Here is a 286019-nt window from a genome sequence, read left to right on the forward strand (position 1 = left end):
ATGTTAAGCAATTACCTGAAACATTATTCAGGCTTCAAGAAACCCCAGAAGTGGCACAACCATGCAGAATATGGTTGGGAAGCAGAGCTGTGTGCATGCCCACCTGGGGCCCCTCCCATTCCCACCCCCTCCAGGCCCATCATTGGCCATGTTGGGAAGAGGGCGGGTCAGGTCGACATGACCATCTATGGTCCTATCATTCAATAAATGTTTAACACATTTAAAAAATTATTTAAAAATCATTAATTCTCACCCACTTGGGAAACGCTTCCAGGGCTGTCAAGAAACCCTGGCTGAGAAAGGCCGGATTAGAGTGTTCGACTCGGAACTGGAAGACCTGGTTTGAACTCCCATTCCATCATGGGAGCTTGCTGGGGGACCTTGCGCCAATCATACACTCTAACCCCAGCCTACCTCACAGGGTTGTTGTGAAGATAAAATAATGGATAGGAGAATGAGTAATTCATTTTCGGTCCTGATTGGGAATAAAGATGGAGTATAAATAAAATAAAGAATAGATTTCTTTATTTTATTTATACTCCATCTTTATTCCCAATCAGGACCGAAAATGAATTACTCATTCTCATACTGCACAGAATACCATGAAAATAGCTGGGATCTCTTACTCGACTGGCCAATTAAATTTTGTGCTAAATTGTTTATTTCATTCATGATTAGTATAATCCCTTTGATTTATGTGATATAAAAATTAATTGAAAGTGGAAACAAGAATAATACTCTTGTTTCTTTCTTATTCTAATGTGGCTTCTCAGTTCCTCGGTTTCTTCAGATGTTTTTATTAGGACCACTAGAATCAATTAATATTCAAAATTATGAACACAAGCTTATGCATTACACAGAATTCTTCCACAAAAAAATTTAGATTGTTCCAGCCTGGGGGAAATCTTTGTTTTAAACAAAAACTTACATCTGCATTATGAACACATAATAAATACCTAGTATAAGATTCCGCCTCACTGAGTTTCTGATTCATATTTGTTAGATCAATATGTCTACAAGATTCTGGTTCAATGATGTATCCCGGAGAATGAAGTGACAGCAGCAGAACGATGAGTGAGAGAAGAATTGCCACACTGTCATCTGTAATGGGCATGTCTGTATTTGTCGCCCACAGTCTGGATTTCTTGAGCACAGCCAGAGAATGTCAGGTTTCAGCTTTTAATAGAATTCAGGTTTCCAGTTCCCCTGGTCTTGAAGACAACTTGGGAAATGAAGGGGCAGAAACCTTGTGGGGCTCCCAGGTCAATTTGCATCCAGGATTTCACTGCCGTCCGGGAATACCACTGGCCATTTCCACACAGCAGATAACCTGTAACTCTGCCTTTAGGATTTTACCTGATTCTGAACTGTGCTCCATCACACAAATGCATTCGAGCAGTGTGCTCCGCCCCAGCCTTCAAATATAACTGCTTGGTGGTATTCCATCACTCTGAGTCCCTTATGCTTCGAAATAACCAAAATGCCAATAGGAAATGCTGAACTAGGGTGGCTGTCCCCTTGTCCCGGGGGAAAGGTATTGTCAGCATAACTCTTGGGCCTAGTTTGCCTGGTTTTAGGCACCTTTCTGCTCTCTCTGCTCTTGGTCAGCGTAAATGCCATACAGAAAGTGATTCTAAATGCAATCGTTTCCAAGCCAAATGATGACCATACGAGAAGGCTGGTAAGGGGAAGAAAATGGGCAAAGTTGGGGATATGGTAGCAAACTCTTACTCTCTGCTGTCAAATCCCTGCTTTGGGTGCCTTTGTCATTGGAAGCTATTATTATTATTATTATTATTATTATTATTATTATTATTATTATTATTATTATTATTATTATTATTATTATTATTATATTTATTTCCCACCACTCCCTGGGTAGGCTCGTGGCGGGTAACAGTTGTCTTAAAATCCCCAATTAAAACCCCATTAAAAGACATTAAAAATCATAACATAACATGGCGGCAGCCAATCACAATCTACTTCCACCTACCAAGGCGATAGAGAATGGGGGGAGATGATGTATACTTCGCTGGCAACGACTCATGGGAATTGTAGTCCATGGGCATCTGGAGGGCCACAGTTTGACTACCCCTGGTTTAAATGTATTGGGCAGGGGTAGTCAAACTGCGGCCCTCCAGATGTCCATGGACTACAATTCCCAGGAGCCCCCTGCCAGCAGGCAGGGGGCTCCTGGGAATTGTAGTCCATGGACATCTGGAGGGCCGCAGTTTGACTACCCTTGGTATTGGGTCTGGAATTTGCAGCAAAACGTACAGAAAGCTGCTTGCCAGTGTGATAAAACTGCTACTCGAGTCATCACAGGCATGAGGAAGACAGGGGAGTCACGTGATCAGTGCAGGGGCTGCTTTTGCCAAGGTTGCCCGTACCTGCCTTTTGTTGGATGCATCACCTCTGATTCTGCCCTTGAAACAGTGGGCGCTCAGGCCAGGAGGAATCCTGAAAAGGCATACCCGCCTGGCATGGCTGGCATTTGCGCACGACTTTTATTTTGCACAGAATGACACTGGCCAAATCTGAAAGCAAACAGCGACTGCGTCTAATGTCAGCAATTCCCCTGAACGATCTAAATGCACATATTTCGGGGAGTAATGTCCTCCCCCATGGAGCAGGGTGTGAGGCGCTCGCCTCCCTCACATATAAATACACCTAAATATCAAAGACAATACCGTCGCTGCACTTTGTAGAAGAAAGGGACGCTGGGTTTGAGTAACAGAAGTGTCAAAGAGAATCCACCCAGCGCCAGCTAAACGCGTCACATGGTAAATGTCACTCAGTGCCTGGGGAACCTGTCGGTCTCTCTCGGGGCCTTGCTTTGGACACTACTGAATTTCATATCGCAGGACTGGAAATGTGAGAAATCAGGACATTATGAGTTGGAGGAAGAACAGGGAAGTGCTCTGTGCTTTGGGGAATCCGGCATGTTCCGAGCGCACAGCCAGGTAGAAGCAGCAGATTGCAGGTGGGACTCAGGAGGCCAGGAAGACGGCTGGCTGGCCTGCCTACACAGCCTGATGGAAATGGGGATGCATGCTCAGACGTGCCCTGCCGTGAAATATTCTTCATGCGATCCAGGGGCAACACATGCATTTCCCAGATCCACACAGATGCCTTCTTGCCCTCTCCGAATGATCCTGACTTTGTGGCCACCAACCACCACTATTTCACAGAATCATAGAGTTGGAAGGGGCCATAGAGGCCATCTAGTCCAACCCCCTGCTCAATGCAGGATCAGCCTCAAGCATCCAGGAGAAGGATCTGTCATAGAATCACAGAATCATAGAGTTGGAAGGGGCCATAGAGGCAACCTAGTCCAACCCCCTGCTCAATGCAGGATCAGCCCAAAGCACCCTAAAGCAGGACTCCAAATATATTTCTTTATATTTACATTTGTGTCCTGGCTGTGGGGCCTACTGGGGCGCCCAGGGTACCCTCAATAATGCAAACAGCTAGGAAGGGCATAATGATACAGAAGGGCAACACATTTAAAATATTCCTTGAACAGCAAGGATGAGCCAGTCAGTTCACAAATCCTGTGAGCCACTTAACTGATATCTAAATTAATTGTGGCAGAGGACAGCATTTGACTGGGGGAAGGGAGAGACCTAGATCCAAAACATCTCTGAGGCTCACCGGCTCATTGCAAAGAGAATAAATGGGGGAGGCCTTCACAAGTTAGCTTTCCTAGACAAAGGGTCTGTATTATCTACCGCCCCACTATGGCATGTAGCCTACATATTCCTAATCCTTTGAGCCAACTGTGTCTCCTTCTCCTTCCTTTAGCGCCACCTTTCTTTAGTGACAGACACGATGAGTGTACTTGTGCACTATGGGAGTCTCTTCTCACAAGGTGCCTCTCTATGGCTTATTCAGTGGTGTGTTAACAGAGGGCCCAGTGGATTCTTTATGGGCGTCTGATGTCACTTTAGACAAGTTCAGAATTCTGGTCCATCTAGGTCAATGTTGGTAATGAACTTCTAAGGTCTCAGTCCGAGGGAGACCTGTCCCAGCTCTCTCTCACCTGGAGATGCCAGAGACGGAGCTTTCTGCAGGCCAAGGGGGTGCTCTGGGGCCCCTTCCATGCCACCAGCTTTCCCTTTTCACGTCAGTTCTCGGAGGCAGCAGGGGCACCCTAAGCTCTGACTTCACAGGTGGTAGGTGGTTCTTGTTACCTCTGTGTATGTGGGGCGGGGGGGGGGGGAGAGAATGTTGCTACAAAAAGCTCAGGAGAAAGTTTAAACATTTCTCTTGCACTTGAAAGCTCACGCCTTGAATCCTGGATCCAACTTTGTTGGTCTTCGAGGTGCTACTGGACTCTAATTTTATTGTAAACATTTCTCAGTTGTTCTAGCAGTCAAGAAACCCCATGAAAATCACCAGAGGAGAGGCTACAAAGATTAAAAAGGACTTGGGGGGGGGGTGCACTGTTATTGGCAAGGCCTTCAGTGGGAGTTTGTGCTCTGGAAAATACACATCTGAGGGAGAAGCCAAATGGTGTTGATTTTGCCAACTAAACTTTTGTTTTGGGGGTTGATTTTTAAACATTCTTTTCTGACTTTACTCCTTTCTTATATCACATCTGAAGATAACCTCTTGGTTTTATTTTTTTAAAGGACCCTTTGGCCCTTAAGGAACTAAAATGGGTGTTTTCTGTGTTTTGAACACATTTGGAGAATGTTTTTGGGACCAGCAAGACACCCCCCCCCAAGGTGCCTTCCCTAGATGAAACGGGCCTTTCCCTATCTATGCTTTGCCTGGGACTCTTTGAGTGCCTTTATTAAAAATTTGCTCCAGGAAGACTGTTCAGTGTTAAAAGCTCTTCCACTTCCTCATCCTTTCTGTCCTTCAGTGAAAAGGAACTTGGGCAGGAACCTTTTCTTATGGGATGTCCCTGCTTCACTCCCCTGCCTTCAGTGGTGTTTTACATGAAACCAGAGCAGGAAAGACTCTTAGGGAACATAAAGATTCGATTCTGCACCTCTGCAAAGAGACTGAAGTCAAGTTTTAGTCCATATTCTGAGCTCTGTCAGACAGCTGTCATTCCCAACCACTTTTAGCATGAGCAGAGGGCAGAGGGAGGACTGCGAGGGATCCAGCAGCTGGAGGTTGGGATCCTCCGGCGGCTGCACAAATTCAATTAATTATGCAAATCAGTGACCAAGTTCTTCCTGACTCTGCCTTGGAGAGCCCGCCCAGCTCCAAAAGCACCTGAATCTGAGTCCAGGAAGCAACGATCATAAGTGAAATTGTGACCTGGCCAAAATCGAGGGCAGTTTTGCAGGGCACCGCTCCAAAAACCAACGTTTAAACTCTGTCTCGATGCGTCTGCCAGGCAGACATCCGCGGGGGTGGGCTGGGGGGGCAGGCCCGTCCTGCGGCCCAGACCACGCTGGACGGTGCGCCTGCCTCTGCCAACGGACACAAAAGGGCGCTCGGAAAGAGACGCGCTGCCCTTCCCAGCCCGGGGGTGGCCCAGGCGGAGAGGAGGGCGCCGGCGAGTGCCAGGGACTGGAGGGGCTGGTTGGGGGGGGGGGGGGCGACCGGCCGGCAGGCTTGCGACGTGGGTCGACCGGGCAGCCGCTGTCGGAGGAGGTCCTCCTGGCCCACCTGCCCGTGGTTCTGGTCGGTCCTGCGGTTCCGTTCGGGGCGGGGTTCCTGTACGCCTCGCGATTTCGGGTCGGGATGCCCAGGCGGGGGACACCCCTTTGATCAAAAAGAAAGGAGCCAGCCTGCCCGCCACACGGAGACAAATCCGTGGGACTGTCGCCCCACCGAGGGCCACCGAGGCGTCCTTCTACGGAAGGCATTTCCTCCTGGCTGCTGGGTCGTTGGCTGGACGCCAAGTGAAGAAGGGGTGCGTGTGTGTGTGTGGGGGGGCAGCTGGGGCCTGCAAGGAAAGAACCACGAGCTGCCCTTCCTGGCTTCGCTGGCCTTTGCGCTTAGGCGGTTAGGACAGGAAGGCTCGTGGGAGCCCGATCCAAGGCACGCTTACTGGGACGGAGGCTTCAGGGGGTCTTGCTTGCTCCTTGGAAAGTGGGCATCCTGGCCACTGAGCTCTCTCTCACTCCCGGCTTATGAGTTTCGGCGGCCAGGTGCCCCAAGCTGCCTGCCAGCGCCTCCGGGTCTCCAGCGATGGCCCCCCAGCCCCTGAATGCCGCCTGGCCTCCTTTTTGAAGGCCGGCATTCTCCTCCGGCTTTCCCTTCCTCCCACCCCCCTCCTCTCCGGCTCCGGGTTTGATCCCTCCTCGCTCCAGCTTTTCCGTTGCTTGTCCCTAATTTCGAGGAGGGGGGGGGCTTTAATCCGCCCTCTGACCCCCTGACCTTCCCATAAGGAGCTTTTCCCCTTCATGTCCCTGCCTTTTGAAAGCCGCCTATACAACGAGGGGTCCTTTATCGGGAGGAAATGCCTTTAAAAAAAAAAACAATAAAGTGGGCGGCCGGGGTGGGGGAGGAGCCGGGGAAATTCCCTTCTGCTAGCTTCGAAATGCTGCAGAGGTTGTTTGTTTAGACGCTTTTCCTGAACCTCAGAGACCCTGAAAAGCGGCCCTTTCAAAAGGTGGGTCGCTGGGTGGGAGCTTTGCCTTGCCGGCCACCGAGCGAAGCGCCCCAGACGGACAAGATAAATACTTCCTGGGGGAGATCAAAAGGAGAAGCGCCCTTGCGCCGGGAAGGGGAGTCAGGTGGGTTGGTCTGAAGCAGCCCAATATAGTGGGCGTCGAGGGAGAACTGGGCAATCAGCGCACTTGGATTTCACGGGGGGGGGGGGACTTTCCCGTACGCGCAGCACATGCCCTCAGACACCGGGGCCCATTCTGCCCACTTGGATAATGCCCTTTCAGTGTGCTTTTGCCGCTGGGTTTTTCTGTGCAGACCAGGAAAATCGACTTCCGAAGTGCATTATCTAACATGTGCGGAATGGGCCAAAGAAACCGAGTTATCGGGGGCGGAAGTTGCCTTGGCGCCGAAGAGGCGTCGGGAAAGGAATGCGAGATCCTAAAGGCACCTTTGCGTAGCCAAGAACGGGCGCCCTGAACACAGCCTGCCAACCACGTAGGCAGGCTGCCGGCTCACGAGGAGGCGGCCCAGAGGAGCGGCACAGGCGCTTCCTGCCAGCCCAGCCACAGGCCTCGCGAGGGAGTTGGGGCCAGCCGCTGTCCTCTCCCTTCCGGTCAGGGAGTCGCGCACAAAAGCGTCCCTTCACTGCCGGCGCCATGCTGCGTCCAATAGAAGGACATGTTGGTATCCCCACCCAAGGTTAGGATCGCGCTGCGAACCGACATTGGCTTGAATGACCCATCCTGTCGATTGCAGTGCCTTGCTTGCTGTAATCCGCCTGGAGTCCCTGTGCCGAAGGCGGACTACAAATAAGGCAAATAACAATTAAACACACAGGACGTGAAGGCTTCCGGCGGGCCTGGCGGCCCAACACTCCAAAGTCGCGCAGCTCGAGCGCGCTTTTAGGTGCGACGAAGGTTTGGCAGTGCGGCTGCGGATCGGACTAGCATTAAAGGGGCTAAGCCATCTAGAGACGGTCTAAGACAGGGGTAGTCAAACTGTGGCCCTCCAGATGTCCATGGACTACAATTCCCAAGAACCCCTGCCAGCATTGCTGGCAGGGGCTCTTGGGAATTGTAGTCCATGGACATCTGGAGGGCCGCAGTTTAGAGAACAGCGGCACTCCTGAACGGCCGTCGGGGCAGGCTCTGCGGATCTAAGTCAAGTTGCTGGCCCTTCCCTTGCCTTCCGGTGCGCAGTGTCCTCCCAGATGGGGGTAGGATGGGGGTCATGCCGGCCTTTTCCCGGAGTCCCGTTCCCCCCAACCCCGTCCCGCAGGACTGGCGGTTCCTCGGTGGCGTGTAGGCTGGAGCCGCGCGATCATTGCTGCGAAGGACCAGATCCGCCACGGGACCTTCGCTCCCACTGGGCAGGGAACTGGCGAGGGAAGAGCGCCGAGCTTCATTCACAAAAAAAAAAGGGGGGGGAGTGCCGGAGCCGGCAGGATCGCCCATGACGCACGGACGCCTATGAATATTGCATCAGATGCCTCTACTTGTAGGCAAATGCGCAGCCCTCCTCTGCTGCCCTGCCGCGGGAGAGGAAGCGCCAAGCGGCCCGGCTCCTTCCTCCCCCCCCCCCGGCCCGTCAGCCCTTCGCCTCCACGTGGATGGGCGCCCCGGAGCCGAGTCTTCAGACGCGGCCAAAGCAGAGCGCGGAGGGGAATCCCGGCCCGCCTTCAGCCTGCCCGCGCGGTCCACAAGCCCCTTCCAGGCGGGCAGCAAGAGGGGCCGGCGAGAAGAGCCCGTCCCTTTCGGAAGCGCTTTCTGAAAACACCCCTCTGCGAAGGAGAGCCGCAACCCCCGGGCGCGCCAGCCGAGCCCCGGTGGTTTTAAAAGGGACCCCCCCCCCCCGCCACCCACCCACGCACCCGTTTGTTTTATACCGGGAAACCGAGCCTACTTCTCGTTAGAATACATCTCGGATTAATTAAATGGACACCCTGTTTTAAAAGGGGTGGTAGATTGCAGCAAGAGACTCTCTCACTTTTCCAAAGGGGGCCGTTTTTTAAATCTTGCCTTGCAAAATGAATCATTGTCTGCTTTCTGCTCTCGATAGCCCGATCATTGGCTTATTTACTTGGGAGTAAGGCCCACGGATTTCACCAGCACTTAATTCCAATGAACTTGTTTGGTATATCTGGAGACGCGCACACACACACACACACACACATACACACACACACATATACACACTCACACTTATATGCATGCATGCATGTATGTGTGTGTGTGTGTGTGTGTATAAACACACACACACACATACATACACAATTGCATATATATTTAATGTTATCTATAGTCCTCCTTTCTCACTGGGACTCAAGGCGGGTTGCAAAAAACGAGTAAATACAATCAAAAAGATGGGACATTCGATAAATAATGAAACAGGATTTGGGCGACAAAATCAGCCAAAAATATGAAAGCAGAACTGAAGCCATGCAAATGGTTAGGCTGGCACATGTGAAGAAAAAGTGCATTGCAGGATATGACTTACCTCTCTCTCTCTCCTGTAGGAATTAATAACACTCAATATTGACTGGCTCAGGTAAATAATAAAACAACGCTGGCGGTTTTTTTTAAAAAGGCACTGTTAGTGATCGATTGCATTTTAGGACATTCAATTGACCTTGCTACATTGCTTGTACATGGACACAATAAACAAAGTTTTAAGGACAGTCACTGTGCCGGTATCTAATCTTGTGTGCCATCCTGTGCACGAAGAGCGTGTATTCGATTAAGACTCAGCCATCCTATATAAAGACTCGGAAGCCAAATCGGAGCTGATCCAAAGAGCTTAGGATCGGGGGATGAGCAGGCTTGGACATAACCGCGGGGTGCACGCGGGTGTCTTTCCTTGCTGTTGACATTTGGCAAGGTAGGGTTATTAGCTGGGGGGGGGGGGGGTGTTCCACCGAAACACCTGACCACAAGAGACACTCTACAAAATGCTGCAGGAGACCCCTAAGAGCGGCAAGGAGGAGAATAGCCCCGGTGTGGCGTCCAGCCCTGCTGCCGCTCAGGTATAGTACAGGTGTGTCACTTGCATCAGTGGACAGGCAAAATCACGGGGCAGGAGGGAATTCCCAATCCAGTCCGAATCACACTGGAGTTGGGAGGAAGCGGTGTAGGGCTGACCCTTTGACCTGACCGAGGCGGCCATTTTCCTGCGCCTGCTGATCTCCGCCTAAACATCCACAGGATCGGACTGCGCCTTGTGCTGGTGACGATGAAAAGGGAATTCTGTACATGTGTGGACCCACTTTGCCTGCTCCCCAAATGCAGCACCGGGAAAACTGCTGTCCTTGTCAGATGGGTCCTTTGCAAACAATCTCTGATCCTGAGCATCAAAAGCCCCCCCCCCCGTTTAGTGCAGAGGGGAACAGCACTGGGCTTGGGTTCAAAGCCTCCGAACCCTGCAATTGGGTGGGCACTTTCGGGGGGTGTCAAAAGGATAAGGAGGGTTTCGGCACCCCCCACAGACATGCTTCCCGGCTATAAACACAGTCAATACATACATCCCGGCACTTAGGATCGGGGTGCAGTGGGGGGCACCAAGAAAGGTGACAGTCTAGCTGGAGGCTCCTTGGGAAACAGATCCTCCTCACAGCCTGGATGGGTCAAGGACGCGACGCTATGGCAAGACCTGTGGAAGGGGATCCCCACCCCCCACCCCTCCCGGCGAGCCAGAACCGGAGTGACGCCAGTTTAGTTGAGCTTGGGGCTCTCCGGGGCCTCGCCTGTTCCTATGGTCAGAGGCATCCAGTCCTTTAGGGATCTCTGCTCGTTGTTGGGACACGTTTTAAACCGACACAATATTTGTTTTCAACAGTCGAGTTTTTACATCCATTTGGGCCCCTACTGAAGTCCTGGGACTCCTGGGGGAAGCGGCGTGTGTGCGGCTGCTTGTCCTCCGGGGGTGACCCTTCTCAAGCACAGCGATCCCTGGCCAGTGAAGCTGAGCCGAGAATTCGAATTCTCCCTTCCCCAAAATCTGTCCGCATTTCGCCTCGGTCAAACTGGCCCAAGGAGACCGAGCCTCCCGGCACCCGCACGTGAACCCCAAGGGCGAAGGCGCCAAGGACACCGTCGACCGGCCCTTTCCCGGGACCCAAAGGCGAGGCAAACTGATTCGCCCTTTAAACCATTGTAACCACAAATTCAGGGGACCTCGAGGGCGGGGAGGCTGGAGTTGAAATCAGGCCCTTCAAGAGAGCGAGCCCCACTTCTGCCTCCCGGTAACGGCGGAGGTGTAAATCCGCAGGCGTTTCGGGGCATTAAGTACAGTTGTGGGAAGTCTGCTGCCGGATCCCATTTCCCTTCCCTGCTCTCGATTAATGCTCCGACCGGGATAGGATTTCGAGACTTCCCCGTCGTCACAGAAGCTGTTATGTCTGCAAGGATTAGCTCTCCTAAATCCCAGGGAAAACACATGAAACTCTAGGCAAGACCCTTAAAAACGACAGGCGACGGGTTGCAGAAATGACCGGGGTGGGGTTCCTGCCTGTATTTTGAAACTCTTTTTAAAATATTGAGAACTACATTAAAAAAAAAAATCCGGCTTCCAAAATTGTAAAGATGTTTCTCGTGAGAAAGACACTTCAAAAAAGAAAAGCGAAAGCAACAAACCACCGAAACTTCCTCAAATTTTACTGAAAAATTAAATCGCAAGATATCAATTTAAAGCTTTCTTTCTTTCTTTCTTTCTTTCTTTCTTTCTTTCTTTCTTTCTTTCTTTCGTCCAGTTAAACCAATTATTTACTTCTCTGTCCTACTGAAAACCATGAGGGGAAGCAGAGTGTCACCATCCTAGAGGTCTTTATGCCCCGGAAACTTTGTGGGATTGTGTAAAATTCCTTGGGGGAAAAAGGCCAGATCCCCTCTACATCTGTGTTACTTGTTGCCTCCAAGGACAGAGACGAAAGGCACCTGGTCAACACAACCTCTTTTGCCAAAACAATGACCCAAATTGGTCAACCGCTGCAGTCGGCAGAGGCGCTGATTTCTGAAGCCGTGCTTGCGGGTTTTCCTTTAAGTTTTCCTTTTGAAAACAAATATATCAGTCTCTGCTTTATCCGAAGCAAACACTCTCAGTTAATTTTACTATTGAACTTCCAACAGTAAGCAGCGAGATAAGGAAAACGTTTTGCCCAAGTTGTGTGTGTGTATATAGATTTGTACAGCATAAATGTATATTTAGAAAAATGACAGATGATAGATAGATGGTGAAAGAAAGAAAGAAAGAAAGAAAGAAAGAAAGAAAGAAAGAAAGAAAGAAAGAAAGAAAGAAAGAAAGAAAGAAAGAAAGAAAGAAAGAAAGAAAGAACGGAAAAGTGATGGGTCAGACGGGTAGATTAGTAGAGGAGACCGTGATGTCCAGGGACAGGTCGCAAGAACTGGCCGGATGGAAGTCAGTGAACCGGTTTAAGTTCTTTTCTCCCTTTAAAATACGAAGCACCCTGCCCTTCTTCTCTGCTCCTCCTTTTCATCTGTCTTAAACTCCCATCTTTCCTGTACCTTGTTTGTAGCACCCAAAGCGGGTTTGGGTTTTTTTTTCTGGGGAGGAGGGTTGGGGGTGGGGTGCTGTTCCTTGGGCTAATACGGAATTCGATCTTTGGCGTTCTCTAAAGGAATGCAAATATTTTAGGAAGCGGCCCCTTCGGAAGGAAATCCTAATAGAAAAGCGAGCTGGGCTGACCCGCAGGCCATATCAAACATCCCCCTTGTCCTTGGGAGCGTCCTCTCTGACCTACAACAAGCTCGGGGGAAGGGGTCAAGCTAGGAACAAGGTCTGGGGACCGGAAAGGGAAGGGATCTGGCGCGTTTTCGGCGGGCTCTGCTAGGAAGGGTCTGTTTCGCTTCCGAAGGGGAAGGGGCTTGTGCTCCCGGCTTCCTCGGGATGCTCTGCCCCTGAGCCCCTCTGATCTCGGGGGGAGGGCAGCGGGGCCTCGCAGGCCCTGGCAGCCGGGAAGGGCTCCTACCAGCTGGCGTTGAGGGTAGGACCAAGGGGCAGGGAGGGGACCCTCAGCGGCGGCCCGGAGCTAGGACAGGGGGCGTTCGAGGGGCAAAGGCGGCGGCCTAACTCCTCCGTGAACCGAGCGGGTGGAGGGCAGGACCTCGCCGGTGCCTGCCAGGGTCGTTTTTTCCTGCCCCACAATCGACCCCGCGCGGACTTTCCTCGGAGGTCGAGCGGGGTTGGGAGTCCGCCCCGTCCCTTCGCGTTCCGGGCCCAAAAGCCGTCGGGTCTCAGGCGGGGAACCCAAGCAATGGACTTCCCGAGGGCTCCGTGGCTTGGTCCGGCCCGCAGCCGCAGGACACTCGAGCCGAAACGGTTTCTTCGCGCCCTCCCCGTGAAAGCCTCGCTAGTCCAAGCGGGAAGCCCTTGGCAGCCTTTCTGTTGCGGGGGGGGGGGGCTGGGGGGCACAACCTTGAACGCCATAGGGGATGGGAAGTGGGCGATCCCGGTCTTGTTGGGTCGGGTCTCCCCCACGCCCACGCCCACCCCGGCATGCCTAGCCCTGGGAGTGAACTTTCACCACTTCCCCTGGAACCGCCGCTGCTCGCTCCTCACGGAGGAGGCGGGGAGGGAGAGGCGCGGTCACCTCGGGGCCAAAGGTTTGGTGGAAGGGCCCTCTCCAGAACAGATCCGCCCCGCTTCTGTCCCAGGATTTGGGTCGGCCTGGAGGGAGAGAGGCGCGTCGGGGCTCTCTCTTTCGTGCTGTCCTTCTTTCCTGTCTTTGAAGCCTCTTTTGGCCAGACTCCCTCGCTGCCGGCCGTGGGCTTTTTGGAGCTGTCCCCTGCGGAGTGCTGGATCGTGAAGGATCCGGACTCGGAGGGCGAAGGGGCCCGAGCCGCGTCCGTCGGGCCCTTTATTCCCTCCTCGCGAGCAGCCGCCCCGCCCGGGCTGCTTTGGCGTCCGGAAGGATCAGGGCATCTCTTCCCACCGCGTGAGAGACAAGCCCAGCGAGAGCCTGGCCTATCTAATTGCTTTCATTACTCCTAACTTCCAGCATATCATCCCGTATAAGCTGTTGGGAGACAAGGTTAGCGGAGTCATGAGACAAATCGCCCTGCTTCTAGGCCGCCTGTAGCATGACAGCCGAGCATTTCCATCAGAATTACAGGGCGGGCTGCTCCATGCATGGACTAGCAAGGGCTGGGGGGGGGGGGGAGAGAGAGGCAGGCAGAGAAGGGGGGAGAGGAGGCGGCGGAAATGGAAGGCCAAACTGGGCGCCTCCAGATGTCTGCCCCTCGGAGCGACTCTGCCACTCGCCTGAAAGGGAGCTCCCTCCCCACCCCCACCCCCAGCCGCTCGGCTCTTCCCCCCCTCCAAGAAACGAGATTGGAAAGGCCGAAAGTCTCACCCCGGTTCTGAGGACTTGGAATGAGGCTCCCCTAGGAAGCATTTCAATCCGGAAATACAAGCTGTTGGATGCAGCCGCTGACTTCTGAGACAGAACTTATTATTATTATTATTATTATTATTATTATTATTATTATTATTATTATTATTATTATTATTATTATATAGTCATAACTTGTTCTCAGCTCAAGTATTCGGGGGTAGGTCTGGCGAAATCAGCTTGGCTGGGCCGAGAGACATTCGGGGACAAGAACCGGGGGAAGGGCTGCTTTCCCCAGAGCCTGCCCGGAGGTCCCCACAGCCCAGCCTGGAATTACACGGACCTCTCCGGTTGTCCCGGTCCCTCCAAGGAGCCATTTTACAGGCGTAAATATACAGGGTTGGAGGTCCGTCAGAGAATTCCGGTTGAGGGATTGTTAAAAGGAAGCTGATCGAAGACTCGGCATCTTGGCCAACTATTTTCTCTTCCCCGCCCCCTCCAGTTAGACAAAAGGAAGGTTTTTTTTGCACCCCCCCAAAAAAAAACCCCCACAAAGAAACTGGGATTAAAGTTGGAAGACCATCAGTCCCCATTATTTCGTCTGCAGCCTTTGTTCCTGTCCTCCTTTGGACTTGACCTATTTCTTTTCATCTTTTTTTATAATATCACTGTGGTTTGCCAGTTCTGGATTCCTCGGCTGCAGCCCAGAATGAAAGAGGGCCCAGTTAATGTTCCCAAATAGAAACGTCCCGGGGTGGGCAGCCGCGCCGAGTGACAAGGCGCGTTACCTGATACTGCGGCCGGCCCCGTGTCGACACCAAGATATTTTAAGCTCCAGTCAATAACTTGGGGGTCCGCCCTGCCTGCAGCGAAATAGTTGAAGCGCAACACCTTGGACACGTTTAATTATGGGGTAGCCGCCGAGCCAGGGCTTCCGAGTAATGAGAAAATACTTCTCGGGAGACAGCCTAATCGCTCACGGGAGGCTCACCTCCTCGGCCCCAGCGCTCCGGATCAGGAGGGCGCGCTCTCCGGGCGTGGGGCTCGGCCGCCCACCGTAAGTGACCCGGGGTTTTGAGGACCGAGGGGGAACTTTTGGAAACCACAGGCGGGGGGGGGGGGTGTTGTGGGCGATGCAGAAGCAGCAGAGAAAGCGAGTCCGACCGGCTGGACTCTGAGCGGCAGCAACACGTGCCTGGGGGGGGGGAGGGTTGTCCCCCAGAAAGTACGTTTCCCTGATTGCCTCCCCTCACACCCCAAAATGTCCACAACGATCCCTAATACGTTTACTGGGGAGTAAATCGCTTTGATTTTTCAGGGGAGCTGCTTTCCGAGCGCATTTGAGTGGGCCTGGAGGCGCCTCGGCTCCTGGGGGATAATGCCTGTGGTCTACATACATAGAACACATTCTAAAATCGACCGTGCAAAAAAGGGACTTCGCGGTTTGCTCCAAGAGCCGGTGCCTTCGGGGGCCCGCAGTCTGGCCTGCCCCAGCTGAATCCAGCTGTCGGGCGCGAAATGTGGCCCATCCTTGGCGAAACGAAACTGAAAACAAAACAAAACAGGGAGCCGAAACGACGCTAACGGAGGGCCCCGCGGATCTGGGTCCGGCTTCTCCTCTGCCTGGTGGGTTTAGTCACCGCCGCCGCCTCAAGCCCCTGCCAGAGAGGCCCCAGGTACCGGCCCCACTCCGGCCCTGCCCGTCCTGCCCCACCGCTGCCTCCCCGGCCTGGCCCTGCACCTCCTCGCTCCCGCCGCTTCCCCGCGCCTCTGGGAGCCCCTGCGCGGCCCAGGTGCCGCTGGAGCAGAGGGCGAGGAAGGGAGCGGGAGGAAGGGGCCGGGGCAGCTGCCCGGGCTCGCCGGCTGATGTTTTGGCTTCGGGTCCGGCTTTGGCGCTGGGTGGCTCAGGGATCGACCCCCCCCACACACACACACCCCACCGCCCCCATCGCCGCGCCTGGCCCACCACAGTTGGTGGGCAAAATGTCTGTCTTCCTTTCTCTCTTTTCTTTCTTTTTCTTTCTTTTTCTTTCTTTTTCCTGTCTTTCGCTCTATTGCTCTCGCTTCTTTCTTTCTTTCTTTCTTTCTTTCTTTCTTTCTTTCTTTCTTTCTTTCTTTCTTTCTTTCTTTCTTTCTTTCTTTCTTTCTTTCTCTCTCTCTTTCTTTCTCTCTCTCTTTCTTTCTCTCTCTCTCTCTCTCTCTCTCTCTCTCTCTCTCTCTGCGTTTTAAAGCGGCACTAACTCTCCTGCGCTTGGCTGACCTTTGGGCGACTTTCATAGATTCGAGGGCAGCCAAGCGAAGATCCCGCGGATGACGCGGGAAGAGCGGGTTGTTTGGGTTTCGTCTGCAAGACGCCGGCGTTTGCGCGGAGAGAAATTCTTTGCAGCCCGGGGAAGGAAGGAAGGAAGGAGGAGGTTTGCGTCCACGGAAGGAGCTTGCTTAGCTCTACCGCCAGGCGCCTGGCAGACTCTCCTGCGACGCTTGGATTTTGATCAGTTCCCGTTTTAAGAGGCAATTAGCCCGTGTGTGTGTGTGTGTGTGTGTGTGTGTGTGTGTTGGGGTGTGTGTGTGTCTCCTATTTGAATATTCGGGTGAAAAGCGCTTGGGGGAAGGGGAGGCTCACGTCGTGCTGCCTGTCAGTGGGAAACCTCTCTGTCTGATATTGTTTTTGAAGTTGGAATACATGATCAAAGGCTGCTGTCCAGTTTTCAGCGGAATGATTCAATTACCATTCCGCCTTCTGTTTATGGCACCGGCGCTACCAGGAGTAGGAGCCGCGCGATGCAGGCTGCCGGCGGTGTGGCTTTTTGGTTTGGCTTTTCGTTTTGAAAACAAACATCCCCAGGAACTCGCGACCCGATATTTGGCAGCCTTCTTTTGCAAGCTGAGCTTCGAGACCACAAAAGGGGAGATTGTGTGTGTGTGTGTGTGTGTGTGTGCGCGCGCGCGCGCGTGTGTGCCGGGGGGGGGGGGGGTGAGGAGAAACCTTAAGACAAAAAAGCCGGAGGGAACCCGCCAGGGAGCGAGCGGCCCGCTGGAAAAATTAACCGCCTCCGATGCCTCCTTCCCTTCCCCCAGCCAAATAAATCGGCAGCACAAAAAAGTCCCTTTGTATCGCACGGCTTCATTTAATATTATTTATGCATTTTGCAAGGAATTGTGGGAGGCCGACCCTCGCTTTCTGCCTTCCTCCCCTTCTCCCCTCCCAACTCCAAGTGTAAACAATATGCTTTTTTAAAAAAAATGCTTCTTGTCTGCATGAGGGCACACCGGAGTCCGTAATGATTTAGACAAAGGTACAGAAAGGGACGGACCGGCGAGGCGAGGCGAGGGGGGCTTCACAGGTCGGAGGTATCCCTGCATTCCTTCTCTTCTCCTCCTCCTTTTTAAGATAAAAAGGGCTCCGGGAGCGGCGAGGAGGCTACCGCTTTAAAACCAGGGGGAGGGGGCCGAGGGAGCGGGGAGGAGGGGGCCGCTCCTGTCATTTACTCGAGGGCTACGGTGTCACGTGGGGGGAAGTCTCCTCTCCCATTGGCCAAAGGCACGTGTCTAGGATACCGGCCTTGCAACGTCACTTGAGGGGCTCTATTAAAAATAAGAACAAAAATCCGGAGTGAAAGTATTTCAGGTTCCGTTTACGGGGCTTCTAAAATCGCCCGCGCGCGCCGGAGAGGATTTCCTGCCCAGCGGAGCTCCTCCGATGCGCCCGGCAAGAGGCGGCCGGGGCGGGCGAGGGGGGCGCGGGGCGGCGAGGAGCGGCGGCGCCCCTCCGGATGCCCGTGCGGGGCTCGGGGCTGCGCCTGCTCTAGCCCGGCGGCTGCGGCGGCATTGACTCGCCCGCGCCGCGCCGGAGCCGGAGGAGGAGGAGGAGAGGCGGAGAGTGGGGGCGGGGTGGCGGATGCAAGCCCCCCTCCCCCCGCTGAACACCTTGCGGGGCCCACGATGCCGGCCGGGGCCGCGGGACCGAGAGGCGCCGGCGGGGTAGGAGGAAGACCCCGCTGAAGGCGGCCACGCAGCCCGGACTCACCCCTCCGCCTGCGCCCCGCCGCTCGCCTCTGCACGCTCGCTCCCTCGCTCGCTCCCGGGCTGGATCCGGCCGGCCCGGCCAAGGACGGCGCTCGGCGGGTGCGGGGCGGGGGGGACCCGAGCTGAGCCGCCCCGAAGCGCGCCCAGACAAAAGGGGGAGGACGACGGCCGGCCGGCGCTCGGCGGGCAGCATGGAGGAGCCCGAGCAGCGCCCCGGCGAAGAAGGCGGACCCCCGCCGCCGCCGCCACAGCAGCAGCAGCCGCCGGCCCAGCAGGACGAGTCGGGCAGCGGCAGCGACGGGGAGCCCCACGGGCGGCGGGCCCTGCTCCTCCCCAGGCCGCTCCCGGCGCCCGGCAACCACGCGCACCCGCCGCACCGGATCACCAACTTCTTCATCGACAACATCCTGCGGCCCGAATTCGGGCGCCGGAAAGACTGCGCCTCCGCCACCGGCGCCTCCAGCCCCGAGCAGCCCCTGCAGCCCCAGCAGCCCCAGCAGCAGCAGCTCCTGGCCGCCCGCAGTCCTTCGTCGGCGCCGGCCGCGGGATCCCCGGCCGAAGGAGGAGGCGGCGGCGGGTCCAAAGCGCTGGCCGCGGCCAAGAAGGGAGGCGACTCGGGCGCGCTGGAGGGAAGCCTCAAGGCCCGCGGCGGCGGCGGAGGAGGCGGAGGCGGGGGAGATCTGTCGCTCAGCTCCGACTCGGACAGTTCGCAGGCCAGCGCCTTTCCCGGCGGCAGCCCATGCTTTGGCCGGCCTGGGTCTACTGCACCCGGTACTCGGACAGGCCCTCCTCAGGTAAGGCAGTGCGGCCCGGACCCCTCGCCCGCGCCCCCACCCCCCTTCCCAGAGGGCACCCTCCTCCGGGGCCCCGAGGTAGCAGCCGCTTCCGAGACCCGCAGGAAAAGACTGGGGGGGGGGGGCGAGGAGGGGGGGCGAGGAGGGAGGGGGCGCTCACGTACGCGCCCCCTGGCCTCTTTGCAAGGCCTCCAGCGCGGCCCTGACGCCAGGACTCCCCGGCCGTTGCAGGCCCGGCGACCCACCTCCCGGTTTGGCTCTGGACACTTTGCTCCCCTGCCCGGCCTGGCGACGCTCGTAGGGGGGAGCGATGGAGGACCAGGGGTGGGTGTCCTCGGGGGAGCCGCAGACGCGGGCCATGGCTGCCCCCCATGCCGGGGCGACAGAAGCCCTCCTGAAAGTCAAACCCGTGGCCATAACCCCCCCCCCCAGATCGGGGCCCCGCGCGGCTGAGATTCCTGCTCTAGTCTGAACTGAAAGGAAATCACAGCCCGCTCCGTCCTCCGTCATCGCTGAAAACAATCGCCCCTTCCATATTTTGTTTCATTTTTTTCCATTAAGCGGACCGACACCCCCCCCCCCAACACCCCGTAACTCCTGGCTCGTTCTCCCTCCGAGGTGCCCGCAAGCTGCGCCCGGACCCGCTTCCCGCCCGAGCCCCGAGATGGGCTCCATTGTTCTCCTGGTCCGCCTTTGTTAATCTTTAATTATCGCCGAGCGAGCCGGAGCCGCACAAAAGGCCGGGCCGGCCCGGCCGGGGAAGCCGCCGCCGCTGTCGAGCCTCCTCCGTCGCCATTGGGATTGTTTGGGGGGAGGGGAGCCGTGTGGGTCTGAAGCCGCAGGAGAAAGTTTTGAGTCCGGGCTCCCCGGGAGACCCCCGACGTCTGGAGCAAGGGGCGAGCTTCGTTGCGCGGGCCCACTGCGCCAGGCACAATGCAAGGGGAAGGGGCCCGGGCCCGGGCCCGGGGGGGGGGGGGGGAAGCAGCCTCGGGGAGATGCCGCAGGAGCAGCGGACGAAGCGGCTCCGGTTCTCGTTTGTTCGGGTTCAACTCTTGGGGAGAAACGTCGCGAAGGGAAGAAAGATGCCGGGCTTGGAGACGAAGGGGACGAGGCCTCCCCGATTGCGGTCAGCCGCGAGGCCCTGTCGCCAGCCACGCTGGGCTCCCCCCGCCCGTCCCCCCAGCCCCAAGCATGGCCCGGGCATTTCCTTCTCTGTGCCCCCCCCCAGTTAAGCCCAAACAAATGGGAACCCCGTAAACGTAGCTCGTGGTCCCCGTCTCGTCCTCGGATCTAGGGGGAATCCTCCTCACTGTGCTGCGTGCGAACTTCGTCTGCGGGCCCTGGGAAAGCCCGTTTCATTGTGTCGGACAAAGTGTGCGCCCCGCGAAAACCCCCACTTGGACTCAAACTTCGCTGTTATTCCGTTTGTGTGTGTGTGTGTGTGTGTGTGAGAGAGAGAGAGAGAGGAGAGAGCTGGGCCCGGGTAGGCCAGCCGCACGGCAGCGAGACGGGTTGCGAAACCAGCGGCTGCCTTTCATATCGCCGGCACGAGAAGGGAAGGGAAGAGGGAAGGGAAGGGAAGGGAGGCTCCGCCGCCGTGGGGAGCGCGGGCGCTTTTGGCCTTTGACACCGGGGCATGGAAGCCGGCGGTTTCCGCTCGGAAACGGGAAGACGCAAGTGCCTTCTGCCGCCGCCTCCCGCCTCCGAAGGGCGCCGGAGGGAAGCTCCCGGCGGGGACAAGAATCGCTCCCGGGGATGCGTTTCCAGAGACAGCCGAGGGGAGGGGGCTTTCTGGTTTCCGTCCAGTCGGGCGTAAGGAGGGGGGGCTGATCCGGGTCTCCTCCTCCTCCTCCTCCCGGCGCTTTTGCAGCCCTGGTTGCCCCCCCCCCCCACTCTGGGCACCGCTTCCCCCGCTTCCCCGCCCCCCCCCCCCGCCCTGAGATCCTCACCCTCCCATCCCCACCCCCTGCTCGGCGCGGAGGAAGGCCTCGGCCGAGACGCGCCTCTTCGGCCCTTCCCCGGGCCTTGCCTTGCCTTGCCTTGCCCTGGGAGCGACCAGGCCCCCGTGCCCGCCTGGCTCTCGAGGCAGCGGCCGGGGGTGGGGGGAGGGCGGGGAGCGCTGTCAAAAGGAAGGCCCGGCGCCGAGACCAGGGGGAGGCAAGTGCGCCCTTGGGAGGCTCCTCGGCCGCCTCCTTCCCGCCTCGGAGGAGGAGGGGCAGGACCCGGCGCCCCCCCCCGCCCCCCTCCGCCCAAGCCCTCCTCGCCACCCCAGGGCTGGTGAGGGTGGATCGGGTCGGGGGGGGCCTCCCCCAGTGTGTGCCGGCGGGGCGGGCGGGCGGGCGGGGACGGGTGGGGGGTGGGCTGGCTGGCAGGCTGCCTCCTCCCGCGGCCCCCGTCGGCTCATGGTCTCTCGCTCTGTTGTCTCCCCCTCCCCTCCCCTCCCTCTCCCCCCTCCCCTCGCCCCGGCCCGCAGGCCCCCGATCCCGCAAACCAAAGAAGAAGAACCCCAACAAGGAGGACAAGCGGCCGCGGACGGCCTTCACGGCGGAGCAGCTGCAGCGGCTCAAGGCGGAGTTCCAGACGAACCGCTACCTGACGGAGCAGCGGCGCCAGAGCCTCGCGCAGGAGCTCAGCCTCAACGAGTCGCAGATCAAGATCTGGTTCCAGAACAAGCGCGCCAAGATCAAGAAGGCCACCGGCAACAAGAACTCCCTGGCCGTCCACCTCATGGCGCAGGGCCTCTACAACCACTCCACCGCCTCCAAGGACGGCAAGTCGGACAGCGAGTAGAGCAGCCGCGGCGGGGCGGCGGCGGGAAGGGGGGGAGGGCTGGGGGGAGGGGAGGGAGGCTTTCTACCATGCAATAATTTAATGAAAACAAACAACACACACACACACACACACACACACAAAAGGGCCAGTGTATAAAGACTATACCAGCATCGATAGTGGGAAATATTGTGTATTAGATATAATCCTGCAATATTCTGTGTATATGTGTACATAAATATATATAATTTACAGGTAAGGTGTTGTAAAGAAAAAAAAATCCGAAATATCTGATTATAAAATATTTTTTTGATTTTTTTTTGTTCGATGGAAATTTTAGATGCTATCTTTATCAATTTTTTTAAGAGCTTAAGTTGCCTTTTTATAGACTTAAGCGCTGTTTGGAGAAAATAAAGGACATTGGACATTGTTTTTTGAAATTCAAAATGTTAAAACAACTTTTGCTGACGTCCAAAGATTTTTATTGCTGCATTTCACGAGACTGTGAACCGAATAAATAGCTCTCCTATTTGTTCTACGAGTTTCCCCGTGTCTTTCTCTCCTCCCCTTCGTCCTTTCCTGTCGGCCTTTGCGGTGGGGGATAGAATCGGTGGCTCGTCGCTTGATTTGGTCGCTCTCTGGTGGGAAAGAGACCCTGGGACAGAGTCCGGGAGCGAAGCCAACCGGGGTGGGGGGCAAGGGGGGGGCGGCTCTTCAGGGAAGGTCGGTAGGCCAGCCGTGGCCAGGGTCTTCGGGGAAGCTGGCTTTCGGCCTCTTGTCCTTCCCGGGAGCAGAGGGGGGCAAAGTTCGGAGACGAATCCCGGGAGGTCGCGAAGGGAAAGCGCCCTGCACCTTCCCTTGCTAGCTTCGGGCCGAGGCCTTTGCCCCGTGGCCCGTTAGCCCCCCCCCCCCACCCCACCGCCCACCCCGCGTGTCTCGCTTCGCCTCTCGCCGGCTGCCTCCGAGCGGGGGTCCCAAAGCCACGCGGCTCGGCCTGGCCTGGGCTTGGAGCGGGCTGGGGCTCTGCAGAAGGCCTGTGGCGGTGCGAGTGGAGCGTGTGTGTGCAAGGGGAAAGTTTTGTACCGCGCTAGCCCTTTCCACGCAGACGCTGGACAGCGAAGGCCTTCGCAGGCGGCCGTCCGGGGGCTTCATCGCAAAGCACAAGCCGAGGAAGAGGCTGGGCGGGCGGCCTGGGGGGAGTGGGCTCTGGGTCAGCCCCGCTGACTTCTCGTCTGAGGGGGGGGGGTGCGGCTGCTGTAAATCTTCCGCTAGGAACGGTGCAGTCTCGGAAGGAGATCTCGGCAGGCCAGACCGCTAGCTACTGCAGGAGGAAGGATAGGGAAAAGGCGACGGCGGCCCTGAAATCTAGGGGAGGTGTGATGAATTTCAGCATTTGTTGACATTGCCTCTCTCTCTCTCTCTCTGGTGAGAGGGCAAGGGGAGAAATGTGATGTGGTCTTTGACTCAAATCTCAATTTCGCCTCTCCTCCTGGAAAAAGTGACCTACGAGATTCAGGACCGCAGGCGCCTTTCTAGGACTGCAGGCGCCTTTCTAGGACTGCTCCCTCGGCCTTAAAACCTCTCTCCGCCTCGCCGTTAAGTTGTGCCTGAAGTTATCGGTTTCGGAAAGAGAGAGAGAACTTATGAAATCGATGCTGTACTTTGAAACGCTGTGACTCCCCCCCCCCCCTTAGGAGACAGAATCCCATGGCCTTGCCCTTTAGTAAGAAAGCGAGGGGGTCGCGCCCCAGAACACCTGAATCTTACAACTGGCAGTATCAAATATTTATAACTGTATGAAATATGAATGTTTCTATTTACAACGGGGGTCTCAGAACCGTGGGCCTTCTCACTCCATTTTGTGTGTTCCAATCTTGGGAAGCAGCATGCCTTAAAACGAACAAACACCACCCAAGTTGACGATGGAATCTACCAGGCCTGCCTCAAAATCTCAGGCCGGGGCAATCCCGACTCCCGGAGACGCATCCTCAAGTCCAAAGAGGGGGAAGAGAGCTCGGAATGTCGACTGAAAAGAAGGGGCATTTATTTGGGTTTTGCTGCCAGGCGGTTAATCGATTTTTTTTTTGCATAATTAATACTACAACCCTAAACACACTTACTAGAGAGTAAGCCCCGTTGAGCTCCATGGATCTTCTGGCAAAGAAGTTTAGGAAGGTACGTTAAAGAACTTTAAACCAGCCTTTCTCAACTTTTTTTTTAAAGAGAAACTCCTGAAACTCCGAGAAACCCCCCCCAGGAGTGGTGTGATCCTGCAGACGCATAGCTTGGGGGGGGGGAAGGGCTTTCCCTCCCCCTCCAGGCCCCTCATTGACCATTTGGGGTGAGGTGGACATGACCATATACAGACGTATCATGTTAAATGTTTAATTTTTTAATATAAATATATATTAAAATGTATGAAAATCCCAGCCACTCTCTCTCTCTCTCTCTCTCTCTCTCTCTCTCTCTCTCTCTCTCTCTCTCTCTCTCTCTCTCTCTCTCTCTCTCTATATATATATATATATATATATATATATATATATATATATATATTAAAATGAATTAACTCCCACTCATTCAGGAAAACCTTCCAGGGCCATCAAGACAGCCTGGCTGGAAAAGCTTGCTTTGAACAAATCATTTTCCTCAGAGGTAAAGGCAGCCATTTTTTCTTTAAAAAACTAAAAAAAAAAAAGTTCAGGACTATTTGAGTGTAAAAAGAATGAAAAGAACAAGCCAATGGCTTGCTCAACATGTCCTCTACATATTAGTATAACACCATCCTCCTTTTGAACGAAAACTGAGGCGTGTTGGTGTCCGAACAGTTGCAAAAGTCGTTTGCAGTCCCCTCCGCCGCTTTCCCGCCTGCCTTTAGGGCTGCCGTGTTAGAAACCGCGCCCGCAAAACCACAAGTCGTACAAACGCGTCCATGGCATTCCAGAAAGAGTCAGGACAGGAAAATCTTCTTTGGACTTTACGTCCTGGTGGGGAGGCCGAAATCCATGTGCTTTAGCGCGGCAAAGGCGATTTAATTCCCGGATTGCTCAGCCCTTTCTCTGCTTCAGACCCCGGAGAAGAAAACGGGCCGTCCGGGTCACCGGGACACTTTCCCCCGGCTGTAGCCATTAATGCACCGAAATGTTATTCCATTCCAGAAAACGCGAAACAAGAGAGCGGGCGACTCTCTTCCGAGGCCGCACATTCCTGCCTCGGGGTCTGGGCGCCAAAGCCGGCCACGGGGCTTGCGGTCAAGCCGTCGCCAGGGGTCCGGAATCGGGGCCACCGCCGCCGCCCCCCTCCCCCCGGACTCGGGCTGGAAGCCCACAGCTCTGCCCGACCCTTTGGGAAGTCCGAGGGAGCCGAGGCAGGCTCGGAGGGGGAAGCCTCAGGCCGGGAGGAGAGTAGGCCGTCGCTGTCCGATGCCCACCTAGCCGAGCTGCGCTGGAGGCCTCGCCGGAGGACAGCGCCGGTCGCGCACGGGACTCGCCCCAGCTCGTACACCGCCTGGAGGGGGTGGGGGTGGCATCCCGAGCTGTGCCGGGACAACTTTAGGCCGGGGAGTCGAAGTCGGGCAGCTTTTGCGTTGATCCGGAAAGAAGTCTCTCCTTATGCTCCCGGGTGTGTTCGCGCCCTAGGCCTGGGCAGCCTCCGTGCACGTTTCCACTTTGCAAAAGTTGACTGGACATCTCACTCCCCCCCCCCCCAAGGAGGAGGAGAACCCGGAGGCGGGCTGGTTGGCTGGCCGGGGACCAGAAGTCCTCCGGTGGCCTCTGACAGGGAGGAGGAGAGCGCGGGCTCCCCGAAGCTGGCTCTGGATTCAAGGCCTTGACGTTGCCACGGGACCCGCTCCGCCACGAGAGATTAACGCCGCTCTCCGCCTGGAAGGATTATGAGGCAGGATCTGGGATCTAGTCGAGGATCCCACCGAACTCTCCAGGAGAGAGGATGGGCTGCGTTCCGCAGGGGTTGGACTAGATGACCTTGGAGGTCCCTTCCACCCTGCTCTGCGGCCTAGGCCTGTGAAAGCAGCAGGCAAAAAGCCTCCGAGTCCGTCCACGGGGGGCTCTGAGGAGGAGTTTCGACCCAGGCGGAGCTGGATGGCAGGGGAAGAAGGGAGCAACCCCCCCCCCCCAATTTCACTCTTAGTTTTTGAACTGCTGCAACCACGATTCGACGCTTCGCCCCGACTCATGTCCAGAGGTTTCACGCGCGGGCGGTGTACACGCAGTTCGAGTTACACGATGAATTCGGGCCAAAACCTGGTGAAACCGAAGCGATTCTAGGCGAGACGGATCCCGTTCCACTCCTCCCCACAGCGGTGGCGAAATCGGCTCGACTCCTCTGGCGCGCCGTCCACACCAGGCAGAGACCGAAGGGCGGTCAGGCCTGGGCAAGACTCCGCTCGCAAACCCGGCCCCATCTCAGTTTTACCAAGTTCTTCTAACTTCCCGAAAGAAAGGAGAGGCGTTTTGCACTCAAGTAGCCGACTTTTGCTTGGGAAGCGTCACCACCAGCTGCGACAAAATCGACGTCCACCTAAAGCGCCGAAGGACGCGACGCCTTGCAGGCGCGGAAGGCCCAGCGTGTGTTGCCTCCCCTTGATTTTTCCGGCGCCCTCCCCCAGTAATCACAGCTAACGGCATTTCTGATGAAGGGGGGGGGGGATCAGAAGATTGGATCAAAGCCTAATCGCGCCCAATTAAGTTGCATTCGGACCCCAACTCTTGCGCAAGGAGGCCGTTTCATCCGCAATTTCTATTCCTGCAATCTGGGGAAGGCATCGCTCGGCGGGAATATTGCAAGCGGAGAGGTCCCGCGCAGGCGACAGCCCGCCACGCGGCCAGGCACTATATATGCAAATCGCCTTGCCCTCTGGTGCCATTGGCGGGAGGGATCCGCGGACTCTTTGCACCGGGGTAGCCGTCCCCGAGCCAATAGGGCTACTTCTGCTCAAAGAGTCACCCAGCGGCCCCCTTGGAGGGTGAAACGAGTTAGCAGGCCCGGGGTGGAAGTCATTCGGCCTCCCGCTGATTTAATATCCGACCTGTCTCTTCAATCCCCGCCCCTGGGAGAGTGGGCCTGACGCTTCGAGGCGCTGGAGAAGGCTCAAGGAGGGTGGCCGGGGGGGGGGAGGAGAGGGGCCCAGATTTCTCGGCCCCCCACCTCACCCCACCCCACCCCACCCCACCCCGGTTTGCCTTCCAGGAGCGCAGTCCTCGCTGCAATCCGTTGACGCTGGAGAAGGCCCACACTGAGCTCAGAAGAGCCGCCCTGGCCGTTTAGGAGGGATTTTGAAATATCGGGACATGCCTGGCCCTGCCTGCCGGAGCCCCTCCGCCGTGCTCGGGACGCAACGCGCAGCCGCCGAGTGATCCCCAAGCCGGTCCAGTGGGAGAGGCGGCCTCTTCGGGCCAGGCCCTGTTCCTAGAGATGCCGGGAGAGCCACGGACCAGCACACCAGCGGGCCGGAGGCAGAACTGCCGCAGCCCGAGCGCCAGGCTAAGTCCTTGGATCAGGGATAGTCAAAGTGCGGCCCACCAGATGCCCGTGGACTACAATTCCCATGAGGCCCTGCCAGCGAACGCTGGCACGGGCTCATGGGAATTGTAGTCCATGGACATCTGGAGGGCCGCACTTTGACTACCCCTGCCTTGGACGGATGGCCCTGCGACGCGCCGGCCCGCCTTCTCAGGCCTCTCCTGGCTCTCCGGCCAGATGCCGAACTGGGCCAGTCGTGGAATCGGGGCCGCTCGCTGCCTCGCCGCAGTACAGAGGGCAACGCTTGGCTCGCCCCGTCGAGGAATCGCCCTTTGCTCAGAGCGGCAGCCTCGGTAGCTCTCAGGGATGTTATTCCCCCGGCCGGCGGTTGCCCCCAGCCCCCAAACTGCTGCTTCTCCCCCCCCCCCGGTAAATATGGCGCACGTGGGGTGGGGGGTGCAGGGACACCGACTAGGGGCAAACGCCAAAGGCAGCTGTACAGACCAAGGAAGGGTCTCCCTGGCACATGCTTCCAGAAGTGAATCCCGAGCTTGCTTTGTTACTCTTAATTTCTGAGACGGTCGTGGCCCTACACCTCACTTCGATTGTCACTGCTCAGATCCATCCTATTTGTAGACCCTAATTATGTGTTCCCCCTCCCCGGTCTTCACTGTTGCTAGAATCAGGACTCTCGTGTCCCAAACTGGAAATAAGGACTAAAGTGCCTTTCTTTTTCCTTCTACAGACCCCCCTCCCCCCATGAAACTTAAAAGTTGGGGGGGGGGGAGTTATCGATCATGTATATAGGGGAGCCTATACCGTTTTGTACGTCTAACCTTCTTCCGTTAGCGAACATAACCATAATAATGCCACGATAAGCTGTCCCCCCTTCCCCCCACTTCTAAACGGAGCTGGGTCTAAGTCACCAAAATGTAATTGGCGTTCCTATAGCTAAAACATAATAGGCTTTGATTACATGCTAAATAGAATCGAATGTAATCCTTGAGTTAATTATGTGGAGATAATTTTATAATTATATCAATTCAATTTGAAAAAAACCCACGCTTTGTAAGGTCCCACTCTAAACGGGAGTGTAATGGCTCCAAATAAAATTCTCATTAACTTAAAAAAGTATCTCAAACTGGCATCGCGGGGCCTTCCCGCCTCCCTCCTCCCCCCTCTCTCCAATGGCAAAGGGGAACAGACATTTATCTGGTCTATTGTCACATTACCTGCCTCTGCTCATATCTAGAGAGCAGAAAACACTGGAAAATCACAGACAAAAGGGGCTGTCTGAGAAGAGCATTTCCCAGCATTGACCTGCTCTCAAATGCTAAAGATGCTGATCTGCATTTCTATTCTGCCCAGCTTGTATGTGGAAGTAACGCCCAACGGTCACTGACTTGATGAGCTGGAGAGAGAGAGAGAGAGAGAATGCGTTTGGGTCCCACAGACACTTCAGCTTGCGATGAATAGAGTCTGTGGCCAGAAGACCGGGTTGAAGGTCAAGGCCTCTATCACAGTTGCAGGTGGCTCGTTTCCTCTCCCTTCGCCCCCTTCCTCATCCACAAAGCCACCTCACACCTCCGAAGCAGGGGTGCCCTCTCCCCCGCCCCCACCCAGCGGGAAGGACCTGGCTGCAGGGAGGCCTTCTACCTTGGACAAGGCATGGCAGCCAAATTGAGACAAGTCTCACTCTTGAGAAAATGGGGCAACGATACAGTAGGGAAGCAAGCCGTGGAGAAGAACTGGTGGTGGTTGTGTTGAAACGCCACCCAGAGCAGGATTCTTAGAGCACATATGGACTTATTCTGGGGCAGAGCTGGCCCCTTTGGTGATCTTTCTCGCCTGTTCCAAAAGAAACCCCTTTTCCTCTGGGGGGAAAAAATGTCCTGAAGGAGGCTTTCTCCTTCTATGGAGTGCAAAGCTGCATGAAAGAGCCACGCAGCGGTTTCAGAAGCATGCAGAATATGCAAAGAAAAGCACGGAAATGTCACAGTTCGTAAAGGTGAAAGCTCGATTGTTCGGGGTTACAATCAGGGCCACAACAGGGCAAAAAAACCCCAATTTCCAAAAAGTTCTATACATACATATATATATTTTTTAATTCAGGTAATTAAAAAAACCCTGCTAAGTCAAGAGTTGGAGTTTGCTGCCCCTTTTGAGCAAAGGTTTCAGCATCCTGTCCCTTCCCCCCACAGAGTTAGTTCATCCATACCTTTTTGTAAATGCTTCCTAGTCAAACTTGAATATGCAATGAAGCTCCAGAGCTTTGTGGCGGAAATATAATTAAACTGGTGAAAGATGTAAAAGATGAAGAATGGGGATGACATCAGGCCGATTTCACACTTGGCACTCGGATGGCTGGGCCCAAGCCATGCTCTTGCCATGCAACACAGATCAAAGTGCACTGCCACTGCTAAAAAGGCAAAAGGGGACTTAAGTATGCTAATCCCCAGGACAAATATATTTTAATCTTGTTAGAATACAAGTTAATGCTGCAGCTCAGTGGCTGAACTTTGTCAGAGTGTAGAGACCCACTTTTACTTTAACGATGAATGAGGTAGACCTCCTGGTTTATTCATACTTCATAAAAGTAAGTTTGCTAAATGAACCCCCTTTTATACTGATCACGGTGAGTTTCCATTAATGGAAAGCGAGGGCCGAATTTTTGAGTAATGAGGTGGCCGGAATATCTGACCTGAGATAGCCCTCACAAAGGGCCTGTAATTTCGAACCACTCAGCACCCATTGTGAATTCTCCGAGCTGGGCAGCTAAATCATCTGTTATTTCCAGAAGGTGTGTAATAACACTGTTAGAATTCCTAGGAAACGGGAAAGGAACTCCACGGCAGAAACATGCTCCTGTTCCAACCCACTCCCCCAAAACAAAACGACAACAAAAAATGTTAAAGTTTGAAGAGCCTTTTTCTCTTTAGGCAGAATTTCCAGTGTATCCCATGGAAATGAATTCCTATATTCCCCAATACAGGCTATAGCTGTATGATGAGACAGTTTGAATAATTTTAGTTTCATTTTCAAAGGAAACCACCGCTGGATCTGCCTTTCAGGACTGAGTTTCAGTTGGATAGTCAGAAAAAGCCTGAAATGGTTCTGCTGTGGCCTTTTCATTTGAATGGGGTGTGCACAACACTGCCCTGGGTTGTTCAAGGCCATTAAGTCTTGCAATTTAAAATAAAAAATAATTTTGCAGGGGATTGTGCCCATTGAGGTTTAAAAAGAAATTGTACTATATCTATCCTAGGTTATAACGTTACATTGTCTTACTTAGAGGAGACATTGAATTCACTTAAATGACTTTTATATTTTTTTAAAAAGTTTGAGCGCTTTACAAAACATTTATTCGAAAGAGAGTTTGGACCAAGAATTGCACTTCTGTAACATGGCTTAAAGTGTAATCCATATAATTTAAGAATAAAAAAAAAACTTTTTGAAATCAATGCAGTGTCTATATACCTGTAGGCAAAGGTTAGCCACATTTGGAAAAACAAATTCTTACGCCGAGATGTTTCTGAAATCTTGCAAACAAATACACCCTCCACCAAAAGTGCATGCATTAATATGTGTCTAGATGCTTCCTTTCCACTTGTGTCAAACTATGCTGTGGCTGGCCATGTTTGTTGAGGCTTGTGTAATCTCTCCAGCTACTTATATCTCTGTCGGGTTCCTCGGAAACCTGTAGGTTTACTTCCATCCCCTTGCCAGTGCAGTGCTTATGCAATGCATATGAATATGGCAAAGGGATTAACAAGCACAGGCACCCTGCTAACTTGCAATGCAACGTACACTACAAAGCCACTTATAGCGATCCTGTGGATGAGCACTTACAGATGCACCCTGGATCCGCCCAAAGGTTTGCTCCACCCACCCTGCAGAACAGTCTGTGGCATAGTATTGGCAGGTGCATTTCACTGTTGCCTGAACACCACTGCATAGCTCTGCCACAGTTCCCCCTTGTCTCCTGCATCGCACAGCACTTGTATGCTAGATGCTTCATTTTGCTCTGGTGGGTCTGACAGACATAAACAAAATAAAGTCCACAGGAGTGGTGGGGGCTGGAGCAAACAGGTTCTGGTCTTACCCAGCGTACAATATACAGGCTCCTGGGAAAGGCAGAAACAATTTACACAATCCTGCTTTAAATGCACAGTATATCAATTAACCTACAACAACATTAGTCCATAATTCAAAGTTGGGTTACCAGATCTATTTTTTTTAATGACCTGCGCACCCCCACAATTTCAGACACAGCGATGCTTGTACCTGACTACTTAAATCAGAATACAGATGCCTCCTACGTTTGTTGGCCTTAAAACGGCTACCCAAAGGCTAGCTGAATCTCTGACGTCAGTTGTGGCTTCTGGCGGCCACTAAGTCATGAAAAGCCATGCCACAAATTCTGTGTTGCCCTTGTGCTCCCTGCTTTTCCCTAAGCTCACTGATCCTAAAACAAACTAACATTTTGAAATGGTTTCCTATCGTCGCTGGTACCAAATGAAGAGGGTTTTGTTTTTTATTTTAGTCTGAGCAATTTCAGCTTGTGGAGTTTTAAGTAACTTAAATTCAACTTGCATATCTACAAAACAGAAAAAGACAAACTGTACAAGTTTGAAAAGTGCCAGCTTGGTGTAGTGGTTAGGAGTGCGGACTTCTAATCTGCCATGCCGGGTTCGATTCCCCACTCCTCCACATGCAGCCAGCTGGGTGACCTTGGGCTCACCATGGTGCTGATAAAGCTGCTCTCTCAGCCTCACCCACCTCACAGGGTGTCTGTTGTGGGGGGAGGAAAGGGAAGGCGACTGTAAGCCACTTTGAGACTCCTACGGGTAGAGAAAAGCGGCATAAAAGAACCAACTCTTCTTCCTCTTCAAAAGGAAATGCTTCATAAAGGCCCCATAGTACTGACAAGGGGTATGGATTTGTCTCTTGAAGTAATAGGCAAGATTTGTGTGTATTTTTATTTATTTATAGTGATTTTAAACATAAGGAAGGGCAACTTAGATTACTGTTTTAAATAATATTTTGGTTAGTTAAGTAATGAGATGTCATGAATTGGAGGTACCATTTTGGAGTGGGTACTGAATGGGTATCTTACTTTGAAAATATTAACTAATTAAACGCACTGTCTTGCCAATCACGTAGGTTCTTCTCCACAGCCCAGTTCATGTTCCGGGTTTAAGTGTTTTTCGCACAATTAAAGCCAATGGGGAGTAAACCGGTTTAATCCCTGGTTTATGAGTTGTAGTTTATGTTAACATTATCGTCATTTACAGCTGAATACAGCTCAGTTTTTATTACATTATTATGGTGAGAAACTGGGACTGGGGATTTGCCAAATATCATAAAGTGAGTGAGTGATTAAACTAAACAGATGGAATCTTCAAAAATCATAAAAGGTTATTGTCTCAGTTTTCATGGCGTGATTGTGTTGATAACTTGGGACTGGGGATTTGCCCAATATTATAAAGTCAGTCAGTGATGGGGACTAAAATCCGAATCCTCAAAACCGCTCACCGATCATTGGTTAAAATTATAGCTAATAATACCTAGCTATACCAGCAAAAAAAATGAATGAGTAGAACATCTGCACAAGAAACTATTCAATTGCATTTTTCTGATGTTTTATCTAGTATTAATTTAAATGAATAAGAATTAAACATTGCAGTTTGAAATGATTAAGTTTTACTCATAGATTCTTGAACTGTTTTAGACCTAACAACACATTGTACATTGTAAACATTATGCTGGTACAATTTAGACATTAAAATATGCAAAATATGAAACTTTGCATAGTTGGGGGTCTACGAGTTAATACTGTACAGTATGAGAAGAGACAAAATTATCGGTGCCATTTTAATTGGTACCATTTTATTCCCTTCTAAATTGATTGTGTCTAGACTTTGTAACTTTGTTTAGGATTACAAAGTATCTTATCCAAAATATATGATATTTGCTATTAATGTGAGTTTGCAATTAAAATCAGACAACAATGGTACTATTTAAACTTGCTGAAATTGTCCAGACAATCCATTTTATTTCTACCTTTAAAATGAAAAAGGATTACAATCACCATTTTATTATTCCCTTTTCACTTTGTTTCTCTGATTTAAAAAAAAAAAACTTTTCAAACTACCATATATCTGCCAGAGCATATTTTATAAATACAGCTTGGGGGCGGGGGGGGGGCGGGGCTGACAGACATAGAAACTTAAATAATTTCACTTTTCAGAATGTTTCAATCATTTTGGAGAAAAGTTACAGGATATCTATTTAGATGTGAAACTATCCAAATCTGACCAAGACATAACATCTATCACATTATAGCCCCAGCAGTAATTTTGGGTAAACTAACATTTACCTCATGTAGAAATCTGTGGAAACAGACTTTAAACCTACATTTTATATATATATAGTAGCTTCATCTGAGCATTCTAACAGGATCATAATGTCTCTGTGTGTGGGAAGTAATCTATTTCAGTGTGCAACCATCAGTGTGTTGATGTGTCCAAATGTCCTTATTTATTTTTACAAATTCATGCAGAAAACTAACTGTAATAATGACATTACACACACTATACTCACATAAGTATATAGACAGGCAGAGAGCAAGCGAGAGATGTTATGTTTAGAACTATATCTACTGTATCTTTTACATCCCAATAGAACAGGTAAAGAAGGCAAGACCTCCTACAAACTATAATTGCTAAAGCTGCCACGTATTTCTTACTGCCGCTTGAGTTGTAACCATTTTAAGCCGCTGAAGATACATTATGCATATGCAAACACACAGTTATGATGAACAGCAAGTTTTGCCAAATAGCCGCAAATTTTAGACGCATTTGATTTGAACGACATAGATGTTAAGCTAAAGGCACAGGAGTAACACGGGGGGGGGGGGGTCAAAACCTTGCTTACGTGAGACAGCGATGTCAAAACCTAAAATAATTATTTCTGACGGTACATTTGCCACATATGTATGACAGGGGATGAAAGACAACCAGCCATCAGCAGCAGAGGAAGCTCTCCATTTTCTATCACTGCTGCCGCTGAAGACCCTTAATTGTCTGGAGAGGAGTGAGGGGCGAAACCCGGACCCCCACTTCCCATTACTGCGTCTGCTGCAGAAGACCACCAACTGTCTGCAGCGGAGGGAGGTGCAAGATCCTGCCGTCTATTTTCGATCACTGCCGAAAAACGTTATCTGACAGCAGCCAAGGAGGTGAGCCATGCAGCCCTCCAAGAACCCATCAAGAACAATCTTTCGGGTGCTAAGTTTGCTATTTTGTCCTTGCTTGTTGTAACTGTTTTGCGCAGTGGCGGTGAAGTTAGCTGCCTTGAAAATGCCAATGGAAAGTGAGACATGAATCTAACAAATAAATAAGGGTGACTTATTACAGAACACAGTGCCGTGCGGCCTGCACAAACGCCACAGGATGTAGAGAGATACTTAGGAGTGGAAAAAGCTAGAGAGGTCAGATTGATTCAGGTCGGAAGGAGGACAGAAAAGTTATGTTTATAATGCGAACAACACGTTGTGATTTCATTGTGCAAAGCTCTTCAAGCATCTGCTGCAGTACATTCCCCTTAAAGAAGGCCAGAATTATTATCCCCATATTGCGTAGGGAGGCTGCGACACAGTTGCTCACCCAAGGTGGGCTTAGAAGGGCTACAGTTCAGTCTCTTGGGGAAAATGCCGCACCAGCATAGACTGTTTACGCACTGGGAACTTCACTGCCCCAGCTCCCATGCAGGAGCAAAAACCGGGGGCAGATGAGGTGCACTGGGCCAAACGCTCCCCTGTGTGGGTGCAGGAAGAGGTGGGGCAACCTGCCACAACTAAAACTCCAGCCTGCAACCCGGCATGAAACCTCCAGTGCATAAATGGTCATAAAGCATACCGATGCATTGGGAAGTATAACGCTTTCAAAGGAGACGATACTCTTTGCCACCTGGAAGTGGGTATATTGTCTTTCATCCATCGAATTTTGTCTCAACAAGTGTTAGAACTGTATTTGCTTTGCGTCACAAGTTACTACTAGTAGGTCCCCGATTGTACTCTCAGGTTAGTTACCATCAATCAAGCTCAACAGTAGTAAGTTCTGTGAATCTCCAATATTTCATGATGATTGGAAGAGAAATAGAAATGTAATGCTTTGGATGCTGTTCTATACAACAGAATCACCTTTATTGGGTTGAAACCCCCCAATCTTAATATGAAAATAAGTAGTATATGATTTAATACACTCTAGTATAATTAAGCTGTGTGATCCTGAATATCACATTAATTATACCAAAATGTACAAAGGATTAACATGCTTTTTTAGAATCATAGAATCATAGAATTGTAAGGGACTTCCAGGGTCATCTAGTCCAACCCCACACACAATGCAGGAATTCACAGCTACCTGCCTACCCACAGTGGCCCCAATTTCATGCCCAAGTGATCCCCACACCAAAAAATCACCAGAATTCAGCCTGGCCTGGAGGGAATTCACCTACCATCCCACAGTGGCTATCAGCAGTTCCCTGGGTATGCAAGGAAGGGCCACAAGAGAAAAACACTGGCACATCCCTTCCTGCCCACCCACTCACAAGCTGCCTAAATTAATAAAATCAACATTTCTGTCCGATGACTATCTAGCCTCTGCTTAAAAACTTCCAAAGGAGAACCCACCACCTCCCAAGGAAGTCTATTCCACTGAGGAACCACTCCAACTGTCAGGAATTTCTTCCGGATGTCCAGCCAAAAATTATTTTGAATTAATTTCAACCCATTGGTTCTGGTCTGACTCTCTGGGGCCACAGAAAACAACTCTGCTCCATCTTTTCTATGACACCTCTTCAAGTATTTGAAGATGGTTATCATATCACCTCTCAGTCGCCTTCTCTCCAGGCTAAACAGACCAAGCTCCCTCAACCTTTCCTCATACATCTTGGTCTCCAAACCTTTCACCATCCCTCCTCTGGACACACTCCCGTTTCCCTACTATCTAATCTACTAGCTGTGTGTAAGGCTTGTGGCATCCTTAGTACCAGTAGCACTGGTATTAAATAACTAGACACATACAAAGTTGTGTTCCAAACAATGGGATGCTTAGACAGGAATTTCAACCAAGGGAGAATTAGCATCTGCCCCCAAATATTTGGAGATATAAAAGCCAGAGTTGTTGATGGCAATTCCTGCTTTATGGTATTTTACAAAATGCTTTAGAGGAAAGGGTGCCATACAGAGGATGGGGCAAAGCTGTTCTCTCTTGTCCTGGAGGGATGGACAAGAACCAATGGGATGAAATTAATTCAAAAGAAATTCCATCTAAACATCCGGAAGAAGTTCCTGACAGTTAGAGCAGTTCCTCAGTGGAACAGGCTTCCTCGGGAGATGGTGGGTTCTCCATCTTTAGAGATTTTTAAACAGAGGGTGGATAGCCATCCAACGGAGAGGCTGATTCTGTGAAGGCTCAAGGGGGTGGCAGGTTACAGTAGATGAGCGATTGGGATGTGAGTGTCCTGCACAGTGCAAGGGGTTGGACTAGATGACCCAGGAGGTCCCTTCCAACTCTATGATTCTATGGTTCTAAAAACAGCATGTTAATTCTTTGTACATTTTTGGTATAATTAATGTGATATTCGGGATCACACAGCTTAATTATACTAGGGTGTATTAAATCATATACCAGTGTTGTTCCGAAAGGTATGCCATGCATTTCTAAATGTGAGACGGTTGCTTAATGCTGTGCATTCTTGAAACCGAGTCCCTCAACACTAGGTCTTGTATAGGACTGGGTTGTAAGATGAACAGCCCACTCACATGACTTTTGAGGGCTGCGGGGGGACTTTCTTTTAACCAGTCCAGCTTAGAACATTGCTCGGTGCTCAGTGAATGCGTTCACTACACACCCTGGTGCCAGAACAGCTGTGAGTAGTTGCATATGGTAAAAACGACACAGTGCCTTAAAAGCATAGTGACATCTATACATTCATATGACTTGTCATACTAATTGAAAACAGGTTGACAGACAAAAAAATAAAGTCTACTGACCCTGAGAGTGCAGTGTTACATCTTTGCCACTAAAGAAATAATATCAAGCGTGGGTGAGACCATCTTTCCCCCTAAGCCCCCCGCAGGGCTATTAGTTCTGCAGGTGCTAATAGATTGGTGATCCCTTGCCCATGGGAAGTTCGCCTGTCCTCAACCAAGGCCAGGGCCTTTTTGGTCCTGACTCTTGCCTGGTGGAATGAACTCCCAGAAAAGCTAAGGGCCCTGTTGGAATTCAGTTCCACAGGGCCTGTACAATGGAGCTTTTCCGCCAGGACAGACAGAAGATCTTGCCCTCCTTTAGAGTAGTCTCTCATCTGTAACATCACCCCGGAAGACTTGGGGGATTTGGCAGACTGCGGAGGGTGGGGGCTAGGGTTTGGGGAGGTGGCAGGATTGCATTTTATGATATTGTATGTTTTATTGTATGCTTTATTTTTCTTCGCCACCCCAAGATGGCAGGTCTGTGAGTGGCGGCATACAAATATAATAAATAATAATAAATTAATGAAATGCTGGTCCCCCCTTGTTTTCTTTAATACTGGAAATGACAATGCTGGTCCTGCTCCGAATACTATTGCTAGCCTAACGTCATTCAATAACATTGTACATTGCTGCGCTGGCATAATCCTTACCACAAATCTCTTAATGGGGCAATAAATGACTGCATACTACAGTACAGAGGATGTATGAATTAAAATGGCTCTTTAGGCCCTCCCCTCCTCAAAATGAAATGCACCAGACTCTCAGGGGTTGTCAAACTGCGGCCCTCCAGATGTCCATGGACTACAATTCCCATGAGCCCCTGCCAGCAAAAAACCGCTGGCAGGGGCTCATGGGAATTGTAGTTCATGGACATCTGGAGGGCCGCAGTTTGACTACCCCTGTAACTGTTTGTTATGAAGTTACAAAATCCAATACCGTTTCGGTCAAACCTGAGAGCTCCAACCTGCTTCTATTCTCTGCTCTCCTAGCAGTTACAGGCAGCACCAAAGCACAGGATTGTACAAATCAACTCACAGGATTCTAATCACTGTCAACAGTCCACAGAAGCAGAACATCATCAGATATTGAGTGTAGGATCACATTCTGAATTTCATTTATACCCCAGGATGTATTTTTTTGTCTCTCATTAAGTCATACAGCAATAGGTATTTTCATGCCAAGAAGATAAGACAGGAGAGCCAGCATGGTGTAGTGGTTAAGAGTGGCAGCTTCTAATCTGGAGAGCCCAGTTTCATTCCCTGCTCCTCCACATACAGCCAGCTGGGTAATCGTGAGCTAGTCACAGTCCTGTTAGAGCTGTTCTCACAGAGCAGTTTGTCTCAGAGCTTTCTCAGCCCAACTTACCTCCCGGGGTCCTTGTTGTGGGGAGAGGAAGGGAAGACAATTGTAAGCTGCTTTGAGACTCCTTTGGGCGGGGGTATAAAAACCAACTCTTCTTCTGCTTCATAAGGCAGCATGGTTTGGGCAGTGTAGTACACATTAACTGGCAGTTTCATGTTACAGAAAAGACTTTTCTGCTCTTACTATTTGAAACACTGGTTGTCCTAAGTATAGAAACTGAAGTCTTATATGTGTAAAGGATTTGACTTCTTTAAAAGGTACATTTGAGAAGAACGGGTACAATAATTAACAAAGTCTCACCTTAATATGTAAACATATTACCTACAACTCTATTAACTGCTCTTGAAGCCTGGATCGGGCCTGGTGGCAAATCAGAATTGGCCAGTAGTATAATTAGGACTGGTGGGAAGCCTAAATTCTTTGCTAAAGCATACCTGTGGAAAGGGAGGAGGCCCAACAGAACTGGTGCACATAAAGTGGCCTTGGGCCAGTCACACACTCAGTTGAAGTGGTGAGGAAAAGAGGAGAGGAAGTATTACCTCTTTGTATACTTCAATGTTTACTCAAATTGCCTCAGAGGAGTGCATGGCATCTGTCCCCTCACAGAGTTCTGTTGACTGAGGATCGACCCCATAACCCTCCTCTGCCCAAAGTCTATGCCATGTGTACACTTCTATATATGCATGCCTTATACCTGCATCCCAACATTTTGGTTAGGCCAACCTTTCTCAACTTTTTTTACCGTTGAGAAACCCCTGAAACGTACTTCAGGTAGATGGGGGTGAGAGAGCTCTGAGGGGACTGTGCCTGGCCCAAGGTCACCCAGGTGGCCTCACATGTCTCAAAGCGGCTTGCAATGGCTTCCCCTTCCTTTCCCCACAGCAGAAACCCTGCAAGGCAGGCGGGGCTGAGAGAGCTCTGAGAGAACTGTTCCAGGCCCAAGTTCACCTGGCGGGCCTCACGTGTCTCAAAGCGGCTTACAATCACTCCACCCTTCCTTTCCCCGCAACAGGAACCCTGCAAGGCAGGTGGGGCTCAGAGAGAGCTCTGAGAGAACTGTGACTGGGTCAAGATTCCCCAACTCTTAACCATTGCCCCTCCCCGCTGGTAAGCCCCCCCCCCAACCAAAACAATGAACCAAGGAATTTTATATCGAGAGCCACTCACCACGTCCTTGTCCTGCTGGGATGGCCTCGCCTTCCTGAGCCTGACCTTAGGGGCGACAAATGGGTGGCGCGGGCTGCAGGGTTTCTCATCCTCCCTGGGCTACTTCCCCTCTCCTCCTTCCCTCCTCACGCTTGCCTCCGTCCCCACCAGCGCTGCTTCCTCCTGGAGAAGGGGGGCCGAAGGGAAGCCTGGCATGCCACCCCTCCTGCTCCCCCACATGTCTCTTTGTTTTGGGGGGCTTCTGCAAATGGGCACCACGTTTGGGGGGCCTTTTGCCCCTCGGTCACTTGGGCAGCAGCCCCTTCTCCGACTGGGGCAGATGCCTCACTCCCCCTCAGTCGCCTGCCGGAGTCTGCAGCCCGGGCCAGACAACATGGGGCTGTCGCCACGGCAACCAACGGCTGGCGGTTGAACGTTGTCATTCCAGGCATAGGCCTCTCTCCGAGTTTGGGGTCTTTTTAGGGCCCGGCGAGGCGAACAGGCCGAAGCACGACCTCCGCTCCCTTCTCCCTCCCCAAAGCTGCCCGTGTCGAAAACAGAATTCCCCGTCACATTGTCCGTTTTGGGCCAGTCCAGTAGCCTCCTCTCGCTCCTTGGCTTTGCCCAGCGGTGGGGGAAAGGGGAACGGCCAGCAGACACGCCACAGTCCCGCCGAAAAACTTCAGCTGCTGACGTTCTCCCTCCATGCACACCAAGGTTGCTGTCGCTTGCTGGCAGTTCCCACACTACGGCTGAAGAGAATTATTGACTTCACTTTGCACCCCCTGTGGGTGGCTTCAGCACATTCTCCCCTTCTCCATTTTAGCCTCACAACAACCCAGGCATGTAGCTTATGCGGAGCGCATGTGACGGGCTCGAGATGCATCCTGTACACTTCCACGGCCGCGTGTGGAATTTGAACCCGGGTCTCCTAGAGCCTAGGCTTATGCTCTTGCCATTGCACCTGCTCCGTCTCAATACAGGGCTATTTCGCAATTACCTGCAGCAGTCCTCCGTTTCTGGCCTCTCTTCGCCCTGTCACAGTGGAACTGCTTCAGATGGCCACGTTTGGGTTGTTATTGCCGGATCGCACATTGTCAATTATTTAATTAAATTACTCCTCACCTCAGGACCACGGTGGTGGCTGTCACTTGGATTTTCTGCCTCAGGTGTGAGATTGTCTTCGCTTTGCCCTGTTTCTGGCACCATAGCACCTCACCCAAACTAAAGAGCATGTGATATTTCTGCAGGCATGCAACTCAGTGCTGGACCATTTGCATAGTTTTTGTGTTCAGGGATGCTTCCCTAATACCTTCCCCAAATGGAATGTGCAATGTTCTTTTTTTCAGGATGGTTAGTGATTGCTGATGGGCACTGACTTTTTAAGGAACACTAAAATGTACTATCCCTTCCCCGCATTTGTTGATTCTTCTGCGCTATTTAGAAAAGATGGAGACATAAAGGTGGTTTTAAGAACAACATCCAGCCCGGCAGGCAGTAACAATTTGGTCACACAAAATTATCTTTTTTTCTCATAATCAAGGAACAGAACGACATAACTTTGAATGCTGAATTTCTGTTATCCTTTTAAATGCATTTTCTTTTGCTGTAGAAAAACATAATCAATCACACCAAAATTATTAACATAATTTATCATAAATTATTTTCAAAACAGAGTGTTTTTCCTAGGAATACTTGGTGTTTAAAACTTTGTTCTATATTTTGGAAGATGTTAACTAACATTTACGAATGCATTACTACACATTGAATGTGCATTCCTATCATATCTGCTGGATTTTAAAGTTTCAAAATTTGGAATGGGGATTTCTACAGGCAGATTTGGACATTAAAAGTTGCTAATTTTGAGCTGGTTCAACTCTAGATTGTCTTTGCATTAATCTTGCATAATCGTTACCATCAGAGTTAGCAATGTACACACACCTCTCTTAAGCCCTCACTGATGATATGTGGGAAGAATTGATAATGGTGCAAGGATCTGTCTTTTCCAACCTAGGACTGTGCCTTCCACAGAAGGGACAGAAGACATTAAGGCACAACTAATCTGCATTAAGTGATCTTGAGCATCCATCCCAGACTTTCTCCCCCAAAGTACCTTTCTCTCAAACAAGAGCCTTCCCCTGTCTTTATCCTTACATGGGAGGGAATATTCTTTCTTCTCTGTAAAGCAAAACCCAGTTGAGGAGGGAACATGGCCAGGAACCGAAAACAGGCTTTGGCATTGCACAGAATGGCTGCCTACAAGTCCTTTTCTTGCCGCTTCCCCCTCCTTAGCCTGCAACAATCTCAAAATTGTGAGATTGTGAGGGAGGGGGCCTGTTGGCCCAGAGATGCAGTCTGTCTGGATTTAGTTTTTAAACAAACAAACAAACCAGCCTGATGTTTGAGGGGACCCAGTGAGTTTTAAAAGTTTAATTAGCTCCACACTAAGCATTTAAGACATTTCAAAGGGGAATACATTTACATGCATTAACAAACGAGCAACGGCTGTGTGAATGAACAAAACTGACTGAATGAATCCACCGCTTCAAACGGAATGTTTTATAGCGCATTGTGCTCAGTCCATTCAACAAAACTGAATGAACTGGATACAGTCTACTGAGTGGAAGGCTGATGTTCGCGATGTAACGTGCATAGTTATAAAACGTAACGTAAGTGAAATCCATGCACTTTGTAAAACAGAAGAGCTGGGGAACCAGTCAAGCTTAGCATGTTATTTACTAAATATGTTGTCTTACACTTCTCCAGGCAAAAGGAAGTTCCAGGGAAGCTTTCTGGATGAGAAGCTACTGGAGGTTTATTACATTACTTTTTTTGTAAGATGCTTATTTACCAGTGTACGTCTTATGCGGCAAGTTGGCCCACCAGGGTCCCAGGTGACTCAACCAGAAAAAAAGTGGTAGAAAATAAAGCTCTGGGTCAGGATTTCTCAACCAGGGTTTTGTGAAACCCTGGGGTTTTTTGATGGTCCTGGAAAGGGTTCCCGAATGAGTGGGAGTTAATTCATTTTTTTAAAGTATATATATACATTTGTTAAACTTTTATTGGACCATATGTGATTTGGGCGATATGACCATATTGACCTGCCCTCCCTCCCAAAACGGTCAATGAGGGGGTGGGAAGGGGAGGGGCCCCAGATGTGCATGTCCACAGCTATGCTTCCCAACCCTGTTTTGCATGATCACATCTCTTCTGGGGTTTTACAAAGCCTGAAGCATGACTCCCAGCTCCCAGCGTATAGGCCTCTCCTTCCCCCCTCCCTAGTGGCCCTACCCATTTAACCTTTATATTGCACATTTCAAATATTCAAATCATTTTGCATATATCACCTGCGCATGTAGTTATTTATTTAGCCTTCATGTATTTATACCACGCTTTACTCCTCTGAGCAATAGATACTCTGCTTTCATCAGCCACACAGTGGGAAGTTGGTGTACAGCAAGGATTTCCATCCAGGGGTCCGTCCAGGGGTCGGTGGACGCCCAGGGGTCTGTGGGAGCTCCAGAGGGGGCTACTCCAGAGGGGGCTACAACCCCCTACTTACTTTTAAGAGGTCTAAAAATCTAAAAGGCATGTTGTTTTAAACATATGTTGGATGATATGTTGGCAGGGTATGGGCACAGTCCCAAGGACTATTTTCCATGTGTCAATTGTTCTGTCTGTTGCCTTGCCCTTAAAAATTACATATTTCAACGTTCTTCAGCTCAGTGTAGTGGTTAAGAGCAGTGGTCCCTAACTTGGAGAACCAAGTTTTGATTCCCCACTCCTCCACAGGCAGCCGGCTGGAGGACCTTGGGCTAATCACAGTTCTCTTCAGAGCTCTCTCAGCCTCTCCTACCTCATAGGATGTCTGTTGTGGGGAGAGGAAAGGGAGGCAGTTGTAACTTTGAGTCTCTTTGAGGTAGTGAAAAGCTCTTCTTTTCCCTCCTTTTCTTCTTCAAGGACCAGAAGTTACTATATTAGATCTTTTGTTAACTGCAACTCAAGAAGTCTCAGTTATTGTATACAGTGTCAATGTAATTTGTTGTATGGGGGAATGACAACGTGGCCAGGCGAAGTGAGCATATCCAAACACAGAAGCTACATCAGACAGCCAAAATCCTTGGCTCATTTTGTGCAGCACTGCATGTTTGAGGGACACACCGATAAGGACCTTTTCTGGCCCACAGCAAAACTGCAAGCACACAATTAATTCAGCTTTTGAAGAAAAGAGGGTTTTTCTGGATCTTCACGTTGGATACTTTGGTGCCTTGAGGTTTGAATGAAGACACTGTTGGGTTGTGTATCTGATGGACTTAGACGCTGTTTAGGGTTGACGTTTTGCAAGTCAGCAGGTGTAATATCCCTTTCTCAGGTGTTGTTGATGAACCGTGTCTCTTTCTTTCTGTTGCATCCTGTTCTCCCCCCCCCCCACAAACTTTCTAAACATGGAGGGGTTGGCTGATTCTTTTCTAGTTGTTCCTGAGCACTCCACTGAAATTTTGAGCATGTCTAACTTGACCTAAGAACACCTAATTTTTTAAAAATTGGCTGTTCTCTCCATTTTTCTTGACCAATAAGGAGGTTTTCAATTGGCCTATACGTCAACAACTCAACTGGCTCCCAATTGAATTCTGGATCAGGCTTAATGTTTTGGTTCTTACCTTCAATGCCATACGCGGTCTGGGCCCAGTGTACCCGAGAGACCGTCTCTTTGCCTATACCCCCAAAAGAGCATTACGCTCTGCCACCGCCAACTGGCTAGTGATCCCTGGCCCCAAAGAAGTACGTTGGTCCTTAACGAGGGCCAGAGCTTTTTCTGTCTTGGCCCCCACCTGATGGAACGAGCTCCCTGAAGAGATCAGGGCCCTGTCTGAACTCCCAAAATTCTGCAGGGCCTGCAAAAGGGAGCTTTCTCCACCAGACTTTTACCTGAGACTGACAACAGGTCCCCACTCAGACATCTCCATGGCCTGAACTAGTCTGTCCTCTTTAAGGGCCTTAGCTAAGTTCCATTCCTATTATATTGTTTAAGATCACTTAAATTGTGTTATTTAGATTATTGTTGTTGTTGTATTTGTTTGTTATATATTAATTCATTCCATGTATCCCCAATATTGTATGTAAACCGCCCTGAGCCATATGGAAGGGCGGTATAGAAATCAAATAAATAAATTATTTCTAAGCAATATATTTTATGCCCATTTTAGATCCACGGACAAAGGATGAGTTTCCCACAATGGATCCCAAGAAAATATGAGATCTCTTTCTCCATGAGTAATTGCCTAAAAGGTGACTAAGGTCCACATTTTCCGGATTCTAAGATTTAATTTTATTTCCATCAAGCATTGATATAATTATTGTTTATTTTTCCTTATCTTTCCCTCATTTCCTTTGTATAGTCAGTTGTCTGTATTTAATCATTAAGTTAATGGAGGACCCGGTTTGATTTATAGGAAGGCCTTGTGCTGAACTGTATATGGGATTTGTTCATGCTTACGTAGACAACAGGCATTTTAAAGCTTGTAGTTTTGTAAATTGATATTTGTCATGATTTTGGGATTAGGTACTTTTTTAGAGTGAACCACATGATGGTTGCTTAGAATCATATTTGGGCATTTCTGCATGTACTATGAAGCTAAACTCTGGCATTTTGTGCATTTGGACTGAATTCATAGTTATGCTTTAATCTCTTTTTCATTGATCCAACTTCTTGCGGTACCCACCTTCTGTTATTTGATAAGGTTCATCTGGAGCCACCATCCTGTTGTACAATGATACCTTAGACTTCAGAGCAGCCCCATCAGAAATTCTGTACCAATTGCAGCCTCAGCTCAGGGCTATGCTGTATACCAGAACTCCATAGGAATTCTTCCTTCCTTCCTTCCTTCCTTCCTTCCTTCCTTCCTTCCTTCCTTCCTTCCTTCCTTCCTTCCTTCCTTCCTTCCTTCCTTCCTTCCTTCCTTCCGTTTCGGTAAAAACCATACAGTAGTTCATAAAAACAAACATGGTTATCAATTAATTCAGCAATTCTTAACTATTAAAACCTGTTAGATTAAATCCATCAGACTACTTGCTGGTTAACAACTGTAGTGCTGTGCTGTTAGTAGCCCTTATAGACCATATTCCAAGTCCAGCCTTCAGTGGAGATCCATTCTTTGAAGCTGTGGAGCATCAGGCAGGGTCCCCACCAAAGGAGGGGGACTGCAAACAGAATGACCATCATTCATCTGACCATGGGACCCTGATCATAATGCCTTTGATACCACAATATTCTATAGTCAATGAGACAACAGTACTTGACAGGTTTAAAAACTATCACGAGAATAAGTTAGTAGAAATTTGTAGTGGTGATAATGGTAGTAGTAGTGGTGGTGATAGTACTACTAGTGGTAGTAGTTAAGTTTTCCTGGATAGGAGATTGCTTGGCAAGCATAGGTCCTGAACCAATGACATTTAGTCACATGCATGTTAGGGCTTTTTTTTTTCTGGGATGCTACCCATCACTGTACAACTCAGTTTGGTAGCAACGGGGCCCATGGCCAGAGACAGGCTGTGGTGGGTTGGGCCTACCAACATCCAACTCTGCATCAAATAAACACCGGTAGCCAAATACCTACAGCTGTATTTTCGGTACGGCCTGTATTTTCGGTAATACAACGCTCAAAAACAAAACACACAGCTCAAATACTTACACGAATTAGCCAGAAAGTGATTTTGAATCATGAGTGACTTGGGGACAACTGATCCAGATATGGGGAGCGGTCTGAATGTACACTTTGGCTGTTTTCCCCATGGAAAATAATATTAAATGCCTTGCTTTTTTCCCCCTGACCCAAATTTCAGTCGCTCATTTTTACAGCTGCACCCCCAAAGTTCCAGAGCTCAGCCGTTCCAGATTGAAAGAATGTGAACGGTTTCCGTTAGCTCTTTAAATAGTTTCTGATGGTGCTGATCTTCATAGAAAGAGGGTGGTGTGCTGCAGCTTAAGTTATCAAAGATTCTTTCCCACTGTGCCTTGTTCTCCATGACGGCACAGCATTTCTTAAAATGCAACCTCTTCAGTTTTTCTCCTTACAGTTCACATAATGTCCGAAGGAAATTTAGATTTCTTCTTACCTTCTCTGAACAATACCTTTCCAAGAAATTGTATAGACCTGACCGTTAAGACCGTAGATCAGGGATAGTCAAACTGCGGCCCTCCAGATGTCCATGGACTACAATTCCCAGGAGCCCCTGCCAGCGAATGCTGGCAGGGGCTCCTGGGAATTGTAGTCCATGGACATCTGGAGGGCCGCAGTTTGACTACCCCTGCCGTAGATGCTACCACCCAGAGCTTTACCAGTTTACTGAAATTTGCTTCTTCCCTCGGCCTTAAAAAAAATAAAATCCTCACCCAGCTGGCTTCAGACGTATCATCTCAGTTTTGATCATTTTTATCCCTTGCTTGCTCAAACGGGGAGCCTTCAAAATGCCACGCTGCAGTTTCTCAGGCCCCGTTTATGGCTTTCAAGGTAAGATTTCCCACCAGTGTGATGAATATTTTTCCCTTGCCCACAGAATCACACTATTCCCTGTGGAGAATTTGGCCCTAAGTTATCGATAACACTGCTCTAAACTCTGAGGCATTTCTGTTTACCTTTGCCGTTTTCTTCCTCGATCCACTTGCCCCTTCGATCCAAAACATTCAAAATTGGCACCATAGATTTCATAGCAGTGGCTTCCTACTATGGGTGCTTAGGAGCATGGTCCCACATCTCCATCCTATGCAACCATCAGTGGCACTTATTTTAAATGAGCATATATTAATTTAATTGTCCCCATGCTATCTTTCGGCTGACAAGAGAAAATCAACACACTAATGATTTCAAAAACAAATTTGGGTTCAAAATTACTGATGATTGGCAAATGCCTTAGCAGGATGGCAAACCAGTTTCACCCGTCTTTTTTCTTTAGATGTCACTGCTTTTGTTCTAACTGCAAGTCTCTCAATGCCCCATGCTGGTTACTGGGCAAAATCACTTCCACTCAGCTATGTAGGATCAGGGCGCTGTTCAACTTGTTTCCACACAAAGAGGCTATCATCTTAATGTGTCAAGCAGCCAAAAAAAAAAAGAAAAAAGAAGAAGAAATAAAATTATACGGCTGCAACATAAATTTATTCGGCTCATGTTCCCCATCCCATTCTGAGATCAGGACGAAGCATTGGGAGAGTAAGACCGTTTTTTATCTCTCTCCAACTTCCAAGTTTAGAAATTCCACTCTGCAGTCCTTGCACAACAAAAGCCATCTCTGGACTGAATGACCTTTGGTTACACTCCTGGAAGAATTGTCCCATTTTGTGCCATTCCACCACAGCATAACTTCCTGATTCAAACAGAATTTTGGAAAACAGACAAACAAAAAAACAGGCAATACCAGAATGGCTTCAACAGCCAGCGCTCAGAATCCATTTGGCAAACCAAGACTGAAATGTACAGTTTTTGGAAACCGTCTTGTTAATTCATTAGCCAATTATGAACACTGCCCTAGCTTGACTGCCCTTTGAGTGCCAGTCCCGGCCTCCCCCTCCTCCGCTATTGTTTACACCCTCAACACCTTCCTTCCTGCTTCTTGGACTGAAACCCAGGGCCGGACACAACCGATTTCTAAAGGCCGCCGTTTCACACCGTCCCGGGGAACGAACCCCAGCCATTCTTGAAGTTAGATTCTTTGTAGACTTCCTGTGTATCAGGCTAATATCATTCATTCCTATTTGAGATGTGTTGGGCTCATGTCACAGGCGTCCTTTTGATGTGCTGGGGACCTGATGGGCTAGACGTTCAGTGGGCGCAAATCACAATTTGAATGGCGTTATGCTGTTTTATACCATCGGGCCCAGCTCAGTCTCATTGCTTTGTCGTTTCCCCGGCCAAGCTGGTTTCGGGCTCCCTTTTGTCGCCGCTGCTTTCCCCCCCTCCGTTCTTTCATTCCTGAACGGCTTTGCCCTGCATATTTTTTTTTGTTTCCCTGTGGCTTGCTTTTATGTAGCTACAGTTTGCCTGGACATTTGTTCATGCTCAATAGCCAAACATTAGGAATGCGAAGATTCTTCTTACTTCTTGTCAGGACAATTGTTAAGACTGTTTGCCACTTAACGCTTGGATGGTCTCTCTCTCTCTCTCTCTCTCTCTCCCTTCCCCCCACCCCTTGGTTGCCTCCTCTTGCTGCCCTATAATGCTCCCTTCCCCTTAGCCCTTCAACTTGTCCTCATTGGCTGCAAGGCATTCCCAACAACTCCCCCTTTTGACTTACTCTTTGGTGAGACTCTCTTCTGCCTCCCCAGCACCGTTCTCGGCCACTTGGGCTTCCCCCCTCGCCGCTTCCCTACTTGGTGGCGTCGGGAGCATTGCTGCGTGGAGTGCCGGTGTCATCTGGGTTACCTCATTATTGACTTGCAGTCCTCCTGGACTTTTATTTTATTTCATCTCCGCCTTGGCACCATATGGCAGCTATGGCAACTGAATATATCACCGGGTTCATTTTCCGCGCCTAGTCTGAATTGCTGAAGGGCTCCACTCCCTGGCCTGGTTAGAAATGGAGCCTGGTGGAAGAGAAGCCGAGCCAGTGCTGCAAAGACTCATTTCCATTTACCCCCTTGCATTTTGGGAGCTGGTCATCAGGGAGACCAGCAGTGCCATTCTAAGCAGAGTTCCCCACTTCTGAGCCCACTGACTTCAAGAGACGTAGAGGTATGTGACTCTGCTTAGGGCCGCTGTTGGAAACAAATACATTGGCCAGGAATTCGCAGTCAATCCATCACATCAAAGCAACAACTCATCCTGTCGGTCTATCTATCTTTCCAGACTCGACTGAGGAGAGAGGACACTATCCTTGGACAATACGAAGGAGAATAAGCCATATCCTCACCGTGGCCCACACTTTGGGGATTTGATGACATTGCTCCATGGAAAACATTGGGGAAGTCACATTCTACAATTCTGAAGTCACATTCTACAATTCTGAAGTCACATTCTACAATTCACATTCTGATCTTTGGCTTTTCCAACTGAATCTTTCTCTGTCCAACTGAATCTTTCCAACTGAATCTTTCTCTGTCCCTTCCAAGCATGGTTGTTTATTTTGTTTAACCTCCAGCCTCAATAAGTATCTGCATGAACCCCCAAAGCATTTTGTTTTGTCTCTTGCCAAGACAGATCTCGCTGAAGGAAGAGGGAGAGGAAAAAGCTCACCAAGTCGTGGATGGCTCCAGCTGCAGCTCACAACTATTTCTGCCCAGTTGCCATCAGGGAAGCCAGAGGGAGAACAGCTGGGTGCCTCTGTTGCAGTCCTGAGCCTCCTGAGGCTCCCAGACAGCATACAGTTCTCCAGGGGCAGCCTGACCAATGCAGTCTACAGGGGGACTACAATATCTTGTGAGCCTTGGTTGACACACCCTAAGATTGTGTTAGCCTGTGAAGAAGAAGAAGAGTTGGTTTTTAAACCCTTGCTTTTCACTGCCGGAAGGCGTCTCAAAGCAGCCTACACTCACCTTCCCTTCCTCTCCCCCCAACAGACACCCTGTGAGGTAAGTGGGGTGGAGAGAGCTCGGAGAGAAACTGCTGTGTGAGATCAGCTCTAACAGGACTGTGACTGGCCAAAGGTCTCCCAGGTGGCTGCACGTAAAGGAGCAGGGAATGAAACCCGGTTTGCCAGATTAGAAGACGCCGCTCTTAACCACCACACCATGCTGGTGTTAGTCTTTTTTGGTGCAGTTAAGGAATGCCACTGTGTCTGGTGAGTCTCAGCCACCCACAGAAGACAGGTCAGATGTCCCGCTGACCCCCAGGGCCCCCCCAAGATCCCATAGGAAATGGACCTAACACGTTTATTCCAACATAAGAATTCCAACCAAACTCACGTTTGGTGAGTTTTAAGAGGCCATCGGATGCCTACTCCCCCCCCCCAAGCTGCCAAACAGATTTTATTCGTCCCAGCAGGTGCAACTCCTTGCTCTCCTCCTTGTTGTTCCAGCTCTTTAAGGAATAAAAGCGAGATCGCTGCTAGGCTGGCCCTTCCAGGCTGAAACGTCCTACGCAAAGAGCTCTGCATGTCCTAATTCCAAGCTGGAAATGGGCTGAACGCATTTGCCTGCTGCTCTCTTGAAGGGCTGGCTCTGTCAGTAAATAAATAAATAAACAAACAAATAAATAAAATACAACAAAAAGGCCTCATTTGGGACAAGTCGGATGCAGCAGCTGAGACTCCTGGAAACGCACAAAGTCTGCAGAAGAGTTTATTACAGCTTGTTGCTGGCGTGATGTCACCTTTTCTGCTGCTCTCTGTACCGGGCTGGCTGTAGCAGACTTTTGACCAATTGAGCCCAAGGCAGAATAAATCTACCAGCGACAACGGAGCCAAATTGATGCTGAGCCCCAGTCAAGGCCAATGCCAGGGTCCTTGTGGCTGGCTCTCACAGTCTCTGCCGGCACACTCCGCGAACGTCCTTTCGGATTCCTCGCGCAAACCCACAGCTCTCAAGAACTAGGCATCCCAAAGGGACATGGGCAGGCCTTGACATTATCAGTGAGTTCCTGCCACAGCCATACACCTGGCGAGGAACAGTCTTCAGGCTGTGAGTCCCAGCTAATCTTCCAGAATGAGATCAAGAATATATTAAAGGGAGTACGAGGAAATGCACAGCAGCTAGAGATTTTATTCTGGCTTATTCCTTTATTGTGTGGCATGTGGGTCCTGCAACCAGGAGCTCCTAGGATTGTCTGGCTGCTGGGGCAACAGGTACGCACTAGGGAAGGAATAGTCAGACCGGGGCCCTCCAGATGTCCATGGACTACAATTCCCATGAGCCCCTGCCAGCATTTGTGATGGTAAGCATTTGCTGGCAGGGGCTCATGGGAATTATAGTCCATGGACATCTGGAGGGCCGCAATTTGACTACCTCTGCACTAGAGGCAGGAAAAAAAAACACAGATAAGGGAGAGAGTGAGAAGATGTAAATCTCCGCCCCACCAGTTCACATGCTGGACTTGGGGCTTCCCTATCAGCATCTATTCCTTGCCCCGAAACACTTCCGAGTCTTCTGTCATTTGCGCAGCGACAGTGGGGTCCACCTAAGCCGGGATGTGACTGCTCCATTCAACAACATGACAGCAAAAATTTCCTGTCTAAATCGCGTTGGCTGAAAACCGTCAAAGAGCTTGGCTTTGGATCCCACCTCTCCACCCCTGAACTCTAAAACGAAGGGCAAATCCTCCGGAGGAGGAACAATTGGGGACAAAACACCATGAAATGAGGGACACAATGAAAGACATCAAAGTTTCCTTAAACAATGAAAGGAAGCAACATTTTTGGGAAAGCTGGAAGCCTCTGCATGGGGGGGGGGGGAGCCTCTGATGTGAAGGAGTTAGAACGAGGGCTCTTCGGTGGGTTGATGGAGCCAGGGTTGCTTAGCCTGTAGGAAAGCCCATTGAAAGGGAGGGGTTACACATCCATCCAGGGATTGAACGGATCAATTTATCAGCTGCCATTTTTATTTTATTTATTATTGAACTTATTGCCCACCCCTCTCATTTCTGGCTCAAGGCGGGTTATACATTCGTCCCAAATTAAAACATATTTTAATTGGAACATTGGCAATGTTGGGGTCAAATGGCCCAATTGTGTGTGGCTTTTGGGGGAAGAACCTTTGGCCCTGGGGTCAATTAGAAGAGCACATTAAGAAAGAGGGGAAACCAACGGTTATGTTTCAGGTAGGTGGCATTGTTGCTCTGCACCTTGAAAACCAACACGATGATCAGGAAATAAGTTTTCAAGGGTCAACGCTCCCCCTTCAGCAGGTAGCTAACAATGTAAGCTTTGACTCATGAAAACTTATACTCTGTTGAAAGTGCTAGTGGACTTGAACCTAGAAGAAGAAGAAAAGCTGGTTTTTATCCCCCACCGTTCACTGCCCGAAGGAGTCTCAAAGTGGCTGACGATCGCCTTCCCTTCCTCTCCCCACAACAGGCATCCTATGAGGTAGGTGGGGCTGAGAGAGCTCTGAGAGAACTGCTCTGAGAGAACAGCTCTAACAGGACAGTGACCGGCCCAGGGTCACCCTCTCAATTGAATGGACTGGGGGTCGGGAGAACTTATATTTGGCCAGCCATCCTTCTAGCAACCAACAAGGAGCTCCATCCGGCCTTGTTCATCAAGCTGAAAATTCTCTTAGGCATCCAAGAAACGGTCTCCTTCTAGGTCCTGAAAAAGCCATCTGCGTTGGGGGCCAAAATACGTTCATTTGTGTATAATCAATCCATGAATGAAGCACTTCATTAGTTAAAAAGTGGATCCTTGATTTAACTGAGTAAAAAAATCTTTATTCCATTGGCACCAATAATGGCCTTTTGTGGAGCATCATAAATCCTATTCTGGAGAAGAAGAAACCCTCATTGTGCTCCAGTTTGCAGGTCCTGAATAGGGAAGTAAAACAGCGAGACAGGAAGTGGCTGAAACCTCAGAAGTGCAAGGGAAAGAAAACTGTTTGCCCTGCAAGGCCTGGAGGTCCTCAGACCTTAAAAGCCTCTAGAATTCGTCTCCAGTCTGCAAAAGAGGTAGTGGCGCAGCTTTCTGATTTTTAATGCACACCTTAATATTAAACACGGCTACCTTTCGCCAAGTAAGGCACTCAAGACCGGAGGCTCACACAGGGCTTCCCGCTGTTCCCTTTGCATGCATCAATTTAAACGTTAAAAAAAATAATTCTTCCTCTCCTCCCTGTCTCTTTTGTTAGGCGATGCTTTGTCTGCAACTAACAGGATAACGGTGGTGTCAGCCCTCAGGGATCCTGATTGACTGAGCCATGTGCAAGGGAGCACAGCTCAAGGGCATTGCAACATGGGGGGGGGGGGAGAAACGACTGCACATTACATGTTGAGGATGAATCTACATGAGCACAAGCATGCAAATGCACCTCGATTCCCACCGAATGCCACCTTTCCCCTCTTTCTCTGGAGGCTGGAGTCCAGCACACAGTTTGGGGCTCGAAACCTGACGCTTTGTTATGGGATGGTAGCAACATTTTGAGAAGCCAAACAACCGGGGAAGTGCAACTCCTAAGAAGCCCGGACAAAGCCAGTCCCCATCACATGAAGAAGGATACCATCCAACAGCTTGGAGTACGGAAGACGTCATCTCTGCTAAGGAATGCAGGATAAAATCAGAGTCCAGTAGAACCTTTAAGACCAACAAAGGTGCTACTGGACTCTGATTTTATTGTGCTACTTCAGACCAACACGGCTACCCATTTGAATAAATGCAGGAGGCAGCATGGACCAATGGTGGAGAACGGCAGACGCTGATCTGAGAACTGGGTCCGATTCCCCACTGCGTCTCCACATCCAGTGTGAGGATGTTGTTCCTTGAACGGGGTATAAAGATACCAAGTGGGCCGATACCAGTAGTGTTCACTCTGTGGCTTTCAGAGAACCACACCTGCAGTTATAATCAACCGAAGGAGTGGCAGAGTACCTGCTGGGCATACAGAAGGTCCCCGGTTCAATTCCCGGCATCTCCAGCCCAGAGGATCTGGTGGTAGGCGATATGAGAGACCTCAACCTCAGAACCGCTGTCAAAGGAATTCTCAATGCAAACAAAAACACTTCTAAAAATGGGTGAGGTTGGTCAAGCTCATGACTGCTTGGTTCAGAAGATGAATGGGTCCCGGCTGGAATGCTGTGACATTTCCCCCAGCGGTTCTTCTCGGGAGCATGAATCAAAATTCACAATCAGCATTCAGCAGACCAGGGACCCAAGTCTAGTTGCTCTTAAATGGGCACCCCAAAGTTGGGGAACACCTAAGCCCCCTAACTGGTGCTGAAACCCTTGTAAGTTGCTAGGACACAGCTGGAACAATGCACCCCTCACAGCTGCTCCTGGTGGTCATTTTACGTGGCCCTCTTCCTTCCTTCCACCCAGGCCTAAAACCTCCTTCTGCTCCTCTGTGTGTCCATAGGTTTTGAGAGCTCTTCAACACGATGGATGCTTAGAACTATTACATTCTCCAAGCTCCAAGACTTGGGTTGTATTTCCTCTCTTTTGAATTCTAGTACCGTTATTTCCCCTGAGCAGGTTCTTGAGAACAATTTTCTCCTACTGGCGGCCTCTTTGCCTTGTCTTCAACTAGTTGTATTGGTAATGCCTTTCAAACCCAAAGATCCCATAGTATTCACTTCTACCACTGGATGCCATTTAAAAAAAAAAACCCACAAGCAACCAGGTTTAGCTAGACAATAACTTAATCGAGGGCAACCAAGGAAATGAGAACAAGTGATGGCTATTCAACTTAATAAGTAATAATCTGCAGGAAGCACCAAAAATTGCCTAAAACAGGTGGTAACTGTTAAATGATTGAAAATATCTGCAAAAGGGAGGCCATGGTTCAATGGTCAGGCAACTGTTTTAGATGTACAAAGTTCGAGAATGGGAATGTTCAGCCTGGAGAAGAGGAGGTTGAGAGGGGATGTGATTGCTGTCTTTTAAGTATTTGAAAGGTTGATTCAAGCGGGTAGCCATGTTGGTCTGAAGCAGCGGAACAAATTATTGAGTCCGGTAGCACCTTTAAGACCCACAAAGTTTTATTCAAGGTGTGAGCTTTCATTTGCACACCCACTTCTTTACATTGTATTTGACATTGTATCTGAGGAAGTGTGTGAGCACACAAAAGTTCATAGCTTGAATAAAATGTTGTGTGTCTTAAAGGTGTCACTGGACTCAAAATCTGTTCTATTAGAAAGTTTGTCACTTAGAGTAGGTTTCCTCCTTAGGGCGGTTCCTGTTGCCAACAGAGGACAGGACCCACAGAATGATATTGGATAAATATCCGGGAATTTCTTTTTCTCACAGCTGTGGAATCAGCTGCCTAAGGAAATGGGGAGCTACCCCTCACTGGTGGTCATCAAGCAGCGGCTGGACAGATCCTTATCTTGGATGCTTGAGGCTGATCCTGCACTGAGCAGGGGGCGGGACTAGACGGCCTGTGTGGCCCCTTCCAACTCTAGGATTCTAGGCGTCTTGTTCAGCAGAGGGATGGGCTGCCTGAGGAGGTGGTGAGCTCCCCCTCACTGGCCGTCTTCAAGCAGCTGCTGGACAGATGCTTATCCTGGATGATTGAGGCTGATCCTGCATTGAGCAGGGGATGGGATTAGATGGCCATTTTGGCCCCTTCCAACTCTATGATTCTATGAGGTTCAGAACCTCATTTTGTCCTGGGGTCTTCAGCACGAGGTAGGAGATGGGAAAGTTCTGCTCCATGAGCTGCCTCCGTCTCTCAGCACCCAACTCTGAAGTTCAGAAGCTGTCTCACTTTTGATACGACTTCTACTTTGTACAAAGGAGGGGGGGAACCCACAAAATATTGCCTCCTTGGTCTTTTGGCTCTCTCCCGTCATTAAAGGGCGCCTGTCACCTGCAGGTGGCTATTTCCCCCCTTTATTGGATCTTCTTCCATTATGAACTTAAACAAAAAAACCCACATCACTCCAGCAGGCACAGAATCCCGAGCTGAGGTTAGCTTGAAATGCAAAATGTCATGAATGCGGGGCTTCCTCCCCCCCCCACTCCTTTGCCACCAAGCCGGCTCCTCATAAAGTTTGGAACAGATATTAATATTTAACTTTTAACTCACAAGATCTTTCATGGTCTCAGCCCAACTTAATTAGCTGACATTTAGTTCCCACTCTTCTGCTGTGCGCTCTTTGGAGTCCTTGGGTACTGGTTTATTAACATTCCCCACAGTCTGCCTCAGCAGGCATTTTCCAGAATCTTTATCAATTGTTCCTGAAGGCAACAGAATCCATCGCTGAATGCTATTAGACCGGCCTTATCCTGTAAATATGTTTAAAGGCACTCAGAAGGCCCCCAGCTTCCCCGTTTCATTTAAATGAGCTTTGTGGATTGGTCTCGTGCTCCGTCTCTCCCCTCTTGCTCTTCCCAATGCAAAGCCTCATTATGTGACTCTTCCCAAAATGTGACAGTTACCTTTCCGGGTAAGGCATCAAGGTAGTCCTGCTTTTAATCAGGATCTGTGCAACAACAGGTGACGCACCTGCGAAAAGCCCTCTTAGGCAGAGGAGCGCAGTGTTTTAGCTGGAATACCTGGCCTTGGGGGGAACTCGCCGTGTTCCCAAAAAGCCCTCTAAGCTTATAGAGTTTGGGGAAGGGCATTTAAAAAGAGCCAGCTTGGTGTCGTGGTTGAGAGTGGCGGCTTCTAATTTGGCGAATCCCACTCCTCCTCCTCCACAGGCAGCCAGATGGGTGACCTTGGGCTAGTCACAGCACTGATAAAGCTGTTCTGGCCGAGCAGTCCTCTCAGAGCTCTCAGCTTCACCCACCTCACAAGGTGTCTATTATAGGGAGAGGAAGGTGATTGTAAGCCACTCTGAGACATCTAAGGCCTGCTAGGTGACCTTGGGCCAGTTTCAGTTCTCTTAGAGCTTTCCTAGCCTCACCTACCTCACAGGGTGTCCCTTGTGGGGAATGGAAGGGAAGGGGATTGTAAGCAGTTTTGAGACTCCTTTGGGTAGTGAAAAGTGGGGTATAAAAACCAGCTCTTCTTCTTCTAAAGTGATGCTTGATATATATATTTTAATGGATATCTGAGATATTCATTTTCCACTTCAACTCGAAGTAGAAAATTTCTAACTATACTTGATTTTCTCCTCTGGCTTCCATTCTCAGCTCAACTTCCCATTCCCGGCATACTAAATCAAATAGCATTGCCTCTTCTTTCTCTAGACAGGATTGAGGAGGTTGGGTTCCCGGTTCTCAGTATGTCATTTTAGCTCATATTTCTACACACATGAGTCAGATTCTGTGTTCCCCCAATGTCACGCTCCCACAGTACTGAAGGTTTCAGGTGGACATGCACGTTGGACTGTAATAGCAGAGCAAAATTCGTATCCAGTAGCAACTTAAAAAACCAACAATCTTTTCTGGGGTATAAACTTTCACAAGTCAAAGCTTGTGTCATCGGGCACAAAGGACGGGTACCTACAGATGTGAGTCTTGACTCACAAAAGATTATCCCCTGGAAAATTTGCTTGGTTTTTCATAGAGCTACTGGATTCGAACTTTGTTCTAACATCGAATGTGCATACGAACCTTCCCTACTAGCCTTCCTCACCTCTTTCTGCACATTTATCTGTCAGGCTGTAGTGCCAACTACCAGGATTTCAGCAACTAATGTTCAGTGTTCAGTGCGGCACCACAAACACAAAGAAAACCCTCTCCTCACCCCCTCTCTGTCTCACGCACTGTATACACAGCATATGCACAATATACTTAATACATCTATCGTATTTCGAGATCCTTGTGCAAGCACAGGAACCCTGACAGGTATGGAACTGAACATTCTACATCCTGAGAATCTCAGCCAGTGTCTGGTCCTTTCGGATGGGAAGGAAACCTTTTTTAAAAATGTAGGTGATGTCTGATTCCCCCCCCCCCAAAGCAATACCGCCATCATTGTTAGAGCCCCCAAATCCTCAGCCTCGAACAGCTTACCTTTCACCGTAATTAGCAGTTGCAGAACAATTATGCTGAACAAGCAAATATATGCAAATACACTTCATTTGCATAACTCACAGAATCCAGGTTTCCTTCGCATGGAATGCAGACAACCTCCTTACCCAGATGCCACTGGTCCTTTTGAGTATAACGTAGACATATCTCTGAGTTTACCCTCGAGCTGGGGTGTTGAAAATTCTGGTATAGTTGTTAGAGATCCACAGACGATATCTAGCCACCAAATAACTTTCGCTCTAATTATCTAGCTAAGCTACCATAACAAAACATGCTGTATATGGTTGCGTTCGGTATAATTACAGAGTATTTCACACAGAAGTGCGATTAATAGTATTTCATTACGTTTCGACGCGGCTCCCCTAATTTGCGTTGAACTAAATGCGTGGTGGATGTCTACAGTACGAGTTAATATTCCACCCGCCATATTTTGACTTATGTCAATAAGATACAAAATGCGGCAGGACTAATATACATTTTGCAAGCCCTGGGTTGGATTCCGATCTCTCTCTCTCTGTGTATATAAGAGCGTATGCCGGGAGCAAACATGAGTGGGAAAATATGACTTGTTATTGAACAATCTTGTTTTTAGGGCTTATCTTAGTAAATAAAGTATTGATCTTTTCCATTGGGGACCTTTGGTTCAATTCCACTCTCCATCCCCCCGTGCTGTAAATGTAGTGGCAACGGCTCATTCGTAGCCAGCGGTATCAATTCACATTAAATATAATATCAGTCACAGCAAACCTGAGCTCTTTGCCCGATCAACTCGAAGTGGAAAATGAAATCAACCATTAAAAAGTAAGCGTGGGATTCTTACCCGGTCACCATCTTGGTTTTGAATGACAACAGAGGCCGGGGATTCGGTCACTACAGATGGGCACAGTAGCGTTCCCCATAGAGAATGATGCCCTGGTGGGTTGGGCCCTGGGCTTCTTGAACCGTTTTGCTGAACTAATCTTGTTCGTTTTCATGTTTGTACAGCTGGCAGATTTATTATTATTTTTTTGCTACAGATAAAATGTGCTTTCTCATCAGGATAATTAATTTTAGTATTTCTCCTCTCCTGGGTTTAGTGTGAACATTTCCATGTGTTGGTAAAATAAGAACTGTCAGAGCTAGAAGCAAAACTTTGTATTTCCACTAATCACAGCGGCTTACACTTAATTGCTAATTAAGCAGAAATATTTCATCAGGCAATGGCATATCATGCTACTCAGTGCCATTCAGTCTTTAACACACCTGAGCATATGGACTTGAAAGTCAGTCCTGTTGACTTCCAGGGACCTTCCTTCCAATACGGTGTCTGTAGGATCGTGGCCTTGTGAGACCAACCCCAAATTTACTGACTTGAACATTTCTCATCCAGTCGGAAAGTGAAATTCCCTAGCAATGTTACTGTCTTAATTATCCTGTTTTGCAAGAGAGTATATTTTGTATATTAATTTTATGTATTTATGCAATTTATATACCCCCCCTGTGACATCTCATGTTAGAGATGTACAACAATTCTCTTAGATCAATAAATCAGGGTGTGGTTTTTGTTTTGGTGGGGTTCCATGATTTTTTAATTTTTTTCAGAATATTCAGGAGGAAGAAAAAAATATTCTCCATTCAGGATGATCCTAATAATGCTATGCTTAGGAATGTCACTAATTTAGGGTGACTTCTGGGGTTATTTCAAGATAGGGGCAGCCATATCTGATGACTTGGAAAAAATAAACATGGAGAAGTATATTTATTTCGGCCCTTGTTTAGCATAATGAGAGTCAGTTCTTGGAGAGAAGAGTGGAAGCCATCTTACGATTACAAAAAAAGTTTCTGAAGACAGGGTAGCATATAAATATATAAATAAATTGAACTGGCTGTGGGTCAAGCTTTACTTTTCTGAGTGCAAAACTGGCATATTCCAAACAAACTTCCCTTAATCCTACGTTCATTTTTAGAAATACATACTGGTAGGAACAGGATCATATTAATTCAGCTAGGAGTAACACAAGATTTTTGTAATGATTCTTCTTAATCATGAATGGCTATGTTATTTTATAGAAATCCATTATGCTGCACAGCATAATAAAAAGGCCCTAATGACCTTTAGCTAGCCGAGATCTGTGTCCTAATGGCATAATTTAATAATGAAATATTGATAGCTATCTCCTGAGGGTTGCAAGAAGACTGTCGATGAACCTCCTTTTTTCACCCCACGAATGCCGTGAATGGTCAGCCCATTCGTAAGACTAGGCAATGATCCGATGCACCTGGTGGTAAGTCTGATTGAACACAGTGGGCTTCATTTCTAGGTAAACATGTACCGTATATCGCTGTAGCATAAAGGTAGTGAGCTTACTTCTGCCATGTGTTTGCATACTCGTGTCTTAAATTACTGGAAGCAATCTACCTTGGATTTGCACTGGAGAATCTCTATTGAGCTCGGTGGATTTTTTTTTCTTTTTTGGCCATAATAGCAACTTCCATAAGGAAGGCCGAGGCTTTTGAACTCCGGTGTTGGAGAAGACTCTTGCGAGTCTCTTGGACTGCAAAGCTAATAAACTGGTCAGTCCTGGAGGAGATTAGCCCAGACTGCTCCTTAGAAGGCCAGATCCTGAAGATGAAGCTCAAATACTTTGGCCACCTCATGAGAAGGAAGAACTCCCTGGAGAAGAGCCTAATGCTGGGAGCGATTGAGGCCAAAAGAAGAAGGGGACAACAGAGAATGAGGTGGCTGGATGGAGTCACTGAAGTCGGTGTGAGCTTAAATGGACTCTGGGGAATGGTAGAGCAGGGGTAGTCAACCTGTGGTCCTCCAGATGTCCATGGACTACAATTCCCATGAGCCCCTGCCAGCGTTTGCTGGCAGGGGCTCATGGGAATTGTAGTCCATGGACATTTGGAGGACCACAGGTTGACTATCCCTGTGGTAGAGGACAGGAAGGCCTGGAGGATCATTGTCCATGGGGTTGCGATGGGTCGGACACGACTTCGCACCTAAATAACAACAGCAACTTATGGTGACCCTGTAGAGATTTCAATGCAAGGGATGTTCAGAGATGGTTTGCCTGTGTATCCTTAGTGGTCTCCCATTCCAAAACTAACCAGACCACATGGTGGCAGGAAGGCATGGCAACTGTAGTTCACGGACATCTGGAGAGTCACAGTTTAGTCTTCCCTGAATTAGTGATAAACCAAAGTTCATTGCAATACAACCAACAGTTAATCAAAGAACATTTTAGCCTGTCGAAATTTATGTGGACTTCTGTTACTGTAAGGCGTGATTTCAGCGCAACAAAAGGATGCTGGGAATCCAGTGATAGGCCAAGCAGGCTCAGAGGGATTCCTATCTTGTAGGTACACCAGTGTTTGCCCAATAAATTAAGTGTCAAAATGCTAAATGTGGATGCTTATGAAAAACACAACAATACTCAGTTGGACACTCTCTTATTGTCATCTGTAAACAGCAATATCAAAAATCACTGATGAGATAGGAGGAAAGTAACTCTTTTGACTGTTTGTGCTTTCCGATTGGTTTACTTCATACATCTAGTAGGAGGCTCTTCCCGGACTTTTATGCATTTGTGTGCAGAATGGGGACCCATTCTGCACATATCAGATAATGCACTTTCAGTACACCTTGGAAGCAGGTTTTCCTGTTTCTACAGGGAAATTCAGCTGTAAAAGCACATTGAAAGAGCATTATCCAGCATGTGCAGAACGAGCCTATGTTTCCCAATATGTGAGTCATTTTTCTTGGGTTTGAGGTGGATTGAACAAATACTAATGTCTTTTTTTTTTTAAGGGGGGTGGTGGTTTACTATTCTCCCAAACTAATTGGGATACTAAGATCACTCCTGAGCAATTAGAATAAAATGATGAGATTTCAAGTTGATTATGTTCCTCTTTAATATATATAAAATATAGATTTTGGGTAACTTCTTTCCTTATTGTGGCCCTAAAAAAATCAATACGATTCCATGAAGTGTGAAGGAAGCAATTTGACCCTTTCCATCTAATTTTCCGTCCACCATGAATAGGGACTGAGTGTCTGGTTTTATTTGTCTAAATGAAGCCAACTGGAAACCTCCCCGTTTCGTCTACATATTTGGGGTGTTTGCTAAGCGCATGAGTTCCATGTCAAAATTAAAGTCCTCAAATTGATTTGGGGGTGTTCATTTTTGCTCATCAATGGAACAGAAATCTAGCCAATTAGCCCAACTGTGGCTGAAATGAAAGAAGGCAAAGTCAATTCCAGAGGTAGACAATAGAAAGGGGCTACAAAAGTACAAAAACTGTGAAAGTGTTTGACAAATCTTTAAAAACAGTTCACTTTATTTAGCTGGAGCCTCTTGCTATAATCATCTATAAATAGGAATTGCTAGGGAATGAAAGAATAAAATTCAGTAACAAAGTGAATATTAAGGCATCTGTTCAAGGCCCAGTTACATTTATTATACTAATTTCTTTACATTTCTTATGCTGCTGATATCTAATGGTTTGTTTTTCACACTGTGTTTTTTAACAGTAAACTGCCTTGAGCAGGACTTTGAAGAGGTGGCAGAGAAATATTCTAAATAATAATTATTTGGACTAAACTCTATGGATTTCAATGGGGCTGGTTTCCAGCAAAATGTTACCGGGGTTGAAGTTCTATGGTTTTCATGTTGTCCAGTGCAATTAAACTGAAGTAAGCACAACTGAATGAAATTCCATTCACTGGAATGGTAGTGGCATACCAGCCGTAATCATATTTACTTGGAAATACGTCCATTGATATCAATGGAGTTACCATTCATTGTAAACTGGCCATCTGTCCCTTGGAAGGCTTGTGGGTTAAGACTGTGAGGAAACTGGAATTCCGCTTAAATTATAACATGGGATTATTAGTTCACATTAAAGCCAAATTAGTACAAGTTCACAATGAACGAACACATCAAGATCATGTACCTGACTCATACATAAAATACACTTTAGGTCTAATATTAAAGTAAATCAAATTTCAAAGGAACTCATTGCCGGCCTAAATTCTGCAAATATTAAAACCTGTAAAGCCACCAGAGGGGATTTGATTAGTAGGAATAAAGCATGCAAGGGTTTTTTCTCCTGAATTTAGCAAGACACTTTATATGGTGAAGGTAGTGATATTTCAACGCCGACACCTTCCTTTTTTTTTTTTTCAACTTCTTCATTTTTTACTGCTGAACATTTCTATTAAACCCTGTAAAGGTTTTCATTGAATTCCTGGTTAACTCAAAACTGAAAATCTATTTATTCTTCAAAGTCCCATCCCCCCCAATATAATATTTTGCACACTGCCCTCCCAATATGTAATAAAACTGCAGGTGACTTTACGATTTCTACTTTTCCAATAATCTTTTTTTTTTAAAAGTGGGCAGTCAGCATGTGATCTGGCCCATAGGCCCAGTTTACTTACGCTGATCAAGAAAAATTTACTACGAATCAAGAAACAGTTTTAAAGCTGTAAAAGATGATAAAGCAACGCAAATTATGAACCCATACATTCCGCAAGTGTGGAATATAAAATGCCGTTCAAGAAAAGGAATTATTGGACACATTTGCCACGGAGTTGGCTGACAGGTCAAGAGGCGGTTTAGCATTTAGGTGATCGCATGAATATCAGCGATTACCAAACAAGAACTCAGAAGATTCACCCAAACCCACCATTTAAGGTGGGGCCTTCCATAGTCATACGGTCTTGGAAACCCACCATGGCTAAAATGACAGGACGAGACATAAGCATGAGAATCTGGCTTTATCACCTCTCAGTACTGATAAGGCGGAGTCAGTGTTCTGAGCAGTCACAAGGAATCACCCCTCTCAAAAAAGAGCCACTGGATATCCTAGACACCACAGTCTTATTATCATGGGAAGCATTTTGTCCACCAACCAGTTAAACTAGTCCTCAACAAATGGTGCCCATTTTAATATCTTTGTCTGTCAATAAAGAAAACAATGATTTTTTAAAAGTGAAAAGAACGGAAGGCAGAGATTGCAGTGCTGTTTCTGTCATTGTTCTTCCGTCTGGAATCTTACTCGATGGCTGTTTTGCTAGAGTTCGCTATGTGTCTCCGGTTTTTCACAAAGGCCTGAAGAGGAGAGGAGAAAAATAACACATCAACAAAGCATTCAACAGTTGGATTTTCTTACAACCACAACACTTTCTCATCCAATAAAATCATAGTCCAGTAGCACCTTTATGACCAACAAAGATGTATTCAAGGCGTGAGCTTTCGAGTGCTCGCACTCAAAAGCTCACGCCTTGAATAAATCTCTGTTGGTCTTAAAGGTGCTACTGGACTATGACTTTATTGTGCTCCTTCAGACCAACACGGCTACCCATTTGAAACTTTCTCATCCAGCTACACAAGTTTTCAGTCGAGAAGATTTTGGCCATAGTAATGCAATGCAACCAACCATGGTTAAAACTAAATAAACTGTGTTTGATCCTGGAATTCATTTTGTACCAATCAACCGCTGACAGGTCAGAAGTACCTCTGTTGGACAATAAACCAGTCTTTCTGAAACTCTTTTAAAAAGACAGTAAGTTTCCGTGAGTTGTATTGGGTCATTACGGGCATCATAAAGATGGAAAGTAAGGAGAACAAAGTTGACTTGTAGTTCTGAGTCTTGTACAAACTGAAATGTTTGTACCAATGGGACATTTACAGTTGGATTCCTTCATTTCCACTTGAAAGCTTGGGGTAGTGATGAAGAGCGGTGACCTCTAATCTGGAGAACTGGGTTTGATTCCCCACTTCTCCTCCACTAGAAGCCAGCTGGGTGACCTTGGGCCAGTCTCAGTTTCCTCAGAGCTCTCTCACCCTCACCTACCTCACAGGGTGTCTGTTATGGGGAGGGGAAGGGTGCTTCAAATCTCCTTCGGGAACAGAAGAGTGGGGCACACAAAATCAGTTTTTCTTTTTCAGCATCATTTCCTCCATCATGAGTGTTAAAAAGAGACTCCAAACTTCGCAAACAAAGGATATTCTAGTCACAGGCCACCCAAATACAGCCCCTAGTCCTGCTACCAAATATCCCCAATTATTGACAAAGGAATCTAAAATCATGACAGGACCTAAACCCAGGAATTCTGGAGTCAACACGCTTGGATTATAAAGTGTTCCCTGACAGGACTAGTGGAATTAAACTAAACTGATCTTAGACTTGGTAAAGGGGGATAACTTTTAAGGTACTTCAGCCAACAAGATGTAACCAGTTTCTTTAGGCACATGCTAACACACTTCTGTTTGTATCCACGCTTCCTTTTTGAAAAGTCAAAACAAAACCCAAATGTTAAAATGATCTTTTCACCTGTTTTTAAACATATATATTTATCTTTATGCCCTCAACCCTGTCCCTGAAAAACTTAAGTTTATGGAATGCACTGCAAAGGAGGGATATGATCAAACACTTTATTTATTTACTGGGGATTCCCTAAGTTGTTTTTTTTTTGGGGGGGTGGGGTGGGGAAACCTCCCAATTAAATAGGAAACTGCGTAAATGTTCCTAACAGAATTTCAGCCATGGAGGGAAACACTTCCGCAGTCCCAGGGACCGTATGCCACTGCCGAGCAAACATTACCCTCCTTTGGGTGCACAAAAGAGAGCTGTATCTTTCAGAAATACGATTGCACCACTTTGGGTTTGGCAGTTTATCCTGAAGAGCAGCTCTCAGTGAGGACTAGTCACCTGGAAAACATCAACATTCAAAGCTCTGCTGTTTGAAGAATAACAGACATATTGGAGTGAAGCAGAGTCGGGGTGGGGGGAGGCGGCAAACAAACTGCCCGCTTTGAGGGTAGAATAGATTTTTTTTTTTCTCTGCCGTTGTGTGACTTGAAAATGCATTAATGGTTTCTGTTCAGGCTTTCTGCATAAATACAGTCACCTTTGGGATGAGAATGGAAAATTTCAGCCAAAGAGAATAATTTTTCAGACTTATAAGCATGTCAAGAGGGTGATTATAATGGAAGTCTCTACGTTACCTTAATGATAAAGTTGGGATGGGAGTGGGCGGGGGTGGAAGCTACAAGTGCATTGTATCCCAGCTGTAAATTGACTGACAGAAGTCCATACAATAACCCAGAATATCCTTGGGCATTTCCCCAATTCTGATTATTACACACAACATCATAGCCATATAAAATCATAGTCCAGTAACACCTTTAAGACCAACAAAGATTTATTCAGGGTGTGAGCTTTCGAGTGCAAGCACTCTTCCTCAGACTTGCACTCGAAAGCTCACGCCCTGAATAAATCTTTGTTGGTCTTAAAGGTGCTACTGGGCTCTGATTTTATCGTGCTACTTCAGACCAACACGGCGACCCATTTGAATCTAACATCCTAGCCATGACCCTTTTAAACATGTCAACTAGAAACAGGCCATAGACTAAGTTTGGAGCGTATATAAACACGCCTTCTTCTCCTGCCCCTTCTCCCGGAAATCGGTTAAACCAGTCATTTGATACATTAAGGGACAACACATCCTTCTGACCCGATAGGTTCAAGACTTCAGCAGAGTCTCGGGACCATGCGGATCTCAGCATCTGTCTTATGGCTGAATATAAAAATAAGCATCCCACTCTCCCAAAAAACAGTTCCTGCTGTTTTCTAAAGAGAACACCTAAGAATGTAAAAAGCGCGCGTCACCTTTTCTGATTTCTTGTCTATGAAAAGGGTAAGTATAGAGATTTTCAGAGAGATCAAAGAACACTTTTGACAGATCACTGAGCTATAGTTGTCTGTATCAAACGGTTTCCTCCTTTTAACGCACTTCGCTGAAGTATTTTGGGGGGGCTCTTTAGTCAAACAAGAGATGCAAATGTCACGTCAACACCTACAGAAGTACCAGTAGAATTCATGGAGGAAAAAGTGGCTGAATTTTCTAGACAACATATTCTTCAGGAGCCCATGCAACTTTCCCCACATGCGTCTTCTGAGAAGACCCCACAGCCCTTAATAATTTTCTGTTCAATGGAAGATGCACGGAACTCATTAATTCCAATTCTAGACAGCTTCGTCTAGGCCACCCCGAATGCATGATATTCCCTGATTTTTTCCCTCTGTAAAACGCTGCAAAATATTCAGATGAACGCTGTTTGTAGTTTTGCTTCCCTGCGAAATTCTGAGGCTCATAAATCAGCTCTTTGCCCCAGGCAAAGTCTTTCCGTGGGTTTCCTGAAAATGTTGGTTTTTCATAAAGTTACATGTGCATCTGAAACTGTATCTCGTTTACTTCAACGCAAACCGGGGGGGCTGACAGGACAGACTGCCAACATTAACCCAACTTTATAAAAAAGCTAGAATATAATATAGATGGGGAATGAATTATAGATGCGGAACACACATAATGGCTACACTACATTTTGTCGTGCTGTCCTTCCTTTCGCAGTGTGCCCTCTTAATGACTACAGGGGGGGGATTCTGCTTTTATTCTGTCCTTGATGCCAAAAGGAGCCCTCTTCCAAATTCAGAATCTGATTCCCTTTCTACCTGCCCAGTTCAGGAGAGCTGTTTAGTTTCCCTGCTGCTGAGGATGAGGATCTGAATTAATTTAAGAATTGTGCATTACGGCTTCTTAATTTTTTTCCCTCTGAGAAACAAATAAATAAATCTGCCTCCGAGTTTGAATTAGCAGGCACTTCTTAAAATATCAACCCTTTCCCTTATTCACAAAGGGATTGATGACACATATCGAGGGCGTTTCCCCTTCCTTCCTCCCTTGCGTGTCTGGGGTTCCTCTTTCGTATGGCTGCCATGTTAGTACTATCAGGAAGATTCCCAAGGTCAAGTCTGCTAGACCCTGCCACTTGAGAGCTTCTGGCCTCCTGTCCGGGGGCCCAAATGGTAAACTATTTATTATCTCTTTGCTTTGGATGGTTATGCAATTCTGTAAAGCCAAACACTCATTTTACTATTTGATATAAGGCCTTTCCTTCCTTTCATAATTAACCACCCCACCCCATGATCTTAACTTGGCTTTGTTCGAAGATACCTTGATTTGTTTCCCAGTACGTGTCCTAAGGATGGGATTCTAGCTACAGTTCCTGGGGAGTCAGCTCCTCTGAACTCAGTAGGAATTCCTTCTGAGTAATCCCTGTCTACCCCAACAGCCCGGAAGTCAGACCCACAGACTGGGATGAAAACTAGGAGACCGTCAATTTCTTTGAGATAGTTATAAGGGAGTGGGCTGCTGAAGACATTTTTTGAAAAGTTTCTTTGCCATTTTAAACAAAGGCGAAAATCCGAATAATGAAACCCTTGCTTCGGAAACGAACCAGGGAAGAAGACAGATGAACCCTCTGGCAACCATGGAGCCTCAGTCCGGTCCACAGCACGTTTCACGGAAGTAAGTCCTGACAACAGCAGCAGACTAGGCTCTTGCGCTAGCACGCCTAAACTGCAGCCTAACTTTCTGCAGTCGTCATTTCCATAAACTGCAGCAAACGTTGGCAGATGCAGCAGGAAAGGGAATTCATTACTTTTGTCGTTAGCATAAGCACACAACTTTCAGCATGCTTTTGGCTAAAAGGGAGCAGCAAATTATTTCACACGAAAGCTACAGGCATGCTTGGAGTAGAATAACATATAGGTAAAAATAGCTCATAAAATTAACTGGTTTCTCTCTGTTCTTCCATTTCCTTTTCTCTTGAACTCTATGGTACTTGCAGGGGGGGGCACTCGGGGGGGGGCAGATCCTGGAAATTGCATGAAGCACATGCTGAGGCCAGGGTTTTTTGCAAACTATCTTCACCAATTGCGTTTTCTAATAAATTAATGGGAAAAGATAAACATGTGTTATAACGATCCAAAGAAACACGACTGAAAATTTATAACTAAAAGCAATGTCACGGTATATATGGCAAGGAAGGCCTTTTGGGAGACATTTACTTATATGTTTACCTTAATTTTGGTGCAAACTTCCCCTGTTCTAGCCCTTTTTATCTCCTGTACTGACAATGTCCTTTATGCTTGAAATCAATATTAGATCTAGCCAATCCCAAAACCACGGTCAAGCACTGGTTCTTATGTGATCGACCTTTTTCACATGTTCTTCCCCTCCACTTCTAGAATACTTTTAACTCAAGCTGTTAGTTTAACTTCATTTAAATGTAAAACAGGATTCTCAGGCCGGTCTTGCCCCAATATATATATATACAAAGTGGCCGAAATGTCTCGGTTTTCCTTGCAGGAAAGGATCTATCCAGTCACTCTTGAGGGAGGAAATGATGACGCAGAGCAAATTTTATTATAAAAGACCAAATAAAAGCATTATTATTTTTTAATTGAATGGAAATATTGAATAGAAATCAAGCAGCGTTGACAAACATTAGGCCAACCCCCAGGGATCTAGGAGTCACAAAAATATATAACTGCTACAAATAGACCCTGGGAGCATTCTAGCTCCCTTGAACGATGCTGAAAAGTGGGATATAAATGTTTTAAATAATAAATAATTAAAAAACAGTTGAGATTTTTGCCACGGCCTTTGACCGGCCTTGGGGGGCGGTCTTTGTCCTTTATACGTAACACAACTTTTCCAGGCATTGTAATTACAGATACAGAAAACAGGCAGAATGTGCAGGTGAATTTTTAAAAAAATGCCATCATGGTAGCTTCAGAGCAAGAATGGAAGGGCAGGTGTTAAATCCACGCAAAAGAACCCACTTTCAGGACATGCGCATACACACATGCACATACAAATACTGCTCCATGGAAGGGCAATGTCAACACGTATTCAACTACAGGTATTTTTTCCCCGCAAAGTGCGTTTTGCTACACCCAAGCTCTGCAACTTTGGTTGCAAGGGGAGGAGGGGGAAGAGATGCTGTTCAGAGAGAGAGAGAGAGAGAGAGAGAGAGAGAGAGAGAGAGAGAGAGAGAGAGAGAGAGAGCATGTTACATCAGACACAGTACCTGATTTTTCAATGCACAGCCTGTCAGCCAGAAAGTCTGCCTCCTGGGCGATAAGTGAGAATATTTCATCTTCATACTGTTCTATGATAGTTTCACACTGAAAAGTGGGTTGGGGGAGAGAAAGGTAGTCACTTTCCAGCAAAGAACTAAAGGAGGCCTTTTAAACTGAGCAACAGCAACAAATTAGACATAAAAGAAGTCTGTGGGACATATTGGACCACTGCCGAACAATTTCATTTCTCTGTATAATTAACAGCAGACCCAAGATTTCAACATTTGCTTATTCTGGGCCAATTTCTAACAAGAATGCCCCCATGACGTTATGAGCCTTAATGTATTTTTTTTTAACTTAGATTGTGAACCTTCTCTCTTATTAGGGGTTCGCATTACAAACCGGGTGAAATTTACACCAAAATCTTATAATTTAAAAAAAAATCATCACATGGATTGTTCTTGGCATTCCAAGCGTCCCATGACCTTGCTTTAAATTGAAATGCTGGGGTCGTTTAAAATGTGACACACGACCTACAATTGGGTTTTCCAGCACTGCTTGGGTTTATAATTTTCTGAACTGTGGGCGTCGTCTTCACGAAATCTCATTGGGCGACTGGTGAGAACGCATGGCCTGGCAGAGCAATTTTAGCCATAAATTAAATGTGCACATGGATTTCACAGAAATTCCGTGCTGGGTCATGGGAACAGAGTCACAAAATACATTGGGGGGGGGATACATACATACATACATACATACATACATACATACATACATACATACATACATACATACATACATACATACATATGTCCGGTGGCAAAAAAATCTACCACAAAGGCTGCCGAACATTCACCAAGCTCCATTGATGGCAGCTAGTCTACACCATGAGAGATCTACAGCTCTAGCACATTAAACACAGAGAATCACCAAACACCAGAATCGCCTTTCTTATCTCAAAAAGAACCAAGAGCAACTGGCCCAACGGGAGACCTTGATTGACCTACGAAACAGCCCAGTGCTGCAGCGTTCACATGCATGTCGCTAAAATCTGGTCACAACCCCAATTCCAAATAGATTCAATTCCAGAAGTAAACTGCTTTGAAAACAAAGGGGGTGTATTCCCGCAGAAGGGCCTTCCTGCCACGGTTACCCTTCTGTCTTCATAGACTGCTTAAAAAAAAAAAACACTAAGCATTCTTTGACATGCCCATGATGCTCGGCATGTGAAGGGGGGGGGGCAGAAGCAGTTGGTGCAGGAACACTGGCACTGGGCCAGCCAGAGAAGCCATGCTGTCCTCTATTCAGTGGGCCCTCCTTCTTGCTCAGGCCTTGAGCTCCCTTCCAGCAAGGCCCAAGGAGGGGGGGAGAAAGGATAACAACGCCACTCCCCCCCTCCCCCATCCTGCAATAAATATTTGAAATATTTGCAACAGCATTCACATTAGTTTGGATTGTTAGCCTAGCGGGAGAGTGAAACAGATTGTTTTATTTTTTAAAAGACCTTAGCAGGGGAGAACTGTAGCACGGAAGCAGGCAGTGACTGTATCTTCCCACATTGCTAGCATACTGAATTATGCAATATCTCGCTGCACATGCAATGCTTCCACTTAAAAATCCCTAAGTCATGCCACATTGTTTCTTCTAGTTAGTCGGCAAGAATAGGGCAGTACCACGAGAATTCCGAGTTTACACCGAATTGAATGATCTAATATACGGTATCAAATATTATGCTAATAGCAATTCCACCTGAAATGTCAGCAGTTTATTATGATGTCTTACCGCATATTTTAAGGGCTTATAAGCATCAGAATAAAAAAAGTATTTCTTATATTCTGCATAGATTGGCTCATCCTTCCGAGGAGCGTATCTCTTGAATATCTTTTTCTGCGTGTCTGGATCGTCTTGAAGTTGGTAATCGTTCATCCGGTCACATATCTTTTCCAAAACATCTGTTAGAAAGGTCTCGGATTTTCTAAAAGGGATCTAAAGGAAAAGGGGGGGGGGGAAATATTGTTACAAATATTTAAACCTCAACGATTGTCAGAGCAAAGGTAATATATTCTCAAAGGCCAACAGCACCGCACATCTGCACAACCCCTGACCCACATTAAACAAAATACAGAATTAAAATGTCACCTGAGCCTAAATGACACTTAGGAAAAGTAGACATTTTAAGCTTCCATAAAACATTCCTTTCAGAATTGAAATAATATATTGTGCATTTAAAACGCTGAGCCCACTTTGAAATTCGGTGTACAAGACACAGCACAGAGAGAGAGAGAGAGAGAGAGAGAGAGAGAGAGAGAGAGAGAGAGAGGAGCCGTCTTCTCCTGCCCAGCGTTTTCTTGGTGTGACCCCGAAAATATTTCTTGCTGGAATCAGCTTCACTTCTTTAAATGGAGCAGAGCTGCTCCAAAGTCTCTCTCTCTTTCTCTCTCCCTCTTTGTGCCCCCTCCCCTTTCCCCCTTTCTTGCTGCTCGTCAACTCCGTGAAGCAGCTGCTTAAAACCTCCCAGGGGTTGGCTTTTTTTTTTTTTGCAAAGAAAATAATCGCTTACAAAAATGCAAGTTCTCCCAGGTTCTACTGTTTCAAGCTTTATTTTCAAACAGCTGGCCCATGTCTTCGCCCCGTCCTCGTCCTCCAGAGTTAAGCCAGGATCCAGCGGAAACCCGGAGACGGCTACCTACATTCTTCGCGAGAGTCTTCCCAGCTAGTGCTGCAAGGGGTCAAAGAGCACCCTTCGCCCTTGGTAACAGGGACAAAAAAACTTCTCTCCCGTCTAGACAGGTCAAGGTGCAAGATGCGCCTATCCCGGTTGCTCCTTCCGGAAGGGGGCGTGAATGGAAGCCAAGTGCACAGTAAACAAGGGGGTCCACCTCCCTGGGCCTTTAGAAGATCCCCCCCCTCCACCCTCTACTGATCAAAGTAGGAAGCTTTCATGACAACCATAGTCAAAGGGACTGAATCACAAATGAACTCGATTTCTGCAATGTTGATAAATCCAGTCCCCATTGTCTCTTTTCAGGCTCAGAATGAACCCTTCCGGTCTCCATGATTACTTTACAGAAGCACTTTCATATGTGTGCTCCGTTTACACAAAGGGTTGCCTTGCTTCACCACCATCTGGCTACAAATCAGATAAATAAAGGCTGGAGAATTAAAATTAAAAGCTGCGAGGCCCATCCCCCCCTCTGCCACCCCCCCACACCTCCTGTGTCTCATAAACTAGGGCCTTTTATGAGACTTTCCTTCCCCCCCCCCCAATCCCACCCTTGTTTTGTGTTTGGGAACTAACTTTTTTATTAAACTGGGGGAAACCAAAAGAGAGAGAGAGAAAGGCTGCAGCAAAAGAATAATCTAAAGTGGGCCCACGGTAAGGATTTGTAGGTGATTTCGAGCATTGGACTGAAGGACAACCTATAAATCAAGCAGGATGCTCCAAATAACTATCCAGCAGCCAGTCTGATGGCCAAGCAACGTAACCCCAAGAATACCCCCATGAAACGTGCAATGTGGATCCAAGTCTCCCCCACCCCACCCAAACACATATCAGGAGTTGGGATTAGAGAAGCAAAATACCCCGAATTTCTTTGGTTTCAGTGGAATTCTGCATTCACCTGTGTCGGACTTGGGTGGAAACAGAAAACAAGGAGTTGCTTGCCAGTTGTGACCTTTCTAGATGTCACCATGACTTTGTTTTTCCAAGACGATTATTTTTGTGAAAGTAGAACTCATTGCAAAAGCTGAGGATTTGATGGAATGGCCACCAGATGCAACAATACAATGGCGGCTAAAGCTCAGTAAGTTGGAGAGGAGAGGTAACCGAGCCCCTATTTGAGCTCCCCTGTCATAAAGCTGTAATAGCCACGGCCTAACACAGAATTAATAGTGCATAAGCCCATTGATTCCAATGAGTTTAAGCATGTTGGATTGTGGGCCTAGTGGATTATATAGAATGGTATATGTAGCGCACGAAACCAAGGGCAGCATAATAGGTTTTCCCCTTTCAGCAGACACCCGTGGCAATTAAATATGGCACAGATATGTAAAAAGGTATTTCTTTAGCCAACTGATTTTACGAAGGGCCAATAATCCGTTCACTTCCTCAGAATGGCAGTTTTACTTTGCCGGAGGTAGGATAAGATAGTCTGCTTGCATGGATGCTGATACCCAGTCCGGAGAAGAACATTGGCCTGCCAAAATGACGTCCCACATAAGTAGCAAGTATCACTGCTCACACTCGGACAGATCCTAACAATGCGAGCTGGAACCCCCAAATATATGGGAAATGCAAATCAGTCCGAATGTAGGCAATATTTATGCCTCGGCAACAGTGGGATTTAAGTGCGCGTGAGCATATACTGGGCTGACTAGATTAAGGCGAAGTTCAAAAATACAGTTTTGAAGAAAAAAAAATAACAGAGTTTTAATATAAGGGATTAAAAATGACTTGGTTGCTTTTCGTATGCTTTTTGTGAGGACTTCACATCTCAAGCAGATAGGCGCTGAATTAATGGCATGTGCTTCTATTCTGCACACCATTCTAGATTGTACAGTAAGGATGCGTCCGGCTGGGTACAGACCTGCATGGAGCGAGGACTGGATTCCATGCCTTGCTAGAAACAAGCGGGAATTGCATTGTTTTGCACGCAGTTTAGCACTGCCTCTCTCTCTGTCCAGCAAAGTCACGTTAAACAGGGTGGTGGATGACTTAGTCACAAATACCTTCTTTCCTTCCGTCCCAACCCTGCACCTTCTCTTTAGGGGAAAAGGTCAGAATCCCAATCACCGTGAGACTTCAGACTGCTTTCCTTCCCCCTCCCCCACATAATTATTAAGAACTTAAACTCTGCTTCTCAATAATCTTGGGTGCCACTTTACGCACAGAATTGTAAACTCTCCACGCAACTGTTCCAGGCCTCCATGGGTACATGATGGTCTACCACAAATAAAATATGTACTATTGGACCTAATGGCTGGACTATTTCTCCTTCATCCGAAAACAACTTGAATCTGTATTTGACTGAATGCATTTGGCGGGGAATAGATTCAAATGGCTAGCCGTGTTGGTCTGAAGTAGCACAAGAAAATCAGAGTCCAGTAGCACCTTTAAGACCAACAAAGATTTATTCAGGAAGTGAGCTTTCGAGTGCAATGTGGATCCAAGTCTCCCCCACCCCACCCAAACACATATCAGGAGTTGGGATTAGAGAAGCAAAATACCCCGAATTTCTTTGGTGTCAGTGGAATTCTGCATTCACCTGTGTCGGACTTGGGTGGAAACAGAAAACAAGGAGTTGCTTGAAAGCTCACTTCCTGAATAAATCTTTGTTGGTCTTAAAGGTGGTACTAGACTCTGATTTTATTTGGCTGGGAATAGTATATATGTGTGTGTTTGTGTGTATATATGCATATGTATGCATGTGCGTGTGTGTATAAATAATATTTCACAACTGGTATCACCCCCCATCAGAACGACGGCCCTCTAAAGTTAACTATGCTTTAAAATTGCTTTAGTAATCAAAGAGCCACACACCAAAAAAAAAAAAAAAAGTATTTGGGCAAGCAGCAGAATCCCTTTCTTTGGAGACTCTGAGGATTCTGAATAGTATGTGTCAACAGAGCAGCTCCTATTGTTGTCACACCGGAGACGTGGGCCTCCACCCCGAAAAAGCTGGCTCAGAGATACTAACCTCATTAAAATATGAATAACTAGGCAGCCATCATTGTAAAGAGAGAAAGGCATCAGACTTGCCATCAAATTTTAGCGGCTATCATTGGTTAACGCACACAGAGATAAATAATTTGACATCCTGGAAAAACTTGGTTCTCTCCCCCCCCCTTGATTTTTGCTGTCTGTGCGGATTTTAGTATTGGGTAGATGTCTTAAAGTACTTTCAAATAAGTCGCCGCTGTGACCATTCAAAGCATATTTGCAATAATAAAAAAAAGAAAGTTGATTGAGGCAGTCATTCAAAATGCTAGGGGGGGGGAGTTAATACTGACACACACACACGCACAGCTACAAATCAGTTCCAGGATATTTTAGCCAATTTTAAGCCCCGTGATGGAGAATTCATTATGGGCTACAGAGATGACACCTTCATAACAGTCAATTACAAGGAAGCTCATGAGCCAGTTCATGACTATGCCTCTGCTAATCTCATCACAAATTTCTGCCTTGATAGAGACCCAAACCAGCCAAGAATGCAACTGGGATGGGGACATGTTACGGATAGACCTCTTCCAAAATCCAACGTACCAAAATGCTCCACATGAGAGGGATTCCCCTCTTTCGTCCCACGGATGAATTATGCATGTCTACATGTGAACAACTACCTGTGTATATAAGTAAATGTCTGATAGCATGCAGAGGTTTTTTTTTAATCGACAACAGGGGCGGGGAAACCGCCCTGAGCCTCCGGGGAGGGCGGTATATAAGTATGATAAATAAATAAATAAATAAATAAATAAATTTCTAGGAATTGAGAAACAAGCGTTATAAAAAAAAAGAAAAAAAGCATTTTGTGTCATTTTGCATGTGTTTTCAAGCCCACAAATGTCTTCCAATCGCTGATATTTATTAGGAATCAATATTTAAAAGTGAAAATTCCTACTCCCCCTCCCCCGCAGGCCGGAAGAGGAGAAACATGAATGCCGGGCTCCTCAAAAGGCTGATGGGATATATAATTAGCTATTATGTTAATTGAATCCGCTGTGAGTTTGTTGTATGAGATTTCTTCATATAATATGCAAATGATCTCCAAGGTTTAGTTTTATTAGACAATATAATTAGAAATCCTTTCAAAAGGAGAGAATTCTAATGAGGCATTATAAAGGTGGAGGGGAAAAATATGTTTGCTATGTGGGCTTACCACCTGGGCTTGCTTAATTAAAAAAAGGCTTTATTCACCAACAGGAGGGAGGGGGGGGGTCCAAGAAAGTTTCCAGGATTTACCAGCATAGTTTCAGAAGCAGATTTGTTGCGAAAGAATGTGAGGGTGGAGCAGAAAGAAGACACGGAAGCCCTGTGACTTTCAAGTCAGTTGAATTCTCCAGCTGTAAGGCCGGTGTTGCTCGCTCAGACATAAACTCCCGTTTTCTGTATAAACAGAATTCCCCAACACAATTTCACACGATGGACAACTTCATGGGGAAAGCGGGCCCCCCCCCCCTGTCCCCCGGTTATCATGACGTGATCCAAGCAGAAGAAGGTGCTTTAGCTTTTGTGATGTAGCTAATTGGCAGAACTTTCTTTGCTGTAACAAAGGGTGACATTTTAACATCTGGAATTAAAAGCTCCCCTTGAAAGTCAAGATGTTCTGCCCCCAACCCCCCCCCCCACACCATTCTTCCAGAACTGGCTACAAAGGCAACAGTTGCATGCTCTTTCATGACAAACCATGGCCAGCATGGCTTAGACCACCCTTTCTCAATTTGAGAAACTTTCTGAAGTTGAGAAAATCCTGAAATATTCCCCAGGCTTCGAGAAACCTCAGAAGTGGCACAATCATGTGCAGAATATGGCTGGGAAGCATATCTGTGTACGTGGCCACCTGGGGCCCCTCCCCTTCCCACCCCCTCCAGGCCCATCATTGGCCATTTGAGGAGGGGAGGGGGCGGGTCGATGACTACATATGGTCACAAAACGCAATAAATATTTAACACCTTTAAAATATGTAAGAAATTCATTAACTCCTACCCATTTGGGAAAGCCTTCCAGGACCCTCAAGAAACCTCAGCGTTTCCCAAAACCCTGGCTGAGAAAGTCTCTCTTAGACCAGGGGTAGTCAACCTGTGGTCCTCCAGAAGTTCGTGGACTACAATACCCATGACCCCCTGCCAGCAAACGCTGGCTCATGGGAATTGTAGTCCATGAACATCTGGAGGACCACAGGTTGACTATTTCTGTCTTAGACTATTTCCACATTATCCATTGTTGATATTCTGGGAAGTGTATTCCTCTGACACTTAAAACGGTGGCTTAACATCCACCTTATAACCATAGCGGCCATTCGTTCTGTTACATCACTAATTATAACTTATTTCATCTCCATCCCCCTAAGTTGATGGCACCTGTGGAGGGAGAAACGATAGAGGAGCTAATGCCCAACCTGTTGGTCTGTCATTGAAATGAAGAGATTAGATGAGGTCTTTGGCTTTGTAGCAAAGAACATTAGTCCACTAAGCAAGGAAAGGAAACAGCTGGATGATGCAGTTCTATTCCCAATGGGTTGAGAAGGGCACAATCTGTTGGCAGCAGCTGTAGTAGCCCGGACTAGCTCAAAAGCTAAACAAAGTCAGTATTTAGATGGAAAACTCTAGGGCAGAGAGGAGCTGCTATGAAGAAGAAAGCAATGGCGAACTATCTTTGCTTGTCACTTTGCCTTGAAGACCCCATTAGGTAGAACTTCAGTGGGTCCCTGTGAGTCAATTGCAATTCAATAATATGCTTTACTGACCTAACTCTGTTTAAGACTCCACTGTCATTGTGGCAAATTATAGGACTGGGCAACCCGTATCAGTCTTCTTCTTCTTTAAGGGCATGACACACCTGGGTTGTTGTTTTTTTTAATGCCTATCCAATGCAATTGACCAAAGTCACATGTAACTCTCCCACTGGAAGCAATGGGGCTTCAAAGTGCTTCCTTGTTTCCGGATCACACCTTAATGCAGGCTTTCTCAACTAGGATTTTGTGAAACCCATGGGTTTTTTGTTTTGTTTTGTTTTGACAGCCCTGGAAGGATTGCCTGAATGGGTGGGAGTTAATTAATTCTTTAGATATATTTTTAATTATATTAAATATTTATCGAGTTATATAACCATATATGGTCATGTCAACCCATCCACCCCTCTCAAAATGGCCAATGATGGGCCTGAAGGGGGTGGGAAGGGGAGGGGCCACAGGTGGGCGTGTCCACAGCTCTGCTTCCCAACCATATTCTGCACGATTGCGCCACTTCTGGGGTTTCTCAAAACCTGAAGGATGTTTCAAGGCTTTCTCAAGGGTAGAAAAGTGGAGACAGGTGGATTTCTCAGGTGATATGGCCATATGTAAATGTTCTAAAATGTTTTATGTAAACCGCCCAGAGCCGTAGGGAAGGGCGGTATAAAAATCTAAATGAATGAATGAATGAATGAATGAATGAATGAATGAATGCATTTATTTATTTATTTATTAGATTTTTATCCTGCCACTCTCCGGGGACTTGTGGTGGGTTACCCAATGCAGAAACAAACCCCAATAAAAGAAATCACACCCCTCATGCTAAACATCCATAAAACCCCCATAACACCCATAACTCCCTAAAACGGTGGCATAATCCCCAAATCTTCCTCAATTCACAACCAAGCCATCATAGGATAGAAGATATGCCGGATGTAATAAGTGCTGGCCAGAGGAAGGGCCCTAGTTGGTCATGTTGACCCACCCCCTCCCAAATTGGTTCATGATGTGCCTGGAGGGGGCGGGAAGGGGAGAGACCTATACTTCCCAACCACATTCTGCACAATTGCGCCACTCCTGGGGTTTCTCGAAGCCTGAAGAGTGTTTCCGGGGATTCTCAAGGGTAAAAAAAGTTGAGAAAAGCTATTTTAATGTTTTCTTAACAAATCATTGCCAGTGCTGAGTACGGCATCTCCCGAAAGCTTATTTCTTAAGTCACTGGCCAGTGCCTGGAAAGCAGCAACGGCAGCAAACCACCCTCTTGTCCAACACAAAACCATCTGCCCTACACTTAAAATTAAATTAAATTATGCACAGCACTACTTCAGCTAAAAATCAGCGTACGCTCTCCTCGCCGGTGTCTTGTGCCTTGGCTCCTTAACATATCGCTTACAATCGCGAATGGGCACCCCAAAATTGCCCAACAGGTGAATAATATGCAGACGATCCAAGCAAAGCAATCAAAATGCAAAGTGTTGTGTGTGTGTGTGTTTTGTCCACTCTGAATTTCTTGACCTGGAAATATAACTTCTTAAAGAGGCTAAGGGGCAGGGTCTGGAGCAGGGGTAGTCAAACTGCGGCCCTCCAGATGTCCATGGACTACAATTCCCAGGAGCCCCTGCCAGCATTCACTGGCAGGGGCTCCTGGGAATTGTAGTCCATGGACATCTGGAGGGCCACAGTTTGACTACCCCTGGTCTGGAGCAACCTTTGAGGAACAAGGAATTGCTTTCCAGCACTGGAGAATCCCATGGATTTGGGAACGCAGTTCCACAAACACTGTCCCCCTTAACCATCCCTTCTAGATCCAAAGACCTCAGCAGGCTTAGATGGGTGTAAATCTGCCCCCATGGGGCAGGCTAGCCTGCTCTCATAAAGTCTCAGAAGCTAAGCAGGGATTGTAGTTGGATGGGAGACCCTCAGGGTTGTTACTCAGAGGCAGGCAATGGCAAACCACTTTGGAATGCCCCCTCCTTTCCCTCGGAGTGACACCCTTTTCCACTGTGAAGGGGGGCCCCCTCCATCTCCAGTCTGGCTGCTCCCACTGCAATTGGACTCTGCTAGGCGCCCAAAATCCTTAAACTGACTCTAGCGCTACAGGCCTTGCAAATCCTTCAACCGCTCCTGCGGGAGCCACAGTCCTGATCTAAACCAGGCACCCTACGTGCAGGAACTGGGGACCTGCCTCCCTTTTCCCGGCCCTTCCTAGGAAATCTCCGCTTGCAAAACCACATGTTCTTATATTCGTGTTCTGGATGGTGTTCTCCGATTGTTGCTTACGAAGGTCGCAACTGAGTCGACCACGTCAGGATTGAAGCATCCGAGTATTACCTCCCTGTAGCTACGGAGGCCAAAGATATTCAGGCTCTGGCCAAGAAGCTCGCAGACATTATGCAGAAAGAGCCAGCTGGCCACATCTGTGAAAACCAAGCCAGGAAACTTTGTATGGCTTGTGGGTAAGAACACCGACAGCTGAAAGGAAGGAGGATGAAAGGTTTGCTGACATTCCACTCAACCTTAACCATCCTTTATTCACCCAAAATAATGGTTAGCTGCAGGGGACTTGGCGCATGACCCCATTCATCCGTCCTTCTATGCTTAGCCTGGGGAGGGGGAAGAGAGGGTGAGAGAGGTGTCCAATAAACACACCGCAGGTCGCTCCGCCATTTCATGCCCTTCTGGATGGCTGGAAATGCACTTCAGGTGACAGAACGAGGCCTGAGAGAGAAAAAATAATACATTTCCCTTGGCCCCCTTGGCAAAGAGTCCTCCTCTGCAGGGCAGGCCGCACAAAATTACATTGTGGTCCAGGGTCGAATGTTAAGGAAGGCGCTGGAAATATCTCACAAACGGTGGATCATTCGCATGGCTGAGCAGCTGTGCTCAAGAACTTGTTTTCACTCAAATTCCCCCATTCCAAGCTCTCGGGCAGCAGAAACATATCTTCTAATATTCCGTCTACTCTGCCTACCATAGCATGAATGACCCGGCTATATGTGCAAATGGGTCACTCAGTCCTTCTCGCACCAAAATGGCGGGTGGGGTTCTCTGACCTTCAGGGGCAGGAGAAAGGGGTGTCAGGGGCCAGAAGGGAAATGGCTGGACCCTTTGGATCCAATCCATTCGGTGGCATCGGGTTCTGAGGGATGGGATGGTTGGGTTGCCAGACCCTGGTTGGGAAACCCCAGGAGATGTGGAGGTGGAGCTTGAGGATGACAGGACCTCACTGGAGTGCCATGCCCCAGAGCCCAGCCTCCAAAGCAGGAGTGGGCAAACTGTGGCCCTCCAGATGTTCCTGGACTACAATTCCCATGAGCCCCTGCCAGCATTCAGCCCTGCTCCAAAGCATCCATTTCTGCGGGGGAACTGACCTCTACAGTTTGGGAAAGAGCTGTAATTCTGGGGGGTCACCAGCTCTCATTGGGAGGCAGGCCTCTATAACCTTCCCCTGCTTTTAAAAGCAGGCCTGTAAATAATTTAAACGCGTCTCCCACTGATTCGTAGCAACGACTAAATTTCCCTTAAAAAATAAACACGTTCTTAACTAGATTCTCCCCCCACGCACAGAGGCGAGCACACACACATATTTTCCTCTTTGGGGTAATTTAACCTTGTGGAGAAATAAATACGGCCCATGGATGCTGTGCAGACTGATCAACTAGCACTTAAGAGAGAGAAATAGGATTATCACCCCAGCTGTCAGGGAAGGCGGCCTTTCCCCTCCGCCTTCCCAGGTACCAAAGGTCATGTTGCTATCAGAGCCCTGGGGGACCGGGCACCTTTTCTCCCCAGAATTAAGCCCTCTGCTGAAATAAACATCATCTAATGATTGATTTAAACACTGGAAACAACTTCATTCGTTTATTTCTGTTTCGATTTTTTAAATTCTTCTCTTTCTCCCAAGGACTCGGGGAGGGTGACAATGCCGATAAAGGACATACAGTCTAAAATATACGCAAAAATAAAATGTTAAATTAGTGGAATACAGTCAAAACATTTTAAAATATCGCTAATGTTGCCTTTAATATGGGAAAGGGGAGTCCATTTAACACAGCCCTCTCTGAGGGGTATAGCTCCAGGCGGAGTCAGAGGCAGCTAGATGCCACGGTAGGCCTCAACCGCAGGCCTGGCGGAACCTGTTTTACAGGCCCTGCGGAACTGTCTAAGGTCCCACGGGGCCCTCATCTCCATGAAGCAAGAGTGGACAGAGAAGGGGGAGAATTTCAGGAATCTGTGCAAAAATGCAGCTACTGTGGGTTTTTCTGTAGAATGGGCTTGTTTTACACAACAGTTTGTTTTCCGTGGGAATACCAGATCTCTAACGGCAAGCATGGCCCCAATCTGGTGGAACAAGCTCCCCAACAGAATCAAGGCGCTATCAGAACTCACCTAGTTCCGTAGGGCCTGCAAAACGGAGCTCTCCCACCAGGCTTTTGTGTGAGGCCAGTGACGGGGACCCCCCTACCCCCTTTTCCCCTTTTCCAGGCAACCTTGGCATCCAGTATGGCCCTATGTGCTGCTGTTAACCCCTTCGACGGTTTACGATCACCCATATTTATTTATTTATTTATTTATTTATTTATTTATTTATTTATTTATTTATTTATTTATTTATTTATTTATTTATTTATTTATTTATTTATTTATTTATTTATTTATTTATTTATTTATTTATTTGATATACCGCCTTCCCCGGGGGTTCGGGACGGTTTTCATGAGAAGAAGAAGAAGAAGAAGAAGAAGAAGAAGAAGAAGAAGAAGAAGAAGAAGAAGAAGAAGAAGAAGAAGAGTTGGTTCTTATATGCCGCTTTTCCCTACCTGAAGGAGGCTCAAAGCGGCTTACAGTCGCCTTCCCTTTCCTCTCCCCACAACAGACACCCTGTGGGGTGGGTGAGGCTGAGAGAGCCCTGATATTCCTGCCCGGTCAGAACAGTTTCATCAGTGCTGTGGTGAGCCTAAGGCCACCCAGCTGGCTGCATGTGGGGGAGCGCAGAATCGAACCCGGCATGCCAGATTAGAAGTCCGCACTCCTAACCACTGCACCAAACTGGAACTTATGAACGATACATAAAACAATCCATATGTGGTGCTGTTATGACTGCTTGTATCTTTTCTCATTCATATTGTTCCAAATGTTCTACGGACCTTTCCCATTCCCCTCTGGTTCCATGTACACCACCCGAGATGTCACCGTGAGGGGTGGTAAATAAAAGGCGTGAATCAAGACCTGGGAGCCATCAGCACTTGTGTCAAACACCCACAAACACACGTGGGCTTCTTGCTGCTCCATCAGCAGTTTCAGGACTGCAGCCTTTCCTTTGTGCCTTCCATGCCTGCGGCAGGAAATCCGGGAGCGGCACCTGTGGTAGGGATGCCTATCTACAGGTGGCACCTGAAGACCTCCTGCTATTACTGTTGCTCTCCAGACGACCAAGTTCCCTGGAAAAAAAGTCTGCTTTGGAGGGGGGGGACTTTACGAGGTGCCCTGCCAAGGTCCTTCCCCTTCCCAAATCCCTTTGTCCCCCAAGCTCCGCCCGCAAATCTCCAGGTATTTCTAGCTCATACTGGGCAACCCTGAGGACACTGTTGAATCGAGTTTGGCTCTTTGATTTCAAAGTTATTAATCTACTGAAGAGACACCCAACCGGAAGAATCAGGGTCATTGTCTGGGAACCTTCTGAATCCAGTTTCAGCTATACCTGCATGGAGCAGGGAGTGGGACTAGGTGGCCCAGATGGCCCCTTCCCTCTCTAGGATTCTAGGCGTCTTGTTAAGCAGTGGGATGGGCTGCCTAAGGAGGTGGGGAGTTCCCCCTCACTGGCGGTCTTCAAGCAGCGGCTGGATAGATCCTTATTCTGGATGCTTGAAGCTGATCCTGCATTAAGAAGAGGGCTGGACTCGATGGCCTGTCTGGCCCCTTCCAACTCTATGACAGATTGCAGTTACCAGGTTGTCAGTTCCGGGATGGGAAACCCTAGGAGATTTTGGGGGTGGAGCCTGAGGAGGGAAGGGTTTGTGGCGGAGGGACCGCTGGCAGGGGCTCATGGGAATTGTAGTCCATGGGCATCTGGAGAACCACAGGTTGACTACCCCTGGGCTATAGTGCCTTAGAGTCCACCTTCCGTGGTGGCCATTTTCTCCAGGTGATGTGATCTCTGTTGAGATCGCTGAGATGCCTGCATGAAACAGTAAGGCCTCAATGACCTTTCCAAAAGAGAGAGCTCCCACAATTCTCAAGGGGCCAAGCTTGTAACGAGCTATTACATTAACGAGCAATTAGGAAATATCAAAGGGTATCTGTTATTTGTGTGTGGGGGGGGGACTGGTTTGCCTACTGCAAGAAATGCTGAGTTTCAAAGGAAAACTCTTGGATGGAGGAGCTCAAAATGCCCGGCAGTCTGCCCATCAGCCCCAGATGTTTGTTGTTTTCGGTAAATACCTGGATGCAGATGCGTCTGATCTGCCATGGTTCTGATACGAATGTCTCCTCGGAGGGTTGCATTTGGTGCGTTTGGGATGTTCAGCAACTGCTAACCCTTCACGAAACACCAAATATGCTGCTTGTCAAAAGGCAAGCGGAATTAATCTGAGCTGATTTGGTTTGGTTTGGGAGGCTGTCAGGTGTCTCGGAAAGCGCTTTTATATTATTAACCTGCTTCTGAGGAATCAGCGGCTGGATCCCTTATTCCTTTCACGGGGCCTTCCTGGTTCATGCGACAATAAAATCCGAACAGAATAATAATAGCAACAGCAGTAATAAACAGTAACAATAACGACAATATGGCTAAGCAACAGTCCAATGCCGAGATAAATATATACCAAACAGGCCAACAAAGCACTTTGTGTGGATGTTCTGGACTTCAGGTTTCAGAGGAATTTCTTTCCCATGTGTAAATACTGAAAACTGGGATGGGAACATCAAAGCAAATAGTCCTTTTCACCACTAGTGGGCAGTACTGGCCAATCCATTGGCAACTTGACCTTGAATGTACCCTTTGCCCAGCCCCCGGCACACAATGGGCCTAGAATCTGAAGGATGCCAAGGAGCATTTAGCTCAACTGTCTTCAGCAGGGGAGACGCATCTTCCCACTGGCTCACGCCTGGACCTCAAGGGGTGCTTCTTATTTCCGTTTAGCGAGTTGCATTATACTATAGTGTGCCTTACTCACAAAGATCCAAAGTAAACATCCAATGATGATAAGATAATACTGTTTGGAAAATGCCACCTGGACAGAATGTTACTAGGGATGCCAGCCTCCAGGAGGGAGATGGGAATTGCCCCAGAATTACAGCTCATCTCCAAACAACAGAGATCAGTCCCCCTGGACAAAACAGAGGGTGGGGGTCTAGGGCACTAGGTCTCACTGAGGTCCCTTTCCTTCCCAGGCTCCAAATGGAAACCAGCAACGCGACTCCCTCCCCACACAGCCAAGAGTGTGTTAAAAATTAATTAATTCCCATCTGTTTGGGAAACCCTTCCAGGGCAACTGAGAAACCTTGTTTGAGAAAGTCTGATCTAACTGCTGTATTGAAGATCAACATGGCTACCCTCCTGAAACTATCACAGGCGGTGTATTTAGGGTTGCAGCCTGAAGTGTAGATGATTTCCTTGGGAACTCACTCCTGCTAACCATGCAAGAGTCTATGCTCTGCCCCAGAGTCGGTTGCTAAACTCTTTGCTTTTTGCCCTGCATTCCCATGTATCCCATGCACAATGCATGGCCACTGCATACTCCCCCATGCCTTGGAATACACACCACATTTAAATCTGAAACCTCCAACTGCAAGGGAGAAACCCTTGGAGGAAAAACTAGTCTAGCATATGATTATATCCATTTTGGGGGGCTTTTGGGGGTTCCCCAGTAAACCAATTTCTTTCACTGCTAGGAATCAATGGCTTGGCATTATATTTTGAGTAATTGTTAATTGGGTTTGCCTGGGTCAGTCCTATCTCTGGGACCTGGCCTTCCATTCTCTGTGATACATGGCCTGGCCCAACAAAATAAGAGACTCTTTATCTTTTCAAGCTTTATTAAGCCACTGGATAGATTCTTTTTTTCCTTTGTCACTAATTTGGAATCGTCCATTTTTCGTGTAACAACTGGCCCAACAAAATGACATTTATGTCAGATCTGGCCCCCATAACAAATGAGCTCTGGGGGGGGACATCATCTGGGCATGGAATTGGGGCCAGCGTGGGTGGGCAGGTAGTTGTGAGTGTCCTGCATAGTGCAGGGGGTTGGCCTAGATGACCCAGGAGCTCCATTCCAACTCTATGATTCTATGATCTCTGCCATAAAGTTTCTAAAGTGTTGGACGATGTACTGACATCCATCTGAGGTTCTGCCTGGACATGGTGTTGGCACATATTCTGATGTCATTTTAGCCCCCTGCTGTCTGGCATTCCTAATAGCCCACCTGGACTCATCAGTCAGGTGACTTTTTGCTATATCGGAAGTGCCTCCTATGCAGCATCATTACCTAGGATCTTGCTAGAGACAACTAGATACAACAAGGGCTGACATCTCTCGATCGGGGAACTCCTGGGGATCTGGGTCTTGAGCTGGGGAGAGCAGGGACCTCTGCGAGGCTCAATGCCATAGAGTTAGGGGGTGCCAGCTCTGAGCTGGGAAATACATGGAGAATTTGTGGGTGGAACCAGGAGTGGGCAGGATTTGAGATGGGGAGGACCTTGGTGGAGCATCATGTTATGGAGTCCACCCTCTAAAGCAGGGGTAGTCAACCTGTGGTCCTCCAGATGTTCATGGACTACAATTCCCATGAGCCCCTGCCAGCAAATGCTGGCAGGGGCTCAGGGGAATTGTAGTCAATGAACATCTGGAGGACCACAGGTTGACTACCCCTGCTCTAAAGCAGCCATTTTCTCCAGTTTGAGAGATGGTAATTTATCCCCCCACTTTTCCGACACAATTTCTTCTTTTTTAACCAGTAATTCATTTCATCTTTCTAATATTTTTTTTTACATTACTAACAGGAGACCATTAGCTGATAAATGCATATTTTCTATCAGTTCAATCTGCATTGATTTGCCATCAATGGCAGCCCTATGATTTCATAGTCTCCTGTGTTCTTTATTTGAGTGGTTTAGCTTCATTCCTGTATATAACAATGATTTCCATTTTTTAATTATTTTTCTACAGTGCCTATGTTTATCGTATTGGCTGCTTTCTGTGCTTTTCACTTTATCGTTCTGTGTGTCCATAATTAGACCTCTGAAGAAGACCCATTTTGGGTCGAAAGGCGTTAGATCGAGGGTTCAAAGTGGTATGGTGCATACTATGGTTTTAAAAAAAATGAATAGCTTACAGGTTTTTGTGTGCGTTTCTTAATTTTGTAAGCTGCACACAATAAATGTCTATAGAATTCTATGATTTGCACTGTACAAACATCCAACCCTTCAGTTCCTAACTGTTTTTCAGTTAGTTTTTTGTTTCCTTTCCTAGATTGAACCTGGGACTCTCTGGGCGCAAAACTGAGCTATGCTGGGGTTGGGGGTGGTGGTGCTAGATCCATGGGTTTAGAGACCAGGACACTGGGAATTAATTTCAGCTCTTTATTGTGAGCTACAAGAGCTAAAACTGAATCAGATCTTCTCACTGGTACACACCACTGGTCAGGGATCTGACCATGCATTGGCCAGTCATATAGACAGAACTACAGTCCTGCCTTGGACCTCAAGCTCGGTCCTCAGCAGGTCTACCGACAAAACAGGAGCTCCCACACAATCCAGGCTGGAAGTTCCCTACCAGTTCCAAACCAACATTCCACAAGAGTAGAATGAATTGAATGCGAGCAGAATAAATTATGCAGATTGCACAGCGGCACGATTGGCATGCGAAAGCCGACGACTAACACCTGTGGGAGAAGCTGCCCCAAAGTAACCTGGGAACTGGCCCCCCCAAAGTGAGAGTTCTCCTTGGTCTCCATTTCCCTGTGTCTGAACATCTTGTGGAGTGGCGATGGATTTTGCCTCAACGCAGTTTAGCGATAGAAGACCACTTTGTTGTCAACGTTTGAACCTCCCTCCCCCTCAAAATAAGTAAAAGAATAGGCGGAAAAAATACCTCCATTTCAAGCTCACAGATTACTTGGAGTCCCAGAGGAAAGAGAAGCAATTTAGTGGCGGCTGGCCGTCCCCAGGAAAAGGTTAGGAGATTAAGAGACCAACCGCTGTTTGGATAAGTGGTTGGTAATTGCACACGCCAGCAATTACGTCTTGCCGTGTTTCCCCCTCTTACCTTTTTCTTCCCTCGCGTGCCATCAGGGTTTAGTCGAAACGTCCCTGAATTCACCGTCCTCTTTGGGCCTATTTTCTTGAAATCGTACTCCAGCTCATCCGCCAGGGCCCTGCAAGCTGCAGCAAACGAAACAAAACACAAAACCAGAAAACAAGGCCGAACATTTCACAAAGGGCCAGTGAGGTCCTGGCCAAAATGGCAGGTTCTTACATGGTTTGGCTTCATAGCAACCGGGAGAGTGGGAAGTATCCCAGGCATCCTCCTATACTACGGAGAAAGGGACAGCCATCTGGATGGCACAAGCCACTCTGGTCGCAGGCCTGGAGTTGGAAGGATCTTTCTGAGGGCCTGTCAAGTCCAACCCCGACGGCACCGCCTGCAAAATGAGAGCATCCTTAACAGATGGCAGCCCAGCCTCTACTTGGAGGGCTTCAGAAAACGAGGAAGCACTGTTACCTTTGGACATCCATTTCTATCCCACCTGGAAAAGGGAATGGCTGAACCCACTGGGGAAGAATTCCAGTCTGGGATCATCAATGACCCCAGCTGCTCGGCCTGTCATTGACTCTGGCTATCGGATCAGAGGGAGATAAAGGCCAGCACCAAAGAGGACTCTCTCTCTGCAACAGAACTGAGATCCATCCATTCAGCACAGGATCGGTCTGTTTTGTCAATGCAGCCTGAACGTTTGTTCTCGTCCGGCCTTAAAATCAATTAAGGCGGGAGCAGGCAGTCTAGAAGGGATGATGAAGCTGTGAAATTTGCCATTGAAATCCTCTTTCAACCTTTGCCAAGGAGTTGCACGAAAACTGGGAATGAGTCGGAAAGGTTGAGAGGAGGCCAAAGAGCCGGTAATTGAATAATCCGGCCCAGAGAGGAAACTGAAGGGGATGCAAGAATAGCCTTTGCATCAGCGCTGGCTGGGCCTGGAAAGAAATACTCAGATCACAGGGTTATGCCGCAGAATAGAACAAGCAGGTCTGTCAGCTCTCATCTGGAATGGAAGATAATTACCCAGACGTCTGACTCGCTGCTAGGACCAGAGATGCAGCCCTGTAACCAGCCGTGACACCTTTCTCCATGAGCCTGCCGTCCCTTTGATAAACAAAGCCCTTGTCTTAGGTTTGCCAGAGCAAATGTTTGCAGCACAGACCTTAACCTCAGCTAAAATCGGACACTCGTGGGTCTTCATATAGCTAGATATAATGGAGGTAACCACCCAGTTTCCATTGTCAGATCAAAGAACGGTTGGGCAGCAATTCCTAGTGGGAAAATTAGGTTTGAATAGCCCCTTCCCCCATTCCTTTCACCATTTACATTTTATTTCTAATATCTACATAAAAAAAGGCAGTCTAAAGGAGTGAAGGGTGTCACGTAGTCCTGCTCTTTAACATTTTGAATTGGTCAAGGGTAACATCAAACCTACTGGCCATTTATTTACTATAGAAATCTTCTGGGCTCCATTCAAGTGGGTCACCATATTGGTCCCAACAAAAATAGAGTCCAATAGCACCTTTAAGACCCCAGATGAAGAATTCTGGCCTAAGGTTTGAGAAATCTGGCGTAACCCCCCTCTGCCTCAACGCCAGTGAGTCCCAAGTATCATCTTCATCCTTGAGCATCTTGGCCGCCCCAGGCAATATGGCCCTCCTGCCAGATCATTCTGAAAACCAGGACCAGTCTGCCCCATGGTTCACGTTGCCAGACTTAACTGTCTGGGAGGTTTCAAAAAGCAACACTTTTCGGAATGTAGGATTGGAGTTTGATGGAAAGCCAAGGACCACTGGGGGTTTCCCTCATATTGGGGTGCTTTTGTTTTCTTTGCATAAGAGCCGCTGCCTCCTGAAACAATCTCAGACTACTGCCGGAATAATTTTGCATCCGTAAATCCAATTGCAGCTTTATCACAGGGCAGATGTATCCGATGCGGCTGTGGCTGTTTTGCAATGTATGAATTCTCTCTGCTTTGGTTGTTCCTCCACTTTCGTGTGAAAGTAATAAGATTTCCCATAAGCCAGGACGGTCTTGATTGGTCATTGTATATTAAGACATGAGGGTCGTTTTGGAGAGACTGTAGGACTGATTTTTCTCTTGACTGTTCTGTCCCTTATGCAGGAAATATAACCGTGATCTTTTATGGGAAAGAAGGGCATAATCAACCAGCCAGCCGGTCCTCTTGTAGCCAAGAAGGACTCATTCGTATACAGAGGTGGAGAAAAATGAAACAGTTGACCAGTTCAATGTTATATCCTATTTATTAAACCAGTGTGATAGGGCTCTGAATGTTATTCATTTATTTATTTAGGGATTTATCTACCACCCCTCTCAAAATACTGTCTCGGGGCAGTTGGCATGATTTAAAAATACAATAAAAGCCCACCCCCAATTAATACCAATACAAATGAGCATAAAATTATCCAATTTACAGAACTGCAATTAGTCACTATTGCACCAGGCATTACTGATAGGGATATAATCACACAGGCCCACCAGATTTTGGGGCCAGTGAGTGAAATGCCTCCCCCAGAAGCACAATCTGACCTCCACATAAGAAACAAAAGACACACAATTTGACCTCCACATATTATTAATGGGAGCTTGGTTCTATGTACAAATAGGGTTTTTATCAGCATTTCCTCTCTGCTGGGGAGTCCCGACTTCACTGGGGGTTCTGGAGGGTTCGGTCCCATTTAATGATCCCCAGCAATCTGGGCCGAGGTTCTGAGCAGCCATGAGAGAATTCCTTATCAGCTGTCGGACCTTTTCTAAGACCTCAAAGTTTAGTTGAAATGTGGAAACATTTGCGATTTAGTAAACGAGAAAGGGAATAACAACACAGAAGAACCAGCTGGACGGAAGGTCCTTTCTCAAGGCACCCACTTCCATATCTTCACATCCACTCCGAAAGGTTACATCCCTCTGGTGGACAAAGAGGCAAAAACTGAACCGAAGCAACTCACGACTAACCCCAACTGATATACAAAAGCCCCACAATAGATCTTCCCACCAGGGCACGCGGTTGCTCAGTTTCATTTTGAACTGACTGGATCCTGCAGATGGGATCAAGCTACGCATTGGCCAATTGCAACGCAGGCTTCCGATCCTGCCTTGGCCCTCAAGCTCGGTCCTCAGCATGGATGCAAGACTCCAGATGCAAGACTCCAGAATCAGTAATCTCCTTTCAGGAAGAAAAACAGTGCCATTACACCTTTTCAATGTGCACTTTCCTTAAACGGAGCTTCCTTTGCATCCAAGAAGTTCGATGCAACAGATTCCCCCGTCTCTTTAAATCGATGCGCATCTGTAATTCACACCACTTGCCCCCCCCCTCCCCATTTCCTTCTGCTGCTTTTCAGCCAAGGCACGGCAGTCTGTCTCTCAAAACCTCCGTACTTGCATCACCCAAGCTGCACTTTTTGTCAAGGGAACCAGGGACTCGGGCCGGGCGGAATCTGTCGGCCCGGCATTCATAAGGGAGAATTTATTTCAATATGTTGTCGAAACTACCTTGTGTCAGGTTTATCTGTCTCGGGGGAGATGTACATTTCTTACTGCGCACTGCGCCATCTGTTAAAAGACACAGCCACTTGTCTCTCCGCGAGGGGACCGCAGATGGAGAGTGGCCCCCCCTTGTATACAGAAACTGTCAATAGATGACAAAGCCTGCTTGTCTCCAGCCAGGTGGATTCACCCAGGAGGGAGAGGGGGCTACCCGGGTGCTCCTCCACAGGTCGACTCTGCATGTGAAGGTTGGCGGATGAAACGGGACAGTCAACAAGGAAGGACGAGTGAATCAACCCCTCCTCCACACCAGCCCAATATTCAGGACTGTGCCTCACTGAAGCATCATGTTATTAACCATATACAAACATAACCAGCTCACATTTCTGAACGAGGACTTGCAAAATCCTTAATTAGGCAAGCAAAGCCACTGGCTTGGGTCTGCCAGCCTGGCATAAATCTGCCGTTCAATTTGCATATTTTATTATCGCAGCCACAGATAAGAAGAAGAGGAGGAGGATGAGGAGGAGTTGGTTCTTATTTGCCGCTTTTCTCTACCCGAAGGAGTCTCAAAGTGGCTTACATTCATGTTCCCTTTCCTCTCCCCACTACAGACACCCTGAGAGGTAGGTGAGGCTGAGAGAGCCCTGATATTCCTGCTCAGTCAGAATAGCTTTATCAGTGCTGTGGCTGTTTTGTAATGGTCAGAGCAGTTTTGTCAAAGCTCTTTCAGCCCCACCTACTTCACAGGGTGCCTGTTGTGGGAGAGGAAGGGAAGGTGATTGGAAGCTGCTTTGAGACTCCCTTGGGTAGTAAAAAGTGGGGTACAAAATACCAGCTCTACTTCTCTTTGGCTAAATCTCCCTTTGGGGTCACTGGGATAGGGATCAGCCACATGGGACGGACAGCCACGCCCCTAGATGGCATCCTCTGATTAATACGCAGAGTTGTCAGACTTGAGAGTGTATCCATATTGGGCTGACCTGATGGTCTGACACCATTCAGCGAAGCCACTGAGATGCAAGGGAAAATGTCTCTGTAGATGACTGACCTCCACAGAACAACTCTGGGTCCCGCTGTCCTTTTGCAGAGTCGCCAGACAGAACCACCAGCAGCAGCAGAGGCAGCAGCCGCTCCCACGGAAGCGTGGCCATCCCCGTGTCCTGGTCTGAGGAAACACACAAGGCAACGCTGAACAAATGTGCTCGTATGGCTAGCTTGCTGGAGATCCCATCCTAGCAGCCCCGCAGGGCCAAGAAACCAAGGAAGGTTACAGAAAGATGAACAAACCAAGGAAGGTTACAGAAAGGCCTGATATTACAAGGCCTCAATGAGAGCCTCGCCACAAAATCTAGTCTACAAATCACAAACATGGGCCAAACGGCTGAGCCCAAGTGCGTTTTCATTCACAGCCTTCCTCGGTGGTCGCGCATATATTAGCATACATAAATTGGAAAATGCACAGGCTCCAAGCATATAGTGCACATTATCAAATCATGACTGTAATCAAAAGGGCACAGTAGAAATTGCTAAAAAGGGAGACTGCGGGCTGAAACGCATTTGGTCTAGGCCAGGCTTTCTCGCCAGGGGTTTTGTGAAACCCTGAGATTTCGCGATGACCCTGGAAGGTTTCCGCAATTGGGTGGGAGTTAAATAATTTCTTATATTGTTTAATTAAAAAAAATTAAACAGTATAAGAAATTATTTAACTCCCACCCAATTATTTAACTCCCACCCACTCCCATATCAGGTGATATGACCATATATGGTTATGTTGACCTGTCCCCAGTGGCCAATGGTGTGCCTGGAGGGGGTGGAAAGGGGAGGGGCCTCATAAAAATCCTTCCTGGCCGAGGCACCATCACACGTCATAACAAACGGAGCCCAGGGAGGTTAAGTACTCTCAATTTGACTTAACTGTGTTGGGGTGGTGGCGGCAGGGGTGATGGATGACAGATGCCTCCCCCAGCCCTGCTCCCAGCCCAGAGGACCAGGTTGATGGGGCCTTTTATTTTTACATGCTGCCCTTCCCTGTCAGGCTCAGGGCAGCTTCACAACTGTGTAAAACATCTGACCATCGAATAAATCATTCAATAAACAGATCAACAGTTAAAGCAATCTAATCACTGCCTCCTCTTATTCAATGTGTATTCTGACAGAGGGAGCAGCCCAGATGTTGTAGGTTAGTGGGTCAGATGGGGTAGATGGGTTCTCAGGGAGGGTGGGCAGTAGCTGAGACATTATTTCCTTGGCCTCTGTCTTAAAGACCCCGTGGGACTGTTTTAAATCTCGCAGGGCCCTGATCTCATTAGGTAGAGCATTCCACCAGACTGAGGCCAGGACTAAAAAAGCCCCATCCTTGGTTGAGGCCGGTTTTACCTCTTCTTTGGGGGGGACCCTGAACAAATTCTGGTCCCTCTCTGGGGGATGTAATAGAAGAGGGGGTCCTGTCGGGAAAAGGGTCCCAGAACGTTTAGGGCTTTTAAGGTGAGAGTCAGCATCTTGAACTTGATCCGGTCTCCAATCTGGAGGCAGTGCATCTGGGAGAGTACTGGTGTAATACGTGCTTTCCATCAGGACCCAGTAAGAACCTATGCTGCAACCAGATGGAGTTTCTGGAGCAGTTTCAAGGGCAGCCCTGTGTAGAGTAAGTTACAGTAGTCTAGCCTGGAGGTGACTGTTGCATGGCTAGGTCGGGCCACTACATTCCCAAGGCAAAAAGACATGGCCATGAACTGGACACATGAGGTCAGGGGATTACTGAAAAGACAGCGAGATGGATAATATAAGCTCGCATTGTCAACCCCCTTCCCCCACTCCTCTTCCCTAACTAAGGAAATTTCAGGCTCTGCATCAGACTTCTTTTCTCCCATAAACGTCATTGCTGGAACCAGCTTGTCTGACCCCTTCCACAAACAGAGGAATAGCACAGGAAGTCAATGAGGCATGAACCCACCAATGGTAAAGAAACATTTTGCATGTTGCTCACAGCTAAAGTGCCCAAACAGGCCAGGTGGCTTTCCCTGCAACCAATCAATAGATTCCCCCAACTTGTTAGCAATGTTTCATGTTAATAATCCTCTAGCACCTTCATTCAAACAGGTTTAGTATGGGTCAGATCAGTTCAGAACCCTTTCTTGGCTTTTGAAAAGCCAGTATTCACCCCCTAATTTGACAACAGCCTCATGAGAATAACACATCAGACAAGAATGAAGCTGATCTTCCCTTCTCCTGCTCAGTAATATGCCCAAGGCTGGAACTACAGGCTGATGACAGACACACATCTGCCAATGAAAACAGCAGCTCTGTTTCCCCCCTGTAACAATTAGTGATACAAAATGATTGGGCCAACAGGACCACTTCTCTATCTGTAGTTCGTGGGAGGGCAACTTAATGGGGCAATTCCCTTTCATTAGGCACTTGTTTCACTCCTGGGAAAGGTGGAAGGACAAGTGAAGGGATGGCTGTTTTGGTCAGCATTGGATGGATTTGTTCATATCCAGATACGGACATAATGGTCAGATGGATACATAATAAGAGTCATGGAAAAAGACAGCAATGCTATGGAAAGTGGAAGGCAGCAGGGAAAGAGGAAGACCCAACAGGAGATGGATCGACTCAGTCAAGGGAGCCATGGTCTTCAGGCTGCAGATAGGACATGCTGGAGAGAATTCATTTGTAGGGTTGTTGTAAGTTGGAATAGACTTGATGACCCTTCATGCACACAGATTCCAGTTTCTTTTGTTCAAACATTGCTGGCATTTTAAATATCCCACCATAAATCTCCATGGCTGGGACCGGAAATTCATTTACAAGTGCTTGCCAGAATTGTGGGCTTATGGTGGGCAATCGTTGGGGCATATTCTCTGCCAACCCCTTTCCCTCAACTTGGGCTGAGCTGCCTCCATGCACAGATCAAACAAGAGATACTCAATTTTCAATTTGAACTGGCAGCCGGAGAACTGGATCACGTACCTCATGAAAACATCAATGAGACTTATGGAAAACCCCAATAAGGAATATTTGTGGGCCCTGATCCAAATCCAGTAGTTTCAAGTCTTTCTCATCTGGGGTCCCAAGTCAGTTTGCAATCCTGAATGCCAAAGCTCCAAATTTTGTCTCACAAAGTTGCATTATTTGGGTCATGGCTTCCCTCTATGCACCTGCAAGGACCTCAGGATACAACCTTGACTTCAGCACTACTGATTTGCAGGGCCTCGATGGACAGCTCCCTCAATCTTCCTTGTTTATGAGGAGGCTGCAGCTGGTGTGCTGCTCTCTCTACCTGCAGACAGGGTGGATTCTAATTGTAGATCTGCATATCTCAAGCCCCACCCCTTTCCTCTCTAGAGAAGGGAAGAGCATTCCCTGTAGCCTTCTGGGTCCCAGTGCCTCTAGCTGTTTATTGATCTCCTTTCAAGAGGAAATTTTGCTTCCCTACATTCCCATCCACTTTTCTTACTCTGTTATTATACACCCTGTTGATTTTTCTTCCACATCACAAGTTGAACTGTGACTTCAGCCTCTGTCACAATCAACATTTGTTTGTGTTTGTTTGTGTATAAAATGCTGTCAAGAAATAGCCAACTTAAGGCAACATTGTAGGGCAGGGACTCATGGGAATCGTAGTCCATGGATATTTGGAGAACCACAGTTTGGCCACCCCTGCCACAGGGTTTTCACAGCAAGAGATAAACAGAGATTGGCTGCCATTGGCTGGCTCTGCATTGCAACCTTGGTCTTCCTTGGTGATCTCCTGTCCGAGTACTAACAAGGCAGGCCCTGCTTAGATTCCAAGAGCTGACAAGATTGGCCCACCCTGGATCATCCAAGGCCAGAACAGTTTACAAAACCAGTTTCCCCCACTGATGTCGGGGACCTGCTTGCTAACTGAAAAAACAGGGTGCCCCTTTGAAGAAAACGTCACGCCAGGCCTGGTGAACGATACAACAGGAACAAGCTTTATTTCAGCAACGTGGAGTCCGCTGGTATGGAGTAAGAGCTTCCACCGAACTCCAGGTGGAAGCTCCCTTTTATACAAAACCCACCTCCTTAGGCTGTATTGCCCCACCCAGTACTTGCGGAGGGAACATGCTGATACAATCATGACTCATGCACATATGCGAGGTTTTCCGGGGTTCCTGATGGCCCATTTTCCTGGAACAAAGGGCCATCTCCGGGCCCTTGTCAAAAGGTGGAGGGGGACATTGAGGTTCTTTAGCGGCCATTGCCACCTCAACGATTGGGTGGGGCGCCCAGCTGCCGGCTTGCCTATGATCACCATGCCCTACCTCCGTGATCGCGGGCGCCTCTGATGGCGGGGTTCGGTCCGGTTCCCAAGCCACCAAGGACCGAACCACGACATTCTGCCCCCCCAAAGGTCCATTCTCCAACCCCCCGGGACGGCCAGGATACCGCTTGTGGAAACGTTCAGTGAGTCGGGGCGCAAGGACGTCCGCTGCCCAGACCCATTCCCGGTCCCCCAAAGCGAAGTCCTTCCATTCCACGAGGTACTGCAACTTCCCCCTGTGGAGTCTAGAGTCCAGGATATCCGCCACCTCGTGGTGCTCCCCCCCCGGCAGGACCTCGGGCGCTGGCGGGGAAAACACGGGGTGCCAAACGTCACCGTCCGGAGTTTTTTTTAGAAGGCTCACGTGAAAGACGGGATGGATGTGCCGGAGGTTCTTGGGGAGCTTGAGCTTGACCGAAACTTCGTTGATCGGGGCCAAGACCTCGAAAGGCCCCAAAAACCGAGGGCCTAGCTTCTTGCTGGGCAAATTCAACCGTAGGTTCCGGGTGGAAAGGTAAACTCGATCCCCCGGTCGGATCTCTTCAGCTGGTCGTCTCTTCCGGTCGGCGTCCTCTTTCTGCGCTGCCTTGACTTTGTGGAGCTGCTCCTGCAGCGACTTCCAGCAGCTCCCGGCACGCTTCCCCCACTCGCGAAGGTCGGCCGATTCCCGGGCGGGGACCTCTCCAAGCTCTGGGAAGTGTCTCAGGTCTGTCCCGTAGACGACGGCAAAAGGCGACATCTCCGTGCTGCTGTGGTCTGCGTTGTTGTACGCGAACTCGGCCAGGGGGAGCAGGGGCACCCAGGTGTCTTGATGATAGGAACCGAAACACCGCAAGTACTGCTCCAGTACTTGATTAACCCGCTCGGTCTGCCCGTCCGTCTGGGGGTGGTAAGCGGAGCTCAGCCCTTGCTCGATGTCTAACAGGCGCAGGAAAGCTTGCCAAAACCGGGACACGAATTGTGAGCCCCGATCGGAAATCACCTTGTCCGGCAGCCCGTGCAGTCGGAACACGTGATCCAGGAACATCCGAGCCAACTGTGAAGCACTGGGGACACTGGCGCAAGGAATGAAATGGGCCTGTTTGGAAAATAGATCTACCACCACCCAGATCACCGTTTTCCCCTTGCTGGGAGGCAAGTCTGTTATAAAGTCCATGGAGATCACTGACCACGGCCGGGTCGGGACCTCGAGCGGGTGCAGCAGACCTTTCGGCTTGCCAACCCCCGGCTTGCAGGTCAGGCAGACAGGACAACCACTGACGTAAGCTTTTGTGTCCCGCCGCAGACTGGGCCACCAAAACCGCCGCCGGGCCAACTTCCAGGATTTTACGAAACCGAAGTGCCCGGCGGTCTTAGCATCGTGGCAGAGGCTGAGGGCTTCCCGTCGTAGCCCTTCCGGGACGTAGACAGCCTCCCCCCTCCGCCAGAGACCGGAGTCCAAAATCAAAGAGTCCCGGAGCTCAGCCAGCTCCTCGTCTGTCCCGTAGGCTGCCACTAGGCGGTCTCGGAGCGGGGCGGTCGCCGGGTCGGGCTCCCATTCCTCCCTGGCCCGACGCCTAGTGACGACCCCCCGTCCCAGCTGCTCCTCACCAAACACGGACCTGGTGCAGGGAGCGTACCCCTCCCCATAATGCGGCAGACGGGAGAGGGCGTCCGCGAGGAAATTCTCTTTGCCGGGGATGTGACCAAGCTTGAAATTGTACCGCGAAAAGAACTCCGCCCACCTCATCTGCTTGGCGTTCAGGGATCGCGGTTGCCGGAGCGCCTCCAGATTCTTGTGATCTGTCCAGACCTCGAACGGCTCCTCTGTTTCCTCCAGCCAATGCCGCCATTCGGTGAGGGCGAACTTAATCGCAAACGCCTCCTTCTCCCAGGTAGACCAGTTCCGCTCCGTTTCGGCGAATTTTCGTGAGAGGTAGGCCGCCGGCCTCAGCTGTCCCGCCTTGTCTCGCTGCAGGAGAACCGCCCCGGCTGCTGCGTCGCTGGCGTCGACTTGTACCACCATCGGCTGGGTTGGGTCGACGTGCAGTAGCGTGGGCTCAGACGCGAAAGCTTGCTTGAGGGCCAGGAACGCTGCCTCCGATTTCTCATTCCAGCCGAGCGCTGCGCTGGGCCGCGTGGCGCGAGGACCTCTCCCCTTGGTACCTAGCAAGTCCGTGAGGGGAGCCACTACGGAGGAGTATCTGGGGATGAAGCCTCTAAAAAAGTTAGCAAACCCCAGGAAGCTTTGTAGCTGTTTCCGGGTGCGGGGCCTTTCCCAGGCCAGCACCGCCTGCACCTTCTCGGGGTCCATAGCTATGCCCTGGGCTGAGATGCGGTAGCCCAAATAGTCCAGGGAGGGACGGTGGAATTCGCACTTAGCCAGCTTCACGTATAGGTGGTTTGCCAGCAGGCGCTTTAACACCTCCCTCACCAGGGTCACGTGCTCTTGGGGATCTTGGCTGTAGATCAGGACGTCATCCAAATAAACAACCACCCCCTGAAACAGAAGGTCCTGCAACACCTCATTAATTAGACTCATGAAAACCCCAGGTGCCCCGCTTAAACCGAACGGCATCACTTTAAATTCGAATTGTCCCAATTGACAGTTAAACGCTGTTTTCCACTCATCCCCCTCCCGGATGCGTACCCGGTAGTACGCCTCCCTTAGGTCCAGCTTAGTGAACAGAGTCCCTTTGCCCAGCCGGGCCAGCAAATCCGGGATCAGCGGGAGGGGGTAAGCGTTCCCCGCTGCGATGGCGTTGAGGCCCCGGTAGTCCTGGCACAGCCGTCGGGACCCATCCTTTTTCCGGACGAACAAGACTGGAGCTCCCATGGGACTGGAAGCGGGCCGGATGAAACCTCGGGCCAGATTTTTACCCAAAAACTCCCGGAGGTCCTTGAGCTCACCCTCACTCATCTTGTAGATGCGCCCTTTGGGTAGTACCGCCCCCTCTGGGATGTTGATAGCGCAGTCCGTGCGGCGGTGTGGGGGTAGCTCGTCCGCTTCCCGCTCGCTGAAAACGGCTGCGAGGTCTCGGTACTCTGGCGGGACCTCGGGCTCTGGTATCTCCTGCTGCGCCGCCGCCGCTCCCCTGGGACGCGCCGCCGTCCTCTTGTGGCTGGAATTCTCGTGGGGGACCCGATGCCGTGCACCCACCGTCAAGTCGAACTTCAGGGTCCCCGCCCGCCAGTCCACCACGGGGTTGTGTTCCTTCAGCCAATCCAGGCCCAACACCGCCCGATATCCCGCTACGGGGACCTGGATCAGCCACCGCAGCTCTTGGTGGTCCCCTATGTGGATGGCGATAGGACCCACCTCCTCCCCGAAAGGTCCCCCCTGAATCGGGCTGCCGTCCATCTGGACGAAAACCAGGGGAACCTTCCGAATGCGCTTCGGTAGCCCCAAAGCCCGGGCTATCTGGGGGTGGACCATGCTGTGGTCGCATCCAGAGTCCAAAAGAGCCTCCCCCACCCAACTTAGTCCATTCTCCGGGTTCCGGAGCTCTAAAATTACCACGTTCGGAGGTCGCGCCTCATGCTGTAGGGGTTTTCCCTCGCACCGCGGGACCTGCTGCCCGGCGCCGTCTACAGCAGGTCCTGGCCGTTTCCCGTCGCCTGGGCGCTTCCCGGTTCGTTGCGGAGGTCCTCCGCCCGGCGTGCCTGCTGGGGGCGTGTCGCACCTCCCCCCTGGGAGAGCCCGCGGTCCTCCCCCCCTTGCCGTTGGCACGCTGCTGCGAAATGTCCTGACCCCCCGCATTTCAGGCACAGACCTTCCCGGCGTCTCCTTTCCCGCTCGTGGTTAGGGGGTCGTTTGGGGCGAGAGTTGTCGGGGCCCGGTCTCGGCGCCTCGGCTGACCCGCCTTTGGCCTCCCGGGGGGGTGCGGCGGCCCAACCCAGGCTGGCTTCCAGCTTGGCGACCACAAAACACCACCCCTCCAGTGTAGACAGATCTTCTTCCGTCCCCTTGATCACGGCCCATTCCCTGAGCTTCGGGTTAAGGCCCTCCCGGAAGTACTCGATTTGGGTCTCCTCGTTCCAGGAGAACACCTTGCCTGCTTCCCTCCGGAAAATGTCTATATAGTCCATAACCCCCCTAGTACCCTGTCGAAGTCCCTTGATCCGACTCTTTGCCTTGTCCTCAGCCTGGGGGTCCTGGAATCGTCGGCGGAGCGCGACCACGAAGTCCTGCAGGTCCCGAGTTGCCGGGTCGCCGCGCTCGGCCAACCCTAGGTACCACTGACCCGCCTTGCCCTGGAGACACGAGGCCACCCCCCAGACCAAGTCCTCGGAGTCCTCATACCGGTCTCCATACCTCCGGGCATGCGTCAGCGCGTGGAGGAGGAACTGCGGGAGGTCGTCCGGCGTCCCGTCGAAACGCGCCTTAAGCTCTGGGGGGGAACGTTTTGGAGAGTAGTCCGACCCCCTCCGGATCCGGGATTCTCGGCGTCCGCCGTCTCGTCCTGCCCCGCTCCACCGGCTACCAACTTGCCCAACGACGCCGTGCCGCTCCCTGCCTTGCACGTCGCTCCTGCGTTGGTCCGGCTCTCGCCGCCCCGTCGGCTCCCCCGCTCCCCCGAGATCCTCTGCTGTCTCGCCTCTCCGCTGGCCGTCTCGCCTACTCGGGACTGAAAACTGCTCCGGGTCGGGGTCCGGGGCCCGCTCACCAGTGCCGGGCTCGTCCTCGTCGCTGGAGACGTCCTCACTCGACGCGATCCCCTCCGCCGTTGTATTACCAGTCCCTCCGGGCCCGGCCCGAGCTTGCTCACGGGCTTCAGCTGCCTGCAAGCGCCTGGCCAAGTCCGCCATGGCCCGCCGCAGGTCCTCTAGGGATTCCTCAGGTCCTACCGGGCGAAGCGCCTGCCTCAGCTGGGTGTCCCAGGTTGGGGCCAACCCCCCAGACCTCGGCGCGCTCCCCGCCGTGCTTGGGAACCCCATGGCCCGGCGCCTTCCCTTGGCCGCCGCTCCCGAGGGTCTCGGGGTCCCGGACAGCTGCTCCTGGCCCCCCGATTTTCGGAGGAAATCTCCCGGGGACATTAAACTCATGTTCCCGGGGTTCGTGGGGGTCGAGACCGCCCCGTTGCTTGAAAACGCCATCTCTGGATCCGTCCCGATAAGCGCTCGGATGCGATGCCGACCCTGGAGTTCGGTGGGAAGCTCTTACGATGTCGGGGACCTGCTTGCTAACTGAAAAAACAGGGTGCCCCTTTGAAGAAAACGTCACGCCAGGCCTGGTGAACGATACAACAGGAACAAGCTTTATTTCAGCAACGTGGAGTCCGCTGGTATGGAGTAAGAGCTTCCACCGAACTCCAGGTGGAAGCTCCCTTTTATACAAAACCCACCTCCTTAGGCTGTATTGCCCCACCCAGTACTTGCGGAGGGAACATGCTGATACAATCATGACTCATGCACATATGCGAGGTTTTCCGGGGTTCCTGATGGCCCATTTTCCTGGAACAAAGGGCCATCTCCGGGCCCTTGTCAAAAGGTGGAGGGGGACATTGAGGTTCTTTAGCGGCCATTGCCACCTCAACGATTGGGTGGGGCGCCCAGCTGCCGGCTTGCCTATGATCACCATGCCCTACCTCCGTGATCGCGGGCGCCTCTGATGGCGGGGTTCGGTCCGGTTCCCAAGCCACCAAGGACCGAACCACGACAACTGACTGATAAGTTCTTTCTTTATCAGATGAGTTGGTTTGTATACCCCACTTTTCTCTACCCAAAGGAGTCTCAAAATGGCTTATGGTTGCCTTCTTCTCCCTGCAACAGATACCCTGTGAGGTGGATGAGTCTGAGAGAACTGGGCATGGCCCAAGGTCACCCAGCAGGCTTCATCTGGAGAAGCAGGGAATAAAACCGATCCTCCAGATTAGAGTCCACTGCTCTTCACCACTAAACCATGCTGGTTCTTAGGTAACTAGTCTGAAGCAACTGTTCTTCGTTTTTCCTTTCCTGGGGAGAATGAACAAATTCTAGCTTGTCTTCTCCTTGCTACTGGATAGCTTACAGCCCAGCTTACAAGAATCATAGAATCATAGAGTTGGAAGGGACCTCCTGGGTCATCTAGTCCAACCCCCTGCAGTATGCAGGACACTCACAACCTTCTTGCTTATCCACTGTCACCTACCACCCCCTTAAGCCTTCACAGAATCAGCCTCTCTGTCAGATGGCTCTCCAGCCTCTGTTTAAAAATCTCCAAAGATGGAGAACCCACCATCTCCCGAGGAAGCCTGTTCCACTGAGGAACTGCTCTAACTATCAGGAACTTCTTCCGGAGGTTTAGATGGAATTTCTTTTGAATTAATTTAATCCCATTGGTTCTGGTCTGTTCTTCTGGGGCTAGAGAGAACAACTCTGCTCCATATGGCACCCTTTTAAATATAAGATGGTTATCACATCTCTCAGTCATCTATTCAATAGGATGAGGACCACCCTGTATCCTGTGGCCATGGGCTACTTACAGTTCAGCCTTTCTCGACTTTTTTTGTCATTGAGAAACCCCTGAAACATTCTTCAGGCTTTGAGAAGTGGTGGGTTTGTGCAGAATATGGTTGAAAAGCATAGCTGTGGACATGCTCACCTATGGTCCCTCCCCTTCCCACCCTTCCAGGTCCATTGTTAGAGAGGTCAACATGCCCATATAAAATATATTAAAATTAATTAACTCTCACCAATTCAGGAAACCCTTTCAGGGCCATCAAGGAACCCCAGGGCTTCACGGAACCTTTGTTGAGGACGCCTGTTATAGAGGGAGGCAGAGAATATTTCCAAATGCTGGATTTCACCCTGCAGGTTTAGATCAGAATTTCAAAGATGGGTGAGTTTACAGGGCCATCCTAAGCGGGGTTCCATATTTTCTGAGCCCATTGACTTTGCCTGACTTTTAAGGGTGCAGCTCTGTTTAGGACTGCAGTGTCAATTTCCTATTCAAATATGGACAACAGAGAAGAGAATCTCAGCCAGATGACAGATTTTGCATAGTTCTGTACCTTTTAGCTCAGGCAGCGATGCTGTGTGGGATGGGCCTCCTATTCACCATGTCCCTGTTAAAACAACTGACAACTAGGATTGCTGAATCCCCCTTGGCTATTGGTGGGGGATAGGGTTACCAAATCCAGATTGGAAAACACCTGGAGATTTGGGGATGGAACCTGCAGAGTGCAGGAACCTTAGTGAAGCATATGCAACCATTTTCTCCAGGGGAACTGATCTCTGTAGTCTGGAGATGAGCTGTAATTCCAAGGGATCCCCAGGTCCCACCTGGAGGCTGGCATCCCTACTGCAGCTACTGTAGATTTCAGGTGTAGTCCACCCCTCCTGGCAACACTAAATATGACCAATTTTGCAACTTTTTGCATTTACCAAGATTTGCAGGGAAAAAATCAGAACCATCCTTTTAAAAAGCTTTTTAAAGAAGCTTATTTAGTATATCTTAGGTTATGGCAAGAGAGAAGTTCTGTGAAACTGCAGGATGCCGATCAGACTTCAGCATGCCAAAGAAATAAATCCAGAAGGTTGTGTCCTAAATGCAAACATAATTAAGTTCAAGATTCAGCTACTCTGCAGGCGAGGCATCTGTGTTGCAAGACAGACACATTTCAAAAATTAATAACCAGGCGTGGAGGGGAAGTGCCGAATAACATTAAAACCGGCACAGCCTTCAAACTCTATGGAGAGAAGAGACTCCATCCACACCTCCAATTCAGACTGAACTGGACTCACCTGTTTCCTAAAACGTATTGAAGATGAGCCCAAAGAGAAAGTTCTTGAGCCAGAAACTGCAATGCACTTGGATTTTAAATCTTACCTAAGTTGCAAGACGGCGCCAACCTCTGCTCTGCCCAAGCTGCGCTGTGTGACGGTTGTACAGCTTCAGTGGGGGCAACTCTTCCAAAGCCTGATGCCCATCCACAGGTGGCGTTTGGCACAGAGTCACCTTGCGGACACCCCTTCTCAGCCTCTTTGCGCGTGAGCTTTCCCAGCGCTTCTGCCATCAGTAAGCAAAGCTGCTTGCCAGGGCGAGGGGCCAATCATAGAGCACCATGTGGGCTGAGTAGCCAATGGCAAGCTGCCCAGGCTGGAGCCTGTTTGCCAGCCCGGAGCAGGTAGCAGGAGGCAGAGAACGGGAACTCCAGTTGCCATGGAGAATTAAATCACCTGCATGACCTGTGGCTCTGTGTGTGATTTCAGGAGAGGTGCTGGGGATGGGGGAGGAATTGTTTCCGGGCATATTTCTCTGGTTGCAAAGCCCAGGCAGGGGAGAGGCGGCAAAGTTTTGCAAAGTTTTTGCTTCCAAGACCTGCAGATAACCGGGACCCCTGTCTTTGAGGACAGCTCCCCTCCCCAAATACACGACTCTCTGTTGCCCCTGTTTTTATGCAAAATAGAGCTTCAGCCCTAGATCTCTTGCCTGTGCCGAAGAAGAGCCTGTTGCATGCTGGAGGCAGGCCCAGGGCGGGAAGAAGAAGTGGGAGAGCCCGATCTCATCAAATATTGGAAGCTAAGCAGGGCTGGTCCTCGGAAGGGAGATCCCCAAGGGAGACTCTGCAGCCCTGGCTTGGATGTCCCAGTCAATTCTGATCCTGTGAGTTCTCAGAAGCTGATCCTGGCTGATCCTGGATAGTACTTGGATGGAAGACCTCCAAGGATTTGGGTGGAGTTCCTCAAAGGAAAACTAGGGCAGGGGTAGTCAACCTGTGGTCCTCCAGATGTCCATGGACTACAATTCCCATGAGCCCCTGCTGGCAGGGGCTCATGGGAATTGTAGTCCATGGACATCTGGAGGACCACAGGTTGACTACCCCTGAACTAGGGGTCATGATGCACAGCCAGTCAATGGCAAATCACCCCTGAAATAACCTTTTCTAGCTGCCAGAGAACCCCCAGATCTCCTGGCTACAGAAAATTAACTTTTTTTTTTAAAGAAGCAATCAGGACAGCATATCGTGGGACATGCATGGAATGGCATTATGAGACTTCATCCTCTTAATGCGCTATAAGAATATTGCACAAAACGGTATTTCGTAGGAATCCTAAAAATGCACCGGGGAGGGCATCAGGAGAAATTGGTAGCACATAGCCTAACTCTAACAGATGGTTCCCAAAAATCAAAAGGGCATTCCCCATAGTCCCCCTGGTGGTAAAAAAGTAATAGTAGCTGAAAAGAGTAACAGTCCCCTGCTTTTTCATGGGGTAGCCATGTTGATTGCAAGCAACAGGACAAAGTTTGAATCCAGTGGCATCAATAAAGTTTTATTCTGGGTATAGGCCAGGCTTTCTCAATCAGGGTTTCATGAAACCCTGGGGCTTCTTGACAGCCCTGGAAGGGATTCTCAAATGGGTGAGAGTTAATTGATTTTAATGTATTTTTTAAATGTGTTAAACATTTATTGGGTGATAGGACCATGTATGGTCATGTTGACCTGCTCACACCTGCCCAGTTTGGTGGAGTGGTTAGGAATGTGGACTTCTAATCTGGCATGAAGGGTTCGATTCTGCACTCCCCCACTGCCCCACTCCCCCACATGCAGCTAGCTGGGTGACCTTGAGCTCACCACAGCACTTCCCTCCCTCACAGTGTGTCTGTTGTGGGGAGAAGAAAGGGAAGGGAAGGGGATTGTTAACCGCTTTGAGACACCTTGCGGTAGAGAAAAGTGGCATATAAGAACCAACTCTTCTTCTACTTCTTTCTTCCAAAATGACCAGTGATTTTTCATTACATAGTATAAAAGAATGGCGCTTTGGGAGGTTTATTTTTCACCCCATTTTTAGGAGTGAGAAGAAAGACGTAATCGATACGGAGATTTGGGAGCCTGGACATGGCGGTACTCCTTTCCACCGCTATAATAAAAGGTTGTTAGGATTTTCTTTTGCAAACCTCTCCCAGGTGAATTGTTGCATTTCCCATATGGATTTATATACAATGACCCCCACCCCCCACCCCCCATGAGCATGATAAACCCTGCCTTGGTTAATTAATCTAAGAAAATAAAGAAAATAAATAAATAACCATGCTTCCCCACAGCCAAACCTGAGCCCAGCTTGAAATAGGCCCAAGCCCATGCTTTTCACCAGTAGCTCTCTCTAGCCAACAAGGGTGCCCCTCTAGGGGTGCTGACAGATTATCCTCCCTTAGGGAACCCTCATCCCATGATTCTCCCCTTGTGCTTGTTCCTGGGGGGGGGGGCAGAAAAGCTACTCAAACACTGCGCTACTCAGACACTGCGCTACCTGGCTGGTGGCGCGCTTGTGAGCGGCATAATTTAAAGCCGTTTTGTAGCCTGCAATTTGCATGCTCCTTTGAAGCGCGGGGCTGATAAGGAGCGCAATCGTTATCTGACATCGGCTCATTGATTTCGATAGACAAAAGAACAAAGCGCAGAAACAGATATTACCCAGACGAGCGTGCTTTTCAACCTCAAATAATAACACATTCTCGAAAACCCTGCCAGAAGAGTTCCGGGGAGCGTTCCTGTTGAGACAACACTGCCGTTTGATTTTTACCTGCGGGAGGAAACGCAAACATTTATTTGGACGGGTTTGGTTGGAAAAGATGGGTTTACAGTGTGGTTAAGCACACACGGAGAATCAGGTACTTCTGAGGAGAAATGAGTTCAGTCCAAAAATAGGGGGGAAGATTAACTGCAGAGGGGGAAATTAGGCATTTTGGGAAGACGAGTCTTACATGGCAGAATATTTTCTTGCACGGGCTCCATTGACATGATTGGGAGTTGCCTTAGACCACTGAGATTGTCTGGCTAAGTTCCCATTCATTTCAATGGGACTTATGCAGGACTAGGAGCCAAGGCGGTTGCATTCAGGAATACAATGGGCGCTAGATTGGGGGAGGGGTGGAAGACCTCTGTCTTCTCCCAGGATCTGGAAAGGCTGCAGGCAACTATTAAGGAACTCACCAGGAGGGGCAGCTCTCACACAGCAGGGATCTGCAGCCTCTGAGCCTCGGAGGGAAGTGGAAGGAGGAGGGGGTGATCAGGGGCGGGGGATGGAAGGCAATTGGCTGGTCATTGGACAGACAGGCAAGCCAGTTGGAGGAGGAGGCGCTCAGGGGCAGGACAGCCACCCTGAGTGGTTGTTGAGCTCTGAGTGGCACTTTAGCCATGAGACCAGCTCCTCCTCCTAGGCATTACCAGAAATATTAAGTGGAACAGAGAAGTCTCCAGTGGATTGTGCTTAAGGAATTATTTCTCTAAACCCATTGCCTTAAAACAAAATGAGACTCGCTGCTGATACCCAACTGCGTGTGCCCATCTTAGCTATGGTGAGTTTGGTTAGGTATGCAGAACACTACTTTTACTGCTGTTGCCTACAGACTTTGAAACCCCTGCCGCAGGAGAGGAGTCCTGCCCTAAAGACCCCCTCCCCTTCCCTCTATGTGAAGTGCTATCAAGTGGCAGCCAATTTACGGTGATTTCAAGGTAAGAGACTAACGGTGTTGGTTAGCCATTGCCTTACTCTGTTTAGCACGCAGGAACCTCAGTGATCTCCCATCCAAGTATTAACCAGGACTAACCTTGCACACATTTGTGTCTTGCCATTAAATGGATTTTCCCCCCCTTTCAACACAAAGCCACTTTGGCCCAATTGTTTTGCACTGCAATTTTTCCCAAGTCTGCGGAAGAAGATCACCGTGGACCCACAAAAAAAAGAGCATCTAGGAAAACAGCCACATGGCCATAGGGTTGTTCAAATCCTCTTGAGCATAGAGCATGTCATAATTGCCATCCATCTCTTAACTGCACACGGTAACGACACAACAGCAAATTTCAGACATCTGAGCCTCACCAAGGGAATTGTCTTCAGCAAATGCTTAGGGGTGGGTCAGGCTAGAAACAATCTGTATGACATTGGACAGACTGTCCAGAACTACCATGAACAAGCAGTGCATGAAGACGGAGAGGAAACCTAATGGGAACTGGGAACTGGAATGAGCTAAGCTGCAGAGCTCTGGAAAACGACATGTTACTAAACACCAGAGTCTTCCTCAGAATCAATAAGGAACAAATCTTTCCTTAGCAGATACTGAGAGGCTGCCTGCAAAACGTCTTCAGGGGCCAAGCGAGATGTTACATCCACCACAAGTCCAATCTGTGGCCGCCAAGGACATTTTAGAGAAGATCTGGGCCACGTAAAATGCAGTGCAAGGGCCCAGGCCTGATTGAGCCTGTGATACGGCAGGATGAGTTGATCTTGTTCCCCTGCCTTTTGTTGCCAACCTCCAGGCGATATATGAAGACTTCCTGCTATTAAAGTTGTCATCACTTCCAGGTTTCTCCTGGAAATGATAGCATGGCCTCACCTGATGGTGATTTTTATTTTTTGCATTATTTTGCTCTCAGAAGCATAGCTGGGACTAGGAATGGGGAATCCCCTGCCTCTGGTGGGAATCTGACTAGCCTGGTCTCACCTGGGCCTCCTCCAGAAAGCTTCAGCTCCCTAAAGCACAGAGCCAGTCTGGCTTTTATCTGCTTCACTGAGGTAGGTGCTTCAGAAGAACACTTTGCTGTCAGCAAGTAGCTCCACGGCTGAAGCTGCTGCCTCCCTCATGGAAGAACGGCTGGCTTACCACCTGGTGACTTTTGGGTCCTAGCCTCTCATGGCGGCCATTTTGTTGTGACTGCCACGTTTACAGACTTGTAAATAAACACCACTGTGAGAAGATGGTAATTTATTCAAGCAGAACTCCTTGGACACACATAGACGAATCAGAGCCACAAAGAACAAACATCAGCTCTTATTCCAGCAGTTCTCCCACATTCCCCAGAACTTAAGTTTCACATAACCGGCAGTCAAAATCGATAGGAATGCAGGTGCAAGGCTGAGAGGCCCAGTCGAAGGAGATTAACTGAGTGGCCAGCAGTGATCTTGACGCAAGTGAAGCAGGCAGAGATGGAAAATAGTTACAAACATACATTTCAAAATGGTTACAAGCAGGTTCAAAGAACATATATAAATCATGGCAGAAACCCTCCCATGATCAGGAAGCTCCGTTCTAGATAATTTCACGTTAGAAGAAGACGTTCTTTATGACATTATTATTATTTTTGTTGTTGTTGTTATTATTATTGGTCTTATTGCCTGCCACTCTCATGTCTGACTCGTGGCGGTTCACATGGTCCTGCCACCAGCCGGACTGCCATGGCCAAACCAATCACTGTTTCCAAATAACCTTTAAAGACAACGGTACCATGGAATTGCTCTGCAGTTTTCCAGCACAGGTAAGGCAAAGATATGACTTTTTGGATTCAGACTGGGAGTTTCTCAGAACTCTTTCGATTCTTTTTCTCTGACAGATGTTGGTCAACAAAAGCTATCACCTTACCAGCTGACGTCTCTCAAGAGCGGAAGCAAAGACAATCACAACCTATAACTTTCTCTTAAAAAAAAAAAGAGGACTTTTAATTAAAGGGTTTAAACTAACAAGGAGGCACCTATGTACCTTTCCTTTATCTTCCCGATAAAGACCTCCTGGGGTAAGCCTGACAAATCCTTATCTTAAAGATAAAGGACCCCACGATGACGGGCCTTATCGCTTAATTAAATCCTGGGACAATGTACAATGAAGTCAATAATTGGTTATTCAAGATAGCACTCCCAAAATTGTGTCTATATTGGATGGATGAGGCATCTCTATTGGTTCTCCTGTGCTACAGAGTGGAGAGTGAGGGAAGGGGTTACCTGGCTTGCTTGTGGGGTGGAACAAATTAATTAAAAAATGGGTGTGAAGCTTAATGTGGAAAGGGGCTGATAACTAAGGATGATGGTCTGCTAAGATAACTGAACGAGCCCAGGAGGCCACAGGTCTGAATCTAACAGAGCCCCAGTACAGGCAAACCTCTCCCCATCTTTGCTGCTATAGAATCCGCAGAAACAACAGGCGAGGGTGCAGGATTGGCAGCATGACGGGGAAAGACACAACCTCTGAATTCCGATTAAAAATCGGTGCAGCACAAGAAGCACACAGATACAAAGACAATGTGAAAGTGGGACATGTGTAGGAAGGCTTTCTTTGTAGCCAGTTTGGTGTAGTGGTTAGGAGTGCGGACTTGTAATCTGGCATGCCAGGTTCGATTCTGCGCTCCCCCACATGTAGCCAGCTGGGTGACCTTGGGCTCATCATGGCACTGATAAAACTGTTCTGACCGGGCAGTGATATCAGGGCTCTCTCAGCCTCACCCACCCCACAGGGTGTCTGTTGTGGGGAGAGGAATGGGAAGGCAACTGTAAGCCGCTTTGAGCCTCCTTCGGGTAGGGAAAAGCGGCATATAAGGACCAACTCTTCTTCCTCTTCTTCTAGCTTCATTGCATCAATGTCCCCCCCTGTCACTCTCAACCCGGGAGCTGATCTTAAAGCTAGAAATCATACCCAGGAGCTCAGGAGAGATACAAACATAATCAATCACACTGTTGCCTTGTACAGCAAAATGAGTAAAATGATTTGAGTTCGGAAAGAGATTAGAACAGTTCAAAGTTTTTAAACTAATGTTTTGACACAGTTGGCCAAAGAGGGTAGAGGCCATATTAAGCCTGGGGTCAATAGATGAGCATGGCTGTTCTGTAGGGTCAGAAAACCACAGGGACTGCAAGACTTCTTGGTCACCCCCCAGGCGGGCATTAAAACCCCCAGCTAACATAAACATTGCCTTGGGATAATCACTCTTCAAGACAAAAAGGAAGGAGAAAAGCTTTCAGAAAAGGACCCCATTAAACTTGCCAGGGTAGCCGATGCCCTTGGAAGCAAGTTCCAAATAAATAACTCATGTTTGCAAGAGCAGGAATGTAATATTGTTTAATCTATTTTGTTTCCTTGGATTGTGTTTGTGTATGCCAATAAAGATTTTCTGAGTCTGTCACCCCTGTCAGGATCAACTATGTCATCACCCATTGGCTATTGAGCCTTTGTAGGTCTGTGCAGCATGTATGCCTTCCTTTTTAGGCGATTTTGTCCTGACCTGGGCCCATTCTGCACACATTAGTTAATGCACTATCAAGGTACTTCAGAAGTAGATTTTCCTGTTGTGCACAGGAAAATCCAGCTGCAAAAGTATACTGAAAGTGCATTATCCTACACATGTAGAATGGGCCCAGGATAGCCTAGGTAAGCAGAGCCATTCCTGGCTAGTATTTGGATGGGAGACTTCCAAGGATCTGGGTGATAGTTCCTCCAAGGAACACTAGGGATCAGGGCACAGAGGCAGGAAATGTCCCTCACTACACACACAGTAGGCAATAAATAAATAAATAACAGAGGTGATTATCTTCAAGTACTTTTTAAGACCAAAGGGGGTGAAGTGTCTGCAGTTTTGGTAAAGACAGATCACGACGTTCCTCCAAATCAACAGCTCTTTTATTCAACCCAACACCAACTCCAAACACTGAACGAAGAACAGAGACACAACACAAACTTATATACACTTTGGGAAGCCCGCCAAAGACCCTGATTGGTCCTTAACGGGAGCACTTCATTGGTCCATGACTAAGGTCATTTAGCGATTGGTTATGAGTGTGAAGCTTCCAAGCCTTCATTTGCATACTGTTCTGTGGCATTGCCTGCCCACATACCTAACAGATCGGGTTCATGGCAGAACAGCACTGCTCTGATTTTCACTATTCCGGCATGCCTTCTGAGGTATCAAGGCCCCCCGTGGTTGCCCAAGGTCTCACCTGGGCATGTACCACTCACCTGGTTTTCCAAACATCTGGAGGAGCTTCTTGGCTCAACCGCTGCCACCACCTGGCCTCTGAAGGAACTGTCCACTGCGAGAGCCAAGGCTCCAAGCTCCTTCTCCCTATTGAGGCCTTGCCTCTGTGCCTCCTGTTACCGCTGTCTGGTTACCACAGGGATTAGCCCCTTGCCAACTGACTTCCCACCACACTGGCTCTTGTTGTCCCTAAGGCTGAGAGCATAACGGGCCACGGTCACCACGCAGGCTTCCATGGCAGAGTGGAGATTCAATCCTGGGTCGGCCAGACCTTAGTCTGAAAATGTCACCTGCATAATGCAGTAGCATTTCTACGAACTTCCTGGGGTAGGCATGTGGAAAAGATGGCAGCTCTGACTGCTGGGGGATTGGGAGAAACTTCATTTGCATGGTTTCTCTTCTGTGTGGCTCCTGCGGTAAGCGGTAAGGCAGGTGTTGCTGCTGAAGCTCCTGCCACACTCAATGCATGGATCATCCCTGTGTGATTGCTTGGGTGAGAAGTAAGATTTCTTCTGTCAGGGAAGCTCTTTCCATACTCCAGGCACCTGTATGGTTTCTCCCACATGCCTCCTTCCACAACCATTGGTTTTGTCAGTCCGACAACTCCTTTCCACACTCCGTGTGGTTACACAGTCTCCCCTGTGGTGATAAAGAAGGCTGTTGCTCTGGAATTCATTCCACAGTGCCCTTTTACAGGACCCCCCATGATAGTATGGAAGCCTGGTGCTCTGAAATCCTTCCTCCACTCCATGCATCTCCGTGGTTGCTCCCTTGTGGGAATCCTTTGATGAACAGTATCTGAAGCAATCAAACCTCTTTCCAGGCATTTCACTCAAAGAGTAATTTTCTCCCAGTAGTTACTCCAGCCTAATCAAATTAAAATCGATTGATTTTGGATGGAGGGACTGCATAAGCAAAGCAGAGCCCGTGGGTAAGTCAGAAAGGAAGACTAACACAAGGAGACACAAATGCTTGCATGAGGAGAGGCTAAATAGTCATCTGACAGAAATACTGATGTTATGAACTTACACAGATTGCGGGTTAGTGGGCAGGAAGGGATGTGCCAGAGTTTGTCTCTTGTGGCCCTTCCTTGCGTACCCCAGGAATTGCTGATCGCCACCGTGGGATGGTAGGTGAATTTCCTCCAGGCCAGGCTGGATTTCGGAGATTTTTGGTGTGTGTGGGGGGGATCAATTGGGCACAAAATTGGGGTCACTGTGGGTGGGCAGGTAGTTGAGTTCCTGCATTGTGCAGGGGGTTGGACTAGACGACCCTGGAGGTACCTTCCAACTCTATGATAGCTAGGCATTTCCCATATCTGGCATTTTATTATGATTTTGTTAAAATTATGAATGTTCTTTGTCTTTGGACACAGGGCAGGATATAATAAAAACACACATATAATAATAATTAAAAGCCCAATCTTTCTATAACACCATATTATTGTGAGGGTCAATATTTATCACAACAACAACAACCTGATTGTTGCTGTTTTTAAGCAGGGGGACGCCATTCTACTAAGGGGACAGTGCGGACAGAAAGGATGATGGGGTTTACACAAAATCATGAGATTTCACTGCATCCAAAAACGCGCAATCCAGGGATCAATTTTGATTCGCTTCTCTTTGGCCGGTCAGAAAAGCGGATTTTCTCCAGGGCCCACTGAGCACTTCCAATGCACCTTCCCGTACAGGAAAATCCAGCTGCAAAAGCATTGCCCAACACACCGAAATTCCGTCTGCGCATGCTCCGCAACCCCTTGCTTTTCAGATTTCAATCGCCAGCGTCCACCTTCCACGCCCTTCCCCCAGCGACGCATGCGTACAGCAGCCCAGACTATTGTCAATACGCCGAGGGAGGACGGCAGTTTAAACATATCTCTGCGCACGCGCCAACTCCGCATTGCGTCACCACCCGACTCGCTCCCTCCCCCGCCCACTTTCGCCCTACTTCCAACTCTGCGCAGGCGCCCGCCGAGCGCCTCGCGAGTCTACGGCCTCGAAACAGCCAATCGGAAGAGCCCTCCGCTATCCCAGCCTGCAACGCGGCTCCGGTGGAGAAGCCCCCCCCCTCCCCGCTTCCTCCTTCGGCAGCCATGTTGTGCTAGTTCTGCGCTCGGCGGCGCCAATCGGTCGCTCTCCTCCGCGGTCGCCCCGGGCGGGAGGGCTCTTCGCGGGGGCCTCGCAAGGAAGGCCGGGCGCCATGGCAGCCGCTTTGGGCGGAGGCGCAGGTACGAAGCCGGCCGCGAGGCCGAGGGGGCGCGGCTGGAGGGCGGCCGGGGAGAAGGGCTGCGAGGGGGGGGGCGAGAGGGGCTCTCTGGTCGGGGGGGGGCGCTTGGGGGCGTGGCCGGCAGAAGAAGGAGGGAGGGGTCAGTGGCGCGCGGGAGAATCGGGGTTGGGGATGCCAACCTCCAGGTGGGACCTGGGGGCCCCCCGGCTTCACGATTCATTTCCAGGTCTGTGTCTCGGGAATAAATGGCTGCTTTGGAGGGTGGGCTTTAGAGCATTGTACTGAACCGGGGTCCCTCCCCGCCCACTCCTGGCTCCACCCCCAAGGTCTCCAGGCATTTCCCACCCAGAGCTGGCAACCCTACTTCCCTCTTGCTCCCCCTTTCAACAAGTGTTCAGAGATTGCCTAAAAATGTGGACTCCAGGTGGGACCTGGGGATCCCCTGGTTTCACCGTTCATTGGTTCCCCTGGAGGAAGTGGCAGCTTTGGAGGGTGGGCTCCATAGTATTATACTCCACTGGGGCCCCTCCCCGCCCCAAATCCCGCCCACTCTTGTCTCCACCCCCAAAGTCTCTAGGGTTCCCCATAGCTGGCAACCCTAGCGGGGGGGGGGGGCGAGATGTTTGGAGAAGAATGGAAATGGGGGGGGGGTCTCCTTAAGGGTCGAGGTGGTCGGCCTTCTGGCTCGATGGGGCGTCTGCAAGAGGGAGGCAGGTCTTGGGATTCGCATTTGTGAGCTTCTCTGGCGCTGTTAGCCTTGCTGACTGCACAGATTGTATAATGTTCGGTTGGGATGGGAGAAGATTTCGTAGAGGCCTGGCTGAACGTTTTGAGCAGGGGTAGTCAAACTGCGGCCCTCCAGATGTCCATGCACTACAATTCCCAGGAGCCCCTGCCAGCGAATGCTACCCCTGGTTTTGAGGGATTGGAAGGGCTTGTTGTATATATGGAAGCGGGGTAAAAAAAGAGGGCGCTGTTGTCTGGGTGTAGCTTGTAAGAGGATGTCAGATGCAGTGTTTACATGGGTTGGAAGCTGGGTCCCATAAGGATGCCTCGAACAGGGGTGGCAAAGTTGGGGCTCTTTGGATGTCCATGGATTTCAATGACTCCACACCTAAAGTAATTGTAGTCCATGGACATCTGGAGAGCCACAGTTTTGTCCCACTGTAACAGTCCTTTCACAGAATGGATTGTAGTTTACAAAAGCTTCATTTAACGGTGCTGTAAAACAATGTTTGTCTCTCAACAAAAAGGGAAATTTGAGAGGGAGGCATGCTGTCTTATATTTAAAGTAGGCTGTTGCTTAAAAAAAAGGGAATTAACCACAGAACCAGTTTATTCTTGTGTTTGTCCTGGCAATGTGAGCAGTTCAAGCCCCTATAGATGATCTGATATAAAATTTGGTGGTGACTTTTTTACTTTGTGCCCAACCTTTCTCTCCAAGGAGGATGCAAATTAGCATTCATTGTTCGCCTCCATAATATACTTACAAACAGCCCTGTGAGGTATGCCAGGCAGAGTGCGTGTGACTGCCCAAACATCTATGGCAGCATAAGAATTTGAGCCTGAGTCTCCTAGATCAGGGGTAATCAACCTGTGGTCCTCCAGATGTTCATGGACTACAATCCCCACGAGCCCCTGCCAGCAAACACTGGCAGGGGCTCACGGGAATTGTAGTTCATGAACATCTGGAGGACCACAGGTTGACTACCCCTATCCTAGATCTTAGTTTGACAGTACTGGCTGCTATTGGCTTAGCAGAAGTGTGAAATAAGACCTCATTAGACTCCCAGAAGCATTCTCCCTTGTCATTTTTTATATCCTACAAGTGTTCCTGCTACCCTTGTTACTTTATGTGATCTACCTGTAGAAATTTGTTGTGGAAAAACAGTGCTTAAAGCAACCTTCAGTGTTGTAGCTCTTCTTTCCATGATTGTCTTGTGAACTTCACCTACTTACAGAGACAGTTGATTTTATACATTCAAATGAGCAGCCTGACGAAGTCTTACGAAGGGTGCTTGCACTGGAAAGCTCACACCTTGATTAAATCTTTGTTGGTCTTAAAGGTGCTACTGGACTCTGATTTTATTGATTTTATAAAAAGCTATAAATGAGATGCTTTATTGGAATATGTAATAATTTTAGTAGTACTTATGTTATTATTATTATTATATATATAAAATAAGTGTACTGTATGAATTTGTCAGTTGCCTGCAAAGAGTTGTAGGCAGCAGTCAATTGGTTAATTGTAAGGCATTTGTAATCTTTTTGTCCTTGAAGTAGTTAATTTCTTGGTTTGGAATACATTGTGCTGGTTCCCACACTGCATTGTTGGCTTGTTTAGCTGTAGCCAACAATAACTGCTCTGTCTCCGTCATCTCTTCCCAGTTCAGGGTGCTTCATTTAAAAATAAAATCCTGGGTATTTTCTCTACGGCTGCCTATTCCCTCCTGTATTGCTTGAAGGTCTGCTTTATAAAGGTTTGCCAGACTTTTCTGTGAATGTTTGATAACATGTTATCTAGGCCAAATCTAGTTTCGTAACTTTGGGTTAACAGTCTTCTGGTGAGCTTCTTGAGTATTAAACAAATCTGGTAGCTGTAGATCGTGAAAATGTCTGGGCAGGGACGATTAATTTTTTTAAAGATCTTTTTTTCAGTTTTTCCAGTGGAAAATTTTGGGGAGTACTGAGGGGGGGGGCGCCTGTGAATAGTTGTGGAGCGAATAGTGTGGCCTCTGAGGCCTTTGAATTAGGGGAAACACTGACACTCATCAAACATTTTATTTAGAACGTGTAAAATGCTTCCTAGGTCAAAATTTCATACTCTAAAATTGAGAACATTTTCAGATTTTTCCAGTGGAATAATGGGGGAGGGGAGCACTAAAAGCTCCTGGGTTTTTTCCCCTTTTGGAATAAATGAATTGTTTTTAAGTCAAGGTTTTACTCAATGTATAGTGTCATCCATAGTAACAGGTCTAAAAGCAAAATGTAAAAGATTGGGGAGTGAATCCTCACTGCTCATGTGACAAGCCGCCAGCAACTGAGACAATGAGGGAATCTCTACCCCATCCAGGTGTTAATCAAGAAGCCATCCCTGCAAAGCAGAACTCTTGTAAGTTGAGGTCCAAAACCAATTAACTTTAGTAGTTGTAGCCAAAATAGACAAGGTTTAGATTGAAACCCAAAACCTCAGATAATATAAGGTTTATTCAAAGAAATGTGCAGAAAACGTACAGTACAGGAAATAAAGCTAAAATAACTCCAGTTTCCTGGCAAGACTGAAGATAAAGAGTCCAGAGTCCCAAATCCAGATATTCCAGTCACAAAGGGCAGAATCTACTGTCACAAGGGTGACCCAAAGGGAGGTTCAAACAAAGAGGGTCCAAAGCAAAACCATCATAAATCAAAGCCACCTTTGGGTTAACCACCTCGGGACTGAAATCTAGTTCCAAGAGAGTAGAGCAATGCAATTGTCTGTTGCTGTTCACCTTGTTTATGTTAAACATTTAAAAAAATTTAGTTTAAATTTAATTTTAACTGTTTTTAATTTGCGTTGTTATATGCATGTTGTATCCTGCCCTGAACCGGTTCACTGGGAGGGTGGTATAGAAATTTTAAATAATGATAAGTAACATGCAGGTAGCTAAGCTCCTCCCCTTAATGAAAGCTCATCTAACAAGGCACTGTTTCCTAGTGCATTGGAATCTCTTCTTACCTGGGAAGGAGGAAGGAGGGGGTGACTGAAGCTGAATAGATCTTCATTGGCCAGTGCCGTGCATTCCACAGCAGTGAAGACTGAGTCTGTCGAAGCCATCCTTGGGAGAGAATTCCCAGTATAGTGTTTATCATACCTTGAAGCAGGGGTCCACGGAACCCTGGGGGTCTGCAGGAGCTCTGAAAGGGGTCCCATGGCCTTCCCCCTCTTGCTTTAATGGTCTTGGCCATGAGCTAGGGAACTGACCAATTCCATTGCTCTAGCCCTCCACTCCCAAGTGTAAGTTCCCTCATGGCTTCTGCACCTGGGAGGGGGCGAAACCTACCTGCCTACCCCCACCTTAAGCTCTCATGCCTTAGTCCTTCTTGAGCCTGCTAACATGGGCGGTGATATCATTTCCTGTGACATGTCACTTCAGGGGGGCGTGGCCAGTGGGCCTCATTCTTGGACTCCTCAAAGATTGAACAATTATTTCATGGGCTCCTCCATTGTCAAAGGATTGAAGCAGAGTTCAGGTCAATAATATGTTATATTTATATTTATTTATATTTATTATGAGATTTGTATGCTGCTTTCCAACTTTATCACACCCTGCAAAGAAGGTCTGATTCATTTTCTCTAGCATTATCTGTCAGGCTGCAAAGTAGCATATGCTGAAGATACTAATTCTAGCATTTAGTCCAGGGGTAGTCAAAATGCGGCCCTCCAGATGTCCATGGATTACAATTCCCATGAGCTCCTGCCCATGAATGCTGGCAGGGGCTCATGGGAATTGTAGTCCATGGAAATCTGAAGGGCCGCAGTTTCACTACCCCTGATTTAGTCCTTTTGAAATAGTTTTTTTCCCCCCTGAAGATCTGGTTCCTCGGAAATTAAATTGTTTTCAGCCCTGCTGCCCAATATCCTGCTGGACTTGGTTTTTAAATGAATTTGAGTACTTCATGATTTATTTACTTATTTATATTATTGGGTTGGTTGGTTAGTTTCTTCACCGCCCCTCCCAGCACATCTGGTTTGGAACGGTTTTCAACATGTATGTATGTATGTATGTATGTATGTATGTATGTATGTATGTATGTATGTATGTATGTATGTATGTATGTATGTATGTATGTATGTATGTATGTATGTATGTATGTATGTATGTATGTATGTATGTATGTATGTATGTATGTATGTATGTATGTATGTATGTATGTATGCATTCCAATAAATGGTCTATAGTAATTCATTCATAAAATATAAACCTCTGATACTAAAATCACAATTATGCCATTGAAACCATCAATCTGCAGCTTTAATTAAAATATTCATTTCATTGCAGAATCTGGCCATCATAAAGGGGGTTTCATGAAATCCTGGAGTTTTTTGATAGCCTGGAAGGGTTTCCCAAATGGGTGGGAGTTAATTAATTTATATATTTTTAAAAAATGTGTTAAATACTTATTGATATGACCATATATGGTCATATTGACTAGCCCCTCCTCTTCCATTGGCCAGTGATGGTCCTGGAGGGGGAGGGAAGGGGCGGGGCACAATTATGCTCCCCAACCATATTCTGCATGATCACACGACTTCTGGGGTTTCTCGAAGCCTGAAGAATGTTTCAGGGGTATTTTATTTTATCAACAATAAAAAAGTTGAGAAAGGCTGTAGTAGAACAATCAAGGGAAGAACCTGTTGTGCAAGAGGAAGGGAAGGTAATTTGTAAGCTGCTTTGAGACTCCTTAAAGTCAAGAAAAGTGAAGTATAAAAAATAACCCCTCCATTTTTCCCTAAGAGGTTGCCATAAATCAGTTGGAACTTGATGGCAATTTACTTACACACACTTATCTAATCAGTCTATTAGATGGCTTTGAAATTTTATAGGAGGTGGGTTCTTCAATTGTATTTTATTGTAATATTATTATTGTTGTTGTAGTTGCTTTATTGAGTGTCTTGCTGTTGTGAGCTGTCCCGAGCTCATATGAGGAAGGGCTATATAGAAATTAAATGTTGTTGTTGTTGTATGTAGATTTGCTTATAACTCTTTGTCAGCCTTGTCTGATTTGTGATTATGGAAAATAAAGAGAAGGAAATACAGTACTCAAGATTTGGATGGGTTATTCTGTTGCCTTGTGTTATAATGTGTACACCTTATACCAGGCTTTTTCAACCAGGGTTCCATGAAACCCTGGGGTTTCTTGACAGCCTTAAAAGGGTTTCATAAATGGGTGGGAGTTGATTATTTTTAATATATTTTTCAAATTTGTTAAAACATTTATTTGGTGATATGACAGTACATGGTTGTCGACACCCCCCCAAGAAACAGTGTTAATAAGCTAAATTTATTCTTAATTGTGGTATAAATATATTTGTGTATACCAGAGATTTTTTTATCCTTCATTTTGAGAACAACAATGAAACATCTCCTGTGCATTACGTTTCATGTTTTTCTAGAAGGAAGAAAAGCCTTACCACTTTCTGTGCCACTCCTTTTCTGAATCTAGCTTGAACACTTGGATTTTCTGATTCTGTGTATTATAAAGGTCTTTGTAAAATTTGGTTGAATGTGAAATTAATGTGATGGTCCAGTAGTTGCTGCAATCTTTGACATCTCTTTTTTCCAGAATTTCATTGTGGCTTCAGTGATTCCATTCTGTGGGACATTATTTTCCAAAAGTTAGTTGCCTCCTTTAATGTGTTTGTTAGTCATTTGTGGGAATTATGGTTTAAATAAGCAGCATTGTAAAGTTCACCTAAAGATCACCAGGCAAGTGGGTATTGATAATTTTGTGCAGTTAGACTATTCATAGATATGTCAGGAGTTCTGTATGACTCAGAGTATTGAAACAGAATATGTAGACTACAACAGAAATATCCTAGCTTTCCTCAGAAAATTAGCCGCTAGTACAGCCTCCTTCAGTTTAGAGCTATATGCTACTTTCAGTAAATAATGTACTGCTGTGTTTTTTACTTATACTGTTAATTGTATTTCTTGGATTGGAATGAAGTCTACATGAACAAATGCTTTATTCATTTGTAGTCCCTTAAACAGTTTAAAGAACTTGGGCAGAGTTGTCTTTTTTCTTGGGAAGAAGGAGTGCATAGCAGAAAGAAAAGAGGTGTTTTCCACCCAAGGACAGGCTTGTGTAGTTTCCCTGTTGCTGCTGTGGCTGCAGATACTGGCAGTGGTGATGGGGCTTCCCAGGTAGCTTTTGAAAAAAAAATGGTGATTTAATAGCATTATACAGGGGTAGTCAAACTGCGGTCCTCTAGATGTCCATGGACTACAATTCCCATGAGCTCCTGCCAGAGAACACCCTCCAGTGAATGCTGGCAGGGTCTCATGGGAATTGTAGTCCATGGACATCTGGAGGGCCACAGTTTTAACTACCCCTGGCATTATATCAATACACCATTATGTTAAAATATGCATCAGGTTGTCTGTGGTCCTGTATTCCATTAAAAAAAACTAGTCACCTATTTCGTTGTGGATGGTTCACCCCATATATCTCTGCAAGGAACGGGGCTAGAGCTTTTCTAAAAAATGAAATCTGTGCATTCAGAGTGTATTTTGCTATAATAGGGTGTTGATATAATGTTATTCAGTCTCCAGTTTAAAGGAGAAGAAATAGCTCTTATGGGCTACATGGTGGCTTTGTGGGTGGGACCAGGAACATCCAAACTTTTCTCTGGAATTTCAGAGTAGAAAGATTGCAGAACATCCAGGGAAACCCTGCAGGGTACACACATCCACTACAGTGCTGTGGGGGAGCGGGACAAAAATCTGCGTCTCCAGAGCATCAATCTGTGTGGAAACACCAAAAAACGGCTTTTTGTACATAACAGTTGATGCCCTTTCTTCCTGTGCAAGTCAGCAAATGCCTTTTGTTAACAGATGACGACTTTGATCAATTCGATAAGCCTGGTGCAGAAAGATCTTGGAGGCGGAGAGCTGGAGATGATGACTGGGACAGGTAAGGGAGTAAATCTCTCATTCAGGTGTTTTTCCTGGCATTCCTTTCTGCTCTCTTTAGTTTCTTTTCTGGTTTGCTTTAAAAAGTGCACACTTAGATGCCAATGAAGCATTTGCTTGCCATGCAGGCATCTGGAACTGAACCCAGTGCCACTTCAATTGTCTCCAGTTCTCTGTGTTATCCTCGTTCCCTTCGCTAATTTCCTGTTATGTTGTTGTTTAAGATCACTGAAGTGTTATTTAGAACCCCTGTTAGATTATTGTTAAGAGCCTCTTGTGGCGCAGAGTGGTAAGGCAGCAGACATGCAGTCTGAAAGCTCTGCCCATGAGGCTGGGAGTTCAATCCCAGCAGCCGGCTTAAGGCTGACTCAGCCTTCCATCCTTCTGAGGTTGGTAAAATGAGCACCCAGCTTGCTGGGGGTAAACGGTAATGACTGGGGAAGGCACTGGCAAACCACCCCGTATTGAGGGCGTCACCCCAAGGGTCAGACATGACCCGGTGCTTGCACAGGGGATACCTTTACCTTTATTGTTGTTATATTTGACTATGTTATATGTTAATTCATTGTATGTAAACTGCCCTGAGCCATATAGAATATATGGCTAAACAAATAAATAAGTGTATAATTAAATAAATAAGTAGCAATGCAGTGAGGTGTATGCTCTGTCCTGGATAGCCCAGGCCTGCCGGATCTCATCAGATCTTTGAAGCTAAGCAGGGTTGGCCTTGGTTAGCATTTGAATAGGAGACCTCCAAGGAAAACTAGGGTCATGACCGTGGATGCAGGCAATGGCAAACCGCCTCTGAGTGTCTCTGGCCTGGTTGCCAGACGATCATAGGATCTCCTGGCTATACGGCATGCAAGTCATGTGATAAATAAATAGCTGAGAGTATAGGTACCAGCCATGAAGGCGTAGAGGCCAATAAGATACTGCAGAAAATACCTCAAGTGTCAAGTAAAGCTGGCTCTTTCCATTCATTTCCAGCTAAATACTCGGGGAAATGCTGTAGAGCAATGGTCCTCAACCCCTGGTCTGGGGACCCGGACCGGTCCGGTACTTGGCTGCGGCTCCTCCTCGTCCTCCTCCACAGCTGCTGCCTCCGGGGCTGCCCTGCTACCGGCTAACCTTTGGTGCTCTACAGTGGCCGCCATGGCTGGGTCTCCCTCTCAGCGCGGCACTGCGCAGCTGCTGCTGGCAGCGCCCCCCAGCAGATGGCAGGAAGTCAGGGGCGCTGGTAGGAAAGCAAGTGGAGCAGGGGCTCAGGCGGCGACATCCCTCGGCAAAAGACTACCCCCCCCCCACCGGGCCTCCGTAAAATTGTCAAGCGTTGACCGGTCCCTGGTGATAAAAAGGTTGGGGACCACTGCTGTAGAGGGCTTTGGAGCCCAAATGTGGCCCACAGCACGTTTTGTTGCAGGCCTCTTTCCCGAAGTGTTCCTTTGTATGAGCAATGTGGAAGCACACTGAAGTGCATCCTCTCTAATACAGGGCTTCTCAACCGGGGTTTTGTGAAACCCTGGGGTTTCTTGATGGCTCTGGAAGGATTTCCTGGATGGGTGGGAGTAAATTAATTTTTATATATTTTAAAAACTTTTAAAGCATTTATTTATTTGTTTGTTTGTTATGTTTAGATACCGCCCTTCCTGGAGGCTCAGGGCGGTTTACATGGAATGTATGAATAATATATGAAACAATCCATAACATAACCATAACAATAATACTCATAACTGATAGTGGTAACAATGCAACAGTGCGAACAGATCCAGAGTACTCTGGTGGAGTTCTGGGAGGGAGGGGAGTAGGGGCCCTTCGGTCGATGTTGGTTATCATCCAAGGCCACCTTTAAGACTTGAGTACTATGTTTTAGTGATTTACTGCTGTTACTACCTCCAGCCTTTGCAGCTTTCCTATACTCCAGGTGGAGTTTGGTGGTTAGTGGCTGGAGTAAGAGAAGTGATGCCCAGTGGTACCTGCTGTGGCTCCCACGGCTTTGAAATAGAATTAGACTGGAGTATGCTGTTTTTTATGTGTTCTGAAGGATTCCTTGGCAATCATTAGAGCAACTCTAGCGTTGCTTAAATTTTTTTTAATGAAAAAGCTTATTCCAGGAGTGTGTTTGTGTGTGTTCTTCTTGTAGTGAACTGGACGATGACTTGCTGGGCGAAGATTTGCTGCCTGGGAAAAAGGTCAGTACTAAACACATTTAAAGTGGGTACATAAAGTACGTGGGATACATACATAACATTTTACATGCATCACGTACTTGTTCCTGCTGGCTGGCTGGCTGGCTGTGTACCTGGTAGGCCCTGATATGTAATTGTCTTGTTTTCTGTTTTATAAGTGCGTATATGGAAGTTGTCAAAGAGACTAACCAAGCTAGGCTCAGTCAGCATTCAACGGCATATTGTTGCCAAAATTATTTACATTTAAACAAAAAACATAATTGAAAATAAGTTCTGTACACCTGCTCAGTGTACATTCATACTGTCATCATTTGATGCTGGAGTGGTTTATATAAATGTTTTCAAGCAACACGTTTTGATTAAAACCCAGAATGTTATCTTGCATTTTAGTTGCTCGTTAGTGTTTTCCCAACCGTCTCAATTTTTCCACTGACACAAGTCCTCAGGTTTTTAGATATTGTATGTTTTGTGAGAAAAGCTGTGTTATAAGAAACATTCTATTCATTCCAAAAGAGAAAACATTTCATAGTAGTACACCCCTAAATTTCCCAGTTCTTCCACCGGAAAAGGCGGGGGGGGGGCTGCCCTGTAGGAGATACTTCCCCCATTCCCCCCCCCCCCCAGTTTTCATCCAGTCCTTCATATCTTTATCTGTCTCCAGGTCTTTCTTGCTTTTCCTCTAGAGCGAACGTGTTTAACAAGATAGAACTGGAACATGGATTTACATCTCCCATTTAAACTGCTTCTTCCTTCTGCCCAGCAAAACTAATTTCATGTACTAAGTGCATATGTTTTATTAATCGCTCTGAATGTGTGTCATTGAGATATGAGCCATTGTGGATGAAGATTCAACAATCTGTTCCAGAGAAGCTGCATAACTTGGTTTGCAGCAGAGCATCTGAAGCCAAGGGAGCCGAGCAAATTTGTCCTCTTAGCTGGAGTTACCAAGAAAGCAGTGTGGAGTCAATATTTAAAATTCAGATATGTGGTTATATAGAATAAAATTCCTGGGTCCTGCAGCTTTCTTTTCACTGAGGAGCTTTGTTCCCATTGACCCAAATTTCTTTCTCTGTAGAAGAGTCCTTAGATACTATCCTTGGTCGTATTTAGTATTTGCCACTAGGGTGGATCTCATAGGAACTAGACATCAAGCTCTGTATTTTATATGTTCTAATGGGAGTATGGCTTGGATCCAGCCAGTTTTCCTGCTCATGAAGAAGTCAGGAACAATCATCCCCTTTGACCACCAGAAGAAACCATAGGGAGAGTGTAGGGAGTCAGGACATAACTTGGGAGGAAAAGTCAGGTTCCAGGGACTGTAAGGAGAAAAATTTGGAGATATGGGTAAAAAATCTGACTAACTCTAGCTTCACGTGGCTACTGTTTCAGGCCTCACTATTGGAAGTTACATTTGAGGCTACAGTCAAACATGCTGGGCACATGCACAGTATGCAGCTCTGGTTGTGCATGCCTGTCGCTCCTGTCGCCTGGCATGCAAACACAACACGTGATCAAGCACCAGTTTTTTGTAATATCTGGATTCCCAATCTTAAATGGTGTGGCATTTGTTTATACCACGCATGCCAAGCTTTGACGCTGGCTTGTTTGGAGTACGCAGACTGACAATTCATTGAGGTGCCTGCGTTTGTAGGTCATGGAGAACGGGGGCGTTATCCTGTCAGGTAGTGCTCATTCAAGTTCTGTAGGCTATAAGAGGGACGGGGAGGAGCACAGGTGAGCAAAGCAGCAAACGGTGCTTATGGCCAAACTTAATCGTGGCTGTCTTTGGTGTAGGCATGCAGCCTTCATTTGGGAAGCTGTGAAATTTCCTTCGGCCCTCTGATACATAGATGTTTTTGAACTGGCGTTCGTTGCCCTGATGCTCAAAACAAAAATAAAACTGAAATAATGTCTTGCTTGATATTCATAACGCTTTGCAAAGAAAACGTCCCAAGTCTGCAGAGCAACCATCTTTTCTACTTCGTTGAGACATTCATATATTAGGTTATCTCAAGGACAATTTTTCTGTAATTTAAAATTTAGACCCAGTCAGATATGTCGGATGAAGAACTGAACGATGATCTTCTCCAGAGCGATAATGAAGAGGATCAACATTTCAGGTATGTCTTAAACAGCAACAACAATAAAAAACACCAAGTAAAGTAACTGGTTTAGTAGTTCAGTCTCTTGAATGCGTATTTTACTGGAATGCTACAGCAGTGAAGGTAATGCACTTTAACCCTGAATAGAGGTGTGTCCACATACAAGTGCTAGAGCTATATTAAAGTAGTATTTTAAATTCAGCTGTTTTTATCTGTGATATTTTGAATAGAAATTCATTTCTCCCACTGCAAAAGTAGGTAAAAAGAGTAGCAAGATTTCTGGATGCATTCTCCAATGCTGTGTTAGGTCTACTTGATAAATTTATGTTCTATTTTGATTTTTTTTTAAATTTAGGGACCAGCTTTTTATGAAATATGTCATTTTGAATAAATTTTAACTTCAAAATCTAATCCTGTCTTGTCATTTGCCCTGATTTGATCATCTCCACATCCCGTGCTATAGTTTTTGGAGGAAGCTCTACGAAAACGGGAGAGCTTTTCTTTATTGCTTTATTAAAGCAGAGACGATTAAACAAAAGTTCCTGTAGCCGTGGCTCTTTAGATGGCTAACCAAATCAGAAACCACTGAGCTTTTGGTTGGTAGTGCAATTCTGGATAAGAGATTCTGGGCAGCTGGCACCCATGTAAGCATTCTAACCTCATGCAAATTCCGGTAAAGGGCATTCAAACTCACCCCTTTAAAGAAGCATTAGTTCCTAGCAAGAAAGAAAAGAACTGTAAATAAAACCTTTAAAGATGTGATATAGTAAAGAAAGAGACACTGGCGTTGCGGTAGTGGTTCTCATGCTGTGCCTCTTCGTTAGAATAGGAATGAAAACTGAAAGCCATTTGCTCAGCTATTGTATGGCACCTCTTGCCAAACTAACCTGTCAGACCGTCTGGTTGCTTTGTGGCGATAAGTCTGCATTATGTACTTGTGGCATGGAGTCAAATTGACACGTGGGCTATCTTTTATTTCCCCTGGTTAATGAAGGAAAACTGAATCCTTCCGGAACCGTATAGATCAGGGGTAGTCAAACTGTGGCCCTCCAGATGTCCATGGACTACATTCCCAGGGCTCCTGAGACTTGTAGTCCATGGACATCTGGAGGGGCGCAGTTTGACTACCCCTGGTATAGACTCTCCAGCCCGTGCCCACAAAATATGGCTGTCAGAGCTCTTGACTTCATTCACGTATCCCATGTTTTGTCCTACTGCAGTACCCAGGATGTTGCTGTTAGTCTTAACACTACATCCGGCATGGTGACATCCTTTGAGCTCTCGGAGGGAGCCAACGATCCATCCACCGAACAAGATTCGGAGTACGAACAAGGGGAAGATGAACTGGCTTATGACAAGTCCGATGTTCCTGAAGAATATGCGGAAGAGTACACGGAGGAAGGGCAGTACGAAGGCCCAGAGGCCGAACTAACAGAAGAACAAATAGAATATGGGGAAGATCAGGGCGAAGAAGAGATTTATAATGATGAAGTGCTAGATCTTGAAATCAATGAACCGCTAGATGAATTTCCAGTGAGTTTCTTTCCATTGTATTTTCTGAGATAACATTGCTTCACGTGTCTGGGTTTTTAGACTGATCTGAAATCTGTTTACCTCCCCAGGGATGGGGGGAAAATTAGACCTATTATCACTGTCTGCCAGTTTCTTTATCTAGGCTGTGACAAAGTTTGTGTTGACAGCTTGTTTGGCTGTAGGTAATGCTCCTTTGTCATTCTGGAAGGCAGTTGAGAATCATGACCTTGAGGATTGTATCCTTAAGGAAGAAAACAGCTTTTGTGCGGTGGAGACGCACGGCCAATTGTTAGAAGCACTTAATGCAAAAGCTTTTATCCAGGCTTTAGACAAGATCTGATAAAGTCCTTCGAAGGTGAAAAGATTATTGACCTGCTAAAGACATCGTTAAGGTGCTAATATTTGAAAGTGATTGATGTCCTGCTCATTCATCCCTTCTTTTTTTGTAACTGAGAACTGTCTAAACCCGAATAAAGAGATTGGAGGTTACTTCAGAAAATGTCATATGCATAATTTGTTCCCATTTAACTGGCTAGCTGTTGAGCTTGCCTTGGTGTCAGCTTGAAAGTACGCTGGTTACCACAGGTCATAACCAAAATGTTACAAAATTGCGTGTTAGCAGGTCGGTTGACAGCCATTTGTTTTTACTCTTATTCCATGTTAATGTGCAGCACCTGCTGCAGTCCAGCTATGTCAGCTGGCTGGATTTGTGACGATGTTTAGGTTGCCTGCAACTCTGGAGAACAGCAAAGAACAATTAGACAAATTGGCAGTAAAAGTATTTTTACAGCTGTGTATGGCAGCTCTTTGATGGAGCGCAGCCATCCATCCATCACTGGCCTTGAAACCGCTGCATAAGGAAAAATATCCCATGTGTTTGATGACTAGTTGTGTCGGGCATAACCTCACAGACTGCAGAGTGAAAAGCTGACTGACTGCACTGGAATAGCTTACATTCTGCTAAACTAGTTGCTGTCATAGCCTTCTCTTCTGTGTCTGTGGTAAAGTTTAGGACATGGTTGATCTCTTAAAAGGTGAGCTGCGGGATTGTGTGCCCCATGTGCAGATTCCCACTTCCCCAATCCTAGTTCGCGTGGCTCCACGTGGCTTGTGGAAGTTCCAGTTGGTCTCCCATCGAAGGGGACAGTTCTCTTGTTTTGATAGTTTGCCTTTCAGCTCTTGAAAATCACAATAAAGATGATTATTAAATGGGTGGCATTAGTGGGCTACAGAGGTGGGTGTGTAGGTCAGCCCCTCTTTCCCAGCCTTGCAGTTGTTACCTGCTGAAATTGTTTTCTTGGGTAAAGGGGGCAAGATTGCTCAGTCTGAAGAAAGTAGCCCCCATCGAGAGCCAGCATGGTGCAGCGGTTAATAGCGGTGGCTTCTAATCTGGCGAGCCAGGTTTGATTCCCCGCTCCTCCTCCACATGCAGCCTGTTGGGTGACCTTGGGCTCACCACAGCCCTGATAAACCTGCTCAGACTGAGCAGTCATATCAGGGCTGTCTCACCCTCCTTGACTTCACAGGGTGCCTGTTGTGGGGAGAGGAAAGGGAAGGTGATAGTAAGCTGCTTTGAGAGTCCTTCTGGTAGATAAAAGCGGCATATAAAAACCAACTCTTCTTTTTCTTCACCCAAAGAAGTGTTCTGCAGAGCAGATCCCTGCTGCACCAGATGGTGATTTTCTCATGGGTGGGGGGAACATTTTCCTCTTAGATTGGGTGGAAGGAAGGCGTGATCCACTTGCAGTCTTGTTTGCAGTTAAGAGATCAAGAGGTCCACATCCATACTTGGCCCTTAATAAATGCATGGGAGGGACTAACTACCTACAACTTTTTCTAGGATGAAGATTATATGCAGTCCTATAGTGAGCAGCAAGCTATGGAAGAGCAAGAAGAATACGCAGCCGAAGAAGAATTGGAGCAAGTTGCCGACAGCCAGACTCCTCCAAATGAACCGGAAGAGGTAGTTATGAAGCGCTGAAATCCTGAAGGAGAATATTGCCTTTTGGAAGGGATTGCAAAGGAATCTGAAATACACTGTGCAGTTAGTTAAGGGCAAATGTAAACCATAGAGAACCTGACGCTGGTATTGTGCCTTTGAAGTGTAATAGTACAAAGGAAAACTAGTTTGTTCGCCCTGGGTTTAGCCCTCCTTTTAAAAATGTGTTCCTTTGTGATGTCAAGCTGTTTGTCAGCATGGGCACAACAGCTAAACGTTTCAGGATGTTTTTCTTCTGCCCTTAATTTTTCTTTGTCCCTACCCTCCTCAGTTGTCTCCTTCTCCGTGCCAAAAGAGCCACACAGGCAAGGAAGTCACAAGCCAGGCCAAACCCTTTAATGAAAATGCTTAACTCCTATACCAGTTGGGGTTCTTGGTATAAGAGAGGGAACTGCCAGGGATCTGGACATTTGAATTTGTTCTTCTTTTGCTACCTGAGTATCTGGAATTGCTTCGGAAAATGAACATCTCTTTCCTTAACTTAAAATTCAAAGCTGCCAGGTAGCATGCCATATTGAGGAAATACTTCTTATCTTTTGACCCAAAGGTCTTGAACATAGCAAGATCCAGCCCTCTTACAGGCAGTCACTGTGGCTAGATCTGGCGTTTGCTAGGGGAGTTTTCCAGTCCTCATCTGCAAAGAAGAACTGGACGATTTTTTGAGATGGTAAATTCACAAAATCTATTAAGAGGGAGGACCAAATACCTTTTCTCCCAACTCAGACAAGGTTTCACACTCCCAATAAAATACATTCTAAGGACAGAGAGGATAGGACCAGGTTTAAGGGAATCTGGTTCACACCCACACTCCACTATAAAGCTCCCATAAAAAAGAGATTCATGTATTTACTATCTTGAACCAGGTTCACAAGTACCTATTTTTAGCCACTCCAAAGCTTCGAAACGAACCTAAGCAACATCTTTGATCATCTGCTTGGTAAATACTTTTCATTCCTAGCCCGTCAGTTCTGACTGAAGCCAGTTTTCTGCCCAGTTGCTTGCAGGAGCTTCATTTCCCCCGGACTGTTTCCTCCCTCTCTGTGCCAAAAAAGCCACACAGGCAAGGAAGCGGCCGACTCAAGCCAGGCCAAACCCTTTAATGTAAGTGCCACAGACTGTCCAGCGCAAGAGCCCCGACACTTGACACTTCAAGACTTGGATAAGCAGGCATCATGCCGGCAGATGGAGACAGGAAATTTAGAGAGACTTAAGGCAGCCGTCCATGAGAAGACCAATTATCACCTGAGCAATAAGTTCATTTTTGTCTGACGCATTTATTTTTCCTTTCCTCTTCTGGACGAGGCTAGCTGCCACTCTTCTTTTTCATCGGCAGTATTTGAGGCAGAGGATTATATTTCCTTTTGGATTTAAGGGTCTTCATCCCAGTTCGCAGGTTCTTTTAAACCAGGAAGTTGGCGCTTTATCTTAGATTGTGTGACAGGTAGGCAGTTTTTCTCCTCTCCGTGTTCTTTCACAGGAAAACAGCACAGCCGTTTTCTACCCAGGTTCGCTAATGTTTTCTTCAGTCATTGTGATTCACTCAGTATTTAAAACCAGTGGCGGAGCACTGTTTGAAGCATGCTTAAAGGATTTCCTGCTTAACAAATGTTACTCGTTTTCTAGTGATCCCAGACTAGATCTGCCAGCAGCAATTCATTGAACAGAGTCAGCTTCACCTGGAAAGCAATATGTACATGCAGTAAAAAAAAAAATCATAGCCTCATTATAAGCGAAATTCCATGTTATGTCCATAGTTAGTTTAAAAGTTGTAACCAGGTGCTTCCTTATACAACAAGCCCAAGTGCAAAATGTAACCACCCTACTTTTTGTTTTCATTTGAGTGATCAGAAAGGAGGAGAGGCATAGAAAACTTGCTGGCTAGAATTGGGGTGATGTAAAATGAACCAGCAGGGAGCACTGTAGTTGTGTTTTGTTTGCAGACAATACCTTTGCAGGGTCTTGAAGATCATACAGCTAAAACTTTACATGGGGGCAGTCCTAAGAAGAGCAGCGCCATTTAAAGTACATTAAATACCAGCGGTGGTAAAAGGCCGCGACTCTGCTTAGGATTTCAGTGTGAGCCATGGATCTTGCGCAAGCATTTCTAACAGAACAGTCCATAATAGTTGTTCAAGGCAGCTAAAACAGTCTAATCCAAAGCTACGTTAGAGGATGAATTGAAACAGGTCTGGAAGATAAACCAAAGCATGGAACTGCTCCTCCACACATTCAAAGAGTTTGCCCAGAAAAGGTTATCCGCCTTTTCTTATAGTTCCGCAGATAAATTTGGTTTAGGGAGGACATTTGAGATGGGCTTCATGATTGTCTCCTTTAAAGATGGTTGGAGTTTCAGGAGATCTTTGCACACAGTGTGCTGCGTGTACAATGTTTTGAGTTATGCTCCTGATACGGCTTGTTCGCCTTCACGTAACTCTGCTGTATGGAAGAAAATTGAGCGGTCAGTAATACATTCACATCCCATTGTGTTACAGGCAGTTATAGAAAATCTGGAACTTCAAGAGGAATCCAAAGAAGAGTCTGATGAAGAAGAAGATGATGATGAAGAGTCCGGTCGATTACGCTTCAAAACTGAGCGGAAAGAAGGAACAATCATTAGGTTGTCAGATGTCACAAGAGAACGAAGAAACATTCCGGAGACCTTGGGTAAGATTTGGGGAGAGGCTAAAATTTGTAGGTGTTATAAATAAGATGCTACTGTTAAAGACTAAAATGTCAATATAAGGTGAGTTACTCTTAATCTTCTAGTGTCAAGAAAGCTTCTTTATTGAATGCTATAGTAGACTCAAAAAACCTTAATCGGTATACAAAATGCTATAGTATTTTAGTATTTTAGACCATGCTTTCTCAACCAGGGCTTCGTGAAACTCTGGGGTTTCATGACGGCTCTGGAAGGGTTTCCTGATTGGGTGGGAGTTAATTAATTTTTAAAATATATCTCTTAAACTTGTTAAATATCAAGTGATATATGACCGTATATGGTCATATCAACCCACCCGCTCCCCTCCTCAAATGGCCACTGATGGGCCTGGAGGGTGTGGGAAAGGGAGGGCATGTATGCAGCTTTGCTTCCCAACCCTATTCTGCCACTTCTGGGATTTCTTGAAGCCTGAAGAATGTTTCAAGGGTTTCTGAATGGTAGAAAAATTGAGAGATACACACTTTTCTTGGATGCTTTAGGATGCTTAGGGCTGATCCTGCGTTGAGCAAGGAGGTTGGACTAGATAGCCTGTATGGCCCCTTCCAACTCTATGATTCTATGATTCTATGAGAGAGGCTGTTTTAGACTGAGCCTTTTTGTAAGCTGCCCTGCATGCTAAATGAGGCCTGGAATGCTGTCCTATAAGAACCCTTCCTAAAAACATTTATTCTTCGCTTGCTACTGAGATGATGATTTAATTCCCGATAACGTTGCCTTGAGATTGTTACCGGATACAAACTAAGAAGGCGTTTGAAGGGGGAAAATTTAAATGTGGTTGGGGGGAGGGGGAGTCATGTTTGTCTATAGATCTTAAGACAGTTTTACACAGGTAAAAAAAAGCCCCACATTCTGATACTATCTGGATGTGTCTTGTCATTCCTAATTTGAGAACAAAAAGGTTTTCTTCTAGGGTGACATACAATGCATGCTCGGTGGGGGTAGGGGTGGTATCTTTTCATTTCCTCCTCTCTGAGAAGGATTGGCTGATTAACGATGATGCCTGAAAGAAATCTAAGATGCACATTGTCATCATAGTGAGCTGGAGCCGCCAGGATTACTAATGAATTATTTACAGTCCCAGCATGTCATCTTGAGGAGCGCATGCAAACAAGCCTGCTTCAGAAAAAGTCTCAGTATCAAGATCAATGCCAAGACGCTCTAGAGCTTTGCGCCATGTAGACACTTGCGCTGGGAGTGGATACATCCCAGGGCGCAGCAGCTGCAGGGTTGCGCCTTGTGTTAAGTTCATGCAGTCATGGGTGAGGCACGTTGCTTTCTGAAAACCGTGTACTTAAAAATCTTGACTTAAAAATCACGTGGCTTAGAAGACTAGAATAATTTTGAGTTTTGTAGATCAGTGGTCCCCAACCTGCGGGCCGCGGCCCGGTCCCGGGCTGTGAAGGCCATGGCGCCAGGCCGTGGCTCCCTCTCCCCGCCCCCCCCTTGCGGCCTGGGAAGCTTCTTACTGCGGGAGGGCGGGGAGAGGGAATCAGGGCCACGCTGCACACTGTGCATGCGCGGCCAAAATCGCGCATGCGCGGCACTTTTGCGCATGCATGCATGCATGCGTGAAAGTGCCGCACATGCGCGATCTCAGCCGCGCATGTGCGATGCGCGGGCGGGGCAGTTGCCCTGCCGGTCCCCAGCCTCAGAATGGTTGGGGACCACTGTTGTAGATGACAGGCCTCTAAGACAGTGGTTCTCAACCTTCCTAATGCCGCGACCCTTTAATCCAGTTCCTCCTGTTGTGGTGACCCCCAACCATAAAATGCTGCAGCAGTTCTTTCACGTAAATTAAACCGATACTGACCAATGGCATGAAGATCCATTGTTCATGATTGTATAGAAATTGTTTTTTTCCCCGGGTTTCTCAATTCAGTTCTGCCTCTTGTCCCGCCATGCTGATCTCGCTCTTTTCCGCTGCTCCAGACGGACGGGTGCTCTATCTTGATCTACCCCAGCCAAGCTGCTTGCCCTGCAATGACACCTGTGAAAAGGTCGTTCGACCCCCAAGGGGTCCCGACCACCAGGTTGAGAAGCACTGCTCTAGGAGGAGTCTGGTTTTACCGAGATGCTTCAATACCATTGCAAAATATGGATTCAGGCATCTTTCCTGGTTTTCTCCCACACTGAGATGCAGCTTTCAGTTGAACTTTTGGGGCATTTTATGTGTTTATTATATGGTTTACTCACTAAGCAGCATCAAGCAGGTCCTTTGGAAATAAAGTAGAGCAGCTGTTGTGACAAAACAGTGGCTTCATTTCGTCTGGCTCACATGGAGTGTACTTTGAAAAATTCTGTAGAATTTCTGGTAATCACCTTTAAGGCCATATGTGCTCTAGGCCCAATGTATCTGAGGGGCCGCCTCTCTGCCTACACCCCTCAACGAGCTTTACGCTCCACCACCTCCAACTGCCTGATGATCCCTGGCCCCAAGGAAGCTCGCTTGACCTCAACCAGGGCCAGAGCATTCTCTGACTTCGTCCTCACCTGGTGGAATGAGCTCCCAGAGGAGATCAGGGCACTGGTGAAGCTAGAACAGTTCTGCAGGGCCTGCAGTAGGCATTTGGTTGAGGTTTCAGCAGGCATTTGGTTGAGGTTGTCTGAAACCACTGGGCCTTTGAAACTCCCACCCAAGAATCAAAGGCCCTGAACCGGCCAGCCATGGGGCTATTAAAATGTTGAGGTTATTAATTACTGGTCTCTGTTATTGTTGCTCATCTGACATGGTTACTGAGGTTTATTGTACCGTGTTTCATGTAAACCGCCTCAGGGGAGGGTGGCATATAGACATAATAAATACATGTCCTTCCCCATCCTTGTACAATCTGGACCCCCTGGTGGGGGGGGGCGGCTTACAATCGCCCCCAGTTTATTTCTCAATGTCACAACCCGGAACAGAAGATTGGAGACTAGGGCCCTAATATGGGGTTGTGTGCACACCATCTGTGTTGTTTTTATCTGCTTTATTGTATTTTATTATGGGTTTTATATCTTATATATATATTGTGAGTCACCATGAGCCAGCTTGTCTGGGAGTGGCGGGATAAAAGTCTAATAAATAAATAAATATTTTGGAAAGTAAGCTAAAAGCACTTATCGGTATGTACAAGACAGTGAAATTGCTGCACGATTGCAAAGAATTTTAAATGCAGCATTTTTAAAAAGTCTTCTAGTTAATGATGCATTTTACAGCCCAGCTTTTCTCTGATAAACCGTTGTCACCCCGATCCCCTCGAACTCTGCAGTAATTGATGTCCATTAGGAGTCGACTGAATAAGAGTAAAGTATGTAGCAGAACTGGCACAATATTACTTTTTTCTCGGAACTGATTGCTCTTAATAGGAATAATGGTATAAAAATGAAACGTGGTTGTGTAGCTGCATTTCCTTACTTAAAAATCCAGGCCCAAGTTAAGAAAACACTTAAAAGAGAAATTAATATTTCAGTTGAAATTACAAACGTAATTTCCCTCCTGTCACTTTTCGGTGACCTTTTGTGACAGCTTGTCTCTATTGGAGGGAGGCCTTCTTACTTGCTGATTAAAGATGTCGTTTGAAACCATTTTATTACCAAGGGTGGCAAAATTAATCTTGACACTTGGAAGCACTAGAAAAATAATTCGTGATTCATTGCAGTAGATGTGTGGAAGAATCCAGCGGTCTGAGCCGGCGAAAATATGATGAATATTTTTTTCCTCGTGAACGGAACAGAAACATCTCCTGCCTTTGCAAAGAGAAAGAGCAAAGAGCTTGTCTTGGAAGGCTTATAGGCTTTATAGCTCAAGTATAAAGGGTGTGTGTGTTAGTTGGGATAGGAGAGGCAAATTGCAGTTTTCTGGTAACAGAGTAAGAAGGATAATTAGAAGAAGAGTTGGTTCTTATATGCCGCTTTTCTCTACCCAGAGGAATCTCAGAGCAGCTTACATTTGCCTTCCCTTTCCTCTCCCCACAACAGACACCCTGTGAGGTGGGTGAGGCTGAGAGAGCCTTGATATTACTGCTTGGTCAGAACAGCTTTATCAGTGCTGTGGCGAGCCCAAGGTCACCCAGCTGGCTGCATGTGGAGGAGCGGGGAATCAAACCCGGCTCACCAGATCATAAGTCTGCACTCCTAACCACTACACCAAGAAATTGGAGGAGGGAGAGGATGTACTAAGGAGGGCCAGTGGTGAACTAGCTAGCGTGGGCCTGGGATCTGGGATGCCTAGTTTGCCATGGAGCTCCCCTGGTGATATTGTCCCAGTCACTCTCAGTCTTAACTTACCTTAGACAGGTGCTGGGACAGGAAAGGGAGGGTTGTGTCTTGGGCTGGATCTGCACACGTTGGAATAGTCCTGAGAGCAATCACAGAGCGGCTGCTGGAGGAAGGATTGGGTCTGTTCTTTGAGGAATAGATGCTGTCTGGTGTAGTTCTACCACGGCAGCCGTCAAAACGTTATCAGTTGATTGCGGTTCTCATGCTTCTGGCAAACACCAACGGTGCCCCCTTTCTCTTGCACGATAGAGCTTTCCGCAGAAGCCAAAGCAGCACTATTCGAATTCGAGGAGCGGGAACGGCAGCTGAAGCAGGGGCGCTACGGCTCGCGGAGAGGAGGCCGCCGAGGAGGGCCTCTAATGTGTCGTGGCATGGGAGAACAAAGACGAGACAACGAACGGGGCAGGTTGAAGGATCACCGGCCGCCGCTGCTGGCAACCCAAACAACTGTTACGGTACCCGTCGTGCCATGCTGGTCGTATTCATTTGCTTCTAAACAAGCCAGATAACACCATCAAAGGGGTGTGTGGGGTGGTGGTGGTGGTATACAGTGGCCAAGCCACTGTAGCCAGTGGAATGTGAAAAAACAGCAGGTAGAAGAAGAAGAAGAAGAGTTGGTTCTTATATGCCGCTTTTCCCTACCCGAAGGAGGCTCAAAGCGGCTTACAGTCGCCTTCACATTCCTCTCCCCACAACAGACACCCTGTGAGGGAGGTGAGGCTGAGAGAGCCCTGATATCACTGCTCGGTCAGAACAATTTTATCAGTGCTGTGGCGAGCCCAAGGTCACCCAGCTGGCTGCATGTGGGGGAGCGCAGAATTGAACCCGGCTCGCCAGATTAGAAGTCCGCACTCCTAACCACTACACCAAACTGGCTCCCTAGTCTCATCCTGAGGTTCCTGAGAGGTGCAGCGTCACCTTTAGCCCTGGGAAAAATAGGGTACAGATCTGGAGAGACCAAGAAACTGCTTTTTAAAGGCTTCCAGGAAGGCTTGTTGCATGATGTGGGAACTTGTAGTAAAAGGGGGGAGGGGGGTGCCTAGCAGCTCAGGTTTTTCACTCCAGCCCAGGTGTCTGACTAGCTGGATCAAACAGGCTGTCACCTGTAGGCATTAGCTGTTTGTTCCAGGTGTAATCCGTGTTTGAGTGGAGAATATGCCCTTTCAGCACGTTGTAAGTAGCTTGGGGGAGAGCATGCACATGGCATGGTGTGAACAAGTAGCTTGCTGGATTAGAGGGAAGCCCAGTCTGGCCCAGCCTCCTGCTTCCAACTGCAGTTAAGGAGCGTGGAAATCTTGCAAGTAGGGAAAGAAGCGCGGAGTCCTGCTTTGCCCTCCCCCCCTTCCCGGCTGGAATTCAGAGGAAGACTGCCCCTGGACATGGAGTTCCCACTAACTGTTGCTCGAGCTATCTATACCAGGGGTAGTCAACCTGTGGTCCTCCAGATGTCTACGGACGACAATTCCCATGAGCCCCTGCCAGCATTTGGAGGACCACAGGTTGACTACCCCTGATCTATACAATTTCCTATGAAAAATGTAGACTTGGCAATCTTCTCAGGAAGTCTCCTATGTTCTTTTTGTGGCACGGGGTGCTTATTTATTCTTTTTTAACGCAGCCGTCATATCCTTTCAAGGACTGACGCTAGTTTGTGTTCTTGCTTTGTCATTTCAGTCTCATTCCCAAAGGATGTTTCCTCACCAGCAGCCCATGAGGAACCTGTTCCACCAGCAGCAGCAGCAGCAGCCCCCGTTGCAGGGCCTGCTGCCGATTCCCCCCCAGCATCACACCCCTCCCCCTCCCCCGCAAGGGCTCCACATGCCCCCGCAGCTGGAAACACCGAGGATCCTGATGACCCCTCCCCCAGTGACCTCTCAGCAGCCAAAGAACATACACATCAACCCCCACTTCAAAGGGAACGTCGTCACGCCCGTACAAGGTGAGGCTGCCTTGGGGGGACCCCCACGCCTGTTGAGTCGCTGCTGACTTAGCTCATAACAGCTCTTGAGATAGTGGACGGAAAAGGAGCAGTTCTTTGGATCAGGTGACATCACCAAAGACCCAACGATAAGAAGATGAAGAGTTGGTTTTTATGTCCCACTTTTCTCTAACCGAAGGAGTCTCAAAACGGCTTACCTTCGCCTTCCCTTTTCTCCCCATAACAGGACACCCTGTGTGGTCAGTGAGGCTGAGAGAGCTCTGGCAGGACTGCTCAGTCAGAACAGGGTGACTAGCCCAAGGCCACCCAGCGGGCTGCACGTGGAGGAGTGAGGAATCAAATCCAGCTTCCCAGATTAAAAGCCGCTGCTCCTAAGTGTATTATGGTACATGTAAAGGTTGTGAATTGCTCAGAGACACCTAGTGCAATAGAAGCGGTCTAGAAATGTAATAATAATTAGCCACTGCACCAATCCAAGCTTTAAAAAAAATACTTAAGGGACTATGCAGACTTGTTAACCCAGTAACAGTAAGACCAAGACCAAGGACCAAGACCCCAGTTACAACCAGTCAGTTTGGAGCACTGGTTAAAGCAGGGGTAATCAAACTACGGCAGGGGCTTCTGGGAATTGTAGTCCATGGACATCTGGAGGGCTGTCGTTTGACTACCCCTGGGTTGAAGTGTCAGGCATGAGTCTGGGAGACCCAGGTTACAAACCCCACTCTGCCGTAGAGGTTTGCTGGGTGACTGTGGGCCAGTCACCCCTGTCAGTCTAGCCTCTTTCCAGTGGTAGCTGTGTAAATAAGATGGAGGAGAGGAGAGTGGGCCCCAGTCAGGGAGCAAATGTAGGGTACTAATGAAATAGATACGAGGAATCCTCCTAAAAAGCATGAAATGCAGCGCCAGGTGGACTTCCTGGGGACGGAGTTCCGAAACCTTGGCTCTGCTGTTCGGAAGGCCCCGCTCCGTGTGGTCACCCTGTGGCATTGTTCCTAGTAGTAGCCCCTCGAAAGGGCATTAAAGGCCGGTCTTCATATTCCAGCCAGTTCATGTACACCACGCAAAGGCCAATACCAGCGCTTCATAGCAGCCCGCTGGGTGACCTCAGGCTAGTCACAGTTCCTGTTAGATCTGTTCTCACAGAGCGGTTTCAGAGCTCTCTCAGCCTCACCTACCTCTCCAGGTGCCTGATGTGGGGAGAGGAACGGAAGGCGATTGTGAGCATCTTTGAGACTCCTTCAGGTAATGAAAAGAAGGGTGTAAGAATCAACTCCTCCTTCAAGTGACCTCCATGGGTGAAGCCTGGACTCCGTTAACGCAGGGGTAGTCAACCTGTGGTCCTCCAGATGTTCATGGACTGCAGTTCCCATGAGCCCCTGCCAGCAAACGCTGGACTACAGGTTGACTACCCCTGCGTTAACGCATGAGTGAACAACAACATCCATGGACCAAATAGTTTGAAAGCGTGATTGCAGGGAGCAGAACAAAAGTTGCAAAACTGCCAAGAAGATGGCACAGTTGGGCTGACTTCCTGTGATCTTGCTGTTGACTTTGGTGACTGGCAGTTTTTGCGAGGGGGGGGGATCAGGGCAGGCAGAGTACAGGCACATGTGTCTGATGGACTGTGTTTGGAAATTTGGTCTCTAGTTCCGTTTTGAGTAGCGCCGGCGTTTGAGCCAAAACGGCAAGCTGCCTTCAAAAAAAATAACTAAATTGCAGAGAGATCCTCCAGTTCGCAAGAAAATGAGACGTTTTTGCTGCCACTGCCGTCAGTCCCCTGGTTGCCCTGTTGCGTGCCGTCAACCGGCTCTGACTGCCCGCAGCTATTTGTGGGGACGGGGGAGGCACCTGCTGGCGAGGGGGGTGGGCTGATCAAGATGGCACGGAGTCTTGGCTAAAGCAAATTGATTTCAAAGGTGTGGTCCTTGTTTTCAGTGCCCTTGCTGCCAGTCCCGACCCAGCCAAGACCTGCCGTTGGACCCCAGAGATTTCCCGTGAGTAGCAGCTGCTTTCTTCTTCCGCGATACAGATGAGCATACATTTGCAAGGGAAATATTAATAAGGCAAATACGAGCTGGGCCAGCGAAGTGCGTTTTTTTTTTTTTTTTTAAAGGATTTGTAAATATTGACAGTGATCTGTGCGGTTGAAAACTGTTTGTTAAGAGCTTAAGGTCAATGAATTTTCGAGGGCAGAATTAATTTTTTGCTTAATTGTAAAATTGTTGGACCAGCCTGTCCAACGGGGAGTTAAAAATGCGCCTTTCTATTACAGGCCTCTCCATATCAATGGGAGAATTGCTTATATATGTAATGAAAAGAAAGCATTTAATATCAGACGTTGATCTGGCATTGGCTGACCCTCCTCTTCTGCCTTATCTTTGGGTTCTCAATCACACTGGCCAGGTCTTTCTCCCAGCTAATCCGCCAGCTCTGATTGATTAGTTCTTCGAATGGCATTGGGCAACACGCAGCCCGCCTGCCATTCATAGCCTGGTGATAGGTTGATTTAGCTGTTTTTCAGTCTTGGAATCTTCTCATCTATGTAGTGGGCATGTTTGGGCAACATTGTTGGCTTCGTTTTTCCTCTTGCGTGTCCTTCAATTGCAGAAGCATTGAAAATGTTAACTCTGAAACCACTGCTGAAATAGCCATGATGGTCTGCATATACAAAATTACTCTTGGTTCTCAACAGTCGATACACACAGACATTAGCTGGAAGTAGAAACTGCCTCTCAAAAATACAGGAGTAGAATTCTGATTTCCATATTCTTACAATAGGGGGATTATTTCTCTTTTAAAGATCCCTTATCTAATCAATGACTGTGCCTGCATTTTCTGTCAGGGATTACTGATCGTCATAGTAATGACTGCAGAATTTATATTAAAATAAAATGTACTAAAAATGCCTTGAAACCTATGGTTGTCTTGATGGCATTGCTGGCTCTTTATTTGTATGGCGAAAGACCCTAGGAGTATGTGTTCAAGCTTTTTTAACTGGAGATATTTCCCCCCATAAAACAGATTTCTTTTTACAATAAAGAGAATTTTAACATATTTCTGTCTGAAAGAGTATCTCCGTAACTAAGACTCCAGGAAGTATTAATGAAATAGAACATGTTACAACCATCTTTCCCTAAATGCTAAATGTTAACTATCCTGAGAACTAATGATGTCTAGAAGAAGAAGAAGTTTTGGTTCTTCTGTGCCGCTTCTCTCTACCCGAAGGAGGCTCAAAGTGGCTTACATTCGCCTTCCCTTCCTCTCCCAACAACAGACACCCTGTGAGGGAGATGAGGCTGAGAGAGCCCTGATATTACTGAAGAAGAAGAAGAGTTGGTTCTTAGATTCTGCTTTTCTCTACCTGAAGGAGTCTCAAATTGGCTTACAGTCACCTTCCCTTTCCTCTCCCCACAACAGACACCCTGTGGGGTGGGTGAGGCTGAGAGAGTGCTGATATCACTGCTCGGTCAGAACAGCTTTATCAGTGCTGTGGGGAGCCCAAGGTCACCCAGCTAGTTGCATGTGGGGCAGTGAGGAATCAAACCTGGGTCGCCAGATTAGATGTCCGCACTCCTGACCACTAAACCACGCTGGTTCTCTGGACTGTGGATTTCATGGCAGACCTCGAAGGGTTTCCCAAAGTGGTGCTTGAAATCCTGGGTTTACTTGATGGCCCTGGCAGGGTTTCCCAGATTGGTGGGAGTTAATTAATTTTAAATATGTTTTTTAAAAAATGTGTTAAATATTTATCAGGTGCTATGACTATATATGGTCATGTTGACTCTTCCACCCACCCAAAATGGCCAATGATGTTCCTGAAGGGGGTGAGAAGGGGAGGGGCCCTAGGTGGGCATGTCCACAGTTATGGTTCCCAACCATATTTTGCATGATCCCACCACCCCTGGGGTTTCTCAAAGCCTGAAGAAAGTTTCAGGGCTTTTCTCATTGGTAGAAAAGTTGAGAACGCTTGTGCTAGACATCACTCTGGGAGTCAAAACCATCTGGATTGTTTAAGGCTAGATGGATTAGCTGGCCTAATAAGTAGTTAAGGTACAGATTCGTGAACTTAGGTGTTAGTAAGCAATTGGGGAGCAGCTGAGGAAGGAAGTGATTCCCGCAAAGCCCCCTTGAATGGCTAACTTGGTAGTGGCCTTCTGCCTTTGTGCAAGGCCCATAAAGTCCTGATCTTCTAATAAAAACAGCAAAGCTCATTTCCTTTCAAACAAAACCGAGCAGAATGAATCCGTCATGGAGGTGGTGAAAAACGCTATCGTTGCAACTGACCCCCCCCCCCCCCCCCGAGTGTTGAGGTCCTCAGGCCAAAACCTGTTGAAGATCCCTGGCCCAAAAGAGGTGAGAGAGGCCTCAACCAGGGCCAGGGCCTTTTGGGAGGGATGTTCTCCCAAAGGAGATCAGGGCCCTGCAGGAGCTCAACCAGTTCCTCGGGGCCTGCAAGGCAGAGCTGTTCTGCCAAGCCTATGGTTGAGGCAGGATAGAACAACAAAAATGCTGGCCTCAGGGCTGAACTAGAAGGAAGAATCAGCCCTCCTAAGAAAAAGGTTTTACTGAATGGGGCAGATAACATGTATGTGAATGTTTTGATGAATGTACTGGTTTTTAAACAATTTGATTGTTTTAACTCATTTTGTTACTTACCCTGAGCTGCCAGGAAGAGCAGGATTCAAGAATAAAGGTGGTTGTTATGGTTATTACATTCACCCCCATGGGGTTTTCAGGGCAAGAAGTGATCCATAGTTGTTTGCCATCTCCATCCAAATACTAACCAGGGCTTGATCCTCCATAGTTTCTGACAAGATTAGACTAGCTTGGTACTTCCAGGTCAGGGTGAACCCGCCATACCATTATTTATTTATTGATTGATTGATTGATAATTTGGAAGAGCAACCTGAGCCAGAATAATATTGCTTTTGCAGGTAGGGAAGGCCATTGCCACCCAGTTTTGGATGAGATGGGGAAATGATCAGCCAGGTGTTACCTGTCTTTGGAGGAGGTAGATCCAAGTCCCTCTTTCTCAGTCTCTCTCCAGCTTCAGTTACAAATTGCTCTGTGCATACTGATTTGTCTTGGGTATGTTGTATGGCAGTTTAGTTGTAATGCAGGTGGTGAAACAATTGCATCCTCCTTACTTATTTTCAGTTTTTGTTACCCCCCAGGCTACTGAATTTTAGAAAACCAAGGCATTGTCGTCAGAGAAAGCTCTGCACCATTGGTACACCTGATTCTGATTGTAGATTCCCCCCCCACCCCCATCACTTTTGCATTGAACCGCTAGATCCTCACTCTTCAGTTATATTGGGAAAATGCTTATCCATATAATCTTGTAATTACTCAGAAGCAGAAATGACCCTCTTTCAAGAGACCACAGCATAAAGAAAGATAATTTGTTGGCCTTCTCTAAGTTGACTAGTACATGCCAAGGAAGAAAGAGGCAAGTCCGTTTGGTATAGTGGCTAAAAGTGACAGCTTCTAATCTGGCAAGGCAGGTTTGATTCCCTGCTCCTCCACCTGCAGCTATCCGGGTGACCTTGGGCTAGCCACAGTCCTGATAGTGCTGTTCTCACAGAGCAGTCTCTCTCAGAGTGCTCACTCTCAGGCCCTCCCTCACAGGGTGTCTGCAGTGAGGGGAAGAAAAGGAAGGCCATTATTTTATTTATTTATTAATTTTATTATTATATTTATATACTGCCCTCCCCGAGGGCTCAGGACGGTTTACAGAAAGGAGGAGATACAATTAACATATGGTAACAGGTAACAGTAATAACAATATAACAATAATAACTTAACAAGATCATAAACAATAACATTATAAAATAGAAATTGCGAGAGCTTCAGCTTAACTCTTACTGGGACCCAGTGGGTTAAACCAATTAGTGTTGCTCAGAGGGGTCGCTTTGAGACTCCTCCTGGTAGAGAAAAGCAGGGTGTAAAAACCAACTCTTCCTCTTCTGTATTCTCTTGAAAGCTTCGGTTCTGAGAAGTTCTAATTCTAACAGTCTGCAGAAACAGCCAAAACTCTTCCAAATATTCTTACGGACAAGAACCCTGGGGGCTGTTGCCGGTCCTTGGCTCTGCATGCCATGTTCACACTTCAGATTTTTGAGGTGACAAGAATATGTCTAAAAGATGTGCAAATGGATCTTCAGGGCGCATCCTGTCTGGCTCCAAGTGCCCTGTGGCTGCCGGGGGCAGGGTTTTGAGAGGCAGCTTTGGGGCACTGTTGGTTCAGGTGTAAGACATTAAAAGGGGGGGGGGGGAAATGAGCCAAGCCAACCCAGCGACTGCCATGATAACTGCTTTCACTGCGGCGCACCAGTAAATGAAATTTCCACTCTATTACTGTGCATCAGCAGCAGCAGCAGGGGCAAATCCCATGTATGGGGGGGGGGGCGTTTTGTTTTTCCTTTGCCGTGCGACACAAGGTATCAGGTGGTTGTGATTGGCGTTTCTTGGATAGAGCTTTGATATGGCGTTTCATGCAAATCATGTCTGAATGAGACTGCTTGAATCAAATTACGCTCCTCTCCCATTACAGCCCCTGCAGATGTGCAACTGAGCTTCTCCCCCGCCTCTAGCAACGCGAGCGCTGTTTTCTGTTTTGTATTTTTCTCGTGTGTGTGTGCAGCGTGTCGACGTAGCCCTATAATGACAGCGCTTCCGATAGTGACGGAGCGATGAGCGTTTTCCCCCTCCTCTCTTATCGGATCCATAAGTGGTAGCAAAACAGATGCCGCGTGAGATCCGCCCGTTCCCTCCCCCCCCCCCCCCTGTCCCTCCCCCTGCCGCTGTCAAACAGCGTCAGGCCGGCTGAGGAGAGGTGCCATTTAAAATGCAGGTGACATAATAACAAACATCCTCTTTTCGCTGCCGGGCTTCTGATTAATCACTATTACCATACATTATCATACCATCAAATTTAATCATATCAGCGAATTCCCATCTGCAGGAGGAGCTGCGGAAGCTCAGCCTGATGGTAGCAGCGATTAAGCGGGAATGGGGAAGGGAGATTCGGAAAGGGAGTAACCCTTCTCCCCCCCCCCCCGCGCTTTCCCTACGCAAATGGTGCCGTCAAGCCGAAACGACAGATGCCTGGTATGGGCTGGAACCGCCAGGCAATGGATCTAGAACAGGGGGAATCAAACTGCGGCCCTCCAGATGTCCATGGACTACAATTCCCAGGAGCCCCTGCCAGCGAATGCGAATGCTGGCAGGGGCTTCTGGGAATTGTAGTCCATGGACATCTGGAGGGCCGCAGTTTGACTACCCCTGATCTAGAACATACTCCATGGGCGGTGGGAGTGTGTAAAATGTAGCAGGTATCTCAAAAGCAAACTATGTAATTGGCAAATCTGACTGGAAGGTAGCTGGCATGATCTGGAAGAATATGATCTGAATCCATGTCATTTGGGCAGGATTTGGAGGCCTTGAAATGACTCTTGCAGAACGGGTGTTATACTCCTCCTCTTCCACTTGCTTGGGATGGATTGTGACGAGGTTGTCACTTAGAGGAGGGCGGGGAGCGGTTCCTGTTGGCAGCAGAGGACAGGACCTGCAGTAATGGCTTAAACTACATGTAGAACAGTATTGGGTAGATATCGGCAGGAAACTGTTCATGGTAGTTCATCTATGGAATCGGCTGCCTAAGGAGGTGGTGAGCTCCCCTTGCTGGCAGTATTTGAGCAGCAGCTGGACAGATACTTACATGGATGCTTTAGGCTGATCCCACATTACTGTGGGATGCTTTAGGATGCTTAGGATGCTTTGCTTTAGGATGCTTAGGGCTGATCCTGTGTTGAGCAGGGGGTTGGACTAGATGGCCTGTATGGCCCCTTCCAACTCTATGATTCTATGATTCACATTGAGTAGGGGGTTGGACCATATTGCCTGTTTGGCCCCTTCCATTTCTTCCATAATAATATTCTATAAAAGAGACAGTTTCTGAGACAAGCAACAAAACTGTTTACCGTGGATATTCTGGCCTCTAGAAGCATTCAAGCAAGTTTCCTTCTGTTTTAGGGTCACTGCAGATAGTTTTTTAGACTGGGTACAGGAACAATCTTAGTTGCCTTCTGTTCATCTGGAAGGCAGATGAAGGCAAGGCTATATAAACTTGTCTCTGGAATAGATTCAAGTGGGGAGCTGTGTTGGTCAGAAGTAGCACAGCGAAATTGGAGTCCAAGAGCACCTTTAAGACCAACAAAGATTTATTCAAGGCGTGAGCTTTCGTGTGCATGCGGCCAAGCTACTGGAGTTCGTTGAATTATAACCAGCTGGGTGTTGGTTATTAGGGTATTAGGTGACAGAAGAGGAAAGGAAAGCAGAAGAGTTCCAAGTCATCTGGGAATCCTCCAAAATGATTTGCTTGAGGACACAGTGGCTACAGAACAAGTTTTGAGACACGCACCACGTCCATATGAATCATGCCCTGTAGTTAAGAACAGAGTTAAGATGGTTTATCCAAGAGAAGTTTAAGGTCCAGCCTCTGCTCTAATAAGAGGATTAATATTTTGTGACTGATACTCTAGCTTTGACCATATCGTAGGTTGCTCGGGTCACCGATTCTTTGCATGGATGCTGCTTTAATAAGAATTATTCGAGTATCCCTGTGTCGCCGTCTCCGGCATTCTCCGAGCTGCTTTGCATTTTAAGTGAGATTAATAAATGAAAACATGTTGTAGAGACAGGATGTAATTTATTGAAAGATTTGTGAAGTTTCAATGACATTGTTAGGGTATTTAATTAGTCTCTCGGAAAAAAAAAAGTATAGAGTGACCCTTCTAGGAAAGCTGATAAGTCATAATAGCTGTGAGAATCCTCTTTATTCCTTCCTCCACAAGATTAACTTTTGCGCTAAGCAATTTATGCTAAGTTTTCCCCTCTTCTGTTGGTAGCCAAAGTTATCAGTGGTTCATGAATAGGTTACCGCAGATAACATCATGTAATTAACAAGAGATGCCGAAAAGTAAAAGTACAATTTGTGTAAGAATTGTATGCGGGAGTGTTAATTTCTTAACTAGGGAGGATATTGGAGAGGATAAAAAGGGAAAGCAAAATAGCGTCATTCTTTTGACAGGATTAAGGTAACCTTATCTCGTGTTCTTTCAGAAACTAGTATTGCCTTTCTATGTGGGAGTCATGTGCAATGAGCCCCTCGTTCCCAGAACTAAGTGCAGATGCGGCTGGCAGCGCAGTTTTGGGAAAGTAATTGTTATTGCGCCCAGGTCGTGCCTTCTGTGCATTATATAGCGAGGGGAGGCATAAGAAGGGGTCACCTTAACAGTGCTGGGCGTCGATTAAATAACACATAAGGTAAAGGTAGAGGCATCTTCTTCATTCTATCCTCTTTAAAGCCTTTTGTTCTCCTGGGGCTCATGGGAATTGTAGTCCATGGACATCAGGAGGACCACAGGTTGACTACCCCTGAGCTAGAGGAAACAAGCTTGCTTTGTTTTGTTTGGGTATTTGATGCTAGCAACCTTGCCTCCCCTGACCCTTTGAGAAGAGTTGACACGTGCCTCTGTGGAATAATGAAAAATGCAAGCGTCCGGTTGGTTTCTGATAACATTTCCCCCCGTATATTCCAGTTGCATAAATCCAAATTAGTTTTGGACCTTGGGAGGGACCATTTAAATAAAAAGAAGTAGCACAATTGTTCTACTACTTGGGGAAAGGTTGCTTTTCTTTTTACAGTCCCAGTTCCATCACCTTTACTGGCATTCATACTTTTCTCTCTTTTTTTGCAAATAGTGGGTTGCATCCGACCGGCTTTTCTGCTCACGAGAGAAAGCTCTGTTGGGAGCCATGGGATCTTTCTGCACAAAGCCCACATGGGACAGGGGCTGCAAAGAAAAGGTGGGAAATGGAGTAGAAAAGCTGATAGGATCCAACCCGGTCTTTCTGAAAGCTCTGTTTCTTGGCAAGACCAGCTGTGTGAAATCTTCTAATGGGGAAAGACAGCACAGGTCGTCTTTGCCTCTTCCGCAGTGGATTTGCACCTTATCGTTATCGTTCCTTTACCTGCTTGAAACAGTTTTCCACGTTCACAAGCGGGCGTTTTGTGAACGCAAAGTGGTAGGTTTTGTTTTTCCCCCCTAAGAGATGCCACAGGATTCCTTGTAGTGGCCATTTTTCCCTATTCCCCTTATCAGACTGAGTGCCGGTCACAAGTTGAGGCGTGGATGTGTTTTAAGTAGTATTTATTGTTAAATAGTTACCCAAGCAGGGCAGAAAGGGTTCCAAGCACAGTTCTGTGTGCTGTAGGATAGACTATGATGACCAAATACCATCACGTCTACTGAATTTAGCTGGTCAGCATCTGAATATTCCTTAAAAATTGGTCTTTTCTTCCAAGCTTTGCAAGGGACCCAGCATACTCCTTCACAGAACCTGGGGTGGGAGTGGGGGAGAGTTTAAATTACAGCGCTTGTATTTAAATGGCTTCTTCCCATTCCAGGGACAAAACGGTTGACTCTTGTACCAGCCTCTAAAGCAGGGGTAGTCAAACTGCGGCCCTCCAGATGTCCATGGACTACAATTCCCAGGAGCCCCCTGCCAGCAAACGCTGGCAGGGGGCTCCTGGGAATTGTAGTCCATGGACACCTGGAGGGCCGCAGTTTGACTACCCCTGCTCTAAAGAATGCATTTCAAACCAAAGGTGGCAAATCGGTGTTAATTTTTCACATCCCTTCGGCGCCGAATACTTGAGATGCTTAAGTATTTAGGGTGATGTGATTACACGTCAAGCACTGGCTCGCCGCTCTCCTTGAAATATGATTTCTTTACTTCGGGAAGGCAGGAAAAATCAATTTATGACATCCTGAAAATTAAAGCGGCTTCATTTTTGGTGGCTTTGGTGGCACTAAATAGATAGGGAAAGAATAGCACGGTTTAAAGAGATAAATGTCAGCCGCGTTTTCTAAGGCAGACGTTCAGACTTTTTTGGATTAATGGGATAGAAGGTCAATAATTGCCTGGATTTCAGTAAGCTCGAGGAGAGGCGGCGTTCCTGCGGTGCCACTGCGATTATTAAAACATTTTGAATTCATTGCAGAGAAGAATACAGTGCTTAGGTTCCCCCCGGTCGCTGCCGGAGTGGCAGAGAGGACTCAGTAGGGCTCCCCGTTTGTACAGATTACAGCAGGTAATTGGATTGTTTTAAAGGAGAGGCTGTAAAGGAGCTGCTCCAAAACTTGACTCTAACCTCCTTGTGGCTTTCTCGTCCTTCTCTTTGCATTCAGGGGCCTCCTGATTTCCAGCAGAACCCTCCCGGACCGGTTCCTACCAACTTCAGCCAAGCCCCCCGACTCCCCCTCCAGGATCAGTGGCGAGGGCCTCCACCCCCACCCCCGCCGCTGCCACCCCCACCTCCACAGGACAGAGAGCCTTTCTTCATGGGAGGTAAGGGTGCCCGTGAGTGTCACAAAGCATCATCCTGGGTCAGTTGGCCTTCATCTGAGCTGCTGGGCCAGATTTTTTCCCCCCTTTACATTGGTCATCTCTAGTCTGCTCAGCAGCATTTTAGCAGTCAGAGCCCGGTTTCCAAGTCATCTTGGTGGTCCGGGCTTTAGAGGGAAAGTGTCGAATGACTCCCATCTTTTTCGTTACAACACGACGCAACTTGAGCCGCGGCAGGGCGCCCGCCGCTAGCTGGCTCACGGCGAGGCTGCATCCGAACATGTGTTCCGTTAGATGGATCGATTGCAAGTATCGAGGTGCCAAATACGTTCTGGGCAGCTGTCGAGGCGTTAACTCTAGTTCCACGTTTCCAGTGCCCATCAGTATTGCTTTCCGCATAGAAACGAAAGCCCCCGTGACTGAAATGTCTTAGCAATCATACGTCTGCTTTGCCGGCATCCCAGTTTCTGGCCTGCTCAGTGAAAAGGATTCGGTAGCAGGTGATGGGAAAGACCTCCACCTGGCACCTGGTGAGTGGCTTCCGATCAGAGCACACTACAGTGACCTTGCTAGACCAGTGGTCTGACTCCGTAGAAGGCAGCCTTGCTGCCCCCCCTCTTTTTTTTTCTTCTCCCTTTGGAATTGCTTGCCAGCAAAGCTCCTGCAGGCATCCATGGTTGCAGATTTATTGTTTATAATTACGTTTCCATAACACTTTCAAACGTCCAAGCGTTTCACATATATACCCCTTTTTGTAATTGTTATAATAAGCCTCTTCTGTAGGTCAGCGGTATTCAGATGCTGTGGACTGGGGAGGGGGGGTGGGGGCCTGAGGCTAAGGCCGTCCTTTGCCTAAAGTCACCATGGCAGATGTGGAATTTTGGCTCAGGCTGCCTGATTTATAACTCAGTTCCCTAGCAAAACCCCTTCTCTGAGACGTTGAGCTTCGTGACTGTTTTTCTTTCCCAGCATAATCTACTTCACTGGATTGCTGGGAAAATAATAACGATACAGGCGAGGAGGGGAAGACAAATGCACTGTCCTGAGCTTCTTATGGGAAGATCAGGATGGAAATGTACTTCTACTAATACTTTGGCATGGCTTAATTGGAGATTAGGTATGGTGTCTGGGAAAATGACTGTACTTCAGAGAAGCAGTTTGGACTTCAGAGCCAAGATTTACTTCTGATTAAACACTTCTGTTAAAACTGAAGATAGCACCCAGGTCTCACAGGGGTGGATGTGTAAATTAGGCTTGTGTGCTTTGGCGGCCATTCAGGCCTCAGGCGGCCCCTCCCCCATGCTGCAGCGCTGACCGCCTCTGGCTTGAATGGCTGCCAAAGCGTGCCAAAGTGCACAAGTGTAGTATAAATCTTTTTTGGAGGGACCTGTGGTTTACTGTGAGTTGTGACCTATGGAACAGGGTGGAGATCTGATTTATAGACAGAGTGGTAACGTGTCTGTTTTTGTTTTTGTTTTGGTGGGGGGGTAGATCCAAGGTTTCCCAGCCATCACTTATTCGAGCAACGGAGTCCGCCGCCTCCCCCTCCCCCTCTTCTGAACAGCAGCCATCCTGTTCCCAGCCAGAATCCACTGCCTTTCAGTCAGCCTGGACCGGGCTTCAACCAGCAAGGGCAGCAACCCGTCTTTCCCCGAGAGAGGCTGGTCAGGCCGAACATTCAGCCTCAAGGCCCCGTGGGAGTTCTTCACTTCAGCCAGCCGGGAGCTGGAAACGCCCGGCCGTTCCTTCCCCCCAGGCAGCCCTTCCTGCAGGCCCCGGGGCAGCCCTTTATGGCAACTCACGCGCAGCCCAACATTCAGGTACGAACCCCCCCCTAACCAAAACTCTGAGTGAACGTTCCATGATCTGTCCGTAGCCTCTTTGGCGTGAGCGCCAAGTGGGAGCTTTCGTCCTGCAGCGCCCTCTGTCTGCCACATTGCGAATGTCTTATTTTGATAACTCTGGAGGAAGTTGGGCTCTTTTTATTCCTCAGCCATTGTCAAGAGCCAGCCTGGTGGTTAGTTTTGGACAGGAATCCTCTTGGTTTTGTGGGACCCTTTTAAATCTTCCCAGGGTGCTCTGAGAAACTTCAAGTCACATCCTGTGCCCCTGTGGGCGAAAGCTCCCCTCCCACCCTCCCGGGCCCTGTTCTTTCTGAAGTTTGTGGAAATGACGAACTTGGACGAAGCCTGCAGATTAAGCAAGCCTCCCAAACAGATGTTGCTTAAGCAGAAGGCGTTGGAAACCTTTGAAAACGCCACCAGCACACGTTTTGGTCTGCTGCTACAGCAGGTCTAAGTGTACCATTGTGCAGAGTCTGAAAACGTTCCTCCACCCGTGTTACTTGAACTACGAGAGCTTCCAGTGGCACAAGGGTTCAAAGTGAAGACGTTGAACCGCCTCAATTTTTTGCGAAACTGTTCTCCGCTAATGAGATTAGAAAAAAAATTGTAATGTGATGGTGTTGTCTGACATTCCATGGTTTCCTAAACTGATTGATTTCAGCAGAGCTACGGAAATAGCCTATTGTTTAAAAACGTGCCCCTCCCCCCTACGGCAAGCAGATTAATCTGGCATCGAGTGTGATTATATTGGGCCACAGCAAAGGCTAGAGCCCCCTCTGCTGGTTCAATTAAGCATTTCCCCATAAGGGTGCCTGTGAAATGGAGTTTTAAAAGAATCCAGCTCTTTATTAAGTAAAAAGTCAAAATAGGTATACTGTACTTGAGCAAAAAGTGCCTTATTCAGGCCTCGGTTAGTTTCCCTCATTTTCAAAGAAGTGCGCAAACCCAATACAGTTAGATTCAAGTCCAACAGCATCTTAGAAACTCAACAAGGTTTTCAGGGTAGAAGCTTTCAAGAGTCAAAGCTCCCTTTGTCAGACACAAGTAGGAATGCAATGTAATAATGGGGTCTCCCTTTCTGCTAATTGTGGTGACCACGGTACACAAAGGCCTGCTTGCTAATTGCGATGGTTGGCATAGAAATTGTGATGGTTGGCTTGCCAAAGCTTTTTCTTTCTTCCCTCTCCTTTAAACCATTCAGGGTCCTTTGCACCCACCTCTGCAACCGCAGCATCAGCAGCACCCGCAGCCCCAGCAGCACCCGCAGCACCCGCAGCACCCGCAGCCGCACCACCAGCAGCACCAGCAGCATCAGCACCAGCAGCAGCACCACCTCCTGGCTGTGCCTCCCCAGCCCCTGATCCCGGTGGCCCCCTCCCAGTTCCGGCCTCACATGCAGGCTTCGCAGCAGCAGCCGAGCAACAACCGGATGCAGTGTCAGCAGCGGCAGGGCCTGATGAAGCCCCGGCACGTGAGTAGTCGCTTGAACGCGGGAATCGAAGATGCATAGGGGGCAGATCTGTTTTTTTCAAGCCCTGCTTTTTGCTCCCTGAAGGAGTCTCAGAACAGGGCTTCTTTGTGTAGTGATTTCTGGTTTGTTGTGTTACTTCCACACACAGTTCCAACACCTTGGGTTTTTTTCTTCTTTTTTCTTTGCCACCCCACACTATTAGCTGTTCTACTCACAGCCCCATGAGCTGCATTTCGATCACATTACTCCAGAGACTATGGATCGGTCATGAGTTCTCTGCTCCTTGGTGCAAGGCCTTGCTAAGAGATGGTCGTCTCACCGATAAATTCTTAGCAAATTTTAAAAATGGATTAAAGGTTAATTAACTCCCACCCATTCAGGAAACCCTTCCCAGGCCCTCATGAGACCCCAGAATTTCAAGAAAGCCTCGCCCAGGAGAACCTTTTTGGAGTTGTTTTGGAGGAAGGATTGGAATGGAGAGAGGATGGTTCTTTAGGATTTAGTCTAGTGTGCCCGAAAGGGTATATCTTGAAAGGCCATGCGTAGCTGGTCACTATTCCTGTAACCTCGAAGGACCATTGCCGAATTATTTCCTCCTGCCCATCGTCATTAAAAGTTTGAAGCTCATTTAATGCCTTTAGATTTGCTTCTCCATCCATCAACAGTGAGATGAGTTGATATCATCACTTCCGTAGTATAAATTTGTGAAAAGGCGAAGAGCCTGGAAATGGCCAGTTCTCCTCCTTCCTGTTTGCAGGAGTCCAGCCCTGATCGATTAGCCAGCCTTGCTGGCACCGCCAAGAACAGACAGACTTTTGACGCCTGCTGTTCAAAGTCCCGCAGGGACGATCTTCATTCCGAACCTCCTTAGCCATAACTGAAGTTTTGCTCTCTGCTGCCTGGATCCGAATCTTGGCTGCTGGCTGCAGATGGGCCTCTCCAACACATACACTCCCATGCATACATCTTCATTTGGGAGATCTTCCAATAGAGACCAATCCCTGGGTTGAATGACAAGAATGGATGCTGCTACTGGCTGTAATGCGTTTTACACGGTTTCAATATTTTATTATGTTATTTTGCGTTATTTTATTTTATCTATATGAGCCTCTTGTGGCGCAGAGTAGTAAGGCAGCAGACATGCAGTCTGAAGCTCTGCCCATGAGGCTGGGAGTTCAATCCCGGCAGCCGGCTAAAGGTTGACTCAGCCTTCCATCCTTCCGAGGTCAGTAAAATGAGTACCCAGCTTGCTGGGGGGTAAACGGTAATGACTGGGGAAGGCACTGGGAAACCACTCCGAATTGAGTCTGCCATGAAAACGCTGGAGGGCGTCACCTCAAGGGTCAGACATGACTCGGTGCTTGCACAGGGGATACCTTTACCTTTTTATTTTAACTATATTTATAACTATGACATACGACACCCTGAGCCGGCCCCAGGAGGGCGGTATAGAAGTGTAATGAAAAATAATGCCGTTTGGCCTTCCCATCTTTTCAGAATACTCCGACCCAGAATCTCATCAAGCGTCCGAACCAGCAGCTCCAGTCGGGCGCTCCGAGGAACAGCAACTTGCGGGAACTGCCCATAGCACCGCTGCACGCGATCGAGGCGGTGAACAACCGCCGACCCCCGGCCCCCGCGGCCCAAGTGAAGCCCATTCCCAGTGCTACTCCTGCCCCAAGGCCTGCCACAGGGACCAAGACCCAGCAGGGAAGGCCGGAGACGAAGCCTCAAGCTGCTCCGCCAGTTGTCCAGCCGAAAGTGGAGGTCAAGTCCGAGCCAGAGGTGAGGGTCTCTCAGGTGGCAAATTGCACGTCAGTAAACAGGTTTGATTCCTGACTCCTCCACTTGCAGCCAGCTGGGTTCTCTCAGAGCTGTTCTCTCAGAGCAGTTTTCTTAGAGCTCTCCCACCTGCCTTGGAGGGTGTCTGATGGGAGGAGAGGAAGGGAAAGGCGATGGTGGGCTGCTTTGGGACTCCTTCAGGTAGTGAAAAGCAGGGCATAAAACCTTCAGCTCCTCCTCCTCCAGATACCATGGTTCTCTTCTATCCCTCATCCTCACTACCTTTCCCTGTATCCTGCCTTCCCTTTTTCTTTGACTTTCGTTAGTCCTGTTTCCCCCCCCCACACACACACACTAATATGGACAAAAGGGACGGTTTGTAGTATATACAACCAAAAAGAAAGAGAAATCTATCCCAAGGCTACCAGCAATGTTTGCAAACTTTATACAGAATAAAGAAAATAAAATAAAAGGTCTGCTCTTTCCGTATGGCTTTATTGCAGGATCCAACCAAAACGGATTTCTAGATATCTCCCGTTTTCATCAATTTTCCTCAGTGGTTGTTCCTCTCACTTCTAAATGATTCGGTACTTCAATACCTCTGTGAAACAAGTGAACAACCACTGAGGAAAATTCGCCTTGAAAACGGGAGATACCTAGAAATCCGTTTTGGTTGCATCCGGCAGTCGGTAGACAGAAGGCAAGCAGACTCCTCCCTCTCTCAGGCGTAGAAACCACAAGAGAACTCACTCAGGCTTGGGAAGGGGGAGCGATGGAAGCAGCCAAGTCCATTAAGGCAGAAGGCGAAAGGCCACAGACCCCTGGTTGGAAATCCCTGCTTCAGGCAAATCCATAAAACCAGGGGTAGTCAACCTGTGGTCCTCCAGATGTTCATGGACTACAATTCCCATGAGCCCCTGCCAGCGTTTGCTGGCAGGGGCTCATGGGAATTGTACTCCATGGACATCTGGAGGACCACAGGTTGACTACCCCTGCATAAAACCTTCTGCCTAATATATCCTCTTTAGCAACTGCTTGCCTAACATCCAGCCTGCACTGACTCCCTTTAAAGCTTCTCTTAATTTTATAAACATAAACATTTGTCACATTACCAAGGTGCAGGAGGTTCAATATGAAGTGTATCGGTGGCCTTGGGAGGGGGGGAGGCATTAATACTGTTGTGTCAGTTATGCAGTTTCTTAAATACTCTTTAAAGCTACATCCCATTGAAACTCGCGAGCGAAGGAGCGACACTTTGGATCTCGGTCTCCTCCGGCATCCACCAGCATTTCAGGCCTTCCTGAAAGGTTATCCGGCTCCCAGAGAGCTCTAATACTTTCCAGGAAGCGTCGGGCCAGAATATTAAAGCCGTTCCTGATATACCATTAATATTCCAACGCTGCGTTTGGCAACATTTTAATTCTGAAGAGAGTGCACGAGTTCAAGGTCAGAGAGATTGACTTGTGCTGTTCATTATAACCAATTATTGTGTGACAAATGAGTTTCAGATCAGGCTGAAAATTCTGCAAGAAAAATCAATAGTTCTAATCAGGGCCTTTCAGGTCATTTGCCACCCTACCTTTTGTTAGTATGTCAGAAGAGAGCGAGATAAAAACCTGGGTGACAGTGGGCCGCCTCGGTATTGTTACCCTTTCCGGTTGAAACAATATTTTGAGATCTTGCATTATATTAATAGTTTAATTGCTTTCTGCAACTTCTAAATTAGTTCCCGTTTAGAAAGCTTTCTTTTCGGCATCCTGATTTCCCCTTTCCCCCTCTTTCCCCCCCAAAAAAAGTCCAAACTGGAGTTATAGATGCTTCTTGTGCAGCATGGCTAATTGATAGGGACTGAATCTCACTTGGTAACACTCTATCTCTGTACATTTCAAGCGCTCCTCGGAGAACCTGACGCTTTCCTTTCCTTCTCCCCTCCCTTCCTCGCAAGGAGTTGCCGCTTCTAACAGGACTGGAGAGTAGGCTGGCACGCTTTGGCGCACTTTAGCCGGTTTGGTTGGTGTTTAGTGGCACAGGGGAGGAGGGGCAGCAATGTTGGCGGCGCACCAGTCGTGCCGGCGCCGGGTCGTGCGCTGGAGGCAGAGCTGCCCCTCCCGCCATGGCTGTAATGGCCGCCAAAGCGGGCAAAGCACGCCAAAACACTCAAGCCTATCAGAGAGGCATGTTCCCCTCCTCTCAGCTTGTTTCTTTTCCCTGCTGCCCTGTAGTTTCCAGACGAGGACGAAGAAACCAGGCTCTACCGCCTGAAGATAGAAGAGCAGAAGCGGCTGAGAGAAGAGATCCTGAAACAGAAGGAGCTCCGGAGGCAGCTTCAGGCCGGCGCCCGAAAGAGAGAATTGCTCGAAAGGCTGGCCCAGCAGCAGCAGCAGCAGTCGGCACCTTTTTCTTCTTCTGCGCAGCCGCCACCGCCGGAGGAAGAGGAGGCCTCGCAGTTGCCCACCAACGGCAACCCTTTGCTCCCCCTTCCCGGCGTTCAGCCCCGCCAGAACGTGAAGCACAGGCTGATGGTGAAAAAGCCGGACCCGGCCGTCCTGCACCCCCCCGCCCCTCAGCCGAAGCCCCCCAACGCTCTCCCGGCCGGGGACAACGCGCCGTTCCAAGGGCAGCAGATAAAAACAGTCAAGCAGCTCCGGCCGCCCCGGACGGTGCCCGACCACGAGCTCCAGCTGGCGCACAAAGGGCTGCAGATGAAGCCGGCGGCCCACATGAACCCGTTTCCGATTGCCCGGGTGGCTTCGGTGCCAGGCCAGCCTCAAGAGCTGAAGCCCGGGGTGAAAAGGACTGTCATGCAGCGGGCTAACAGTGGTAGTGGCGATGGGCCCCATGTCGGCACCAAAGTCAGGGTGATTAAGTTGTCAGGAGGGGTAAGTGACCAGGCTTGTCTGTCTTCTGCTTCCGCGGGGCTTGTGTGTTTGTGGCCCGTGTCTTTCCTGTCGGTGTGTCTGGCGACGCTGCTAGCATGTCCTGATGGTGGTGGTGGGGGAGGAAAGCCTATGAGAATCCATGTGTCGAATACAGAAGCATCCCCGGTTTCAACTGTGGATGGGTGAAGATGTATAGGCATTTGATCCCTGACCTCTTTTCTCCTCTGCGTGTGCAGTCCCTAGTGGCGTTATTCCGCACAGTGCCAGCAAATTAGTCGCGCGTGTGCTGTGTTGGTGACCAGGGTGGGAACAAGCGACGTAAAGCAGCTAGGCTACAGGCTCAGTACTTATTAGAAGCGTCCCATGCCGCCTTTAAATTTTGCATCTGAATTAAAGAGGTTTAGCGTCTCAGCCTGGTGAGAAATGGACGAGGGGGATTTAGTAGGTGGCAGAGCCGAGTGCGAGGAATCCGTTCAGCTGTGTCCAAATGACTCGACCTGCCTTTGTGTTCCTTTCGCGGGAGCCAAAGTGTAATGCCAGGACAGGGGCGCGCTGGCAGGGTCCTGTTTAACCGGGCTTAGCTCGGGGTACGGGTACGGGTCGGGGAAGCGAGACTCTATGTGTTTAGAAAATTGGAGACCTTTCAAGGCAGAGCACAAATGTGGATTATCCCTTTGCTCGTCAAGGAAGCGGGATAAACCAAAGCCGTAACAAGCACAGAGGGGATGTTAAGACACCACGCCAGGAAAGCTTTAGGAGAGAGGCGACTTGCTCAGGCAAGAACAAGTCCAGGCCCCATCCCCAGGTTTGGCCAGGCACCCAGGAGAGGCCTTGAGAAAGTCCTCCAGGGAGAAGCTGAGTGCTTAGGACAGAATTCGCTGTAGCACGGAATGGCTCAGTGCTGAGGACCAGTCCTGAAACCCCATTCAGTCTAAGCCAAGGGTAGTCAAACTGCGGCCCTCCAGATGTCCATGGACTACAATTCCCAGGAGCCCCTGCCAGCATTCGCTGGCAGGGGCTCCTGGGAATTGTAGTCCATGGACATCTGGAGGGCCGCAGTTTGACTACCCCTGGTCTAAGCAGTACTAAAAAGAGGCAGGAAGAATTTGGGAAGAATAAGAGGCACAGATGGTGAAGCTGTGAACCAGCTTGGAGCATCGTTCAGGGCGTCTCTTCCTGTTCCCAGGAAAATAGTGCTTTGCTTTTTTCAAGGGGTGGGGGCAATTTGTGACTAAATGTACAGGATTTAGATTTGAAAGATCGAGTACGTTTCAGAATATTTTATAATTTATCATATAATTTATAGACTGCCTTTCCCAACTCAGTTGACAGGTTTGGGGCAGTTTCTAACAGTAGAATACATTTTAAAACTATGAAACACTGAAAACGTAATAATAGACATTTTGTGCCGTAGGCACCACAATAAACCGGGCAAATCCAGGGAAATAGTGTGAAGCTGCACTTCTGGGTTGTGTTCTGATAAGCAAAAGAAGAGAAAAGGAGCTGTTTATTTGTACCCCACTTTTCTCTACCCCAGGGAGTCTCAAAGCAGCTTACAATTACCTACTCTTCCTCTCCCTACAACAGATACCCTGTGAGGTAGGTGGGGCTGAGAGCTCTGAGAGAACTGGGACTGGGCTGGGAGAACTGGGACCCAGCTGGCTGCCTGTGGAGGAGGAGCAGGGAGTCAAGCCCAGTTCTCCAGACTAGAGGTTGCTGTTCTTTAGCCACTAAACCAGGGGTAGTCAAACCGCAGCCCTCCAGAAGTCCATGGACTACAATTTCCATGAGCCCCTGCCAGCAAATGCAAATACTGGCAGGGGCTCATGGGAATTGTAGTCCATGGACATCTGGAGGGCCGCAGTTTGACTACCCCTGCACTTCACCAAGCTAGCAATTCAAGTAGCAGATTAAGAAACCTAGATGGGTTAGAGCAGCCTTTCTTTCTCAACTTTTTTTGCCATTGAGAAATGGTAAATATTCTTCAGGCTTTGAGAACCCCCAGAAGTGGCATGGTCATGCAGAATACCTTTGGGAAGCAGAGCTGTGTACATGCCGACCGGGACCCCTCCCCTTCCCACCCCCTGCAAGGCCCATCATTGGCCATTTTGGGAGGGGGGGGTCATGTTGACATGACCATATATGGTCATATCACCTGATAAATGTATCAAAAACATATAAGAAGTTTGGGAAACCCTTCCAGGGTCCTCAAGAAAGCCCAAGTCAGAGACTGTCCTTCTGGAGAAGATTGCTAAAGGCATGTGTAAGAAGGGCTTGCGTATGGAGACTGTATTAGGAAGAACCTGTATACGGCGGGGGTGAAGGGCCAGGAGATGTGCTTGGGAAGAGCCTTGCTGCAGTAACTTCCCCTGTTGAAGAGGCCAGTTGCTAAAGAGGGAAGTAAAAATTAAAAACCTGCTGCGCCTTTGTGGCAAACGTGGGCTGCTGTGTCAAGAACTTGAAAGAGACCTCCAGATGTGTGTCTGCCTCTAGCCTTTATAGGATCAGAGTTCTTGGATCAAGGCCAAACTATTCTACCTCCGAGCACAGGGTAGCAATGCCAAGGGCTTCGACAGGCATATTTATTTTTTTTCCTAAGCAATAACCAGTCGTATTTCTCCCCCCTATTTTAACTCGTAGAAACATGCTGATTTCTCTTTTGCGCAGCGGAATATTTTATGATACCTTCCCGCAGTAAACCCTACAGAAATTAAAACCGGGGCGCAAAAACACTCTGATCAAGACCTTTTTGATCAAACTTTCAATAGTTTGTCAAAAAGCAAAGTTGGCTCGCCTTTGTTCCCCACGCTGCGTAGAGAGAAAGGGAGTCGCCGGCCGCGGGAGAGGCAGTCTGGCCGATTTTGACAGTCGGAGGGCACGAAAAGATTTGAGTCTGCCAGGGCGAAATCCTGCTGCATGTCTAGTTCTGAGTCCTGCATAGGACTCTTTAGGAGAGGCACCTCTGAGGCACCTGGGCTTCCTTCCTTCTGTTTCGCCTTTTGATTTTAAGTGCTCCACCTCAACTGAGCTCTTCAGAGTCAGTCCTTTGAACAGGAAGTTGCTTGCGTGGCTCAAATCCGCAAGCCCCCTTTCCCTCCCGTCTTTGGTTTGGCTTTTGCTCCAGGCTTTTTTGATTGGGGATATCAATGGCAGTCTTTGCAGTGCGATTCAGGTGGGTAGCCATGTTGGTCTGGAGAGAGAGCAAAGTTTGAGTCCAGTGGCCCTTTAGGACCGATAAGTTCTGGCCTCGGTATAAGCTTTTGTGCGCATGCACGGCGCGGACTTTTTCAGTTGTTCGTCCAGAGCAGCATCACAATGTACACTGCCGGATTTTAGACAATGTGATCTCCACAAGAACATTTTCTATCCTCAAGAGTGAACTAAAGTCCTAATCCTACCCCAATCATTGCATATTATTTGGGGCTCCTTTGCTGACTGAGATGCGGCATTTTTTAGGACAGACCAGGAGCAGACCTTCCCTGCTCAGGTGTCAGGTTTAAATGGTCCAAACAGCTGAACCAAACTGGGCAAAAGTCCAGTAAATGTTTGGGGAACGTTCCTTCCCTGAATATTGGTACAAGGGCTACAAACTTTGGTTCAAGGGCTACAAAGTTTGTGCTGAATTCTGGCTCATGTACTGGTCCACACCCATCCCCATGTCATTCATTCATTTTATAGACCACCCCTCACCAATGATGGGCTTGGGGCAGTTTACAAGAGTCGTGAATACTTAAAACTATAAAAACATAAATACAATAAATTCCATAGTAGCCACAGTTTAGCTGGCTAATTTGGGGGTTATGGTGATAGAATGTCCCCCTATGCAGGAGAAGTCTCATATGGGGGTTAGGGGACATGGAGTGGAAGGAAGCCCAGCCTGGCCTCAACCACAGCTATGGCAACTTGCGGGGAGGTATTCAGGGCCAGGGCTGACCTGGCTTACCATCCCCTTCCTCTGCTTAGCAAACCTGGACTTCCTTGGTGGTCTCCCATCCATGTACTAACGGCCCAAGCCGAATTAGCTTCACGGCACTTGCGTTAACCTGAGCTGTCCAGGCCATACGGGGACTAAAAGGCAAACCCATACATTTACATCTTCGTGTGTGACATTGGGCTTGTGAATCCTGCATAGAACATGGATGTGCATGAACATGCAGCACAATCCATTAGTGAGAGGTCAAGTCTGACCTTGCGGGCAGGTTGGTTCTTGTTTTCGGCAGCATGGTGCTCTCCCTGTCGTGTTTCATACTGTTGTCTTTTCATGGAATTGTGGGACATTTGTCTCTAATTTTTTAGTTAATTAATTTTCTTGATGGAAAGGAAGAAAGCTTTCTGCAAAGGACATTTAACCACAGCACTCCTACCCGTCACCGGGTCATGGATATGCAAGATTTGGAGCAAAAATACCGAAAGGGGGGAATTGCTTTTCCTGTTGTATTCCGGAGTGAATGTGTGTTACAAAAAGTTGTGTCAATATTACTTCCATTTGCATGTTTACAGCGCCAGCTATAATTCCTTTTCCGTACAAACTGTATAGTCTCGTCAAGCTAGTGAATAGGATTTATTGAGCTGCTAAGAGGGTTTGAAAAGTGCCTTGAAATTTTCTGGGTTTTGTGTCTTTTTCATTGTTAATGGATGCTTGCCAGTCTCTCTCAGACCTTGTCTCCAGCTTGGGTGGCAGGACAGGGCCAAGGTGTTTGTCGCGGAATAGCAGTTGCCTTGCTTGCCTCAGTCATTACTGGTCCTCCATGGAGTCAGTTCAGGGAGAGGACAAAAGGCAGTTGGCCCATCCCAGCACCAAGGCAAGGCAGCTGACTGATGGCGACTCTCTAGGCTGGGGTGGCCAAACTATGCCTATCCAGATGTCCATGGACTACAATTCCCACGTGCCCCTGCTGTAGGTTTTTCAAGACAAGAGACATTCAGAGATTGCTTGCAATGGCCCACCTCTGCATAGTGACGCTGATGGTCTCCATCCAAATACTGACCTGGGCCAACCTTGCTTAGCTTCTGAGATCTGATGAGATGGGGCCAGCCTGACCCATATGCACATCTGGGGAACTCCTGTGCAGAAACACGAGTTCTAAACATTGCATCATTCCTTTCCCATTAAAAATAAGCTCTAACCATGGAAGTTTACCCCCATGAACTGTTAAACGATGGGCACGTGCAAATTTTAGCAATTAATCATTGCTTCCTTGCTCAGGTAAGCGTCGCCCCTCTTGGCTTTTGTCTTTAGATCAGGGGTAGTCAAACTGCGGCCTTCCAGATGTCCATGGACTACAATTCCCAGGAGCCCCCTGCCAGCGAATGCTGGCAGGGGGCTTCTGGGAATTGTAGTCCATGGACATCTGGAGGGCCGCAGTTTGACTACCCCTGCTTTAGATAGTGACTTCCCAGAAATATGGCTGGCAGCTCAAGAGGCTTAATCGGGTCAATTGACCATCATCTTTATTTTTATAGCTCGCCCTTCCTAGGTGGCTCAGGGCAGGTCACAACATATGAAAAACTGTTTAAAGTTAGGTAAAGTGTATAAAATAAATTAAAGGCCACCTCTTAAAATGTCGCTGGAGGAATTAGGCTGTGTGATCAACTGTCAGCGTTCTTTGGTGTTATGATTCTGGACTTGACCGTAGACTTGGCAGAACAGCTCTGTCTTGCAAGACCTCCAGAGCTGTTGCAGGTCCTTTTGGGCCCTGGCCTCCTCAGGAAGTGCGTTCTACCAGGCTGGACCGAGGGCTGTAAGGGTCAAGGCCTGTCTTACCTCTTCCTACAGCAGATTTATGCCCCCATTGATGTGGAGACATTTTTTATGCCATTGGACCCAATACTTGAATGCCTGGGCTGGTTTTTAGCATGCCTGAGATCTCCTAACACAAGGTCGGATTGTGGTGGTGCAACGGCTGGTCAGCATAGAGAAAGCGCCCTAAAAATGGATGGCTCAACTTTGCTGCTCATTCCGGTTTTTCTGTTTAGACGTTTAAGGGCGATTTGTTGCTTTGCTGTATCGTCAGGCTTCCACTTTGCTCAGCTCCTTGCGTACTTCTGCAGATGTTCCAGCAGAGTCTTGTGTTTGCCTGCAAAAATATCCTTCTGCCTTTTGGCCTGCCGCCTGTTGTCACCTCTCTGCCTCCAGCATAACGATGAACATGAGAGAGACTTGTAGAAATGTTTCTAGTGTGGCTGAGAGCTACCCCCCCCCCACATTTGATCTTATGAACAAGAAGTTGCTTTCCAGTTGCTGTTTCAGAACATTTTGAGGGAGTGCATCCATCAAGCCTTCCTGGGGGGGTCTTAGCAGGAGATATTTGCCCAAAACGTCTCGTTTTGCCCTAATTTGGTCCGTTGTGGCAGCTGTCTGTTTCTCTGGCTTCTCTTACCTGGTTTCAGTTTTCTGTGCTACACACTTCTTTGGCCTCGTGCGTTGTCAAGGATTTGTTTTGTTTGCCATGATTTAAACTGGGTTTGAGGGGGTGGCAGCTTTGCCTTAAGGTGCTGTTAACTGCAGGAGGCAAGGTTTACAGCTTCTCGTGCACGCCCTCTGCCCTTACCTGGTGCTCCGTGCAACATGAGGCTGGCAGTGCTGAGGTGGATGGGGCTTTGTCCGTACGTCCAGCAAATAACTGACCGCATCACTTTCTGTTCTGGAGCTACAGGTGCTTGGCCCACAAAGGATGCTCTTTCAGAGCTTACTTGGTGCATCCACAGTTTTGTTTTGTTTTTTTTCAGCTGATGCATATTTAAAAATACATGCTTAGATTTCTAGCTCTCCTCCGACAGGCTCTAACTTAGCTCTATCCCCAGGCCTTGTTGGAGGTTTCATTCTTAGTAGTACTATCTGCTTAAATTTTTCCTCTCCCCTGATCCCTACCGTCTCTTCCATTCCTTCCTGTCATATCATTCTGCCCATTTACAGCTTACAGAAACCAAGGTACTTGCAACTTACGGTGCCTTGTATTTCCCAGTTGCCATAAACGTCAAAAGCTTTGGGGGGTCTTTGTCTCTTACTATCCCCTTCCCTTTGTTTCTTAGCTTTCCTGCTTCCCCTTTTGGTTCCACATTCCTTTGAGCAGACTCTCTGCGCCTGCATCTCCCACCTGTCATCCTGGCACAGCTCCCCTAATTTCCATTTCCCAACTTATAAAAGCTCCAGAGCCAGCAGTTTCTCCACACCTACGTTTAGCAGAGATCCAAGCAGGAAATACAGAAAGGGACAACCTGTTTTGAAAGTGGATGCTGTGGAAGGGAGCAGGGCCATCCCACGGGCAGGTAGAGGGTACTTTGGGAAGGGAAGGTAAATTTGAGGATGGGCTTGGGTGGAGAAAACCAGACTTGGGGAGCGCAAGGGCGTGTTGGGGGTGGGAGTGGCCTTCTCCCAAATAAGCACTAGTTTGGCCACCTTGAGGTTGACTATTCTTGACTTGAATTGGGCAGATTGCAGCCATTTACCAGGAACAAGCACGTGCCCAGTGTCTTAACCCTTTTCCTATTCCTTCAGCTGATCAACGATAGCAGAGCAGTCCTCTGTTTGCTGTGTGGGGGACGCTTGTCTTCCAATTATGACTGTAAGAGACTTTTTGGAAAAACATCAGTTTGTTTTTCACATTCATTTGCATTGCCAATCAAGATTGCATGGTGGGCCAGGCGTCGCTGGTGGGCATGCCTTCCTTGCTTTTATTTCCTTCCTAGTTAGCTCAGTTGCCTGTGGAATTAGCCAGTCACGATTTCCTGCATTCTGCAGGCGACTGAACTAGATGACCCTGAAGGTGCCTTCCAAGGTTAAGCGCAGGTGAGGGGTGTGTATGAATCAACCCAGTGGGTGTACTGATGAGCGGGTAAGAGCAGGTTTCTAGAACACACTCCTCCCTGGCTGTTTTTGAGGGTGTTTAAGCAGTATATGTTGGCTTGTTTGCCCAGTGAATGCCATGGAACTACATAATGCTTGACTATGAACTGCTGTCCAACCATCTTATGTTGTTGTTGTTGGGTGATTTCTCCTTAGCCACAGCCTGGGCCCCCTTGCTCAGAGTCCTCTGTCGTCTGAAAATGCTGGATCAAGAATGCACCTTGTTGTCTCTCTGGAAAACTGCACTAAGTGGGTCTTGTGTCTATGGAAGAATCTGCTCTGTTGTCTCATTCCGCCCCTCTCCCCCCGGTGTGATTATGGCAACTGTTGGTAGCCCGTAGACCTTGCCAAAGGAGTGGAATCCAGCTGCTGGCTTCAGAATTTCATGTAGAATCCCCCCCGTCCCCCTGAGCCATTAGCGTGTATTGGGCGGGGGAGAGGGTGGTGGCCCGGCTGAGAGAACTTCCCTGTGGTTGGGTAGCCAGCATTGCTCTCTTGAGAAGAGGACAATAGGATGTCCGTCTCATATTTGACACAAACCTGCCTACAAAGTTCAGTGATTGTACAGTTTTGGGGTGGGTTCTTTTTCTTTCTTTTTCCTTTTTTTTTTTTTTTGGACTCTGTATTGTCTCATGCAATAAAACGTTTCCAAATAATTTGCACTTTTCTAGCCCTTTTATTGTCATCTCGTAGATCATGGCATCCCTTTGTGTTTGGTGGGAAACAGCAGCCAAAGAGGCATCTCTGAATTCCCTCCCCCTTCCCACCCCAGGGAAGGCCTAGGTAAATGTCAAGGCTGCTGCTCAGATGGGTCAAGAATCAGTCTAGATCAGTCGCTCTCCAATTCGTTACTGTTGAGAAACCCCTGAAACGTTCTTCGGGCTTCGAGAAACCCCAGAAGTGGCGCAACCCAGCAGAATATGGTTGGGAAGTAGAGCTGTGGACACGCCCACCTGGGGCCCCTCCCCTTGTCACCCCCTCCAGGCCCATCACTGGCCATTTTGGGAGGCGGCAGGGTGGGTGGGTTGACATGACCACATCACCCAATAAATGTTTAACAAATAAAAAAATATATATATTAAAAACTAGCTCCCACCCATTTGGGAAACCCAGGGCCGTCAGGAAGCCCTAGAGCAGGGGTAGTCAAACTGTGGCCCCCTCCAGATGTCCATGGACTACAATTCCCACGAGCCTCTACCAGCAAAAGCCTAGAGATTCATGAAATCCTAGGCCCCTGGCCTAGAGATTCATGATATCCTCACTGAGAGAGCCTGGTCTAGAAGACGGTGAAGAAAATGTAACGGGGGGGGGGGGAGGGGACAGAAGCCATGTTTTATTAACAAAATGCATAAGGCATTGAGTTGGCCAGAGTTCGATACTGACAATCCAGATTCTGAGCCAAGAAAAGCTGGATCCTGCATTTAGAAAATATGCAATTTCAACTAATTTATACAACTTATTTGGCATGATTCCATTCATTGATTCACTTCATTTTTATGCTGCCCTTTTCCTGAGTGGGAACTCTGAGCCGATTGACTCCGTCTTCTCTCTTCCATTTTGCCCTTACAACAAAACTGAGGTAGATTTGGCCCTTTGTGTGTGTGTGTGTGTGTGTGAGAGAGAGAGAGAGAGAGACTGGCCTAAGGCAGGGGTAGTCAACCTGTGGTCCTCCAGATGTCCATGGACGACAATTCCCATGAGCCCCTGCCAGCATTTGCTGGCAGGGGCTCATGGGAATTGTCGTCCATGGACATCTGGAGGACCACAGGTTGACTACCCCTGGCCTAAGGGATTCCAGCAGGCTTCCAAGGCAGGGTGGGAATTCCAAGGTGGGTCTCCCAGATCTTAGTCTGGCATTCCAGTCACTATACCGTTATGGCTCTCCTGATTCATCCAGCGGTTTTAGTGTTTCCCTGCTTTGAAGGTGTCAGGCAAGCCACGAAATCACTGGATATCTCATGCCAGTAGGAACTCGTTGGAGATAGGAACTCCCAGCATGCTTTGCATGTGCATGCACCCCCCCACACACACACACACACAACCTTTCGTAACCCTGAGGACTAGAAACGTGCTATGTTTTCAGCGAATGTTTAGATTCTCAGGAAGCTGGCATCCATGCCCCCAAAACCTTTTTGGTGATTTTTTCCCCCCTTGGCTGAAAGAGTTCAGTAGCTGTTGCTTCAACCAAACTGCATCTGCAGTGGCACGGCATGCTGTGAGCAGGGTTCCCGTCCCAGGGGACCACGCCCGTGCTTATTGATAGAGTCCTGACCTCTGAGCAGAAATACCCAAGTCTTTTAAGGAGGGTGGAACGTGAGCTGTTGACTGCCGATTTTGGTTGTGTACATGCTTGTCATTGTCATCCACGCGCCCCCTTTCCCATCACCAAAAGCGGCTCCTTCTAAACAGCCCTGGGCTACTTGAAAGTGTACAGGTGCTTTCCGATCCCTGCTGATACGTATATGTAACATAAAGGATTTGCAAATAGGGAGGCTTTGTCCAACGACACTGACCAGTTTCCTCCCTTAGAAAAACTAGTAAGTAGTCTGATAGCCCAAATCAGCAGAGCACTTGTCAAAAGAAGAGCTAGTTTTTTTTATACCCCACTTTTCATTACCCAAAGGAGTCCCAAAGCGGCTTACCGACACCTTCCCCTTCCTCTCCCCGCAGCAGTGAGGAAGGGGGGCCAAGAGAACTGCTCTGCGAGACCAGCTCTAAGAGAACTTTGACTGGCCCAAGGTCACCCAGCTGGCTGCATGTAGAGGAGTAGGGAATCAGACCCCGTTCTCCAGATTCCTCTCTGCGTATCGGGAAACATCCTGCTGGCTGCTTCCATGGTCTTTAGGAACGGTGCTACTCCAAGTGAAGTTACAGAGAGCCAGTTTGGTGTAGTGGTTAGGAGTGCGGACTTATAATCTGGCATGCCGGGTTCGATTCTGTGCTCCCCCACATGCAACCAGCTGGGTGACCTTGGGCGCGCCACGGCGCTGATAAAATTGTTCTGACCGGGCAGTGATATCAGCGCTCTCTCAGCCTCACCCACCTCACAGGGTGTCTGTTGTGGGGAGAGGAAGGGGAAGGCGACTGTAAGCCGCTTTGAGCCTCCTTCGGGTAGGGAAAAGCGGCATATAAGAACCAACTCTTCTTCTTCTTCTTCTTCTTCTACATCAGCCTGGGGTGTAGCCCTCCTTCTGGCTTCTGATGCTTTCAGCCTAGTCAGTCCTTCCCTGAATCAGTCGCTGACACAGGCTTGTCACTGCTCTCCTAAGTAGAGCTGAAGTCCATGAGAGATGGGAGTAACTCCCTTTAGGATTGCCCTGGGTAGTTCAGAGCAGGGGCAGAAGGAGGAGGAGGAGGGTTGGTTTTTGTTCTCTACCGTAAGGAGTCTCAAAACGGCTTGCCAATCTCCTTCCCCTCCCCACAGCAGGCATCTTGAGAGGCAGGTGGGGCTGAGAGAGTTCTGAGAGAACTGGGACTGGCTTAAGGTCACCTAGTTGGCTGCATGTGGAGGAAGATTGGGGAATCAAGCCCAGTTCTCCAGATTGGAGTCCCGTGTTGATAACCATCGCACAATGCTGGCAAAGATGGGTTGTTCCCCTGTTCCCCCAGCAGCCCCCAAACGAAGATTCCCAGAATCCATGGGGCTTACCTGGGGGACAACCCTGCAGCATGAGCAGCCGCAGTGAGGAGGGGGAAGCGGTTGGAATCACTCCTTTGACTTTTCACTGGCTAAAAAGGCTGCTGACCTAAGAGGGGGATACCTGCTTTCCCTTCCTTGATGCATCCACCCCATGTTTATTTGGCTTTTCTTTGTGCCAGACTGGACCCCTGCCCACATTTCTGGACAAACCACAGTTTCTTCAAACCCTTGCCCCCCCCCAAAAAAAACCCCTTTCATCTCCATAAACGGTTCCTATGCCAAGTTATATCCCTGCTATAAAGAAGATGCCTGTTAAAAGCAGCCCAGGCGGAAGAAGATGCTCACCTGGAACTAACCCCAAAACTCGGAACATAGCGGTCCTTTCCTCCTTCAGAGAAGTGGGAACTGTTCTCCCCAGCTGGTCAGTGCCTTGGAAAACCAGTCTCCTTGTCGGCGTGAGGGTCCACCTGCCCAGCTCTTTCATGAAAGCAATGAGAAGAGGGCTTGAGTGGGAGGAAGTAAACCTGCCCCTTTACGCCTCTCTGTGGAAAGACTCCAAAGAAGATGTTGGCCATATGGATGGGGGGGCCTAAGCCCCTTCCCCTGCCTGGACTTGATTTTCTTTTTGCTCGCAGGTAACAGACAGGCTCCTGTGTCCCATGCATGGAAATGTGAGTACATACAGATGGATGCCACCCCTCTGACCTGTCAGGGGTGATTAGATGTGGTTTATGTCAAGGGTAGTCAACCTGTGGTCCTCCAGATGTCCATGGACTACAATTCCTGTGAGCCCCCACCAGCGTTTGCTAGTGAACATCTGGAGGACCACAGGTTGACTACCCCAGGTTTATGTTAAGTGTATCGTCAGGCCCTTCTTGCTGTGCTGCCAGCATCAACAATTACATCAAGATGTAATTGCTGGTTTTCTGGCTCTTCGTTGGCTCCCTGTGATGGCTGGAAACATTCCCTGCAAATAACGAAATCTTTGCTCGCCACGACCGTAGACTTGGCCATGGCCAAAGCATTGGGGTCAATTCATATGTTGAAAAAATAGAGCAGGGAACTTTCAATATGGCTGACCGGGAATAGGACCCAGTCAATGTAGTTGGGGCTATGAAAAAGACACGCCTTAACAAAAGTCAACCGGTTCTTGCATTCTAGAGGCAGAAATCTATCCTGAAGTCCAATTCGGAACAAGTGATTTTTCATACACAAATAAAACGTTTGTTTTCCTCTCTGCGATGGTTCCAGCAAGTGAATGCACAGAACACAGCTCTGTTAGAAGGTGGAAGTTTCCCAAGCTGATCTGATTGGCGCTGTCCATGGTGCTAGGCCAAATTTCACCTATTCCTCCCCCTCCTTATCATTCTTGGGAGCTGTTACTTCAGTCCCTGGCATATGGCCAGCAGCATCTTCCTCTAGCCAAAGTGCAGAGGCTGCAAAAGCAAGTCCCCTCTGCCAGGGTTAGGAGAGAATAGAATCCTTGAGAGCCAGTTTGGTGTAGTGGTCAGGAGGGTGGATTTCCAATCTGGCGAGCCGGGTTTGATTCCCTGCTCCTCCTCCACATGCAGCCAGCTGGGTGACATTGGGCGCACCATAGCCCCGAGAAAGCTGTTCTGTTTCTTATAATCCCTTTTTGCCTTTTCCAAGTTTTCTACTATTTGGGGCCAGGCTGTTGCAATGTTGGCTGCCCGTTTTTTTAAGTCCTTTGTACAATCTGCAGTGGGCACCCAAGTAGGCGCAGCCATGAGGTCCGTGCCATAGACTACCTTAAAGGGCGAAACCCCAGTGGAAGAATGTACTCCATTGTTATATGCAAATTCCGCCAGGTGGAGCAGCACAACCCAATCAGATTGTTGATGGTTAATAGGTAAAGGTAAAGGTATCCCCTGTGCAAGCACCGAGTCATGTCTGACCCTTGGGGTGACGCCCTCCAGCGTTTTCATGGCAGACTCAATACGGGGTGGTTTGCCAGTGCCTTCCCCAGTCATTGCCGTTTACCCCCCAGCAAGCTGGGTCCTCATTTTACCAACCTCGCAAATACTGTTCCTGAAGGTCAGGCCTTCAAACGCGGATACCACTCAGAGGTTAAAAGGGTGATCGTGCTAAGAAGACCTCCAGCTGGAATTGAGGGAGGCGGGTTCAAATCCCCATTGGTCACTTGGGCCAGCCCCCCCTCTAAACTTAGCTCAGCTCGTGGAGGGTGTGGTGATAAGACTGAGGAGGCAAGATCCACATATCACGCCCACGGAAGAAGGGCGTGATAAAAATGTGATTTGGGTTCTCGTTTGCCTCTCGGTGGCACGTGCTTCGGTCTCGCTTCTCAGCTGGACAAAACGCTTAAATGTCTCATCATTCCTATGCTGTAGGGTCAGTTCCTCTTAACTAGCTGGATGACGGCGATGAGGCTGACGTTCGTAGGTAAGTGCAGAGGTAAGGAAAGGTGATAGATTATTCTCACGTTGGATGCTGACCGAACCATAAGGGCTTTGGCCAGATTACTAAATAATCAAGTCTTTTAACTGTGTTTTTTTTACAATAACTTCCTTTAAAACCAAAGATACCTTAACAACCAGCGGGCTCGATATGCCTGCTAATCGCAAAGCACCAAACCATGCTCTTACCATTCAATTTTTTAAAAAAGCTCATCGTTTACAAGTTTTTCACAATGTTGAGCAGAAGGCTTCTGCAACTGTGAGCGAATCTTTTGGCTTTTATCCTGGGGCACCCAGAGCAGCCCAAAGTTAGACTATCCTGTCTTGCAAGAAGATGGAGACAAGAAAATACACCCGAAATAACAGACTGGATTGAAAAACTGGGAGAACTGGCAAAAACGGCAAAGCTTACTAACGGCAGACCAGCAGAAGAATATGAAGAACATTAGGGGTACTTTTCACAGTATCTAGCTAGATAGTTATTTCTGTATTAATAACCTAGTTGGGTAATCAATCTGTTTTATATGTGTAATCTTCTTTCTCTTTTCTTTGCTATTTCTTCTATGAATTTAATAAAGACTGGAGAAATCCAGCATTAAAAAAGAACAAAGTTAGACTATCCTGCTATAATAAAAATACTGAAATGAAAGTGTAGTCAGAGCAACGAGTTTTAAAAAATGAATTTGGCAATGTGTGCGGTTATGACAGGACTTCTGTTATATTGGGGCAGAGCCCGTGAGCCTTTCCCCCCAGCCTTGCAGGACATCCTTGTGAAATAAGCAAGGGTGTTCAAGGCTTCCTGGAAGATGCCACAATATTTGACGGTAGCTAAATAACAGAAGAAATTGATTGGTTGCTTGCCTCACGGATGCTGGCCTTCTTTCTTTCCTCGGTCTTCTTTCTTTCCTCGGTCTTCTTTCTTCCTCGGTCTTCTTTCTTTCCTCGGTCTTCTTTCTTTCCTCGGTCTTCTTTCTTCCTCGGTCTTCTTTCTTCCTCGGTCTTCTTCCTTTCTTCGGTCTTCTTCCTTCCCTGAATGAATGTCCGAAGGGAAGCTTGGCTGGGAGACCTAACCCTGCCTTTAGCCAATGTGCTGGTGCTGTGCGCATGGATCCGCTGATGGGTGAGCACTGTTACCAGCGAGCTTTATGCTGAAAGAAGGAAAAGGCTGCCCCAAGTCCGACGAAGAAAATAGGGGAAAAAACCAACAACACTGGGTGCTTGTGGGGAAAGGATCTGTAATAGATGTGAAACCCTACGCATTTTGCGTCCAACCTTTAGAAGAAGAAGAGTTGGTACTTATATGCCGCTTTTCCCTACCCGAAGGAGGCTCAAAGCGGCTTACAGTCGCCTTCCCATTCCTCTCAGGGGGGAAGATCACTTCGTTTTCTTGCTAGAATGTGAATTTCCCTCCTGCAGGTATTAAACTGAATAGCTAGTTTTGTGCAACAGCTTATTTTAAAATTTTCAAGTGAGGGATACCGGATTGGGAAAGGGCGGTCTTTGGGATGCTTGTAATGTTAGGAAGGGAAATGGTGCAAAAAGACGTATCTAAAATTTTGTGTCTCCTCTGCCGTAAGGTTCAGAAAGGCACCGTATTCTATTTAAATGGTAGCTCCTCGTCCCTCAATAGGCCGTGGAGTACTTTGGGGGGGCGGGAGGGGCTGTGCCCCTTTGATGGATCACTTGACAGATCAACTTGAGTTTATTTCATCCAGATGCTTTATCCGGCATGCACATCCCTCCCTCCCCCCCCCCCCGTGCTGTTAGGTGATTTTTGAATTAGCTTTCGAAAAGATTACATGGATAAATACGGCATTGTGGGCGTTAATAGAAACCTGTGCCGTGAGGTCTGCGGGATGCGAGATCTGTAATGGTGCTGTTGACAGTGAAGTATGGCCTTATCGAGAGGCGGATTCCTGAGGGGCTGCCCTGGGACCCTCCGCCACTGTCCTTCTGTGTGTCCTGACAATGTTATCTGTCCTCTCAGCGCGGAGTATCAAGTGTCTGTCACGAGTATAGAAATTAATTTAATGTCACCTGAAGACACGCAATTAATCTTTTGGAGGTTTTCATAATACCTTTACAGAAAGAGTTGCCAGTTTGGCGGATTTGGATTTTGGGGTTTAGTCAAAGATAAGGAAAATTAATTTTTCATCAGGGTTAATGCAAGCTCGCCGGGCCACAAAGGCTGAGAGAGATGGTTGGAGAATTTGTCAAGTGTTGTCACCCTGGAATAATGCTGCTTAACGCTTGATGGGTGTAATCAAGAGTTGAGATTTCTATAGACGGGGATTAATCAATTTGCTTGCGACAGAATGCAAGTTAGCGATACGCCTCGTTCGGGAGCTTTTAAGAATTAGAATAAGATTTGATCTGTCAAATTGCAAGCAGCTTTGACACTTATCGGTGGGCGAGGGTTTTTTCCTTTCGTTTTTAAAAATCAGGACATCCTCAACGCGTTTGTTATAAATGAATTTGTCTGGCTAATATTGGTGGCAAACAAACTTCATTTTCATTGTGAAGCTGTCGGGACGTCCGTGGTACGGTGCGCCGCTTACTCTGGCATCCCTCTATGGATCTTACTTCGTACCAAAAAGTAGGTTTTTTTTAACATATGGTGTCTTGCATATCTGGCGATAAAGACACACTTCTTCAACCCGAAAAAGAACTGAACCGGAAACGGTTGAAATTAAGAATAAAACATTTGGTGTGACTTGACACGGTAGGATCCTCAAGGTGAACAATTAGGACTGCGTAAGATCCAAGGGTGTAACATCTGAAGATTTGGGGCTAAAGAGCTAGCCGTGTTAGTACAAAGCACGTAAAACAGCTTTATAGAATCTTCAAAGACACACGTTTGGCAAAAGCTTTTATAAACCGTGGCTAGTTTTGGATGCCTGGATTGGTAACCGTGGTTAACAGGACAATTGTGCGTGTGCTTTCACTTTCTCGCACTTGTGAGCACACTTAAACTTCTTGTAGTCGCCCAGGCTCGTCAGTTCCCAAGCCATTTTGGGACCTCTTTGGGTCATGAAAAGCGGGGTATAATACGCCAGGTCTTCCTCTTCTCTTACTGTACAAGGTAAAAAGGCTTTGAAAAAGGCAAACCTAACAGAACTTTGGTCCTACTGATCGTTTGTCTCCCAGCAGCATTAAACGCACACGGAAACATTTGTAGACATTCCTTTTTTAAATGTGCTTGTGTCTCTTTAAGGTGCAAAAATCAAGTGTTGCATTTTAACCTACAAATACTTCCTCCTGAGCGGCTCATTGGAAGAATTGCCTACTCTTGATGGGTTGATTTCTGTGAATAATTTGGTCACATCAGCGGCGTCTGCTGCTCAGGGCCAGAATAGATGCCGGAGAAGGGGGAAGATTGACACATTGCAGAAAGAGCATAAGCCCCCTTCTGCATCATCCCAGCAGTTCATCTGCCCCCCCCCCCCCATGGTCATCATCCCCCCCCCCCATGGTTAACTCAGTTCTTGGACTCCAAGCACAGCGTGAAGACGAGCCCTGTCCTGCTGAATTGCCCCTTTCCTTTTAGTATTCAGGCCCAGGTCACCTCTGAACAACCTCAGTGAAGAGCAGTCGGGAGCCCCGTTCCATGTGAACTTTGGTCTCTCTTCCTTTGGAAGCCTTCAGAGTTGGCGAAATTCCATAAGAGGGGGTTAGAAGTATTCTGTTTTGCTGTGAATCTTCATCCGGTCACTTTCATCGGATGATGTCAGGGTCCAGCACTGAGAGAACAGAATTCCTCTCTCAGCTGTGTCTCTGTGCCGTAGTTTTAGAAAACTCATCATGTTTCTTCTTTAAGTATCCAAAAGGGCAGGGAGCGGTCCCCATTGACTGCACTGTAATGGGTTTAAACTACGAGTAGAACAGTACTGGTGAGATAACAGGGAAAAATTTTTTACGGTCCGAGTAGTTCAGCAGTGGAATGGGCTGCCTAAGGAGGTGGGGAGCTCCCGCTCACTGGCGGTCTTCAAGCAGTGGCTGGACAGACCCTTCTCCTGGATGTTTGAGGCTGATCCTGCACTGAGCAGGGGGTGGGACTAGATGGCCTGCATGGCCCCTTCCCACTCTAGGATTCTGTAAGTTTAGTCCATCAGTGAAATGGGCTGCCTCAGGAGGTGGGGGAGCTCCCCCTCACTGGTGGTCTTCAAGCAGATACTTGAGGCGGATCCTGCATTCAGCAACGGGTTGGACTAGATGGCCTCTCTGGACCCTTCCAACTCTGTGATTCTGCTTAGTTGTGTTTAAAAAATAGGTATGCTTTAGCTGTCATAGATTGTGTGGCATTTTGCAGACCCCTGAACAGTGTGCAATTTGTCTTCTTCAGGGTGGCGAGAACATTGGCCTTTCTCACCCGGAAGGGCCTCCTCACCGGCTCCAGCAACCGGCGGAGCAGAGACATCAGCCGGTTCGGAAAGTGACCTTGACGAAGGGGACGATCCAGCAGCCTCATCAGCACCAGCCCCACCAACACCAGCTGGCCCAGATTCACCCAACAGTTCCTCAGGGGCTGAAGAACATCCAGGGGATCCATCCGGCTAAAAAGGTGATCTGTCAATCCATATTTGTACCGGTACTGTGCTTGGCTTGGAAAAATGAATAGCCAGAAAGAACAACCTCTGGTGATTTTGACTTGGAGTGTATTAATCAAGTCAATTTGAGGTACTGTTGAAGGGCAGGTTTTTTTATGATGGCATAGAAAGTACTAAGTACCTTGTTGGGTTGACATTTTGAAGTTAAGTGTGGCTTATGAGCACCCGAAATGTTCCCGTCCACACCAGTTAAGAGTGGCGGCTTCTAATCCAACGAGCTGGGTTTGATTTCCCACTCCCCCACATGCAGCCAGCTGGGTGATCTTGGGCTCACTGATAGAACTGTTCTGACCGAGCAGGAATATCAGGGCTCTCTCAGCCTCCCCTCCCTCACAGGGTGTCTGATGAGGGGAGAGGAAGGGAAGGTGACTGTAAGCCGCTTTGAGACTCCTTCAAGAAGTGTAAAGTGGGGTATACACACCAACATTTCTTCTTGTTGTATAGATTACTTCTAAAATGTGAAATTTGCAGTGTATAAGTTGTCCACTGTGGAAACCCAGGACCCTCAGTTCCTTTGTGCCTCAAGAAATTGCCCTCTTGCTTTGAGGCTGGTGAAGCCTCTGAAACCAGCCACTCAGGAGCTAGCAGGGATACTTCCTGGAAGCCTGTCTGGAATTCTGCACTGGGGAGGGGCAGCCCGCCAGCCAGCCAGCCAGCAAGCAAACAAACTAAACCTCAGGGAGGGTATAAAATAATCCCTTTCCCTCCTGGCGTTCTTATTGCCGTTCTCCTGGAGCTTAACAGTTGCAACCGGCGAGGAAATCCGAGCATTTGACAAACGAGTTCCAAACACCCAGGCCTTTAAAATTTGCACGGCCCCTTTTCCATCGCCCTCTGCTTTCATCCCCTCCTCCTAAGTGAGCTGCCGGCTTTCCCCATTGTCTATCAGGATGAGTTCAAGAGAGGCGGGCGAGTCCATAAAAAATGCAGCTCACCCCGTTGCCTTTTTGTCCCGGTGTTGCCGGCAGGTCCTGATGCACGGGAGAGGCCGAGGCATGGCGGGCCAGATGGGCCGAGGCCGCCTGATGCCGAACAAGCAGAACCTGCGCGTGGTGGAGTGCCGGCCGCAGCCCTGCGTGGTGTCAGTTGAAGGGCTTTCTTCGTCAACCACCGACGTCCAACTGAAGAACCTGCTGATGTCGGTCGGACCCATTCAGGTAGATCACCCTGGGCTGCCGTCACGCGTGCCAGAACCCTTTCATCCTGCAAAGCTCACGGTGTTGGCTAGGAAAAGCATTTGGAGGGGGGGTGTATGAAGGGGGGCACGTGTGTGTGCGTTTGCAGCAGGGCTAACTACGTATATTTAATGCTGCCCCCCCCCTTCCTGGTTGTGTCTGAACGGCTAAGATTTCCAGATCAAAGAGCTGACATTCTGCGGTGATTGAGGAAAACAGAGTAAAGGACAAGGCCTCTTGCAGTGGCCCCTCCCCGCTGCTTCAGAACTTCTCTCACGGCTCCTTTCTCAAAGAACACGGTCGCTCCTGAGAAACTGCTGGGAGCATTGTGTATTTTTTTCAAGTACCTCGGAAAATAATATCGAAACCCAGAGAGAAGAGCGTATTGTTAGACAGAAGCGTGGAGGGGTGAGATGGTGTCGTTCCTCATGAACAGTTTATCAGGACGGTGTTGCCCACAAAAGCAAGGATGAGCATGGCAAAGGGTGCCTGGATTCTGTTTCCCCTGCCAAGATGAGTTTGGTTGGAAGGAACCACTGGCAGGTTCTGCAGTTGTTTGGCTATGGGGCATCCTCTGATCGTGGGCAATGCAACCTCGAGAGCCAATTTTGTGTAGTGGTTAGGAGTGTAGACTTATAATTTGGCATGCCAGGTTCGATTCTGCGCTCCCCCACATGCAACCAGCTGAGTGACCTTGGGCTCGCCACAGCTCTGATAAAACTGTTCTGACTGAGCAGGAATATCAGGGCTCTCTCAGCCTCACGTCCCTCACAGGGTGTCTGTTGTGGGGAGAGGAAAGGGAAGATGATTGGAAGCCGCTTTGAGCCTCCTTCGGGTAGGGAAAAGCGGCATATAAGAACCAACTCTTCTTCTTCTAATGTCGGAGATCCGGGGTGTGTGTTTGGTGGTTATGCCCATCGCTTCTCAGCAGCTTTTAAGCACCTGGGCATGTTGGATCTGCAGAATCTTTCTGCACTTCACTTGTTTTCTGTTGGATGATGTAAGCCGCCTCGAGCCTTCGGGGGGAGGCGGGGTATAAATATAATAATAATAATAATAATAATAATAATAATAATAATAATAATAATAATAATAATAATAATAATAATAATAATAGGTTGATACTTGGAAAGGGAGAAATAGTCGTCCTGGACAAAAGAAGTACTAGGGACCTCTCCTCTATAGGGCAAGGGTAGTCAACCTGTGGTCCTCCAGATGTCCATGGACTACAATTCCCATCAGCCCCTGCCAGCAAATGTTGGCAGGGGCTGATGGGAATTGTAGTCCATGGACATCTGGAGGACCACAGGTTGACTACCCCTGCTATAGGGGACGTTTCACTACCACCACAGCCACGGACTTCGCCAGCTATACTGTGGTGGCTACGGAATAATTTGCACTTTATGAAGTTTTTATAGTTTTATCATTTTAAATGTATACTGTTCTTGGGAACCTCCCTGAGCCTGTCATTGGGGGAGGGGTGGTCCGTAAATTAAAATATAAATAACAATAAATCAACAGTTGGGCTAGAACAGGGTGGTTCTGTGATTCTGGGATAACAGGAGACGGAAAGCACGGGCTCAGAGAAGACGTCCCAAGCTCTGGCATTTAGGGACACTTGAACACCCACCAGCTCAGCTCACCTCCCACTTGCCAGAGGTTAATGAACAGCCGATTGGCTGTTCACTGCCTATTCTGGTGTTCACAAGAATGGGCTGTTTGGCAGCCATCAGCAGACCACTCCCAGCTGATGAGAGATCATCACAGTTGGGTTGTCGGGGGTGAACCAACTGTGTCTCCACAGATGTCCCTGGACTGCAATGACCACAGGCCCCTGCTAGCATCTCCAACTGAGAGATCCGCGTGGGTTGACCTGATCTACTTTTGGGGAAATCTTATTCTGTACCCAGGAAAATTAATTTTTAGGGTGTGGAGACTCCTAAAGTTGAGTTCTTCTGATCTCTTATTGTGGAAACTTTGTTGCCTCCTAGACTTCCTGAAATGCAGCAGATGGCAGCCGGGGGTGGCACGGGGCAGTGTTTGTCCCAAGGATGGCCCATTTCCCTTCTTTGCACCCCGAGCTGTCGGCTTGTGCTGTCGGGAACCGCGGTGCAGAGCTCGAAAGCAAATGTGCTTCTTCCCCGGCCTGGCAGGGAGGAGAAGAGAGAGAAAGGCGCTCTTTCCCCTCTCCCTTTTGCAAGCAGCCGCAGTCTTGCCTGGCCAGAGAAAGTCTGAAATTAGGCAAAAGCCGCTCCCTCGCTGAGCTATGCAAGCTCCATACTGGGAGGGGGCGTGGGCTGTTTTGAAATGCACCCTCTGCCAGATGGCAAAATTGACACTTCCTTTGACCTGCCTCAGCCCTGCATAAACTCTTTTTCCTGATGGATGGGAGGGGGGGGAATCTGTTTTAAGGACAAACTGACTACATTGTTAGCATGTAGATTTTGGGGTGGGTAGAAGAAATCTCAAGATGTCCTAGTCCCACTGTATACCGCATTGGTCAAACCCCACTTGGAGTCCTGTGTGCAGTTCTGGAGGCCTCACTTCAAAAAGGACGCGGACAAAATGGAGAGGGGGCAGAGGAGAGTGATGGGGATGATCCAGGGACTGGGGACCAAGCCCTAGGTGGGAAGGCTGAGGGATGTGGGAGTGTCCAGCCTGGAGAAGAGGAGGTTGAGAGGGGACAGGATGGCTCTCTTGAAGGATTTCAAAGGTTGGAGGAGGGCAGGGAAAGGTTCCTGTTGGCAGCAGAGGACAGGACCCCGGAGTAATGGATTTAAACTACGGTAGAACGGTACCAGCCTAATATCAAGGAAAACATTTTAGAAGACAGAGTAGTTCAACAGTCGAATGGGCAGTCTCAGGAGGTGGTGATCTCACTCTCACTTGGGGCCTTCAGGCAGCAGCTGGACAGGCTTAATTCTCCCTGGGCCACTTAGGTTTCTTACATGGGCAGAAGGATGGTGTGAGAGCCCATCGGCGTAGTTGTGAAGAGCGGCAGCCTCTAATCAGGAGAATCGGGATTGGTCCCCATTCCTCCACTGGGTGACCTGGGTCATAGTTCTCTCAGAGTTCACTCAGCCTCCCCCACCTCACAGGGTGTCTGTTGTGGGGAGAGGAAGGGGAGACGATTATGAACCACTTTGAGACTCCTTCGGGTAGTAAAAGGCGGGGTGCAAAAACCCAGCTCTTCGTCTTCTGTCCTTTCCTGTCCCCAGCGCTGAATCCTTCGGCATCTAAAACCATGCAGTTCAGCATGGGTGTTAGTGGTCTGTAGTGCTGGTGCAGTGCCGTGGATTGCGGTTATAGGCTGGCTTAGAGGTTAGACACAGTCCATCCTAGATGCTGACCTGTTGGCTCTTAGCTGCTAATAGCTCTCTAGGCGGTAGCTCTCTTCACAGCATTCTGGGCTGCAGTCATTCGCACCCATGCTCCTGGGGAAGGGCGTCAAGAGAGAGGTGATGTTATTGCCCACGTGACTACAGTGCTTGGTCCCCTGGAATGCCTCCCTGCCCAGTAGCGTGCCTCCCCAGAAGCCATCTCTTTAAAAGTGAACGTCCCACCTTCTTGTCTTCCCACGGCTGGTTTCTGCAAAAGGAGACTACTCCAGGGGTAGTCAAACTGCAGCCCTCCAGATGTCCATGGACTACAATTCCCATGAGCCCCTGCCAGCATTTGCTGGCAGGGGCTCATGGGAATTGTAGTCCATGGACATCTGGAGGGCTGCAGTTTGACTACCCCTGCCACTGACTATAAGAATATTTTTGCCTGGTCTCTCCCTCTTTTACTACCTTTCAGTACTGACATCTAGAACGAAGCCGGTTCGTAGGAGTTAGGAAATCGGTTTTAATCGAATCTTGGAATTTTTACTCAGATGAATTGGTATTTTCATATTCTTTTTCCTGTTGCACACTGCCCCAAGAACCAACTTTTGGACAGGGGCAGTTTAAAAATCCCAAAGTAAATGAATAAAAATAAATAAGGCAGGGAGGATTCGTAGTATTCGTGGATTAAACTCAAAAGTATACCCAGTGTTTTTTTTTAAGTTATTTATTTTAAATGAGTGGTACGTTTTAAAATAATGCACTGGAAATATTCTGTTTAGGACTCTAGGATAGGGAGGCTGAAGGGATGGATGAAGGAGCCTGGCTTTTTTTTAGCACATCCCACGTAGCTTTCCTAGAGTAACGGCACTACCTAGTGCTGGCTGACAGTAATTTCAGATATGAGCAGAGATCTGCTTATAATGTTAGTTAAACGAAGGCAAAAAGGAAGAATGAAAAGAGGGTGTCTTTGTTCCCCTGACATTTGTATAGCGCATTAATTGGACCACCTTATGCTGGTGACCATTTTGCTCCTTGCAGCTGTTGAGCTCTGTTGGGTCACGGTGGAGAATCTGTGGGTCTCTTCCCCAGGCTCTTTGAGGACTGTATCTTTTTGATCTCCATGGCACCTCCATTGTGGGGTGACTCAAGGTGCGATTCTCTCCACAATACTATTTAATGTCTTATGCGCCCTCTCGCCCAGCTGGTCCAGAGGCTTGGGCTTGGGTGCCATCAGGAGGCCTGTAGCACAACAGGGGAAGTGGACTCTAGTGACGTCCAGCGACGTCAGCGGCCATCCAAACTTCTGGGAAAGGCCGTGTAATTCCTGGGGAGCTCTCGTGTACCCCAGGGTTCCCCGGTTGCAGATCCTTGCCATGTTAGCAAAGAGCACTTTGGAGAGAGGCATTCAACTTCCAAATCTATACTCGGAGTGATTTCCAGCTCTGTTTCTATGTGCATGGGTCCAGGACAGGGGTAGTCAAACTGCGGCCCTCCAGATGTCCATGGACTACAATTCCCAGGAGCCCCCTGCCAGCAAATGCTGGCAGGGGCTCCTGGGAATTGTAGTCCATGGACATCTGGAGGGCCGCAGTTTGACTGCCCCTGGTCCAGGAAGTAACGGGGTTGTTCTGCATGCAGGAGACACACATATATTCCAGGGAGTGATAGAGAAACGTGAGTAGCACAGACATGGTTGGATTTTGGCGTTTCTGTGTAGAAGAAGGGGAAGTTGAGGTTACTTTGACGCCGCAAACAAGAATGCAGACTTAACCCCATTTTATATGTTTTCCTAGCACCTGTACTTGGACACCTCAAAGCAGACGCTGGTAAAGTAAGTTATCAGGTTCATAATCATAAGTCATAAGGAGATTTAGTTTTCATAACTTAAATATTTTTTCTCTGCTATTCCTTGCCAGGTGAAAGGCCCTCTTCCCTCACAGGGCGGTTGGTTTCCCTTTTGATTTTGCATGCTGATAAATTGGCACGGAAAGGCAGGGGATTTTTTTTTTCCAGCTTGTAAACAGGGCACATAACGAAAAAACGTGGTATGTTAGAATACTACCCCCTTCTCCTAAACCAGGAGTCTCAGTTTTTCTGGTAGCGTGGACACCCCTGGGAATCGGACACAGGGTGTTCAGCACAACCGCGAAATCATTGCCACAAAAGGCGGAGCCATGCTAAAAACCACCTCTGGAGGAGGCGGAGCCACACTCACAGACAGGAAGATCAGGTGCTGGGGAGGAGGAGGTGATTTTTAAAATACCCAGGAAAAGGAGAGAGAATGACATCTATAATCTGGCGGGGGTTCCTGCTGCAATGTTATTGCAGTTCTCCACAACCAATCAGATCTCTGCGGGCCAATCAGAAGCGCAGCTGGGCAAGAGGCCTACTTTGCCCCACCCACTTTCTAAAAATACCAGGTGGTGGGCAGCAGGCAAGCACCATGTTGGGGAACCCCCTCCTAAACGATAAACGTGGGGCGACCAATCTGTGGCTCTCCAGATGTCCATGGACTACAATTCCCGTGAGCCCCTGCCAGAGTGCTGGCAGGGGCTCCTGGGAATTGTAGTCCATGGACATCTGGAGAGCCACAGTTTGCCCCCCCCACCGTATAAACCAAGACAAATTTAAATTCATTTGAGGCATGAAACAAGTATTTAACGTAGCATGTTCTTCAATCAGTACTGTGAACAAATATTCCATGTAGCGTGTTCCTTCGTAAAATCACTGGCATTTTCAGTGTACGCACAAATACGTTTTAATTTGCGTTCCGCGCCATCGGGAGCCTTTGTCATTCCAGAAATAAGGCTTTCCGTATCTTTACCCCAGTCGGCTGCCCACCATGCACAGTTCTTTGCCGGGCTAATCCTTCCCATAATGATCAACGTGGTTTAGTCCAGGGGTAGTCAACCTGTGGTCCTCCAGATGTCCATGGACTACAATTCCCATGAGCCCCTGCCAGCGTTTGCTGGCAGGGGCTCAGGGGAATTGTAGTCCATGGACATCTGGAGGACCACAGGTTGACTACCCCTGGTTTAGTCGAAGCGCTTTGTGGAATGTCACCCTGGGAGACGGTGCTGTAGCTAAACCCAGCTGCTTCTTCTTTTTCTCCCAATTGGCTCTCACAGGAGGCTGCAGGCGAGAGCGCTGGGAGAGAACCTGCCCGTAGTTGAAAGAGAGACCCATAACTTGGTTGTGAGGATCAGTTATTAGCAGCAGGGCCGAAGAAGGTGCAGGCGAGGGAGAGCGCCAGCGGTACGGGAGGAGTCGCCACGTGCTGCCGATGGGGCACGCCCCCCCGCCCTCTTGGTCTCCCGTCCCTCGTGCCGACTTTAACGGACATTTCAGCTTGCCCTGCCGTTCAGGGTGGAGGAAATTGTTTGTAATTAGTTGCCAGTTTGGTGGAAGAAGATTTGCTATCATTTGAGGGGTGGTTAAATGCAAACAGCGCCTGTTTTTTGTAAACATTTCCTGTACGCAGCGGCCAGATCTGGCTTTACAAAGTGTTATTTCGTTACAACGGCAAATGATGGGGTGGTCGTAGTGGGTTAAAGAGCGTTGCTGATAACAGCTGGGCAGATCCACGAGACAAAGGGCAGGGGCCAAGAAGAGCACAGAACTTTAGGGACCATCTTGTCCATGCCAACATCTTAGGAGCTAGGATGTAACCTCCCTGTACGGCCGTTGTCATACTGCGACCTGGTACAGTTTTGGGCACTCCTTTGAAGTTTAAAAAAGGCTAACCTTCAAAGCATAAAGGTTGCAGATGTGGCTTTTCCCCCATCTCCCTTTTGAAAATTCAAACCACTGACGCCGACTTTCTTTTTTGAGAGGTCATGCAGAAGGCCACAGCCAGACCGGCTTGGACACGCGTGATTAAAACTTCAACCAGAGCAACCAGAGCCTGAGCGAGGCTTTCGGAAATAACGAGAAGGAAGGCCTAAGAAAAAGAAGCCAGTAGTTTTCAGTTTGCTTTGTGCTCAGTATCGAAAGATAGTTGAGAAGGGTTGACCTGTCAGGTTCCTTTCTGAGTTTTGGAAGCTTCCCGTTTCCTCACTGCCATGTTCATCTCTGATGATGACATTTTCTGTCCCCTTTTTTGCTAAATGGGAATCCTAAATGCTGGGAAAGATGGCGGAGACCCTTCATGGTTCTTCACAGACCAATCAAACCAGAATAAGTGGATTCTGTTGTATTCGGTGTTGAAACGTTTTTGACACGTTTTGGTTTCGAAACTCTTTCCACAGGGAATTCTTGCCCCCGAATCCCATGATTTTGACTGCAGTGAAAAATGGGTCCAAATTTTCTGGAATCCAAACCTGCGTTTCGTAAACTTGTCTAAAGGGCTGTTTGCAAAGAGCTTCTCGTTTACGGGATGGATGATCTTTTCTGTATTCTCCTGTCCCGCAGCAGTCATATCTCTCCATGGGAAACTTAACTCCGAGAAGAGCAGTCTTAGAAGCTACATAAAGTCATAGCCCCACAGATGGACGGAGGCTACGGTGGGGAGAAGGAAGGGCGAGAAATTGTCCCCTTTTGCCTCTTGCGGGGGTCAGAACTCCCCCCATGGAAGAGGTGGGAAGGGAAGTTTTTTCCCTTTGACCTCTATGGTCCCTGTGGCTTGTGACCCTGGGGGTCAACTTTCCATAGAGTCAAATAGGACTGCTGAGAGGAGGGGGAACGCAGGAAGGATCCGTGACTATCAGTATGTTCTGCTGAAGCAGTCATGAAATCCAGCTCTGGGCGTAATCCTCATTCGCTGTGTTCTGTAAAGTCTCTTGAAAGAAATTCATGTTGATTGTGGGAAATTTAACCATGTAACCAAGAGAGGTGGACAGACTCAATTGTGCTGGGAAGAGATTGACAATATATACTTGTTTCAAGTAGTTGCCTGCCACTAACTGACACTAAGCAGGTGTGAAGCAGGATTTTTGGGGTTTTGTGGTTCTTAAACTGGTGGCAGTGAAGATGGCTCGGTGGAATGCAGGAAGCTTCACTTTGAGGTCACCTAAACTAATGAGGCAAACCTGCCCTTCCATGGATGAGTAGAATCTTAGCAGCAAGACTCAGGCCTCAACCAAGAATTATGCACTATCAGGGGTGGCCAAACGGTGGCTCTCCAGAGGTCCATGGACTACAATTCCCATGAGCCCCTGCTTGCAGGGGCTCATGGGAATTGTAGTCCATGGACCTCTGGAGAGCCACTGTTCGGCCACCCCTGCACTACATGACATGTACATAGCTGCTATCAAGTAAGTTGGTTAAGAAACAAGAATTTTTGCTAGTGTCCCTCATAACTTCCGAGCGACATGCTCAAATTATGCTCAAATGATGCTAGTTGTGACGCTAAGCGAGGGTATGTTCCGTACAGAATATTTTTTCGAGTAAACTTTATGTTGTTATTTTTTGTACATAAAACAGTTCTGTAAAAAAGATTTCTATTACGTTATCGTCCGTATTTTGCTCCTTGCAATAAAAAAAGCACGTCATAAACTTACCTGATCATGGCTGCTGTTCCTTGGGGGCGGAGGGGGTGTGGCTTAAAGGGCCCTAAATGGTCTGGGGCTTCCCTACCTGCGGGACCGCCTCCTCTCCTGTGCCCCTCAGAAGAGCTTATGCTTGAGCATGCAAAGTCTGCTCAAGATCCCCAGCTCCAGAGAAGGGGAAGTGTCCTCAACCAGAGCCAGGGATTTGCTATGCCCTGGCTCCAACCTAGTGGAAGGCTCTCCCAAATGACATCGGGGCCCTGTGGGATTTGCAGCAGTTCCATAAGGCCTGTAAGGAAGAGCTTACAGCTGTGGTTGAGGCCATTAGAAACATGAACATTAACTGGTTTCCTTACTTCAGGGGTAGGCAAACTGTGGCCCTCCAGATAGTCATGGACTACAATTCTCATGAGTCCCTGCCAGGAAAAGCTGGCAGGGGCTCATGGGAATTGTAGTCCATGACTATCTGGAGGGCCACAGTTTGCCCACCTCTGCTCTACGTAGACAATAACTTCTGGATGCCACACAGATAATTCCATCTCTGCACTTTCTTCCCTCTCCCTCCCAGCGGAGGGAAGGTGGCCCCTCTGCCGTTTTGAAGGCCGATTGCTTTTATTTCCTGCACAAGTTCTCCTGTGTGGGCAGAGAACTTCATTGGTTTTGGATTGAGCCTAGGGTATTCAGGGCATCAACATACTCCCACTGTTACATCTTTCAAACAGATATTCTCCGAAGAAGACTTGGTTCTTATATGCCGCTTTTCCCTACCCAAAGGAGGCTCAAAGCGGCTTACAGTCGCCTTCCCTTTCCTCTCCCCACAACAGACACCCTGTGAGGTAGGTGAGGCTGAGAGAGCCCTGAGATTACTGAAGAAGAAGACGAGTTGGTTCTTATATGCCGCTTTTCCCTACCCAAAGGAGGCTCAAAGCGGCTTACAGTTGCCTTCCCTTTCCTCTCCCCACAACAGACACCCTGTGAGGTGGGTGAGGCTGAGAGAGCCCTGATATCACTGAAGAAGAAGAAGAAGAGTTGGTTCTTAGATGCCGCTTTTCTCTACCCGAAGGAGGCTCAAAGCGGCTTCCATTCACCTTCCCTTTCCTCTCCCCATAACAGACACCCTGTGAGGTGGGTGAGGTCAGAGAGCCCTGATATTCCTGCTCGGACAGAACAGCTTTATCAGTGCTGTGGCGAGCCCAAGGTCTCTCAGCTTGGCTGCATGTGGAGGAGGAGCAGGGAATCAAACCCAGCTCATCAGATTAGAAGTCTGCACTCCTAAGCACTACACCAAGCTGGTTCCCACTAATGATCCCACTTATCTTAGGATCCTATGGCCAAGAGATATTTTGAGTTGAGGGAATATCTGCTTGGTTCAGCATCTCAGAGTGGAAGTATATAAGCGATCGCACGGCATTAAAAATTGCTGGAGAACAAGTCACTGGGGAAGGATTACCAATCTGAAAGCAGGATATTAAAATCCAGAGTCCGTTTTGGCTTGCCCTAGCAAAAGAGACACTGAACAACAATAACCATTGTTTATTCAACTTTATTAACTGCACACCTGGAGTCATCTTTTTCGGTTCTGGTACCTGTGGACCAGCTGGCCCTTTGTGCTTGCCTGGGAGGGCCTAAGGCAGCTTACAGATGGACGAAACGCTCTCCATGCATCCTGCCTTATCCTTTGCGCTGTGGGGTCACCTAAGAGTTGGCCGTTTGGGGCAGCTTTCTCGGTTGAGTCCTTTCTGGCTACCTGGATCTGTTTGGGTCCCTGGAAGTTTGTTTTGGGTCATCTCATCATCTGGGTTGACATCAGCCACTTTCGGGAGACTGAAGCAGCGATGGGGGGAAAGGGCTGTCAAATCACAATGCAGAGCCGGTGGACTTCCTTGGCTCGGTGGGTTGCAGGTTGCACAGGCCTGTCCCAACCATAGCAGCAGCTGCCTTCTTCAACCACACCGAGTTCCTGCCCAAGTTCTGGGTCATGATCCCTGATGTTCTTTTTTCCAGTGGTCCGATTCTTCTGCTTTTTGGAGGGGGGAGATATGGAACAAAACCTTGCTCCCGAACAAAATGTAAGAGACGGCGGTGTGTTTGTTTTGTCTTCCGCAGAGCTTACAGATGCTTCCTCAACAACGGAAGGCCATTGCAAAATTCAAAGAGCCCGCCGACGCTTTAAGATTCCAGCAGAAGTTTCACAGGTAGATCGGTTTGCATACAGTGGTCTTTGTGACGTGTACTCTTTGTGACTTTGTGACTTGTACATCCCCGCCCCCATGTAAGTGCTTTGCTTGTCATATTTCGGTTTCCCTTGTCCATTAGCAGAAGAACTACATGTGAATGCAAAGGATGTGGTATTAACCCTCACAAGCACATCAACAGAGCCCTGCTGGATCAGACCAGGGGTCCATCTAGTCCAGCACCCAGTCTCACACAGGGGCCAACCGGAGGGTCAACAGCAGGACATGGAGGCCAAGGCCTTCCCCTAATCAGAAAGACCCTTCTGGGTCAGACCAGGGGTCCATCAAGTCCAGCATCCTATCTCACATGGTGGCCAATGGTTTCTTTTGGAGGCCCAACAGGACATAGGTATAAGAAGGAAGATAAGAGCCCTGCTGGATCAGACCAGGGGTCCATCTAGTCTAGCATCTAGTCTTACACAGTGGTCAACCAGTTCCTCTGGAGGGTTAACAGCAGGGCATAGAGGCCAAGGCTTTCTAATCAGAAAAACCCTTCAGTTCCTTGGTCAGGTCATAGAGGACGAGACCTCCCCCTGATCTTGCCTTCTGACTTTGGGATTCAGAGGCTGACTGCCTCAGACTGTGGAGGTTCCCTTTAGTCACCTTGGTTAGTTATATTAGCAACTGAAAGACCTGTCCACCATGAATCTGCCTGAACCCCTTTCAAAGCCATCCATGCCTGTGGGCTGACTTGACCTGACCAAGCAGGGGTCAGCCCTGGCTAGTGTTCGGACGAGAGACCTCCAAACACCAGGCTCACAACGTGGAAACGGGTAGTGGCAAACCAACTCTGCCCAACAGTTGCCTTGAAAACCCTTTCGAGGTCACCGTGAGTCAGCTGGGCTTGGCGTTACTTTCCACCTCCATGCCTGTGGCCACCACAACATCCCCTGAGAGCGAATTCCACGTTTTAATTCCTCCCGAGAAGCCGCTGGTATGAGGGCTCTGTTCTAAGCCGCCCACGTGGACGGGAATGTCTCCGACAGCCACGTGGCTTTTCTGTGTCCAGTGCTTTAGCAGAAAGGGCTCCTTTGGGGGCTGCCCGCTCTTACTCCCTAAACCTTGGCTCATTTTTTCCCCGTGGCCTCGGTGCAGATGTCATTTTTATAAACAGATCTTCTGCAGAAATCTGCACCAGCGCACGGACGTGGCGAGCCCGGGAACCGTTTGTCTCTCTCTTGACCCTTGTGCTTCCCCCCTTTCCCAGGCACATGATAGATCTGTCCCACATCAACGTGGCCCTGATAGTGGAGTGATCTGCTGAAGACGACCGAGCCATACTCAAGCGGCGTGCTTCAGAGGAAGCCACGGGGCTGGGACTTCCGCCAGCAGGCCGATCCCAGCTTTTGCCCTTTAATCTCCAGACTCCTTTGACGACGCCACAGACAGCAAAAGCACTGCTAGGAAGGAAGCCAAATGCGGACGGATTCGGGAACGGGGTTTCAGCCTTGGCTTCGTCTTTTACTGTGTAAACCTGTGGGAACTGCGGCAGGGGTCCGCGCCCTCGAGCGCAACCCCGCGGCATGCGTAGATGGTTCTCGAGAGACCCATGGTCCGATCGGTGACTCACGCTGAAAAAACACTACCGTTGCAAAGACCTTTTTTAAACCACGCTTATTCGTAGCAAAGAGTGCTTGATAATGGTTGCTCTTATCTTCCGTGAGAGGTTTCGGAATGACGGTGCACCCACACTATGACTTTCATATCTAAGCCGGTAGGGGCATATAACATATAGAATAACATACGGTCTGCGTAACCGGTTGGCCGTCGGGCAAGGGGTATTGCAACTACGAAGTCTTGTAAGCTCTTATTCCTGGTTGGGTCAAGGCAATACAGCTTTCTGCAACACAGACCCTGCTACCTTCTCTCTGCCTTCTTTCCTCTCTGGTGCTTTCCGACAGGAATAACTTTGCCCAGTTTCCCCTCTTAGGCTCACAAGGATCTGATAGTTTTCTTTCCTGGAGTCTCTTCATTCATGCCTCTTTGCGTTCCTGGGTAGATCTTGGATTGCTTTGAAAGGGGGCTTATGAAATGCATCGTAAGGAGGGGAATTGCTGTTCCCGTTTGTTGCGATGCTCACCAAAACCCACAAATAGAGTTCGTTCCTGACAGCCTGTTGCACACCGTTCGGCTGGCAGTCTGTTTGCCCCCAGGAATCCACGGCTCTGATTCCCACTTCTCATTTTGGAGATGTGCTCTGCCTTTTTGACTTGCTGCGAAGACTGCGTAAGTGGCAGGGGCTGTGGAATTCTACTCTAGTGTAGATGAAATGAGGAAGTGGTCGGGTTTTTGAAGACATGGGGTCCGTTCCGGAAATTATGTACAGATTTTAAGAAGTCGGGGCAATGATATTAAGTAAAGGTTCCCACCGTCTCCTTCCATTGTTTTTTTTTTGCATCAAAAGCTAGCTACTTCTTCCATAGGATCAAGACTCGTATAAAAAACTGTATCCTCCATAGTTATTCCTAGAAGTGCATTTCAGTTCTAATGCGTTAGTTGGCTTAGGCGCCCTTTGAAATTGTGGATACACAGAAAGGACTGATCAGGATCGGCAATTAGGAAGTTCCTAGGTATCTTTTAAAGATTTTTTTAAATGGGTCAGAACTTTTTAAAAAAATTACCAGCATGGGGAAGAGAAGAGTTAACTGGAGACCATTGTGAGTCTTGGACTCTACAGAATGTGGCTTCTCATTCCCCGGTTGAGACGCCATTAAGGCCAAGCGGTCAATATTAGACAAGGTCTTTGGGCCAATAGTGCTTGCCTTCCCTCCCAGAGAAAATTACAGGAAGAGTTGAGTTGTTTGCAAAAGGATGGATGTTTCAAAAGCGTTTTTAACAAGTGGCTTGTAAAGGTGAGCGGTGACCTCATGGAGTGCCCAGCCTTGAACAGGCGACGGAGGTGAGTTTTGTCCCGAGTCCTTCATCCTTTCATTTCGTTCTGGTCGAGGCTGCAGGAGACTTGGGTCCTGATGGGTCGTCGGTTTCCCTGGGCTCAGGAAGGTGTTCGGACCTTCAGCGGGACTCGAGGTCAGATTGAGAATGCCCCGCATAACTGATTAGGCTGGGCCGGCCTTCGAAGGTAGCTCTGGTTCTTTTGCAGACATTAAATCTTTTGGTTGCGTTGAGGCAGAATTACACGTGACGCCCTTCCTGCTCCGGAACCGCTTCTCCGGACAAAGTAGGTTGGGAGAAATCATGACACAGTTATGGGGGGGGGGGGAGTGGGGAGGATGGGACAAAGAGGCAAGTGAATTGTAGGGATTGCCAGCATTTTTCAGGATCAGGGCTCCGTAGCAGGCAGGAGTGCCTGGGTTTGGCAAAAAGGTGCTTTGATGGTGGAGAGGAGGGGGTGGTCCCTGAACAGGAAATCCCATGCAGTTTGGGACACTCCATTGTGCTAACCTCTAGGGGTTTGTTGCCACCATCGCTAACTTTGGACTTGTAAAGAAACAGTCATTAAAAATAAAACTACTTAAAATAGTTGAAACTCTGACTGCGAGAAGACAGCGGTGGCTTTTAAAAGGTTCGTATGCTTTCTTGTACCGGCGCTGTACACGCAACCAGGCTGGCTTCACGTTATGGAGAGTAGGGCATGCTCGGTCCATGTGTGTCTCTGTGTGCGCGCACTTCACATAGATATTTTGTTTGTTCACCGCTGTCAACTTGATCTTCCTGGTTTAGATTATGGGAAAGGAGAGTTCCCCTGCATGCTCCTGATTCTTCCTCTCCGTAGGTGGCGGGAGGAATCCCCTGCTCTGGGTGGAAGGCACCCAGCCGCTGAGGAAAGCAAGCTTTGAGTGGATTGTCGCGCGCTAACTTAGCAGTAGGTTCTGTTAACAAGATTGGAAGGTGATTCTTGGCAGCTCGAAGTACCTTCAGCAAAAAACGACAATTAAAAGCAAGAAACCTCCCCCCTCCCCCCCTTGCGACACATCACTTTTTTTTTGTTTTTTTGCAGAAGATCTGTTGCAACCATTATCTTGTTCTTTCTGTATCATGCATTGAAAATAAGATGCAAAAATGCAGGACTCACATTTCACGTATTATGTAAATATATCGGACTTTTGAACAAACTTTCAGCGAGGCTAAGTGCTTACGGTTTTAGTCAAATCAGAACTCTTGGGGAAGGGAGGAGGGAGGGAGGGAGGGAGGGGGGGAGGGAAGGGGGTGCAGCGGTTGTGTTGTCTTATCAAACTTTAACGGGCGCAGTTCCCTAAATGTTCACTTTTTTGTGTACCTCTTCGATTTTTTTTTTATAAAGATGCCAGTAAGTCAATACATACATCCTGATCTGTGTATTATTTGTTCACTAAGATTCAGAAACTCAAATGGATGTTTCTAGCCAGTATCTACTGTAGGCGAAGTCAGTTTCCCCCCCCCCCCACTCTTAGAATAATGTCTGTTTTAATTTTGCGGCATTTCCAAATGCGCACGACCTATCACGACCTTCTTACTGAACAAAAATGCAGCCAAATGTTGTGCAATGTTGGAAGAATAATCGTAATTACAACTTAACACTTAAAATGTAACTAGGCAATAGTGTGTGGGGTTTTTTTCCCCCAGTGGAAAATGCAGCAGAGGTTTTCAGTTCGGTCTTGAGGATTTTGAAGCTTGGAAGCTGGTTTGGGCATTCTGTTTGATAAGGTATTAATAATTTGATAAGGCATTATTGCCACTAGAGTACAATGTGTCCATCAAGAATGAAATAAGGTTGGTTTTCGTCATGCCAGTGATACAGGCCAGTCACGGAATTCAAGAGTACTGAATTTAACGCTCCTTTGTAATATTGAGGGTTTTGTTGCAGTATTGATCCTAAGGCAAAGGTGGAGGGGGGGGTGTCAGCTGAAGCCCAGTCCTAAATACAAGGGGTGCTACATATATTCCCGATTCTAGCTCCTTAAATGGTTCGAGTCAAAAGATGATTGATGGGACATAGTGTCAGGAAACGGAACTCGATCCCTGTAGCCAAAAAAAAGAAAGAAAGCCCCTTATTCTGTGATTTGCAGCCTTTGTATTCTAGGGGACAAAATTAGGCAATGGGGAAGAGCTGATAAGATGATTTTAACAGGGAAATGTCAGTACAAGGTGACACTTCCCTTTCATTCAGTCATGCTAGCTTGTTCACACCCATCTGTCCTGCGTGGTGAAATCCGAAGGTAAAGTGTTTTCCGCAGCTGAGTTTTATGCGGTGCTGTCTTTTGTTTCGTTACCAGGACAAGATGGGCATCCAGAGTAGCAGCCCGAGAAGAATGAAAGGGAGAATGTCACCTTGTGGTGGTATCCCCTGTTCTAGTATTTTAATTTATTTTTTCCTTATTTTGATTTGCAATTTATTTATTTTTTTGATCTATAGTTTGTCAGTTATTTTCCACAGAAAGCTTTAGCTGGAAGAAGACACAGGGAATTCTGGGTGTTGTATGTCGCATGTGCTTCAGGGATCAGTTGAGAGTTGCATTTTTTTTTTTTTTAGTATATCCTTGAGTTAGTCAACTTTAATTGTTTTGGCGCCTTCCCCCAATCTCTCCTGTATTGGTATCAAGGGAAGTAAGGAGTCAAAGCTGGAGTTTAGTGGCACCTTTAAGGCCCACAAAGTTTAATTCTGGGTACACGTTTTTGTGTGCATATGTTTTGCCTCATCTCTGGCTTTTCTGGCTAGGCGGTACGTGACCAATTTTCCTTCCTTGTCCATTACAACGTTCTTTCTGTTGGCCTTCTGTTGAGATGTCCCTTGACCTGAACGGTAGGCTGTTGGCCTTGTACCCTTACCGATGGCATGCAACATCTGGGGGTTTTATCAGCTGCTCACAACTTTCATCACCATCTTCTAAACTTTATTTTGCAGCAGTAATTATGGACAATACAAAGATCCGGAGACCCCTTTATAGAATCCTAGAGGTGCAATTAGATTTTAAAGGAGCATACCCCTAGATGACCTCAATGTGTTAAAATTTGCCTGTGGGAGGTCACATGAGCCCCATGGTTAAATATCAAAACGAATTTCATTATTTATTCATTTGTTATATTTTCTGCTGGTTGCTGACCATATTAGTAAACTGTACTAATTTCATAATATCCGTACTATAATTGCAAAGTATTGAATCCTAAGGATTTTCTGTAAGGTTTTTTTGTAACCTGTATGTATATTTTTATTCAACTCAGTTTAGCTATTATTTACATAAGCCCCAGGGCCTTATGTACAGACGCCAGATTCATATTGGATCTCATGTATACCTTTTTCGGGTATAAGTATGGTTGGAAGGGATCTTTTTTCTTCCTTTTGTCTTTTTTTTGGTGGTCTACCAAGGATGCAGAGCCTCTTGTGGCGCAGGGTGGTAAGGCAGCAGAAATGCTGTTTGAAGCTGTCTGCCCATGAGGCTGGGAGTTCGATCCCAGCATCCGGCTCAAGGTTGACTCAGCCTTCCATCCTTCCGAGGTCGGTAAAATGAGTACCCAGCTTGCTGGGGGGTAAACGGTAATGACTGGGGAAGGCACTGGCAAACCACCCTGTATTGAGTCTGCCATGAAAACGCTAGAGGGCGTCACCCCAAGGGTCAGACATGACTCGGTGCTTGCACAGGGGATACCTTTACCTTACCAAGGATGCACTTCCAGTTTTCATGTTCATCTCGATAAGAGTGTCCTTTTTCACACTATATGTGTTTTGGTGAGGTCAATTCTTCTTGAACCGCCCCCCTCCCCTTCACCATGGGGTTGGATGTGGATCTTAAAAGGCAGCCTGTAAACATGGTGCTGGCTTTTCAGCAGATCCACGTAATGTGTGTGTGTGTGAGACACCAACAAGTCTCCTCCAACATACAGCCACCCTGTGAATTAGTATTAATGCCCACTGCCCATCAGGGAGGCTAAATTTCTTAGAACCAATGTGCAAATTAAATGGAACGTCCAGGTTTTTTTTAAATGGTGTTACTGAAGTTCGTGTATGCAATTTAGCGAAATATCTGAGCTGTAAAATGCTGTTTTCTTGCATGCTCCTTTAGTCACTTGCTTTACAATATGCAGTGGTTTTTATTCTTTGCTATTTGGATGCATCTAAAATTAATTATCTTTTGTTTTTTAAATAATCCACTAATTTCCTTTACAGGTGTAAGGGAGAGCAGGGAGTTGATTCTTAAACTCCTTCAGCGCTTGGCTTGAAAGCTAACATTTTTCTTTTTTTATAGGTGCAGCGGATGCATCACAGTTATTTGTTTACAGGGGCTCTACAGGCTTACGGATTTCATGCATTTTTAGTAATGTTTTAACAGCTTCCCCTCCCCAATTCCTGTTTTGCTTTCTATCAACCCTTAATTGCCTTTATTAGGCTGTAAGGGTGAGGCTCACCCAAGACCACCCATTTAAATAAGCTTCCTACAAATTTGACAGGGATTATTTCGTGTCCAGATCTGCCACTGGGCAACATTTCCCCTGCAGTTTGACAAGGCGATATCGTCGTCTTCGCTTTCTCCTTATTTTCCCAGTTCTTCCTTCCCAATAGCACCCAGGAATTTAGCATTGGAGAGCAGACTGCAGAAAGGCCCCATGGGAGCCCAGTGTGCTCTTCCTGCCTCCCCATCGTGGGATCTCTGCTTCCGTCCTTGTGTACAGTGTGACAGTCAGATTAATAGAGGCCACCACTCACTGACTTCTCCCTGCGTTCCCCTCTCAGTGCAATTCCTGTCTAATGCATGGATGCTAGGACAACTGAGGGTTATACGCTTAATACCATCAGCCCGTTGGTCAGTTGAGCCCAATATTGCCTGCTTGGACTGGTTGGTAGCCCTCCAAGAACTTAGGCAGCGGGTCTGTCCTAGTTGGAGATTATTTTGCCTGGGGATTCCACATGTGCAGCCAGGGCCTGCCTGCAGATAAAGCATGGGTTCTTCCATTGAAATAGGGCTTTGAGTGGATCTCTGAGGGCTTCTTCAGTATAAGGTGCTGGAGAGTTGCACTGACCAAAATGCAGTGCCCGCAGCGTAGCAGAGCAGCCTGAGTAGCCGGACTCATCAGAGCTCGGAAGCTAGGCAAGGTTAGGCAACCTGCTAAGGAAGCTCTGGATTGCGATGCAGAAGAAAGCCATATCCACTCCTCTCTTTCCTCCAAACCCCAATGAGGGGTCGCCATAAATCAATGGCAGCTTGACAGCACTTAATGAACATTAGAACAGCATAGTGTGCTGGACGGAGGCTATACCAGATTCCAGCTGAACCACTTTGTACCCAGCCCCTGGCATACAAAACATGCAGGATTGCACCCTTGGACCATTCACGAAATCTAGCACCAACAGCATTTCTCCTGATCCAGCTGCCCAGAACCGGCATCGCTGTGAAAGCTTTTGAGCCATTTAAGTGACAGTGGTCTTTGTAATCTGTGGCCTTTGTAATCTCTTGTCCCAGCTATAGGAGCTCCATGCCACAGGGATACTTGCTGCTCCATTGCCTGTGTCCTTAATATTCTAGGACGCTAGTAGGTATGTGCCTAGCTGTTTCACAGGCGGTGGGTTCCCCCCTTCCCTTTACCGGCTCTCTTTTTTTCTCCTCTAGGAAATTTGTGAGGCTCTTAACCATTTACTCAGGTTTATTATCCACACAGGCAAATGGTCCCGGATCCCCAGGACAGCACAAGAAAGAAGGATGCGCCGTTGCTAACCTCTTTTCTCCCTCCCTCCTTCCTTTTTGCAGGCTCTCCTAGCTCTCCCCGAACGCAGTGGTAGCGATAGCTTTGTAACACTTTCCATGTAGCGATAGCGTGACCCTGTCGATCTGTTAGTGCTGTGACTGAATGTGACCTTTCCTAACCTTGTGACCTCCTGAAATACTGTACGGACTCGAATGTAACTGGCGTTGCGGTTCAAAATTGTACTGCTCTAATCTGGAGCGTGAAGCTTGTATTTATCAGGAAAAGCTCAAGCACTGGCTGATGAATTATGGCACAGACACCCCCGGGGTTTGTATCCCACGCCTTGCTTTCGGCAAGATCCGATGCCCATGTTGGTTTTACACCTCGCTTTCTCAAATGTAATCCGTGTGACTTGTCTTTTCTTTTCTTTTTTTTTCCTGCGCCAAATTTGTTGCACTTGTTTTTACAAGGCTTCTCTGGAGTTTGTTCGCGCGCTATGAATTCGTGGAGAAAATCAGTGTGTAAATTTGCGGTTCCAGATTTCGCTAGCCAATTTAAGTAGCTCCAGGCTCATTGTGCTATTAAACTTGTCTGCTTGTATATAAATAAATAAAACTGTATAAATAAAAGCTCCTTTCTTCATAACACGGCCTGCGCATTTTGTTCAGCAGCTCCTCACAGATTGTAATATTAACTTACAGAATCATAGAATCATAGAGTTGGAAGGGGCCATACAGGCCATCTAGTCCAACCCCCTGCTCTAAGCAGGATCGGCCCTAAGCATACTAAAGCATCCAATAAAAACTTAATTGCGGAGGTTACCCAACATTGGCTTTTCCCCACAATAACCTTGAGGAGTAGGTGAATTCTTCCTGACCCAATGATTTGAGCATCCTAAACCTCTGTCTTGCTTACTTAACCATACCTGATCTGGTTGGGAGGTTCAATAGTATTTTCTGGGGAACGGCAAAGATCCAAGTTAAGGAAAGAGTTAGAACAGGGTTTCTTGATGGCCCTGGAAAGGTTTCCCGAATGGGAGGAGTTAATTTGTCAAACTTTTATCGGGTGATATGACCATGTATGGCCAATGATGGGCCTGGAGGGTGTGGGAAGGGGAGGGGCCCTGGGTGGGCATGTCCACAGCTCTGCTTCCCAACCCTATTCTGCACAATCACACCACTTCTGGGACTTCTCAAAACCTGAAGAATGTTTCAGGGGGTTCTCAACAGTAAAAAAAAGTTGAGAACATCTGAGTTAGAAGGGCCACAGTTTTCATAGAATGTCACGGCAAGTGTATTATTCAAAGAGAAAAGTATCTAAAGGCTGAAAGAGTATAACGTTTTGGACTTTCCTGTAGAGACACCTACTTAGACACTGCATTCTGTTCAGCCCTCCCTAAACAATTAGGGTGTTCCAGACATCAGGTGATAACTTAGAATCATAGAGTTGGAAGGAACCTCCAGGGTCATCTGGTCCAGGGGTAGTCAACCTGTGGTCCTCCAGATGTCCATGGACTACAATTCCCATGAGCCCTTGCCAGCGTTTGCTGATCTAGTCCAACTCCCTGCTGAATGCCGGAAAACTCAGTCGTTCCTCCTCTTCTGAGTAGTACATGGATTCCATCCACTGGTGGGCTGCTACTCCAAACCCAGTCCTCAACATCATTGCAACTGCAGGCGCTTGTGGAATTTTGAGGAAGGGTCCTAGCCCACCACCGCATCGGGGATAGGGGATCGCAAAATGTTGACGTTCCAAGACAAGCATTCTCCGATGATGGGGATGGCTATGGTGGAACGCCTACCTCCTGCAAAGCCAAAGGTGAAGCTCCTCATATTCCGTGACAATCAAGGATGGCAGAACCAGAAAAGCCTGCATGACAGAGCTTGGTCTTTCAGCACTCCTTGGGAGTGGACAGCTCCACATTAGATGGCCCTATTGTTTTAGGATATGCAAGTTCTGTCAGAGCCTCTTGTGGCGCAGAGTGGTAAGGCAGCGATATGCTGTCTGAAGCTGTCTGCCCATGAGGCTGGGAGTTCAATCCCAGCAGCCGGCTCAAGGTTAACTTAGCCTTCCATCCTTCCGAGGTCGGTAAAACGAGTACCCAGCTTGCTGCTGGGGGGTAAACGGTAATGACTGGGGAAGGCACTGGCAAACCACCCCGTATTGAGTCTGCCATGAAAACCCTGGAGGACGTGACCCAGTGCTTGCACAGCGGATACCTTTACCTTTTATGCAAGTTCTGTAGGGCAGGGGTAGTCAACCTGTGGTCCTCCAGATGTTCATGAACTACAATTCCCATGAGCCCCTGCCAGCGTTTGCTGGCAGGGGCTCATGGGAATTGTAGTTCATGAACATCTGGAGGATCACAGGTTGACTACCCCTGCTGTAGGGTGCATGATTCAACAGCACATATGAAGAATACCCTGCAGAGGGCATTAGAATGTACAGCTTTTGGGGCCTACCTTTCTGTGGTGCCCACCTGGGCAGTGGGTGTCAGCCCCAGTTTATGAGGATTTTATGGGGGAGGGGCCCTTAGGCCTATCTGACTTGGAGGAGAATTCCTTCCTGACCCCACAGGAGCGATTGGCATTGCCCTGGGCATGTGAGAAAGCACCACAAGAACCAAGTACCAGCTCACCCCTTTCTGTCCTCTCCTTACGATCTGCCTAAATTCACAGTGTTTCGTTTAATCGAGGTGAAACTAAACCAGCTGGGTGTCGTGGTTAAGAGCGGCAGCCTCTAATCTGGAGAAGCAGGGTTGATTCCCCACTTTCCCTCCACATGCAGCCAGATTGGTGACCTTGGGTCAGTCACAGTTCTCTCAGAGCTCTCTGAGCCACCTTTACCTCATAGGGTGCCTGTTGGTGGGAGAGGAAAGGAAGGAGATTGTGGGCTGTCTTGAGTCATATGAGGCTTGCTGGCTGATCTTGGTCTGGGCCAGAGCTCTCTCAGCCCCACCTGCCTCACAGGGTGCCCGTTGTGGGGAGAGGAGGGGAAAGGGGTTTGCAAGTCGCTTCAGGACCCCTCCAGGTAGTGAACAGCTGGGTTTAAAAGAAAAGAAGCTCTTTTCCTTCTCATCAGAAATACCGGGTGCAGATCATGTCATGTGTGAACCCTTCCTGGCCTCCTCTTCCTTCTGTCCAGTTTCTTGTGACCCAGCTATAAAGGAACCATCTCAGAACGGAAACCACCCTGCTTGCTTAATAAAAAAAATATAAACTATGAAATACAGACGGCGTTTTCCCTTTGGGCCTCACCCGCCTGCCCCTTTAATCAGCAGTGTTTTGACAGATAGCGCATCTCCTCACATCGTGAGGACGTCTGCCCCACAGCTCATCAGCTAAGCCCTCCATCACCGGGCAGCCTATGGTGTGTGTGTGTGTGTGGGGGGGGATGGCCCTCATTTCTCTTCCAGATCCGTTGGCCACCCAGCCCTTCATCGTCTCCTCTGCTTCGAGGCTTCCCTCTGGCACCCGGGCCCTGTCCTCACACGTTTAAAATTCAAATTTATGGGGACAGGGGGAAGATGGCCCTCCCGAGCACCTGAAAATCAGCTCCCGGACCCTCAAGTGGGAAATGAGGCACATGATTGCCGACTGCCAGCTGTGTGAGAGGCTCTGATTGGTATTAATTGCCACGAGATAATGGCCTACTCTCCCCCCCCCCGCCCCCAGCGAGGGCAAAATGGCCTCTCGTGCTGAATGGCGCTGATGAAGGGGCTTCCGGGCGGAGGGGCCTGGAGGGCACTTGGGCCAGGCTCTTCAGCAGCCAGGAGAAATCTCTCCGCATGGCAGACCTGAAATGCGGCCTTCTGTCTTCAGGGGCCTTAGCATAGGAGTCAGTTTGACAGCCCCAGTCTTCTTGACCGTGTGAGAGTGGGGAGTGTTGTCACAGCTCTTCCTGCTGGTGACAAGTTTATGAAGGCATGGGAACAGCCACGGCCTGCAAAATGAGGCTTGAAGAAGCCATGCCAGAAATGTTTTCATTTGGAGAGCCAGGTTGGATCCCCTGCTCCTCCTCGTGCAGCCAGTTGGGTGACCTTGGGCCAGTCACAGTCCTGTTAGAGCTGTTCTCCCAGAGTAGTTTCTGTCAGAGCTCTCTCAGCCCCACCTCCCTCCCAGGGTGTCTGTCGTGGGGAGAGGAAAAGAAGGCAGATTGAAGAAGAGAAGAACAAGAGTTGTTTCTTTATACCCCCTTTTCACTACCAGAAGGAGTCTCAAAGTGGCTTTCAGTTGCCTTCTCTTCCCCTAAACCTCCAGGATTTCCAAAGAGAAAACTGGCAGCTCTTAAGATGTTTCCCCTTTGTCTCAGGAAGCAGAAATGGATGCACTTTGTCACAGAAAATACGAAAACATCCCATACTTCTGTAACTATTCCCTCAGTTCTTTCGCCCCAGCAGCTTTAAGAAAGGCTAGGAAATGAAGCTTTAAGGCCAAAGTTTAGGATAATCTTGGAGGCCCCCTGCTACACATCTGAGTAATACGTAAACTGCTAATGGGTCAGTGGCTGCTGTGATGGAAATATTCTCTTCCTTGGGAACGGCCTGCTTTCCTGAGGAGGTCCAGAAGGACCCCATGCCACTCTCATTCCACAGAACAGAATTATTAGAATCATAGAAACCTAGAGTTGTAAGGGGCCAGATAGACCATCTAGTCCAACCCCCTGCTCAATGCAAGATCAGCATAAAGCATGCAAGATAACTCTCTTTCCAGCTGCTGCTTGAAGACTGCCAGTCTTAACCACTACACCAAGCTGGCTCTCTAAAGAGACGCATTGTAAGTGAATACATTTCTAGCATGGCTACATGTCCCTGTTCAGCCTATGGGGAGGAACAAGCCCTAGTTTGCCTCTCCATGCCGTCTAAAATGGCCCTAACCGGGAAGGAAATCAGCACACCTTTAAAAAAAAGGTTTTCTATAGCTTTTCCACAAGATGGCGCTCAAACCACATCCTGAATGTGCAGAACTCAGCAACGGCAACCGGATGGTATCTTTAGGTCATTGACTCATAAACGTCCGGATTTAAATCTTGTTACTCTATTGTTTAGCAGCAGGGTAGAAATACTGCTGAACCTTGCAAGCATTAAAGCCACAAAGGACGAATGGGTCTCCAGCCTCTGTGTGGGTTCTTATAGAATCATAGAGTTGGGACCTCATGGGTCATCTAGTCCAACCCATTACTCCTTCATCACCATTAAGGGGGTATATTTTGCTGCAGGCAGAAACAAGATGGCATGAGAATGCTCCACTGGAAAGAATATGAAGAGTCCTCGTTTGAGCATTTTGAGAACCCATTCCATTTCATCCTGGGCAAGGGAAGAAGCCAATAATGCTTGCAGATATGGATTGGGGAAAGGTAATCTAAAGTTCACTGCACTGGCAGCCGGGGGCAGCCCCATACGGCATGAGAAACTCGAAATCGAAGTCTCTTGGGGGAGTTTCTTTCCCCAGGAGTGCCCCGGGTGTGATGGGGAATACACGGGGACTTTTGTGTGTAGGATGGCCCATTGCTTGGTAAAAAAGCAAACTAGTCCTGAAGCTCTGACCATGAAACCGTTTTGTTTTATTTTTACTTTTGTCGGAAGTGGGGCCTGGGTTCCTGTTGAGGTTGCCAACCTCCAGGCGTGAACTGGAGATCTCACAGGACTGACATACTGCATAGTTCACGTCACCAGGAGGGCAGAATCTGTGGCCTTCTTCCAACTGCGACCCCCTCCCCAAACCCTCCCCTTCCCAAACTTCTCCTCCAGGGAGTTCCCCAGGCAAGGAGGGAAGAAATCTCATCCATAGAACCTGCAGGGCACAGAGACAGACAGAAGGCTTGATGATGACTTACCGATTGAGGCTGGCTGTTACTGGAGGTCGATCGGCTTTAATATGCCCCATTCTCAATTTCGTTTTGAACACAACATTATAAGGAGGGTGCCATCTGCGGTGAGGGATGCCAGCCTGCAGGGGGGACCTGGAGAATCCCGGGCATTACAGCTTGTCTCCACAGATCCGTTCCTCCAGATGCTTTGGAGGGCATGCTCCATGGCTCTGTGCCCAGCTGAGGTCTCCAGTCCTCACGCCCCAAATCTCTTGGAGTTTGCTCACCTGGAACTGGCAACCCAATCTCCCCCCTCCCTCCCAAATCCTGCGGCGGCCGCCGAGGGGGGACGCCTGGCTCTCCGGGAGCCACTAGAGGTCGCTTGGGTTCCAGTTTCGGAAGGCGCGCGTGAGACCGAGCGGAGGGTCGCGGCGCGGTGCACGGGGACACCTCCAGGGCGCGCGCGGGGCGTGGGGGTCTCTTAGTGGGCATGTCCGCCGTCACTGGGCTGCCTGCAACGCCGAGGAAGGGCCGGGCGGCTTCCTTCCAGGCGGGGAAGGGGTTCGATCGCCTCGGCTCCTGTTAGGAAGTGCAATGGAGAGGGCGCTGCTGTGAGAAGTGTAGGGCCAGGCAGATCTAGGCGATCCAGCAATCCACCGGGGATTCGAACCTGGGTCTCCCAGCCCCTGGCCCAACACCCTGACCGCTATCCCACACACTGGGATCGTCAAACTGCGGCCCTCCAGATGTCCATGGACTACAATTCCCATGAGCGCCTGCCAGCAAACGCTCATGGGAATTGTAGTCCATAGACATCTGGAAGGTCGCAGTTTGACTACCCCTGCTAGACAGACCCAGATGGCTTGTAGCAGCAGCAAGGTTTCCTCCTGTGCTCCACCCTAGAGAGAAATTCTCCGCTAAGAGGGCCTTCCCTCCCTGCCCAGGTGTTCCAGAGCTAGCTGTGGCCTCCCTCCTGGGGGTGCAAGGATCACGGGGATCCCCCAGGTTTGCTTTAGAGCAGGGGTAGTCAAACTGCGGCCCTCCAGATGTCCTTGGACTACAATTCCCAGAAGCCCCTGCCAGCGAATGCTGGCAGGGGCTTCTGGGAATTGTAGTCCAAGGACATCTGGAGGGCCGCAGTTTGACTACCCCTGCTTCAGAGGGTTCCCAGGACTGTGTGGCTGAGTCACGCTCTCTCCCAACGGAGATTCCTGGGAGACTCTAGCAAACCTCTGGCTGCTGAGAGGCTGGGAGGGCCATCCGCAGGGCTGCACTTCTCCCGGAGCGACTGGAAACAACGCAATGCCGAGGCCCCAGAACTGGGCGCAGGGAGGAGGTCAGCTCGGTCAACCTGCCTGGGAGAGGGGAAGAGAGAGCCCTCCGGGGCCTTCTCAAGAGGCCTGGCCCAGCAGTGGCGCCACAGCGAGGTCGTCGCCCGCCATCTTCACACCCAAGGCTTGCGTGTCGAGGGCCAAGGGGCCGACGGAGCCCCTCATGCCGCCTCCTTTTGTTGCCCCGGCTCTTCGACAAATGGCCTTTCTTTGCACGTTCCTAGATTATTTCGCGTGTCAATATTAAGCCGTCCACTCAGTGTTTAACTTGGGTGCGAGGGGAAGGGGGGCAATGACAGAAGGGCCCTATAGACACACCTTGGATTCCTGACATATTTGGAACAAGACGAGATGCCGTCGTCGGGCGGCTGCAGAATAGCCATTGGCGGCAGGTGAGACTTCAAGGGGTACTTGTCCCCCAGGAATATGAGGGGGGGGTTACCCAAAAATGGTGCTATGAGATAAAAGGACTTCTTCTTTGCCCAAAAATGTAAGAAGCATTTCAAGGAGTCTTTCAGCTATTGGTGGGTTGTAGCTTTCCAACCAATCTGTTCTCACCTTCGTTGGTGTCGCAGTGAAGAATGGCAGCCTCTAATCAGGACAGCTAGACTTGATTCACCACTCCTCCTCCCCCCCATGCAGCCAGCCGGGTGACCTCAGGCCAGTCGCAGTTCTCTTGGGGCTCTTTTCATAGAAGTTCTGTCAGAGCTCTCTCAGCCTTACCAACCTCACGGGGTGTTTGTTGTGGGGAGAGGAAGGGGAGGCAAATGTAAGCTCTTCTGAGACTCCTTTGGACAGTGAAAAGTGAATTCCAAGTTCTACCCAAGGTTGGCCTCTCTGGATTGGGGCCTCAGGAGGAGGTGCGATAGATGAAAAGGAGTTTTGGGTTTAGTCTAGAAGAAGAAGAAGAGTTGGTTCTTATATGCCACTTTTCCCTACCCGAAGGAGGCTCAAAGCGGCTTACAGTCACCTTCCCATTCCTCTCCCCACAACAGACACCCTGTGGGGTGGGTGAGGCTGAGAGAGCCCTGATATTCCTGCTCGGTCAGAACAGTTTTATCAGTGCCGTGGCGAGCCCAGGGTCACCCAGCTGGTTGCATGTGGGGGAGCGCAGAATCGAACCCGGCATGCCAGATTAGAAGTCTGCACTCCTAACCACTACACCAAACTGGCTCTCAAAATCCAGTCTAAAATCCAGAGTGGAGGTCCAAAATGTTTGGAGACCTACTGGCTCCTTCCTTAGGTTACTCATTTTTTGATGACTTCCAGAGCACAAGGTGAAGTATACAGTGGCTGGGGAGGTGGCTAGGTGCCAGGGGTGGCCAAGCAGTGGCTCTCCAGCTGTCCATGGACTACAATTCCCATGAGCCCCCACCAGCAGCATGGATTTAGGCTACAACATGCTGCTGTCCGGGGCTCATGGGAACTGTAGTCCATGGACACCTAGAGCGCTACTATGGCTATCCAGATGTCCATGAACTACAATCCCCATGAGTCCCTGCCTGAGCATGCTGGCAGGGGCTCATGGGAATTGTAGTCTATGGACATCTGGAGGGCTACAGTTTGAGCCACCCCTGCATATGATCTAGCCCCCCCCCCCAAAGTACAATGTGGGCCTCTTAAAGTGGCATCCTCTTGTTGGTCTAACATCTACCAGACGTCTTGCCCATGCTTCCTGATCAAGGCCAGCATGGTGGCTGTTCACAGAATGCCAAGATGCTTTGGAACTGGAATCCAGAGAAGGAGAAGGAGGAGGAGGAGGAGGAGGAGGAGGAGAAGGAGAAGGAGAAGGAGAAGGAGAAGGAGAAGGAGAAGGAGAAGGAGAAGGAGAAGGAGAAGGAGAAGGAGAAGGAGAAGACTCCCTAGTGGTGCCAATAATGAGAAAGCTCTTAGAACTCTATTTGCGGAGACCTCAGAGAGAGGAGCTATCAATCGCTCCGAGTTTTTATAGAGCTGGGCTTATCATTTTTATATATGCCCCCAAATGTACATAATCCAAACTCGGGGACTTTATCGCCTCCAAGGCAGTCACAACATTCCAACGGCGGAGACTTTATGGCCTTAACGATGTTGACACAGCGCAGGGGGAACAGAGAAGGGCCTGAACCAGCCCAAAGGCTGCCCCTTTGTCGGGAGGGCCCTTCGCCACTTCAAGGTGGGTTTACAACCCTGACACTGTTGCCACACTCTGAACAAGGGTGTAGCCCTGGCATGCACAATCCTGAGCGGGGAGGCCCACATCTTGCGGAGTTTTCAGGTGAGGTCAAGGTTCCTCTGTCGCTGAGAAGGAGGCCTCGCCCCACAAGGTCCTCTTGCTACCCGGAGCACAAGTGAAATAACGTGGCACGCCATTATTGCAACCCCCATGCATTTCCGTCGCGATGAAATCTGGAGCAACTTACCCATGTCTCGAAACAGGGTGCCAGCGATGGGTGGAGATGGGGGGGAGCATATCCAGAGAGGTGTGAGATGCTCTAGATATCAAGGAGTGGTTTTGGAGGCAAGGGCCCTCAAGTCACAGTCAATTTTATGGTGGTCCCATATGGCATTGGTAGTCAACCTGTGGTCCTCCAGATATCCACGGACTACAATTCCCATGAGCCCCTGCCAGCATTTGCTGGCAGGGGCTCATGGGAATTGTAGTCCATGGACATCTGGAGGACCACAGGTTGACTACCCCTGCTAAATGGAGTTGCAGGCAAGGGATGAGCCAAGGTCCTTTGCCTTGGCCTGGCTCTGCGTTGCAACCCTCTCGGTCTCTCTTCCAAACACCGGATGGGACTGACCCAGCTTAGGTTCTGAGAGGTGACAAGGTTGGGTTAGCCTGGCCCACCAAGTGGTAGGGCTATTGTGGAGCTGTGATCCTTACCTAGTGGTGCTCCAATCCCTTTAAGGTAGAACCAGCTTGGTTTAGTGGTTAAGAGTGTGGACTTCTAATCTGGTGAGCCGGGTTTGATTCCCCACTCCCCCAAATGCAGCCAGATGGGTGACCTTGGGCTCACCACAGCCCTGATAGAGCTGTTCTGATGGAGCAGTGATATCAGGGCTCTCTCAGCCTCACCCACCTCACAGGGTGTCTGTTGTGGGGAGAGGAAAGGGAAGGCGACTGTAAGACGCTTTGACACACCTTCGGGAGAGAAAAGCGGCATATAAGAACCAACTCTTCTTCTTCATCATCATAGGCCAATCGAATTGATACCTCATATGGCTGCCGGAAGGCTAAGGCAGGGAATGCGTTTTTTAGCTCAAGGCGATTGCAAAGGAGGTAGCCATGGTGGGCTGCCAACAAAGGAAAGTCCTGTGGCACCTGGAAGACGATCACCGTTTATTTCCATGCAAGGTTTTGGGAAGGGAGAGGCCCATTACGAACATTCGTGTGGAAATGGTTACTGACGGCCTTTCAGAAGTGCCACAGGGCTTCTGTTTGGTCCCAGGTTGGCTGACGCAAGATTGGCCCTGGGGAGCCCCTAAGAGAACAGCTCCTTTTCTCCATCACCACCACCCTTATGAAGCTGTTGTCCACCGAATCAGATCTTTGGTCCTTCAAGGGCAGCGTTGTCTACTCAGCCAAAGTTTCATGAATAGGTGGGTGTTAATTCGTTTTTGATATATTTTGAAAATGTGTTAAACATTTATCGGGTGATAGGACCATCTCTGGTCCTGTCAACCTGTCCTAATGGCCAATGGTGGGCCTGGGAAGGTGGGGGAAGGGGAGGGGCCACGGGTGGGCGTGGACACACCTATGCTTCCTATTCATACCCTACAGCAGGGGTAGTCAACCTGTGGTCCTTCAGATGTCCATGGACTACAATTCCCATGAGCCCCTGCCAGCAATTGCTGGCAGGGGCTCATGGGAATTGTAGTCCATGGACATCTGGAGGACCACAGGTTGACCACCCCTGCCCTACAACACGAAAAAACAGACAGTTCTGAATAAACATACCAACAGAAAATTAGAGAGAGTTCCAAGCTATCAAAACCTGTATATTTCAGTGTTTTTTTTTCCTCCTAGGATAGTGAAAATTATCTTTGCAAAGTTACCTGCAAGCTGAAGGCCGGTGTTATATGAATAGAATTCATGCTACAACTTTGAGTTGGGTATATAGTAAAAAGACGTAATTGTCAGCAATATAGAATAGGGAAAATATTGGAATATTGGAAACTTGCAAGGATAATTTTCGCAATCCTAGGAGGAAGCAACCACTGAAATATATGGATTCTGATAGCCTGGGACAGGTTCTCTCTTTTTCTGCATGACTGTGCCCCTTGTGGGGTTTCTCCAAGCCCGACGGATGTTTCAGGGGTTTCTCAATGGTGAAAATGTTGAGAAAGCTCCCCCAGGTTTTTGGAAAGAAGCCTTTTCCATCCCCTCCTGCCTGATCCTTTCTAACTGGAGAGCCCGGGAATTGAACCTGGGAACTTGTGTGTGCCAAGCAGAGGCTCGTCCCCCAGCCCCGTTTCCTCCTCAGCTACCCTCCATATCCGATGTCCACCGTTCCTATGGCCAGAACTTTTGAAAAAGGAAAAGGAGAAAAACAAGCTGATGCATCAGGAACTCTTTGTTCTTATATACTAACCAGACTGTGCATGGCACATTTTTATTTCTATAAAACTATTAAAACTATTACAAAATATTCCAAAAAATACATTTTAGTAAATTGACAGCGGTTATTTATCAGTTTATTAATGCAAAACATCCTGCCCCCCCCTCTGCTCTGTACAAACTATTCTCTATTCTCACTTAAATCGCCAACATGTGCGCTTTTTAAAAAATATTCTTTTTTTTTCTCATAAATTTCTTCTTCTCGACTTTGAAGGTTAAAAATAAGAGAGTTTCTCCCTTCCCTCCCCTCCCCACGGGGTTGCAAAATCGAGACGGTTTTGGGGTAACGGTCTTGAATCCCAGGAGTGGGAACAAAAGGAGCTCTGTGGTGTTTTTTTCTTGGGCTGTTTGTTTTTGTTTCATACAAATCAAAATATTTCAAAGACAATGCCGTGCGATAACAGGAGCCGACGTTACACTGGATACTATTTAAATTAAAATAATATATTCTCGTATTTTACACTATTTCCAAAAAAAAAAAAATGAAATGTGACTGTTAAGCATTGATCTCTCAAAAAAAAATTGAATTTACAATTCTGTGTATAAAAATATAATTTACGGACCCGCCTCCCCCCCCAACCCCATGAAGCTTCCCTTCTGTTTGTTCCAAGACACACAGAAGGGAAAGAGCAAAGCGATGGGCAGATGAGAAGAAGAGAGACAGACAGAGAGAGAGAGAAACATCTTTTTTTTTTCCTTTTGGAAAGTTTGGACACACGTGACAGGTAGAAAAATAGATCTCTGTGCAGTTTTGCTCGGCCTCACAAAATAATTTTCTTCTCCCTGTGAGTATTACAGTTCGCGTGATAATAAATTACCAAAAAAACTATTTAAGGCTCTTGAAGATCGGGTTCATATTCTTTTAAAACATCTATTTCAAAATACCAAACAAATAAATATCCAGGAGATGAAGACGACGAAAACAACAAAACAGACAAAAATATAAATCAAATAAAAATATATATATATTTATAAACTAAAGACGAAACTTCCTGGGCTTTTCCTGTTCTTTTACGTCTACTTTGGACTGTCCTACTATTGTTATTGACTCAAAGTCTCTTTCTTTCTTTCTTTCTTTCTTTCTTTCTTTCTTTCTTTCTTTCTTTCTTTCTTTCTTTCTTTCTTTCTTTCTTTCTTTCTTTCTTTCTTTCTTTCTTTCTTTCTTTCTTTCTTTCTTTCTTTCTTTCTTTCTTCATCTTAGTTCCCCCCCTCCTTTGCAATATTTTGTTCTTATGGGGGAGAAAGGCGGAGTGTTCCGAGGACCGTCCCCCCGCCCTCAGCTGGCCATGCCCAGCGGATGCAGCAGGTCCGAATCCAAGACCCAGCGGCCGATGTGGTAGAGGAGGTGGGAATACCAGTGGATGCCGGCCGTGGCCTCACTGGGAGCAGCAGGTGGAGAAAGGCTAGGATGCGGGTGGCCACCAGGGGGCAGCATGGCCAGGAGGGCATGGATGACCCGGAAAGGGGCAAATGCCCAATGGGCCCAGCTATGCTCTTCGATGACAGCATAACACGAAGCCAGCACCTGATTGATGAGGAGGGTGCCCTGAGCAGTAAGTGGGGCATAAGCCCCCGATGCCTCTTCCTGCAGGGACACCCGGTGCACCGTGGCCTGAATTAGCGTCTGACCCCCTTTGCCCAACACGTAGACGCGGTGTCCCGGTCGTACACGGCTGGCAAAAATGGGCTGGGGTTGGGAATGGTTCTGCCGCGGGGCCACGAAGAGCAGGTGAGCAGCCGTGAGCAAGAGACGTGTCCGGGGCTTCTGCGTCTCGATGACGTAGAAGACCCTGTGCCTGGTGGGGTCCTCTTGGTCCAAGAAGGTGAGGAATTCACTGTAAAGCAGTTTCCCCTGCCCGTCTGCTGCCAGTACCCGGTCGCCAGGGCTCAGGTCCTTCACCAGCTTGGTGCCGCCATGTTCCAGGTTCACCACGGCGGATCCGGGGAAGCAGCCGCCTGATTTGGCAGCCACGGAATTCTCTGCGTGGGAAAGAAAGGCGGAAGAATTAGTGGTGTACAGAGGGAACGACTCATCAATGATTAGAGGGCTAAACTAGCACTGACTTTGTCACATGTTGGGAAGCAACCAATGGTCTGGCCCGCTCTCATTTCAGCCATTCCTGCTCTTTGAGGTGCCAGGATACATCCTGGCCTGGGGTTACTCCTTGCCGAGGGCCCTCCCTTATACCCCAAACCCTCACTTCAACAGGTTCCACACCCAAAATCTCTGGGTATTTCTCGACCTGGAGCTGACACCCTGTTTAGAGGCAATTCATCCATTGGGTAAACTGGGGGAGGAAGTCTAATTATTCAGGTTCCATTATGAGACCAGTGCATTCACAATGAGGTAAAGCTCCCTGTCCACTGGAAGCGCTCTGAATGTGATGACACAGAGGGGCAGTGGTCCCCGGTCTCTGATGATGTCTAGTGTCCCTTGGGAGGTGGTGGGTTCTCCTTCTTTGGAAGCAGAGGCTAGAGAGCCACCTCATGGAAATGCTGCTGATTCTGTGAACTTAGGCAGATTGTAAGTGGGTGGGCAGAAGGGAATGTGTCCATGCTTGGCTCTTGTGGCCTTTTCTTGCATGCCCACATAAATGCCAATCACCACTTTGGGGTCGGGAGGCAAATTTATTCCAGACCAAACTGGCCAGGGATTCTGGGGATTTTTTTGGTGAGGGGGCATCATCTGGGCATGGAATTGGGGCCACTGTGGGTGGGCAGGTAGTTGTGAATTTCTTGCATTCCTCAGGGGGTTGGACTAGATGACCGTGAAGGTCCCTTCCAACTCTATGATTCCATGATTCTAGATCATCTCTTGCTATCAGTTGCTTCCTGGAAAGACTGAATTAGCTGTTTTGGGCATACTTCAACCCAATTCCCCCCCCCCCCCGGTGTGTGTGAGCTCTGGGGCCTTCCCTGGCAGCTGACTCTCTCTCCTTCAGGAGCCTGGCCAAAAACTTTGAATTCTACCCAGGCTTCTAACCAGGGGGTGTCATTGGTTGCGGTCGTTTTATGATCAGCTTCTGGCCGGAGGCCTGTTTTATGAATATCATTTGAGGCAGCTCCGTGTTTATTCCACGCTGTGATTATCCCCTGGGCTTGTTTTTAATATTGATAATTTACGTTGTTGCTTTTTATGATTTTGTTGTATTGTTTTGACTTGTGAGCCGCCGCAAGCAGTTCCCTGGAGAAGTGGCTCCTAGATTCCCTGAATGATTTTTTCTTAACACACGCACACACGCCTTTCTTCTTTCTTTTTTCAAAGGACAAAACACATTACGAATGTAAAAATGTTGGTCAGCGTACAAACAGATCATTTTAAGCCGCCGGGAGTTCTAAACGGGGTGGTGGAAAATCAAGGGGAGAAGGGAAGATCTAAAGAGAACCACAAAGACTTGGGGTAAAAGTCTGCTAAAAAGAGCCAGGCACTTTTATCGGAAGAGGTTTGTGTGTGCGCTCTCAACACGGGGGACTGTACCATCCAGGAGGCACATCAAGGGATGAGGCAGGAGGTGAGCAGAGGTACTTCACAGGATGTCTGCTGCGGGGAGAGGGACGGGAGGCCATTGTAAGCCACTTTGAGATTCCTTTGGGTAGTAAAAAGCAGGGTGCAAACAAATCAAAGCAAAACAAAACAGCCTGGGCTCCTCAAATACGAACCAAGCACCACCGTGGTGAGAGCTGATGAGGCCAGGCTAGCGTGGAGCTTCCAGGTCAGGCCATGAAGTGAACGGCAATGCTCAAAAAACTGTTTGTATTCCACTGCTGACCAGAGGAACACTTTCGTAAGCCCCCTCCAACTTCCTCCTCGCCCTCTGATCTCTGTGGGGTTGCTGGATGCCCTCTGCCCACCAGCCAGGCACGGGGATTCGGGTTGCCAGAACCTCCATTAACTCCAGGGGAACTGATCTCTGCAGTCTGGAGAGGAGCTCTAATTCCAAGGGATGCCCAGATGCCCCCTGGAAGTTGTTTCCCTGGGTCTTTCTTGGGGCCCAAGGCCTGGTCCCTCTTGTTAATCCACCACACTGCTGGGAGGATCTCCCTTTGCTTGTGTTACAAAGACAGTTCCAGGCGACCACGTTGGATAATGTACTTTCCATGTGCTTTGTTGCCAAGCAGGAAAATCAGCATCTAAAGCAGGGGTAGTCAAACTGCAGCCCTCCAGATGTCCGTGGACTACAATTCCCATGGCCCCCTGCCAGCGAATGCTGGCAGGGGCTCATGGGAATTGTAGTCCATGGACATCTGGAGGGCCGCAGTTTGACTACCCCTGATCTAAAGGTTCCACGGACCATCCTACGTGGACCAGCCCTGCTTAGCCTCTGACATCTGATGAGATCGGGTTAATTGGGACTATTCAGGACAGGACACGAGGACCAGTCCACACCCCACTGATGGGAAGCCCTATGTGGCTCCCCAGCACGGGGCCAGCCATGCTTGTCAACCCCACCCCCCCCACACCCCCACACACACTGTCATTGGTGATCCAGGTTTGGGTAGACAAGGTCAAGGGGCAAACTGCTGTTTGCAAGCTCAGGGGTCTGTGATTCTAAAGCACCATCCAGTCATTGAATCGCAACATGCAAGGGGAGGACGGAGGAGAGGGGGGTGGGCTGCAAGGTCTGGGACCCTTCGTGCATCGTGGCTTGGCACCAGGCGAGAACCAGCCCAGAACCTGTTTGTGCCGGCTCCGCTCTTCTTGGCTGGCATGAAGAGACTTTGGGATTCACAGGCACGCAATGTGCTCTTTCTCTAGATTGCACTCCTGGTTTTTCCTAGGTGCCACTGGGAAGGCGCAAGCCGACTTGTCGACAGAAGACTCTGAGATGCCTTCGATTTGGCTGGCCTCCTGTGGCTTAGCCAGAGCCGAAACCAGCGGGTTGCTGGAGAACGCAGCCTCCTTCTGGCTCAAGTCCATGTCTGTCCCTCTCTCGCTCCCTGTAATTATAATTCCAAGGCCTTCTCACAAGGAAGGGAAAATCCAGGCCTTAATTTGAGCCCAGGAACATGGGGGTTTTTTTGTTTTGTTTTTAGTGCCAGAGGAATAATTAAAGCAATCCAGGAGGGATTGCTCTGAGCACGTGCTCCTCTCTGCCGAATGCTCTGGGGACACTGGCCTCACATTCCCCAGGAGATTGTTCCACTTGCAGTTCACGTCTTTAAGGCGCCCCCTGCAACTAGGAAATGACCGCAGTGGCCTTGGTCCCAGGTCTTGGTGGCCACAGGCCTTCCCTGACAGTGCTCAGACTGTTGAGCTAGACTCCTGGCTTTTATTGCTGGGACAGAGAACGTGCAGGATACCAAACTGGAAAGCAAAGCGACCCAGTCTGGCTCCCACTGGGAGATCTGAGGGCTGGAGGCGAGCTTCCAGCTTGGAGGGGTAGGCTTGCGGCCCGCAACCCCTTTTTAACAATTAAGTGCTGGGAAAATCCCTCCAGTTGGCAGGAACACAGGGCTCGGCCCATGTGCATGAGAATGCCAGACTCCGAGGAGGAAACATGTCTGCCTCCTTCCCAGGACAGGCTGGGAGCCTTTGAAATCTAATCTCCCACCTCCTCCCCCTGCCTGTTTGTACACCTGCTTCCTTACCTATGAAGTTAGCACGCATTACATTAGAATGAAAGGGGCAGCCGGGGAAGGTGTTGAGGTGGGCTCGCTTTCCATCCTCCTGCAGCTGCCCAGATGCTAGTCCGGGGGAGACGCCGACCCAACGTGCCCTCCTTTCAAGTCTGAGGCAAGGCCTGCCCCTGCAATTGCCTGCGGGAGGGCAGGTGGAGACTCCCTGCCGTTGTCCCAAGAAGGGACCACGGCATGGTGGTTTAGTAGTGGCAGGACTTGGATGGGATGGGAAGCCACCAAGGAAGACTCTGCAGAGGAAGGCCACGGCAAACCACCTCTGCTTGTCTCTCATGTTGAAAGCCCCTGCAAAGGAAGGCAATGGCCAACCACCCCTGCTGTTCACCGTAAGTTCTGGAATGGGTGACCACCAAGGAAAGCTCTGCAGAGGAAGGACATGGCAAAGCACCTCTGCTTGTCTCTCATGTTGAAAGCCCCTGCAAAGGACGGCAATGGCCAACCACCCCTGCTGTTCACCGTAAGTTCTGGAATGGGTGACCACCAAGGAAAGCTCTGCAGAGGAAGATAATGGCCCACTACCTGTGCTTCCCATTTGCCTTGAAAGCCCCTTGCTGGGGTTGCCATGAGTCTTGGATGGGAGGCCACCAAGGAAAGCTCTGCAGTGGAAGACAATGGCCAACCCCCTCTGCTTCTTACTTGCTTTGAAAACTCCTTGCTGGGATCACCATAAATCCACTGAGACTTGAGAGGGCTTGTGTACACGTGTTTCTAACTGATACTGGGACAACAACTTTTGTACCCCAAGAAAACATGAGGGCAACTTTCCCCTTTCCTTGCTCGCAAATAGCCTGCTTTGCTCATGGGCTTAAATCCATTCCTTACACCGATTTGAAATTTTGCATCAATAAGATGAGATGGTTGGATCTCCAGATGTCCAAGGACTACAGTTCCCATGACCCCCTGCCCGCATGACACAACCAATAATCTCCTGAGGCTGAGCAATGTCGGAGAACATTGACAAGTATGAGACCCTTCTACCTTTCTGAGAAATCGGTCAGATGTCGCGATACTGCTGTTTTAAGTGAGGAACTCCCCATCAGCTTCTGAGGAACCTCAACATCCCACAAATACACTTTGTATACTGCAACACCCAAGTTTCTCCAGGATGAGAAAAGTCAGCTGGGGCAGTTTCCCCAGGGTACGATCTCAAAGCAGTTTTGTGAAGCTAAACAGGGCCCGGCTGGTTTGGGAGACCCCCGGGACTCCCAAGTGGGCCACTGTGACCCTAGGCTAGAGAGAAATGTGACTGACGGTACGGACTCCCCCTTGTTCCAGGGCAAGTGACATCCCTGAGAGCAGCCTGAGAAAGCAACCGGCCTACGTGACAGAACAACTCTTCCCAGGAAGTTTCATTGGAACTAGGCAGGGGCAGGGTAAACGACAGAGCGGTACATCTCAGCGGCCGCGGAAACTCTGTTGCTATGGAGATGCAGTTGCTAGGGAGAATTTGTGCTCTCGGATGCACTTCAAAACAGCAGGCAAATCTGTACCAGCGCAAAGGGCATGTCCCATGCTGGCACACTTTTAATTTGGTTCGTTGCTGGCCTAGTTTAGGCAGGCTTAGGGCATCTGACGGAGAGAAGGTTACTCAGACATCTCTGAAGGGTCCCCAAACCCTCACTGCCACCCCTCCTGGAGCAAAACGATGCCTTCTGGACGGTCTTCCGTCCTTGTGCAGATTCCCCTCATGTTGAAACACAGGCTTCAAGTGCCTCCGAGTGGCAGTCTGTCTTTTCAACATCAATTCTGGGATTGTTTCTCAGATGCCAGGGCTTGGCCTGGCTTGCAACCACAGCATCCAGCGGAATCACAAAATGCAAAACTGACTGAAATCCTCAGGAAAATAAAGGGACAACAGAAGCAAGGAAGCCCAACTGGTTGAGAAAACAGCAGCAAGCGAGGTGTCTGCCCCCAAAGGCCTTCAGAAATGGCCATAACACCAGATCAGACTCCATCATATTTGCCATCAGCAGAGCCTGGTTCTTTATCTGGAGATGCCCAGGATAGAACTGGAGACCTTCTGCATGCCAAGCAGAAGCTCTTCCACAGAGCCACAGCCCCTCAAACAAGTGAATGATAAAGGAAATCCACGCCTGGCCGAGAAGGCTGGCTTCATCTCTGAAGGTTTCTTTCACACCTTACATGGTTCTACATCCAATATGTTTTTGTCTGCACCCAAAGCCCCTAAAACAGGGGTGGCCAAACTGTGGCTCTCCAGATGTCCATGGACTACAATTCCCATGATCCTCTGCTGGTAGTCCATGGAGGGCCACAGTTTGGCCACCCCTCCCCTGAAATATGGATGTCACGAGCTTGCCTTTTTAAGTCCTGTACCACCCTGTGCACCTTCACCAGGGGTTCATGGGTTCAGGGGCTCATGGGAATTGTAGTCCATGAACATCTGGAGGACCACAGGTTGACTACCCCTGCCCCAAACAACACACAGGATGTGGCCACCATCCCCTTGTTCATTCGTTCAGAGCCGATGGCTGACACAGATTTGGGAATCAGAGCCAGGAGAGATGCAAAGTTGGCAGCAGCCACGAGGAAAGAGAATTCGAAATGAGAAATCGGCTATGAGTTGACCACATTTAGACTAAATCCTTTAGAGCAGGGGTAGTCAACCTGTGGTCCTCCAGATGTCCATGGACTACAATTTGCTGGCAGGGGCTCATTGGAATTGTAGTCCATGGACATCTGGAGGACCACAGGTTGACTACCCCTGCTTTAGAGGGCCTTCCATCCTTGATTGCACTAGAAGAGCCAACATAACTATGCCCCAGTTTGGCTCACTCTCAAGCGGCTTACAATCACTTCCTCTCCCCACAACAGACGCCCTGTGAGGCAGTTGGGGCTGAGAGAGCTCTGACAGGACTACTCTGGGAGAACAGCTCTGAGAGAACTGTGACTGGCCCCCAGGCCACCCAGCTGGCTGCAGGTGGAGGAGCAGGGAATCCAAACCGGTTCTCCGGATCAGAAGCCGCCACTCTTAAGCACGCCACCAAGCTGGCTCTGAGCACAGGACGGTCCCCGGGCCAGAGAACCAGTGGGGCTGGGCCTACCAGAGAGGTGCCCCCCCTCCGTTCCCTCCAGCCTCCTCCTTCCAGCCTCCTCCTTAGAGCGGGCGGGATGGAGGCGCCCAGAGCACGGAGGTTGTTCTGCCTGGCGGGCAGCCTCAGTGACCACAGCTTGAGTCCAGCTGCCGGACCCTCTCCGGAGGACTTTGGTTCTCAGGAAGGGCAGAAAGCAGAAAGGAAGTTTGGTATCGATTGTCTCCGGCTTCGTGGCTTCTGCTTGGCAAGGCTGGTGGGTGAATCAGGCAGAATTGTTTTTTTTGGGGGGGGAAGGGGGCAATGAAATAGCAATCTGCCTTTTACGTGGGAGGGAAAGGACCTCTTCCAGACCTCTCTCCCACCCCACCCCCCACCCCAGCCAGTTCCTGCCCCCCTCAGCCTCCGCTGGCCTTTGTTTGCCCACTCCAAGGGCCTGGGTGAATGGCTCCAGTTGTGCGGCAGCCGGGCAAACAGGCCGGGCCAACTGGTGGAGGTGTGAAAAATCTGCTCCTTTGAGCCGGCCCTCCTTTTGGGGCTCCCTAATTAAAATCCAATAAAGGGTCCCCATTGTCATTCGGAGGCCGGGAAGAAAGGCAGCCTCTCCTAGAAGAGAGGACACTTCCAGCGCGTCCCCCCCAACCCTGTTTGTTCAGGTGCTGGCACACACACACCCCCAACGCCAATTCACACACGGACCCTCCACCCCCCACCTCCCACACACCCCAAGGCCTTCCGAGCCCTGTTTGCACAGACGGGCCACTTTTCCAAAACACTCAAGATGTGGATTTGAATTTGAAATGGAGGCGCTCGCTCCCCTAGCCCCCCCCCCCCAGCCCCCATCCCTGGTCCCTTTCACTGGGCCTAACCTCCTCCCCTCTGCCCTCTTAGCAGTCATTCAGGCCCGGGGAGGGGAAGTCGCCTCCCCTGCATTCCAAAGGCCCGGATCAGACTTTTTGCAAACAGAGATTTTGGGGAGGGGGCCGAAAGCGACTTTCCGCCGAGAGCCCAGGCTGGTTAATCTCCTCATCGGATTCCCAGCCATGGAGCTGCAGCCAGGCCCTTCGGGAGCAGCTGGAGGGGCCCGGGTTCGAGGCAAAGCCGTGTTGTGCAGTCGCACGACCTCGGCTGACACGCCGCCCGATAATTCCTCGCCCATCTGGGTGCGCCCTGCATGCTAATGCCCGGATTTGCGCTTCCTGCAACACGGGATCAGACCAGGGCTGGCCGTGGAAAGAAGGCGGCTGTGTGTCCTACAGCGGGGGAGCCTCGGCTACTGTCGAAGCAGAGGGACGTCCTCTGGAAGAGAATGTTGGCTCCAGCCATGCTTTAGATCAGGGGTAGTCAAGCTGTGGTCCTCCAGATGTTCATGGACTACAATTCCCATGAGCCCCTGCCAGCGAATGCTGGCAGGGGCTCATGGGAATTGTAGTCCATGAACATCTGGAGGACCACAGCTTGACTACCCCTGCTTTAGATGAGAGCTGGTAGAGCTCCGGAGCTGAACGTGTAAACTGGGTGGTGTTCTGCCCTCGGTAGGCCAACTGAGCTCTTCGGAAGGAATACGTTTGATTTGCCCTGCAGAAGGCCTGTTCAAGGGCCCCTTTTGTGTAGAAAAGAACACAGGGGAGTAAAGAATTGGGGAGGGGGGGCTGGCCTATGGGCACAAGGCCTGTTCACCCCCCGGAACACAAACGCATATTGGACCCCATCCCTCTAAACCAGGGGTGGCCAAGGTGGCTCTCCAGATGCCCCTGGACTACAGTTACAGTAATTGTAGTCCAGGGATACCTGGAGAGTCTCCGTTTGGCCACCCCAGCCCTAAATCACACGCTTCCCTTTGGCCAAGGTAGACTCCATGCCCAATGGAGCTTCCATTGATCAGCGCACCTCAGCATGCACCGCCATCCTTCCCCTCCAAAACATGCATTTAGTTTTGGGTGTGTTTGTAAATTGCCATGAAATCACAGCCAACTTGTGGTGCCTCCTCATGGGAGTTTCAGGGAAAGAAGGGGTAGGCCACTCAGAAGGGGTAGGCCATTGCGTGCCTTAGCATGGTGATCCTGGCCTTTCCTGGTGGTCTCCTGGTGGTCTTTTCCCAAATTTTAATCAAGAACCTCCCCCACCCCCGGGTCAATTTTGTCCCACTTTACCAACATTAAAATCTACACCAAGCTGCCCTACAGCTGAAGATAGGGTCAACGGGATCAGCCCAGGAAGCATTTTGCTCACTGCAGCCTTCAGTCAGCGACTCTACTCAGAAGTAAGTCCCATCTTAGGCAACGGGGCCTACTCCCAGGAAACTGTCCTTTGGATTGTAGACTTAATTTGCTTTCAAGACCAAAGGCTGCCACCGTCTGCCAACAAAGTCTGGTCTCGGAAGTGAAGCAGGGGCTACCCTGTGTGGTCTTTGTGTGGGAGACCCCCACGGATTGGGGTGGTCCTTCCTCCAAGCAACACTAGGGGGCCTGATGATAGCAAGCCATCTCTGAGGGTCTGAGGGTCCCTTGCCTGGCAGCCGGAGGATCCCCGGATCTGCTGGCCACACGACACACACACACCCCATACAATAAATAGTGTCTGGGAAGAGCAATTGTGATCTAGATCAGGGGGTGTCAACCTGTGGTCCTCCAGATGTTCATGGACTACAATTCCCATGAGCCCCTGCCAGCGAATGCTGGCAGGGGCTCATGGGAATTGTAGTCCATGAACATCTGGAGGACCACAGGTTGACTCCCCGTGGTCTAGAGCAAGATGCTCAAAGCGACTGTTTCAAAAGCCATTAAGGGGCCCTACAGCCAACCACCCAGCAACCATGCCTGAGGATCTGAACCCATAAACCACATGACCCCAAATGTTCCCATCGGTGGTGAGGATGTTCCAGATTCCCCTCTCTGTCTGGCATGGCGGCGAAGAAAAGGAGGCCTCAGACACGCTCCCCTCCAAGTCTCCCCACCTTCTTTCTTCCCAGGGTGCTGGGGCAGACTTTCACCAGAGGGTCGTGTGATGGGGGGCAGCCAGGAGGACCATCCAAAGTAGCAGGTCCAGAGCCGGAGGAATGGTCCATGCAGGCAGGGCTGGCTAGAGGGATCCTGCTGCTGCCACCCCTCTCCGCCCCACACCCATACACTCAGTGAATCTTCTCTCTTCCCCCTGCCCCCTTGGCCGGCGCATGCTCCCGTCCTCCCCGCTCCCTTCTTATGTCAACCGATATATTTAGAGGGAAGTTCATTAGGGTTTTTTCGCGGCTGGGTGTTTCTCGACACTTTCCGAGACGTTTTCTCGGCTAAAAGCTGCCATCGAACAGCAGCGGAGAGCCCAGGAGACACCCGAGAGGACGGAGCCGGGGGGGGGGGGGGGACCGAAAAACAAAACCAGAGACGCGTCTCCCAATCCTTCTCCGTTAACTGCTTTGCTAAAGAGCGATAATTTATGCGAAGGGGGCTGGGAGGCGGCGGGGGGGGGGTGGGAATCGGGCGGGAGTGCTGCCTCGCTCCGAACAGCAGGTGGCGCTCTAAGCACAGCGGAAAGTGGGCGAACTGACCCTCCGCTGGCTGAACCGGATTGCAACCAACACCCCCTCCCGCCCCGAAGGGCGAGGGAAGCAGGGCGCAGAAAACCCCAATATAGGGGGAAATGTTCTAAATAACCCTTTTGAGGGTGACGATGGGGCGCAGAGGGCATTTCACACCACCTCGCTTAGGTAACGGCGTCGTTTGGAAGCGTCCCTGCACCCCATTAAATGCTTGTTCCGCTTTCAGTCTCCTTTCCGAAGCCCCGAGCTGAACCCGCGGGCAGCTTACAGGAGGATCCATTCCAGACGACCCAGAGACCCCTGCTGGGAGAGACGCGGTCGTCTGGATGGGGCTCCGTGGAACACCCTGGGCGAGCTTGGGAGGCGACCGGCACTTCGCGGAGCCCCCCGGGCCAGTCTGGGCTGTGCTTCGCGCGGGGGGGGGGGGGGGGCTCGTTGGATCTCGGCCACGACAAGTGCCGCCCACCCCCGCCTCGAGTCGCTTCCACGCCGAACTGCAAGGGGCTGGCTGAAGGGGTCCCATGAGGCCCTGCAGACCCCTCTCCTCCACCACCTCTGTCAAGACACTGGCCAGGAACCTCCAGGTTCAAGGGCAGTCTACCTCCGGGTTGCAGGAGGCTGAGGACAAGGGCAGAGGCCTTGCGTGCCCCCCTTCTGGGAAGCATCTGGCTAACAGCTGTCTGGCGCCCAGTGATGGTCCCTAGATCAAGGGTAGTCAAACTGCGGCCCTCCAGATGTCCATGGACTACAATTCCCATGAGCCCCCACCAGCGTTCGCTGGCAGGGGATAATGGGAATTGTAGTCCATGGACGCCTGGTGGGCCGCAGTTTGACTAACCCCTGCCCTAGATGGACCCTGGACGAGTCCAGACAGCTCTTCCGACCCTCCCAGCCTCAGCGCTCCCAAGGGACAGACGACAGGTCGGATCACGCGCTGGTCTGAGGTTGGTCCGGTCACTGCTTGGCCTCCTCACCCGTGCATATCCCTCCGCCGGCTTCCTAGCTGAGTAATCCTACAACAACGGACTCTGCAGGGGCCGCTCTCCTGCTCCCCCCCCTCCCACCTGCCCCCGGATTTCTGCCCTCTCCGGTTTCCCCAGAGCGCCCTCCTCTCCTCCTCCAGAATACAATAAACGACAACTACTTGTAGGCAGCAGAAGACCGCGTTGCATACTCCAGGTACTACTCCTGGTAGTAACAGCCCTAATTGCTCTTGCTCTCCTTGTTCGGCCCTCGGCCCAGCCCTTCCAGTCCTCCGTAAGAGGACCCGTCGTTGATCCCCGCGCGAGCGCCACGTCCTGCATCCCTCCTCCTCACCAGAAGCGTCCCTAGCCATTTGCCACCGCTAGTAAAGTCCTCGGGAAGCCGCTGGGCGAGGGCGGGACGCATGGGAAGGCTGCGGGTCGTCCAGTCGCTCGGGGGAGGGGTCGGGGGGGGGCGGGGGTCGCCTCTTACCGGCCTTAACGGAGCAGTGGATGTGCGCCTTGGACTCGTAGTAGACCCAGTCGAAGCCCGCCTCGACGGCCAGGCGCGCCAGCATGCCGTACTTGCTGCGGTCGCGGTCCGAGGTGGTGATGTCCACGGCGCGGCCCTCGTAGTGCAACGACTCCTCGGAGTGGTGGCCGTCCTCGTCCCAGCCCTCGGTCACGCGCAGCTTCACGCCGGGCCACTGGTTCATCACCGAGATCGCCAGCGCGTTCAGCTTGTCCTTGCAGCGCTGCAGGGGGGGGGGGGGCGACAAGCAGAGCGTTGCGGGGGCTGATCTGGAGGGCCGCAGTTTGACTACCCCTGGCATAGACCCTCCCGCCCTCTCCCGCCCCGCTCAGCCCGGGCATACGTAGGGACGGCGGCTCATAGGGGATGCAGACTAGTCCCGCAAAGGTCCCTCCTCGCCCCTGGGCAGTGGGCAGTTCGAGGGTCGGCCTGGCTGCGAGCAAAGGAGGACGCGATCCCTGAGGCGGCAGAGCCCTTCCAGATGGCGTCAGATGGATCGGCCCGGTGGGCCACCTAGCCCGCATCCTGCCTCACCCAGTGGCTAATCAGTTCCTCTGGAGGGCAGACAACGGGGCAGAGAGGCCGTGGCCTTCCCCTGGTGCTGCCTCCTGGCTCTGCCATTCAGAGGTAGAGTGCGGTAGAGTGCCTCTGAAGGTGGAGGCTCTCCTCCGCCACCCTGGCTAGTGGCCATTTATGGACTAGCCCTCCTTGGATCTCCCTCATGCGCCTCCCGGGTGGCCCTCGCGGCATCTTGTGGCCAGCGCGGCCTGTCAAAGGGCTGGGCCGATCCTGAGCTCTGGGAACAAAGGCCCGGGGCGAGCGCCACCTCCGGCCTTCCAGGCTGAGGATTCAGGTTTCACGGCCGCTTGCGCCGGAAGGGAATCCCCGCGTGGACACTGGAGGGTGACGTCCGGACTGCGCGCTGGGCTTTCGGGATGAGCGCAAAGCTGGGATCGGGTGCCGAGGGAGAGGCGAGAGAGAACCAAAACGCTCGAGGGATCCTAGCGACCTAGAAGAGTCAGGCCGCAGTCCCAGGAGGTCGTGCCCGAAGCACCCTGCGAGTCGAAGCACGTGAGTGCCGCGGCCAAAGCGCTCTATAAATGCGACTGCTGCTAGTTTAGGACCAGATTTCTCTCCGGCTTAGAATTTCGTTCCCCACGGCGTGCCAGAGAGGCCGCTGGGGCATCGGCGCACCCCACGGGTCCAGGATCCACACTGCGATCGCGTCCCTGCCCAGTCCTCCTGGTCTTAAAATCCTTTCCACGGATTTCCCTGAAACTTTCCCTGCCTGTTCTACGACGCATGCGCGGACTCCGAACACTCGAAGCTGCCTTAAACTCCGCGTCGTCCACTCTGATTGGCTGTCAGGGGTCAGGCGGGGGTCCTTCGCAAGACCCGCGATCCTTAAGCTGTGAAGGGAAAAACTGTCCTTGGGCTTCATTCGTGGTAAGAAGCACTTTTCTAGCAGGGCGCTGGTCTCCGACTGCTTTGAGAAATTCATATGAGGATAGTTCTATCAACAGCTCAATGGCTACGTGGTACCTCCATGTCCAGGAGGACTATACCACGGAATGCCAATTAGGGAGAGGGCGACAGCAAGGGAGAGCTCTCATTTTCCTGCGAGTTTCCTGGAAGGACCTGTCTGCCCCCCCCCCCTGGGAAAGGGCATGGGTGCTTCTTGGAGGGATGCTGACAAACGATTCAATCCCCAGCCCTTCTCCATCTGAACCCCATTCACACCGAAGTCAGTTCGGTTCCCTTCAGAGACCTCCCAGGCAGCCATCGGCCCACGGGACCGTCCCTCGTGCCCACGAAGGCTGCCAAAGCGGCCCCCGAGGGAAAAACTAAACTTTCTCTCTGAGGAAGGGTCTGTCCACAAGCCCCCCATGAGGCGATGCTTTTCGGCTAGGGGGTTGAATTAGAAGTAAGCCCCGTTTATGCGAAGAGAGTTTAGCTTCGAAGGGAACGAAAGGAAAGTTAAGTCGGATTGTATCCTGTGAGCCTTACTCCTAGGAAAGTGTTTCTTGGGGTTGAAGACCCAGGCTCAGAGGCCTGCGGAGAATCGGGGCCTTCAGGCCCAGCCTGCAGACAGAGCTCTCCTGACTTCGCCCCCCCCCCCCATTTCTGGCTGGGCGGCTGGGTCGAGATACACCTTTTGTAGACTCTACAGGTAAGGGGGGCAGGTGCAGGTTTGAACCGTCTCTTGTCAAATGGACTCTCCCCCCAGGGTTGCCTGGACACGACAAAGAACACGTCAGAGGATGAACTGTGTTGCCCCCCTCGTCTTGACCTGCTAGCTTTCTGCGTTCCTGGATGTTCCTCGGTTTAAGTGAACAGTGGGAGCGACCTCACCCTGGGGCCCATGTGGGATCCTCCCCGTCCCTCCTGTGATCCATAAGGGTGCACTGAGGCGGATTCGGATGGGAGTGAATGGGGTGCCAGCAGCGGGTTTAGACCCACATTTTCAAACCATGCCCTCCCAATCCACACGTTGGATAATGCGCTCTTCATGCGGGTGAGAAGTGGGGGGAGGGGAGCCAATTCTAAAGCGCACCTGTCAATGGTTCCCAACATCACTCGGCTGTTTCTATAGGCAGGGAGGGTGTGTGGAACTGCAAGCCCTGCCGTCGAGGCAAGCTTACTCAGCCAGGTCTCGGAAGGGTCGGCCCTGATGAGGACTTGGATGGGAGACCACCAGGAATCCCGGGGTCACCAGGCAGTTGGCAGGCCACTTCGGAGCGCCTCTTGCCTTGAAACCCCGACGGGACGCAGGACCTTCGGGGCGCCAGGAAGAGGAAATCCCCGGACAAGGCAAGAACCCTTCTGGGGCGCTTTGTGCCGTGGCCTGCCTCCGCGTCAAGGCCCGGGCTGGCAGGGAGGGGGGGGGTGTTCCCAGGCCCGACCCTGATTCGCTTCCGCGATCGGGCCCGCCGGGGCCAATGTAGGACGGGACGGCCGGGCGCGAGTGGGTTGATCTTCTGTGGCGCTCTTTTCGGGATGCGCAGCGCTCCTTCTGAAGCCGCGGTGGAGGTGGGTCGGCCAAGAGGGGCCCGGCAAAGCCGCGCACCGGCGCCTCAGTGAGGCTCCGCAGGAGAGCCGGCCTTCCCCTTGCCCCTCCCGCCGCCACCGCGGACCCCCCCCCCCCACTCTGCAATGCCAGGGTGGCTTCCCTCCCCGGACAGCTCTGAGAGGGGGAGGGACAGGCCAGTGGAGCAAGGCGGGAGCCCCCGATCAAGCCCCGTTCTGCGCAGCCCCCGGGAAGCGTGGCGTGGCGGCCTGGGCCAGACTCAGCACTCCTCCCCCCCCCCAAGGGAAGGGGCAGCCAAGTTGCGCGACAAGCCCCCCGCCCCCCGCCCCGGCTCTCAGCAGCTACCGCGGCCACCCCCACCCCCTTTCCCAAATCATTGGCTGCGAGCTTCTGGCTCCGGAGCGCAATGGCGAATTCGGCGCAGCTTGGACCCAGGTTGCGCCGCACGATTAGGATAATGCCCTTTCAGCGCACTCTCGCACGAGAGTCCAGCTGCAGAAGTCCTGGGGAGAGGGCGTCACCCAGCCTGAGCGGAAAGCGCTGCCCACGGGGCTGACTCTCGCGTCAAGGCTAGGATCGGGCTGCGAGCCGCGCTGGGCGGAAGGGGCATCGGAGCGATCCCGCAGCGCCCCCCGCCCCTACCTCGCCGCGACACCTGGCCGGGGTGTGTGCGCACAGGCGCCTTCGCCCTTCACTTGTTCCTGGGTCCCCCATCTCCCCCCCCCTCCACGTCATTTCAAGCGAATTCCAGCTTCCTCGACGGCCACCGCGCAGGCACCCTTATCGCGCCTCCAGATCCAGCCAGCGGCGGCAGAGGGCAGGGCGCGGGAGGTCGGGGGACGCAGGCAGAGGTGTGTGGGGGGTGTATGTCTGGGTGGGTGGGTGGGTGGGGGGTGCCTGGTGCGCAGCCTACTCTCGGCAGGGCGGCCGCCACCTGGAAAGAAAGAGGAAGGGACCCGCCTGCTGCCAACCTGGGTCCCCCCCGCCCCCTTCTCCTGTTTGCTTTCTTTCTCCCCCTCTCGGGAAGTTAATATTAACCCGCCGCGGAGGCATGCCAGCAGCCATTCCGAAAGTTTAACAACTCCATGCAGGGCGCCAGATCCTTTCTCCCCCCCCTCCAACAGAGGGCTGAAATGCCCATCAGGGCAGGGGGGAAAGAAGGCCGCGCCCCCCCCGGCTCCCACCTTTTGGGGGCCAAACTAATCGGCCCCCCCACGTCTATTTGTGGAGACCCCATCTCCACTAAGGACCCCCGCCCGCCCGGGATCCCTCGCCGGTTCTTCTTCCTACCCCGGGGGCCGCCTGGGAGAGAACCTTTTTGCAAAGACCCCCCCCCCCCCGCCCCGGGCTACCTGCCCCTTGCGCCTCGTCCCGTCCCGTGCACCCCGACGGAAAACAGGACCCCCCCATGCCCCCCCCCGGGAGAGGGGAGAGTGGTCGGGCGCGCGCCGCCGCTGGGGGAGCTTTCCCCGCCGTCCGGGTCTGCCGCGGGAAGTTGACAGGAGGTCAGAAGTTCAAGCGCTGCCAGCCGCGGCAGGCCCGTCCGAAGGCGCTGCGGAGAGGGCGGCGGGAGAGCCCGTGGGCGGCGAAGAGGCGCGGGGGGGGATCGCGGGGGGGGGGGCGGAGAGGAGCGAGGGACGCGCCTGGCTGTTCCTCCCGGGGCTCCCGCGCTTCCCTCGCCAGCAGCCAGAAGACAGCAGCCGCTTGAGCCCTCGCCTCCGCCGCCGCCGCCGCCGCCTCCTTTAGAAAGGATCCCAACTGAAACCCTAGCCGTTGCGATCGATAAGGCGAGAGAGGAGTAAGTGGAGCTGAAAATGCGACTTGCGGCCGCCCAGGCCTCGCCACCCCCCACCCCCACCCCCACCCCCCGCGCCGATCTCGCGTCTTGCAGCTCCGCCAGGGGGAGGGAGGGGGCAAGGGGGGGCCGCGAACGAGCAGGAGGACCGCCTCGCCCCCCCCCCCCGCGCCTGGCTTGGTGCAAGTGCAATGGCCCGGGGGAGGGAGGGGGCATCTCTCGCTGCTTCTCCCCCCCCCCTCGCCTCTGCCTTCCCGGGCGCACTCCGGCCTGGGCGTATTTAATTGCGGCTCGCGCGCCTCGGTCTGGCGGCGAGGCGCGCGCCGATACTCCAAGGGGCAGGTCGATTTAAGGTGGTCGGCGCGAGATGGCCGAGATGGCCCCTGCCTCGGCCCGGGAAAGCAGGCCGGGGGAAGGGGGGCGAGTACAGCCCCCCCCCCGTGCAACCTCCCCTCCAGACTCCCGCGGAGTTCTTATTATGGACTCGAAGGGGGGGCTTCAACGTACTAATAGAGGGGGTGGAATGGGGGGGGGGGGAAGGCTGTTGACCTATATTTGGAAGGCGGCCCAGAGACGGGCAGGGGAGGCAGGTACCTGGAAGGCACTCCGGAACTAGGAAGCGCCGCCCCAGGAACGACCGCGGAGAGCTCCCCGGGGCCCACCCCTGCCGCGGATCCGCAGGGGGGAGCGAGGTCCTGCGTGGGGGAGCCCGGCCTGGCCCACGAGGCGCGAGATCAGGTGCATGGGGGGTGGGGGGAAGGGAGGCGGGGCTTGCTCCGGGACCCCTGGAGAGGCAGGCAGGCAGGCAGGCGCGCATCCTTAAGGAAATGTCGATCGGGTCAGGCTCGGGAGGGCCGAGTTGCAAACGGAAGAAGCTCCCTGAGAAGCGCCGGGAGGAGGAGGAGGGGGTCCCGGCCCACGAGCCGGGCTCCTTAGGCTTGGCCTTGTCAGGCTGCCGGCCGCGCCCTCGGGGGCTTCGCCAGGCTGCATTGCTGGTTTCCAAAAGGGAAAGCGCCTCTTCTCCAAGAAGAGCGCCGGGGCTGCCCCGGGGGGGCGCGGCTCTTGGCCGGGGGGGGGAGGCGTGCGCGGGGGTCTCCGCTGAGCCACAGACCCAAGGGGGACCCTCGAGGGCCGTGGGAAGAGGCGGCTGGCCCACCGGCTCCCGGGCAAGGGCACCGCGGGGCGCTCCCCGTGGACAGGCCCGGCCCCTCCCCTCTCCCTCCTGCCTCCCCGCAGCCGCCACCGGCGCCCCGCGGCAGGTCGAGGAGACGCACCGGCGCGCCTGTCCCCCTTCCCAACTTCTTGCGCCGGGGCGCTGGATCGCCCCGGGAGCAGCGCCCGGCGGGCCAAGCCCCGAGCCCCGGGGGCGGCTCGGCGGGAGGGAGGGGGGCGTTGCCGGCGCTCTGCTCCCGCCGGGGGCTGGTCCCTCCCGGCGGGAGCGGCGGCCGCGAGGCGAGCCTGACCTGGGTCATCAGCCGGTCGGCTCCCGTGTTCTCCTCGTCCTTGAAGATAATGTCCGGGTTGTAGTTGGGCGTGAGCTCCTTGAAGCGCTCCGAGCTGCGGCTGATCTTGCCCTCGTACCTGCCGCTGGCGCCCAGCGTCTTCTCGGCCACATTGGGGATGAACTGCTTGTAGGCCAGGGGGGTCAGCTTCTTGGGGTGCCGCCGCTTGCCGAAGCCCCGGCCCGGCCCGCACGCCAGGCCCGCCGAGAGGAAGAGGGCGCCGAAGAAGACCCCCGGCAGCGCCAGCCTCCGCGAGAGCAGCATGCCGCCCCTGCGAGCGCCGGGAGCCCGGCCGCCGCTGTCCCCCGCGCGCTTCCCGGATCGCTGGCTGGCTGGCTGGCTGGCTGGCTCCCGGCCTCTCGCTCGCTCGCTCCCTCTCGCTGGCTGGCTGGCTGGCTGGCTCCCCCGTCTCTCGCGCGGCGTCTCTCGAGAGCTGCGTCTGCCGCCTCCGCCTGCCGCGCCTCCGGGCGCCTAGCCCCCCAGCCCGGGCAAGACAGGTGCGGCCAGCGGGGCTCCGGGCGGCCGGCGGATAACGGGACTCATCGGACTGCGGCGACGGCCAAGCCGGAGGGCAAAACCAGAGGGGGCGGCGGCGGCAGCGGCGGCGGCTCTGGATTCCGCGCGGGGAGCTCAGCTGGGAAACGCTGGGGCGAGGAGCGAGCCTGCCTGGAGTTATATTATAGCTGCCCGTGCTGAGTGCTGATTGGACGGGGCCAGGCGAGCGCGCCTTCTGATGCATTTAACCCTCCACAAGGCACCGGGGGAAAAAAAGGAGGAGAAGAAAGAGAAGGAACCCACTTGGAAGACCTCTCTCGCTCCCTTTCGCCTTTTACCTGAAGGGATAACATCAGTGACGCCCCCCCCCCCATTCTTGTTAAACTTTCTTGGCAGGAGGGGGACATTTAGAATACAGTTTTATCTCTATCATCACTTGAAAGGAAGAGAATATAGATTAGACAGATGGATTATTTCAAGGTGTATTGCTACTCTCTACAACTTTCTTTCTTTCTTTCTTTCTTTCTTTCTTTCTTTTTTTCTTTCATCCTTCCTTCCATCCTTCCTTCCTTCCTTCCTCCCTTCTCTTTATACTTCTTTCTTTCTTTTCTCTATACTTTTTCCTTTCTTCTCTCTATCCTTTTTACTTCCTTCCTTCCTTCCTTCCTTCCTTCCTTCCTTCCTTCCTTCCTTCCTTCCTTCCTTCCTTCCTTCCTTCCTTCCTTCCTTCCTTCCTTCTTCCTTCCTTCCTTCCTTCCTTCCTTCCTTCCTTCCTTCCTTCCTTCCTTCCTTCCTTCCTTCCTTCCTTCCTTCCTTCCTCCCCTCTCCTTTCTGCCTGTCTTCCTGCCCATTCAGCCTCTGGGGGTTGGAAGCAGCCACGCCAGGTGTAACCCCCCAGATGTGAGTTTTGAGCGAGCAGTTAGCTCAAGTCTCCTCGGAGTTCCAGTAAGATTCTTGGCTCCGGCAGAAGAGATGTTTATAGGTTTTTTAATATATATATATGGAGGCAGTATTGTTGTTATTAGTCACCGTGTCTCCTGAACAAAAGTGTTTCAACTTTGGGCAACTTTTTATCAACGTTGTTTGTTTTGGAGCGCAAGAAAGCAAATGATACCAACTCCTGGGGGCGGGAGAGAGAATCTCGACCCCCCCCCCTTCCCCAGACGTCCAGTGAATGGCGGGGAAGGAGTCTAAGTCACCTGTTAAAAGAATTGGTCTCTCCTGTTGACGGGCCAGTGAGGAAGTTTCTGGGGGGGGGGGGAGAGGACAAATTCTGGGCAGACAAAGGTGATGAAAGGCAAGCCACGTGGTGGAAAGACAACTCCCGAGGAGTCGCAGCTGCGTGGGACGTCTCGGAGGGGTGACAATGGAAGAGGACCCCTTGGGCACCTTCTCTCGTTCTTGCAGAAGCTCGTCAACTAACTGAAGGGGGCGACCAGCAAGGCAGAGATGCCCCTTCGCTCCGCTTCTCCGCCCCTGTCTGGCCGCCCGTCCTGTTCGTGAAAGCAGAGGCTGCAGAGGCGCCGTCCAGCCTGGCCAAAGAAGCGAGCCCTCCCGGCCGACCCACCCGCGCGGGGAAGGGCCGGCCCGCTGACTCCCGCCCAGGGATTCCCCTCCGTTCTGCAAACAACCAACCAACCCAACTCGGACCTGCGTTGGCAAAGCCGGGCAAACCGTCACCACGTCGTCCCTGCTTACTCCCGAGCAACACTCGTCAAGTCAACGGGGTTGATCGCCTGGCAGGTTCAGGCCGCGGCGCGGATTGCCTGGCTTCGCCCCCGACGCCCCCCCCCCACCTAGCGCCAAATTGCCCTTTCTTAATCTGGATCGGGACCTGTTGCTTCCCAGGGAACTGGCTTCCGAGTCCGGGCACTGAAGGCTCCAGGTGGCCGCCCGGGTTAGCTCCGGCCTTCATTCCCTGGCGGGTGTGTGTGTGTGTGTGTGGATCAAGTGGGGGCGTCGCTGAACCAGGGAGGATTCCGGCGGCCGAGAGGCATTTGGGGTTTGCGGCTGGAAAAGGGCCAGCAAGGCGGACCTGTCGCGCCCAGAGCGCTCTGGCTTCCCCGAAGTTTCAAAAACTCCCTCTGGCATCGATGGATCCCAACACTTTATTTTCTATCACTCCCCAGCCCCCCCCCCCATCCCTCCCCCGCGCCCTCCCGGCGCTAGAACAGGCAGGCTGGAAAGTTTGGCCCGTCCCGTCCAACTTCGCCCAGAGAGACCCTCGAGCCCACTGTAGCCACAACCGACGCGCCTGGCCTTTCTCGAGGGCTCGGTTCGGAAGATTCCGCGCGCGCACGACCCCCCCCCCCCTCCGTCGGCGGAACCGGACCGGGGCCTCTCTGCAGAACCGCCTCCGCGAAGGTCCGAGGTCCGCCTTCGGAGGGCTGGGGAAGCCGCGGCTTTCCCGGAGAGGAGCACCCCACTCGGAGGGCCTTTCTCGGAACCCCCAGTGGGCCCGATCCGCCGGAATGCGCCAAGGCGCGGACGTTGCGCTCCGCAGGGAGGAGAAGGGAGCGGCGCCCTCCCCCCCCCGCCTCTTTTTCATTAACCCGGCCATATGGACCAGCCAGTCGCCCAAAGAGTCGCAGGAGAGGAAGCGCGCCAAGGCGGAATTAATTACTACGCGCGAGTAATAAAGCAAGGAGGGGGCGGGGGAGGGGGAGGAGGAAGAAAAGTTGTCACCGGCGAGGAAGTTTGGGCCGGGCGCGGCTATCAAAGAGGGATGAAAGGAAACAGAGCCGGCCTCGGCGTGGCTGGCTCCAGTCACTTGCACCTAGCCCCCCCCCCCGTGCGCCCCCTCCCCATAGGACGCGCCGCAGAAGCCCCTGGCTTGACAGGGAAGGAGGGAGGGGAGGGGAGGGTCGCGGGCTGTGGCGGCGGCGGGGGGGGTGACCTCCCCCCTTCCCGCACAAGGGGGCATCTCTTGCATCCTCCATCCTGCACTGCGGCCGTCTCGCCAGGAAATATCCCACACATCTGGGGTGGGAAGGAAACAACGCCGCTCCCCTAGGCGCTTAGGCACAAAGAGCCGGAAGGGGTCTCAAAGGCCATCTAGTCCAGCCCCTGCACAAGGCAGGGCATTCGCGACCCCCCCCCCTTCCAAAGGGGCTTGTGGATCGTCAAAGGGAAGTTTCCAGAATGCAGCTGAGCTGTCCCCCCCCCCCCCGCCTTTATCGGCGTGGCCCACCCTTGGGAAAGGCCGACTTGGCGGGGGGGGGGGGTAGCGAGATGAACTTTGTGTGAGGATGAGGCTCTTGGATATAAAAGGGCGGGAAAAGGGGGGGTCAATGAACGACCCCCAAAGCTCCTTCGGTGGGCGTTTTCCCTCCTGGGGGAGCGCGAAAGAGCTTTTCCGTCTGGAAACCGAAGCAAGGAGCCCCGTCCCCAAACAACAGGGAAGGAACTCCGAGCTCCAATCTTTCCAAGTCCAAGCAAAGTAACTCCGCCGTGCGAATCCGACAACCGAATCTCACGAGGTTAGGAAGCCTCCTAAAAGAACTGGGTCCCTTCCCGAATTGGAGAGATCCCTCCCCTGCCCCATGGAGGGCTTCTGCGCCCCGTTTTTCCAAGGCCAAACAACCTAAGGAGGCCACACACTGACCACAGCGATCCTCGAAGGAATCTCATGAGGTTCGGAAGTCTCCGAAAGGAACGTAGGCCCTTCCAAGACGACCACCTCCCTTCATTCCTCCCCCCCCCGCCCCCACACTTGCAAATCCTTTCAATGAAAGGGAGAACTTCCTTTTCTGCATATCACAGGTCCTGGGTTCAAATCCTTGGGCAGCCGGAAAGCTCCCTGGGAACCCGCAAGGCCTTTTCAGCTTCCGGTTGCCACCTGCGATGCGGGAAATCCCTTGGAAACAAAGATCGTCTCCCCTGGCTAACGGTTCCCAGCTAAAGGCCAGTTCAAGCCCGCAGAGGCAGTTTTGGGAGCCCACTGGTCCCAGTCGGGGGCTTTTTCCTTGATCCGACCCCCCTTGACAGGGCCTGTGGCCACCCTTTGCGGATTCCGACATTTATACCTCGCTTTTCTCGCCACGGGGGACCCAAAGCGGCTTACAGCCCTGCCCTCCACCCCTCAGTTTCACTCTGACGGCTTTTCGGTCTCCATCCCGGCTGCGGGCCTCTTCCTCCCCGGCGGGTAGGCGCAACCTGCGGGAGCCCCTCGGGCCAGACCTTGGCTCCAAGGATCCCCTTCAGGCGTCCGAGCTCTCTGCTTTACTCTACCTATTTCAACCCAGGCATGGGCCCAGACCCAGTGGATATCCCGACGGGGCCGATTGGACGGGGCTTGAGCCTCCTTAAGCCAACGGTGGGACCGGACCCGGGTTTGAATCCCTCGCTCGGCAGGAGGGCCCTTGAGCCAGTCTTCCTCCGCCTACCGTTCTTCGCAGGGTTGTTGTGAAACAAAGCTCGAGTCCCGGGGCACCTGTCAGGCCTTCCAAGTTCTGTTCTCGGGGTTTGCTGTGCCCAGAGCTGTCGGTGGCCGCCCCGCCGCTCTGTCACGGGGAAAGAAAGCGGGGGGGGGGGGAGGGAGGGAACGCACCAAGCACAGCCGACAGGCTGCCCGGGGATCCGGCTGAAGGCCGCTCGTGGCGGGGCCAGCCGGGCGCTGGGCCGCGAAGCCGCTTCCTTCCCCCGACGGTAGGGGGCGCTCTTTCCATGCAGCCTTCCTCCAGCCGTGGCCGGAGCTGCTCCGACGACCCGCCCGGTAGTCCGTTCCCCGGGCAGCTTCTCCGCCCTGGCCCTCCACTCGGGGAGCCTCCCGCCACGCCCTGGCAAGCCCCTCCAAGTGCCAGGCTGCCTCGCCTCCGGCCCCCTCTGATGCCCCCCCCCGTTACCCAGTGCCAGCAAGGGGGCCTGGCCAGCGCCTCCCTCCCTCCCCACACTCCTTCCTTCCTCCCTTCCTCCTGTCCAGACAGCTGCCCAGCGTCCAGTGAGGTCCCCTTGAGCAGATTTTGGAACTCACTGGGCACGCCAGAGCAGATGAGAGCGGGGCCCTGTGTGCTTGCCCAATGCTTCCTTCCCCGCCAGCCAGGCCGGGAGGGCTCTCCTGCAAGCAGCCATGTGAGAAAGTCCTCTGCTGGCCTCCAGCATCCCTGGAGCCAGCCTGCAGCACCTCCTGGACTCAATGGGACCCCCCCCCCCCGTCCCGCAGCCTGCTCCTGCTCACTAGGGTGTCCCCCCCCCCCCGGCCAGCACTCCTGTGGTCACAGAGGTCTCCAGGGCAGGGTGGAACCAGCCATTGCTGGCTTTCCAGATTCCTGGAGGGAGATTCCCTGCAACCATCGGGCCACCTTTCCATCACCCAGCCTGGCCAGCCCTTCCTTCTCTGCCATGGGGCACCGTCCCCCTTGCATCGCCCCCTTTTTCTCCATCAGGTCACAGCTGACGTGACAACTCCAAGGGGCTTTGGAGGCAAGGGACCTTCAAGGGCAGTTTGCTGCTCCCTAGGCGTTCCGGGTGGTCTCCTGTCCAAATGCTAAAAAGGGCTGACCCTGCTTAGCTTCCGGAGCCACTGAGGAGATCAGGCCAAGTCAGGGTGTGGATTCGTTCCTGGGGGGTGCAGTGGTTTCCAGGCTCCTCCCACTGGGACCGAAGCTGAGTGGGACCCTCCAGCACAGTGGGAGGACAGGACTATCCGTGGTGACTAACAGGAACGTCCATGTTCGGTGGCTGTCAGTCTCTGAACGCCAGTGCCCAGAAGCAACATCAGGTGGGGCCTCAGCCTCTCCCTCGCCATTGGTTGATCCAGCAGGGCTCTTCTGATGTTCTTATCAGGGAAGGCCTCAGGCTCTAAGCCCTGGTTTTGGCCCTCCAGGAGAACAGGTTGGCTCCTGTGTGAGACAGGATGCTGGACTAGATGGACCACTGGTCCAATCCAGCAGGGCTCTTCTGATGTTCTTATCAGGGAAGGCCTCGGCCTCTGTGCCCTGCTGTTGGCCCTCCATTTCATGCAGCCAGCAAGCACTGAACGTGAAGACCAGTGGTCCATCTGGTCCAGCCTCCCATCTCACCCAGTGGCCAGCCCGATCTTGTGGAGGGCTGACAACAGGGACCAGAGGTCAAGGCCTCCCCCTGATAATAACATCAGAGGGGTCCTGCTGGATCAGACCAACCCCCCCCCCCTCCACCATGAGTTATTATGCAGCCTTCATTATTCCACATCATGATTCAGTAATATAAAAAAATGTGAGATTGCGGCTATTTTTATCCCTTTTCGCTAAAAATAACTCAACGGGGTCGCCTATTACTTTGCATTATTTAAGGGCAGGGAGAGGCCCTGGAGCATCTTCCTCGGTAGTCGCGTTTGCAGAGGGCTTATTTTTAAACTTTCCAAGGTTCAGTGCCTTGATGTAATCGGGTCGTACAAGTGCGGCGACAACCACAGTGAAGAAGGTTTCTCCTTCTGGAAGGGGGGTGGAGGTGGGGGGAGGAAAACCCCAGGTGCAACTGTGCCGGGCTATTTTTAACCAGCACCTCTTCTGTCCCTTCAGGAGTGTCAAGCCACGGCGCTTGGGAACTGCTGTTCAAACTCTGCAATATTTATCAGGCGAAAAGTGGGTCGAACATCGGATGTTTCTCTCGCTTGCAGTAAAGCCAAGGAAGGAATGTCTCCTACTTGTGACCTGCAGGGAAAGGATGTTTATTATCACAGTCCGATCCCGCGGAGGTCAGGGAAAGGTGCATGGTTTCCCTCTCCCCTACTTTATCCTCACAACAACCTTGTGAGGGAGGCAAGGCCGCCTTGGGAGTTGCACGGAGATTGGTGCCCAGGTCTCCTACTTTCTAATCACTGCATGTATTGATTCTCTCTCCACCCTGTAAGCCAGGGGTAGTCAAACTGCGGCCCTCCAGATGTCCATGGACTACAATTCCCAGAAGCCCCTGCCAGCATTCGCTGGCAGGGGCTTCTGGGAATTGTAGTCCATGGACATCTGGAGGGCCGTAGTTTGACTACCTCTGCTGTAAGCGAAAGAGCTCTCCTTGCTTTTACTGGGGAAAGACGAAGGGGCATTTCTCAGTGGGGGTGTATCCAAGTAGATTTCTGTTTCCTCCAATCCAATGACTAATATCAATATACAGCACACGATACGCGATACACAATAACATTTATTTTATTTAGCCAAAGACCATTACGAAGCACAATTAAAACAATATGGTGCAAATAGGAATAAAACAATATTTCTCCAATATTGCGTACATAAAATTGTAAACATGGGCTACTGCGTTACAATAAGAGGGGGGAAATGGCGTATCAAAGTGGAGGCTCCTGTAAAAATGCTTTGGCTCGGATCTTCCTGGCAGCTAGAGTGAAAAGTGCCACCCTATAGGAGATACAGGGGTCGACATCTGATAGCAGATAGGTGACTTTGTCAAAATCAGAAATAGGGTGTGAGTTCGGTAATGACGTGGCAAGGAGTTTGCCCCTGGGTTCGGAGCACAGGGGACAAGCCAAAACATAGTGGGGCAGGTGCTCCACAGATGGATTTCCATATATACACAGGGGTTGGGCTGTGGGTATTCGGAGATATCGCCCAGAGAGCATGGCTGATGGCATCATTTCAAACCACAAAGATGTTAGGGTCATTCTAACATTACGTGTTGCTTCCATACTTTTGGACACAACCCCTCGACAACTTCTTTGAAAGACATGGGAATCACACTGAAGAGTTGTGGGGAACACACAGGGGAATCCCCCCCCCCACTTGACGGGACTCCTTGTCCCTTTTTGTTTCCCCCACTGATTTGGGTGCTCATATGAACACCGATAGCCCAGCAGCCAGCTTGGTGTCGGGGTTAAGAGTGGCAGCTTCTAACCTGGCAAGCCGGATTTGATTCCCCGCTCCTCCACATGCATCCAGCTGGGCGACTCTAGACAAGTCACAGTGCTGTCAGAGCTGTTCTCACAGAGCCATTTCTCTCAGAGCTCTCTCAGGCTCACCTACTTCACAGGGCATCTGTGGTGGGGAGAGGAAGAGACGGCAGTTCCAAGCCGCTCTTTGGACAGTGAAAAGCAGGGCAGGAAACCAACTTTTCTTCTTCACTGACTTTTCACATGGAGCTTGAGCAACATCGCAACATGCATCTGGTCTCCCATCCAAGAACTAATGGCTCCGCTCCCAAGATCTGGTGAGCTCCAGATAGCCTGGCCCATCTGGGTCTGGGCTCTGGCTTCCCAAAAAGATGCATTGGCCTTACAAGCAGAATCTCGACCCAGCTCCTGGGAGTCCTGAAATGTGAATTCATCTACGGCTGCAATTCATTTCATGCATATTCAGTGCCACGAGATCCTACAGCGCAGGCATGTCGTTGAGAGTCAATCGGTGTGCTCACCAAAACCACTACTCTCCCTGCATGCTAAACAGCCAGAACCCTCTGAGAATCAATAGCAATAGAGTTTCGAACGTGTTCTTTTTCTGCAGCCGGGAAAACAAGGTGGGTTCAGCATGCGAGTCGTGCTTCTAGTTGTGTTCAGTGCGACAAAGTGTTTTCCGGTTCACGTTTTCGGATTCTCGAAACGACGCGATGTCCCGGGGTCTTTCGCCAGCGAAATCCTCGGAAGGGGGGATGCTAAGAGAAACCCGGAGGCATGAGATACATTCAGACTGAAACAATCTTCTTAGCTCTCAAGGGGCAACGTTGGCCAGCCTAAAGTACACAAACCCACACTCTCTGTTTGGGGAGGGAGGAGGAACAAAGACTGCCCTCCGAAATCCACCATCCAGCCATGGTAACCACTGTATTCACCGGCCCATGGTAGCGGGCGAGGTATTTGCAGGATTGTCTCGGGGTTTTCTTGTTCCCTTACATTTTCAGATCAGTTCTGAACCTCCTTTCCACGTTCCCTTTCGCCTCTTGACATATTTACACCCCTGCGTTTGAAGATACTTCGCTATCTGCACTCGAGTGGCTAGCAACCTGCCTGTGAAAATGGCCCTTGGCTATAGGGGGCTGTGAATGGTGTGGTTTTAAGCGGGGTGTGTGCGTCTGTGCTTCCCGTGTGATCGCCATCTCCAGCCACGGTGCCGAGCATCGCCAAAATGGCACCATGTTGCTTTAACTGTATGATGCAAGAAATAGACCTCCGTTGGAACCCAGAGCTGGTTGACCCAATTGCTGACCGAAGAGTATATCTTCCAGAGCAGGGGTAGTCAACCTGTGGTCCTCCAGATGTTCATGGACTACAATTCCCATGAGACCCTGCCAGCATTCGCTGGCAGGGTCTCATGGGAATTGTAGTCCATGAACATCTGGAGGACCACAGGTTGACTACCTCTGTTCCAGAGGGTGTTAGCATCTCTCTCATTCATGTGCTCTTTGAACAAGTAAATACTATGGACACCGTTCTAGATGCCTCAATCGTTCAGGGAGCCCATGGAAGTGGGGAAGACCTCTGATTTATTTTCATATTAAGATGTTTGGGTTGGTGGCTCATACAACGTGGTCCTTCTTGAAAACCCTGGGCCTGGCTCGAATACATCCACCATTCCAGCGGCTGTGGCAGTCAGGAACACGTTTGCCCAACTTCAGCTGGGGCGTCAACGGCGGCCGTTCCTGTTTCAGTCTAATCTATCCACACCCGAGTGACATCTAGACTGGACTACTGCGATGTGCTCCACTTAAGACCACCCTTGAAGATTGTTTGGAGGCTGCGGCTGGTGCAGAATGCTGCGGGTAGAAGTTGGGGCCAGCTATTGGGAGCAGGTGGCCCTGGTGGGACGGCAATTATACCGGCTACCTCCCGGCTCCCAAGCCCAGTTCAAGGCATTCTTTTTGACCTTTGAAGCTTTCCACAGCTTGGGTCTAGAGCAGGGGTAGTCAACCTGTGGTCCTCCAGATGTCCATGGACTACCATTCCCATGAGCCCCTGCCAGCATTTGCTGGCAGGGGCTCATGGGAATTGTAGTCCATGGACATCTGGAGGACCACAGGTTGACTACCTCTGGTCTAGAATATCTGGAGGACCATCTTCTCCCATATATTCCTGCCAGGGAATTAAAACTACAGGGAGAGGCCCTGCTCACAGTCCCAGCAATCAAAGCTCATTTTATGGGTGGCAAGACAGGACCTTTTGGGTGGCAGCCCCCACAGACAAGCAAAGGGGAGTGTAGGTGGGTTTGTGGAGGACAGGTCCATCAGCCGTTATTCGCCACGATGACCAAAGGGACCACCATATCCCGAGACAATAAAATTGCGATCCTCAGTGCTACAACGTGACATCAAACTGAGACCTTGGCTTTGATGCCCTGTTTATCACCCCCCTGAACCACTGACAGATCTGGTCTGATGCCATTCTAGCGTACCTAATCAAAACTGGACATAAAAACGTAATGTTCCCCAAACGCAGTTTGGTTTCTGTTTTCTATTTGTTTCCTTGTCAGATGAATGTGTGATTGCATAGTCACTGTTATGTCCTGGGTGCTGAGGAATGTTGGTGCAGGTCTACAGAATTCAATTAAGCTTTACTGAGAGTTTGTATTTAGGGAAGTACATTCTGAAACCTTCGGACCAGAAATATGCATGAAAATTGGGTTGTTAACGCGATTTCTGAAATGGTAAACACCAACCTAGGTTTCTTAGGCATCATGGCCCTCTCTTGCTTGAAACGTGGGGGATCATTACGGTAGGGGGAGGACTGCATTGGGTGCACATTTGGTGTTGTTATTTTTTAAAACAGCTGTGCCAGGCCCTTGAATTGCCCCCCCCCCCCAATTGGAAATAACAGTCTCCAAATTCTAGTACCATAGATAGATGGAGATGGAGATAGATAGAGAGGTAGATATAGCTATAAAGGTATCCCTTGTGCAAGCACAGAGTCATGTCTGACCCTTGGAGTGACGCCCTCCAGCGTTTTCATGGCAGACTCAATACGGGGTGGTTTGCCAGTGCCTTCCCCAGTCATGACCGTTTTACCCCCAGCAAGCTGGGTACTCATTTTACCGACCTCGGAAGGATGGAAGGCTGAGTCAACCTTGAGCCGGCTGCTGGGATCGAACTCCCAGCCTCATGGGCAGAGCTTTCAGACTGCATGTCGGCTGACTTACCACTCTGTGCCACAAGAGGCTCAGAGTGCCTCTTGTACCTACATATTTATATGTACCTATGTATTTATATGTACATATTTATATACATACATATTTATATAGCTATAAATATGTAGGTATATATATAAAACAGGAACACGAATTTGCATCCCAAACCTGTCCCACCCCCAAGTCAGGAATAAATGTTAAAGGTGTTCTCCCCCAATCCTGAATCTGAAATGATAACGATTTTTTTTCACACAGCACACCCTTATTCATATTTTTAGAAAAAAAACTATCAATTATTACAGCTTTTCTGCTCACGCTATGAGATCCTCCTAGTCCAGGAGTGGCCAGACTGTGGCTCTCCGGATGTCCGTGGACTACAATTCCCATGAGACCCTGCCAGCACACTCTCCTCCCTTTTATCCCCACAACAACCTTGCGAGGTAGCTGAGTCTGAGGCTGTGTCGATTGTGATGGCAGAGTGGCAATCTGGACCTGGGTCTCTCTGGTCCTTGCCCCACACTCTGGCCACAACCTCACCCCTCCTTTTCTGCTCAGGCTTCCTGTTTCTGTCTCAGACTTCAGATTTCAGCGTGCACAAAATGCCTCCCAATGGAATAAGCACAATTCTTCCTACAACTGGCAACCCCCTGCTTTCCAAGTCTCTGGGTCTGTAAAAGATATGGCATGAAAATGGTTTAGTGGCTCTTGAGATGGGCAGGAGTTTGATGTGGGGATTCTCTTGTCTTTGTTGTTAAGGGGGGGGGGCGGGAAGCCTTTAAAAGTTGACACACCAGAAAGAAATTACTTTCATGTATATTAAATAAAGGGAAAGCGAAACACGTCCAGGTAGAAAGCAGCCACCCTCCCTTCCACTCTTCATGTATATGCACGGCTGAGAGAGCGTGATTACTTTTATGATTGTATCCGTCACGCTGTCAAAAATGAAATCTTATCTTCACTCATTACTAAATATACAAAGGGCTGGGATTTCCACTTGGCAAATATTCCTGTTTACCTGACGGCTTGAGTTTTGTCTCTGCTTTGATAAAGTTCATTTACAGCTGTTTGCCGAGATAGATTCAGCTTGAAGAATCCTTAAACCGCTCAGAGTTTATAAATCTGAGTTTACCCTGAACTGCAGGAATTACTTCTGGTTTTGGAAAGGAAAATTAACCCGGGGGGGGGGGGTTTGAAATGGGAGCTTAATAATAACAACACCCTGTATTTATAAAGCAACTCTGGAATGTTCAAAGCAGTTTATCTCTGCGATCTAATAGGAGAGACAGATAATTGTTTTTCAGAGTTGAAACCAGATTTTCTTGGGGCGGGGGCATTCGCTCCCATCTCCCTTTGTCCAACAGTCTTCCTTGGCCAAACAGGTTGGGCAGGTTTATAAACCAAAACGAAAACTCCCAAAAACTGTTAACTCGAAGTAAATAAATAACCCAATCAAATCAAAAAAAGTATGTATGTGCCACAAGCCATGATCCCTCTTCAGCCCTTGAAGAGCCTCTCTCCAGCTTTAGTCATCTGCACAACAGCCCTGCACGGTAGGCCATTTGTACCTGCAATGCAGATGAAAGAAAAGCAGGAATCATGATTTGTGCCCTTCAAAGTGATCCTTGGTACTGTTTATTCAGAAATCACCCTGCAATTCACTTCCTGAGAAGTTTGTGAAGGATAGCAACCATAGCCAATAACTGACAAGCCAATAATTGACTAGCAGGTTGTTCTGCCAGGTGGTTAAGAGCGTCGAAGCCGTGTTTGATTCCCCACTCCTCCACATGTAGCCAGCTGGGTGACCTTGGGCTAGTCACGGATTTCTTGGCGCTGTTCTCACAGAGCAGTTCTGTTAGAGCTCTCTCAGTCCCACCTACCTCATAGGTGCGGGGAGAGGAAGAGAAAGGTGTTTATAAGCCTCTTTGGAATTCCTCTGAGCCGTGAAAAGCGGGGTATAAAACCAAAGCTCTTCTTCTTCTCTTCTAAGTCAGGAATTTGGAATCTGCATAGCCAGAGATACCCTCTGGTCAACAGTGGCATGATTTGCGTCAGGCAGAAACCCAATTTGGAACTGGGGTCTCCGGTGTGCCATCAAGTGCCCCTCTTCCTGTGCTTTCCCTTTGGGGCCAACCCTTTATCCAGAGAGTCACTCCACCCCCACTTTTTTACAATGCTTTTGGATTGACAGGCAGCTCTTGTGGGGCTATATCCTGCAGTTAAGGCAGCTGATATGCCCCGACTTGCTTCCTCCAAAGCCCTGTTGACTATCTCGAGTTAAACAGTAACTTTCTAGGCGTTCCCTCGCTCGCCTCCTGATTAATGTTCAAAATGCCTTTTCTACCAATGGGAGAGATTGTGACTTTAAAAGCTTTAGGGAGAAAACAAGCAAGAAAGAAAACAAGGAAACGATGCAAATCAAAAGAACAGAAAGATCCACTTTGGTGAGCGTTTCTGGGCAGAACAAACCAAGCCGACCAGCATCTGCTTTTCCCCCGTGGATCTGTGCGTAAGGTTAGACTTAAATAAAGACGCTTGTTTTCCTCTTGGGATTCTTCATAGTTCCTTGTTCCTCGTCTCTCCTCGACGACACCCGTCCCATTGTGCCGGTGTTGGCTTTTAAAATTTATTCTTGAACTTATCTGCCGCTTACATTCACATCCCACCTTCCTTCCTAGGAATCAAGGTCACCCCATTGCAGTCCTACTCCTGCAAAGGGAGTTCAGCCCCATATCGGTTACTTTATCAAGGCAACCCAATAAGACTCCTCAGGTCTAATGCCCAGATGCTCCAGTCTGCTCTTCTGCCACATTCTGGCTTTTACTGTGCTTTCACCCACGCTGAACAATGCAGTGTCAAGCCACTTCAGGGACCGTTTGCCAAGTGAATCTGGCCATTTCTCACGGCAAAATCCCATTGTCAAGGAAATGAGATGAAAAGGTGTTTTTCAGTGTATGACTTCTTTTCAACCTTTCTTACCTCGATGCTCCAGTTCCTCATTCTTAAAAGGGGAGGAGTGCAAAATATGATCAATTCCATTCGAACATCTGGAATTTGGTGTTAAAATTCTACAACTCATGGAAGAAATCATAGAACCATAGAGTTGGAAAGGGCCAGACAGGCCCTTGAGTCCAACCCCCTGCTCAATGCAGGATCAGCCTAAATCATCCATGATAAATTTTCTTGGGGCGGGGGCATTCGCTTCCAGCTGTGCTTGAAGACCACCAGTGAGGGGGAGCTCCACACCTCCTTAGGCGATTGATTCCCCTGTTGAACTATTCTGGCTGTAAATTCACCCCCCCCCCTACTGCTCCCAATATCTTGCCGGTGTAATTCTCCACATAGTTTAAGCCCATTACTACGGGTCCTACCCTCTGCAGCCAATAGGAACTGCTCCCTGCCCTCCTCCAAGTAACAATCTTTCAAATCATGCAATGTATGATTGGCATAATGTCTATGCAGTGGGGTGTGTGTGTGTGTGTGTGTGAGGTGGGAATCCCAATAAAATGCCTCGAATTGAGGAAGGTTTCACTTTGTGAAAAGATTGCTACCAGTTCTTCCGCGTCTTGAGTGATGGCAGGCCGAGCAGAATACACTAAACTGATAGGGGGAGGCTTTTAAAATAAAATCTCAACCTCTTTCTTAAGCTTTGTGGTTTTCCGCCCCCTCATGAGGACTAGCGACTTGCATTTGCACCAAGTCCTTATTATTTTTGAAATCGAATCCTTCCCAGCTTCCTTGCCCACCAAGAAGCCAAGACACCACCATGGCCATGCCAGATCGGAAGAAGGCAGAAGGCTGGAACTAGCAGCGTATTGTGCTGATTCACCAGAGGGAGCTAGAGGGCAAAATCTTCCTCTGAGGATGCTTTCAGAAAAAGAGCATGTGTAATGAAGGGGAGGCCGTCTGCAGGAGAGAGGTGGCTGCTGTCCCTTCCCGAAACCCCGTTGCCAGCAACTCCACCCTCAAATGTCATGGATCATCTTCAAACAGGGCATTTGGTCTAGGGGAGCCCCGCTTCGGTTCTTCCACTGGTGACAGCATGTGATGGAATTTGTCCTCTACTGTCATCTCAAGCACCTCTGGGATGTTTGGTCTTTTTCTTTAAAAAACCCAAATAGTTTGCCAGCAAGAGGATTGTGCTTTAGGGCTGTTTCGTGTGTGTCCCCCTCCCTCCGGTATTCATGAATATTTACTAAAATCATATTCTGGAGCATGTGGGTCTCTGAAGAGGCAGTGCTGCCTGTGTTTAGAAACTACAGGGCTAGAAGCAGCAGACGGCGCATGAAGAGACTTTATCCCTTGGCTTTTTTGGTTTTGGGGTGCTTCTGCCAGGCAGCTCTGAATTAAGCACCCCTTTGAGGGAGGGGACAGAAGGGATAAGGGACCTTTGGGCCGGTCACTTTCTGCTGAGCCTACCTCACAGGGCTGTTGTGATTATAAAGCAAAGGATTGTGATTATAAAGCAAAGGAGACCCATGGTGGGTCATGATTAGGAGGGGGAAAGTTATGGTGTGTGTAGAGATAACTGGTCATTAGTTTCGGCCCAGAATCAGAGTTTTTCCCTGGTGAGAGCAGCAGACTCAAATCTAGAGAACTGGGTTTGATTCTCCACTGTTCCTCTAGATGAAGTCTGCTGGGTGACCTTGAGTCAGTCACAGTTCTCTTGGAGCTCTCTCAGCCCCACTGATCTCACACGGAGTCTGTTGAGGGGAGAGGGGATTGTAAGCTGCTTTGAGACTCCTTCGGGTAGTGATAAGCAGGGAATAAAACCCAACACTTTTCCTTCTTCATATGATCATTGGGCTGGCCTTGCAAGAGAGGGTCAGAATTTATGGGCCTGTAGTGGCTCTTGGTAGCCAATTCATAGTTACCGCAAATGAAGAGATTTGTATGTTGCCTCTTCAGCCCAAAATTCCCATGAGGACTAAGATCCACATTCATAAAGCAAACGAAACATGAAAAACATTAAAACATTTATCAATGCATAGCACGTAAAACACAGCAGCAGTTAGATCTGTACAAGTCTTGGCTTTGTTACTTAAAATAACATCCAAATCTTCCTTCAAGGAATGGTGGGGGAATTTTCTCCTCACAGCAACTCTCGTAAGGTATTTTCGGCTGAGGCAGTGGTCCAAAGTCAGCCAGTGAGCTTCTTGGCTGATCATGGAAACGGAGGAAGCAGAGGTGGGGAACAGGGACCCTCCCTCCCATTCCTGACTAGAAATATAGACATCATTTAACCTCTTTTACAGTGCCAGGCAGGCAGCCCGGGGGACGGAGGACTCAAGGACCCAGATGGGCCCAAACTTGCTCCCAAACTGAATTCTGTGATGAATTTTGACCAGTTCTTTTTCTAGTTTGGAAGAATTGTATAGCAGAATGGAGGTGGGCGGAACAGTAGGGAAGCGCCCAATCCCGTCAGATCTCAGAATCGAAGCAGGGTTGGTCCTTGGCCGGGAGACCACCATACATCAGGCGTGACTTGATGGCCCTTGTGGCAGAATGGACAGTGTTGTGGAAGATCTGAGTTCTCATTCCAGGGCTGAGAACTTCTCAGAAGAATCCCTGCTTCTCCACCACAACCTATGAAATGAAATGGATAGAGATGAGACCTCCTAGTCTAACCCCACCCCGCCTTCTGCAATAAAATCACTCTTGTCTCTTCCTTTAAAAGTCCATTTTCGGCCTCTGGAGTCCTGCCCCCAGTCAGAAGTTCTCTCTGGGGACACCACCCGGTCGTTCTTTTGCTCCACGCTCCTCCAAGGATCATCGACGCTTGATTTCAGCTCCTCGGGATGCAGCCGGTCTTGAGAAACCGCATGTCTGCTTGCAAAATTGATGTCCCGCTGCATTCTATTTTTAAACGGCTTGCTGCTGTGTCAAAGCCTAAAAGGTTCGGAGTGATTTTTTTAAATTGTACAAACAGGAGCCCCGTCTTTGCAGAGATTCCGGCGAGCTGGAGAAAAACTCCGGCAACATTGATTTTTCTTCTCTGGTCCCCAGGAACAACACGACCCGAAACAAAACAAAACACCACCCTTTCTGACAAACAGTATTAGAATCATAGAATCATGGAATCATAGAGTTGGAAGGGGCCACACAGGCCATCTAGTCCAACCCCCTGCTCAACGCAGGATCAGCCCTAAGCATCCTAAAGCATCCTAGAAAAGTGTGTATCCAACCTTTGCTTGAAGACTGTCAGTGAGGGGGAGCTCACCACCTCCTTAGGCAGCCTATTCCACTGCTGAACTAGAATCATGGAATCCTAGAGTTGGAAGGGGCCACACAGGCCATCTAGTCCAACCCCCTGCTCAACGCAGGATCAGCCCTAAGCATCCTAAGCATCCAAGAAAAGTGTGTATCCAACCTTTGCTTGAAGACGGCCAGTGAGGGGGAGCTCACCACCTCCTTAGGCAGCCTATTCCACTGCTGAACTAGAATCACAGAATCCTCGAATTGGAAGGGGCCACACAGGCCATTTAATCCAACCCCCTGCTCAACGCAGGATCAGCCCAAAGCATCCTAAAGCATCCGAGAAAAGTGTGTATCCAACCTTTGCTTGAAGACTGCCATTGTCTTCATGCATTCACAGCCAACCAACACACACTTTCTTAACAGAAGGAAAAGCCTTCGGAGAGCGGTGAAGCCAGTTGGACTGCCTGGTCTCTGGTTGCATTGATTTATTTAGCGTATGGCTCGGGCTGGGTAACCAGGAGATCCAAGGACCATCTGGCAGCTGGGCAAGGGATGTTGGGAGGTGGTTTGCCATGGCTCGCCTCCTTGTCATGACCCCCAGTGAGCTCCATCCAACTCCTTGGAGGCCTCCCATCCAAATACTAGGCAGGGTCAGCCCTGGCTTCGCTTCGGAGATCTGATGGGATCAGACTTTCCTGGGCTTCTCAGGTCAGGGATTCTCTCATTGTGGCTAGCAAAAACCCCTCAAATATTTTATTATTTATTATTTATTATTTATTATTTATTATTTATTATTTATTATTTATTATTTATTATTTATTATTTATTATTTATTATTTATTATTTATTATTTATTATTTATTATTTATTATTTATTATTTATTGTTAGTGTAAGCCCAGCACAGATTGAAAAGAAGAGTTGGAAAAGAAGACTCAGTTTTCCCAGAATCAATGAATTGCAGAGGACTTTGGGGAAACATGAGAATAACATAAAAGATATCAGGAAACATGCTTGGCCCAGCCCCTTGGCTGAGGAGGACTTCTAACTGGTCCGCATAGAATTGGCAGCCTCCAGGTGGTGTCCCGAGATCTCCTGGAATTCCAACTGATCCCCAGACGACAGAGATCGGTTCCCCGGGTGAAAACGGCTGCTTTTGTAAGGTGGCTTCTGCAGCATTATCCCCTGCCAAAGTTCCTCTCCAAAGCCCAGTCCTCCTGAGGCGGTCGCCCCGCTCTCCCAGAGAGTCCCCAGCCTGGAGTTTTCAAGGTCAGGCCCACTTCCTGAGGACTTGAAAAGTTTGGTGTTTCCTCCAGATGCTTCACCAGACAAATGTATGGTTTTATAACTGCTTCAGAGCCTCTTGTGGCGCAGAGTGGTAAGGCAGCAGACATGCAGTCTGAAAGCTCTGCCCTTGAGGCTGGGAGTTCGATCCCAGCAGCCGGCTCAAGGTTGACTCAGCCTTCCATCCTTCCGAGGTCGGTAAAATGAGTACCCAGCTTGCTGGGGGGTAAACGGTCATGACTGGGGAAGGCACTGGCAAACCACCCCGTATTGAGTCTGCCAAGAAAACACTAGAGGGCGTCACCCCAAAGGGTCAGACATGACTCGGTGCTTGCACAGGGGATACCTTTACCTTTACTTTATAGCTGCTTCTTCTGTACATGGATACTCTGGATGAGCATCAGGATGAACCAAGCCCTAGGATAAGGCCTGAGGGGCTTGGGAATGTTCAGCCTGGAGAAGGAGAGGCAGGGAGGGGACAAGATGGCTCTCTTGAAGTATTTGAAAGGTTGTCACTTGGAGGAGGGCAGGGAGCGTTTCCTGTTGGCAGCAGAGGACGGGACCCTCAGTAATGGGTTTAAACTACGTGGAGAACAAAAGCAGCTAGATATTAGGGGGGAAATAATTCACAGTCCAAGTAGTCCAGCCGTTGCCTAAGGAGGCGGTGAGCTCTCCCTCACTGGGAGTCTTTAAGCAGCGGCTGGATGGGTATTTCTCTTGGATGCTCGAGGCTGATCCTGCATTGAGCAGGAGGTTGCACTAGATGGCCTGTCTGGCCCCTTCCAGCTCCGTGACTCTATGATTGTGCAGGCTTTCCACTTCTGCATCTCCTCAGGCCTCCTCTCCCCCACCCCTTTTATGGCAATAAATAATAGATAGGCCAGAGGATCCGCTGAGATGTACGAAGGTGGCGTGCCCGACACTGCCATCATTTCCGTGTGCCGGGAGAGCTGAGTGACACTTTTTAAGGCGCTCACTATTTATAGGGCCTGGGGAAGCGATGGCTGTCCTGGAGGCTCTTCCCTGCCCTAAACTAGGAAGGCACTTAGAAAAATAAAATGAATCAGCGACTCAGACAGCTCAAATGTATTGTAAATTACAATCTATAGTTCTCGTCTTACTGCCGGGCCATTAGGAGATCAAAACATGGCTCTCATCCGTGGTTTTTGACGCGTTTTCGGCCTCTGTCCTGTGCCAGATTTCTAAAAAAGAATAGGCAGAAGAAGACAAATAAATATATTACCAGGAAAAAAATGATGTTTTACTTGGGGGGGGGGGAATTTAATGCACCACTTTGCAAAGGCTATACATAATCCTAAATAGATTACACATCTCAAGTTAAACCTGTACTATTTCTGGAATAAATGTAAGGGAGACCCCCCCCCCCCCCAAAATGCATTGATTCAATGGAAAGGGAACATTGCATTTTTGCTAGAAGAAGAACTGTTGGTTTTTACACCCTGCTTTTCACTACCTGAGGGAGTCCCAAAGCAGCTTATAGTCTCCTTCCCTTTCTCTCCCCACAACAGACACCCTGTGAGATAGGTGGGGCAGAGAGAGCTCAGACAGGGCCACTTTGTAAGAACTGAACTATCAGGACTGTGACTGGCCCAAGGTCACCCCGCTGGTTGCATGTGGAGGAGCTGGGCATCGAACCCAGCTTGCCTGCTTAGAAGCTACCACTCTTGACCACCACACCATGCTGGCTCTGACCAAGCCTGTCCTGTCCAAGTATCTTCTCCGATTGGCATCAGCTTTCTGGGATCTCTGGAGGAGGTTTCCCGGATCACTGAGTTCCTGATCCCTTGAGCAGGAGATTGAACCTGGAACCTTCTACACACAAGGCAGATGTTCTACCACTGAGCCATGGGCCGTCCCCTTATAATTTCATAGAACAGGTGGAGGTTGGGGTGAGCACAGCACCGGACAACAAATATTCTCCAAGCACGATGCCAGGGAGAAAATTTCAAGCAACTCCCCCCCCCCCCTCCAGCTCGGCCAGGAGAAAATTTGCATACAGCCATGTAGAAAGATTCTGACTTGGATTTTGAACACTGAAAAAGTGTGCAGCTCATTTACCGCACATAATTATGGCACCCAGCGCTTCCCTCAAGGGGGCCATTGGAGGGAGTCTTTCTCTCGCTGGAAACTCCCGAGATGGAGAAGAGAAGGACGCATGGTTACGGGAGAATTCTGATTCCCATTTTCCCTGTCTGGTCAAAACAAGGGCAGGGGGAAATACAGAGCTGCTCCTTTAATCGTGAACTTCCTGATCTTTCACCTATTTGTATGGGCTCTTTCATGCTGAGGTCACACTAGAATTCACTGGGTGTAACACTTGCTTTACTTAAACTTATCTACAGTAAAGAGTCTGGCAATGATCTACTACTTGGGAGCCCTTTTATTGTTGGAGATTATCCAAGTCTTTTAAAACCAGAAGAATAAAGCAGCCACCTTTTTCTGTAGCTCACCTGGGCCAGGTGGAATGGGGCTGAAGATCTTCACTGATTTTCTGCCGTGATTTACAACCTCGATGGTGCAGTCCTCAGCAGAGTTACACTCTTCTAAATCCATTGGAGCCAGGGGCCTTCGAAGGGTAAAACTCTGCTTAGGAGGGCACTGTGGGTTTCTCAGGTTACAAGGACTTGCAGGGGCAGAGCTGGGGTCCTGAGCAACCTGTGTACTTCTTTGTGAGATTAGCATCTCGGGATGGATTTCCTCCTTGGCATCGATTGCTCTGAAGTTTGTAAGTGCTATTTCACACAAGGGGTAAACCTCACCGTGATTTCCAGAGAGCCAGCTGGCTGCATGTGAAGGAGTGGGGAATCCAACCTGGGTCTCCAGATTAGAAGGTGACTGTTGTGAGACCAGGTCCTATTAGCCTCCAGCTTCACCTGAGCCTCATCCAGATGAGAACTTAGCCCAGGCAGAAAGCTCTGACTAGCAGAAAGGAAGAGAGCTGCAGACAAACCAGGCCTTAAACTCCAAAGTTGTTGCAGAAGCTCCTCCTTCCTCCGCCCAACCTCCAGCTGCAGCTCCCTGTCTTGTCAGCCCACCTGACTCCCTTAAGCCAATTAAGCAGGTGCTTGAAGAGAGCTCTAGCCTAAAAGGCACCACACCAGGATAGCAAGACAGTTGCTGGCTGCAGAAGTCTGTGAGTCATTGCAGAGTGAAGATGGAGAGGATGCCCGACAGCCTATATTAGCTTGGGGCTAGAAGGTAATGGACAACTTTGCAGCTACCTGTGATCTGGGCCTTTTGTTGATGGCCTTGCATTGGCTGAATGAACTCTTAACTCACTGGCCTCTCTAACTTTTGCCTTCTGCCTGTCCTCTTGGTGTTCAGTTTTTGGATATGAGTTCTCCCTTGCCTTCCTGTCAGCTTGTATGTCCTTCTTTCCAGCAGAGAGCAGAAGCCTGAGATGAATGCACTGATAGTCTTGACTACTACACCATGCTGGTAGCTAGAAAGGTGCTTTATGGTGACCCTTTCCCAGGCAAGAGCTGAACAGGGGCGGCTTGCTACCGTTCTCTGCCTCTGCACAGCAACCATGTGCTTCATCGGTGGCTTCCCTGCTAAGATTCTGAAGAGGTTTAGCCAGGCTGCGCTGTCCAGATCAGGGCCTGACTCCTATACTCCATTCAAAGCTGTGTAGAATAAAACAACTTCTATAAGCTTCCCAAAGCAGTGCTCAACTCCTGGGAGAGTTCTTTTCTGTAAAGGCAGGTTTACCAACTCTGGGTTCAGAAATTCCCTGAGCTTTGAGGGTGGGGTTTAGGGAGGGCAGGGGAAGGGTGGGGCCTTGGCAAGATATTGTGCTGTGCAGGCTATCTTCCAAAGCAGCCATTTTCTCCAGGAGAAATGGAATGGATGTTTTAAAATAAATAAGTGGTTGATGTGGTCCGGCCATCAGTTGTCATTGCAGGAGCTCTCCAGCTCCCACCTGGAGGAAGTGAGCAGAGAAAAAGCCTGGGCCACCTTCGATGAAGGGTCCACCCAAGGACGGCAATCTGAGGACCGTCACTGGTGAACAATAACAAACAGGGATGGATGGTCTTTTGGATTTGGGGGTGCCAGCTTGTCCCCAGACTCCAGAAAACTGTGCCCCCTGGGGAAGTTGCGTGCTTTGGAGGGTGGGCTCTAGGGCATCGTACCCCACTGAGGTCCCTGTCCTCCCCCAAATCTCCAGCAGTTTCTCAACCTGGCCCATGCAACCCTAGTTGGATCAGTAGGCCCCAGGCTGTGAAAGCCTCTGGCCATCCGCAGCAGCACCTCTAGGGCTGGGTATTTAAGTTTACCAACAGAGGGACTTCAGACTCCCTCCCAGCTTTATCTACTCATGTGCTCTAGATCCAAGAGCGAGCCCCACCCAGGACTGGTTGAATATTGACTGTACCGATTCTATTAGTCATGCTTTATTTTTATTTTATTTTTAAACGTGACCCGGCTGTTCTCGAAGACAGCAAACATTTGCTTTCTTGTCCTATCATTTTGGGTCAAGGATAAGTCTCTTGCTCTTGATACACACACACACACGCACACACAGATACACAGATTATTGTTCCGGCTGCTGATTCAGGACTCAAAAGCGTTTTTAATGAAGATTTATGGGCCTGCATATTGTTGGACTATAAAACTTCTCTTTCTGCAATTAAAACCGGTTCAAAAGAAACCTGCCGCGGGAAAGCAGAGTATCTATTTGTTCACTGCGGTAAAACACAAAGGACTGGAATGCCGTGTCTTTTTTTGGGCGGGGGGATGCATCAAGGAAATGGAGAGTGGTAGAAACTCCCCCATATCTGGCAATTTGAACTGGGTAGCCCTTCCTGTAAAGCTCAGTGGAAGAAGTTCTGAAATGTACCTTCCTGAAATTATATGCTCCTTTCCTTGGGCAACTCTGGCTTGAACCAATTGTTATTTTGGTGCTTTTTCTCCTAACAGCTGGGAGACGCCCATACTGAGAAATGTATCTATCCTAAATAGAGGAAATGTTCTACAGGTCATGGTGAGGGTTCCTAGCTCTGAGATAGGAAATTCATGGAGATTTGGGGGGATGGAGCCTGAGGAGGCTCTATTTGGGAAAGGAGGGATCTCAGTGGGGCATAACGCTATGGAGTTGACCCTCTAAAGTGACTGTTTTCTTTTGAGCCCCCAGATCCTTGTAAGGGACCAGAAGACTGGATTCAGATGGGTGGGAGCTCACGTTTGTCCCACACCAGGAGGCAATGGCAAGGATCAGCCATGTCCGCATCTCCCCTCCTCGACGGTGGTGCCCCAAGCAGCCCCACGGGGAACCTTGTGTGGGGAACCCATTCCCCCCTTCCCCAGGCCAGACGCAGGGCAGGGAATTCCTGGACAGCATCTGATGGAGCCGTAGGTAGAGTTGCCAAGGCTGGGTTTGGAAACCCCTGGAGATTTGGGGGGGTAGAGCCTAGGGAAGGTGGGTTTTGAGGAGAGGAGGATATAAGGCCATGGGGCCTACCGTTTGAAGCAGCCATTTTCTCTAGGGATCTCCCAGTGGCCCAGAGGTTGGCTGCTCTAGCATAGTAGATATCTGTCCTACTGCTGATGGGTCTTCTTAAACGTGATGAAAGGCTTGGAGGAAACTAGACAAAAACTCCAGAATTCATTTGTGGGGAGCTCATCTTAGATGGCCTCCCTGCCCCAGAACAGTGGAGCACGATTTATGGGGACATGGCTCATACTTTGTCTCCATTGCTTTTCAGCCTTTATATATATAGAAATGCCAGGAGAAAGCCTTTTTCACCTTTGTTTACATTTCTGTTCTACGGACTAGCAATTTACAAAATGCAATTTGTCTGGTGCCGGCCGTGTCTTTTTTTTTCTTTTTTTCCAGGAGTAAATGTAATGGATCCATTTGATTTTTTCTGACAGCCCGCATCTCTGCTTTGCTGCTCTCCTTTGCCATTTGTTCCCTTAATGCAAGGGGTACTGTCACCTGAATGTTAAATAATAAATGGGAGTAGAGAAAAAGACCGGGTTCAGAAGGGAAAGGAAATGTTTCTGCTCCTTATTAGTTTGGGGAGGGGGAGGGGGGCGGGGAATGGCCAGAAGGGGGCTTTGGAGTTGGCCACCAAATGCCTTTTGCTTTCCACCTTCAAGGAGTGGACTGTTTTGAGGCTGCAAACTGCTCACAAACTCTGAAATCAGAGGCTGAAAAAAGAAGAGCTGGTTTTTATACCCCACTTTTCACGGTCCAAAGGAGTCTCAGAAGAGCTTGCAGTCACCTCCCCTTGCTCTCCCCACAACAGACACCCTGTGAAGTTGCTGGGGACTGAGAGAACTCTGACAGGAGTGCTCTGTGAGAACAGTAAAGGGAACAGCTCTAAGAGAACTGTGACTAGCCCAAGGTCACCTAGCTGGCTGCATGGGGAAGAATGGGGGATCAAACCAGATGAGAGGCCACCACTATTAACCACTACCCCATGCAGGCTCTGTGACAAAAATATCCCTAGAAATATTTATATTTTAAAAGTACATATCAAATGTGCATGCTCAAATACCGTAATTTGGGCACGAATCCAGTGATCTTCAAGGAGAACCTTGCTCTTCAGCTTTTGTTTTTGTTTGATATCAGAACTTTTACATCCATCCGGTTCCTGAAATTATTATAAACTGTTCTTATAGCTGAAGGAACCATCCTTAGAACAGAAGGTCGGGTGCTTTGGGGAGCTTGTCTGCAAAGCTAATCCTGAGAGCAACGTTGGTGTCCGGGTTAAGAACGGCAGCCTCCAATCTGGAGAACTCCTACTTCTCCTCCACATGCAGCAAGCTGGATGTCCTTGGGCTAGCCACAGTTCTGTTAGAGCTGTTCCCTCAGAGCAGTTCTGTTAGAGCCCTTTCAGCCCCACCTATCTCACAGGGTTCTGCTGTGGGGAGAGGATGGGAATGGTGATTGTAAGCCATTTTGAGACTTCTTTGAGCATAAAAAAAAACCCCAGCTCTCTTCCAATGCCAGGTTTCAAAGCTTATTTTAAAAGTTTTATCAGAGACTTTTTTTTTACTTTGGCAAGTGGAAATAGAGGCTATTGAATATCCCACACATGATTTTTCACTTCCAATTACTTTTGGATGCAGAAGTTCTTCTGATACCATCATAAGAATTATCTGAAGAAACTGGGAGATGATCGGACTCCTGTCAAAATAATTATATACAAACCTGTACAATTTGTATTATTCTTATATAAAATATAAGCATAGAAACACACCCAATTTAGCAATATGTTTGGGGGGTGTAATACTAGCCCTGGAGACACAACATTGAGCTCCCCGTACCTCTCAAGGTGTCTGTTGTGGAGAGAGGAAGGGAAGGCGATTGTAAGCCACTTAAACCCAACCTCTCTCTTGGTTAGCATCTAGATGGAGGCAGGGTATGAGCCCAGTTTGCCTGTTATCGGTGGCCTTTGTTGTGTTATTTGTGCCGCCTGCCAGTCTCAATCTGGGCAAAATCCCGAGGCAGAATGCACAAAATTACTGGGCACAAACCTCTGCGCAATTAACCAACCAATTCTGCTTAATGGAAGTTGGAAGGAAGTTTTCTGCCTGACTTGTAAAGCCCCAGTTAAAACCAGCTTGCCCCAGCTAACCGTAGGGTTGCTCAGTTCTGGAGCTCCTCTCCTGTACCAGCTTTCACACATGGGCTTCCGAGGGCTTGGGGTCCTGGCAGTAGTGAACAAACTCTTCCTGCTAGAAGCATGAAAAACAAAGGGGGGGAAATTGCTTTTGGGAAACTTGGCTCCCAGTTTGTGTGATACCCAGAAGAACATTAGAGAAACATCTTCCAGCCAAAACTCATTATGGAAACATTTTAATGAAATCTTTTTATTATATAATATCTGTTTCATAACTGCTAATGTCATGCGTTACCTTTGCAGAGAACAAGAAGAGTCATTTTTCCGGGGCCAGCAAAAAGTCGTTTCACAGGCAAGGTTGAAAGCCTCCATGTGACAGCCAGAGATCTCCTTGGATCGTTGCAAATCTCCAGGAGACAGAGATCAATGCGCCTAGATAAAATAGCCACTTTGGAAGTTATACCTCAATGGAGTCCCTCCCCTACTGATCTCCAGGCACCACCTGGAGGTTGGAAACCCTACCATACCACCCAACATTCCGTGATCTGCTTCTTTGGTTAGGATGCTGCTCCAATGGAAATGGAAGGGGTGCGAGAGCCAGTTTGGTGTAGTGGTTAGGAGTGCAGACTTCTAATCTGGCATGCCGGGTTCGATTCTGCACTCCTCCACATGCAGTCAGCTGGGTGACCTTGGGCTCGCCACAGCACTGATAAAACTGTTCTGACCGGGCAGTGATATCAGGGCTCTCTCAGCCTCACCCACCCCACAGGCTGTCTGTTGTGGGGAGAGGAAAGGGAAGGCGACTGTAAGCTGCTTTGAGTCTCCTTTGGGTAGGGAAAAGCGGCATATAAGAACCAACTCTTCTTCTTCTTCCACTGTGAAACCACTCTGTCAGGAACTTCTTCCTGATGTTTAGATGGAATTTCTTTTGAATTAATTTCATCCCATTGGTTCTGGCCCGTCCCTCCAGGGCAAGGGAGAACAACTCTGTTCCATCCTCTATATGGCACCCTTTTAAATACTTGAAGATGGTTATCAGATCCCCTCTCAGTCGTCTTCTCTCTAGGCTAAACAGACCCAGCTCCCCCAACCTTTATTCATACGTCTTGGTCTCCAAACCCCTCACCATTTTGTTGCCCTCCTCTGGACACGTTCCAGTTTGTCAACATCCCTCTTCAACTGGGGTGCCCAAAACTGAACACAGTATTCCAAGTGAGGCTGAACCAGAGCAGAATAAAACGGTACCATCACCTCCCGTGATCTGGACATGATACTCTGTTTGATACAGCCCAAAATCCCATTTGCCTTTTTAGCCACCGAGTCACACTGCTGTTCTTGTTCAATGTATGGTCTACTAAGACTTCTAATCCTTTTTGCACATGCTACTGCATGCTAATCCTTTTTGCACATGCTACTGCATGCTACCTACTGGGTAGGGAAAAGCGGCATATAAGAACCAACTCTTCTTCTTCTTCTTCTTCTTCTTCTTCTTCTGCCCAGCCGGCCAGCCGGCCTGCTCCCATATTTATTTTCCCATTGCTATTTATCGGCGTTTAACGAACGAGACCTGCCTCGTCTTCATCCGATGAGTTAAATTACTTGTAGCAAACGGTGAGGGATGAAGGTGAAACGTATACCCAGGAGATAGAGCAGGGTTCAAAAGCCACAACCCAGCCCAGCAGCCGTCTTGGAGAAACCTGAAAAGGAGCACAAGCACTGCCGAGTGTTACTCGGAGCAAAGAAGTATCGATCCTCGGCTGCCCGTATTGATTTTATGTCACTTCTGTGATTTAATCATGTTTTCCCTTGTTATCTCTTTCTGGTCTTTCTTCTATTGTCTGGCAGGAGAACTCAGCCGAGACCTTTTCAGACTGTGATGATGCCCATCAAAATAACTTTGACTTCCATTTGCATTGTTTTCAAGGAATGATTAAACAATCCGAAGGTGGGGAGGGGGGGGGTCTCCTCTGACACGCTGTACAGCATTTAGCACATTTCTAGAGAGAGAGAGAGAGAGAGAGAGAATCCTTCCATAATTTTTGGGTGACATTTGTGCACAAAATAGATTCTGCTCTCTCTTGCTGATTGTTCTGAAGTGCAGAGGAGTTCTCAGCTTCCGTGTGACCTCCAATGTTGACTGCATGTTTAGAGGTGGTTTGCTGTTGCTTGCCTCTGAACAGAGATCATGGTGGTGTCCCATCCAAATTCTGACCAGGGCCAACCCTGCTTAGCTTTCAAGATCTCTATAACACATTCTCATATCCTTCTTCGACCTATCTCTTCAATGCTGCTCCAGATGCTAGCATTCACATATAAATCTTAATAATATTAATAATAATATTGAAACACCGTCTTCCCCATCCCCCATCACTCACTCACTTGATTTATATACCGCTTCTCACGGTAACCTCTCGAGGCAGTGTTTCCAATTATGCTTTGGTGCCCCACTTTTCTGGAAGAGTTGAGACTGGAGATAAGCTAACAAGAAAGGGAAGGCGACTGTAAGCTGCTTTGAGACTCCTTTGGGTAGAGAAAAGCGGCATATAAGAACCAGCTCTTCTTCTTCATCATCTTCTAGGCTGCCTCGCCTATTCCGAAACCTAGGGCTAGCCAGCATGGTGGTGTTGATGGTGGTTCTGCAGAGGTATGGGGTTTTAATAAATAAATAAATAAATGTTTAACACACACACACACACACATATATATATATATATAATTAATTCACTCCCACCCATTTGGGAAACTCTTCCAAGACCCTCAAGAAACCCCTTGAGAAAGACTGCTCTGAGGTCTGAAGCAACCTTGAACTGGGCTACAACTGGCAGCCAATGCAGCTGCCTCAGGCCAGGCTGGATAGGGGCCCTTCAAGATGTTCCTGTCAGGACCCTTATCAGGTGATATTGACCATATGTGGTCATGTCAACCTGCCCCTCCCCTCCCAAAATGGCCAATGATGGGCCTGGAGGAGGTGGGAAGGGGAGGAGCCCCAGGTGGGTGTGTCCACAGCTCTGCTCCCCAACCGTGTTCTGCATGGTCACACCATTTCTGGGCTTTCTCAAAGCCTGTCAAACGTTTCAGGGGTATCTCAACAATAAAAAGTTGAAAAGGCTGCCACACACACACACACGTGCACACAAAACCAGGGATGCCAGTCGCACTGTGGTTTAAAAAATATTCAGGGTTGGCATTCTAGTTGGATGCCGTCTCTTATCGTCGTGAAGTTTTTGATGTGTAACGATGTTGGGGAAAAGGTCACTGGAGCGTCCGGGGGTGGACCTGTCGTAGGTGGGAAGAAAGGGGAGAAAGCCATAAAACCATCAGTGTTTTGTGCGATGCCATATGACAAATTTGAGAGTAGGAGGACAAACAAATCTGTCTTGTAATGGAGCACAGCAGGAGGCTGCGTTTTTTGGCATCCGGGTGCTCTGTCTCCACAGTAGTAAACAAACCTCCTTTGCCAGGAGCCTCCAATCTGGGTGGTTTTTGTGCACAGCGATAACTTTAGAAACACCCCCTTTCTGGGCAAACTTGAACGGATGCTCAGGCTTACTGAGGCGAAGTGGACCGTTCCCACTGGACTGATTTGCCACATCCAATTCCTGGGCCAGATTCCTCTGTATAGAATCATAGACTTGGAAGGGGCCATTAGGCCATCTCGTCCAACCCCCTGCTGAATATGGGATCAGCCTAAAGCATTCATAATACGTGTCTGTCCAGCTGCTACTTAAAGACCACCAGTGAGCGGGAGCTCACCACCTCCTTGGGCAGCCGATTCCACTGCTGAACTACTCTGACTGTGAATTATTTTTTCCTGATATTCAACTGGTACTGTTTGACACGTAATTAAAATCTGTTTCTGCAAGTCCTATGCTCCCAACAGGAACCTTTCCCTGGCCTTCTCCAAGTGACAATCTATCAGCTCCTTCAAGAGAGCCATTCTGTCCCCTCTCCACCTCCACTTCTCCAGGCTGAACATTCCCAAGTCCAACGGGATGAAATTAATGCAGAAGAAATTCCATCTAAATATCCGGAAGAAGTGGCAGCCTTTTCAATACCTGAAGATGGTTATCAGATCCCCTCTCAGTCGTCTCCTCTCCAGGCTAAACAGACCAACCTCCCCCAACCTTTCTTCATACGTCTTGGTTTCCAAACCCCTCACCATCTTTGTTGCCCTCCTCTGGACACGCTCCAGTTTGTCTACATCCCCTCTTCAACTGGGGTGCCCAAAACTGAAAACAGTACTCCAAGTGAGGCCGAACCAGAGTTCCCTATTCATAAGAACCCCCAAATGTGCATCTACAATCTGTTTGTTGAGGGTTGTTGTTTTTTTAAATTTCTCTTCTTTTTGAAGTCATAAGCCATGGAAGCCGACCGAGCTAACAGCTCTTAAACACAGCTCCCTTGTCCTGCAGACTCGTCCCTGTTTGTGAGCACAAGGCATCTATCTAGAAATGGACCGCACCCCAATGTTCTAAACCCTGCCCTTGTGTATTGAAGGGATGTCATTAAGGAGCAGAGAAGAAGACTTCCCCAGGGGACAGCTTCATTTTTTTCTGTGTTCCTGCTGTAAAGAGTTGCAGGGGCATCTTCAAGGGAATTTGCTCAACTTTGTTTGAGTGGGTAAATCTCTGGGCTGTTTGCACTTCAGGCTGTCCTAACAGCTCAGCGAAGACGAAGGATTTTCAGTGACATTGCTGCCATGGGGGAGGGAGCGAATGGGACAGGGTGGGAAGTTGACCTTAGGTAGACCCTCCAGACAAAACCAGAGGCCTCTGATGGTTGGGAATGGGCAAACAAAAAGTCCCAGTGACCATACATGGAATCCAGGCTACAAAAATGTCAGACATCTTGCCGAGAGGATGTTGCATAGTAACGGGAGAGTGGCAGTCCCCGGTTGATTTACGGGTGTGTCAATAAGCGATCCCAGGGGCAAAATATCGCCTTTCGCCAGTTTTGGCTTGGTTGGGGAAAAAACGTTTTGCAGAGAAGCACAGAGCGAAAGAGAGCCCTTCAGATTCCCTAGACCTCCATAGGGGTCCATTATCATACCACCCATTAAATGTTTGACAAATTTTAAAAATCTATTAAAATTATTAACTATCACTGATTCAGGAAACCCTTCAAGAGCCGTCAAGAAAGCCCAGGGCTTCATGAAACCCTGGTTGAGAAAGGCTGCTTTACACCCTGATTAGGTCCCTCCCCTCCGAACCGTCTCCAAACCCTTCCCAGGCTCCACCCTCCTATCTCCAGGAATTTCTCAAGGAAGAGTTGGCAAGCCTACCAAAGCAAGTTGCAGCTTATTAAGATCTTCAGTTTCTCCAGTTGGTGGGGTTACCAGCTCTGGGTTGGGAAACACCTGGAGATTTCAGGGGTGGAGCTGGGAGTAGGCAGGATTTGGGGCAGGGAAAGATCTCAGTGGAGTAGAATCCTTTGGAATCCGTTCTCCAAAGCAGCCATATTCTCTAGGGGAGCTGCTCTCTTCCTGGAGATGTGCTGTAAAACTGGGGATCCCCAAGTCCCACCTGGGGACTGGCATCCCTACCAGTAGGTGCTTTGCAGCCCAATTAGAATTTTAGTTAATTAAGACTTGCTTACTCTTGTTGTACTGTTAACTGATCCTGCTGAACTCTGAGCTTCTCAATTTATGTGTCAACCACAAAGGCCCTGTCTCCACCATTAAAAGTGAAGGCCTTCATTAAAGCATAGTGACTACAAGATCTTGGGAGACGAAAACCTGAAAACAGGCCATCCTCCTGGGAGTCCAGGTCTACCCACCTCTCCCAGAGGACCTCTTTGGAGCTCCTCTTTCCCTCAGAACACAACACTGTTGCATCATGGGATACGGTCCCAGGATGCTCCAGCAGTGGGGGCTGTTTGTGCCCACCAGGAACAAAGGGAGAACTGTGGTCCCGATGAATCAGCAAAGATTGCGAGGATGCGTCCAAACGCAAGCACTTAATTGGCAAACAATTATTCCAATTTAATAATCCCAGAAAAAGAAATGTGGAGAACATATCCCTTTAGCAGAGTGCTAAAAAAGAATCCTTTGTGCATCGAACGAGTATTCTTCTAAGAACAAAGGGAGCTAACGACTAGCAAAGTGCTTGTTCTTAAATGAGAATCAACCTTTAATTCAACATCATCCTTCCAAAGGTGGCCCTGTCAAAATAGCAACGATGTGACAAAAACTTTCTCAAGAGTCATCACTTTAAAAGTTTGGGATCGGGTTTGGTTATCCAGGGAGCAGGTGGATGGTCACTGGGCAGTAGACTCAGGTCAAACAAAAGGGAATACTCCTTTACGCAGTGAGTGATTAAAATGTGGAATCTGCTGCCAGAAGAAGAAGAAGAAGAAGAGTTGGTTCTTATATGCCACTTTTCCCTACCCGAAGGAGGCTCAAAGCGGCTTACAGTCGCCTTCCCATTCCTCTCCCCACAACAGACACCCTGTGGGGTGGGTGAGGCTGAGAGAGCCCTGATATCACTGCCCGGTCAGAGCAGTTTTATCAGTGCCGTGGCGAGCCCAAGGTCACCCAGCTGGTTGCATGTGGGGGAGCGCAGAATTGAACCTGGCATGCCAGATTAGAAGTCGGCACTCCTAACCACTACACCAAATTGAGAAGGTATAGTGATGGCTCCTGCGTGAGACAGGAGGCTGGACTAGATGGACCACTGGTCTGGTCCAGCAGGACTCATCTGATGTTCTTAGGAAGGCCTCAACCTCTATGCCCTGTTGTTGACTGTCCAAGGGAACTGGTTGGCTACTGTGTGAGACAGGATGCTGGACTAGATGGACCTCTGGACTGATCCAGCAAATCGATCTCTGGACTGATCTGATGTTTGTAGGTCAGCAGATCTCAGAAACTAGGAAAGATCAGCCTTGGTTAGTTCTTGGATGGGTATCAACCAAGGAAGTCAAGGGTTACTGTGCAGTGACAGGGAATGGCAAACCACCTCTGAGTGTCTCTTGCCTTGAAAAACCCTTGGGCTCACCATGAGTCAGCTATGACTTGGCAGCACCTTTTACTACCATTGGACAATGAAGAACCCCCCCCCCCGCAATCTAGAGACTGCCTCCCTACTTATGCCCCCTGTTCTTCAAATACCACCCAGTTAGTGGTCGCTGGCTCCAAGGAAGTATGTCTGGCCTCAGGTGGGTATTTTCTGTCCTGGCCCCCACCTGGTGGAACGAGCTCCCAGGGCACATCTGGGCTGTGACAGAACTAGCACAGTTCCGCCGGGCCTGTAAGACGGAGCTCTTCCGCCAGGCTTTTGGTTGGCATCTGTGAATCAGACAACATCTATTGCCACCCCCCCTTCCCAAAGCCACCTGCGGACTGAAATCCCGTCCTAAGAGAGTTGAGCAGCATAATATTCATCTGGTCGATGTTGACATTGTTTGCACAAATTTAATTTTAGCTTTTAAAGCTCATTTTACGATATGTTTTTAACAAATGTCGCTGGTTCGCTGGGAGGCCGGTACAGAAATCAAATAAATAACAACCACAACAATTTTCCCGATTCTGTTCTTTCTCCCTCCAATGTCAGTGTGTCCTCACTCCTTGATCCATTGCTCAGCAACTTTCTGTCGCTCAGCAGCCTCAGAGAAGAATCATAAAAATGCCTCCCGGGTCAATTCAACTAACCCGTAGGCGTTGTGGTCACACTGCTCTTCAACAAGCCAGCCATTGACAGCTTACAGGATTTGCAAGGAGAATGAACGGGAGCCGAGAAACGGCATGAGGAGGACTGTGAATTGTGCTGGATCGGGAATGTGCCTCTTTCTTGGCAGGGACCAGCCCTTCGTGGCTTCGCGCGGCTGCTGAGGGTCACACCGTGGCCAACAAAGAAATGTCGACATGAAATTTCTTTTATTTTGGCTCAGCAACAACAGAGAATCCTGCAGTGCCTGAAAAGCCAAGCTGGTGACTTTTGTAAGTGAAATAGAAGGGCTGACAGCTCCAGACTGGGAAACTTCTGGAGATCTGGGGGTGGGGTCTTGAGAGTGAAGGGGTCTGTGGAGGGCTGGGACCTTGGTGGGATATAAGGCCCTGAAACATCCATTTTCTCCAAGAGGAACTCATTTGGAGGGGGTCATCAGAAGAAGAGGAAGAAGAAAGGTTGGTTCTTATATGCTGCTTTTCCCTACCCGAAGGAGGCTCAAAGCGGCTTACAGTCGCCTTCCCATTCCTCTCCCCACAACAGACACCCTGTGGGGTGGGTGAGGCTGAGAGAGCGCTGATATCACTGCCCGGTCAGAACAATTTTATCAGTGCCGTGGGGAGGCCAAGGTCACCCAGCTGGCTGCATGTGGGGGAGCGCAGAATCGAACCTGGCATACCAGATTAGAAGTCCGCACTCACTACACCAAACTGGCTCTCAGGGCAGAGAGACAGTGTGTGTGTGTGCGCGCGCGCGCTGTATGATAGTATCAGTACTGATCTTCGAAACTTGGGTTCAAATCCCCTCTGTTGTGAAACTTAACCTTAAACCAACTTTCATCTTTTTTTTTCAGTGGAACTTACCTCACAGGATTGTTGTGGGGCTAAAACAGCGGAGTGAAACGCCATGCTTCCTGGTTCAAGCCCAATGGGGAAACCTACGTAGAGCCTATTAGTACCCACATAACCACCAGGACACACAAGTCTCCCCAATGTGGCCAATATCAGCTCTTTGAGGCTGTTTGGGGTCATAAAGAGGGCGTGGGGTGGGGGAAGAATGAGTCCTCTTCTCCCAGTGTGCTGCTGTGCCAGGAATGGCCGGTCAACAGGATCTAGAGTGACCTCATAAACCCTGCATCCCATTAGCCCTGCCGCCCCGATCCCCGGAGCAATGTGACCCATTCCGCCTAAACCCTTCCCTCTTGATCTGGGTCCTGGAAGGTTGACCCTGCCCCCCTCCCCAAGCATTGACACTGCAACTTTCTTTAAGGTGATTTGGCCGAGAGCTGGACCGGGTTGCAGGCAGCAATGGAGGAGCGGGCTGGAGCGGGGCTATCCTCCCCTTAGCCCAGCTGGATCTTTCTCCTCTGGAGGCTGCCATTTCTGAACTGTCGAGCCTGCCGTCGAAGGTTGTCTGTCACCCCCGTGCTGGTGCTGCTGGCATTTCTCACTCAGGCATAGCAAGAGCGTGAGCAAAAAGGCACCCACTTGCTACACAAATAAAGCCAGACGGTTCCTGAAAATGTCACGCTGTCTTCAAAAATGTTATGAATTCGTGGCATATGAGGTCTGCTCTCAGGGGGCCTCCGGTTTTAAACAATAGCGAGATACTGTACTGGGTTTCAGAAGTTCGTTTTTGTGTGTTTGTGTGTGTGTGTATCTCCAGAAGAGACTTCTGACGGAAGTCCACCAGGTCTACGGTTGAGGCCAGGGCGAAGAGAAGATCTGTGGGCCCCCCCAAAGGAAGAGTAAGGAGGGGAGGTATTCCACCATATTCTATCCATGGTGGCCAGCTGTTTCCCCTGGTACCCACCGGGGGTAGGTGGGTTGGTTTGCCGTCATGTTCTTGTCAGATTGTATTTTATTAATTACTGCGTTTTAGGGGGATTTTTAGGGGATTGTATTTATTCATTTTTAGAGCCTCTTGTGGCGCAGAGTGGTAAGGCAGCCGACATGCTGTCTGAAGCTCTGCCCATGAGGCTGGGAGTTCAATCCCAGCAGCCGGCTCAAGGTCGACTCAGCCTTCCATCCTTCCGAGGTCAGTAAAATGAGGACCCAGCTTGCTGGGGGGTAAACAGTAATGACTGGGGAAGGCACTGGCAAACCACCCCGTATTGAGTCTGCCATGAAAACGCTAGAGGGCATCATCCCAAGGGTCAGACATGCCCTGGTGCTTGCACAGGGGATACCTTTACCTTTATTTATTCATTTTATCTTGTAACCTGCATAGTCTGGAAATCAGTTCTAATTCCAAGAGAACTCTATGCTCCCCTCCCCATGCAGGTTGGGAAACCTAAAAGGGATATCATGATAGAAGGGAGACAGTCCCACCCATTCAGGAAACCCTTCCGGGACCGTCAAGAAAGCTTGCGCTAGATCAACAGGAGAACAAAAGGCAAGGATCTGTTTTAAAGAGGATAGAATGAAGGCTGGAGGAGAAAGAATGAGAGGAAGTCCATCTTGTCTTCATGGTCGGCCACCAGTCATGCACTTATCCATTGTCCCTGGGATGGAATTATTATTATTACTACCACCATCAAGGGAGGCGTCCTTCAAGTCCAGTGGCTCTTGAACAAGCATCTCACAGTGGATTCACATCTGCCTTAGCCCCAGCTGTGCCTTTCTTTTGTAGGATCGAGGTCTACCAATGATTATTGGCATACTCAACCTCCTTGTTACAATCAGTCTTCTGCAGACTGTGTCCTGGGAGCAGTTTGCCATGCAATGCCATCCAGTTGTGGCCTGGCTCCCTGTTTTCCCACTCCTTAGCGATCAAGATGGAGAAGAGGCCCACATGTCTACTCCCAGCTTCACGGCCATGCAGCAGGGCTTATAAAGACACGCTAAGTGTGGCCACTGCTATCATTCCTACCGCCAAGGTAATCTGCCCTGCAGAGGAAACAGAATCAGGCCTTTCTTTATTGACTCGAGTACGACTCCTAGTAAGTGAGCTCTACGGCAGATGGAGAGTCCCAATTATCTGGGCTCCGCGGTGAGTGAGTTTGACGGACAGCTGTTGCAAAATCCATACAGAACTGAGCACTGCCGAGTCAATTATGATATCACCGTTCAACATATGGTGAGGTTGGTTCATTTTTTAAAAAAAAGAAAACACAATGGTGCAACAGGATTATTGCTTTGTATTTTGCATTCAAGAATAAAAACTTGAAACCCCACCCCCACACCCCAAAGATTTACCCCTCTTCATCCTGTAATCTGGGTCTTCACACCTAGATTCCAGAGAAACTAATGCAGAGGATGAGTCTTCCAAGGGGGCCCATCCTGGCTCCATATATAGCAAAGGGCTCCTGTATTTTTAATATAATTAGCCACTATCTCAACCAATGGGGACCGTGCAAGCCTTCCTTTCTACCTCTGGCCCTGTTTTCAACATCCTCCCTTGTAATCCGTCCTTACAGCAAATGGCGCTTCCAGACATACACACATGCACACAGTGACAGACCGCATACTGCGACCGAAGCACATGCAGAACATGTGATGATTGCTCTCAGAGAAGAACGGGCGAACCTTGGCCAAACCATCGAGGTGCCAATGGAGTCTGAGACCAAAGACTTAAGAGAGTCCTGTCTCATGAGTCCAGTCTTTCCCATCCTACTTTTCTGAAGTTCTGAACTCTGATCACCAACATTTTTATGCTTCCCAAGCTCCTCCCTCTGGCTTGAGGCCTTCCTCTACTGTCCGGATCTCCCTGAGAGTAGGGATGTTACACGATTGTGGCATCACATGAGTGTGAGTCACACATATTCAATCCCCTCTTCAGCTGTTCCTTCATGATTGAGCTTCTGGATTGGTCTGGTCTTCAGGTATCTGGAAGGATAAGTACTGCTCTCTTCAGCTGTGGGGTTGTTGACAACATTGTTGCTGACCAGTAGGCCCCCATCACGCTTGTGGGCTGATTTTGTTACACAAAACAATGATCACATGAAGCGGTCTTCTCTTTCTTACCTCTCCCCCTAAATTATCTAAAAGATCTACTCTTTCCTCTCCTACTTTTCTGCAGTGAATCAATTGACTTAGGTCGACCTCGCAGGGTTTTCAAGCCAAGAGACGCTCAGAAGTAGTTTGCCTTTCCCTGCCTCTTCATCACAAACCAGGTGTTCCTTATTGGTCTCCCATCCAAAACCCAACTGGGGACAGCCCTGCTTAGCTTCTAAGATATGACGGGATCAGGTTAGCCTGTGTGGTGCAGGTCAGGGCCCCCGAGTTTAGGAGATTTAAATTCTAAAAGTCTTCCCAGCATTTGAGAAGGAATCTGCAAAACTATTTGTGTGGGTAACGTCTTCAAGAGAGAGAGAGAGAGAAAAAAAGATATTTTCCAGCTGCTTCGCTGTGTTGTTAGACTCTGCCCTCATTAGGCAATATTGGTTACATTTCTTGATTAACTAGCAGATGCTTTTAAGAAGCGAGTGGGATTCAGCATAATAAATGTCCCAGCGGCTGAGGAAATTCGGAAAGGCTGAACAAAATGGTCCCCCCCCTCCCCCGCTTATTTGCTGAGCACGAATTTTGGAACAGACTCAGCGTGACAGGCCAGATGCTGCGTTCCACAATGACATCAGCGCAAAAAAAAAAAAAACGGAGTCCGCTTTGAGACAGCCGGAGAGCTACGGCTACTGCAAGGGTCGAAATGGGCTCCCTGAATTGTGACGGAGGGCCAGTTGTTTGGGAGCTAGTCACAGGAGTCCTCTAGAACAGGGGTAGTCAAGCAGTAGTCCTCCAGATGTCCATGGACTACAATTCCCAGGAGCCCCTGCCAGCAAATGCCATAGGTGGCTTGCCATTTTCTGCATCTGGGTCATGACCTGGCATGCAGTCAAAAAAGGCATCAGAGAAGAGAGGTATCTGGAAGTGCTCGAGACTACTGGATGGCAGATAGAAGCACAGGCCCATAGAGTTGGAGGGGGCTAGACAGGCCATCTAGTCCCGCTCAATGCGGGATCAGCCTAAATAATCCATGATATTACGAAGGAAGCAGTAGATTCTGGCTTAAGTTCTGGATCCCTGTTGTCACATCAGAGAAGATAGAAGGCAGAGTCAGAGATGCATTTCTGGGACCTGTCCTCACTGTACCTCACTATCCAAGCAACAGAGAAAAGAATAACTGAGACACAGAGAAACCTTTTTTTACATAGATTCAAGAAAGCCATCTACAAACCATTGCTGATCAGGGGGGGGGGGAAAGAATATCATTGTTTAGCTGATTAAAAAATTCCCATGTCAGTATGAAATCTGATCTTGTCCAACTGCCTCTGTCTCCATCCGACCCTGCCAGTTCTGCTACGATTAACGGTGCTCGGTCTCTTTCAACCAGACTGCCAGGCACTAGAATAATGATCAGCCTTACTTGTCCTATTTGTTTTTTTCTTATAAGGGCAATAAAGAAAGGGAGAGTTCCCCCTTCGTTTCTTCATTGCTTAGCACACAAATGCACTTCCTTCGGTTCAAAAGCCATCTGCCATTCATTTTCTCACCTGAGAGTGACTGATATTCACTTCACAAGAACAGGGGAACTGTCAGACTTCAACCTCTGTTTTATGATATTTGTATTCCTTTTGAACCATGTCAAGGCAAGAGTCTGGTACAATTCAATCCAGTCATAATACTGTGTGTGTGTGTGTGTGTGTGTGTGTGTGTGAGAGAGAGAGAGAGTCCTTTTTCAACCTGTTTCCCTATTCCGTCTTAGGTCAGGCTTCTCCCCCCCCCCACCTCCCCCAACCTTCAATTTCTATTAAAATTCACATGAGCCTAGGAAAGATATCAAATCCAGATATTCTAGCAAGAGAGACAGCCCCAGGTCTGACTTTGAACCATTTATCACAGGGGAGCCATTGTCAGGGGATACGTCGTAGCCTGTAGCAGAGAACTCTTGTAGTTCAGAAGAAGAAACAAAGCCAAGGTGTGTGGAAGAAAAGAGAGGGCAAACTCTCTGAGCTATTTTCGGCTGTTTAAAAGGCCACACTCACCACAGCTTGTTTGTGTTTTCTCAGCCGAACAAAAAGCGACAGAGGGAGAAATGTTTACTCCGTTTCTCAATCAGCTGAATCTCCAATCAGCCGAATCAAGCCCAAATCGATTCAGGCATCTCTGATTCAGCTGATTTAAACTGATGGGACGTGTGATTCGGCTCAGGTAAGGCCAGAAAGCCTTGATTTGAGTATTTTCGGGCTTATCTGAGTGGAATTGCCCATCCTTAGGAATCACAGGGACACCACAGCAGCAGCAAGAAGGAAGGAAGGAAGGAAGGAAGGAAGGAAGGAAGGAAGGAAGGAAGGAAGGAAGGAAGGAAGGAAGGAAGGAAGGAAGGAACTAACTAACTAACTAACTAACTAACTAACTAACAAAGGGAATCCACCAGGAACTACATATGACATGAGATACAAATAAAAAACAAAACCAGGGAAAGTAGATGATCTTGCTCCATAGAACTGACTGTGCATGGTGCTCTTTTGGTTCCCAAATGAATTTTTCTTCCATCTCACATTTGGTCTGGTTCTCTGGAGCTGTTCTAGCGGTCCTAACAGACTAGCCTGATCTGATCAGAGCAAAGGAAGCCTGGTCAATCTGTTGATGGAAGGCCACCAAGGAAGACCAGGGTCAGTATTCAGAGGAATATCAATGGTGAACCACCTCTGCCATGAGTTGGTTGCAGTTTAACAATACAGTTTACCTTTCAGAGGTAGGTTACACCAAGGGTAGTCAACTTGTGGTCCTCCAGATGTTCATGGACTACAATTCCCATGAGCCCCTGCCAGCATTTGCTGGCAGGGGCTCATGGAAATTGTAGTCCATGAACATCTGGAGGACCACAGGTTGACTACCCCTGGGTTACACAACACCAGTACCTTGGAGAAGAGCCTAATGCTGGGAGCGATTGAAGGCAAAAGAAGAAGGGGACGACAGAGAATGAGGTGGCTGGATGGGAGTCACTGAAGCAGTCGGTGCAAACTTAAATGGACTTCGAGGAATGGTAGAGGACAGGAAGGATCATTGTCCATGGGTCAGACACGACTTCGCACCTAACAATATAACAACATCCTTGGCATGAAGAGCATTGTGCCTTCAGTCCAGTTAAAGCTTGAAAGGTTCTACATCATGTACGGAACAAACGTTTCTGTATAAAATGGACACAAGGGCATTCTTCCACACGAAACCTTGGGGTGATACCTTCACAAGCGAGGATACAATCTCCACAGGCATTTCAGAGCCATTACAACCCGGTAAGTTTGTCAATGCATTGGCCACTTAAGACCACTTAAGACACAGGGGCTACTACAACCCCTTAGCAGGAACAGTCAACCTTTGATAAAATGGAGCATCATCTCTAGGTGATCTGGGTTCAACCACCCTGCCGGCCATTGGATGACCTTCAACAAGTCGGTCTCCTTGTCCCAATGTGTCAAACAGGACTGTTGATAGCCAGTCAGGTTGAATACCACCAGGATTATAAAACACTTGGGGAACCAGGAAATGATGAATAATTATAAACATAGGTCGGCCTGTAGCATAGACGAAAATGGATGCTGCCGTGGAAAACACAAGGTGCTGTATGAGGATATATAGGTGTCCGTGGTCTGTGACAGATCATTGCCTTTTATGAAATGCCAGCGCTTTGTAGTATATACACGAAAAGCCATTTCGAGACCAGTTCATATATCAAAGCTCACTCTTACTTGAGAGAGGCTATTAACGGGTTTGAGCTCCTCTTCCCTTTCCCTTTTCCTCCGTGGGCTCATAGGCACGACGGACCCTTCGCGGTGTCAGCTTCCAACACCTGTGTATTTCAAGCCCAGGTTAAATTATAAAAGAGACAGCTACATCTCCTTTTGTCCACCAGCCTTTTATAAATCAACTGATTAATTTTCTGTGGATTGGATGTAATGGCGTTTAGGAGCCCTGGCACCATCCCTGCCCACTTAACTGCTGCAATCATAGCAGTGGCTTGCTCTTATTATTAGAATAATGGATTGAATGATGAGTAATTTATTTCTTTTCAGCGCAACTGACAAAAAGAGATGATATTCACAGACGGCGCAATGTATCTGGCTGGAAGAAGCAGCCTTCCCCTCGCCGCCATTAGTTTAGATTTATCCCCCTCCCCTTCCAGAAGCCAGGATCCATTTTCTGTTCTGCAGAAGATGGGCCACGATTTCGTCTCAGGGCATCATGCAGAACTGGCTCCTGGAGGACGGCTGCAAAGGTGCGACTTTCCACACTCAAGCAGGATCAGGGCCGAATCCTGGCAACTTTGCTGGGTGTGGCCGCCACCCTCAAAAGGCCTGAACTCCCCTCCCACCCCTGCACTAGCTTAGCTGCTGCTCTGATGTTTCAAGCAGAGGAAATTATCACTGAATCCTCCCTTTAAGCACCTTGAATACTGGAAGGAGAATGAAGGGTGTTGCCGGGCAGCACAAAGAACCTGGACCTCCAGCCGCCCTCTAAGCTGGATCCGCACTATGGAAGAAGTTGCAAAGGAACTCTTCCACAGATGGGTAATGAGGGGAAAAAAAGAAGGGGACAACAGAGAACGAGGTGGCTGGATGGAATCACTGAAGCAGTCGGTGCGAACTTAAATGGACTCCGGGGAATGATAGAGGACAGGAAGGCCTGGAGGATCATTGTCCATGGGGTCGCGATGGGTCGGGCACAACTTCGCACCTAACAACAACAATAAATATTTGACTTGTGGAGGACACTCCAGTCATGAATGGTGCCCCTTCAAGAAAATGATTATTTCGCGAATATAAAGTTTCCTTCTGTAAGAGAATAACGCTTCCATAATTTTGACCCAACTCTTAGCTTCCCTATATTAGGAGAAACTGATCTCTCTCCCCAACCCCAATGAAAAACATACAGACTCGAGGGCTCCCGTTGACTTCTTAGCTCAATGCTGATGTCCAGGAGAACAAAAACTGGCCTTCCAGGCCTTACCAGGCCCTAATCACTGGGTCGCTGCATCTGTGACTGGGCAATACCAAAAGCGTAATTCTTGATGTCCTTCTGACACATAACGTATGCCTGCATCTTCACTAGAACTTGTGATATGAAAAAAAAAGCAATTCACAAAATTGCAAAGAAAGAATTGTTGGAGTATAATCGCTGGGACAGGCCATGCTCTGCTGGCTCAGTTTATGAGCCACCCTTGGGAGTGTAGGTCACAAGACCTGTATCAAGGCTTTCAGGCCCATAACAACTCCACAATTGTCCACCATGCATGGGTGGTGAGCGTTCGGCCTGGTGGCTTGCAAGCAGTGTAGGTCTCAGCCATGCCGATGATGTCATCGTGGGTGTTGTCGGAACTTAGAGCAGACACAGTCTCGATAAGGAAGTATTTATTGACAGAAGCTATCTGGGTGGCTCAGGGCCAAGCGTCAAAGAATAGCACAACCCAACCTTTTGGCTTCCCTTTGGGACTGGTTCACTCCTTGAGATGACTGTATTGCCGGCCCTCGGTGCAAATTCTGCAGAAGGACAGTGTTGCAAAACCAGCAGGATGCCGCTGACGCAGAACCCTTAAAACCTGTGCGTTTTCCTACTCAGACCCTACAACTGCCTTTCTCAACCACTGTTTCCTGAAATGCTTGGGTTTCTTGACAGCCCTGGAAGGGTTTCCCATTTTCATGGGAATTAATTCATTTTTAATGTATTTTTAAAAAATTGTTAAACATACATCGCAGGGGTAGTCAATGCTGGCAGGGGCTCATGGGAATTGTAGTCCATGGACATCTGGAGGACCGCAGTTTGACTATCCTTAATTTATCAGGTAATGCGACCATACATGGTCATGTCAACTCACCTCCCCTCCCCAAATGTCTAGTGATGGGTCTGGAGGGGGTGGGAAGGGAAGGAGCCCCAGATGGACATGCCCACAGCTGTGCTTCCCAAGCATATTCGGCACAATCCCGCCACTTTGAGGGTTTCTCAAAGCCTGAGGAATGTTTCAAAGGGCTTCTCAATGGTACAAAAGTTAAGAAAGGCTGCCCTTCATCTCTGGTTGGCTGCGGCTGGGGGTCAGGAAAGGCCTGTCTCAATATCATCAGGTGGGACAGATGTTCCTGTCTTTTGCCAGGAGAAAACTCTCACCCCACTTCCAGGACGGTTTCCCCAGAAGTGCTGCTGACACCCCCCCCCCCCCCCGCAAATAAGCAAGCAGAATGTGAGGTCAAGCTGCAACGGGCTCGTGATGACCCTTTGGAGTTCCACCTCATGCGGCTTTCAAGGCAAGAGATTTTATTTATTTATCTACGTATCATTTAATTTCTAGGCCTCCCCTCCCTGCAAGCGGGATCAGGGCAGTTGACAACAAAAGTTTACAGTAATAAAAACATAACAAAGCACAGTAAAGGTAACATGTGCTCTGCCATTTCACCAGCTGCCCACCGTCTAGTTGGCACTTTTATACTATTATAGTAGGGGGATAGCCTGGAGAGGGGGGGGGAATCTTAAAGTAGGGGGAATATAGGAGAGGAGAGAATATAGGAGAGAGTGATTTAAGAAGAATGATGCAAAATCTGGAATTTACTGCCAGAGGATGTAGCGATGGCCACAGGAATAAGCAAATTTGAAGGGGGATTGGATAGATATGTGGAGGAGAGTTCTGTTAGTGGCTACTGACTCCAGGAACCTCCACATTCAGAAGCACTAATACTCTGAATCCCAGAACCAGGAGGCAGCATCAGGGGACCTCTCTGTTCTGTTGTGGGCCTCCAGAGGAACTGGCTGGCCACTGTATGAGGCAGGATCCAGTGTCTGATCCTTTGTCTGATCCAGCTGGGCTTTTCTGATGTTCTTATGAGATCTGGCTAGCCTGCGCTATGACCTCCTCTAGAGCACTAATGTTTTTGTTTAGTTTATTTGATTTATATACCACCACTCATGGCAATTGCCATCATGTGACAGTTCACAATACAAAACAATAAAAAATCACAATAAAACCCCATAATCCCCCCCTAAAAATCACCAATTTGTGTCAACAAGGCCTTCGGAGAGTCCTCGCGTTTGTCTTGCTGCGAAATAGGAAACAAGGAGATGTGGGCTGGGAATGGACTTCAATATCTTTTCCACTTTTCAAATGTCAGCGGCAAGATGGTAGAACTCCGTTTCTCGCTGCTTCCGAGACTTCTCCTGCGGATCCTCTCTTGCCGTCTCCTTAATGACCTAGGTTAAGCCCCGACTACCATTTCTCCCAGCTCCGAGGTATTTATAGAAAACGGTGGGTGGAAGTATTTAAATCATGTGCAAAAGGAGCAGAATATTCATGTCCTTTGAGACTGGTCCCTGGTCTCCAAGCAACCCTTTCCCCTCTTTTCCCCCCTCTCCCACTTACAATCAACGAAGGAGAAAGCATTCCAGCAGAGCAAGGTTGGGGACCCGTCCCCGCCGCAGAGTTCATAGAAAGAAAGGAGGCGTTTCTCTCGGGAATCCGCATCCGTGAGGTTAAGGATCCCATCATCACAAATCGCCTGGAGGAAAGGGCTATGATTGGCTGCTGCCAAATCTAGATCTGAAGGAAGACGAAGGGTTGGTTTTTATACCCCACTTTTCACAACCCAAGAGCCTCTTGTGGTGCAGAGTGGTAAGGCAGCCGACATGCTGTCTGAAGCTGTATGCCCATGAGGTTGGGAGTTCGATCCCAGCAGCCGGCTCAAGGTTGACTCAGCCTTCCATCCTTCCGAGGTCGGTAAAATGAGTACCCTGCTTGCTGGGGGGTAAACGGTGATGACTGGGGAAGTCACTGGCAAACCACCCCGTATTGAGTCTGCCATGAAAACGCTGGAGGGCGTCACCCCAAGGGTCAGGCATGACTCGGTGCTTGCACAGGGGGGGATACCTTTACCTTTACCTTTCACAACCCAAAGGAGTCTCCAAGTGGCTTACGATTGCCTTCCTTTCCGCTCCCCACAGCCTGTGAGAGAGGTGGGGCTGGGAGAGTCCTGACAGGACTGCTTGGTCAGAACAGTTCCTGAGATCATTTCTTGAAATTGGGGGTTATGTCCATGATAGAGCCTGAAATCCAGTCCATCAGATAATTACACAATATTAAACAGAGCAGAAGGTGTTTCTCCATATTACAGACACAGGGAGAAAGACAGAGACAGACAGACAGACCCCTCAGATCTAGAGTTTTTATACTGTGCCGGTCGCAATGATCAATGTTGTTGTTATGTGCGAAGTCGTGTCCGACCCATCGCGACCCCATGGACAATGATCCTCCAGGCCTTCCTGTCCTCCACCATTCCCAAGAGTCCATTTAAGTTTGCACCGGCTGCTTCAGTGACTCCATCCAGCCGCCTCATTCTCTGTCGTCCCCTTCTTCTTTTGCCCTCGATCGCTCCCAGCATCAGGCTCTTCTCCAGGGAGTCCTTCCTTCTCATCATTAGGCTCAATGATCAATGACGCACACCTTAAAAAATTTTTAATCGTTTTATTAAGCCCATGATACATAAAGTCTCAAAGATATTAAGAATGTTAAAGATATTGAAATTTAGAGTATACCTTTTTGGCATACCACCAATAAAGGTTTTCCAGAATATGACAAAAATGTTTGCGTTGAACAAGGATGACCCCCCCCCCCCCAGTTTCTTAGCTGAAGCTGTGTGGTTGTTTAGACTTCGCCTGCCATGTTCCAGATCTTAATAAGTCATTCTTTAAATGATGGTATCTTGGATAAGCATCATGTAGCTGCAGTAAGAATTTTGAATGCAGAAAATCTATTCCACACAAGTTCATAAGGGTTATTATGAGCATGTTTTTTAAAAGTATCCAAGCAACAACACCTGTGGGTCAAAAGGTATAGAATAGCCTCTCATCAGTTCAATCTCAGACTCCCTCCCACCCACCCCAAGATACAATTGGGGGACAAATTGGCCCAAAGATTAATAGAGTTTTACTTTGAACACATGAAGATGTCTTCAACTGAATCAGATATGAATTACTGGACTGAAGTGTTAAGTGTTTCAAAAGGTGCAACCAATGGAATTCATCTCCCAGGCTTACCTGAATTAAATCACAGGGGACCCCACACATGAATGGGGACAGATAATGCTGTGACATCACAAACCAAAGCACAAACAGCAACCGCAGCAGAAGAGTTGGTTTTTATACCCCACTTTTCACTACCCAAAGGAGTCTCAAAGTGGTTTATAATCACATTCCCTTCCTCTCCCCATAACAGGCACCTTGTGAGGCAACTGGGATGGAGAGAGTCTTAAGAGAACTGTGACTGGCCCGAGGTTACCCAGCAAACCTCATGTGTCTCCAAGTGGCTTACAATCACCTTCCCTTCCTCTCCCCGCAACAGACACTCTGTGAGGTGGGTGAGGCTGAGAGAGCTCTGAGAAAAACTGCTTGGTGAAAGCAGCTCTAACAGGACTGTGACTGGCCCAAGATCACCCAGCTGGCTGCATGGGGAGGAGTGGGGAATCAAACCCCTCTCACCAGATTAGAAGCCGTTCCTCTGAACCACTATACCAAGCTGGCTCTTGGTGGATCTGGCTGGCTTCTTGCAGAAATATAGTGCATACATATAGTGCATAGTGGAAACCCTGGGGTATTAAATTTGGTCCTCGCCCCCCCCTGGCTCCTGGCTCCTACTGTACTGGTAGATTTGCCAGGGGCCTGTTTCCATCTCCCAGCCACTATATACATATAAAGATCGGTGCCTGGAATATGGGGACCAATTTTTAAAATGCCGCCATCTTGTACTTGTACTTGTACTTGTATTTTATATTGCTTTACTGGGGGTGAATTTTATTGATACTGCTGTGAACCACCGAAAGCCAGTTTCTGGGAGCAGTGGTATAGAAATACAATAATAAACAAACAAACAAATAATTTAATGAATGAGATGAAAAAGAGAAGGAGGCAAACATCCCCAACCTGACCGGCCTTTGGCTTATCACCACCTTTGCGACTCTTTCCCTAAATAATACTGAGATGAATCACACCTTCTTCCCTTGCAAAAGGTGAGAGTCGCCGTTAGTGAATGAGAGTCGAATTCTAGAGAATTGCCATTATGGAGTAACAGGACTGAACTTGATCTGGAATCTGGGGTTTGCCCAGGCAACATCAAGGTTTGGAATCGTATTCATTTTGGGAAGGCTTCTCTTCTCTCTCCCCAGTGGGGTGGGCGTGGTACAAATCTGAATATTGCTTGCAAAAACTTTCTTAAAGGGTGCCTTCACCTAGGTCAGGGGTCGTCAAACTGCGGCCCTCCAGATGTCCATGGACTACAATTCCCAGGAGCCCCTGCCAGCGAATGCTGGCAGGGGCTTCTGGGAATTGTAGTCCATGGACATCTGGAGGGCCGCAGTTTGACGACCCCTGACCTAGGTGCTAAGTCAAGTCAGCAGGCAACCACCTCTGGACTGCAGGGAGAAATGGGGAACTATTGTTCAGTTTAACCATGAGTATTGGTCTCCCTTCACAACTCACATTCATGCATATACCTCATTTATGCACTCATGCACCCCCCACTCACCCTTGGTCAGCAGCAACGGCGCATCTACAGGTAATGCTTGATATTCCCGGCTTATCGAGCATCAGTCAAACAGATATTCTCCTCCCCTCCCCCAAGGTTCCTTTCACTCTCTTTTCTACTAAGGGGGGGGGGGAATTTAGGAACCCTCTGGTGGCCAAAAGAATAGCTGTAAATCCCGTTGAACATTAACCCACAAGGATGCAAAATGCATTGGAAGGTCAAGTTCTTTGGATAACTTGCACCCCACCCTTGACTAGACTCCCACACCTGGGCATTTATCACCTAGATGTGCTCAACAAAAATACCTGTGGCCTACTCATTTCCTGTTGTGGCATTCTAAAAAAAAAAAAACACAGAAAGATAGCTAGAACTCTGGAACAATGGCTAGGGTAAAGGGAACCAGGCCTGAGAACAGCAGTATTCTTCAAAGGCTGACTTCAGGGGATCCTCACAGACTGGGGTGGGGGGTGGGGTGGGGCACCAGAGTGTCCGTTCTCTGTTCTGACATCTACAGGTAGCACGGAAAAGGATTAGTCATCTTTAGCCCTCTGCTTTTCAAATCATACCAAAAACCGTGAGCCCTCTGGTGGCCAGATTAATACCTTTCAGGTCCTACGGACCTTACCCAATGATCATGGTCAAGTTAGCAGAGGGTGTCAGAAGCTATGCCTGGTGCGTGGCATCGGCTTTTGCTGAGAAACGTCGGCCCTCTGTCCTGTTCAGTTCTGGCAACTCAGGGGTTGAGGATGAGGTCTTTTCCAGCTCTGCCGTTTGAGAGCCGTTCACAAGGATAAGCGTGGGTTCTTCTAAGCAAGATTTCTGCCACTGTGTGGTGTTGTCACTAAGGCCTGGCAGGAAATTAAATCTTCCGTTGAATGCACCAATGCTTCTTGGGTGCCTATCAAGATTATGACTCGATCCCATAGGAGAGACGTCAGGTGTGCGTGAACATATGAACTCGAGAAGCTACTGCACGCTGAATCAAACCCTCGGTCCGTCAAGGTCAGAATGATCCACTGTGAACGGCAACCAAGGAAACCAGTGGAATTCTGGGATAGGTCTCGAGAATCTATGTGAGAGTAGATTTTGTAACAGTGGCTAGTAACCTGTGGGTTGATTGCATGGGTGCCTGAGCATGATGTACAGAGGCGGTATTTAGGGCACCAGGATAGGCTTCCACAACGCAATTCATCAGAAAACAAGTCTTTCTTATTCCTCCAGTGGACCCACCTCTCTGGGGATGGTGAGGTATAAAGAAAGAGTATACCTCAAAGAACAGGCCTTGCTGTGGATTATAGAACCATAGAGTTGGAAGGGGCCAGACAGGCCATCTAGTCCAACCCCCTGCTCAACGCAGGATCAGCCCTAAGCATCCAGGAGAAGGATCTGCCCAGCCGCTGCTTGAAGACGGCCAGTGACGGGGAGCTCCCACCTCCTTTGGCAGCCCATCCCCCTGCTGAACTAGACTCCTAGAATCCTAGAGTGGAAAGGGGCCATGCAGGTCATCTAGTCCATCCCCTGCTCAGTGCAGAATCAACCTAAAGCATCCAGGATAAGTCTCTGTCCAGCTGCTGCTTGAAGACTGCCAATGGCAGGTAGCTCACCACCTCCTTAGGCAGTCCATTCCACTGCTGAACTACTCTGACGGTAAATTTTTTTTCCTGATATCTAGCCAATATCATCCTACACATGGCTTAAACCCATTACTGCTGCCAACAGGAACCTTTCTCTGCCCTCCTCCAAGTGACAACCTTTCAAATACTTAAAGACAGCAATCATGTCCTCTCTCAACCTCCTCTTCTCCAGGCTGAACAAGCCTTTCCTCATAGGATTTGATTTGGAAAGGAAGAACCAAACATTAAGACACGCTTGTGTTGGATGCCGGGATGTAGACCTAGGACATGTTTATAGTTCTGTGAATAAAATTAATTTGTTGTAGTTCTCTTCGAGCCATGCTGACAGAGGATGCAATTTGTGTACACCTCCAGAGGCACTCTTCCCGATCACTGTCCGGGCAAGAAATTTTGAGAAAGAGGCACGCACCTACTTTTAAAAGGATGTGGGCAACATGGAGAGTGTTCAGAGGAAGGCGACGAGGATGATCCAGGGCCTAAGGATCAAACCTTGCCTTATTGTCTGTTTTGTCCTAAAGTTATCAATCCGCAGGGAAATTAGGAAGGTAAGTTTACCTTCTGGGTGAAAATACTGGAAACTGCGAATGCAGCCACAGGACCATCCTTCCTCTTTCATGATCCCTCTTTTAATCTCAGCGCTGTAATAATATCATCGCAAGGTGACTTCATCTTTTTAGCGGAGTAGCTCAGCCCAGCCTAATGCTTGTTTGATCTTTCACTCGGGTTCCTATTACCGTACATATCTTTCAGACGCTGAAGGTGCTCCCTCCTCTCAATGACACTAGAACATCAGCAAAAAAGCCAGCTTCTTGAACACCCCCAGTCATGACAAGCGATTGGGGCAAAGGTATTTAAACAGTATACTTTTGCTAATACATGGGCGGAAGTGCAGAAAATGCTGCTTCTTTTGGGGTTATCCATTCTGCAAATAAATGTATTATTTTCCCTTTTAAAATAATCTGTTATTCGATTTGTTTTTGTTTTTTTAAGTTTCTTATTTCAAAATAAACCACCCTGCAATAGAGTTGTCATTTCCCTCTTGGCAACCAGCAGGGGATGAGGGAGGCACTTGTCAGGAAAAAGAGAAAGAACCAGGATATGTTGCGGGCGTCAAACTGGAAATGACATCATTCCACCACTGACTTCTGAGTGACGCTCTGGCATTTGGGCAAAAACTCTATGGGGAAACTGGCTTCTACCAGAGAGTTCTTGCCTAAATACCAGAGCATCACACATGATGTCACTTCACTTTCTGGCAACACAGCCTAGCTCAGATAACTGGCTCAAATAGCTCTTCATCAGGCCCACATCAGCCCTAAAGTTTAGTTCTAATCTAAATCTCAATGAAGCCATTAACAATGTAAATGTTTCTATTTATTTCAAATTCAATTACTGTAGGGCATTTCCCACGGCTTAAAAATAGCACAATGGTTGCCGATTGAAAACGCTACTAATTTGCCATAACGCACGACGTCGTCAACAATCTGCAACAATCCTGAAACCGATCAGCAATAAGCGCTTCATTGTGGCGCTTTCAGGGGAATCCAGAAAACTGGATTCACCCTCCGGATAGCGATACACTCCTGCAACCAATCTGCAACAGTAGCGCTAAAGACCTGTGCGTTACCATTGTAGCTGGTTCTTCAAAGTCCCTCCCCCTGGATCTCTCCTCCAAACTTCCGGCGAAGCGATCGCCATTTTTTTTTCTCGGAGCGAGCGGGGATAAACGCACCGGCGAGCCTCTTTCTGTTTAGAGGCTTCCCTGGCTTCAGTCCTTCACCTTTAGTCACTAAGCACAAACCACATAAAAGCCCGTTTGCAGAAATAAAGTCCCTTTATTTTTTACACATAAATTCAGCCGAAAATCGAGCCCGTGAGAAGGGGGGGGGGAATTTTTTTTTATCACTCGAGCCAGCGTGCCAACGATCATACAATCAAATGATAGATCACATTAGGCAGCTGGATGGGTCTCTCCAGTGCAAGGAATCTACGTAGATTCGTTGCTATGGGTCTGTTTTTTTTTTTAAAAAAGCTTTCTTAAAGGGAAAGGGGCTGTTTGGGAGCATGCTAACGGCTGCCCATTGGCTGCTTGACGGCCAGGGGCGGGACAAGCTTGGCAATAGCGCTTCCTTTCTAGCGATTTCTGCCGAGACCGGAAGCCTGTGGGAAACGCTAAAAAACGCAACTGATTCCACTACAAAGCCAGGTGTGCAAAACGACGAATTCCACTATTTTAAATGGCGATTTTTCATTCCGCAAACAATTTGCAACAAAGATCGCCGTGGGAAATGGCCCTGTCTTTCGACCCTCAAAGGGGCCTCAAGATGACTTCCCATAAAATCACCACGGAATCTGCCACACAGTTGTTAAAATGCAACAAAAAACAAGGGAAAACGAAAGCATGAAGCAGAGTAACTGCCATAATAATATAGCATTTACCTGTTTGCCAGTTTTTTTAATAAGTCACAGAATACCTTGGCAACAACTGTGCACTGAAATACAAACTTTGGGCAATGTTCTCATTCAAAATGGAGCATTCTGAAACTGGCCATTTGCTTCTCTTCCCGGATCAACCCACGGGTCAGGTCCCCAACCAGATTCCTGAAAACTGTTCTTCTCACCGGTTCTGTCATTTGGAGGATTTACTCTGCCAGGAGCTGAAAGAAAATTGCTCTCTGAGAAAAAGCCAAATTCCATTACCAGATATGCAAGGGTTTTGACAGTAAAATTAATTATTTAATGTTTGGAAAACGCTTTGAAGATGAACAGTACTTCTTGAGTTTTAAGTACAATTATCATATGTTAGTGAGTCATTTTTGAATACTAAAGATGGAGAGGGACTGGCTGGGCTGCTTTGAATTAGGGCTTTGCTTATAAACTTCTGTATTACGAGTCGTGCGTGTCCGTTAAGTGCCGACAAGTCACTTCAGACTGACTGCAACCTTATGAATGGATGACCTTCAAAACATACTATCAGCCTTGCTGAAGTCTTGCAAACGGGGGCTGTGGCTTCTGTGACCGAGTCAATCCATCGCATCTTGGCTCTTCCTCTTTTCCTGCTGCCTTCCTCTTTTCCTAGCATTATTGTCTTTTCCAATGACTCTTGTCTTCTCATAATAGGATTCAAGTGCAACAACATCAGTTTACTTGTTTTAGCTTCTAGGGAGAGATTGCTTCGATCAAGAACTCACTCCTCTTCCTTTTTGAGGTCCCACAATTTCCCTAAAACTGTCCTCCAAACCACAGTAAGCATTAACGGACTGTAACACCAAACTTTTGAAAAGGGCACATCAAACAGGTCTGGATCATGTAGTTGATCAGTTAATGGAATACTTTATGGCCTTTGCCCAAGACCAACTTAGGACTCCCTGACTCCGCTCTTTAAAAAAAAACAAGCCCTCATAGTTTTACCCTGTGATCCCAAGCACCATTCTAAATGCACGTAAATCCATGGGTTTAAAAGTCCATTGAAATCAATGGCCTTAGAATTCTGTACATTGCTTTCAGATTGCAATATTAGTCCTCGTTGCTTTGCTCACTTTCTCTCCCGAGAGAATCCTGTTCCTCTCCCAAAGCAGACTGGTCATGAATGGATCATCATCTCAAGCAATGTGGTGGCTGTCCCCTGACTGGAGAACCACTTTTTGATGGCAGCCTCAGCTGGCAATCAAGTCAGGAATGCCCATTTGAAATTTCAACTTGATAGGTGTCAGGAAAGCCAGAATAGAACATTCTGATCCTCTTCTTTTTTTGTTGTCTTGGCCATTCTGACACAGTAGGAATAACCTTTCCTCTTGTTTGGGTCTTCCTGAGTATTGCATTTCATACTCTTTAACTGACCTGCACTTCACAGGTCAGGTGTAAAAATCCCCCAACCTTCTTCTTCACACCTATCCCTCAGCAAGTCTAGGGCTCATTTAAATTGGTTGGAGGAGTTGGGGAATGTGACTTGTAAAAGGAGATGGATGTGCTTTCTTGTGGCTTGTCATTAGGGGCAAGAAGGCAGGATTGAGGCAGAGCCCAGGGAAGGGCAAAGGTCACGATTTCATCCAGGCTGTGCCCATTCAACAAGGCCCTGAGGCACAAAAACAAAATGGCCGCCATGTGGAAGCTCATTTAAATCGTTTCCATAACAACATTCCCTAAGCATTAATAGAATTTTCTCCCACTCACAGGGTGACAACACTTCCAGTTTGTGCTGATTATTGACAAAACCGATACAATGCAAGATATTTGATTGGCGCTCTTCAAGAAGAAGGAGAAGGAGAAGGAGAAGGAGAAGGAGAAGGAGAAGGAGAAGGAGAAGGAGAAGGAGAAGGAGAAGGAGAAGGAGAAGGAGAAGGAGAAGGAGAAGGAGAAGGAGAAGGAGAAGGAGAAGGAGAAGGAGGAGAAGAAGAGAGTTGGTTCTTATATACCATTTTTCTCTACCCAAAGGAGTCTCAAAGCGGTTCACAATCGCCTTCCCTTTCCTCTCCCCACAACAGACACCCTGTGAGGTGGGTGAGGCTGAGAGAGCCCTGATATGACTGCCCAGTCCGGACAATTTTATCAGCGCCATGGCGAGCCCAAGGTCACCCAGCTGGCAGCATGTGGGGGAGCACAGATTCAAACCCAGCTCCCCAGGTTGGGGTGGCTCTCTGAATGAAACCGATATAATGGGATAGAATGCTGGGGATTTGATTGGATTCCCCAGATTTCTCCCCCTCTTTTCAAATAGCAAGCTTGCAGGGACCATAGACTCCATGTGGGGCAGTGGTTAGTGCAGGTTTTCTAAACCAGGGTTTCCATAGGAGTGTCCTCTTGATATTACTGCTTGGTTAGAAGAGCTTTATCAGTGCTCTGGCAAGCCCAAGGTCATGTGGAGGAGCGGGGAATCAAACCCAGCTCGCCAGATTAGAAACCACTGCCCTTAACCACAACACCCGAAACCCCACCAGCATCTTGGAATCCGTTCTTGCAAGGTTGCTAACTATTGGGGTAAATGCTTGAAGGCCTCTCTTGCAGATCACCAGAACTTCCAGGCCCAATTCTTTACTTCCAAAGTCCTTGAGGACTCAGGGAGCATAGTTTTAGGAGCAAGTCTCCCTATATGTACTTCTTTGTCCCCTCCTGGCCTACACTGCTGCAGGAATAGCTGTGAGAACACATCAGGTTCTACCCCTTTACTGTTTTCTCATTAAGTCAATGGCTCGCATCTCTCTTCCCCGAGGAAGCAAACATTTGGGAGGCCATTTTGGGCTG

General features: G+C 49.1%; 4 protein-coding genes across 10 annotated transcripts; 2 read left to right on the forward strand and 2 right to left on the reverse strand.

Moving 5' to 3' along the window:
- Nucleotides 1-17464: 17464 nt before the first annotated feature.
- Nucleotides 17465-21767, forward strand: EN2 (engrailed homeobox 2). The gene is given in 3 exon segments (XM_077303980.1): nt 17465-18673; nt 18676-18738; nt 21212-21767. Coding segments are annotated over 3 exon segments (918 nt in total). The 5' UTR covers nt 17465-18135; the 3' UTR covers nt 21529-21767.
- A 40617-nt stretch (nt 21768-62384) lies between these two features.
- Nucleotides 62385-105490, reverse strand: CNPY1 (canopy FGF signaling regulator 1). The gene is made up of 6 exons (XM_077304802.1): nt 105300-105490; nt 93272-93388; nt 88720-88835; nt 71792-71995; nt 70018-70114; nt 62385-64188 (listed from the first exon to the last, which is right to left on the reverse strand). The coding sequence occupies exons 1-6, from the start codon at nt 105484-105486 to the stop codon at nt 64151-64153; spliced, it is 759 nt and encodes a 252-aa protein (XP_077160917.1). The 5' UTR covers nt 105487-105490; the 3' UTR covers nt 62385-64150.
- A 9797-nt stretch (nt 105491-115287) lies between these two features.
- RBM33 (RNA binding motif protein 33) lies at nt 115288-199246 on the forward strand. 6 transcript variants are annotated; one of them, XM_077303981.1, is made up of 20 exons: nt 115288-115441; nt 123036-123114; nt 125254-125302; nt 127343-127419; nt 128622-128934; nt 130775-130897; nt 133426-133597; nt 138159-138364; nt 139584-139848; nt 141784-141842; nt 149614-149718; nt 151104-151275; nt 152752-153080; nt 154306-154575; nt 156073-156360; nt 158580-159236; nt 177500-177718; nt 178733-178921; nt 189858-189946; nt 191193-199246. In XM_077303981.1, the coding sequence occupies exons 1-20, from the start codon at nt 115414-115416 to the stop codon at nt 191239-191241; spliced, it is 3738 nt and encodes a 1245-aa protein (XP_077160096.1). In that variant the 5' UTR covers nt 115288-115413; the 3' UTR covers nt 191242-199246. The 6 variants fall into 6 exon arrangements, with proteins under 6 accessions (XP_077160096.1, XP_077160097.1, XP_077160099.1 ...); XM_077303982.1 differs by having other exon boundaries at nt 151104-151263; XM_077303984.1 differs by lacking the exons at nt 189858-189946; nt 191193-199246 and adding exons at nt 184059-184096; nt 185394-187352.
- Nucleotides 199247-210298: 11052 nt separating this feature from the next.
- SHH (sonic hedgehog signaling molecule) lies at nt 210299-231185 on the reverse strand. Of its 2 annotated transcripts, none has more exons than XM_077303472.1 (3): nt 230464-231185; nt 224021-224282; nt 210299-212323 (listed from the first exon to the last, which is right to left on the reverse strand). In XM_077303472.1, the coding sequence occupies exons 1-3, from the start codon at nt 231121-231123 to the stop codon at nt 211620-211622; spliced, it is 1626 nt and encodes a 541-aa protein (XP_077159587.1). In that variant the 5' UTR covers nt 231124-231185; the 3' UTR covers nt 210299-211619. The 2 variants fall into 2 exon arrangements, with proteins under 2 accessions (XP_077159587.1, XP_077159588.1); XM_077303473.1 differs by having other exon boundaries at nt 230346-230787.
- Between the last annotated feature and the right edge of the window lie 54834 nt (nt 231186-286019).

Source organism: Paroedura picta, chromosome 11 (assembly GCF_049243985.1).
Source record: "Paroedura picta isolate Pp20150507F chromosome 11, Ppicta_v3.0, whole genome shotgun sequence".
Classification (NCBI taxonomy): domain Eukaryota; kingdom Metazoa; phylum Chordata; class Lepidosauria; order Squamata; family Gekkonidae; genus Paroedura; species Paroedura picta.

Excerpts from the sequence above, each read along its gene's own strand:
- SHH (XM_077303472.1), bottom strand. The coding sequence starts at position 231,123 with ATGCATCAGAAGGCGCGCTCGCCTGGCCCCGTCCAATCAGCACTCAGC. Across the intron at positions 224,283-230,463 it reads ACGCTGGGCGCCAGCGGCAG|CGCTGCAAGGACAAGCTGAA; the intron begins GTACGAGGGCAA and ends CCCCCCCTGCAG. Across the intron at positions 212,324-224,020 it reads CCACTGCTCCGTTAAGGCCG|AGAATTCCGTGGCTGCCAAA; the intron begins GTAAGAGGCGAC and ends TTTCCCACGCAG.
- RBM33 (XM_077303981.1), top strand. The coding sequence starts at position 115,414 with ATGGCAGCCGCTTTGGGCGGAGGCGCAG. Across the intron at positions 123,115-125,253 it reads GGAGATGATGACTGGGACAG|TGAACTGGACGATGACTTGC; the intron begins GTAAGGGAGTAA and ends TTCTTCTTGTAG. Across the intron at positions 141,843-149,613 it reads TTGGACCCCAGAGATTTCCC|TGGGTTGCATCCGACCGGCT; the intron begins GTGAGTAGCAGC and ends TTTTGCAAATAG.
- CNPY1 (XM_077304802.1), bottom strand. The coding sequence starts at position 105,486 with ATGGCAGAAGCGCTGGGAAAGCTCACGCGCAAAGAGGCTGAGAAGGGG. Across the intron at positions 88,836-93,271 it reads CCCAGAGTTGTTCTGTGGAG|CTTGCAGGGCCCTGGCGGAT; the intron begins GTCAGTCATCTA and ends CGTTTGCTGCAG. Across the intron at positions 70,115-71,791 it reads ATAAGCCCTTAAAATATGCG|TGTGAAACTATCATAGAACA; the intron begins GTAAGACATCAT and ends CCCACTTTTCAG.